The following is a 278,134-nucleotide window of genomic DNA, read 5'->3' on the forward strand; positions in this document are numbered from 1 at the left end:
TTCCTGCGCTGCTTTACAAGGAAATACCCAGAGATTGTTGTACAGAGTTCACATAAGCCACGGGACCTCTGTAGAAAATGTAACCATGGCTACATGAGCTTTGCCAGCTGCCACTCTTTCCTCCTGGAAGCCTTTTTTATGTTAATCTATGGAATTTCTAGCTTCAAACTAGACTCTGTGGAGGTGACTCACTTCTCTTAGACTTTCTTCTGTCCTTTAAGACTGTCAAAGAGTTTTGATTAGGAGAATAATGTAACACTTTGGAACAAAGATCCATCCTAGGAGTCCCACACTGGAGGATGGAGAACCTCCACAACCACCATGACCTTAGCCTCGGTGCTGTGGTAGACAGGAGGGATAGGGACCCAGACACTGCAGAAAGCCAGCATGCTTAAGCCACAAGGGGAAACACAGGCACCAGGAGAACCTATTCAAGTCATGGAACCAATGTAAGTGTTACAGCTCTGTAGGGAATGTATCATGGCAATTGTGAGCCTTGGAATACCACAAAGTTATACTGCATAACAAATCTCACACAAGAGATTTATCAGAAGGGAAAAACCCAGGAAGGCAGCTGCCTCTGCTTGGGCAAGAAGCAGAAGCGAATTGAACAGACGATAGGGTTTATATATTTTCTTGGGGAGGAGAACAGAGCTTTCCAGGATAGAGATTTCAAAGGTGGGGATTTGTGGGATTTCAAGTCCTGAGCTTGGGTGGACTTTTTACTCTGTATGGTAAGGAATGGGTCTAGCCATTAGGGCAATTTAAAGTGTTCTGTGGGTGGTATCTGGTGGTTGGAGGTTCTCATAGGAGGGACTTGGTGACGTGACTCATGTGCCTTGAAAGACTTACAGTAGGTACCAAAAGAAATATTTATTTGTATTCTTCTCATAATGTTCATTATAGACTACTGAATGGGAAACATTTGACAAGAATTTAACTACTTCTCTTTGTCGCTAAAATCACTGATAAAATTATAGACCATCATTCCCTCTAATCAGAGCCCAAATGAAGTTGGTGGAGTCAAGTGGCAGAGAAAGTGAAGACTTTCATATATTGGTCACAGACCAATATATATGCATGGTTGGTAATACTATGCACAGGCACTGAGCCTGTTAACCATTGTTAACCATTCATCAAGGATGGTGGATTAAGCTCATGGATCTCATTCAAAGGTAAATTTGGGTCTAGGTGTTCCGGGACACAAACCCCTTGATGGACACACATGAACTCATTAGGGAAATTCACACTTCAGTTGTGACGTCACCTCGCAACACAACCTTTAGGACAGTTGTTTTTATGGTTGAAGAAGGACTTATCCACTTAACTCCAAGAGAACCGCAAACGAAAACAGTGAGCAGGAATCAGGGAACCATCACCAACTCCAGAAGAAAATTGATAAGGTCCATTATAGACAAAGGTGCCTTGCAAACGCATAAAAACTATTTGGCCCACTGTATACCTTGGGTTGTTAACACATATTATCTAAACTGTGGCAAGATGGCGTAGTTAAAGAAAATCTCTCAAAGATTGATTTCCTGAAGCATTATTGAGCACCTGTTCTTAGGCCTGGTTCACAAATGTTTGCCACTTGTTTGTCCTGTGGTTTCATCAAGTTAGCTTTAGTTTGATTTTATAGCTAGTGACAAAGCTTGTGTCCATTGCGTTATGTAACCTTTAAAAGCATGGAAAATGGGGAAAATCCAATTTAGATTATTTTAAAATATCTTTTCAGATAATTTGACTTAGTCTAAAATTTAAATCCAATTTTCTTCTAATACAATATTTTGCAAAAAAGAGAACAAAGTAAACATTTGAAATTTTTGGTTGTCAGTTTTGGAAGTAATTTTTAAAAAAATATTTATTTATTTATTTATTTATTATGTATATAATATTCTGTCTGTGTGTATGCCTGATGGCCAGAAGAGGGCACCAGACCCCATTACAGATGGTTGTGAGCCACTGTGTGGTTGCTGGGAATTGAACTCAGGACCTTTGGAAGAGCGAGCAATGCTCTTAACCTCTGAGCCATCTCTCCAGCCCCAGTTTTGGAAGTATTTACAAGAATAAATGGAGAACAGAATTTAATAGCATATTGGATTTCTATAAATTTCATGCTAGGAATTACAGCTACAGACTGTTAAGGTTGTTTTAAATTGTTTTCAGTTTTAGTGTTCCACATGTATTTTAGCTGAGTATCTGACATCCTTTTTTTCCCTCATGGTATAGACTCAGGCAGATAGAGGGATGTGTGGGGAGGTGAGTGGCAGATTGGATGGATAGGTAAGTAAATGGATGTATAGATGGATGAATCGATAGATGGATGAGTGGATGGATGGGAGGTTGGGTGATAGATGGGTGGGTAGGCAAGTGCATGGGTGAATGGATGAGGGGATGGCGGATTAGTGAGTGGATTGATGAAGGTATGGATGGGTGATGGAGGGATACATGAAGGTGGTGAATAGATGTGTAAGTTTGCACATCACTGTACCACAGAAGGCAGATCAGTGCACAAACCATGAGCTTCACTACTTAGATCTTATTCACTAAAATACTGTTAGAAGATGGATGTTTTCATCCCTGTACATTCTTAACACATCAAAATTATGAGCATAGGATGATGAGGGGTGTGAACGCTGTGTAATATTTACTGAAATATGCAACACTTTTGAATCTGTTACAAACTGCGGGGAATGTATCAGAGTAGCAAGGAGCTTTTTATTTTGAAGGAGAGTATCTGTTATCTTTCAGTATCATCAGTGCAGTTGTAAATTGACTCTAAAGTGGTATCAAAAACTGTCAAACAGTTCAGGAGTCATATCTAAATAAACACACATGTGTGTCTACATGCTCTGCTTATTTACGACAACACTGTTAACTCCTCAGGGAGAGAAGCAAGACACACAGGGTCTCTAGCTGACGTTTTCCTTGGGAGACTGGGCGATCCACTGCCATGTGTACTAAATTTCTGTGTGACCACAGGTCCTGGGGGATTCTGTGAATGCAGTGGGGAAGCACTGGTGTAGGTCAACGCCTTGCTGGAAACGGGAACAACACGATCGTTGGGTAGAGAGACCAGGGCAACGAGGGCCCTAGCGTGTTTAGTCTCCGTGATAATCATGAATAATCTGTGACACTCGTGGCACATGAGGTCTTTTTACTGCTTAAATTCTTCCCATTTCACCTGGAGAAACCAGAGGAAAGGCACATTATTGACTGGGTCTTGAAGTTCCAACGAGTTACCTAATGGTCACAAAGTGTTGAGCCCGGCACAGAAGACAGGAATGAATGACTCTGAAGGGGGCTACAGATGCCCTAAGACAATTTGATGCTGGCCTGGCGCCATTCCATCCTCTGCAGTTGTTGAAATCCACGCGTTGAGTGGTCATTCAAAGGCTCAGAGGAAGGTATACCTTCATTCTGAGGTCGTTTAATCACAGTATATACGACGAGAAATTATCAAGATGTTATGGATTAGTCTGGTAATTGAGCTCTAAGGAGATATAGCTCAGTTGATAAAATACTTAACAAGCAAACATGAGGGCCAAAGTTTGATTTCTGGAGTCCACATTAAAATAAGCGAAAGCCTAATTTGGGCCTATGAAGGCTCCCCCACTACCAGTCCAGAGTGAGTGAGCTCTCACTAGCTCAGATCAGCTAGTGAGATGGTGTGGGTATCACCATCATGGTCTTTATCCCTTTGCATGTGGGAGTCAGTTGTGAGGCTTGGGCAATCTGTGGGGTCCCTGGCAGTGGTACCAGAATTCACCCCTAGTGTATGAGCTGTTGTCTAGGAGCACATTCTTTTTGGAGGGATTCCTTACTCAGCCTAGATATAGGGGGGAGAGCTTTGGTCATGCCTGGAAGTGAAGTGTCAGATTTTGTTGACTCCCCATGGGAAGCTTTACCCTTTCTGAGAGTAGATGGTGGGAGTTGGTGGGGGAAGTGGGAGGAGGAGAGGGAGTGGGAACAGGGATAGCTATGTAAGATGAGAAAAAAAATTGTATTAGGAAAATCTTAATAAAAAATAAGCAAAAGTTGGACTTGGTGGTAGAGAGGGAACAAAGTTAAGTGAATCTTTGGGGCTCACTAGCCAGCCAGCCAGCCATAGGCAGCCCCAGGTCAGTGGGGTATCTTGCCCCCAAAAATGGCACCTGAGAAATGACACCTGAAGCTGGCCATGACCCACACATACACACATGCACATATCCAGGGTCGCGCGTGCGTGCGCACATGCGCGCGCGCGCACACACACACACACACACACAGTAAAATAAAAAAAAAAAACTTTAATTCCAGCGGTTAGAAAACAGAGTCAGGCGGATCTCTTGAGTTGTAGGTCAGCCTGGACGACCTCGGAGTAAGTTTCAGGACAGCCAGAACTGCAGAGAGAAACCCCCTTCTCAAAAGAAAACAACATAAAAATCAATAATGTTTCACAGATTTGTTTTAGGCTTTTGACTATTTAGGAATTATTGTTTGTCTATCTGTTGTTGAGGTGTTTGAAATGAGTACTTTATAAGCACCTGCTTTAATATCTTATGTCTCTGGGGCTAGCAATGGGTGGAGTGATGTGTCTGAACTTTATATATTTTGCACAAATTCATAGGGTTATGTGTAAGCTAAATATATGCTAAGAAATCAGTAAGTGCTATTTTATGAATATTTAAAAATCTACATTATACCTGGACTCCCAACATACAAAGTGGCCAGTAAAGTTTTTTGGACATGTCTGCTATTCCTCATCTTTCAGAGAGAAAAACCTGCCATTCAGGTTGTCCTCTCTATATTTATCTGTTCACCTTGACAAAACAAGTAGTGTGCTCTTATATATATGAGATGCAATTTTTAGATTAAGTCTGCCTGTTACCAGCACCAAATGTGCAAGTTTCCCAAATGGACCACAAATCTGTAAGCTCTAACAGTGTGCACTCCAATCAGTGCCCTTAAATAATTGAAAAGGGACAGAACACCTAAGGTGGGAATCTGAAGTTTTCTCCAAGTGTTTGCTCTTAGGGGCTGGAGAGATGGCTTAGTGGTTAAGAACCCTGGCTGTTCTTCTAAGGACCCAGGTTTGTTTTCTAGCATCTACATGGAAGCTCACAACCCTCTGTAACTCCAGTTGCTTCAATCAAAAGAGAATCTTTCTGGGCAGAGTAACTCTTACCTGTTATCTTCCTTAGGTTTCTATCGCTGTGATAAAACACTGACCAAAAACATATTGGGGAGGAAAGGGTTTATTTGATTTCTCCCCATCCCAATTAATCCTGAGGGTTGTCAGGGCAGGAACTCAAGGCAGGAATTCAAGCAGCAGCCACGAAAGAGTGCTGCTTACTGGCTTGCTCCACAAAGCTTGCTTACCTTGTTTTCTTTTGCAACCCAAGTTTATGTGCCCAGGGATGGCACCTCCTCAGTGAGCTGGGTCCTACAATATGATCCATTAATCAAGAAAATGAACCATGGACTTGCCTCAAGGACAACCTGACGGAGATGCTTTCTCAGTCAAGGTTCCCTCTTCCCAGATGACCTTGGCTATATCAAGTTGACAAAAAAGCTAACCAGCGCAGATGTCATTCAGTACATGAGAAGCTGAGACAGAGAATGTTAAGGTTTTTTAAGTCAGCCTGTACTCCATTGCTAGATCCAGTCTCCAAGCCAACAACAAAGATGGAGTCACTAGTGCCGGCCCTGATGAACAACTAAAACCAAGGGTGCATAGAAAAACGATTCTTGGGCATGATTGCCAGGCATGGCCTTGAATGTGCTCTAATCCCCTAACCTTGGTTTCTGCTTGGGTTCTTTGTTACTTGTTTTGGAAATAGGCCTTTTCACTTCAAGATTGAGCAGTATATAGGAAGACTGGGGTAATATAACTGTCCTGGAAACAACGAAGATATTCCAGAGACACTGGCCCTCCCTTTGGATGCTGGGAAATTGAAGCTACAAACTTAATAATTGGATTTCCTCCAGGAATTCCTTGCAGGCAAAGAAAGAAAAGGCAGAAGTCTGGTACTGAATGGAGAAAAAACTTGGCTGTCAAAAAAAGATTCCGAGAGTTCTGGTCACTTGCTGGAGACACTGGAGCAGAGTGAGCAATAACTCAGGGGTGGGTGCCACCACACCTTAATCAGGACTGCTTGGTTTTGCACATTTTTTTTTTTTTTTTGATTTTCGAGACAGGGTTTCTCCATAGCTTTTTGGTTTCTGTCCTGGAACTAGCTTTTGTAGACCAGGCTGGCCTCGAATTCACAGAGATCCGCCTGCCTCTGCCTCCTGAGTGCTGGGATTAAAGGCGTGCGCCACCACCGCCCGACATTGCACACTTCTTTATATTAAAAACTAAACTCATGCCAGGACCCTAAATATGAAGTAGGGTGTCACTGGACCCAATATGTGTTCCCCATTCCCAATGTGGCCACTTGGACTAAATCTTTCTTTGCTCTTTGTTGTTTCTGTATGTTGGTTTTGGAACAGGATCTCTCTTTATGTAAACTGGCTGTCATAGAACTCACTCTACTGATAGATCAGGCTGGCCTTAAACTCACAAGCATCCACATGCTGGGATTAAAGGTGTGCACCACCCAGTCTTTGTCTGCTCTTCATTGTTATCTACCAGGCTTATGGAGGATGGGTGGCCAAAATCTAGGTTTTTAGGGGTGCCAGAGTCTGGACTCTGGCTCTAACAACCCCTGGGTACATCCCTGCCTATATGCTATCCTATGAATAACTCTCAGGCAGATGTCTGGGAGACAGGAGCAGAACTTTGGGGAGCTGGGGTGTCAGGAGGCAAGCAGTTGCGGGTCTGGCTGGTGGAGTCCTGGGCTGAGAAATTCCCAACACTCCTCCTGAGATGCATAAGCAGGTTCCCATGGTTTATCTGGGCAAAAGAGGAGGACTTAAAGCAGGATTTATTTATTTATTTATTTTTTATATTTATTTATTTATTCATTATTTATTTATTTATTTATTTGTTTGTTTTATTGAGACAGGGTTTCTCTGTAGCTTTGGAGCCTGTCCTGGAACTAGCTCTTGTATACCAGGTTGGCCTTGGACTCACAGAGATCTGCCTGCCTCTGTCTCCCTGAGTGTTGGGATTAAAGGCATGTGTGGCCAGCACCACCTGGCTACCAGCCCACCCTTTTAAAGTTAATGTGATCTCCATATGAACACAGGTTGAAAAGGGGTTGTTAAGCAGGGCCACCAAGAATATGTAAGGGCCTTGGCTCTCCTTGCACATTGGACAAACCTCAGCATCCCTAGGTAAGCTAAAGCTACCTGGAAATCTGCCTTTGAAGAACTTGCATCAATCATACCACCGCCCTCTGAGCCCCAGAAAAGTAATTGCCAGTCCCGATATGGCCCAGATTTCTGTTCGAGGTGTGGGGAGGTACCTTTCTCAGATGCACGGGCCCCTTGCTCTTCAGAGAATCAAATAAATGGAAAGCTTCGCTATATGATTTTATTTTAACAGCCTATCAAGGTCATCCAAGCTATGATTGAAGCCCTGCCCAATCCTGTTGTATTTAGTTTACCTCGGTAGCTACCTGCATTCCTATTCCTATTTGAAATTTCATTGAGATGCCATCAAACAGGGCTTCCTTGTGTTTCCATGGAGGACCACTGTCCTCTAGTTGCCAGATGATGAAGAAGAATATCCTTGGAAAAAAGGCTGACAAGCACTCAATTTTATGTCAATGAATATCCTCCCCATGGTGCTGGGAGAGAATTTGTGCAATTTCTTAGAAACACAATTTATCAAACCCCAATGAAACATGAAAACATGTGTGCCCCAGACAAAGCAATTCAGATTCTAGAAGTATATCCAAAGCAGGCTGGAGTTTTCCAAATCTGGTGACAAGAACATTTCTTCCAGAACCGTCTACCCTCTATGAACAGGTTGACTGTGTTTCTCTTTATTGAAGCTACTGGGCTTTTGGCACTGCCCAGGAGCACATCTGACTTCTAAGGCCTTCTGCTGGGTCACCACCATCATGCTGTGGGAAAGCCAGATCCCAGATGTCCCAACTGGTAGCTAGCAGCTAGCGTAGCATCCCTTGGCAGACCTATGTCAGCAAATCTTCAGACACTTGAGACGGACAGCCCATCTGCACCCTGGGATACAGCTCCACCCATTCCCCTGACCTGTCACCAAAGCAGCACAGCTGTAGCCAAAATAATTGTGGCCATCAAGTTAGGCTGTCAATATTTGATGTTTTTGGTACAATAGTTTAATTAATAGGACAGAAATGAATGACACTACCAAGTTGTACAAATAACCCAGCTGGAAACTTTACTGGGTAGCACTGAAAACTGATCATGGTTTCTACAGCGGCTACTCTATGATCACAAAGAGAATAAAAACAGACTAGAGAGATGGCTCAGTGGTTAAGAGCACTGGCTGCTCTTGTAGAGGACCAGGTTCAATTCCTAGCTCTGACATGGCAGCTCACAATCACCCATAACCCCAGATCCAAGGGAGTCAGCACCCTTTTCCAGCTTCCATGGGCCCTGCACACATGCACCGCATAGAAACATGCACTCATATATGTAAAATAATGAGATAATGTTTAAAGGAAGTAAAACATTTTTAATTATGTAAATGTTCATTGTGCATGCTAATGTGTAACATGAGGATATTGTCATAAATACATTTTTTATAACATATTTTTTTAAAGTCATACTTTTATTGCATTTGTTAAAATAAATTTGACATACTACAAAATTTACTCCTGAAAAGTAGAATTCAGTGTTTCTTTTAACATATTCAAATATGTCACCGATCTGTTTTAGAACTTTTTTTATTTCATTTTTGCCCCAGATTTTATATATTTTTTTACTTTGTTAATTTATTAATTATTTATTAAAGATTTCTGCCTCCTCCCCGCCACCGCCTCCCATTTCCCTCCCCATCCCCCGGTCAAGTCTCCCTCCCTCGTCAGCCCAAAGAGCAATCTGGGTTCCCTGCCCTGTGGAGCACAGGACTGAAATCTCAAGTTCCAAATCAGGAGCAGATGGAGAGAGAGTACGAGCAAGGAATTCAGGACCACAAGGGGTGCACCCACACACTGAGACAATGGGGATATTCTACTGGGAACTCACCATGGCCAGCTGGCCTGGGTCTGAAAAAGCCTAGAATAAAACCAGACTAGCTGAACATAGTGGACAAGGAGGCCTACAGAGAACTCAAGAACAATGGCAATGAGTTTTTGATCCTACTGGATGGAGGTGGGTGGTCATTGGACTTCCCACGGAGAAAATATTTTTTTTGGTGTTTTTGAGACAGGGTTTTGGTGTAGTTTTAGAGCCTGTCCTGGAACTAAACCAAACTGGCCTCAAACTCACAGAGATCCACCTGCCTCTGCCTCCTGAGTGCTGGGATTAAAGGTGTGCACCACCACCACCCGGCAACAGAGATAGTTTTTAAAGAAAGTAAAATATCTTTAATTGTGTAAAAGTTCATTGTGTATGTTAATGTGTAACATGAGCATATTGCCATATAAATACATCTTTACATTGAGCATGTCTCCTCCCATATATCCTATTCCCATAAGTCCCTCCGAACACCATTGGTCCTCTTTCACTCCCTATATATTTCATGCCAATTATACCAAAATACATTTATATTTCTATAAAATCTAGGAACCACAAACTTACTCCTTTTTTCTTCCTTCTTGTTTTGCATTGAATTTTTAAGTCATTTTTCCTTCAGCCAACTTGAAACTTAAATATGAATGAATTTTAGCTTCTCATTGAAGAATGAAGATATGGGAACTTTTACCAAAGTCTTAATGTTAGTACGTACTTTTCCCTTGGGGTAAGAAATGTTCTGAGAGGTGTTAACACCCTGCAAACGAGAATTCAGACATCAATGTCTGGGGATGCAGGAGAGGAACACTGTTGCCTGTGGAAGCCCAAAGGGAGTAAACACTAGATGCATAGAAAAGGAGAGGAGCCCAGGCGGTCCTCTAAGTGAAAGGCAGGAGTAGACATGAGTGCATAGTTTGCTTCTGTCCGTTACCCTAACAGTTAACTTAAACCTAGATAACCCTAAGGCCCACCTAAGCATGGAGCTTTCTATGCAGACATACTCCTGGCCATTTGTAAGTGGATTATCTGGGTGCCCTTGCGTGTGTAGGTGTGAGGACATGGGCATGTGTCACCTCTGGTGACAGTGGTGTAGGGATCGCAGGTATAGAGTGCCTGTGATCATACCCACATGATGACATACTGTGAAACCAACACTAAATAATCTACAGGGTCAGGACAGTCGAAGACCCTAAGAGAAAATTACTTTTTCCTAGGACCCATGTGGTACGGATAGAATGGTTTGGTGAGGGTCTGGCTGAAGCTGGGCTTCTCAGATTAGTGTGTGGCAGGAGCATATGGATGCCACTGAGTCCCGTTGTACACAGGGAAAGGCAAAAGGAGAGAAGCTGGCAGTCACGGTCAGCCCTAGAGAAAGCCAATGTGGAGGAGGCTCAGCGCTGGGAGAGATGGAACTTGGGTTGGCATCTTGGCTGCTAGCTAGCGAGAGGCCAACAGCAGCCTCAGTCGACACACTTCTCAGGAAGCGCTCGAACATTCAGGACGTTCTCATCTGTACAGACTGCTAGCAGCTCAGGTACTGAAAAGCCAAGGATAGTGTCCTGGCTGCCTTTGGAGACATTGGGGTGTGCGCTGTCTTTCAACACCTGGGGCCATTTACCCAGGGGAAGCCAAGGTAACACAGGCCAGCCTGGAGCAGGAAACCTTTCTGGTCCCCCTGCTCCACTGCAGTCCCTGACTGGGGGGGGGGTGTGATCCTGTGAGAACATCGAGGAACATTATTGCTGTCCACTTTCACTTCACTGCGTGGTAATGGGTTGTTGATGTCTCTCAGAGGTTCCACATGTAAACTCTCCTTCCTTCCTTGGAGTTTCCTCAGAATAAAAGGGAGCTGTGTAAGCCCCCCCACCCCACCCCGCAGATTCAATCTCAGTAGTCCAAACTACCTGGAAAAAATGGTCAGATATATACCAACTTCTCTGAAGAATCAGGCAAACAGCTTCATCTGCAGTTTTCTAGCCATCTATCCAAAATTGGCTACCAACTGGGAGATGCTGGATCTAATAATGGAAGAGTGAGCACCTACACACTTAGTTCAGGCTCTCAAGCCTCTTGTTTTGGTTTCAGGAGGACTTTGCTCTTCTCTGGGACTGTATGTCTTATAGGAAAAGTATGGCTGTACCCTGGTATCATTATTCCTGGGCCTGGACCTTCAAAGTCACATGGCCAGAGATGGACATGCTAGATTGTGTCATTCACTTTCCTCAAGAGTGTCAAACACTATCTTTCCTCTTATGCCTTGAGAAGAGCCTTTTCCCCATTTGGATAAAAGGTTCTATACATTGTCTAGGTTTGATGAGCCAGGTAAGAGTCCCTGTGGATCACCCCAAAAGTCTTGTATGTACCAACCAGAATCCTAGGAAGGAGCAGCTTAGGTTCCACTTCTTCATGAATATCCTCAAAGAGCTGGGACAGAGACTTATTTGCAGAACCTTATCATGGAAAGCAGAACAGTTCAAAATGCTCCCAACACACCCACCCCCTTCATCAGATTCAAGAAAGTGTTATGATTGTTCGTACAAGCCATGCCCACTCCTTCCCCCATCCGCTGAGGCAGGCTGATCTTCAGCTTCCGGCCTGAGCTCTCCTCTTGGAGAGGCAGCTTCACATCTGCCTTTCTCCCCACTTCTCTGCTTCCCCCCTTCTCTGTCTCTGTCCTCTTCTCTTCTCCCCCCTCCTCTAAGTAATAAACATCCAATTCTATTCTGTACGATGTGTCTATCCATGTCCCTGTCTCCTGCCCGCTTGCCATGTGTCTCCCTGCCTGGGTCTAGCCACGGCTCGGGCCGTACCCTCATGGAATGATACAGATATGGATCTCTCTGGCCTGACTGTGTGAAGGATCAAGAAACAAAGACATGAGTGGGCTTTGGGCCAAGAGGGAGGTAAGAACTCATCTCTGGAGTGGGATGCTTGGGGTGGCTAGTGTTCAGGAGTAAGAGTACCAGTCACCCTGCTCTTGGAATTTCCACTAGAGGGATGGTACAGAGACTTCACTTGCAGGTGGAGAAAAACAGAGATCCCCAATGTTCTCCTTGGTTCTGACAAGCAGAGGAATGGATGGAAGCTAAAGGGCCCTTTGGGAATCCATTCCACCACAGCCCAGCCCAATTTGCCCAGTCTCTCCTCCAAGGTAGAGAAAGTGGAGCCCTCTATCCAGTCCCTCACTCCTGACCACCATGCCCAGTAGCACATGGGCTGGGCAGCCTTTCCCCCATCTCAGGACTACTGCTGTGCTGGGGAAAGGAGGCCAGGCTTCTGACTCTACTTCCCGTCAACCTGTTCCTCCCTGCAGTGCCATATTTCTGTGAATGAGGTTTCTACAACACCCCCAGGTTTTAGTGACTCTCCAGACCTGTTCATTGTGAAGAGGCTTTTGGACTACATAAGGTTCAATGTGTCTTCCTCAGACATCACTATCCAAGCACTATCAATGCTGGAGGTGCAGGCATCCAAAAAGGACGAGAAGGCATGGGGTAGGTACCTGAGAAGGTAGGAGGATGTTTGGTGATGGTCTGCACCACGGAATTCTCGAGAAGTCTTGGCCAGATCTGGGTTTCTCTCACAGAGACAGGAGATTCTCTAGCACAAACAGACCCTGTGCGGCCAGCAAGGCTATCTCTGGGAAGCTCACCCCACACTAGAAACTTCTAGGCTGTCTCTACTCATTGGTTCATCTCCTTTTGTCCTCAGATTTTGGGCTCTTCAAGGTACTAACACCAGAATACCCAATGCAGGATGTCTCAGGGATGGGAGACTCTCTGCACCCAAGACAATGCTTCTGTGGCAGGGCCCCAGGGACATCTGAACACCAAAAGGACAGGGACCTCTTGAACCCAGCAGTTAGTGAGCCAGCTGGGCCAGAAGCTGGACCAGTGCAGCTTCTGACTTTAGAGCAAACTCTGTGTATATCAGTTGATACTCTAGATGTGGCTGCAGCTGTTCCAGCTGTTCGGCAGTATTTCCACCTGCTGTGGCAGGTGTACAGAAGCACAGGGACAGTGATGCCACTGGGTCCCGTTGTGCACGTGGAAAGGCAGAGGAGACACATCGGCAGCCCTTGTCAGTACCAAAGAAAGCCTATGAAGAAGAGGCTCAGGATGGAGGACTCTCACTACCTTAGAAAGGGTAACCAGAGGCCTGCAGCAACCACAATGGACTCAACTCACCAGTCTGGAAGCACTTCAGAGATCAGGATGTTCTCTCGTTTCCATATATTTCTGACGGCTCAGGACAACAAAACCCAAAGAGTTGTAGTCTTGGCCACCTTTGGAGACATTGGGGGTGCCCTTGACTCCACACCTCTGTCCATTTTCCCACAGGGAAGGCAAAGTAACACAGGCCAGCTTGGAGCAGGAAACCTTTCTGGTCGCCTTGATCCACTGCAGTCTCTGAGTGGGATTGTATTCTTGTGAGAACACTGAGGAACACCCTTTATGTCCACTTTTCACTTCAGTGGTAATGGGTTCTGGATGTCTGAGTTTTCACGACCAAACTGTCCTTCTTTCCTTGGTCTTTCTTCAGAATAAAAGGAAGCTGCATAAGCACCCCCCCCCCCAGATTCAATCCTAACAGCCCAAACTACCAGGAAAAAAAATCACTTATACACCATCTACTGTTTAGAACCATGACACCATCTTCCTTCATCTACAGTTTTCTAGCCATCTATCCAAAATTGGCTACCAACTGGGAGATGCTGGATCTACTAATGGAAGCGTGAGCGCTTACACACTAGTTCAGGCTCTCAAGCCTCTTGTTTTGGTTTCAGGAGGACTTTGCTCTTCTCTGGGACTGTATGTCTCATAGGACAAGTATGGCTGTACCCTGGTATCATTGTTCCTGGGCCTGGACCTTCAAAGTCACATGGCCAGAGATGGGGGTGGGGAGACAGCTCTAGATTGTGTCATTCACTTTCCTCAAGAGTGTCAAACACTATCTTTCCTCTTATGCCTTGAGCAGAGCCTTTTCCCCATTTGGATAAAAGGTTCTACACACTATCTTGGTTAGATGAGATTAAGGGAGCCAGGTCAGTGTTACCTATGGGCCACCCAAAGGTCCTGTACCAACCAAGAATCCTAGGAAGGAACAGCTTCAGTTGTTAGGATTCCTGCATTATACTGGCCCCACCCTGCTCAAGAGGACAGAGTTTACCTTGACAGTGCTCTTGTCCCAATTGCAATATCTGTGTGATTGAAGCTGGAGACACATGGTGGCTTCTGCTGGGACCCTCTGCCCTGAGCCTCTGGCCAGAGCCCTGGCTGCAGCCTGTGCCGCACTGGTCCCGCTGTCTGTCCCCCTTTTCTCTCGCCTCCACTGGAGCTGCTTTGTGCACTGCTGAGGCTGAGTGTTGGACTGCCAGGCTCTCAGAGTGGCTAGCATTTCTCAAAGGCCGCTGGCAGCAAAGTAGCAAGATACACACCAGTGACACAGTTGTGAGACTCACACCAGCGGCACAGCAACAAGATGCCCCCCCCCACTTTTGCCACCCTTCTGGATCTGTTCTTGCCAACGAGGACTGCCTGCCTTCTCAGGAGGCAATGCTGGCCAATGCCCAACCCGGGGCAGAAGTGAGGAGCCTCAGCAACTGCTGACTGAATGCATTTCCTTCCCCTTATGCCTGTCCTTCCCTAGTAACTCCTCCATGGGTTTGTCCATCTCTGCGGTTTGCATCTCATGGTGGCCACAGAAACAACATAGGCTCCTCCCATTGCTCGAAGAGTTGGAATAGAGCCTTATTTGCAGGCCCTTTTATGAAGATCAGAACAGTGCAAAATGCAGCCAGCACACTCACCCATTTCCTGGTTCCTATTCCTTCATCAGATCCAAGGAGATTCCTCTAGATCTCTTGGTAAGTTGGGGACACATGGCCTTAGTGAGATAATGCAAATATAGATCTCCCTAGCCTGACTCTGTGAAGGATCAAAAAACAAAGACATTCTGCTGGGAAAATATCTTCACCCCCACATCAAATAGAGGACTGATCTCCACAATATACAAAGAACTCAAGAAGGTGGCCATCAAAAGAACAAATAATTCAGGAAAAAAAAGGGGTACAGACCTAAAGAAAGAACTCTCAACAGATGGATCAAAAATGGCTGAAAGATACTTAAGGAAATGTTCAACATCTTTAGCCATCAGAGAAATGCAAATCAAAACAACTCTGAGATTCCATCTTACACCTGGAAGAATGGCTAAGATCAAAAACTCTGAGGTTAATTTATGTTGGAGAGTATGTGGGGTAAAGGGAATACTACTCCATTGCTGGTGGGAGTGAAAACTAGTACAGTTGCTTTGGAAATCAGTATGGTGATTTCTCAGAAAATTAGGAAACAATCTACCTCTAGACCCAGTAATACCACTTTTGGGTATATACCCAAAGGATGCTCCACCATACCACAAGAACATGTGCTCAGCTATGTTCATAGCAGCATTATTTGTCATAGCCAGTTCTTGGAAAAAGCCTAATGCCCCCTCGACCAAAGAATGGATAAAGAAAATGTGGTATATTTGCACAATGGAGTACCACACAATGGAAAAAAAAATGACACCTTGAAATTTGCAGGCAAATGGATGGATCTAGAAAACATCATATTGAGTGAGGTAAACCCAGACCTAGAAAGACAAATATAATAAATATTCATAAGTGGTTTTTAGATATAAAGCAAAAAAAAAAACCCCAAACCCCCAAATCAGCCTACAATTCACAATCCCAGAAAACCTAGTCAAAAAATAGGATCCTAAGAGAGACATACTTGGATCTAATCTACATGGGAGATAGAAAAAGACAAGATCTCCTGAGTAAATTGGGAGCATAGGGATCATGGGAAAGGATAGAAGGGCAGAGGGAAGTGAGAGAGGGGAGTGGAGAAAAATATATAGTTCAATAAAAACAATAAAAAAGAAACAAAGATGTGAGTGGGCTTTTGGCCAAGAGGGAGGTAAGAGCTCATCTCTGGAGTGGGATGTTTGGGGTGGCTAGTGTTTAGGACTAAGATTACCAGTCACTCTGCTCGTGGGATTCCTATTAGAGGGATGGTGTAACAGGAGGAGCGGGCTGCTTGTCATCCTGGCCACCTGGCTATCTTACACCTGAAATAATCACAGAAACTGTATTCATTTAAACACTTCCTGGTCCATTAGCTCTAATTTCTTATTGACTAATTCTTACATCTTAATTTAATCCATTTCTATTAATCTGTGTATCGCCACGTGACTGTATCTTAACGGCAAGATTCTAACCAGTGCCTGTCTCAGGCAGGAGATCCATGGCATCTGCCTCCCAAGATCTGGGATTAAATGCGTGTGCCACTACACCTTGAACTCACAGAGGTCTGCCTGCCTCTGTCTACCAAGTGTTGGGATTAAAGGAATGTACCACCATACCCAACTACTCTCTTTCTTTTTTATTTTAAGAACTTTAACCTTTAGCCTGTATATATTTTTAACACACTGTAAACCATTTAGAGGTTTTCTTCATCTTTGAGTCTCTCTTTACTATATTTCTCTCTCTTTTTCTGACCACATGAGTCTTTAATTTGTTAAGCAATATGACTAGAATTAAAGTTGTGGCTTTGACAGCTGGATCCAGCCCATTCCTTAGCTTTCTGAGATTCCAGCCTCATGGCAGAGGTACTGGCCAGAGCCATGTTTATTGCCACAACTCTACAGTGTTTCAAGGTCCTTGCCAGCAAGCAAGCTGCAACAATGTCTCCACAAACAACACTCAAATGCTCTCTCTGTAGCCGGACCTCCTGCCTCAAAGAGTCAGTAAGAGTTTTTACTGGCAGGACGGCCCAGAAAGCCGGTATTTTAAAATGATGCAGCTTTTTTTCCTGCTATCGCTGAAAACCAAAAAGAATGTGGTCAGCTTTTATCAACACCATTTAAGTGTTTCATGGAAGGACCTCTTAAAGAGCTGCAGGGTTTTGCAGCTAAAGCTGAGTCAGGAAGCCTCTCTTAAATGAGAGTGCTTGCTTGCCTCTAGCAAGCAGAGCAGAGCAGATCCGAGAAATTGCTGCTACCAAGAAGCCATGCTTTACTCTATTCTTTTCTCTCTAGAATTACTTCCCAAGCTCTCTCAGGCTTTAAGTGGATGCAGTTGTCCATGTGGGTGTCATTTGTATGCCCCATGTTTGGCACTATTCTGTTGATATGAGGGCCTGCCTGTGGGAGTTGCTGTCCTGTCCAGCCAACGAAGAAGCAGGATGTGACCTACCCCACTGAAAAAGGTACCAAGCCATGTGTCTAACATAGATAATAATGGGTTAATATAATTTCCAAGAGTTGATAAGAAGCCTGAGCTAATGGGCCAATCAGTTTATCATTAATATAGACCTCTGTGTGATTTCTTACAGGCTGTGGGAACTGGGTAGGACAGAAACCCCAACAAGCAGGCTCTCATGTCAACAGGATGGTACCAGAGACTTCACCTGCAGGTGGAGAAAAATAGAGATTCCCCAATGTTCTCCTTGGTTCTGAAGAACAGAGGGATGGAAGGAAGCTAAAGGGCCCTAGGGAAATCAACCCCTACCACAGCCCAGCCTAATTTGTCCAGTCTCTTCCTCCAAGGTAGAGAAAGTGTCTGGACTCTATCCAGTCCCTCACTCCTGACCACTAGGCCTAGTAGCACATGGGATGGGCAGCCTTTCCCCCATCTCAGGACTACTGCTATGCTGGGGAAAGGAGGCCAGGCTTCTGACTCTACTTCCCGTCAACCTGTTCCTCCCTGCAGTGCCATATTTCTGTGAATGAGGTTTCTACAACACCCCCATGTTTTAGTGACTCTCCAGACCTGTCCATTGCGAAGAGGCTTTTGAACTATGTAAGGCTCAATGTGTCTTCCTCAGACATCACTATCCAAGCAGAGGGTATCCTATCAGTGCTGGAGGTGCAGGAGTTCAAAGAGGGTGAGGAAGCCTAGGGTAGGTACCTGAGAAAGTAGGAGATGGTTTCAGTGACTGCTTGTACCATGGAATTCTTAAGAAGCCTTGGCCTGGAGCCAAAGCTGGGTTTCTCTTATCGCTACTGGAGATTCTCTGGCATAAATAGACCTTATGTGGCCATCTCTGGGAAGCTTATCCCACTCTGGAAACTTCTAGACTGTCTCTACTCATTGGTTCATCCCTTTTTGTCCTCAGATTTTGGGCTCTTCAGGGTACCAGCTCCAGAATACACAATGCAGGATGCCTTAGGGATGGGAGAGATTCTGCATCTGAAACCAGATTTTGTGGCTGAAACCCAGAAAGGACACGTGTTTATGGACCCAGTGGTCATTGAACCAACTGCGCCAGAAGTTGGACCATTGCATTGTTATGCTCACATCAGCTTATAGACTAGATGTGGTCATCCATATTCCAGCTACCAGGCATGGAGTTTTACCTGCTGTGCATTTCTGTGCACTAGAGTCCATTTTCCTCTGCATGGGTTTGAGATATAGTTAGGTTGTAGTCAGAACACCTCTTGAGTCCACTATGTAGTGGTTCATTACATAAACTATCTTTCCTTCTGTAGAGAAGTTATCCCCTTTAATTTTGTTAATTCTTTTGTTTTTTTTCATTGTTGGGTAATTTAGGCATTAATATTAACAAAAATGTATTGTTTACTCAGTTAAAATTATATGGTTCAGGAATATCAAGTTTATTCTCCATGTGGTATAATCTACTCCTGTCTACCTGTGGATGGCAATTCTGAGCCGAACATGTGGATCATGGAAAGAGGACCCTTGCAGGCTATCTTAGAAGCAGGGAAAAGCAAGAAGCTTGTGTGGCAGAAAATGGGCAAATACCAACAGTGGGGAGGAATATATGACTGCGAACTGACAATTTGGTGCTCAGTCAACACCTAGGGACATAGGTTTTGAGCTCAGTTATAGCAGCGTTCAAGCACAGAGGTTTCCACTTTCTCCCTGGGCTTCTACTCTGTCAGACTGGACAGCAGGATCATGTGGAGAAAGATGAAGTCAGGTTAACTGCAATCATATTCACCATTCTCTCCAAACCTGAGCCCAGAGCTGTGAGCACACACTCACTGTACCTTGTGGCACTTTGTCCCACCCTAATGAACATGTTTCAACAGTTGGTCCTCATAAAGAATTGCCAGGCTTTCCAAGAATTCTGGGGGTGATCAACAAATGACATAGCTGGGCTCATGGGAAATTTTCACATTTGTTTTTGGACAATGGATTGGATGCAGTGAGATGCAGCGGCGGACACCGGCGGCGCTCAGATGCGGCGGCGGACACCTGCGCGCAGACGCGGACTGAGAGCAGATCGCCACACTACAACTAAATCAAGTAGGTTTTGGGGAGCCTGGTCCTGTATCTGAAGACCACCCTGAGTGGGGAGAGTGTTCTTGGCCCTCGGCGGAAAAGGAACGGGGGCATTCACCAACCCCCTTGTCCCCCCCTCCCCTGTTAGCCTGCAAGGGCTGGTCCCCTCTGGTGGGGCTGCTCCTCCTCTGCTGCGACCTCTCTCTCCCTGGCATATCACAGATTGCGCCCAGGGGCCTCCTTCACTTCCCCTCCCTTCCGCAGGGCCGCGGGAATCACCCAGTTTAGCCTGTTTGGGCACTGGATAGGGAGCTTGGGGCAGAGGGCAGTGGGAGTTTCTCTGTTTTGGTGGCTGGCCTGCAGAGGGGTAGGCCTTTTGTTGGCAAGGTCCCTGGCGAATGGGGAGCCTGATCCTGGATGCAGTCTCACTGTTCACTGTGTACAAGCAACCCTCCACAGGACAAAACTAGAGATCACCATCAAAAATGGCTCACTGCAGTCCTCATCCTGGGCATGTGAGATGCCATCTACCATTTAGAGGGCACTGAGTAGTATCAGTGTCTCCTCAGAGTATAGAGCAAACTCATTTTGGTTCTGATATGGGAGGACCCTCACAAACACACCATATCACTGGACACCTAAGAATTTGTCTTGGGGGAAAGGTTATAAACATGACTAGTCCCTGTCTCATCAAGAAGTGAGTTGTACATGTCGTCTGGTCACAGAGCTGGAGTGTTCAACAGTTCTGGGATTGATTGGACACCCAGGGCTTCACCAGCCAGACTGAGGGAAACCCCATCCAGTTTGCAGGTTGGAGAAGGCTTCCTGAATGAACAATGGAGTTTAAACAGCACAGAGAACAGAGAGAAATAGTAGCTAGTAGTGATGGCAGCAGTGGTCTGTTATCCTGACAGAAGAGGAAAAGCGAGCTAGTCCATTATCAATATGTGTAGAATATCCTGAAGAATCCACAGAACATTAGAGCTATACGCAAATTCCCCCAAGTCACAAAGGAAACACTAACACACACCACGTGAAATGAACTTGCCAGCTGCACACTAGTCATGCACAGGGAGGACTCCAGATAAGAGCATTGACTTGAAACCACACCAGCAGGAAATAAGCAGATGCAGTCATTCAAACAGCCATCGAGTCTGTTACTGCTTTATCCCCTGCTCGCCACAATGTACCTTATGTTCTCTCCAAAAATACTGAAAGAAATGTCTACAAATGGGTGGGACATACAGCAGAAATTACAACATGTATCTCAAAAACAACCCAAACAAGTCAACAGGTAGATGCAGAGATGTCAGGCTCATCAGTTTTAGGAAAATCGGTGACCTAGGAATCAATATGCATATTTCATGGGATTACTATGGACAGAATTGGGAAGGATTATGTTTATGCTCCTATGCAGGTTTGACGTACGCTGAAATCAAAACAGATCTGGGATATGGGATTTCTGTCAATATGGTGTACACCGAGAAAGGGCAGGACCTGAGTTTAGATCCCCAGCATTTACATTAAAAAATGGTATGATCATGTGTTTTTGATACTCCACATGCTCATGTTTTTCCCCTTTTGTTTCAAATTGATACAAAGTAGGGTCAGTTGAGAAGAGGGAAACCTAATTTGAGAAAATGCCTCCATAAGATTGGCTTATAGGCAAGTCTGTGGAGCACTTTCTTGATTAATGCTCTATTTGAGAAGGTCAAGCCCATATATTTCAGTAATGCTACACCCTAGACCAATGGCTTGGGGTGGTATATGAAAGCAGGCTAAGCAAGGCATGGAGAGAAAGAAAGCCAGTAAGCAGAGTTCTTCCATGACTGCTACTTCAGTTCCTGGTCTGATGTCCCTTCATGATGGACATTAACCTTTAAGATGAAATAAAAGTCTGTTTTCTGAAGAAGCTTTTTTTTGCATTAATATTCTAACACAGCAATAGAAAAGAAAACAAAACTAAGACAGTCTCGGAGACAGCTGGGTTTCTAGAGCTCACTGGTCATCCAGTGCTGCCAATGTGTGAGGACTGGATTCAGTGAGAGAAAGGCAGGAAAAAAAAACTAGAAAGAAAAACAACACAAAACAAAAAAAATCAACAACATACAACAGAATAGAGATCAACTAAAGCACCTGATGTCAAACAACCATGTGAACACAATCACCCAAGCACACATATTAAAACACACAGACACCAACCAAAGCATTCCCAATTTCAAGTCACACCTCGAGCAGCTATTACCAGCTAAATAGGACCAACTGTCGAGAACGAAGTCAGAAGGATCAGTGGAACTGATGCAGGGCCTCAGAAACACACACAGAAAATGATGCCGGGGTGCAGTGCTCACACAGGGTTTCACTGTGCAGGACTGGATGGCAAGGAGTTCATCTTGTAGCCCAGGGTGGCCTACTATATCCTTCTTCTATCCCCCTAAATGAGCAGTTCTCAACTTTGGGTTGTGATCCTTTGTGGATTGAATGACCCTTTCACAGGGATCAACGAAGAACATCAGAAAAAAAATATATATTTAAATTCTGACATGTAAGAGTAACAAAATTACAGTTAGGAAGTAGCAACAAAAATACCATGGCTGAGTTAACCACAGCTTGAGCAAGGTATTAAGGCATCATGGCATTTAGAAGGTTGAGAAACCTCTGCCCTAAATGGTGGGATTACAGATGTGCATGACCATACTCGGGGAAATCTGCTTATTCTTCTGGAGGAATGAATGATTTCTGGCATGAGAGCTGCTTGGATCGTTGGGTGACTTTGCCCCTGGGTAAGCATATGGACACCAGGGATAAAGGCTAGACAGAGGCCAGGGGCTCCACACTGCCAATGAGAACAAAAGGGTTGGGTGTAAGAAAGGGTTAAGGAAGGGACGGTGGGACTCAAGACTAGGCTCCAAAGAACAATTGGCAGAGAAAATCAAACTGTCGAGTGGGTTGCTGAGAGGTACATGAGATTTTTCTAATCTGTCTTCTGAGACCGCTTAGGTAAAATGAACGCAGCTCGAGCTGAAGCAGAAACAAGATTCATTCCCCCACCACACCCAAGCCTATACGAGGAGTAAACAAACTGGTGGGGTATGGGACCCCAACCTCGATAGCTGCCTCTAAGTCATATTAAGTCTGGGGACCCAAGAAATGAAGCATGGGAAGCCCAGGACAATTTTCACACTTTTCTGACCCTCTTGTTTGACATTCATAGGCTCTGCTTGAGAGATCAACACTATTTATTTATGCACTATTTTTTTGGGAAAGGAACACAATTGGTGAATGCAAGTCATGCCCTAAAAGCACAGTCTTTACAACACAATATGGTGTAGTAACCCCACTAAGTTTAACTGCGAACACATCACAGCCACCATCACCTGAAGAGAGCCTCAATTGTGGAGTTGGCCTACATCATTCAACTGGGCCTCTGGGCATGTTAGTGAGTCTCTCTCTTGATTATCAGTTTATGTAGGAGCTCAGCCCACTGTGGGAGGGTTCATCCCTAGGCAGGTGGAAATGAACTGTATAAGATAGCTAGGTGGATATAAGCCAGCCAGCAAGCCAGCTAGCAAGGAACATTCTCTATGAGCCCTGGTGTAATTCTTTGGCTATAAAATGAGTTTCTGGCTGGGCGGTGGTGGCGCATGCCTTTAATCCCAGCACTCGGGAGACAGAGGTAGGCGGATCTCTGTGAGTTCGAGACCAGCCTGGTCTACAAGAGCTAGTTCCAAGATAGGCTCCAAAGCCACAAAGAAACCCTGTCTCGAAAAACCAAAATTAAAAAAAAAAAAAAAGAAATGAGTTCCTTTGATGGAAGAAATGCTGTATGGGCCAGCAAACAGATACACCTTCAGATTCCTGCCTTGACCTCACTCAGCGATGAACTGCAATCTAAGTTGCATTTATTATTTATTTTTATGTGTGGCATTTCATTTGTATTTTAATAAATAAAGCATGCCTGGGAATTGGGAAAGTAAAACAGCCACACTGGCAAGCCATACAGACCAGGCAACAATGACACACACCTTTAATCCCAGTTGCCACACTAGTTGCTATAGAAACTGGGCAGTGTGTACCTTCAATCCCAGTAGTATACACCTTTTATCCCAGTCCTATAGAGGATTATATAATGGGAGGAGACATCTCTCAGACACAGTCTCATTCTGAGATTCCTGGAGGCAGGATTGTTATTTCAGACTGAGGCTGAAGTAAGAGCCAGTGACTGGCTGCTTTGCTTTTTGGATCTTCAGGTTGAACCCCAATTTCTACCTCTGAATTTTATTAATCGTGCTTCACTTTATTTATTCATTCTTAGATGAATAAATAGTTTCCTCCCTTAAGACACTCTTATTCAGGGGTTTTTGTTTGTTGGTTTTGTTTTGTTTTAAATCACAGCAGCAGAAGTGTGAGTGGGACATGTACAAAGAAGATATGAAAGCACATGAAAATCCCTCTGGTGGCTCTGGGACACCAGCATCCGCATCCGCCATTGCAAAGCCAAGGCCACAAAGAGAAGCATCCAGATCCAAGGCAACTCTGGTTAAGACTATGGTTCTTGTCACCATAGTTAAACTCTCAGTAGATACCCAACAGGTCTTACAGAACCAAGTGCCCCTCTTATCTCAGGAGAGAGGGAAAGAGACACAATCCACGAAGATCCCAAGAAACCAGTGAGTGTTCCCACCAGAGCCATACATGTAATGCAATCAAACAAGAAAACACAGGTTCCTCTCCTGATATTATATTCTATGTGTATGGGTGTTTTGCCTACATGTATGCATGCATGAAACATGCATGATTGCTGCCCAAACAGGCCAGAAGGCACCATATCTCCTAGGACTGCAATTATAGGCAATTATGAGCTACAGCGTGAGTGCTGAGAAAGGAATCCAGGCCCTCTGGAAGAGCAGCCAGTGCTCTGAACTGCTGAATCACCTCTCCAGGCCCTCTCATAACGTTTTGTTTGTATGTTTTGCTTTGTTTTGTTTTCTTAACAGGGTTTCTTTGTAGATAGGCTGACTGCAAACTCAGAGATTTGCCTGTCTTTGCCTCCTGAGTGCTGGGGAAAAGTCATGAGCCACCAGGCCTGGCTTCATCTCTCCTAACTTTTGACAACTTACTTCCTTTTCTTGAAATTTGAAGCCTTCCTGCTTCTGTTTGAAAATCAAACTGTGCATTTCTTAGAAACCAGGAAGAAGGGATTCCATCCATAATCCCCTTTAAAACATAAAGTATAATTAAGGAGGCACAATTTTTCTACATTGGAAAAAATTAAGATACTAGAAAATGGGAAAATATGCTTTCATATTGACAGGATTAACGATGAAAAATCTGTATTGCCAAACTCTATCCATAGATTCTAGGAAATCTGTTGAAAATGCCAATGATATCTTCAAAGAACGAGAAAAATATACACTTCATATGGAAACTCAAAAGTTCCCAAATAATCAAAATAATCCAAAGAAGGCAAAGTGAAATGCAGGAGTTGTGAGAATACTTGGTCTCAGGCCTCGGGCGAAGTACCAAACCAGCATGATGCTGTCACCATACAGGCAGAAGAGTATAGTAGACAGAGGACCCAGAAGTGAACCCACACAGTAACTGCCACAACAAAATGTTTTCTAATGTGTCTCTGTGAGGGTATTTGAATGTTCTTGTGAGTGTCCTTGGGGGACAGAAGAGGACTTTGGATTCCCTGGGGCCGGAGCTACAGGTGGCTTGAGTTGAGAGATTAGCTTCTGCAAATCAAGCGTGGGTGCTCTGTCAGAGCAGCAAGCTCTCTTAACCACTGAGTCATCTCAGGACCCCAACTTACTTTTGACAAAGATGCCAAAAACATACATGGGGAGAAAAGTGAAATTATAAAAGTAGATAGATCTGAATACTCACATGTAGAGAATGAAATTAGACTCTCATCTTTCCCCCAACACCAAGTGCAGTTCAAACTGGATCAAAGACCGTCAGATGAGATCCCGACAACACTAGAGAAGAAGCTACAGGGAACACCTCAAGATAAAGATGCAGATAAGATTGGTCTGAGAAGAAGTCCAAAAAACAGAACGTAATTCAAAGAATCCACAAAGAGAACTCCATGATATGAAATTCGTGCCTTTAGCAAGGGAGCAATCAGCAGTATAAGGAATCAGACTGGCAAATGGGAGAAAATCCTTTCCAATTACACATCTGTCATCAGATTAATAGCTTGGATCTGTAATGAATTCCAAAAGCTCAACATCAAAAAAAAATCTTCCAATCAATAAATGGATAATGAATTGAACAGAGAGTCCTATAAATTACAAAACCCCAATAAATATTTGAAGAAAAGTTTAGTGCCACAATCCACTGGGAAATGTAAATTAAAATTGTGTGGTGGTACCATCTCATCCGAATCACAGTCGTCACATTAAGAACCTAAGAGGTACCAGATGGAACACAGGCTCTTAGTTACCATGTAACCAGAAGCCAGCAGCAGCATCAAATACTCTCTCCTCAGAGGCATTTCAGAGATTAGGATGTTCTCTTATTTCCACACTTTTGACAGTTCAGACTATAGAAACTCTAGAGTCCTGACTTTGGCTACCTTTCGAGACATTGGATATACCCTATGTATACCCTATGACCCAACAATTAAGATATTTTTTTTCCCATAGAGATCCCAAGGTAATACAGGCCAGCCTGTACCAAAAACCTTTTCTGGTCCCCCTATTCCTACAGTCCCTCCCTGAGTGTGTTTTCCCGTGGGAACACTGAGAGACATTCTCTATGCCCACTTCTTACTTCATTGTGTGGTAATGGGTTGTTGATGTCTCTCAGAGCTTCCATGTTTAGACCGTCCTTCCTTCCTTGGTCCTCCCTCAGGGTAAAAAGAAGCCAGGCTCCCTCCAGAAGCCCCCCAGGTTCAATCACAGTCATGCAGACTATATGGAGAAATTGGTCAACTGCATAGCAACTTCATTTATCCCTATATTCCTCAGTAGCTGTACAAAATTCACCACCAGCTGGGGAGTTTTGTACCTGATATTGGAAGAGTGAGCATCTATACCCAAGTTGAGGTGCTCAAGTGGCCTGGTCTGGTTTTAGAAGCGCTGTGTTCTTCTTAAGGGCTCTGTGCTCTCATAGAACAAGTATGACTGTAACCTGGCAGTGATGGTCCTGGGACTGGTGCTTCAAAGTGACGTGGCCAGATATGGGGGAATGGGAGGAACCTAGTTTGTGTCATTAATTTTTAATAATCGGTGTGAAACACTACTTTGTCTTACGCCTTATTCAAAGTCTTTTCCCCATTTGTAATGAAGGCTTTAGACCATAACTGAGTTATATTGGATTAATGGAGTCAGACAAGGACTGGGGTCCCCTAAGAAGTCCTGCACCAACCAAAAATCCCAGCAAGTGGCAGCTTGGGTTCTACGTGTCGCATGAAGATCCTTGAAAAGATATGAGCAGAGCCCCATCTTTTGGCCCTCAGCATAGAAATCCTAACAGTGACCAGTGCCCCTCCACTCTGGCCTCTATTCCTACACCAGATTCAAATAGAGCCCTCTAGATCTCTTGGTGGGTTGGGGACATATGACTGTAGAGGTGACACCCTCATGGAGTGCCACAGCTGTGGATCCTTCTAGCCCAAATGTGTGTAAAAACAGCAAACAAAGAAGTCAGTGGGTGTTGGGGTGGGATGTTTGGGGTGGCTAGAGTTGAGGACTAAGTCATTACCAATCAGCCTCCTATTGGAATTCCCACTAGATGCATGGTACCAGAAACTTCACCTGTAGGTGGAGAGAAAACAAGAGATCTCCAATGGTCTCCTTGGTTCTGAGTAGCAGAGGGATGGACTGAACTTAAAAGGCCTCAGGGGAATCCATTGGCACCACAGCACTGCCCATTTTGCCTAGTCTGTCCTCTAAGGGAAACAAAGGGTGCGGAAACGGTCTATACATAGCCCTGCACCATGGGAACGCTATGTCCAGCAGCACGTGGGAGGGTAGGATTTGCCTTCTCTGATAGTGCCCACTGCTGTGCTTGTAAGATAGCCCAGGCTCCTGCCTCAATTCCCACTGACCTGCTGTTGCTCCCCCACCCCAAGCTGCAGTGCCATATGCTCATTTCTGGCATTTTGGAAACAAAAATGCCTCCCCCCCATCTCCTGCCCAACCAGAATTCTTGTCTCCAGATCCACCCACTGTGAAGCAGCTGTTAGACTGCTCATGGCACGGATTGCCTTCTCACACTCAGCCAGCCCAGGCTGGGAAGCTTTAGCCTTATCTGTTAGTGACCACTGATCACTTGTGAGAGAGGCTCAGCTTCTGACTCGACTTCCCACCAACCTCTTCCTTACAGTGGCATATCCACACATATAGGCCTATGACTGTAAAAGTTACCCCAGGAGTTCTATTATGATCCACATCTGGTCATGGGGAAGCAGCTGCTGGATTGCCCATGGCTCAACTTGCCTTTCTCAGAGGTAGCTATCCAAGCCTAGACAGCAATTGCATAGTGTGCTAGAGACCACTGCTGCACTGTGGAGAGAGGACAGGGTTCTGATCTGCTTCCTGACAACCTGCCCTTGTCTGCAGTGCCGGTGAAGAGGACCAAGGCTTCTGACTGGACTACCCGACAACCTGCTCTGGCCCAACCATCTGTTTTTCTTTTCTGTGATTGTGGATAGATGAGTTGTTCCAAGGATTTTGGTGTCTCCATACCTGGCTAATCCGAACCAGGTTATAAACTTCGTGAGTTAGCACGTGCATTCTTCAGCCATAGCTCTCCATGTAAAGTGTCTCAGGAAGAATCCAAGAATGCAGTTCCCAAAGAAGACGAGGAGGCCTGGGTTATGTGAATGGTAAGGTAGAGGTACTTTCAATGATAGTTCCCAGCAGGGAATTCTCCAGAAGCTTTGACCTGGATCCGGAGCCAGGCACCAGAAGGTGAGACACCCTGTTTTGCAGGCAAGGACTTGGAAGTTTTAGTTAAAAAAGTGCTTTTTTTTTTCATAAAAAAGAAAAGTTCTTTTGTGACCTTCAATGCCATCTAAGGAAAGAGATTCTATCCTGGAAGCTTCTAGGCTGCCTCCAATAACAGTTAGTCCCTTTCTGTTCTCAAGCTGTGGCGTCTTCAGTGCAGCAACTCCTGAATTCCCAGGAGTCAGGACCAGTCAGGGACAACAGAAATTCCGGATAGAGACCAGCTTCTGTGAGAGCCACAGGGAGATTCATCACACCAAGAGGAATTTGTGGTATGGAAATGACTGCAAAGGAACCAAGGGTGCCCTGCCTGGTGCAGCTTCTGCTTGTTCTGAGCTTGGATCAGGCTCTGCCCATATCTTCCTCTGATAAGGAACACTGCTATTCTGCAGAGAGACATAGTCTGAATTTTCTTTCAAGCAACCTGCTTTTCTCCCAAACACCGTAGGATTTTCTCTGGAATTGTGGATGGGGAAAATGTTCCGAGGATTTATGTAATTTTCCAGACCTGGTCAGGCTGAATCAACTGTTGAATTATGTGACTCTCCCCAAGCTTTCCTCAGGCCTAGCTGTCTATGTCTAGGATATTGTATCATTACTGGTAGGTAAAGAGTATAAGAACTGAGTGCCTGAAGAAGATGAGAAGTCCTGACATAGGTGCCTGGCAAGGTAGGAGATTATTTGAGGGATGGATTCCACCAGGGAATTTTCAAGAAGCTTTGTCCTGGAACCAGAACTGGATCCCACAAAGTGAGACATCCTGTTCGGGGATCAGAGACTGGGGTTCTCTGATATGAAAAGGTCTTGTAGGCCATGTAAGGACACCTTGGGGGAAACTCAGTCCATTCTAGAAACTTCTAAACTGCCTCTAATAATGGTTAATCCCTTTCTGTCCTTATGTTGCAGGCTCTTCAGGGCAGCAACTCCTGAATTCCCATCTCAGGACCAGTCAGGGACAACAGAAACTCTGGAAAGAGACTAGCTTCTGTGAGAACAACATGGAGGTCCATCACACCAAGAGGATAGATATCATGTTTATGGAAAAGGATGCAGAAGAACCAAGTGTACCAAAAGTCCATCCAGTTTATCTTTAGCTTGTTGTTGTGTGCTTAATTCAGGCTCCACCCATATCCTCCTCTGATAGGGACCACTGCTGTCTGCTGAAGAGAGATAAGTCTTCTGATTCTACTTTCCTTCAACGTACTCTTTCCAGCAGCACAGTGTGTTCTTTTCTGGGATTGGACATGAAAAAAATGGTCATAGGCACTCTGTGAGTCTTCAGATATAGTCATACTGAACCAGGTTTTGAACTACATAAGTCTTCACATGGCTAAATCATGCCTCGCTCTTCATGTCCAGAATGCCCTATCATGTGCATAGTGAAAAAATAGTCTACGATGTCAAGGCCCGATGAAGATAGAGGAAGCCTGGGATATAAGCCTGGTAAGGTAGGAAGTGGCTTCAATGATGGGTTCTCACAGAATTCTTCATAAGCGTTGACCTGGAACCAGAGCCAGACACCAGAAAGAAATTTGTCCTTTTTGTGGGAAGAAGAACTGGGGATTCTCTTGTGAAAAGGTCTTGTATGACTTGCAAGGCCATCTTGGGGAAACTCACCCCATTCTGGAAACTTCTAGGCTGCCTTCAATGCTCTTTAATCTCTTTTTCTCCTTAAGTTGTGGGCTCTTCAGGGAAGAATTCCTGAATCCCCAGTCAGGGACAACAGAATCTGGAAAAAGACAAACTTCTACAAGAGTCATTGAGAGATATATCACACCAAGAGGATGTTGTAGTTATGGAGATGGTGGCTATGGAGCCAAGTGTGCCAGAAGCCTGGCCAGTGGATCTCCTGCTTGTTGTATGCTTACATAGGGCTCTGGCCAACTCCTCCTGTGATGGAGACCACTACTGTCTGCTAAAGAGACACAAGGCTTCTAAGTCTATTTTCCTCCAACCTTCTCTTCCCAACACCATGTTTCTCTCTGGGATTGTTCAAGGGAAAAATGTTCAGAGGATTTTTGTGAGTCTCCAGACCTGGTCAGCCTGAACCAGCTGTTGAACTATTTGAGTTCTCCACGTAGATTTGCAGGCCTAACTGTCCAAATGCATGTTCTTGTATCAAGCTGATATACCAAGAGTTCAGGAATTCAATGTCTTCAAAGATGAAAAGACCTGATGTAGGTGCTAGGTAAGCTAGGATGTTCTTTCAGTGATGGGTTATGCCAGGGAATTTTTGACCTGGAAGAAAAAATGAACAACATACAGTAAGATGTTCTTTTGTGGTAGGAGGTACTGGGAATTTTCTGGTATGAAAAGGTCTTGTGTGTCCTGCAAGGCCTTCTTGGGGAAACTCACCCCCTCCTGGAAGCTTCTAGACTGCCTCTAAATATGGTTCATTTTATCCCATTCTTAAGGTGTGGGGTTTTCAGAGCAGAAACTCCAGAATTCCACCTTAGGATCACTCATGGACAACAGAAAATCTGGATCAGAGACCAGCTTCTGTGAGAACCATGGGGAGATTCAACACATAAGGATATTGTGCTTATGGAAATGGTGGCTATGAAAACAAGTGTGCCAAAATCCCAGCCAGTGCAGTCGAGTGGGACCATGGTCTGTATTCTGTCAATTATATTTTAAATAAACTCTGATTGGCCAGTAGCCAGGCAGGAAGTATATGTGGGACAGCCAGACAGGAAGTAGAGGCGGGTAAATGAGAATGGGAGAATTCTGGGAAGAGGGAAGCCCCCTCTGCAGTCCTCTCCAGACACTGAAGAAGCAAGATGTGACTGCTGCCACGCTGAAAAAAGTACTGAGCCATGTGGCTAACACAGGTAAGAACAATGGGTTAATATAAGTTGTAAGAGTTAATAGAAGCCTGAGCTAATGGGCCAATCAGTTTATGATTAATGTAGACCTCTGTGTGATTTTTTGGGGGGCTAAATGACTGTGGGGCCTGGTGGGAGGACAGAAGCCAGGCAGGACAGAAACCCAGACAACAGTGCAGCATGTTTGTTATGGTCTTAGATCAGGCTCTGCCAAGTCTTCATCTGTTAAGGTTCACTGCTCTCCGATGAAGGGAGACAAGGCTGCTACCTTCCGCCAATCTGCTCTTTCCATCAGCTCCATACATTTTGTCTAGGACTGGGCATGGAAAAGGATGACTGGAGGAGATTTGTGAGTCTCCAGACAAGGTTAGGCCTAAACAACAGCGGAACTATATAAGTCTCCATATGGCTTTGTCAGACCTAGCTGTCCTCTTCCAGGATATCCTGGAATTTGGTGCCCTGCACATAACAGGTATTTCTACCACCATGCTGTTTCTACTTAGCTTGTAGGCACACAGCTTGTAAAGTAATATTCCAAGAAGTCAATGCCTGAAGAAGATGAGGTCTGAGGTAAGTTTCCAGAAAGGCAGGAGGTGGTTTCAGTGATGGGTTCCATCAGGGAATACTCCAGAAGCTTTGAAATGGAACTGGAACATGACAACAGAAGGTAAGATGTTCTGTTGTGGGGCAAAGGACTGAGGATTTTTTGGCATTAAAATGTCTTTTATGATCTGCAACTGTTGTAATTACTTTAATTATGTAAAGATGTGTTACATTTGTTTATGCTGTGGAATATTACTTCAACTTTGTAATGATGTGTTATATTTGTTTCTGTTGCCTGTGTAAGTGATGTAAAGATGTGTTACATTTGTGCTGCATCTGTTTAATTATGTAAATGTGTGTTGCATTTGTTTCACCTTGCCTGACTAAGGCACATGAATGTTGTAATAAAAAGTTGAGCAGCCAATAGCTAGGCAGGGGAGGGACAGGGAAGGATAGAAGGCAGAAAGAATAACTAAGACAAAAAATCTTGGCAAAAAGAGGAGGATGAGAGAATGAGGAGAAAGGAGGGATACATCCAGGGCTAGAAACCAGGCAGCCATCAGCTAGATATGGAGACAGCAGGAAAGTAAGATATACAAAAAAAAAGAAGGTAAAAGCCCCAAGGCAAAATACAAAGAGAAACAGATTAAAATAAGAACTAAGCTAAGGCTGAACTTCCAAATTAATAATAAGTCTCTGCGTCATCATTTGGGCACTGGTAGATGACCCAAAAGAATGCCCGCTATACTTGACACCCAGTATGGAGCCTGAATTTCCACATAGGGCCCAAGATAACTTAAGGAAATAAAGATGCTGGTCCACTAAATAGAAGTAGAAATAGCATGCTGGAAGAAACACCTGTCATAGTGCAGGGCACCAAATTCCTAGACACGAAGTGAATAAATGCAGTTCACTAAGAGACCACAGATGCTAGTCTGGACTACTCTACTCAGCAAAACTTTTAATCACCAAGGACGGAGAAAACAAGGTATTTCATGACAAAACCAGATTTAACCAATACCTATCCACAAATACAGCCCTACAGAAAGTACTAAAAGGAATACTCCAACTCAAGGAAGTTAACTACACAAACACAAGCAGAAACAAGATTCATTCCCCCACCACACCCAAGCTTATACAAGGAGTAAACAAACTGGTGGGGTATGGGATCCCAACCTCGATAGCTGCCTCTAAGTCATATTAAGTCTGGGGACCCAAGAAATGAAGCATGGGAAGCCCAGGACAATTTTCACACTTTTCTGACCCTCTTGTTTGACATTCATAGGCTCTACTTGAGAGATCAACACTATTTATTTATGCACTATTTTTTTGGGAAAGGAACACAATTGGTGAATGCAAGTCATGCCCTGAGAGCACAGTCTCACAACACAATATGGTGCAGTAACCCCACTAGGTTTAACTGCGAACACATCACAGCTACTGTCATCTGAGGAGAGCCTCAATTGAGGAGTTGGCCTACATCATTCAACTGGGCCCCTGGGCATGTTAGTGAGGCTCTTTCTTGATTATCAGTTCATGTAGGAGCTCAGTCCACTGCGTGAGGGTCCATCCCTAGGCAGGTGGAAATGAACTGTATAAGAAAGCTAGTTGGGTATAAGCCAGCCAGCAAGCCACTAGCAAGGAGCATTCTCTATGAGCCCTGCTGTAATTCTTTTGTTGTGACATGAGATCCGTTGATACCTAGGATCTATAGTGAATTCCAAAAATTAAGCATAAAAAAATCTCCCAGTCGTTGAGAAATATGAATTAAAATTCTGTGTTGATACCATCTCATCCTAGTCACAATCGTCACATTCAGGAAAGAAGAGCTACCAGGGAGGAGGACTTGTACACTGCTGGGTAGACTGTGACCTGGTGTAGCTGCCATGGAAATCAATGTGGAGGGCTGTTTGTGACTGTCCTCAATGTTATGACAAAAATCCCTGACAATATTTGAGGGAAGAGGGGTATCTTGGGTCTCCTGTTTAAGGATTAACCCTTCCTGGTGGGGAAAACACAGGGACAGGGGTCTGAAATGGTTGGTCACTTTGTCTCTTCAGGCAGAAAGTAGATGAATCTCGGTGCTCAGGCTCCATTTCACTTTTTAAGCAGTCAGGACCCCCAGCTCACGAGATGGTGCTGCCCAGACTGAGGGTGGGTCTTCCCTCCCTAGTTAAACCCGTCTGGAAACAGCCTCACAGACCCACCTAGCAGTGTGTATCAGGTGATTCTAAATGCAGCCAGTCTGATGGGGTGATCAACTATATCAGAGAAAGTTCAAAACAAAACTGGCATATCACCCAGCTGAGCCACTCCAGAATCTAAACGAAATGAATCTAGGTCATATTACCACACTACATTCTTCCATAACGATGTGTGACTAGAGAGTTATGACAGGTGACAGAGAAGACGAATCTCCATATTTCATTTGCAGATGTATGATTTTTTACATTACACTGTTGATAATACTATGCACATACATTGATCCTGTTCAGTGAATTTACTAAATTCTTAACCATTTATCAAGGACAGTAGGGGATTAAGGTAACTTGTCTTCATTCAAAAATAAATTTGAATCTAGGTGTTCTGGAGCACAAATTTCTTGATGAACATACATGGACTCAAGGGAAATTCACACTTCAGTAATGATGTCACCTTGGCACACAACCTTTAGGACAATTGGTTTTTGTGGTTTAAGAAGCCATCATCTACTAGACATCAAGGGACCTTAAACAAAGACAGTGAGAAGGAATGAGGGAACCATCCCCAACTCCAGAAGAAAATAGAAAAGATCCATTAAAGGCAATGGTGATTTACACACACATCAAAACTGCTTGGCCTGCTAATGCATATTATCTAAACTCTGGCAAGACTGCACAGTGAAAGCAATCTCCCAAACATGTTCCTAGTCAAATATTTATTGAGCACTTGATGTATATATGGCCTGATAAAAAATTGTCTCGATTCCCTCTTTACTGATTTAAATTTCAAGAAAAAGGGAGAGTAATATCATAGATATTATGGACACAAATGCATACTGTTTTGAAAACTTTATGAAGACAAGACAAAAAGCCCTTCAGCTCTTATCTGGCTCCAGATAATTGATTTGACCAGACAATAAATTATTAAGCACTGAATGAACATATTGTTTCCATTTTTAGTAGCTAGGGAATATTTAGTCAAAAAAAAAACAAGCCCCCCACAAAATGTTATGTGTACAGAGAGCTTTCTTTCTTACCTGTGTTTTCTCACAAAGTTGGAAGAAGTTCTGCAGGACCCTGATGAGTGGGAGTTTCCTGTGGAAATACCTCCTGCCATGGCAGTTCCTGGGTCCATTCCCAAAGGCTGGGAATGCAAAAGGATCTGTTCTGCCTTTGTTCTTTTTGTTGAATCTAGTGACACAGGAAAACATGAATAATATCCAGAAGAGTTACACTAAATATTTTTGGACACAGGTAGTTTTATGGGGAGTTGTTGGAATTCTTATGTGGGTGGGCATTTGATGTGGGAGTTACCTTTCTATGCAGTGATTTCTATTAATGAAATAAAGAAACTGCCTTGGTCTGTTGATAGGGCAGAGCTTAGGTAGGTGGGGAAGATGGAACTGAATTCTGGGAGAAAGGAGAGTCAGAGAGAGAAGTCATGGATCCTCTGCCTGAGAAAGACGCCAGTTATAATCTTTGCTGGAAAGCCACTGCCATGTGGCAATATTCAAATTAGTAAAAATGGGTTAAATTAATATAAGAGTTAGCCAATAAGAAGCTAGAGCTAATGGGACAAACAGTGATTTAACGAATAGAGTTTCTGTGTGGTTATTTTGGGGCTAAGCTAGCTGGGCAGCTGGGATGAACAAGCAGCTCCTTCCTTGCAATAGACATTTGCATGCTAAGTATCCTGCCCACTCCCGTAATCCCACATGAGTTCTCAGGATGTTCAGATCAGAGGATGTGAATGCTGCTGCAAGTAAAGGCGTGTGTTCCCTGGGTCATGGTCAGTCATATTTGGCTCTGGAATACATTATCTCTTCCCCATGTCAATAAAAAGGCCAAGGAAAAAGCTCCTTGACCCTAAGCCCAAGTCTAGGACCAAAGGTTTGAAATTCCACCAGTTCCTGTGCTTATCCCAAAGTCAGACCACAGAATCTCTGCAGTCCCTGAGTATGAAATCCCATCAATCCCTGAGCTTGCCTCCGAATCAGTCCACAAGGATCCACCAATTCCAAGCAGCCCTCATAAGCTCTGCCGCCCATCCCAAGGAACCATATATAAACCCCGTATCCTGTTCAGTTCGAGGCAAACTCCCTCAAAAGTCCACCCTTCTGGACTTTTCCCTTCCAATATATCTTGACTGAGGTTTGCTGTGTGGTAATGACACTTTTACCACAAGGGAGCAGAGTTGTGACACTTCCTGGGATCTGAGCTGAGTTGCAGTAGTTTCTCTTGGGGGAACCCTTCCTGGCAGAACCTGAGCAGAACAATTAAGCTGACACTGGGGAAACCTTTCCCTGGAACAGAGCTGCAGAGCTGCAAAGCTTACAGTGACTTAGTGGTTTTGTCTCCCAGATGCCAAGAAACCTTTCCATCTGAGCTTGAAATGCTTAATCCCCAATTATAAAAGTAAATGGATGTGTTGTTTGACTTCTTTATTATTGTTATTAGTGTACATTTTGTTTTGTTTTGAGGTAGTTTCAAGATGCTCAAACTGGCCTCAAAGTCACTATATAGTTGGTGATGATCCTGAAATGTTCCTTTCCCCTCTACCTCCTAAAAGCTGGGGTTAGAGGTATCTACTATAGCATAAATGCTGAGATTACACATATGTACTACTTCCTAAATGCTGGGATTACAGGAGTGTGCTACCTTAAATGCTGGGATTGTAGGTATGTGCTACTTCCTAAATGCTGGGATTACAGGATCATGATACCTCTTAAATGCTGGGATTGTAGGTATGTACTACCTCCTAAGTGCTGGGATTATACATGTGTACTATGTCCCAAATGCTGGGATTACATATGTGTGTAACACCTTAAATTCTGAGAGTACAGGCGTGTGCTACCTCCTAAATGCTGGGATTATAGGTGTGTGCTACCATGCCTGATTTAATGCTGTAATATATTGAGCTAGCAGTCTGAGGTTTTGTGGAGAGCATTGTAGTCTATTGTCAGACTGAGGATAGGATCAGCCGTTTGTTTGTCTAATCCTGGGTAGAAAATAAAAGCTGGGAGTAACTACTGGGAGTATCATCAGCAAGCAAACTACAGCAGCGGTTTCCAGAAGCTATCTTAAGAACTTCTCTCTGGGAAAGAACAGCCAGCATCCAAAGCCAATCTCTGTACAAGATACCCCGCTGCTGCAGTGACCACGGGAACCTCAGCCCTGCCTGCACCTAGAGGAGCAATCAGACCCCATCTGCATCTTGAGGGGTGACCATCTGAGCCTTGGGCCTGCCTGAAGCTGGAAGAGAAATCACAGGAGGCTTTGTTCTGCCACCATCAAAAGGAGCATTCAATGGAGCCACAGCCCCCAACTATACACATGGGAGGAAGAGGGACTTCCTGAAACACAGGCAGGACCTATATTGATTGGAGGAAGAGATGAGTAGACAACATGGTAAAATAAACTCAACAACATAAAGAGCAATACTGTGCCTTCAGAAACTAGTGTTTCTACAATAGTAAGACCTGAACATCTACACACAGATGAAGCAGATGGAAACGACCTTAAAAATAACTTTATGAAGATGATTGAGGCCCTTAAAGAGGAAATAAAAAATTCACTTGAAGAAGTGGAGGAAAAGACAAACAAAAAACTAGAAGAAATCAACAATTTCCCAGAAGAAAACTAAGAAGAAGCAATCAAACAGAGGAAGAAAATGATTCAAGACAGGAAAACTGAAATAGAGGCCAATAAAAAAAACACAAACTGAGGGAATTCTGGAAATGGAAAATTTGGATATATGATCAGGAACCACAAATACAAGCATAAACCACAGAATACAAGAGATGGAAGAGAGACTCTCAGGTGTTGAAGATATGATAGAAGAAATCAAAGAAAGTGTTAATTTGAACAAATTCTTAACAGAAAATATCTGGGATACCATGAAAAGATCAAATCTAAGAATAATAGGGATAGAAGTCCAGCTCAAAGGCACAGAAGATATATTCAACAAAATCATAGAAGAAAACTTCCACAACCTAAAGAAGGACATGCATATAAAAGCACAAGATGCTTGCAGAAAACCAAATAGACTGGACTAAAAAATGTTCCCTCACCACATAATAATCAAAACACTAAACATAAAGAATAAAGAAAGAACATTAAAAGCTGCAAAGAAAAAAAGGCCAAGTAACATATAAAGGCAGACCTGCCAGAATTACACCTTATTTCTCAATGGAAACAATGAAATCCAGGAGGTCCTGATCAAGCATTATGCAGACATTAGAAGACCATGGATGCCAGCACAAACTACTATATTCAGCAAAGCTTTAAGTCACCATAGATGGAGAAAACAAGATATTCCAAGACAAAGCCAGATTTAAGCAATACCTATCCACAAATCTAGCTCTACAAAAAGTACTACAAGGAAAACTTCAAACCAAGGAAGTCAGCTATATCCACAAAAACACAGGCAATAGATAATTTAAAAGCAGAAAATTCCAAAGAAGGGAAACACACACAATGCCACCACCACCAACAAAACCAAAAATAACAGGAACTAGTAATCAATAGTCATTAATATCCTTTTATTTTTTTTTGGATTTTTTTGAGACAGGGTTTCTCCGTAGCTTTTTTGGTTCCTGTCCTGGAACTAGCTCTTGTAGACCAGGCTGGCCTCAAACTCACAGAGATCCGCCTGCCTCTGCCTCCTGAGTGCTGGGATTAAAGGCGTGCACCACCACCGCCCGGCTAATATCCTTTTATATAAATGGACTCGATTTGTCTATAAAAAGACACAGGCTAGCAGATTGGAAATGAAAACAGAATCCATCCTTCTGCTGCATACAAAAAACACATCTCAACCTCAAAGACAGACATTACCTCAGAGGAAAGGGTTAGGAAAAGATTTTCCAATCAAATGGACCTCACAAACAAGCCGGTGTAGCTATGATAATATCTAACAAAATAGACTTAAACTAAAATCAATCAAAAGAAATGAAAAAGGAAATTTCATATTTGTCATCAGAAAAATTCATCAAGATGAAGTCTCAATTCTGAAAATCTATACCCCCAATACAAGTGCACCAACATTTGTAAAAGAAACATTACTAAAGCTTAAATCACACATTAAGCCCCATGCACCAGTAGTGGGAGACTTCAACATCCCACTCTCAAGACTGGGCAGGTCTACCAGACTGAAACTTATGAAAGAAAGAAAGGAACTATCAGATGTTATGACTCATCTGGACTTAACAGACATATATAGAACATTCCACTCAAATACAAAAGAATATATCTTCTTCTCAGCACCTCACGGAACCTTCTCAAAAATTGAACATTTACTCAACAACAAAGCAAACCTCAACAGATAAAAGTCGGAATAATGCCTTGCAGCTTATTGGATCAGCACGGTGTAAAGTTAGAATTTAATAACAACACTAATTTCAGAAAGCCCACAAACACATGGAAATTGAACAACGCTCAACTGAATTGCTACTGGGTAAAGAAAAAAAGAAGGAAAAAATTAAAGACTTACTAAAATTCAATGAAAATATCCATACAACATAACCAAACTTATGGGACACAATGAAAGCAGTGCTAAAAGGAAAGTTTATAGCACTAAGTGCCTATAAAAAGAAGCTAGAGAAACCCTATATGAGTGAATTAATAGAACGCCTGAAAGCTCTAGAAGAAAAAGAAGCACCCAGGAGAAGTAGATGGTGGGAAACAATCAAATTGAGGACTGAAATTAATTACACAGAAACAAAGAAAATAATACAAAGAATCAATGAGACAAAGACTTGGTTCTTCAAGAAAATCAACAAGATTGACAAACCTTTATCCAAACTAACCAAAAGGCAGAGAGAGAATATCCAATTAAAAAAATCAGAAATCAAAAGAGGGAAATGACAATACACACTGAGGTAATCCAGAGAATCATTAGGTCATACTTCAAAAACTTGTACTCCACACAATTGGAAAATTTGAAGGAAGTGGACATTTTACTGGATAAGTACCACATACCAAAATTAAATCAAAACTAGATAAACAAATTAAGTAGACATATAACCCATAAGGAAATAGAAACAGTCATCAAAAGCCTCCCAAACAAAAACTGCCCAGGGTCAGATGGTTTCAGCACAGAATTATATCAGAATTTCAAAGAAAAGCTAATACCAACACTCCTCAGATTGTTTCACACAATAGAAACAGAAGGGACATTGCCAAACTCTTCTTTTGAAGCTACATTTATAGTGATACCCAAACCACACGAAGATGCAACTAAGAAAGAGAATTACAGACCAATCTCCTTCATAAACATTAATGCAAAAATACTCAATAAAATACGGCTATACCAAATCCAAGAATACATCAGAATATCATCCACCATGATCAAGTAGGCTTTATCCCAGAGATGCCGGGATGGTTCAACACACAAAAATCCATCAATGTAATCCACAATATAAACAAACTGAAAGAAAAAAACCCCACATGATCATCTCATTAGATGCTGAAAATGCCTTCAACAAATTGAACATCCCTTCATGATAAAGGTCTTAGAGAGATCAGGGATACAAGGAACGTATTTATACATAATAAAAGCAATATACAGCAAGCCAACAGCCAACATCAAACTAAATGAAGAGAAAAATTAAAGTGATTCCACTAAAATCAGAAACAAGACAAGGTTGTCCAGTCTCTCTACATCTATTCAATATAATATTCAAAGTTCTAGCTATAGCAATAAGACAACAAAAGGAAATCAAGTGGATACAAATTGGATCTAAACTGAGAAGACTCCCTAGTGCCAGAGGTTGCATGAATCTGTTAACGAGACAGATGCCCTTCAATGGAAGAATGGATGAAGAAAGTGTGGAATATATACACATTAGAGTACTACTCAGCGGTAAAAAACAATGACATCATGAATTTTGCATGCAAATAGTTGGAAATAGAAAACACTATCCTGAGTGAGAACCTTCATCTGGCGATGGATGGAGATAGAGAGAGAGACCCACATTGAGCACTGGACTGAGCTCCCAAGGTCCAAATGAGGAGCAGAAGGAGGGAGAACATGAGCAAGGAAGTCAGGACCGCGAGGGGTGCACCCACCCACTGTGACAGTGGGGCTGATCTATTGGGAGCTCACCAAGGCCAGGTGGACTGTGACTCCCCCTCAGCCCATCTCCCACCTCAGCCCCTTCCCTAGCCCTCCAGGTCTAACCTCTGATCATGATCCGTTTAATAAAGAGATGCTGTTCCGACAGGGAGCTGGCAAGACGGTGGTGCGTCCACTCAGACTGGACAGGAAACGGCTCCCTTCAACCGTCAACTTGCCGCGTGCTGACGTTGGCGGAGGGATACGCAAGGGCGTTTGTTACGCAATACGCAGCGGTGTTGGCAGACTAATAAATGGCCGCCAGGTTTGTGCACGTGAGTGCAGGTGCCCATAGAGGCTAGAAGGCATCAGATACCCTGAAACTAGAGTTTAAGATATTTGTGAGTTGTCTGTGTGGGATGGGAATAGACTCAGGTTTCCTGAAGAGGAACAAGTGGTCTTAATGACTCAGCCATCTCACGAGCCCTGAACTGCTAAATGTTAATCTGGGTCTCTCTGATGAATTCTCGGTCGATGATCCCCAAATTCCACTTTCTTCTTCTCACCCCAATAAGTAAACCTATCTTTCTTTACCTTTGACAAAATACAGAGGGAACCCTACAGATCTCATGTTCACTGCCCAACACGCTGTCAAAATGTAAGCCTCTCACAGGACCTCCACATTTTACCTTCTGGTTAGATCCTAGGTCATTTTTCTTCATTACTGTTACAAATTCACCAATCAACTGTGTAGAATCCTTTGGGGAAATGAGGAGCTTAAACGTTTCATCCAATCAACTGTGTAGAATCCTTTGGGGGAAATGAGGAGCTTAAACGTTTCATGTGTTGGGATAAGGAATGGGAACGCAAACAGAGAAAAGACACAAAATAGTCTTTAAGGAAAAGATCTAATTCATCAAGCTTGATTACACTCTTCTGAAACAGAAGAGCTAGTACACATGAGTGTCTTAATAACGGGAAGCCATTTCCCTGTCCAGATGGCAAGACTCCTCAGACTGTTCTGTTTATTGGTTTAACATGTGCTGTAGCAAGACAGTAATGGGCTGTTAGGTAGAAACGAGCCAGTTGCTATTAAAACTCACATGGCCAATAAATGGACTCCTAAAGAAAATGATGGAAGTTAAAGGACTCGTGTTCTTGACTGAAAGTTATCATAAAACTGACATCAGAGAGACTATTTGGTACTGGCATGATTGTTGGTGTGAGAACAAGGGGGATAAAATAGCCATTGTGTGTTTGGTTCACTGAATTCTAAGGAAAACGTCTTGACTGCTCAGTATGGAAAAATGGCCTGTAACGAACTCTTTAGAGCTGGGTAACCACTTACAAGAGAAGAAAATAAAACCTAACCTCCTAACACGTACAATCTTAACTGAAACTAGATCATAGAGCTGAAAAGAGAGCTCCAATTAGACAATGGCAGCACCAGATTTGGCAATGGATTCTTAGAGATTAAACCAAAATTTGAGTAATATGAGGAAAATATAGCAATTGTATAATCATCAAGTTTAGTTTTTTTTATTGAGTACAAGAAGAAAGTGAAAATGACAAACATAAAACAGGAGGAGAAAAGTCTGCAAGTCAGTCATGTGTCTGACAGGGAACTAGAAACCAAAGGACACGAGGAAACTCGAGAGCACAATAAAAACAGTTTGCCATTGCATAAGAGTAGATATTTATCCAAAGAAGACAGTAAAGTCTCTAGCCTTACACAAATCTCATCAGAACTTTGTTCTACAGAGTAAGTTCCAGGACAGAGAGGGCTATCCAGAGAAACCCTGTCTTGAAAAAAAGAGTCCAAAGTCAATCTTAATTAAGTAGTGAGCTTGTCTCAAAAACACACCATAGTTCAAACAATGGATGGTGTAATTGCTGTACCTAATGCCTTCCTAGGGCCTTCTGTATTTTGAGTTTGAGAAGCAGAAGGGGAAGACAAATGTACTCCTTGGTGTTTTCTTTGTACCTCAGCAAAGGATAGAGAGCTTCAAATTTGTCCAAGGTTGGTAAGCTTGAGGATGTCTTAATATGTCTCAAGTACATTTCTGCCCCACCATTCCCTCCTCTCTATACTCACAGCTTTGGAAACAGTTTCGGTGTTTTTCAAACTGTGTGCTTTGTTGTCTAGAAGGCACATGGTGACATGATGGAGGAGGGTCATCTTTCTATCTGTTGTTTCATTGGTTAAGTAATAAAGAAACTGCTTGGCCTCTGATAGGACAGAAAATTAGGTAGGCAGAGTAGACAGAACAGAATGCTAGGAGAAAGAAGCTGAGTCAGGAAGTCGCCATGATTCCCCCACCCGAAACAGCCGCAGGTTAAGATCTTCCCTGGTAAGCCACCTCGTGGGCTACACAGATTATTAGAAATGGGTTAGATCAATATGTAAGAGCTAGCCAATAAGAGGCTGGAACTAATGGGCCAGGTAGTGTTCAAAAGAATACAGTTTCTGTGTAATTATTTCGGGGCATAAGCTAGCCATGCAGGCGGCCGGGTGCTGGGGACGCAGCCCCTCCACTCCTACTACAGTGACAAGACACGGCGTTTTGCTTGCACACACTGGCAAGAGGACCTCCCCCAATTGCCCTGATCTCTTCCAGAAGCCTTCTCTTCCTTGGTAGACAGTATAACACCATGACCCTGCTTCTGACTCAAGACTTGCACACAGCCAAAGGAAGTTTTGACATGCCAGAGCCCCAGAAACCTCACTTGTATTTACTTTTTCACTTTGATGGGCTTGCCTTTTTCTGCCTCTCAAGTTATATACCAGTATACCTCCATACTGTTTAATGACAGGGAACATCTAAACACAAAAGAGGAAAACATCTGAAGTTAAATGCATGGAAACAAGAAAGATAAAGCCTCGCAAACTAGGACGGTATAACTGGGATTTTACAGTGGTTCTTGTATGGCAGAAGACATTTTCAGGTAGATCAAGCTAGGGCAGCATTCCCTTCAAAGGGCTCACTTTCTGCTTGGCCTATTTTATTCTTTAAAATTCCATTTCAAAGCCTCTGACTGGGGCTGGAGAGATGGCTCAGCAATTAAGAACAGTGCATACTCTTCTAGAGGATCAACATTCAGTACCCAACATCTACATAGCAGCTCAAAACAGTCTACTACTTGAGTTCCAGGGGATCCAATGACTTTTCTGGCCTCCAAGGGCACCGGGCAGACACATGGTGCACATGGTGCACATGATCATGTAGGTAAAACACACATACATTTTACAGTTTAAAAAGTCCTCAAATTGTGAAGTGGCCTTGCCCGTGTCCATCCTCCATGGTACTAGCTCCAAATGCTAGCAGCACTGAATTGGGAATATGAGAAGGGCTGGAAAGGAGGGCGAGGTGGGTATATTCCATCAAAGTGCATTGTGTACACGTGTGAAATTCTCAAATAAAGACACATCCTCTACCTCTTTGAGTTTTCCTCTGGTGGATGTGAGAGCCAGCAATGCTTCAATTCTTGGTCCTCAAAGATGGTGACAGATTTCCCCATGTATGCCACTGGTCAAGATTCTACAGTCCCAAAAGGGATGGCGGATAGATTATTCTCTATGTAACTTTGGAGTTTTTTTTCACCACAGTAAGACATTTCTTTGTTAAATAGTATTTACTGGCTGTCTTAGTGTGGTAGAGTCATTACTAGACACTCAATAACCATATGTCAAATTTGCCTTTAAACCTGTCAAGAAGGTCGGGGACACCAACCACTTGGTGTGATTCTGTGCCTTTATGGTCCAAGCTCCTTTAAATGAGAATCCTGAAATGTTTGCCTTTAAATGAAATGAAAAAGATTCCACATGTCATCATCTAAGTTTGTTGAGAGGAGGAATAACTGACAAATATTAGAAAACCATGAGAAAACATTTATATTTTAGAGCCTTGTTTTGATATATTTTAGCTTTATCATTATTATTATTGTATTAAAAATTTCCACCTCATCCCCTCCTCCCATTCCCCCATCCCCCAATCCCCCTCCCCCTCTCTCTACAGTCCATAGAGCAGTCAGGGTTCCCTGCCCTGTGGGAAGTCCAAGGTCCTCCCTACTCCATCCAGGTCTAGGAAGGTGAGCATCCAAACAGACTACGCTCCCACAAAGCCCGCCCACGCAGTAGAATCAAAACCCAGCACCATTTTCCTTGGCTTCTCTGTCAGCCTCCACCGTCAGCCACATTCAGAGAGTCTGGTTTGATCACATGCTAAGCCTAATACAAAATTATATATAATAAGAACAAATATATAAATAACTTGGCCAAGTCATGAGAGGAAATTAACTACAACTATCTAGTCTTCAACCCCATCAAAGATCTGAGAAGGGAAAGAATATTACTTGAGTAAGCAAGAAGTGCAATCAAACAACTTCCAAAAATGTACAACAATTGACAGAGACAACTGGCTACCTGGGTAACCACCCAGTGTCTCATTTGCAGTATTGAAGCTACCAACTTTGGCTAAGGACTAGCATAACTTACAGGGCATTTTCAGAGGCAGGAAATTTCGAAAACTGTCTTACTCTGTCTTTGCAAGATTTGACAGTCTTATTCTTTGTGTCCTGCTTATCCACTTCCATATACCATGTATCTTGTCAGTGGTTGAGGCATGGGAAGTTCCTTGCCCACAGGCCAATTGTGCCAAGAAGAAAACAAACTCCAAATGAAATGTCTTTGGTGCTCAACATTCTCTCAGGAATAGATCAGTGCTGCCAGGAGCAATCATGTCTCATTTCAACAGAACCCTAAGTTTTTAAATGCCATATTCTACAGTTCTTTGAAGTGGTTGAAGATTACCTATCTATGCAGAATACAATCTTTATGCATCTAAAGAACCTGATTAGTCTAACTGTAAGTATGACAAACATATATGACTATTGATCTATATGTTTTGGTTTAGAGAAGGAGTTAGTCACACTTCAACTCCAGGGTCAGCTTTAAATTTTAATTGGACTAGGACTACAAAAAACCATGTGCATTACATGTTGGTAGAGAATATAAGAAACAAACATTTGGGCAGATTTATGAAATTTTATCCTGTTGGAAATGTCTTATAACAATAGGCCAATTTACTCTTTTCCTTGGGGCATTTTTTTTTTCTGGATGAAATATCCTTTTCCTTTGTATATCTCATTTGTCCAGTCATCTTCGGATTCCTTAGCTGGATACCTTTATTCTCCTGAAAAGACAGAAACAAAAGCCAACTCTAATTGTGGGGATATTCTCTTTTGGAAAGTTATTTCTGATCAAATGAAAAGGATTTGTTAGTTTTTCAAGTAAGTTTAAACATCCATGCTGCTTGTTGAACTATCATCTTTTCTAATTAAGAGATATCTCTTGTTCAAATTAAATCTTTATCAATTTTCATGGTCTCCATAGCTTTCCTTCCTCTCTGGAAACAAAAACAAAACCCCCTCCCCAACATAACACATGACCTGATTTCCATTCAGAGGTCAGCACATTTTAAAAGTATACAGGCTGATTTAATTCCATAGTTTTTTTCTACTATCCAATGTCTCTGCAGTTGTTGTCATTAACATTTAGAAAATTCTTGCCAACCCTAAGGTGGCTCCCTTAACTAAGAACCGTGCTTCCGTGCTCCCCCATCCAACCTTCCTTCATCCCAATCCTCCCCCTTCCCCAAGCTCCCCCCATTCTCCCCCTATCCCCCCTCTCTCCCCATCTCCCCTTACCCCCATCCCACCCCACCCCCAAGATCTCAATTTTCTCCCCGGCAATTTGGTCTACTTCCCTTAGCCAAGAGGACAACTATATGCTTTTCCTTTGGTTCACCTTCTTACTTAGCTTCTTTAGGATCACCAATTGTAGACTCCGTGACCCTTGTTTATGGCTAGAACCCAATTATGAGTGAGTACATCCCATGTTCATCTTTTTGGGTCTCGGTTACCTCACTCAGGATAGTGTTTTCTATTTCCATCCATTTGCATGCAAAATTTGAGAAGTCATTGTTTTTTACCGCAGCGTAGTACTCTAATGTGTAGATATTCCACACTTTCTTCATCCATTCTTCCATTGAAGGGCATCTAGGTTGTTTCCAGGTTCTGGCTATTACAAATAATACTGCTATGAACATAGTTGAACAAATGCTCTTGTCATATGATAGGGCATCTCTTGGGTATATTCTCAAGAGTGGTATTGCTGGGTCCAGGGGTGGGTTGATCCCGAATTTCCTGAGGAACCGAAACACCGATTTCCAAAGTGGTTGAACAAGATTGCATTCCCACCAGCAATGGATGAGGGTTCCCCTTCCTCCACAGCCTCTCCAGCAAAGGCTATCATTGGAGTTTTTTATTTTAGCCATTCTGACAGGTGTAAGATGATATCTCAAAGTTGTTTTGATTTGCATTTCCCTGATCGCTAAGGAGGTTGAGCATGACCTTAAGTGTCTTTTGGCCATTTGACCTTCCTCTGCTGAGAATTCTCTGTTCAGTTCAGTGCCCCATTGTTTAATTGGGTTAATTAGCATTTTAAAGTCTAGTTTCCTGAGTTCTCTATATATTTTGGAGATCAGACCTTTGTCTGTTGCAGGGTTGGTGAAGATCTTCTCCCAGTCAGTAGGTTGCCTTTTTGTCTTGGTGACAGTGTCCTTTGCTTTACAGAAGCTTCTCAGTTTTAGTAGGTCCCATTTATTCAATGTTGCCCTTAAAGTCTGTGCTTCTGGGGTTATACATAGGAAGCGATCTCCTGTGCCCATCTCCAGTAGGGTACTTCCCACTTTCACTTCTATCAGGTTCAATGTGTTCTGACTGATAGTGAGGTCTTTAATCCATTTGGACTTGAGTTTTGTGCATGGTGATAGATATGGGTCTATTTTCATTCTTCTACAGGTTGACATCCAGTTATGCCAGCACCATTTGTTAAAGATGCTTTCTTTCTTCCATTGTATACTTTTGGCTCCTTATCAAAAATGAGGTGTTCATAGGTTTGTGGGTTAAAATTCGGGTCTTCTATCCGATTCCATTGGTCGACTTCTCTGTTTTTATGCCAGTACCACACTTGAACCTAGAGTGGCTCCCAGATGCCCAAGCCGAGGTCCCCAGTTAATTCCTTGGGCAGCTGAGGATGGGGAACCTGAAATGACCCTATCCTATAGCAATACTGACGAATACCTTGCATATCATCATAGAACCTTCATCTGGTGATGGATGGAGACAGAGACAGAGACCCACACTGGAGCACTGGACTGACCTCCCAAGGTCCCAATGAGGAGCAGAAGGAGGGAGAATATGAGCAAAAAAGTCGTGACCACGAGGGGAGCACCCACCCACTGAGATAGTGGAGCTGATCTATTGGGAGCTCACCAAGGCCAGCTGAACTTTGACTGAAAAAGCATGGGATAAAACTGGACTCTCTGAGCATGGCGAACAATGAGGGCTGATGAGAACCCAAGGACAATGGCATGGGGTTTTGAACCTATGTAATGTGCTGGTGTTGTGGGAGCCTAGCCAGTTTGGATGTTCACCTTCCTAGAATTGGATGGAGGGGGGAGGACCTAGGACTTACCACAGGGCAGGGAAATCTGACTGCTCTTTGGGCTGGAGAGGGAGGGGGAGAGGAGAAGGGGGAGGGGGAGAAGGGTGGGAGGAGGGGGAGAAGGGTGGGAGGAGGGGGAGGGAAATGGGAGGCTGGGAGGAGGAGGAAATTTGTTTTTTTTCTTTTCTCAATAAAAAAAAGAAAGAAAAAAAAGAAAAGAAAAAACCATTTAGAAAATTCAATGTTAGTGTAAAGCATTATGAAATTTATTTCTGGCATTTGTTATCATTCTTTTCTGTTTATTTAACATATGTTTCAGAGTTTGATTTGACTTTTTTATAACTGCCTGCCCTGTAGGATTACATGGTATACCTGTAATATGATTTATATAAACAAAAAACTGTTTCATTTTCTTAGAGACATATGCTGGAGAATTGTCTGTCTAATTGTACAGGTATACTCATGATAGCTATAATTTCTAACAAATAAGTGATTACTAAATTAGCCTTTTCTGAACTCAAAGTAGTTGCCTTTTGAAAATCTAAATAGGTATCAATGGTGTGGTGTACATATTTTAGTTTTCCAAATTCTATAAAATGGAATATATCCATATGCAACATTTCAATCCTTTGATACCCTTTGGGTTACTTTCTGCAGGTAGTGGTGTTTGGTTGTATAAAGAACAAGTAGCACGTTCCTTATAATTTCCTTGGCTTGTTGTCATGTGATGTGTCGTGCCATAAGGACATGTGTTCAATTATGTTCATAGCAGCTTTGTTTGTCATAGCCAGAACCCGGAAACAACCTAAATGCCCCTCAACTGAAGAATGGATAAGGAAAATGTGGTATAGTTACACAATGGAGTACTACACAGCAGAAAAAAATCATGATATCTTGTATTTTGCAGGCAAGTGGATAGAGCTAGAAAACATCATTTTGAGTGAGGTAACTCAGATCCAGAAAGATAATTATCTCATGTCCTCACTCATAAGTGGCTTTTAAACATAAAGCAAAGAAAACCAGCCCATAAATCACAATTCCAGAGAACTTAGACAACATTGAGGACCCTAAGTTGGACATACATAGAGCTAATCTACATGGGCAGTAGAAAAAGACAAGATCTCCTGAGTAAATTTGGAGCATGGGGACTGTGGAGGGGTTGAAGGGGAGGGGAAAGGCAGGGAAGGGAGCAGAGAAAAATGTAGAGCTCAATAAAAATCAATAAAAATTAAAAACTTTGATATAGACATGATTTTTTAAAATGAAGTTCTGAGGGCTTCAGCACACTTCCAATCAATAACAGATTGTTTTCTGTATTACCTTGTGCTTGAGAACCTGACAGAGCAGTATGGGATTGGATGTATTACATCTGCACCTGTTCCTACTAGATCTTTAATGACAATGTTATTTATTCATATTTTTAATTTTGTTTTTTTGTCATTTATAGAAGTTTGCCAAAAATACTTGATTTATGGTTTATCTGAAAATTTTTGTTCCCTTTTCTATAGCTGTTTCATTATCCAGAGCCACATGGTTTCTTAAAATAGGCTTAGTTTCTTTAGTAGTTCTGTGAAGGAGTTCTATGATGTCAGGAAATGACTGAACTGAATCTGGCATAGGGGCCTGCAAGAGGACCCCCAAGGAGTTTTCTTATGGTAAAAAGAATACCTCTTGTTGATCTACATTCATTAGTCCAATGCCTGCCTTTGCCACACCTTCTGCATAATCCATAAGGGAAGGATGCTCTGTTTGGATTATGTTTAGAATAAATATTCTTTCTGGGAATGCTGTGTTTACAATCCCTTTTAAGGTGACCTTGTTTGTCACAATTATAATACTTGATATTTTGATTTTTTTCCTCAAACCTCAGGAAATCTCCTCTCCTACCCAAGCATCTTGATGGTCATGAGATTCAATATTGTTTGTATCTCAGATCCATTCCTCCAAGGGTGCTGACATTGCCTGTAATGGCCTAATTATCCTTTTGAATTGAGAATTATACTTTTCATAAGTCATATTTTGTCTTTCTTCTCAATTTGGTATCATTCTATTTACTGCTGAAGTTAATCTTTGTAAGAAATTCATAAAGGTTTCCTTTGTGCCCTGTATATCTTTAGTAAATGACTCAATTTTATTTCCTACTTCTCCAATTCTGACCCACACATTCAAAGTTGCTGCACAGAATAAAGCCAGAAAAGCCAGGGTGTGGTCATAATATAGGGATTGCCTTTTATAGTAGCATGATCTCCTTATACAAGAGGTTTGTCTTGGGAGATTTCTGTATCTCTAGCTTTACTCCATTTTTCAATAGTCTTAGCCTCTTCTCTGAACTGGGTACTCTATTGTAATTGTGGACTTGACTATAAAACAGCTTTAACCAAGTCTATCCAGTCTCTAGTATTAATTCTAATACTACTAATTCTTCAGAAGAGTTGGATTAATACCATATAAGACTATTGCTTCCTTGAATCTCCTTGAATCCAACATTGGCACAGGAGTCAAATTAACACTTATAGAACCTCTATCATTTGGCAATTCCTGTAAGGTTACTGGATATATTAATGTTGGTTGTTTGAAAACCCTAGACTGTTCCTCTCTAACCTTATAATGCAATGCTGAAATTCTATTAATATTTCTTTTACATAAGTGGGTGCTTTTATATTAGGGGTGTAGATATTCAGGATTGAGATGCCATCCTGATGAATTGTTCCTGTTATGAGTATAAAGTGTCCATCTCGATCTCTTCTGATTGATTTTAGTTTGAAGTCAGTTTTGTTAGAAATTAGTATGGCCACACCTGCTTTTTTCTTAGGACCATTTGCTTGAAACACCTTTTCCCAACCCTTTACTCTGAGTAGATGCTTGTCTTTGTGGTTGAGATGTGTTTCTTGCAAACAGCAGAATGCTGGATCCTGTTTTTGTATTCAATCTCTTAGCCTGTGCCTTTTTATAGGTGAATTGAGACCATTAATATTAAGTGATATTAATGACCAGTGGTTGTTTACTCCAGTTATTCTTATTGTTTTTGGTAGTAGAGTTTGTGTGTCTCCCTTCTTTGAGTTGTGCTGGTGAAGGGTTGCTAGATGCTTGAGTTATTGTAGGCAGTGTTGGCAATGTTGGATTCCTTGGGTTGCGATTTCCTTCTATTACTTTCTGTAGGGCTGGATTTGTGGCTACATATTGTTTAAATTTGTTCTTATCCTGGAATGTCTTGTTTTCTCCATTGATAGTGAACGATAGCTTGGCTGGGTATAGTAGTTTGGGTTTGCATCCATGGTCTCTTAATTCCTGCAGTACCTCTATCCAGGACCTTCTGGCTTTCATGGTTTCCATAAAGAAGTCAGGTGTAAGTCTGATTGGTTTACCTTTGTAAGTTACTTGCCCTTTTTCCTTCGCAGCTCTTACTATTCTTTCTTTAACCTGTGTATTTTGTGTTTTGATTATTATATGGCGAGGGGATGTTTTTCTTTGATCCAGTCTGTTTGGTGTTCTGCACGCTTCTTGAATATTCAAAGGAATATCTTTCTTTATGTTGGGAAAGTTTTCTTCCATAATTTTGTTCAAAATATTTTCTGGGCCTTTGAGCTGTGACTCTTCTCCTTCATCTATTCCTATTATTCTTAGGTTTGGTCTTTTTATTGTGTCCCATATTTCCTGAATGTTTTGTGATGAGAATTTGTTGGCTTTGCTGTTTTCTTTGATCAGTGTGTTTATTTTCTCTATGGTGTCCTCAGAATCTGAGATTCTTTCTATCTCTTGTATTCTATTGATTATGCTTGTTTCTGTAGGCTTTTCTCGTTGACCTAGATTTTCCATACCCAGCTGGTCCTCAGTTTGTGTTTTCTTCCTTGCTTCCATTTCAGTTTTCAATTCTTGAACTATTTCCATTACCTGCTTGATCATTTTTTCTTGGTTTCCCAGGGTATCATATACGTATTTACTCATTTCTTCAAACTTTTTGTTATACTTCTCATCCATTTCTATAAGGGTATTTTTCACATGTTGTTTAAGGGACGCTGTTGCTTTCATAAAGTCAATTTTTTCCACTTCTTCTGTGTTAGGGTGTTCAAGTCCTTCTGTTGTAAGATCATTGGGTTCTGCAATGCTGAAATTGATTCTGCATTAAATTTCTCTGTGTGGAATATTTCTATGATATGTTTCATTAAATTTTTCTAAGGCTTGTATCTTGGGAGTCAAACCAACAACTTTTTAACAGATAAACCAAGAATTATCAAAACAACAGGAATCATCAAAATAAAAACAGTATGTTAATTTCATTTAAGTTGATTATCCCTTTATTGATTTGTTCCATTTTTAAATTATATATTATATAGTCATATAGAGACCTAACTTTCTCTACCGTAATTGCATCTTTCATTTTTTTTTTGGTTTTTTCAAGAAAGGGTTTCTCTGTGGTTTCTGAGCCTGTCCTGAAACTAGCTCTTGTAGACCAGCCTGCCTCTGCCTCCCAAGTGCTGGGATTAAAGGCGTGTGCCACCACCACCCGACACATCTTCCAATTTTTAATGTGAGAAAAATCTCTCTTTTTAACTAATTCCTCCATTTAAGAATTCCTAATTTTATCATCAAATCTTTCACTGATGATGATGATGTGAGGCTTACTGCTGTTGCCTAAAACGGTAAAGGCCTGAGTGGATTTAAAGGCAGCTATCTAGGGTGGCAGAAGCCTCAGAAAGGGGGCCAGGAGAAGTCCACCAGGAAAGAAGAAAGAAAAACCTAGCCGGTGTGTTGTGACTCTGGCTGTGTGGAGCTCTGGCTTATGCTGTTCGCTGCAAAGCCACAGGCAAAGGGCTCTTTTTTGTGAATTTGTACCCCACCAGTTGGAAACCAGATGTAGTTCTAATAGTAAATCCTAGAAACAGACATTGAGGTTCAAGCTGAACAATCAGAGAAGCAAATCAGCCAAGCAACTAGAGAGCTCTTATCTCTATGAAATCTTCAGACTGAAAAGAGAGCTAGATTGTGTCTTATTCTGCTTTGTATTCCTCTGTAGTTTTACAAGAGTGTGGAAACCATCTCCCAAACTCCATAGCTAACTGGTGTGGCTGTTGAGATTAAAAGTGTATGACACCTCTATATGGCCTCTATGGCTGACTAGTCTGGCCAGCTTTGCACTCTGATCTTCAGGCAAGCTCTATTGGTTAGATCATAAACAAAATATCACCACAGGTAAGTTACTATTAGAAACATGAGGAAAACCACAGGCACAGCTGCATTTCAGAGTCTACCACTTACTTCTTAACCTTATAATCTTCAGTGAGTTAAGTTATTCTGTAATTTAAATGTATAATACTTATTTAGCAAGCATTGGGCACTAACACTTGAAAGTTTAGTTTCTGCTACTTTATGTAACCTGTTTTAAGCAGAGATCTGAAACAAAGCTTCACATATACATGAAACAGACTTGTGCAAAAATGAGTCAGTATCCTAGTTTGAAATGTTCAAGAAGATAGTAAAGTACCTTTTAGTAGAGACACTGTAGCAAGGGAATAATTCATTTTGTTCACAATTATAAAATACCATTTAAGATAAGCACCCTGTTTCTAAAGAAAATACAGAGGACCAGAATTGCAATGTGAAAGGAAACCTGCTTTAAAAAATCTGGAAGTGATTTCAAGGGCTACTATGCCAACATAATGATTATGATAATAATATTGATTTAAGAGTACTTATGGTTGGAATAAAAGAGACCAACATGTTTGATATACAAGTGATAAATCTAAAAAACAAAATGCTACTAATAAAAATTAGATATTAGACATGTGTGTAAATCTAGTAAACCAAAAAGGCATTGGTTTACACACTTCATAAATGTATCATGGACTTGAAATAAAATATGCCATATTTCTTCAGTTCAACACATCTCAAACCAAATCATTGTGAGACTTTAGTAGACTCCATTTCCTGGTAAAGGCAGTATGCTAAGTGTAAAAGCATGGACCGAGACAGACACTGACAGGTCTTCTCTATTACATTCCCAATGAACAACAAATGTTTTATGTTATGTGGTCCTAACTAGTCTGGAACACTTTATGTAGAGAAGGCTAGCCTTGACCTCAAAAAAGTCGTCTCCTGCCTCTGCCTTCCTAGTGCTAAGATTAAAAACATGCATGACCACAGCTCATGAAATGGATTATTTTTGATGCTTAAATAGAGGTTGAAGAAAAATTTCATATTTCGTTTTTCAATCACCTTCATTGTTTCTATTTTCCAAATTGTTGATATCATGGTAAAGTAACCATAGGCCTATACCATGTGCCCTTCTGACTAAAAACAGAGGGAGATGATAAAAGTGTTAAAACCATAGAGGGTTTGTTTTTGTTCTCTGAAAATAAATTGCATAATGAGCAAACAACAAATGTAAAGAACTATGAACTGGAAAAGGTTGGCAAATTTCCCATCAAGCATATTTGTTCACTGTTATCCGACGTCATCTCTTTTGCTAAAATCATTAAAACAGTTCTACACAACCACTTTAAGAACTTTTGACAAGTTTATACACATGCACATCATTTTATCATAGATTTGCCTTAACATTTTTGATTCATCACCACTTTAGGCTATACTATTTGGGTAGATTCTGGATTTTTTAAACCTTAGGTAGCATATACAAACAGCAAACTTACTGGATTTAGAGTAGACAGAATGAGTGGTTGGAGTGAGTTGTCTTGGTGCAGCCTACACTGTGTGGATGCTGCTGCACATGGAAACTATGGCCCAGAAGAAAAGATGTTTTGTTTTCACAAGCCAAAGGCACACCAAAGTACTGAGGACTGCTGCATCTGCAGAGCCAAGTACTCCAGCTCTCAGTTCATGGGCAGTAAACATTACGACAAGGACTTTCACAGCTGTTTTGGGTTGCACTAGACTTGCTCAGGAGACACCTGAAATGCCTGTGTGCTGCTTGTAAAAAGATGGAAGAAGTTGCCAGCAGGATCAAGGAAAACCACCAGAAAACAACTCAAAACAAAGTAGAATCATCTGGTAGATGCAAGGGCGGGACTCAGTCTAAAGACAAACGATCTTCATAGACTTGTGTATGAGAACACTTGGTTCTAACTGGTGGCAACTGTGTGTGGGGGTGAGTGTGGGTGTGTGTGGCGTGAGTGTGTGTGTGTGGGGGTGAGTGTGGGTGTGTGTGGGGGTGAGTGTGGGTGTGTGTGAGGTGAGTGTCGGTGTGTGTGTGGGGTGAGTGTGGGTGTGTGTGGCGTGAGTGTGTGTGTGGGGGGGTAAGTGTGGGTGTGTGTGGGGTGAGTGTCGGTGTGTGTGAGGTGAGTGTCGGTGTGTGTGTGGGGTGAGTGTGGGTGTGTGGGGGGTGAGTGTGTGTGTGTGGGGTGAGTGTGGGTGTGTGGGGTGAGTGTCGGTGTGTGTGGGGGGTGAGTGTGGGTGTGTGTGGGGGTGAGTGTGGGTGTGTGTGGGGTGAGTGTGGGTGTGTGGGGGTGAGTGTGGGTGTGTGTGAGGTGAGTGTCGGTGTGTGTGGGGTGAGTGTGTGTGTGTGTGGGGTGAGTGTGTGTGTGGGGTGAGTGTGGGTGTGTGTGGGGTGAGTGTGGGTGTGTGTGGGGTGAGTGTGGGTGTGTGTGGGGTGAGTGTGTGTGTGGGGTGAGTGTGTGTGTGGGGTGAGTGTGGGTGTGTGTGGGGTGAGTGTGGTTGTGTGTGTGGGGTGAGTGTGGGTGTGTGTGGGGTGAGTGTGGGTGTGTGTGGGGTGAGTGTGGGTGTGTGTGTGTGGTGAGTGTGGGTGTGGGGGGGTGAGTGTCGGTGTGTGGGGGGTGAGTGTGTGTGTGGGGTGAGTGTGGGTGTGTGTGGGGTGAGTGTGGGTGTGTGTGGGGTGAGTGTCGGTGTGTGTGGGGTGAGTGTGGGTGTGTGTGGGGTGAGTGTGGGTGTGTGTGGGGTGAGTGTGGGTGTGTGGGGGGTGAGTGTGTGTGTGTGGGGAGTGTGGTTGTGTGTGTGGGGTGAGTGTGGGTGTGTGGGGTGAGTGTGGGTGTGTGTGGGGGGTGAGTGTCGGTGTGTGTGGTGTGAGTGTGGTTGTGTGTGGAGGGTGAGTGTGTGTGTGTGTGTGTGTGGGGAGTGTGGTTGTGTGTGGGGGGTGAGTGTGGGTGTGTGGATGGGTGTATATGCACTACAGGCATGCTTGGTGCTGAGGTCAGAAGAAGGTATTGATTGGGCCCCCTGGAATTTTAGTTTCAAATGAGCTCCCTTATGGGTTCTGGAAACCAAACTCAAGTGCTCTCCATTACTGAACCATCTCTCCAAGTGCCCAACTCACACTTCTTAAATTTAGCAGATGAAATGATGTTTTGAGTAACCTATATGAAACAGCCTTATGGAATTTTATCAACTGTTTTGTGACATAAACCAATGGGTGGGACCATTTCAGAGCTTTGAATGAATTCTTCTGACTCTGTTCCGAATATTCCTACTGTAAGTAGATGACAGTGTTGGAGCAGGCCCTTATTCTACAGCTTCCCAATGTAACAGACATGGTTTGGAGTGAGAGGTTGGAAGGCATCTCCAGAATCCAAACTTGCAGCTCAGCAGTTCCCCTCTGCTGTGGGCACCCTTTGCTCATGCATTTCAAAGGCCACGTTCAGTGGTTTGCTATCCTAGGATCACAATGGGCAATTGTGATTGGACACCAGGATAGAACTAATGTAGTGCAGAACAGGGAGTTCCTTTCTTTTCAGAGCCCTTCTTCATTACATTCTCTTAAATATGGCCGTTAATATAAAATCTAGTTCATAAAGACCGGAGAAGGCTATGTCATTTACATCCAAGGTACTACCCTCCTGTGTAGTCCTGCCTGGATGTGAACTCACTGTGTAGCCAAGGCTCCTGGAATGTTCAGAAATTCATCTCTTCCCGTGAGTTCTGGAGTCACAGGAGAGCAACTCCACACCTGACTCTAGAAGAGTGGTAAAATTGATGAGTCGGAAATTGCTTTTTATTCATAAATATAGTCATTTTACTCAATAGGGGCTTTAGGAAGGGTAGTCAGTATATACAGTGTTGAGCCTTAACCAACTATTAAAACAGGAAAAAAGAAATTATCAAAAACTAACAAAATTTAAACCAAAGCAAAGAAAAAAATATTCAGGCAAACGAAACCCAAACCAAAACCAGAACCTCTCCCCCAAATTAAGCTAAAAATATTCTCTTGCTCTAGATCCAACAAAACCATCGAGAGCATCTGGCTCCCTAAAGACACCAAAGGTGACCAAACCTCCTCTACAGACCCTTTCTCAGGACTGACATGCCAGTCCAGGATGTGAAACTGGAGAATCCCCTGACATTTTCTTTATGGATGATCAATGACTAACACAGGTGAGGGATGCTGTAGTCTCTGTACTGCGTTATCTTCACCAACACTTTCCTGTGACATGGAGTCTCCCTCAGCACTCACAGGAGAGGGAATCCTGTTCTTTTCCCTGTGGTGTGTACAGACCACAGCATGGCATCAGTACAGTCTTTCTCGTGAGAGTCCTCACCACATATGGAGGGCTCAGCCGGCTTACTAAAGACATGGAGAGTAAACTGGCAGAGTAAGCCTTGTTTAGCAACATATCCTCCCCATGCTGTTGTGCGCCACTCAGGGTCCACCTGCTGACCGATGTCGGGATTTGGAGTAATTCTTGGTGGGTCCTCTGAATGTCAGGCTTCTTTCTGATGATTTCCTTTCTCCAGGAATAGTGGGCCAACAGAACATGAATCAGATTGGCGATGGATCTGCTGCAGGAGGTGGAGATTGTTCTTACTCATTTGTTCACAGCTACAAGGAGGGGTCTGCTTCTCAGTAGGTGTTGCTGCTCGAGTGGAGAATGTGTGAAGCTTCCTTCAGCCTCCTCAGTTCTCCAAAGCGGAGCTGTCAGAGAAGGAAAGGCAATCAGATGCATAGGAAGCCTCACTGGACCTATGACAAAACCAGGACCTGACCACACATGGGAAACAAACGTCAAGGAAGAAAACCCACCCCATGAATGCCAAGGTTGCAGGGGATAGTAGTCAATGGTGGCTCATTGGCCTGGCACACTCAGGGCTCCTGCTGTAGCAGGTCTGTCTGCAGGAGGCTCTCATCCTGGACTGTGGCCAGTTCTAGATCATGCTGGAGGTTTTCAAACCTAGGGGAGGAAGACAGCGGGGACACAGGTCTGTTGGGGACCTGCCCTGCCAGCTTTTGAGCTCCCACCAGCTCTACTCAACTGCACAATGCATTACATTTGAGCTGGGCTCATTCACTCCTTGCTACCTCAAGGATAAGACAACACCTGAGTTTCTTTTTTCTCCACTTTTAAAGCTGATAGAAATTGAACTGAGAAATACACACCATGGTGAACTAGAAAAACAGTCCAGAATTCTGGGAGGAAGGGGAAGTAAGCAGAGACTCGATAGCTCTCCTCTCTGGGGCAGACATGATGAAGCTCCGACCCAAAATGGACATAGGCTAGAATCTTCCCAGTAAGTGCACCTTGGGGTGCTACACACATTATTAGAAATGGGCTAGTACAGGTGTGAGAGTTAGCTATGAAGAGGCTAGATATAATGGGCCAAGCAGTGTTTAAAAGAATACAATTTGTCTGTTATTTCAGGGCATAAGCTAGCCAGGTGGCCGGGAGCTGGGTGCTGCAGGAACGCAGCCAGCAGCTCCCACAACAGGATAATACATATTGCTTCCTTTGCAGACATTTCTGTTGACTGAGCCAGCCCAATACTCTCAGATGTTCTTTCCCTGGCTGTGACTGAAAGGCCACGCAAATGGCCAGAAACCCAAGTAGGACAGAGATTCAGGTATCGGGGAACTATTTGGTATAACTCCCTCTTCGGGGCCTGTGATCCTACCTTGTCTGGGAGACAGCGAAGTGATTCTGCAGCTTTTTTACCAAGACTATTTGCTTGGTGACCAGATCCCTCTGCTTCAGCAGGTATTGCAGTCTTTCCTCCAATTTTTCCTGTTTCTGTTCATTGAAAGATTATGTTCTTAGTGAATGGTTGGACACTCAAATGCACACAGACACAGATATTTCTGAATACACACTCCAGGACATACATGTACAAGCATATACACATACAACAAAATAACAGGAATTAATCATTTGATATCTCTCTATCAATGGTCTCATTTCCTTAATAAAAACACACAGAATGATAGAATGGATGTAAAAACAGGGTCCAATTTTCTGGCGCATATAAGAAAAACTATAACATCAAGTATAGATATTACCTCAGGGTAAATGATTGGAGAAAATCTTCCAAGCAAATGGACCTAAAAAGACAAGCTGGTGTAGCCTCTTTAATACCTAACAAAATTGGCCTCAAACCAAAAGTAATCAAAAGAGATGGGAAGGGCACACCACAAAGATGACATTTCAACATTTTAATTCATTTTTTCTTTTTTCTTGTTTTATTTTTTGAGACAGGGTTTCTCTGTAGCTTTGGAGCCTGTCCTGGAACTAGCTCTTATAGACCACTTTGACCTTGAACTCAGAGATCTGCCTGCCTCTGTTTCCCAAGTGATGGGATTAAAGGCATGCACCACTGCTGTTTGGCCAACATTTCAATTCTTAACATCTATGCCCTAAGTACTTTTGTAATAAGAAACATACTATAGCTTAAAACGTATATTGACCTCCACACGCTGATATTTGGGAACTTAAGTACTCCAGTCTCACCAGTGTGCAGGTCATGCAGACAAAATTAATAATTTTAAATTAACTGAAGTTTAAACCAAATAAGCATAACAGATATTTAAAGAATACTCTAACCAAACCCATCAGAGTGTACCTAGAACTTATAGGCCAAGCAATGATTTAATTGATACGGTTTCTGTGTGGGTATTTCGGGACTAAGCTAGCCAGTTGGCCAGGAGGAATAAGCAAGCCCACTCCTTGCAACATAATATGAAAATTAGTAAATGTAATGTACCATATAAACTGAAGGAAAAACATGATGATCATCTTTCTAGAGACTAAAAAAGTCATTGAAAAAAATCCAATATCCTTTGATGATGAAAGTTGTGGAGATATTATGGATACAAGGACATACAATAACATAATAAAGACAACTGATGGCAAGCTTATAGCCAACATCAAATTAAATGTACAGAAATTCAAAGTAATTCTAGTAAAATCAGAAACAAGGCAAAGCTGTCCACTCTATCCATATCTATTCACTATAGAGCTTGAATATCTAGTTAGTGCAATAAGACAACTGAAGCAGATCATGGGGATACAAATTGGACAAAGTATCATTACTTAAAGATGTTAAGATAGTATATATAAATGACCCTAAAAGTTCTACCAGAGAACTCCTACAGTCGAGAAACACCTTCAGTAAAGTGGCTGGATACAAGATTATCTCAAAAGAAAGAAATCAGAGAAACAAAATTCTTCACAATATCCAAACACAATATAAAATGTCTTGTGTTCACTCTAACCAAGAAAGTGAAAGACTTATATGATAGAAACTTCAAGTCTTTGAAGAGAGAAGCTGAAGAAGATATTAAAAATTGGAACGATCTCCCATGCTTGTGAATGAGTTGGATCAATATAGTAAAAATAGTTATCCTACCAACAGTAATTTCAAAATCAACACAATCCCCATCAAAATTTCAACACAATCCTTTACAGACCGTGAAAGGGCAATTCTCAACCTTATATGGAAAACCAAAAATCATAGACTAGTTTAATCAATCCATAACAGAACTGCTGGAGGTGTCACCATCTCTGATTTCAAGCTGTACTACACAGATATAATAATAAAAACCACAAGGTATTGGCACGAAGCAGATACATTGATCAATGGAATCTAATTAAAGACCCAGACATGAATCCACACACCTACACACATCCGATTTTTATAAAGAAGCCAGAGGGACAGATTGGAAAAGTGAAAGCATCTTCAACAAATGGTGCTGGTCAAACTGGGTGTCAGCACGTTGAAGAATGCAAATATATAGATATTATTTGCACTGTACAAAGCTCAAGTCCCAATGGATGAAAGACCTCAACATAAAACCAGACACATTGAACCTGATGGGAGAGAATTTAGGGAATATCCCTGAACACAAAAGCAAAGGAGATGACTTTATGAAGAGAATACTGGCAGTTCAGGCACTAAGATCAACAATTAATAAAAGACCTCATGAAGCTGAAAATCTTCTGTAAGGCAAAGGACACCATTAGTAGGAGAAAAAGATTTTCATCAACTCCATATCTGACAGAGGCTAATATCCAAAATATATAAGACATTCAACAAACAAATAATCAACAAACCAAATCATTCAGGTAAGAAATGTGACATAGATCTAACAGAAAATTCTCCGAAGAAGAATCACAAATAGCTGAGAAACACATAAAGAAATGTTCTATATTCTTAGCCACCAGGGGAATTTGAACCAAAAACTCCTTTGAGATTCCATCTTAAACCTGTCAGAAAATGGCTAAGGTCAATGGCGTGAATGACAGCTCATGGTGGTATGGATTTGTAGCAAAGGGAGCACTCCTCCATTTCTAGTGGGATTCCAAACTTGTACAGCCTCTATGGAATCAATATGGTAGTTCCTCTGAAAATTTGGAACTGATTTACTGTAAAACCTAGATACACCATTCTTGGGCATATATCCAAAGGATGCTCTCTTCTGCCACAAGAACACGTGCTCAAATATCTTCACAGTGGCATTATTTATAATAACCAGAAACTGAAAACAACGTTGATGTCCCTCAATGGAAGAATGGATAAAGAACAGGCAGTACATTTACAGAAGGGAATATTACTTGGCTGTTTGAAAAATGACATCCAATTGCTATTGAAACCAAATGGGTGGAACTAGAAAAAAATCAAGCTGACTGAGATAACTGAGATCCATAAAGACACATATGATATGTATTCACTTCTATGTGGGCATCAGTTGTTAAGTAAGTGATAATCCAGCTACATTCCACAACTAAGAGAATTTAGGTAAAGCGAAGGTCACTAGAAGGAAGACAATAATTTCCCTGGGAAGAGAAAATAGAATAGATTTTTCAGGTGAACTTTGATTGGGTGGGGAGAGGATGGAAAGGAATCATGTGGGTGGGGAGAGATGGAGGAAGAGTGCAGAGAGACAGTTGAAGTTGGGGGGCTCCCAGAGGCTGCTATAGAAAGCTAGTACAGATAAAACTACTTGTAATTTTGTGGGGTATCCTAGTGAGGACTCCTAGCAATGGAGCATACAGAGTCTGAACTGACCATCTTCTGTAGCCAAGCAAGGTTTCCAGTGCTGAGACTGGATTGCATTCAGTTGAATATTTGGCTGGAGGGGATTCTGTGGATATCCATAAATAGCTCCGGCTCATACTAGGACAGAGTGTTGCTCTCTGAAAACTGACAGTGGGGTCCCATTGTTGTGGACAACATCTACACATCATTGAACCTAGAGATGTCAAGCTGTTGCCTGCATGGAGCCTTCACCCATATGCTCTATTCTGTTTGGCATGGGATGATACTCTGCAAGTTACAGAAAGAGAAACATGATATCAACTCAGCCACAAAAACCTAGACTTACAGTCTGTCCTCCCTGCAAGTTATGCTGGGGCCCTGTTGGTGCAGAACTTGAGAGAGTGGACATAAAATGTCTGGTTTAATTTGAGGCTCATGCAGAGGAAGTCCATGCCCTACAATCTGGAGGGCTAAAAACTGGAGACCAAATAGCCCAGAGACATAGGATAGAACCAACCATTACTAAAAACATTAATGAAATAATTCCTAATATTCCTAATAATGTTCTGCTATACTCATAGCTTGGTGCCTTGCTGGTCATCATCAGAGAGCTTTTCTTTAGCAGAAGATGGGTTCACAGACCCACAAACAGACACTATGTGGAAGAGAGTGTCTAAATTGGAACTTTCTATCAGTCCCACCCATAGGAGCTCAGGAAACCCTTCAGAAGAAATGGGGGGGGCATTTTAGGAGTCAGAGGGAATGATGGGGTGGAGGATACTAGAATGTGGCCCACTCAAGTAAACAGGTTCACATAGGCTCACAGAGACTGGTGCAGCAAGCATGGGGTCTGCATGGGTCTGCACCATGTTCTCTGCATATGTGTTGGTGTTTTGGTGGGACTCCTAATAGTGGGAGTGGGTGTCTCTCTGAACCTTTTGCCTACTCTTGGGACACATTTTCTCCTCTTGGAATGCTTTGTCCATCTCTATATCAGGGTTTTTATCTTGTCTTGTCTTGTCTTGTCATGTTTGCTTGTTCTTTCTGAAAAGGAACCAAGGGGTAGCAGATCTTGGGAAAATCAGATGTTTATGGGATCCAGGAAAAGTGGAGGGAAGGAAACTATGATTGAGATCTATTGTATGTAAGAATAATCTATTTCCAATAAAAAGGAAACGAAATGTTTATTCAATCAGAAAATGTGTATTGTTGAATTGTTATAACAGCAATTAAAAATAGTATTATTAACTATGTAGTCTCTACCCAAGGGGAAGCTTACAATTTACTTCCTCTAAAATTTTAACAAGGAGCAGGAATCCCTATGATTTGATGACATATAATCATTTTCATGTATAGCTGGGAATTGGAGGCTGTGGCTAATGGGCAGGAGGTAAAATTGCCTTTTCTGTGGAGACTAAATTTTGTGGACAGATCAATAAATAGGAAGGTTTGGATTCTGCCTCCCAAAGGAAAATCCTCTGTTGTTGGAGGTCTCAAAAGCAGCGAGAGCTGCAGGATTGCACTGAGCAGAATCCAGGTATAGTGTAAAAGATGGATTAAAGGTAATTCTTTATCAGTTCCTGCAGGACAGACATCTTTTTTTTTCTATTTATTTATTTATTTATTAAAGATTTCTGCCTCCTCTCTGCCACTGCCTCCCATTCCCCCCTCCCTCAATCAAGTCCCCCTCCCTCATCAGCCCGAAGAGCAATCAGGGTTCCCTGCCCTGTGGGAAGTTCAAGGACCACCCACCTCCATGCAGGTCTAGTAAGGTGAGCATCCAAACTGCCTAGGCTCCCACAAAGCCAGTACGTGCAGTAGGATCAAAACCCAGTGCCATTGTTCTAGAGTTCTTAGTAGTCCTCATTGTCCTCTATGTTCAGCAAGTCTGGTTTTATCCCTTGCTTTTTCAGACCCAGGCCAGCTGGCCTTGGTGAGTTCCCGATAGAACATCCCCATTGTCTCAGTGTGTGGGTGCACCCCTCGCGGTCCTGAGTTCTTTGCTCGTGCTCTCTCTCCTTCTGCTCCTGATTTGGACCTTGAGATTTCAGTCTGGTGCTCCAATGTGGGTCTCTCTCTCTGTCTCCTTTCATCGCCTGATGAGGGTTAATATTCAGGAGGATACCTATAAGTTTTTCTTTGGGTTCACCTTCTTATTTAGCTTCTCTAGGATCACAAATTATAGGCTCAATGTCCTTTATTTATGGCTAGAAACCAATTATGAGTGAGTACATCCCATGTTCCTCTTTTTGGGTCTGGCTTACCTCACTCAGGATAGTGTTTTCTATTTCCGCAGGACAGACATCTTATCTGTTTGCTCCAGGTATAGCTTACTTCCTGGCATTTATGGGACTCACAACATAGACTCTTGAATGGTTAAATGAATGAAAGCTACCTTTAAGTTATTCGTTTTAAAGCTACCTGTCTACTAATGATAATGCATCTTAAATTATATTTTCACTGATGCTTTTGAGATGACTATAATTTAGCACCCATGTCTTAAAAACACACACTTGTAATCCAATGACCTCTGACATGTAGATTAACCTTCAATTTTAATTCAAGTATTTAGCCTAGGTTTGAGCTTGTGATGCAAACCCTTAATCCTAGCTACTCAGAGACTGAGACAGAAGGACTGAATATGAAATTCTGGACCGAACTGCAGCATGAGTTCAAAGCTAATCTTTGGAACCTAATGTGATCATATCTCAAGACTTTAAAAGGATCTGTGATGTATCTCATTGTTAGAATGTGTAACAAACATGAGCAAAGCCCGGGGTTTAATGTTATTTTAAAAATTAGATCAAATAACCATGAAAGACCTCCTGTTTTCTGAAGGGAAATTACGGAAGACTGGACCTGGGATAGGGGGAGCAGGCGGTGAAGACCTTGGAGGAGGGAAGGAAGGGGAACTGATGTTGAGATGTAATATATGAGAAAAGATAAAAAGGATGACAAAGAGAACCACTCTTTTGGCATTTTTACAGGGATGTCCTCTTTCAAAGCTGCACCTAACCATTGATATAACAAGATGCTAAATCCCCAGAAAGACTTGTGAATGTTTACAGAAATCACAATTGGATAGGATGTTAGTGAGCTGCTGAATAAGTGGGTAGATGATCATTTGTGTGTGTGTGTGTGTGTGTGTGTGTGTGTGTGTGTGTGTATTATTACAGATGGTGGACAGCTTGCCCATACTGCTTCAGCCTACCTGTTTCTCCTTGGCACATAGTTCATAGATCTTCTCATGGGCCTCTTCACAGTGATTCTTCACCTTCTCACAGGACTCTTGCAGTGAAATCTGCTCCCTCCGTAGCTTTCGGTTCTCCTCTCTCAACATGCTCACTTTTTGCTTCAACTGAGTTTGCTCACTCAGGAGCTGGTTGTGGAGGATGCTGAACCATCACAAAATACATCGTGAGTCCCATTCAGCCTATAGCTACCACTCCCACATCATTCATGCAAGGTCCTTGTTCCAGGCAGCCCCAGACTAGAGCCCACAGTAACCATGCCAGCATAATATAGTAGCTGGCAAAAGCCAGAGAAGAGCCAAATTCCAGAAAGACTCAGGCTACTTCTGAAATCCCTGACAATAAAAGAGATCCATGTACTTCTGAGAGCAGGGTTTGCCTCCTACCACATGTACTTAACTGTTCATGGTTGGGAAAACATTATGAGGTTGAGAGGTAGAAGGCAAATATTCTCTAAGGGAGGACAAAAGACCCAAGGGAAATATATTCCATCTATGGGTCCCATGGGATCACCTCTGTAAACCCCTCCGAGAGCTCCCACTACCCACAGATGCTTGACACCCACATCATGGTGCGGATAGATTTTCTATCTAGAGGGTCCTTTGGCTGGCAGGACAATGCTGGTATGGGCTCACAGATACTTCACTCTTAGCAGAACTGGTCTAAGAGGCCCAAGTCAAGAGCAGAAGACAGGCTAGAAAGAAGGTCCTCACCTTGGTTCAAAGATAAAAACATGGCAAAAACAGTCACTCCCAATGAATGGGCATCCCAATGAAGTTACACACTCCCCTGTAGGAGACAGTTTCCTCAGTCAGCTCCTTGCACTTATACAAGGCCTCTCTACTCTTCTTGGGGAATTTCTGCAGGTCCAGCATCACTTTCTTATGCTCCATATTCACCATTTCCAGCTTAAAATTCAGCCTATGATAGGGTATGGCCCAGGAGCGAAGAACCCCGTGAACACTGGACTTAATGATCCTATGATTTCAGGCTGTGCCCTAAACCCCCAGCACAGTCAATGTCACATTCTGATAGCTATGAACCAGGACAACCTGGTGCTGTTTAAACTTGCTGACGTGGCCCCAGACCAGCAGTCAGGGGTGCAAGGAGAGTGAGTCAGTGCTGCATGAGTTCCTTCAATGGGCCTGGACGAATAGAATAGTTATGTCTTCAGAAGCCTGTGTCACTAGTCTGGTTCCACCAGAAATCTATGAAAATGCTTTTCCTGTCTTCAGAATTGGGATTTTTGATCCCAGGATCCTATTGCTACATGGGTGTCTGAAGCACAGAATCAGTATTTCCTGGAAGGAGACTTAAGGATAGATTTATAAGTCTCCAGTGGGTTTCAATGGGCTGCCAAGGTGAGCACATGGTCGGAGTGGAGTTGCCTGACCTTAGTGCTGGCATCACCTGGAAACTGTGACACAGAAAGAACAACAAGCCCTGCCACACACTTCCAACTGCCAGGCATATATACAGACACACATACACACATACACACACACAATGCACTCACACAGACACACACTCACACATGCAGACACACGCACATACACTCACACACACTAACACACACATACTAACACACAGACACACAGACACACAGACACACAGACACACACACACACACACACTAACACAGAGACACAGACGATGAATACCAAATAAATACAGGGAGGTGTGGAATTGTCTCAGAATATAAGAAACCAGACTAGAGAAGAGCAGGGATGATGTTCAGAATTCAAGTCACACACTGAGATGCACCAAGACGACTAGGCCCCTGCAGCTGCTCCCAGGAGCAGCCAGTACTCAAGCACCTGCTGATTAAGCACAAAGACTCACCATAAACTCACAGCACCTAGCATCGTCCACAAGCCAACACCTGTCAAGGCCTCATGAAATGTACGCTGAGAGCTCACAAACTATTGCCCCATCCCCAGACTGATCCAGGCCACAGGCTCTGCTTTTCATTTAGAGGAATCACACAGCCTGTGTCCTGATATCACTCCTTCCCAGATTTCAGCTATGCCTCTCAGATGCCCTCAGGACAATTAGTTTGGGCAGAAGGACATGCAGTCTCCTGTGACCTGAGGAATGCTGGGTTTGACTCAGTAGGGTCAAGACAGTTACCAAGAAACTGAACAAAAGGACTACCTGTTGTTGTTCAAGTCCTTGTTGGTAGAATTAGCCAGGATTCCACGAAGTTCATTCCTTTCTTGGGTCATCATCTGAAGCTGCAGGGTCAGTGTAGCCACCTTGTTCATCTGCTGCTCCTGCTCAGTGACAGAGGTTGGGGTTGCTGTCTTTCCGGTACTCCCTGCAGGTAGATTAACATAAGTAAATTTATACAGTAGTATGGCACAGGACCAGGAGAGATCATGTTGAGTTCATGAGAGCCCGAGGAAGAGTGAATGCATGAAACTCAGGGAAGACCCCAAAGAGCAGGACGCCTATCCTTAAGCTGGGAGCCCATAAGCCATGCCTCTGTCTGCATTCACTGTGGTGTGCTATGTGCATCAGCCCTATGCAGCCCCACTGGCCCTGGAAGGCATATGTCACCCAGCCATGCTGCTTTGGAAGTATCAACTCATATCTGATGTGATGCAGAAAATTCCTGGAGTCTCTAGTGCTTAGCATGACGAATCTGTTTCACCCGTGGCCAGGAATGAAAGTAACTAAATGTCTGAGACCCTGGTGCATAGATGGGGATTTTCACATGAGATACCCACAGAACCTAAAGAATCCACTGATATGAGTTGTAGCAACACCCTACTCTCACACCTCAATTGTCTCTGCCTCCTGCTGGCCTTCTTTGCCACTCCAAATAAATGAAGGAACTCACAGAACAGCAGCTGTAGCCTTGTCAACTCCTGGCTTTCTGCCAAACTAACCATCACCAATCCTTGACCATGGGTTTGCACTTTATTAACCCAGAGGCAGCATAGAACCATCTCTTCCAAAGTTCCCAGCTACTCAACTTCATTTCTGGAAGTCCAGTTCAAGTCCCAACCCCCTCTTCAAAAGTCAGATCTCTCTGCCAACCGGTGTGCTCAATCTTACCAATATGTCTTCTGGTGAACCCTATAAGTACTTAATGAGTTCCCCAAAGACACAACACTGATGATTTCACAAAAGAGGTCAATGACTCTCCAGGATGCAATAGAATGTGCAGAGAATAAACTGTTAGGGTCACTGCCAACTGCCATCACTTATCTCATAACCGTCTCTTCCCCAATTACCAAAAGCCAAGCTGTCTTTTCCAGGTGCCTTCCCTGAGACACAGGGGAAGCTCTTCAACACCTCCTTCTTCCAATCCAGAGATTTCTCTGATTAGTTAGACTCTCATTAATTCTAATTTAATACTTCACCATGTATGGAGGTCAAGACTCATTTTCCAAATATTCTTAAGGAATGGCTCTTCCCCTCCAAACATATCTAATTAATAAGACGAGAAGTGGAAGATACTGAGAAATTAGCTCATGTTGATTTGGAAGGAAGTTCAGTTCCATGAAGTGAATGAGCTCCTCAGGAAAGATCCACAGGGCTGTTACAATGTGTGGGTGTGATAGGGATTGTGGGTGTCCTGTCAGACCAAAGATAAGTCACATGGGTCATGATGAAAATTTCCCCCAAACTTCAGCAGAATACATTCCATCACTCATGACGTTAGCAAAGGTGAGATCACCCAGTGACAGGACAGGCTGGAGACACCTAAGGACAGGGCATCTGCAGGTGAGCCCTCACACACTAAGAACACACTTTCAGAAAGAGTGATGGCTCATTCCTACACTCAAGTTAAAGATGATGGGCTATTTAAAAGCAGGACTCAGAAGCCTTAGCAATACTTGATGGCTCCTGCCCTGCAAGTGACTCTGAGGTATAATGTGAGATCCTCCAGCTTTAGCCAGGGGACTGTACTCTCCGTTATTAGTGACCCACAACCAAAAGAAATCCAGTGTGCTGAAGTATAGTGCTTAAACTGAAACCTCATTCATCCCTCTCTCCTTCCTTCCCACTTAGAGTCAATGCAGAGGGCCCTAGCACAGCAGCTGCAGGGTTGACCATTACTGGCTCTCTGCCAATCTAACCTTCAGAAATCCTAGACTCCAGGTCTACTCTTCAGGAATGAAGAGAAGCAAGATAAATCCATTACCTCCCAAAAGCTCTATGATCCAGTGTCCCACCATGAAAAACCAAGTTGAAGCCTTCCATCATCAAGTAGTTCCCCACTCCCTATACAGGACTCACTGCGTTTTGTCCAGAACCATTTATGTCTTGATGTGCGACATTGAGGTTGAAGGCCAGCTTCCTTCTGCCTCCCTCTAGTCTCGTGATGCTCTCCCTTCTGTCTCCCAAGAAGCCTGCTCAGTCTTGCCAACATGGCTATGACCAAGACCTGTAGGCAATGAACAGATGCCCCAGCGGCAGTTGGTGCTGCCACCGCACTGGTGACATCACATAGAAGGCCAGGGCTCTCCAGGATACAATAGAATGCCCAGGGAGGGGTCTGCTGCAGCCCATGGTACAGCCCTTTCCTCTCTGGCTAATTTCCTCACTCCAAAAATGACCTGAAACCAAGGTGCCATTTAAGGAGCCTCTCTGACGTCAGAAAGGAAGCTCTTTGGCAATCCTCCTTTAAAAGCCATAGATCTAGCTCGCCGCTTCATTAGAAACATTATCTGTGTGGAGTTGAAGGCTCACTTTCAAAGCACTGTGCAGGAATGGCTCTTCCCTTTCTTAAGGCCCATACTGAGTAAGATGAGAAATAAATGATCCTGAGAAATTAGGCCAGGATGATGGGGATTGGGAGGGATGAGTCCTCTGAAGTGAACAGCATCTGGGGAAGATCCTCAGACTTTTAGAGATTGGTGGGTTCCAAACAAAGAGAAGTCATACAGGTAGTGATAAAAATTTCCCCGAGTGAATCAGCAGAGCTCACTCAAGCTATGAGGTTGTGAGTGAAGATGTGATTTACTCTTGACAGTTCTGGCTGGAGCCACAGGAGCCCAGATGAGTCCTCAGATATATAGAAAAATACCCTCATGGAAAGAATATAATGGTCCAAACCTTGAATCAATAAATGGAAGAAAGAGCAGTGGCAAGTCAGAGATCAGTCTGGGCTAAGTATAGGCACCGTAAGTTCGAAACACACATGCACATTCACACACATACAGAAGAAGAGGCATATAACCATGGGATAGAACATGATGTAGGGCACACTATGGTGCTTCAATAAGCACTATAAACAGAAACCAAATCCCTTGGTCTGCAGTCACCAGTTATGATCTATGTGCTTGTGAATGGCTGGCACTTCTTGCTTTGAGTACAATGCCCATTAGGAGATCATGAGAAGGGCAGGAATTGGAGAGCTGGTGTTATTGAAGCAAAGAGCTTTGTTATAGCCTAACAACAACTTTCTACTTCTGACAGTCCCTGTAAAGTGGATGCAGTCCATGGTCAGCCTGGAATTCTTTTTCTCCAGATCTCTGGACTTTCTCAACGAAAGCATGTTCCTTGGAACCTAGGGCTGAGGAGGTCTGTTAGGTGATCTGTGCCATTTAAGATGTTGAAGTCCTAATCCTGTAAATGTGATTATCAACCTTTTGTTCTAAATAGGGTCTTGTAGAGACTAATAAGTTGAGAACCTATTGGAATCTAAAGCATTTGCAAAACTGGAATGAAAATGTTTTATGAACATACAGAGTGCTGCTGTGGTAAAGAAGAAGTGAGATACGGGGGGGGGGGGAGAGGGGGAGAATATGATCTGCAAATCTATCCAGAATGTTAGTTTCTAGAAAGCATGGTATAAAGGATCACCAGCAAATTCCAGAAACCTTGAAAGAGGCCTGGACCCAGTTGCATCCTTGGTACTTCAGACAGCTTGGCCTTTGCAATAATTAATTGTGAGATATCACACTTCCATGAACACACTTCTCCAGCCCAGGAGATATACTTATCCACCCTAGACAAGAATGCACAAAGCCATTCTTTATGTGCCTGCCTTTCATCTCACCAATCTTGCATACAAAGAGACTTCACTGTCTTCCAAACGTCCTGAGATTCAGTTGACAGGGGACAGCACCTGCTATCCACAAAGCACCATTTGTTGAAGATGCTTTCTTTCTTCCATTGTATACTTTTAGCTCCTTTATCGAAAATGAGGTGTTCATAAGTTTGTGGGTTAACATCCGGGTCTTCTATATGATTCCATTGGTCGACTTCTCTGTTTTTATGCCAATACCACACTGTTTTCATTACTATAGCTCTGTAATAGAGTTTGAAGTCAGGGATGGCAATGCCTCCAGAAGTTCCTTTATTGTATAAGATTGTTTTGGCTATCCTGGGTTTTTTGTTTTTCCATATAAAGTTGATTATTGTCCTCTCAAGATCTGTGAAGAATTTTAATGGGACCTTGATGGGGATTGCATTGAATCTATAAATTGCCTTTGGTAGAATTGCCATTTTTACTATGTTGATCCTCCCAATCCAAGAGCAAGGGAGATTTTCTGGTATCCTCTTCAATTTCTTTCTTCAAAGACTTAATGTTCTTGTCAAATAGGTCTTTCACTTCCTTGGTCAGAGTTACCCCAAGATATTTTATGCTATTTGTGTCTATTGTGAATGGTGATGCCCCGCGGAAGGGAGGAGGAGTGACGAAGGCCCCTGGGTGCAAGCTGGGATGGGTCAGGGAGAGAGAGGTCGGAGCAGAGCAGGAGCAGCCCCACCAGAGGGGACCAGCCCTCGCAGACTACCTGGGGTTCAAGAGGGTCGGGGAATGCCCCTGCTCCATTTCCTGTGTCCCGCTGTGGGCCCAGAACACTCTCCCCACTCAGGAGGGTCTTCAGGGACAGGACCAGGCTCCCTGTTCGCCCGTGGACCTCGCCAATAAAAGGCCTAACCCTCTGCAGGCCAGGCCCCAAAAAACCTACTTGATTTAATTTTAGTGGGGCGATCTGCTCTCAGTGTGGGCTTCACTGTTTCATGCTTGGACTATCCCGCATCTGCCCCCGGGGCCTGCATGCCGGGTCTCCTCTATGTGTTTTTAATAGATGGAGTAGAAGCTATATTGATCAGAAAGAATTTTAGTACTATGAACTCAACCTAGTTAATCCTTTTATTTTCATGTGGGCTATGATGAGAATTCTGGTACTCAATTCAAACTCTCATAGTGACAGGGAAGCAATCCTTCATTTCCACAAGTATCCCAAGGATTCCTGTACATTAACCTAAGTTTGGTTTAGGTTTTCTATCCTACGAGACAGAAGTATGTTTTATATTCCTCTGTTTGATTGTGTTCAGGACTATTATGCAGTCTGTTCAGTACACTCAGGAAGTAGTTATGGCCAGGAGGAGGTTCTGTTTCTCACAGAGATATTTCTGAGTGGACCCTTTGAGCACGGTGCTGCTGGGAACCTGAAGTTCCTTTAATATTGAAATTCCTCAAGCACTTAGGAAGTGAATGATTATTCAGACATTTGCTTCAAATGACTAGTGCTCTTAATTAAAGCTCACCCTGGATGTAACAATTCTTTAGGGAAGGACTGTTTTCTGTATAGCTTGAAGAAACTGCTTCATCAAAGTAACACTCGGGGAAAAACAAAGTGAAGCTACACTGCCATGTATGTAAGCGAGTTCTTAATGGAAACCACCACTGAATATGAAAAACCACCAAGGAAGATTCCAGGGAGAGTTAAGGAAATGGCATGCTCCTTCTTGACATTGTGCCTCTGACAATCTGTCTGGTGTTCCTGATGTATTTTTCTGTTGTAAATCTATTGGTGATTAGTGTTGGGCATGTCCCTGTGGACAGTCCAGGTTTTAGCATTTAATCAGCTATAGACTTTACACACATCTAAATATAATGTTATTACAACTGTCAATTTAAAATTTCCAAGGTACTTCAGTAGTTAGTTAACCTTCTGAATACTAAAGTCTCAAAGACTTAGTCAAGACTATTCCAGTTGGATCAATTAACTTGTATATTTCAGTCACCAGATACTTGTTAAACAAGGATAACTGAAAAGATGATTAAAAATGATGTACATAGAACAGAGTATACTAAGGTTAATGTTTAAATTAATAATTGCACTAAATGCTGCATTTTAGGATCATACACAAATGCGAATCAGAAATTATACCCAGTGCTTTGTCCCCATTTCCTATTTGGTGGGGCTCAGAATATGCTACCTGAAAACATGGTGACTAGACAAGTGTTTTGAGCACAAGAATGGATGTGAGGATGGTCTCTGCTCTTCCCATGAAGCTGATTATACAGCCTAGCAAGGCCACAGTCAATAAGACAAAAAGGCAGCCTACTGAATGAGAAAAGATATTCACCAACCCCACATCAGACAAAGGACTGATTTCCACAATGTATAAAAAACTCAAGACATTAGAAATCAAAATTCCAAATAATCCAATTAAAAATGGGATACAGAACTCAACAGAAAAATCTGAACAGAAGAATCTCAAATGGATGAAAGACACTTAAAGAAATGTTCAGTATTTTTAATCATTAGGGAAATGCCATCAAAACAACTCTCAGATCCCACCTTGCAGCAGGCAGAATGGCGAAGATCATAAACAGCAATGACTGCTTATGCTGGAGAGGATGTGGAGTAAGGGGAACACTCCTCCATTGGTGGTGGGAACGCAAACTTCTACAAACACTCTGGAAATCAGTATGGTTGTTTCTCAGAAATTTGAGAATCAACCTAACTCAGGACCCAGCAATCCCACTGTTGGGCGTATACCCAAAAGATGCCCAATCATACTACAAGGACATTTGATGTGGGAATCCTTATGGAGTTGGATAGCCATTTGGGCAAGAAACTGCTCTTGCCTGGACTGTTGCATAAAATGGACACAGAGAACCCGCAGAGAGAGGACTGCTAAACTTGCCTAAAGGTGAGACGGTCTTTTGGGGTTCATGACTCATGAAAGAGTCTGCGAGACATTCTGCAGGACACAGCAGATAGTGACTAAACTGTCTTTGAAATTTCCTGCTTCATGGAAATGTCTGCTGGATACTATGGGCCTGAAGGCTGAAGATGGATGCCCCAACCATACAAAAGAACTTTGGGTGACTGTCCAGGCAGCAAGATGTCTCTGTCATTTCTAGAGTTTTCTTATTTCTTGTTTACTTAGGTAGTATTATATCCTTCTGGAGTCTTTGATGGAGTTGAAGAATGAATAGATAGTTATAGTTTTCCTTAGTTATGATAAAAGATAAAATAGATATAAATAGTGTAACTGTAATTCTTGCTTGATAACTGTTTTGCTATATTCAATTTTACTATGTTAAATTTAAAGCCTTTCTTTTTTGTTTAAACAGAAAAAGGGGAAATGATGTGGGAGTGATTTCTTATTAATAAAGAAACTGCCTAGACCCATTTGATAGGCCAACCCTTAGGTAGGTGGAGTAAACAGAATGTAATTCTGGGCGAAAGAAGCTGAGTCAGGGAGTCGCCATGATTCTCCCACTCCAGACAGACGCAGGTTAAGATCATTCCTGGTAAGCCAGCTCTTGGGCTACACAGATTAATAGAAATGGGTTAGATCAATATGTAAAAGCTAGCCAATAAGAAACTGAAACTAATGGGTCAGGCAGTGTTTAAAAGAATACAGTTTCCGTGTAATTATTTTGGGTAAAGCTAGCCGGGTGGCGGGACACAGCCCGCCGCTCCATATTTCAACAGACATTTGTTCAACTATGCTGATAGCAGAATTATTTGTAATAGCCAGATCCTGGAAACAATCTAGATGCCCCTCAACTGAAATATGGATTAAGAAAATGTGGCACACTTACACATTAGAGTACCACTCAGTGGTAAAAAATAATGGCATCTTGAAATTTGCATGCAAATGAATGAAAGCAACCCAGACCCAGAAAGATGAACATGATATGTAGTCACTCATAAGTGGATACTAGCTGTAAAGGAAAGGATATGGAGCCTATAGTCTATGATCTTAGGGAAGCTAAGTATCAAGGAGAACCCTAAGAAATACGTAGATCCACATGGAAAGGGAAAAAGACAAGATTACCTGTCAAAATTTGGAGCATGGTTGTGGGGGAGTAGGGAGGGCAGAAAAGGAAGAGGAAGAGAGGAATGGAGAAGGGGGGAGAGGAGGAGAACTTGAGGGAATGGGATAGTCGAGATGGAGGAAGAACATAGATGAGAGCAAGGAAAAAGATATCTTTATTCAGAGAGCTGTTATACAGCTAGCAAGAAACCTGGCTCTAGAGAAATTCCCAGGAATCCACAAGGATGACCCCAGCTAAGACTTTAAGCTATAGAGGGGATGGGGCCCAAACTAGTCTTGCCCTGTAGTCATATCAATGAATATCTTAAATATCACCATAGAACCTTCATCCAGCAACTGATGGATACAGACACCCACTTCAGAGCACTGGACTGAGCTTCCAAAATCCAATTGAAGAGTGGGAGGAATGAGAATATGAGCAAAGAGGACAAGATCATGATGGGGGCACCCACTGAAACAGTTTACATGAGCTAATGGGAGCTGAACAACGCCAGCAGAACAGGGAAGGAACCAGCATAGCTCCAAACTTGTCTCTCTGAATGTGTTTGACAATTGCATGGCTGGGGCAGACTGCAGGGCAACTGGCAGTGGAACCAGGATGTATCCCTACTGCTTCTACTGTCTTTTTTAGAACCTTTTCTCTTTGGATGGATAGCTTGCTCAGCCTAGATATAATAGGGAGGGCCTTGGACCTTCCCCAAAGCTATGTGCCTTACCCTCTCTCTATGAGTAGTGGATGGGAGGTGTGCTGGGATGGGTAAGGTGGAAAGAATGGGAGGAGAGGTGGGAATAGGAACTGAAATTGGGATGTAAAATGAAAAATGATTGTTTTCTTTTAAAATAAGTAACAGAAAGGAAAAGAAAATATAATTTTAAAAAGTAAGGGCTTTCTGACAATTTCCTGAAGCGGGTCAGAAGCACCACATGTCCCTCCATGGAGGAAAGAACACCTTCATATCTGAACACTGATGAAGGCACACACAAAGGAGACACGAGCAAAAAGCCCTCTCTATTTGTATTCTCTTGCTTGACTCTTATTGGTTTAATTTTGTCCACTCTATAATGTTCCACTTTTCATGAACTCTGGTAGAAAATCTCAGATCTTAGCACTGCTGAAGGTTTCCCTTCCTCAGGAAGGCTCTGGAGTTGTGAAAGCTTGTGTTAGGCAAGTCTTCATACTTTTCTCTTTTAAGTTCTGTTAGGTTGTGGAGTCCCCAACAGGGACCTAAGATGGTTGAAAGGAGAAAGTAGTTTTTCCTCTGCATTCACTGTGTTTCTTCTAAACTTATTTGTCAGCCAAATGATCATGCTTTCCTGTAAGAAAATGTGCTCTCCTCATCAAAAACCTCTTCTATTAGAGACACCATAAAGCTGGTCATTCTCCCTTCTAAGGGTATCTTGGAGGTGTGTTAATTGGATGCAGTTGTCCCTATAAGCTTATATGGATCTTATATTATTAGGGGTGTGCCCTTGTTGGAGTAAGTGTGTCCTTGTTGGGAGATGTATGACATGGTGTGGAAGAGCTTTGAGGTGTCATATACTCAAGCCATGCCTAGTGTTTCCGAGCACGTTTTCTTCCCTGTGGGATCAAGATGTAGCTCCTTCTCTATTTGCAGATCCTTCTAAAGAACCATGACTACCTGCATGCCTCCATGCCCTGCAATGATGATAATGGACTATAAACCTCTGAAACTGTAAGCCATGCCCATTAAAGGTTTTCCTTCATTAGAGTTGCAGTGGTTATGGTGTCTCTTCACAGCAATAAAATCCCTAGTACAGAAGGTATCTAAAATAATTACAGAGTCGACAGGGAATACAGAAACAATGATGAATTCTTCTTAAAATTAAGTAACTAATATCAGGCCACCTGTCCTATAGAGTGAGTTTCAGGATAGGCTCCAAAGCTACACAAAGAAACCTTGTCTCTAAAAACCAAAATAAAATTAAGTAACTGAGTCATACACTTCCCACGTTTCAGTCAGGTGCTAGGGTACTTCAGAGTCAAATACTTATTCACTGAAAGAAAGAATATGAAATGCCACTTAAGATGACCTTTCCCTGAAGATAAGGAAAACATTTGTGGAATTGTGCAATAAGAATTACAGGATTTATATAATTCTTCCTAAGGATAGAGAAAGAAGACAATTAAAAGCACAGGTGAATCAACTTAGCCAGGCCCATTATCTGGGTTTGCAGAAAAAATGCTTCTAGTCCAATGTCAAAATCTCAATTTCACTGACAGTGACTTCCTCATTCTTTTCTTTTAAAAGATAAAAGTTTCCATCAGATTTTAATGCTATTGTGCTGTGACCTTTTACATATACAATTTTACAATTCTGTGAGAATTTCATCCATGTGTACAGAGTACTTTGATCATATTTCCTGATCTACTCTCTTATTTCCAACATTCCTAACCCCATGCCTTTAGTTTTGTTTTAAATAGCCTACGTAGGACAACCCTGTATGCCCATATGATGGCAAAACCTTCTGAGCATATTATCTTTAGGAAATGGAGCCCAGGTAAGGTGTGGGTTTCTGGGACCCGAGGAAAAACCTGTGCACTGCCCATTGCTCTCTCTTGTGCCATTCTGGCTGGACACTGCTATGGTTGGATTTTTCATTTCCTGTTTCATGAGTTTCCCCCTTATAATAATTAAAAATAAAATTGTTGTATCCTTTAGTTAGCCTTATTATTTTCACATCCATATGCTCATGTGTAAGAGCCATCAATAAGTTTGCTCAAACTACCTGGCATTCACACCCTAAATTAAACTGCCCCTTCCTCCTCCAAAAACCATCAACTACCACCAGTTTCTCAGTAATGCGTGGGGGCCTGTGAGCGCCTTTCTCTTCCATGCTTGAGTGTTGACTGGCTTGACTTTGGAGTTCATGACTACAATAGTCTTCTACTGTCTAGAGGGTACTGTTTTATTTCATGCTCTCTGATATGCTACAAGCATTTCAGAGATAATCAAATTTGACGTAAAATTTGAATAAGTGTTAACAAGAAATCTGAAGAAATTGTTAATGTTTGTAATTTGACTGATTATATTCCTACATTCATGAGTTATAATTAAACTAAACAAGGCATAACTGTATCGTGAATGTTGCTTTGTATACTTGAAAAGGTTTGAGATAATTTCTTATATCTACATAGTTTCTAAAATGCAAAACCCGAAGATGAATGTAACAAAAGTCCACTAGAAATTGAATGGAGCATACATCCATACTCTTTTTGTTTCTTTTTCTTTTTTTTTAATTGCGAAAAGAAGAAAAAAAAACATAAACAAAAAAACAAGTTTCCACCTCCTCCCAGCCTCCCATTTCCCTTCCCCTCCTCCCACCCTTCTCCCCCTCCTCCCACCCTTCTCCCCCTCCCCCCACTCCTCTCCCCCCCCTCCCTCTCCAGTCCACAGAACAGTCCGGGTTCCCTGCCCTGTGGTAAGTCCCAGGTCCTCCCCCCTCCGTCCATATCTAGGAAGGTGAACATCCAAACTGGCTAGGCTCCCACAAAGCCAGCACATTAAGTAGGATCAAAACCCCCTGCCATTGTCCTTGGTGTCTCATCAGCCCTCATTGTTCGCCATGTCCAGAGAGTCCGGTTTTATCCCATGCTTTTTCGGTCACAGTCCAGCTGGCCTTGGTGAGCTCCCCGTAGATCAGCTCCACTGTCTCAGTGGGTGGATGCACGCCTCGTGGTCCCGGATTCCTTGCTCATGTTCTCCCTCCTTCTGCTCCTCCTTGGGACCTTGGGAGCTCAGTCCAGCGCTCCTGTGTGGGACTCTGTCTCTATCTCTATCCATCACCAGATGAAGATTCTTCTTACTTAGCTTCTTTAGGTTCACCTCTTGTAGACTCCGTGGTCCTTATTTATGGCTAGAAACCAATTATGAGTGAGTACATCCCACATTCATCTTTTTGGGTCTGGGACACCTCACTCAGGATAGTGTTTTCTATTTCCATCCATTTGCATGCAAAATTCGAGAAGTCATTGTTTTTACCGCAGCGTAGTACTCTAGCGTGTATATATTCCATACTTTCTTCATCCACTCTTCCATTGAAGGGCATCTAGGTTGTTTCCAGGTTCTGGCTACCACAAATAATACTGCTATGAACATAGTTGAACAAATGCTTTTGTCATTTGATAAAGCATCTCTTGGGTATATTCCCAAGAGTGGTATTGCTGGGTCCAGGGGTAAGTTGATCCCGAATTTCCTGAGAAACCGAAACACTGACTTCCACAGTGGTTGCACAAGATTGCATTCCTACCAGCAATGGATGAGGGTACCCATTCCTCCACAGCCTCTCCAGCAAAGGTTATCCTTGGTGTTTTTGACTTTAGCCATTCTGACAGGTGTAAGATGATATCTCAAAGTTGTTTTGATTTGCATTTCCCTGATTGCTAAGGAAGTTGAACACGACCTTAAGTGTCTTTTGGCCATTTGAAATTCTTCTGTTGAGAATTCTCTGTTCAGTTCAGTGCCCCATTTTTTAATTGGGTTAATTAGCATTTTAAAGTCTAGTTTCTTGAGTTCTCTATATATTTTGGAGATCAGACCTTTGTCTGTTGTGGGGTTGGTGAAAATCTTCTCCCAGTCAGTAGGTTGCCTTTGTGTCTTAGTGACCATGTCCTTTGCTTTACAGAAGCTTCTCAGTTTAAGTAGGTCCCATTTATTCAATGTTGCCCTTAATGTCTGTGCTTCTGGGGTTATACATAGGAAGCGATCTCCTGTGCCCATCTGTTGTAGGGTATTTCCCACTTTCTCGTCTATCAGGTTCAGTGTGTTGGGGCTGATATTGAGGTCTTTAATCCATTTGGACTTGAGTTTTGTGCATGGTGATAGATATGGGTCTATTTTCATTCTTCTACAGGTTGACATCCAGTTGTGCCAGCACCATTTGTTGAAGATGCTTTCTTTCTTCCATTGTATACTTTTAGCTCCTTTATCGAAAATGAGGTGTTCATAGGTTTGTGGGATAAAATCCGGGTCTTCTATATGATTCCATTGGTCGACTTCTCTGTTTTTATGCCAGTACCACACTGTTTTCATTACTGTAGCTCTGTAATAGAGTTTGAAGTCAGGGATGGTAATGCCTCCAGAAGATCCTTTATTGTACAGGATTGTTTTGGTTATCCTGGGTTTTTTGTTTTTCCATATAAAGTTGATTATTGTCTTCTCCAGATCTGTGAAGAATTTTGATGGGATCTTGATGGGGATTGCATTGAATCTATAAATTGCCTTAGGTAGAATTGCCATTTTTACTATGTTGATCCTCCCAATCCAAGAGCAAGGGAGGTCCATCCATTTTTTGGTATCCTCTTCAATTTCTTTCTTCAATGCCTTAAAGTTCTTGTCAAATAAATCTTTCACTTCCTTGGTTAGATTTACCCCAAGATATTTTATGCTGTTTGTGGCTATCGTGAATGGTGAAGCTTCTCTGATTTCCCTCTCTGCTTCCATATCCTTTGTGTATAAGAGGGCGACTGATTTTTTGGAGATGATCTTGTATCCTGCCACATTACTAAAGCTGTTTATCAGCTGTATAAGTTCTTTGGTGGAGTTTTGGGGGTCGCTTATGTACACTATCATATCATCTGCAAATAACGAAAGTTTAACTTCTTCCTTTCCAATTCGAATCCCCTTGATCCCATTATGTTGTCTTAATGCTATTGCTAGAACTTCAAGCACTATATTGAAGAGGTATGGCGAGAGTGGACAGCCTTGCCGTGTTCCTGAGTTAAGTGGGATGGCTTTGAGTTTCTCTCCGTTTAATTTGATGTTAGCTGTCGGCTTGCTGTATATAGCTTTTATTATATTTAGGTATGACCCTTGTATCCCTAATCTCTCCAAGACTTTTAACATAAATGGATGTTGAATTTTGTCAAATGCTTTTTCAGCATCTAATGAAATGATCATATGGTTGTTTTCTTTCAGTTTATTTATATGCTGGATTACATTGATAGATTTTCGTATGTTGAACCAGCCCTGCATCTGAGGAATGAAGCCTACTTGATCATAATGGATAATTTTTCTGATGTGTTCTTGGATTCGATTTGCCAGTATTTTGTTGAGGATTTTTGCGTCGATATTCATGAGTGAGATTGGCCTGTAGTTCTCTTTCCTGGTTGAGTGTTTGAGTGGTTTTGGTATCAGAGTAATTGTGGCTTCATAAAAGGAATTTGGTAATGACCCTTCTGTTTCTATATTGTGGAATACATTAAGGAGTATAGGTATTAGGTCTTCTTGGAAGTTCTGGTAGAATTCTGCATTGAAACCATCTGGTCCTGGGCTTTTTTTTGGTAGGGAGGTTTTTGATAACAGCTTCTAATTCTTCGCGACTTACAGGTCTGTTTAGATTGTTCACCTGGTCCTGGTTTAGTTTTGGTAGATGGTATTTGTCTAAAAAAGCGTCCATTTCTTTTACATTTTCCAGTTTTGTGGCATACAGGCTTTTGTAGTAAGATAATGACTCTCTGAATTTCCTCTGTGTCTGTGGTTATGTCCCCCTTTTCATTTCTGATCTTATTAATTTGTGTGTTCTCTCTCTGTCGTTTGATTAGTTTGTATAGGGGTTTATCAATCTTGTTGATTTTCTCCAGGAACCAGCTTTTTGTGTCATTGATTCTTTGGATTGTTTTCTGTGTTTCTATTTTGTTGATTTCAGCCCTCAATTTGATTATTTCCAGTCTTCTACTCCTCCTAGGTGAGTCTGCTTCTTTTTTTTTTCTAGAGCTTTCAAGTGGGCTGTTAAGTCTCCAGTATGTGCTTTCTCTGTTTTCTTTAGGTGGGCACTTAGTGCTATGAACTTTCCTCTCAGGACTGCTTTCATAGTGTCCCATTAGTTCGTGTATGTTGTTTCTTTATTTTCATTGAATTCAAGGAAGACTTTAATTTCTTTCTTTATTTCTTCCTTAATCCAGGTATGGTTCAGTAGTTGACTGTTCAGTTTCCATGAGTTTGTAGGCTTTCTGGGGGTAGCATTGTTGTTGAATTCTAACTTTAATCCATGGTGATCTGATAAGACACAGGTGGTTACTAATATTTTTTTGTAACTTGTAAGTTATCTTTGTTACCAAGTATGTGGTCAATTTTCGAGAAGGTTCCATGAGCTGCAGAGAAGAAGGTATATTCTTTCCTCTTCGGGTGGAATAATCTATAGATGTCTGTTAAGTCCATTTGCTTCATTACCTCCATTAATTCTCTAATTTCTCTGTTAGGTTTCTGTCTGATTGACCTGTCCATTGGTGAGAGAGGAGTGTTGAAGTCTCCTACTATTAGTGTGTGCGGTTTGATGTCTGCCTTGAGTTTTAGTAATGTTTCTTTTATGTACGTGGGTGCTTTTATATTAGGGGCATAGATATTCAGGATTGAGACTTCTTCCTGATGAATTGTTCCTGTTATGAGTATAAAATGTCCCTCTCCATCTCTTCTGATTGATTTAAGTTTGAAGTCAACTTTGTTAGAAATTAGTACGGCCACACCTGCTTGTTTCTTAGGTCCATTTGCTTGATAAGCCTTTTCCCAGCCCTTTACTCTGAGTAGGTGCCTGTCTTTGTGGTTGAGGTGTGTTTCTTGTAGACAGCAGAATGTTGGATCCTGTTTTCTTATCCAATCTCTTAGCCTGTGCCTTTTTATAGGTGAGTTGAGCCCATTGATATTAAGTGATATTAATGACCAGTGGTTGTTAACTCCGGTCACTTTTTTAGTAGTAGGGTTTGTGTGTTTTCCTTCTTTGATTTGCGCTGGTGAAGAGTCTCTAGATGTCTGAGTTATTGTGGTCATTGTTGGACTCCTTGGTTAGTGATTTTCCTTCTATTATTTTCTGTAAGGCTGGATTTGTGGCTACGTATTGTTTAAATTTGTTTTTATCCTGGAAAATTTGTTTTCTCCATTTATAGTGAATGAAAGTTTGGCTGGATATAGTAGTCTGGGCTTGCATCCGTGGTCTCTTAGTTTTTGGAGAACATCTATCCAGGACCTTCTGGCTTTCATGGTTTCCATAGAGAAGTCAGGTGTAAGTCTGATAGGTTTACCTTTATAAGTAACTTGGCCTTTTTCCTTTGCGGCTCTTAATATTCTTTCTTTATTCTGTATATTTTGTGTTTTGATTATTATATGGCGAGGGGATGTTTTCTTTTGATCCAGCCTATTTGGTGTTCTGTATGCTTCTTGAACCTTCATAAGTACATCTGTCTTCAGTTTGGGAAAGTTTTCTTCTATAATTTTATTAAGTATATTTTCTGTACCATTGAGCTGCACTTCTTCTCCTTCTTCTACTCCAATTATTCTTAGGTTTGGTCTTTTTATTGTGTCCCATATTTCCTGGATGTTTTGTGATGAGAGTTTGTTGGACTTGCTGTTTTCTTTGATCAGAGTGTTTATTTTCTCTATGTTATCCTCAGAATCTGAGATTCTTTCTTCTATCTCTTGTATTCTGCTGGTTATACTTGATTCTGTAGTCTCTATTCGTTTACCTAGATTTTCCATGTCCAGCCGGCCCTCTGTTTGCGTTTTCTTCTTTGCCTCCATTTCAGTTTTCAAGTCATGAACTGTTTCCTTTATCTGCTTGATTGTTTTTCCTTGGTTTCCTAGGGTATCATTCACTGATTTACTCAATTCCTCGAACTTTCTATTATACTTCTCATCCATTTCCATAAGGGCGTTTTTTATATGCTGTTTAAGGGTGTCAATCACTTTCATGAAGTCAGTTTTTTCTACTTCTTCTTGATTAAGGTGTTCATGTCCTCCTGTTGTGGGGTCACTTGCTTCTGGTGGTTTCGTGTTGTTTTTCAGATTGTTGGGAGAATTCCTGCATTGGCGTCTGCCCTTCTCTTCCTCCCAATACTCCCTTTTGGATCTTCTTTTACAGGATCAGGTCTTCTTGCCCACTGATGTACCTTCCCAGTGATGTCACTCCCCAGAGATGTTTCTCCACAATGATGTTTCACTCGGTGCCCAGATCGAAACTCCGCGCTGCTTGGTTAGCTCGCGAACAAAGAGCCCACCCCGCTCGCTGCGGGCAGGCTATGGGAACAAAGGAGCTACCGGCCACCCCTTTGTCCTCCCGGTTCAGTCCCAGCATCCTAGCAGGCTGGGCAGGGAGGCGCTATGCCCCAAAGGAGGGAGAGAGGGAGGGAGACAGGGGGTGTGGGGATCTGGATGTAAGCTGAATGGGATAGAAATAGAGAGGCGGTTTGGGCATTATAGCCCCTGTAGGATGGCCTGGAAGTGTGGGTGGGCTGAGGTATGTTCCCAGCTGCCGCAGCACTCACTCACCACAATGATGTTTCACTTGGTGCCCAGATCGAAACTCAGCGCTGCCTGGTTAGCTCGCGAACAAAGGGCCCACCCCGCTTGCTGTGGGCAGGCTATGGGAACAAAGGAGCTACCGGCCACCCCTTTGTCCTCCTGGTTCGTTCCCAGCGTCCTAGCAGGCTGGGCAGGGAGGCGCTATGCCCCAAAGGAGGGAGAGAGGGAGGGAGACAGGGGGTGTGGGGATCTGGATGTAAGCTGAATGGGATAGAAATAGAGAGGTGGTTTGGGCATTATAGCCCCTGTAGGATGGCCTGGAAGTGTGGGCGGGCTGAGGTATGTTCCCAGCTGCCGCAGCACTCACTCACCACAATGATGTTTCACTTGGTGCCCAGATCGAAACTCCGCGCTGCTGGTTAGCTCGTGAACAAAGGGCCCACCCTGCTCGCTGCGGGCAGGCTATGGGAACAAAGGAGCTACCGGCCACCCCTTTTTCTTCCCGGTTCGGTCCCAGCGTCCTAGCAGGCCCATCCATACTCTTGATATTCCAGATAGCATGGTTGAATTTGGTGCTTGCAAGCCGGTCAGCCAGAAATCTGGGACATACACACAATTTTGTGCTGATCTGAGTTCCTCTATCACAGATTATCGGAGAGATTTACATTAAATATGGTGATTATCCTTAATACTTGAACTGGCATTGTGTAGACCATTCATTTTGAATGGATACATTGCTCAGCTTACATATACGGGGGAGGGCCTCAATCCTGCCTCAGACTGATATGTCAGACTTTGATGCCTTCACTTCGGAAGCCTTTTACTCTTAGAGCAGTGATTGGAGACTGGGGTGGAAGGAAGGAGGAGAGGCAGGAAGAGGGGAGGGACTGCGATGTGGTATATGTGTGTGAAATGAGAAAAGATTGTTCTAAAAAATTAATTTAATAAAAAATAAAAGGAAAGTAGGTGATGTTCTAGTTGGAAGAAACAGATCTTGGAGGACATAGTGGAAAGTATATATGTTGTCATTTACCACATCCTACCCATCCCTCCTCATGTGTGACCATAGATTATAACCTCTGAAATTGTTATAAAAGAAATATTACCACCCTCTAAAAATATCATATACAGTGTGGGCTTGATTTCTCAAAGAAGGATCCCCATTGTACTATTTCTTTTATTCCCATGATGACATGTAATGACAATCATTAAAACATTAACAAATAGAGGCTTTCCTCACATATTGTCAGGGTTCCTCCTGTATTTAATTTTCCTTACTCTGACTTTTCTTGATTAATGTTCTGGAGTGAACCACCTCATCTGAACCTTTCAACAGTGGGCACCTCTACATTTCATCTCATCAACTTGCTGTATCTCCTCCTTCCTGATAGGATTATAAGCTAATGATTAATGGAGTGTCTTTGGGCTGGTGAGTTCAATGCTTGAAACCCCTATCTTTGCAATGATATCCCGAAAACACAAGCAAGATCAGTTCAATACATTTTAGGAAAGTCAATAAGCTGGCATCAGATATTGGTAGGGACCACTATAGGTCTTAAATCCTTTGTTTCTTTCTTACTTTTCTCTAAAATATGTCCATAAAAGTTAAGGGTTGTGGATTTAGATCAGTGGTAGAGTGCTTGTGTAGCAAGCCCAAGACCTTGGGTTTGGTCCTCAGTTCTGAAACAAAAATGGCCGACATTTTATTTTCAGAATATCTAGCATGTTACATATTTCTGGACCAGAATCGCTTGCTTCTACATTACAATAACCTTTATCACCATGCTAGAATTCATTCCGTTTTGTCAAACCTTTCTGTATTATCTGCTGTATCCAGGGTTCCTTGCTCCTTACTGGAGTTCTATGCAAAACCTAGAGAATTTCTTTAGAGAGCTTTTGAGGGGCCTACAATGCCAGGGCTGCCTGAATGTCCAGTATTTCTTTCACCTAACCTCACATATCAGTCTTAATTAATAGTGAAGCCACTGAGAAACAATTGGATTGGAACTAAATGTGAGGGCTATTTCTGGGATAAATGGCCCAGATTGAAGGAACTACAGATACTGGAAGAAAAATACTAAGTTCTTCACCCATACCTAGTTCTCTGACCTATATGGGAAAAAGGAGTCCATCCTTCCTCCAGTGGAAAATATAAAATATGAAAACTGTATATACTCTGTCTGTCTGTCTGTCCGTCCGTCCGTCCGTCCGTCCATCTGGGTTTCATTCTCCATATTTTCCTACCCCAAATATTGGTAAACCATATCTTCTCCAATACTTGCTTAAATGTAATATTCTTTAAATTTCTGTCTCTGTGACACTAAAAAATATTGTGGAAAGGGTCTTGGATAAAAAAAATGTAAGTCGTTCTTAAAACAAAAGAGAAAGAGCTAACAACTTTACAAACACATTAACTTAATCTGTTTCTTTATATGAAAAATGTAATAAGAATAATGAATTCAATGAATTGGTATATCAGTTTTTGTTGCTTCTATGTTACCAAGTTCACAAAATCTTTTTCTCACTTAATAAATTTTGTCAAGAGGTAAAATCTGTAGAGTTTTCAAAATGGAAATGGAAAGATGTGAACAAAGCCAGAAAACAGACTTATCATAAATCAGAAGGTTTATGGAAGACAAAGAATCAAGATCATATGTGAAACTGCAGTATCCATTAAAATTCTTAGGACAAAATTCAGTACACTTGTATATAACGAGAATAAAATTCTGTTTGGAATAAAGGTGATAGAAGTTGACAGGTGCAACTTTTATACAGAGAAAAGAAAAATGCATGCTAGCTCTTGCTTTTGAACCTTATAATGGCCTGCAAAGACACTATCTTAGTCGGGAAGTATTCTGTCTCTCCACTGCTGAAGTACAAAAGACTTAAAAAAAATCAATGAAACATTCTGGTAAAGCTTGACACATGAGAGTGTAGGCAATGAGAACAGGTGGGATTAATCTGACTGTTATAGAAGTGGGAATGAAGGTCACACACCTACTCAAACCTCATTGACAAAAAGGTACATAATCTAATGCAATGTTCATGAATCATTTATGATGGACTGGCTCAAAGGAAGGACCGGAATGCTTGGTTATCTCAAGCAGAGTTCTCACAAATATCATAGGCTGGAAGCTGAGGAATGATAGGTTTTCCTGAAAAACTATGTATGAGAGAAGCAGTGTTTATGGCCGAGTCACTGAGCATGATGGAGCTGTGCTTACAGAGGAGGTGAACAATAAAGTGTGCTTCACCAGGGACTTCAGGACTGGTGTGCAGCTTTAGTGTCTTTGCAGAGCTCCATGGTAGACTGCACTCTTGTGGAACCAACTATCATTTAAGGAAAGGGTGAAGTATTGTGTAACAATTTTCCCTTTTTGATATAATTAGTTTCTGTTAATTTTGAGATTATAATTGCATTTTCCTCTTCCCTTTCATCCTTGCAAACCCTCCCTACACTCTCCCTTGCTCTGTTTCTCATTAATGACCTCTCTTTTCATTCATTGTGGTTACAAGCATATAAATATATGCATGCAGCTGTACAGTCCTAAATGTAAACTAATCATTCTTTATAGCTAGCATGGATGCTTTCCAGACTCACTGTTTGATATGGAATTTACAACAGGTGTGTTCTTCCCTAAGTAGGAGTATTTCCTTAAGTCTCACAAAATTCTATGAAAAGAGGAAGGAAGTTCATAAGACTCAGCATTTAAACCATGGCTGGGAAGGCTGGAGCTAAAAGATTAATAAGGATCTTCTGCTCTCAAACTTACATAGGTGGTAAGTAAGGAGAACTGAAGAAATGAGAACCTCTGTCTCAGTCAGTTGGAAAAAAGTCATGCAGACATGTTCATGGTTCTAGTTTGGCTGAGGCTCCCATTCTGATGGGAGCCTTTGTGATACTACAGACTTCAGTTATTCCTACTCCTGTAAGCAATCCTGTACCTATATTCCTGTATTAATCTCAATAAACTCATTAATTTGAAGGAATATGAATGACACAGTTTCCCTGGGAGTCAGATAAAGAAAGCAGGGAAATGGGGAACTGATAAATAATACAATGGCCATCTTTGAACTTTCTTTTATTTTCTGTACTGAGACAAAGGCTTAGGAGGCTTTTTCTTTCACCAGCAGGCTGTCTCCTCCAGCTGTCCAGTTTAAGACAGATATTCACAGTCAGTTCTGAACATGGTCACCTGAAGCTGAAGGTGATCACAGTTCTTGTGAGTGATCAGTGGTTTGGTCATGTTCAAAGACAGCATGTCACAGCAGTCCTCCTCACCCTCAGGCACGACAATCAGGACCCATTTCCATGACATCCCCTGTGTCTAGGGGGAATGGTTGCTCTACAGGTCCCATTTAGGAATGAGCATTCAGGGGAACTCCAACATTTTGAAATTATGAGGCTGTGCATTTGCTGCTGTGAACTCAATAAAGAAGAACCTCTCACCAAGGCTGACAGCTAAAGATATCTATCCATAGATATGGAAATATTTACAAATCCTTACTCTTGTCACACAAAGTAACAACAGTAGCATCATCTTAAAGGAATATATGATTCATCCAGCCGTGGTCTTTTGACCATGGACACAGTGCCAGGTACTAATTCCTACTTAGAGTGCAGGCCTCACCAGATCAGCAGGAAGTGAAATACACAATAACTCTCACGTCACCGTTGCACCAGTGACTTTCTCATATTCTGTATGCCCCATTTAAATTATATTTTCTTATGCTGAAATAAAAAGTTTTAATTTCATAAGATCCTATTTGTTGAGTTTTGGTCTCATGGACTATTGGACAAGAGTCCTATTCAGAATCCCCTTAGCTGTGCTTAAAAGTTGGAGGATTTTCTCAACTGTGTCCTTTGGAATTTGTAGGGTATCAGGCTTCATTTTGACATCCATGACACATTTGGTGCAGTTTGTGTATGGTAGATGATAAAGAGCAGAGTTTTATTGTCTGCATGCTGAAAACAATTTTCATAATCAGCATATCTGAGACAGTATATCAAATGCCAGCATACATATGAAATACAAACATGTGTGCAAAGTAGCCCAAGAGTCACACACGTGTATTCTGCTTACCAAGTGGACCATGTTAAGGTACCCAGGCATGTAGTAATACGAGGTCAAGCTCTGACCACTCAAGCTAAGTTATGGCAACCACTTGCATTACAATACATTTTCAACAGGACTTATAAGCTGGCTCAAGTACTCTAGATTTTGTGGTCATTTTCTTGGGTCCCAGACTCGTTTCTTACAAAGTGAAATAATATTTGTAGTGTTCCATAATTCCAGCTTTGAGTGCCCTTTTAGTGATTACATTTTTTCCAACTCTAAATTTTACAAATGCTGCCAAGGAAGTGGGAAAAAATATGCTATGCTCATTGAAAACTAAGACATCCCAGGTACTGTGGATGCTATAATGATAGATATGACTGAAAATTTACCATACACATACCAGCTGAATCACTCGTAAATATGCGTACTTATCATAGTGAGTTCACTATGCTGAATCACATATATGTGTGCATGAGTTTGTGTGAAATTGTTATCATTGCACTTCATGTAATAGATGATTCAGGGAATGAGCTTAGATAACCACCAATATATCTAAATATATGGATAAAGAAAACATAATATGCATAAATAATGCAAGATAATCAATCAATGAATAAAATAGTAGAAAAAATTACATAAGTCTCAAGTAAATTGTTGCAACTATGTATCATTAAGTCAAAGAAATAGACAACTCTCCAAAATACAAATAGCACACGTCTTCTCTCATAAATGGAATCTAGAAAAAATATAAAAGGAGGATGAAAAAATTTGCAGAACTGTGAGGACAAATGTTTTAGATGGAGTATAACAAGGACACAAGGGGGTGTATACAAACACATTATTTATTTTATATAATTAAAATGTACAGAATAATAAGATTAATTTTGTACTTACGATATGCTACTTCCAACCCTACTATATACAACAATCTCTGTTCTCTTTCAAGTTTATGTTCTTTATTCATGCATTGCTATTTTTATACATAAATTTGTATATACATATGTTCCTAAATACAAGGAGGCGAATCCATATGAAGTTACAATTCTATATGTTTTCAGGCATGTCCATTGGTTCCTGTACAATCAGTTTATGTGTTTCTCTCTGGAGAAGGTCACCCCTCCCACTCCCTGCTTTCCTAAATGACTAGAGGTCTTTGTTTGATGTTGTTGCCTTGTAATTTTTCCTTCTCCAGTTTTGCATGCCCATTGATATCTTCCAACTATAACACACTGATTTGAACCACAATTATACAAAGTTTAAAGTAATCAATGTAGTGTGTCATTCCCTGTCCTACCAGCTCATCCATGGAAGTGTTCACACTTACGATACTCTACTATTAGAGAATAGACTATCAGAAAAAAATGCAATAAAAATGGGACAAAATGTAACGGTTTTGTTGCAAAGTCAGAAATTAAAAGACTTGAATTTTAAAGCAAGCTAATATTTATTTAAGAATCACAGAAAATCACAGAAAAATAATGTTTATATAGAGTATAACCTCATTCCATAACCAACCATATTCCAAGAAATTAAATGTGCATCAAAATCTGAACTAGTGTGAGATTGGCTGTTTTTATCACACATTTTCTTAACATACAGTCAAGAAATGTTATAGTTCAATTTACTCCTACTAGAAATGTTTACCTAATTATAGTAATTATTCTTGAATAGCATGTTTACAATGATATATAAATTCCGTTTACAACAAATGTTTGATGACAATAAAGTTCAAATCTGGATACAATGTTTCTAAATTTCTAAGAACCGCATAGCTGTCTAAGTAATGACTAAGATTTGAAAATTAATTGAAGGATGTGAGTCTGTAAAATAACTTGGCTAATGCATGAAGATCTGTACAATGAATTAATGTGAGGTATACTAAGAAATTTCATGAAATGTACCCATTAAATGCATTTTGTGATGCTTTCTAAGACTTGAATTTGTGTGAAAGGACTTGTCACATTCTTTACATTTGTAAGGCTTGTCACCAGTATGGAGTCTGTGGTGAATGTGAAGAGTTTTTCTACGGGTAAAGGACTTGCCACATTCTTGACATCTGTAAGGTTTCTCACCAGTATGGAGTCTGTGATGAGTGTGAAGATGTGAGACCTGGGTAAAGGACTTGCCACATTCTTGACACCTGTAAGGTTTCTCACCAGTATGAATTCTTTGATGAGATAGAATCGTTGAGACCCACGTAAAGGACTTGCCACATTCTTGACACCTGTAAGGTTTCTCACCAGAATGAATTCTTTGATGGTTATGAAGATTTGAGGCCCTGGCAAAGGACTTGCCACATTCTTGACATCTGTATGGTTTCTCACCAGTATGAATTCTTTGATGGCTATGAAGATTTGAGGCCCTAGCAAAGGACTTGCCACATTCTTGACATCTATAAGGTTTCTCACCAGTATGAATTCTTTGATGAGATAGAAGAGTTGAGGCATGGGTAAAGGACTTGCCACATTCTTGACACCTGTAAGGTTTCTCACCAGTATGAATTCTGTGATGTCTGTGAAGAGCTGAGGCACAGGTAAAGGACTTTCCACATTCCTGACACCTGTAAGGTTTCTCACCAGTATGGATTCTGTGATGAATATGAAGATTGGAGAGCTGGGTAAAGGACTTCCCACATTCTTGACATCTATAAGGTTTCTCACCAGTATGGATTCTGTGATGTCTCTGAAAAGCTGAGGCCCAGGTAAAGGACTTACCACATTCTTGACATCTGTAAGGTTCTTCACCAGTATGAATTCTCTGGTCAGATTGAAATTTTGTGTGACGGATAAATGACTTGCCACAATCTTTACATTTGCCTGCCTTCTCTTTGGAATTAATTCTCTTATGCATAGTGGGGCATGCATATCTGTTGAAGCAGTTTCCACATTCTATATAATTGTTTTGTCTCTCTTCATTTTGATGATTTATATCATGCCTCCCTTGTTTCTGGTCATGCTGAAACAAAAAGAAGTTGTGTTACAATCAAAATCATCCTTACAAATATCATGTATGTATGGGCTCTTAGGAAAAACAGACTTCTTCTATGAACTTATATAATGAGAATAGATATACTGTGATTTGATTTTTAGGAATTTGTCCCTTTAAGAAGAGGATTCTGGAAACTCTTCTTCTAAGAGTTCCTAGAAAAGGCTTTAATAACATCATTGAATGTGTAACGTTTCTCATGACTGAAAATTCTCTGATATATTTTCATTCTCATTTGATTGAGATAAAATTCTCATGTTTATCTCACAAATAGCTTGTAACAAAATGTAAATTTGGTGAGAAAACTCTAATGAATGTTTAATAGAATACGTGTTATTCAGTTTTTAGGTTTCTAAATATTCTTTGTAGAAAAAATGCTTTAAAATTTATTTGTATTTTTTTACTGAGGAAACTGCTTATGAAATTGTAAGCGATCTAATGTGAAAGCTTTCCAGATAAGGTAGAAATTACTGACCTTTATTTCTAGTACTGCCTAGTATGGCTGATGAATAGAGATTATTTCAATCATGTCATAATCCTTTCTCTTTTTTTTCTTCACCAAATATTGAAATCATCTCTAAAAGAAAGGTTTTTAAGTCACTACTTACAGCTATTCCTGATACCAACTTCTGGATACAATCTTGTCTATTCTCTTGTGAAAATAAGTCTTCTGTTTGATGATAATATGAAACTGGATGAAAGACAAATATATAGTTATCCAAATTAGTGTAGTTAGGTGAAACCTTTTCAAAAATATAAGTGACACAATTTTATATATATGTAGACATATATGCAAGATGGCATATTATATAAAATAAACTTCAAATCATTTATTCTAATGAAACAATCTTCTTAATGTAAATTGATAGAATATTTTTATAACATATATTAAGTACATTATAAAAATGAAAAGATTGAGTTTATGTTATCTTAGAGGTTCCAATCACAGTTTTAGAATGATAAATGGGATTATGGTGGTTTGAGTGAAATGACCCCATTTAATCAGATATCTGAATACATAGTCTAATGTTGGTGGATATTTATGGGTAGGATAAAGAGGTATCAACTTACTGGATCACCTATGCCTTGAACACTGGCTTTAAGAATTTTAAAGCCTTCTAATAACAACAGTGAGCTATCTACGTCCTGTTGTGATTCTAGATGGGACCTCTCACTGCTGCTCTAGCCCCTGGCCAACTGCTACCTCTGATTCATCGTCATGGATTTTTCTTCTATATATTGCCTTTATCTTGGAATTTTATCACAGCAATACATAATAAGTAACTAATACAAAGGCTAAAACCCAAGTGCAAAAAATTACACTCATAAAATTGAATTATCTTAATGGATTTAACACACCGTACAATCCCTTGAAATGAAAAAATTGAGTAATATTAAGAAATTAGACAGATTCACGGAGACTACAATTGGTGAACCTAAAGAAGCTAAATAAGAAGGTGAACCCAAGGAAAAACATATAGTTATCCTCTTGGCTATGGGAAGTAGACAAAATTGCCGGGGAGAAAATTGAGATCGTGTGGATGGGGTGGGATGGGGGTAAGGGGAGATAGGGAGAGAAAAGTGAGAAGGGAAGGAGGGGGGATCTTGGGGAAACAGGAGGATTGGGATAAAGGAAGGTTGGACAGGGGAGCACGGAAGCACAATTCTTAGTTAAGAGATCCACCTTAGGGTTGGCAAGAGACTTGACCCTAGAGCGGCTCCCAGGAGCCCATGGTGATGTCCCCATTTAGTCCCATGGGCAGCTCAGGATAGGCAACCTGAAATGACCCTTACCTATAGCAATACTGACGAATATCTTGCATATCACCATAGAACCTTCATTTGGTGATGGATGGAGATAGAGACAGAGACCCACACAGGAGCACTGGATTGAGCTCCCAAGGTCCCAATGAGGAGCAGAAGGAGGGAGAAGATGAGCAAGGAAGTCAGGACCAGGAGTGGTGCACCCACCCACTGAGACAATGGGGCTGATCTATTGGGAGCTCACCAAGGCCAGGTGGACTGTGACTGAAAAAGCATGGGATAAAACCGGACTCTCTGAACATGGCGAACAATGAGGACTGACGAGGAGCCAAGGACAATGGCACAGGGTTTTGCCATTTCATGTTCTGGCTTTGTGGGAGCCTAGCCAGTTTGGATGTTCACCTTCCTAGAAATGGACGGAGGGGGGCGGACCTTGGACTTTCCACAGGGCAGGGAACCCTGACTGCTCTTTGGTCTGGAGAGGGAGGGGGAGAGGAGTTTGGGGGAGGGGGAGAAGGGTGGGAGGAGGGGGAGGGAAATGGGAGGCTGGGAGGAGGCGGATACTTTTTTTTCCTTTTCTCAATAAAAAAAGAAAAAAAAAGAAATTAGACGGAATATTAATTAATAAGGAAAGAACAAATGATGAACTGGAAAGAGTTACTTCCAGCTGGTCAACAGAGAATCATGTATACCCCAAGGAAGAGATCCATAAAATATCAGACATCAAGGAAATTCACTAGGACTGATCTTTTTCATCTGAGATATATTTTCTCTTTTTCTTATACAGAAAATAGGTGCTTTCATAAAATATATTCTGATGATGACTTTTCATCCCTCAAATGCCCTGAGATCATCCCTATCTTTATTTATGTCTGAATTTACCCAATTTCAGTCACTTCTTCGAAAATAAATAGGCATCTAAAGAATAACAATAAAATAATATAATAAGAATCAAAGAAGTCAGATAGGATCAGAGAAGAATGGGAAATAAAGAAAAGCACAGTATTTATAGAGAGAAAGACACACATTTGTACCCGGAAAATTGCATAAAACAAAGCAAAAGAAAACTCCAGAAGGTGTAATGTACATAAAGATTCTGTATGGTCAAAAATAAAAATAAATAAATTCCCAAACTATACATTATGGGTGGAAAAGAATGTACAAAAATTCCATTGAGTTGTGTTGGTGATATCCTTCAAGTGCTGGTTACGGGGAATTCCTGTAAGTGTTACTTTTATCCCCACTGAGAATCACTTGGAGAAAATTTATTTGTTCTTTGGGGACTCATGGTCTGTTGGAAACAGCTTAGGTAAGATTAGAATTAAATGCTCTTATTTTTCAAGATTCTTTTACAAAATGAATGTAATAGATGAGTGGACATAAGTTAGTATCTACAATTTTATTTTTTGATCAATATATCTGTTTTTTAGCCATTCCATTATTATACAAAACCTATTTATTATAAAAATGTGGTATAATTTAAAACTCTGAATGGAATATTGTTTATAGTTTTATTTTTCATGGTTGTATAAGCTATTGTGAGGTTTCTGTTTGTTTGTATATATATGAGGCTGAAAACAGTGTTTTTGGGATCTGAGAAGAGTTGTGTTAGAATTTTGATAGGGCTTTTCACTGAATCAGTATATTACTATATCTATTGACCAATCCTTGAGCAAGTGTATTTTTCTATCTTCCAATATATTCTTCAATTCATTTCTTCAATGTCTTAAAGTTTTTATAAAGGTCTTTAACTGTTTTAATTCAAATTACCCAAAACTATTTTTGAGGTTATTGTGAAAGGCCTCATTCCCCTGAATTCTATTTAAGTCTATTCTCATTTGTATATAGGAAGGATACTGCTTTTTGTTAGTCAATTTTGCATTCCTATCCTTGGTGAAAGTGTTTCTCAGTTGGACAAGTTTCTTCATAAAGTTCTTACGTAAAATCATAGCATCTGCATATAATATTATTTTGATTTGTTTCTTTGCTATTAATCACTTCTAGATCTTCTTTATGTGTGTTCTTGTTCAAGCTAAGATTTCAAGTACTGTATTGAATAGATATAGAGAGATTAAGTCCACTTACATTGTTCCCTTTTTTATGGAGAGGCTTTGAATTCTCTCCATTTAGTTTGATGTTGGCTATACACTTTCTGCAAATTGCATCTTTTAAGTAGAGGTATATTTCTTGTACCCCTACTATCTCCAAGACTTCTGTCAAGAAGGGGTGTTAATATTGTCAAAGGCTTTTCTGCATCTAATAAGATGAACTTCTGGAATTAGACTTTAAGTTTCTACAAGTTTATATTTATTGATTTTGAATTTTTCATCTATCCTTACATGTCTTGACATAAAGCCTATGGTAGATTTTCTTTTTGATATGTGCTTGGATATAGGATGCAAATATTTTATTGAGGACTTTTGTACATATGTTCATAATGAAATTGACATATATTTCACTTACATTTTGGGCGTATATGTGGTTTAGGTATCAAGGTAACTGTCCTCATGAAAAGAATTTCACAGTGTTCTGCAGTTTTTATTTTGTAGAATAATTTGAGAAGTATTCATGTTAATTCAAGAAGTATTATTAAAAGATAGAAGGTACCACCTACTATCATTATTTTGCTTAGTATTAAAATTACTCTTAATGTCCTATTGATATACCCACAGACTTGCATCCCTAAGCCTTTATTCCCAAATTCTGGCAGAATTTGACAATTAAAGGTGACTCACAGGTGGACATGGTCCAAACAACAACATAATATTTAATTTGAAGAGTATGTTTATAGCACACTTATTCCATGGAATGTTCAGAGCTCATTCAGGACACAGTGATGATACATAACAAGACATGCAGTCATGAATGACTATAAGAAAATAGTGCTTTCTGTACACAACATGACTGTTGCCCATATAAACTCAAGTGATTAGGATAGAATGGATCAGACCTGAGAAACCTCAAGCCAGTTTAAAATCCTTGGGAGACAGAAAGAAAGGACCTGGAGAAGCATGCCTTGCTGAGAAGCTACTATCATCTTAAAGATTCTTGGAGAAAAAGAATAATGTTGATTTTCAGAATGTGAAACTCGGGGTGGTAGAGATGGCTCAGAGGTTAAGAGCACTGACTGCTCTTCCAGAGGTCCTGAGTTCAATTCCCAGCAACCACATGGTGGCTCACAGCCATCTTTAAAGATATTTGGCGCCCTCTGATGGCCTGCAGGGAAACAGAATACTAAGAATACTGTATCCAGAATAAATAAATAAATAAATAAATAAATAAATAAATAAATAAATTTAAAAACAAACAGACAAACAAAAGAATGTTAAACTTGTGGTTGTTCAACCATATTGTAGGCCATGTAGGCTCAACACTCCGAATTTTATGAAAGTTTTAGATTGAACTCTGTGATTGAAAAAGAAAGAAGCGGAAAAAAAACGAAAAATGTCTGGAGGAAGTGGGACATGGGAAGAGTGGAGAGTTGAATTTGGTCAAATGACACTGCAAAGTATTTTTAAATCACTAATAAAAGTATTAAAAGTAAAATATTGTGGATATATAAATTTGTTTCCTCAAACAAATTCCAATGCAGATATAAAACACAAAGGAAAACAAGTGCTTAAACAACATTTTTTATATATTAACATGTAAATTTTGATAGTCAGAGATTAGTAGGTGACATTACATTAGACCAATAATGTGTATGACCCTAAACAAGTCTTAATTTCTAAAGAATATTTTGCAGAAATAAAAAAGGTACCTTTTAAGTTCTACAGTATCTGACATAAATAATGAACTCTACAAGGTTCCAAAATGAATACGATTTATATTTCCTGATTTTATGTGAGACTATACAACAGTGAAAACCATGGAATTCTGTCATGAGAGCAGACGAACAGACATGAACAGGTACAGAGCAATATTCCTTCAAACATTGTAAAACATTTAAATGCTAATTTTCATTTCAATATTTCATTTCAAGGACTGGTAGAGTTCAAAGATATGGCAACAAATCATTTTACTTCTACTTTATACCATAATTCAAGTTAATTATTAAAAGTGAATTTTTAGGTTATTTTACTTATAAAGTATTTGGAATAATCATTCAATGTGAATTTTTACATAATTTTAGGTAGAAATATTTGTGCATCTGTTACAGGGAGAGAGAGCCTTTTGTTCCCCCTTCCTGGCTAGCTTATACCCGAAATAATCACACAAAAACTGTATTAATTAAAACACTGCTTGGCCATTAGCTCCAGCCTCCTATTGGCTAACTCTCACATTTAGATTTAACCCATTTTTATTAATCTGTGTTCACCATGAGGTTGTGGTTTACCAGGAAAGATTTAGCATGTCTGACCTGGTGTCTCCATGGCGACTCTCTCACGCTGACTCTGCTTTTCTCCTCCCAGAATTCAGTTCTGTCTGTTCTGCCAACCTAAGTTCTGCCCTATCAGGCCAAGCAGTTTCTTTATTGATTAACCAATGAAAACAACACATAAACAAAAGGATTTCCTACCCTATGCATCCCACTTCAGGGCAGAATTTCTCCATGCCCTAGGTTTCCTACGTGTGCCAATGCTTCATTCTGCCTTACCTTGTTCACTGCCTTCTGTCTCTCCAAAGTTCACGTTCCAGGGCTCTTTGCTTTGTTCAAGAAACCTGATCAGGTCTGGTTTTGACAGTGAAAGACCTGCATATAGAAGAGACCTATCACCATAACTTGGGATAACAATAAAACATATGGATTTCTCATAAACCATCATACTGATTATATAATATGGCCTATAATTTAAAATTCCAAATATGATTTTTTTATTGCTATCTCCAAATATTTTCACACACTCAAAAGCATTTTTGTTACTATTGTATACCTTGAGTTTCCTTGTAAATTACTACTGGATCAAATGAAAACACATTATGAATCATTAAGATGCAAATTAATATATAATCTATGATGTGTCTGAAAAGTAAAATGTATTATGAAAGTTTGAATGATGAATGTTATCTCCAGGAGTCAGGAATATATTGACAAGATAAAGTTACATAAAACATTGTGTCCTACATAATGAACTCCAAGATTTTTATTAAATTGGCAAATGAATATGAGGCAGACAATTCAGACATAGATGTAAAACATACTTGTAGGAAACAATTATGATAAAGAAGGAATCATGAAAGAAAAAAGTCTCACCCACAGAGACCATGTTACTGTAGTTCTCCAACATGACTTCCCTGTACAAAGCCCTTTGTGCAAAGTCGAGGCAGTCCCACTCATCTGGAGAGAACTCAATTGCCACATCTTGGAATGTCAAGATTCCCTGTCATGAAAGGAAAGAGTTTATCAAGTGTCCATGTAAAAATTTCTTTACTTAGACTAAGGATACAAGAGTTCATCACAAACTTGATGTGTTCTTTCTTACCATTATTCTAAAAGACATACTCCAAAATACTGTGTATACTAAAAATCTGTGTGCTGGAAATATTAAACATAGTAAGACAATTTAAGCTGCAGATTTACAAGCTAACTTGGGGTATGTGAATGGGAGGCAGATTATCTTCATGTGAAGTTCCAGAGTTCACCCTTGCCCTTAATTATCTATCCTCATAGCAAATTTTTCTTTAGAAACCACAGGTTGAAGAATCATGAGCTGTAAATTTGCAATCATGAGGGCCTACACTGCTGTCAAATAAAAATATGTCAAACATAAGATGTGTAGCAAAGGCAGAATTTCAATATTCACGAAAGAAGCAGAAATCCTTAATGAATATGATTCTAATGACATCAGTGGGAAGATCATGGAAGGACTGACTCCTTTTTGTGGCGAGCTAGAAAGAGACTGACTTCTAAGGCCCGAATAAGTGCTGGGGACACTTTGCGCAGATACCTAAAGGAAAAGTGAAGGATGTAAATTGTGTAGCTGATACATGGCTTGGATCAGCTGACATCCAAAACTGATTTTCCTCTACAGAGTCCCATCACTGCTTCAAGAACACCAGATGAGTATGAACTAAAGTACAATAAGTTACTCAGCAAATTTTCCAAAGAATTAATAAAAATACCAGCATATTGTGACTAAACAATTCTGTGAAATGCAATCCCATAAATTTGGTATTCTAGATTAGATGTAATATTACAAACAGCACCTTACCTTTCATCAATTTTTTTTCTACATGAATCATCATGGAAAAGATAGGATAAAAAGGACAAACCACCAAGAACATGCCCTAATGGACAGTATAATTATATTATTCATCATATATTTCCCTGTTGTCTTTTTCCTATTTTAATTCTTTAACATATTCAATATCACTTAATTACACCTTAAATATATTTTATGATTTTTACTGTTTCATTGTTTAATTGTGCTTTATGATTTTTTCTATATGTTTCTGTAGTATACTATTTTTTTATATTTTTCTAGTCACATCCTGGGCAGATGTGCTGCTTATTTGAAGACACCACAAATGCAAGCCCAGACTACTAAAACCAGCAAAGTTTTAAATCACAGTGGACAAACAAGATAATCCATAAGAAATCAGATTTAAACAATACCTATCCACAAATCCAGCACTACACAAAATACAACAAGGAAAACTCTGACCAAACAAAGCTACCCGCACACATACAAATACATGCAACAGATAACCTCACACCAATAAAACCCAAAAAGGGAAACACATACTTTCATCAAAAATAACAAGAATTAACAAACACTGGCCATTAATATCTCTTAATATCAATGAACTCAATTCACCTATGGAAAGTCACAGGCTTTAAGAGAATGATTATGAAACCATGATCCAGCCTACTTCTTTATACAAGAAACATGCTTCCACCTCAAAGACATATATTAACTCAGAGTAAATGGTTGGGAAAAGATTTTCCAACCAAATGAACCTAAAGAACAAGTGGGAGTAGCTCTTTTAATATCTAACAAAATAGACTTCAAACTAAAATCAATCAAAAGAGATGAAGAAAAACAGCTTATACTTATAACAGGACCAATCCATCAAGGTGAAGTCTCTATCCTGAACCTCTATGCCCCAAATACAAGAACACCCACATATGTAAAAGAAACTTTACTAAAGATTAAATTGTAAATCAAACCCTACACATTAATAGTTGGGGACTTAAACACCCCATTCTCCCCAATGGATAGGTAAAGCATACCAAATCGTTAAGAGAAATAAGAAGACTAACAGATTAATGAATCAAATGTAATTTACAGACACCTATAGATCATTCCACCCAAATACAAAAGAATATACCTTCTTCACAACACCTCACAGAACCTTCTCTAAAATTGATCACATACTTGGTAGCAAAGCAAATCTCAACAGATACAAAAAAATGGAGTAACCCCCGGGATCTTATTGGACCACTGTGGTTTAACATTAGAATTCAACAGTAACACTAATTTCTGAAAACCCACTAACACGTGGAAAATAAACAGTGCTCTACTGAAGCACCCCTGGGTCTTGGGAAGCTATAAACGAAGAAACCAAAGACTTCCTAGAATTCAACAAAAATGAAAGCATAGTGTACCAAAACCTATGGGACACTATGAAAGCAGTGCTAAAAGGACAGTTCATAGCATTAAGTGCCCACAGAAAGAATGTGAAGAAATCTCACACTAGTGACCTAATAGCACACCTGAAAGCTCTAGAACAAAAAGAAGCAGACTCATGCAGAAGGAGAAGAAGACAGGAAATAATCAAAATGAAGGCTGAAATCAACAAAATAGAAACAACGAAAACAATACAAAAATCAACAATGCAGACAAACAATTATCCAAACTAATCAAAAGGCAGAGATAGAATATCCAGATTAAGAACATAAGAAGTGAAAAGGGGCATATAACAACAGAGAGTGAGGAAATCCAGAGAATCATTAAGTCATACTACAAAAGCTTGAACTCCACAAAATTGGAAAATGTAAAAGAAATGGACAAATTTTTAGATAGATACCATCTGCCAAATTTAAAACAAGACCAGGTTGACAATTTAAATAGATGTACAAACTGTAAGGAAATAGAAGCTGTTATCACAAGCCTCTTAACCAAAAAAATCCCAGAGTTGAATGGTTTCTGTGCAGAATTGTACAAGAATTTCCAAGAATAGCTAATAATTATACTAATCAAAGTGTTCAACATAATAGAAATAGAATGAACATCATCAAATTCTTTTTCTGAGGCTTCAGTTACCCTGATACCAAAACCACACAAAGACACAACCAAGAAAGAGAATTACAGACCAATCTCACCTATGAACATTGATCCAAAATTACTCAATAAATTACTGTGTACACCTTTAATTCCAGCACTCGGGAGGCAGAGTCAGAGGCAGATGGATCTCTCTGAGTTCCAGGCCAGCCTGGTCTACAAGAGCTAGTTCCAGGACAGGCTCCAAAGCTACAAAGAGACCCTGTATCAAAAAAACAAAAAAGACTCCCCCTCAAAAAAAAAACCTGGCAAACTGAACCCAAGAACACATAAAAAAATCATCCACCATGATCAAGTCAGTTTCATCGCAGGATGCAGGGATTGTTCAACATATAGAATTCTATCAATGCAACCTACCACAAAATAACCTGAAAGATTATCATATGATATTCTCATCTGATGTTGAAAAAGCATTTGAAACAACTTTATGATAAAGGTCTTGGAGAGAACTGGGATACAAGGAACATATCTAACCATAATAAAAGCCATACACTAAGACAACAGCCAACATCAAATTAAATGGAGGGAAAGTCAAAGGGATTATACCAAAATTAGCAACAAGACGAGGCTGTCCACTCTTTCCATATCTATTCAACATAGTTCTTAATGTTCTAGCTAGAGTGATAGACAACAAAAGGAGATAAAGTGGATATAAATTGGATAGGAAGAAGTCAAACTTTGTTACTTGCATATTATATGAGAGCATACATACATGACCCCCAAAACTTTACTAGGGAACTTCTACAGATGAATAATAATAACAACAACAACAACAATAATAATAATAATATTAAAGGATTCAAGATCAACTAAAAATAATTAGTAGCCTTCCTATATACAAATGATAAAGAAGCTGAGAAATAAATCAGAGAAACATCACCCTTCACAAAGGCCACAAATAACATAAAATATCTTGTGGGTAACACTAACCAAACAAGTGAAAGTCCTGTTTGGCACGAACTTTAAATATTTGAAGAAAGAAATTGAAGAAGATACCAGAAAATGGAAAGATTTCCCATGCTCCTGTATAGGTAGGCTCAACATAATACAAATGGCAATACTACCAAAAGCAATCAATTGATTCAATGCAATCCCCATCAAAATCTCAAAAGAAATCTCCACAGACCTGGAAAGATTAATAATCAACTTCATATGAAAAAAACAAAAAACCCTGGATAGCCATAACAATCCTGTACAATAAAGAACTTCTAGAGGCATCAACATCTCTGACATCCAGCTCTAATACAGAGCTACAATAATGAAATGGTCTTGTATTGGTATAAATCAAACTGATTGAATAATGGAATAAAATTGAAGATATGTATATTAATTCACACACCTAAAGACACCTAATTTTTAACAAAGAAGTTAAAATTATACAATGGGAAAAAAAAGCATCTTCAACAAACCGTGCTGGCATAACTGGATGTCAACATGTAGAAGAATGAAAATAGATCTGTATCTATCCTCAAGCACAAAACTCAAGTCCCAATGGTTTATAAACCTCATTATAAATCATACCACACTGAACCTGATAGAAGAAAAAGTGGGAAGCAACTTTTAATGTAAGGGCACAGGAGACCACTTCCTAAAAATAATAACATCAGCAGCACATACACTGAGGACAACAATAAATAAATCGGACCTCCTAAAACGGAGAAGGTTCTGTAAATCAAAAATCACAGTCAATAAGACAAAACGGATGCCTATGAAATGGGAAAATATCTTCACGAACCCCACATCAGACAGAGGACTAATTTCCAAAATATATACAGAACTCCAAGCAATTAGACATCAAAATACTAAATAATCCAATTAAAAAATCGGGTACAGATCTAAACAAGAATTTAAATAGAAGAATCTCATATGGCCAAAAGACACTTAGAGGAATGTTCAACATACTTAGCTATCAGGGAAATGCAAATCAAAACAACTCTGAGATACTATCTTATACCTGTCAGTATGTCTAAGATCAAAAACACCAATGACAGCCTATGCTGGAGAGCATGCAAAGTAAGAGGAACAGTCAGTCCTCAGTTGCTTGAGGGAATGCAAACTTTTACAACCACACTGGAAATCAGTATGGAAATTTCACAGAAAATTGGGATTCAACCTACCTTAGAACCCAGCAATACCACTCTTGGGCATATTTCCAAAGGATGATCAATCATACTACATGGACATTTGTTCAACTATGTTCATATGTTCATAGAAGCATTATTTGTAATAGCCAGAAACTGGAAAAAACTTAGGTGTCCCTCAACCAAAGACCGGATAATGAAAATGTGGTACATTTACACATTGGAATACTACTCAGGAGCAAAAGAAATTGGCATCTTGGAATTTGCATGCAAATAGAAAAAGTTAGAAAAACAGTCCTGATTGAGGTAACCCAAACCCAGAAAGATGAGCATGGTATGCATTCACTCATAAGTAGATTCTAGGTATAACCAAATCCTATAGTCTATGATCCCAGAAAAGCCAACTAACAAAGAGAATCCTAAGAGAAACTTATATAGATCCCTCTGGGAAGGGAAAATAAACTAGATCTCCTGAGAAAATTGGGAGCATTTGGGTGGGAGGAGAAGGAAGGTTAGAAGGGGAGGAGGAGGAAAGAAGGGAATGCTGGAAGGGAACTAGAGGTAACTGGATAGTTGAAATTGGGAAAAGACAGAGACAGAGAACAAAGAAAGAGATATCTTAATTGTGGGAGCCTTTATGGGGCTAGCAAAAAAAATACCACTAAAGAAATTCCCTGGCCTTGCCCTGTAGTCTGATTAATGATGATCTCAAATGTCACCAAAGAACCTTTGTCCAGCCACTGATGGAAGCAGAGCCCAGTGCTCTGATGTTGATCTTTGCCTCTTTTTCCATCAGATGCTGGACAAAGTTTCCAGTTGAAGAGTGAGAAGAGTGAGAACAGGAGCAAAGAGATCAAGAGCACAATGGGCATACCTGCTGAAACAGCTTGGCTGAGCTGAAAAAAGCTCAACAACTCTGACCAGATAGGAAAGGAACCAGCAGAGGACTGAGTTAGGCCTTCTGAATGTGGGTGACATTTGTATGGTTGGGGCCGACTGGGTCACTGGCAGTTGGCCAGGATTTATCCTTACTGCTTGTCATGACTTTTTGGAACCCATTCTCTTAGGATGTAGTATGAAGGACTCAGTCCTATCTCAAAGCAATAGGGCTTACCCTCTGTGAGGAGTTATGCGGTGGAGTACTGGTGGTAACATGGAAAGAATAGGAAGACGGGAGGGAGGGACTACTGGGATTAGTACATGAAATGAAAAAAAGATAGTTTTTTAATAAAAATTTAAACAAGAGGAGGAAGCTAGTGTGTAAGAGCCAAAGATGATGGAGAATACCAATACCCCCACACCCTTCCCAACCACATAGCCCTCTTCCTCAACTGGATTGAAGGATCTATGAACTAGTAGAAATTGAGGCAGCATACACAGGGCATGCAGTTATGCACCTGATTTGGTACAAAAATGAAATAAGAAGCGTACTCATGCACAGATCCCAAACACAGAAGCTATCTCTGATTCATAACCATAACCAGCAAATGAAAATTTAGTTTTTTCAAGGAATTGTCGCTAAGATAAGAATTTACTCTCAAAAGTATGCTGCAAGCCAAGCCTCAGAAAATTCAACAGTGAGCTAGGGTATGGTGTCACACACCTTTAATCACAGCACTCAGTAGGCAGAGGCAGGTGGATCTCTGTGAATTTGAGCCCAGCCTGGTCTATAAGAGCTTTTTCCAAGACAGGCTCCAAAGCTACAGGGAAACCCTGTCTTGAAAAAAAAACACCCCCCCCCCAAAAAAAAATTTAACAGCATCTTGGAGGTTCTTTGTCTCATTTTGTCAGGTCAGAACTTTACATGCTTTCTTCTCATTATATCTTATTTACACATTTTTAATCATCTTTTCACATGCACACACACAAATACACATACAAAAACACCCATGCACACATATAAAATATTAAAGATTCTAGCTGAGTGTTTTGGAGTATTCTGTTTCTTTGGGCTTTTCTTGGGCTATTTGTCTCCTAATTGTTTTTTTTTCTATTATTCTGTGGTAGTTTTTGTTTTATCTTACTATACCATAGTATATTTTTTGTTATTATTCTACCTTACGAGCCAGTTTCTTTTTTATGATGAGAGAAAGAAAGGGGTTGTATCTGGATGGGAAAATGATGGAGAAAAGTTGGGCATAGTAGAGGTAAGACAAACAAAAATAGGAAATTATGTAAGGAAAATAGTTTTCAATAGAAGGATAAGTAAAAAAAACATATAAATAGACCCCTAGTTTTAGGAAATCTTCATATGTAAACAACCAGGTTCATTGGGGGAAGTGTGTGGAGATCCACTGCAAGGGAGTTTCTGATGCAAGGGATCAAATGTAAATACTAGGGAAAAGTTCATTTTCTGCAAAAAATGTGATAGTTTTATGTTCATCACTTGGCAATGCTTCAAAATAATTATTGCTGATAACATGAATCCAACACATCCTGACTACAGGATCAAACACTGTATATGAAACCAGGAACAAAACAACCAAACTAATGATCTCTGAAGTGGTAGACATTGTCACAGAGAACCAAATACAGGTGAATGAAGTCAACATCAATACATTAAGATACACTGATGACAGCTGTTCACAAACAGAGTCACATCATTATTGCTGGAATAGAGATTGCCCAAAGAATAACACATGGAAACTGTGGTGTGAATACAAAAGCATGATTTTTATGCCACGCATAAGCTATGCATGTCTGCCACATTCCAGATTCTCAAGTGAATTCCATATATGTAGTTTTGTTTTCCATAAGCCTATGCCCATCCAAATTCTACTTTCTCATAACTGAAAAAGTTATGCTAGGCTACACATTTCATGTAAACGAACATGCATTTTCATAAACCAGTAAACCAAAGAGCCCTGGGCAGAAGTCATGCCATATATTTGCATTATCTGTCTTTAGATGAGGATGTGAGTTGGTCTCTGGAGGAATTGGGCATAAAGAACTACAATATTCCTCAGTCACAATGGAATCACCAATGATAAGCATGATCAGTTCATTGAGGATTTATGTCCTGAAAAAAAAAATGAGCAGGCAAGAACAAAAAAAAACAGTGGGAATTTGACACCGTGTAAATAGTATATATTTAAAGACTCCATCATAACTGTCATAATTTAGCACAGACACACAAATATCAAAAGAAATAAACTTCTTAGTCAAGACTATGAGAAGCAGAGAAAATCTGCAACATAAATATATCAACCTTGTAGAAGAAATTGAGCATAGCTGCTGTGCAGAGACATACTTACTCTAGAACCATCCATCTCTTCTGACCTTCTGTTCCTGGATTCTCTCTTGAGCATTTGCTATCTAAAAAAGTATCACTAAATACCATTCACCTGCTACACGCACACTCACCATCTGCAGAGCCTCAGAAATCAGGGAGTATTTACTCCTGGCTTGGTTAAACAGATACTCATGAAAACAAGAGAGATTAAAATGCTGAGTTTCTCCCTTGCTGAGTTCAAGTGGTCTGCTCAGCAGTCAAGTTATCCAGTGAGATCACAGGCTGCACTGGCCTGTTGCACTCAACCAAGGCAAAGCAGCAGTGGGGAAAGGAAAGCTGAACTCCAATGGAGATCAAAACCTTATGAAGCTTACCATAGCCTCTACCTTGTTTTTACTGGCAAGGTTCACAAAGATGTTGGGGCTGCTAATTAGATTAACAAATAGAAGCTGTCGAATGAAGCACAAGTGAAAGCAATTTTATTTCAACACAGTTACTTGCGACTTTGAAATTTTGTGAGAACTGCAAGTATTTTTGGCTTCTTTGAATGGAAGCAGTAGATTTCAAAATGCTTTAACACTAGACTTTGTTCATTAAGCATGTAGCATATTACCACAGTATGTTCTGATAGATTCTTATGGACTCATATATTCTGACATGAAAAGCAAATACTGAGATTTTCATTATACCCATGACGACCTACTGTTAAGAACCATCATTTGCCTTAAATGTGAGTAACAAAGAGCTATGTATGAAGGACATAAGGATAGGTAAATAAGGACACCTAGTAGAATGGAACCTTGGCAGCTTGGGTTTCACTCTACTTACTTATTTCGCTGTCACAAGTAGACTGTAGACTCCATTAGAACCTGATGTAGCACAAATAGACCATGTACATGCATAACAAAACCACAGAATATGGTTTGAAAAAAATTCTGTTCCTTGTGCCTGATTCTTTCTGTCTTTTGTACAGCAAGTCTTTGCTTGTCTCTCCTCTCTGACCATTTAAAAAGCTTTACACTGATGCTGAACTATTTTGCCAAACCCATTTCGTATTTCTGACAATATAAAAGTCTCTACTGTTTGGATAATTTACTTATGTCTTCCAGTGTAATACGTGTAATGGATTTATCCATCAATTGTTTTCCCCAAAGCTTTACTATCAACTGCTTCTTCTCTTACACAGAAGCAGCTGAATGTGTATAAACACATGTTTCTAGATGTTTGACACAGTTAATAGCTCTCTTCACTCTCTGTGATCTAAAGCCAATATAACATGTAGTATTAACAGGAATTAATGGCATTCACGCTTAAGAGGTCATTCATGAGAAAAATTCTGTAAGCATGCTAAAATTTAAAAATACTTAATTTAAAGTTATTAAAATGGGAGGTGGAGGTGGGGAGGAGGCAGAAATATTTAATAAATAAATGAATAAACAAACAAAAACAAACAAACAAAAACCAAACATACAAAAAAAAAAGAAATTGCCAGGACTCCACTAGGATAACCCCATCTAAGACCCTAAGCAATAGTGGAGAGGGTGACCGAACTGACGCTGCCCTGTAGTCTAATTGAAGACTATCTCTAATGTCACCATAGAACCTTTGTCCAGCATCTGATGGAAGCAGAGGCACAGATCCACAGCAGAGTACTGGGCTGATCTCCTAAAGTCCAGTTGAAGAGTGAGAAGAGTGAGAATAGGAGCAAAGAGGTCAAGACCATGATGGGCATACCTGCTGAAACAGCTTGCCTGAGCTGAAAGGAGCTCACCAACTCTGGCCAGATAGGAAAGGAACCAGCAAAGAACCGAGTTAGGCCTTCTGAATGTGTGTGATTTTGTATCCCTGGGGCTGAATGGGGTTCCAGGGCACTTGGCCAGGATTTATCCTTACTGCTTTTAATGACTTTTTGGAACCCATTCTCTTAGGAGGGATACTTTGCTCATCCTAGATGGAGTATGAATGACTCAGTCCTTTCTCAAATCAATATGGCTTACCCTCTGGGCGGAGTTGATGTCGTTGATTGGGGAGGTTACGTGGAAAAAATAGGAAGAGGGGAGGGAGGGGCAACTGGGATTGGTACATAAAATGAAAAAAGATAATTTTATAATAAATATTTTAAAAAAGTATGAAGTTAGTGTATAAGAGCCAAAGATGATGGAGAATACCAATACCCCCGCACCCTTTCCCACCACATTGCCCTCTACCTCAATTGGATTGAAGGATCTATGAACTAGCAGAAAGAGAGGCAGTATACACAGGGCATGTAGTTATGCACCACGTTTAGTACTTGAAATGAAATAAGAAGTGTACTCATGACTGGGCGATGGTGGCGCACGCCTTTAATCCCAGCACTCGGGAGGCAGAAGCAGGCAGATCTCTGTGAGTTCGAGACCAGCCTGGTCTACAGAGCTAGTTCCAGGACAGGCTCCAAAGCCAGAGAAACCCTGTCTCTAAAAACCAAAAAAAAAAAAGTGTACTAATGCACAGAAACCTAACCTGGAAGCTCTCTCTGATTCATAAACATTTGCAAATGAAAATTTTGGTTTTTCATGGAATTTTCATTACTCTCAAAAGTATGCAGCAAGCCAACCCTTAAAAAATTCAACAGTGAGCTTGGCGGTGTTGTTGCACACCTTTAATCACAGCACTCAAAAGGTATAGGCAGTTGGACCTCTGTAAGTTCGAGGCCAGCCTGGTCTACAAGAGCTAGTTCCAGGACAGGCTCCAAAGCTAAGGAGAAAAACTGTCTTAAAAAAAAACCACACTTTTCTAATTTAACAGCATCTTTTAGGTTCCTTGTCTCATAATGTCATGTCAGAACTTTACATCCTTTCTTTCCTTTACATCTTATCTTATTTATACATATTCCAGTTGAGTGTTTTGGGGGATTCTGTTTCATTATTCCCTGGGAGGCAGATAAAGAAAGGGCAGAAATGGGGAACTGATAAATAATACAATGGCCATCTTTGAGCTTTCTTTTATTTTCGGTACTGAGACAAAGGCTTAGGAGTCTTTTTCTTTGACCAGCATGCTGTCTCCTCCAGCTGTGTGGTTTACAACAGATAGGTTTATTGTTAGTTCTGAACATGGTCACCTGAAGCTGCAGGTAATCACAGTTCTTGTGAGTGAGCAGTGGTTAGGTCATGTCCAAAGACAGCATGTCACAGCAGTACTCCGCACCCTCAGCCAGGATATACAGGACCCACTTCCATGACGTCCCCTGTGTCTAGGGGGAATGGTTGCTCTACAGATCACGTTTACGAATGAGCATTCAGGGGCACTCCAACATTTTGAAATTATGAGGCTGTGCATTTGCTGCTGTGAATTCCATAAAGAAGAACCTCTGACCAAGCCTGACAGGTGAAGACATATATCCATAGAAACAGAACTATTTACAAAGAAGTTACTCTTGTCACACAAAATAACAACAGTAGCTTCATCTTAAAGGAATATATGGTTCATCCAGCCATAGTCTTGAGGACCAGGTACTCATTCCTACCTAGAGTGCAGGCCTCACCAGATCAGCAGGAAGTGAAATACACAATAACTCTCAAGTCACCATTGCACGAGTGATTTTCTCATATTCTGATTGCCCCATTTAAATGATATTTTCTTATGCTAAAATACAAAGTTTTAATTTCATAAGATCCTATTTGTTGATTTTTGGTCTCATGGACTATTGGACAAGAATCCTATTCAGAATCCCCTTAGCTGTGCTTAAAAGTTGGAGGATTTCCTCAACTGTGTCCTTTGAAATTTGTAGGGTATCAGGTCTCATTTTTTTTTAAATATTTTTTTTTATTGAGAAAAGGAGAAAATAAAAAAGTTTCCACCTCCTCCCAGCCTCCCATTTCCCTCCCCCTCCTCCCACCCTACGCCCCCTCCTCCCACCCTTCTCCCCCTCCCCCCACTCCTTTCCCCCTCCCTCTCCAGTCCAAAGAGCAGTCAGGGTTTTCTGCCCTGTGGTAAGACCTAGGACTTCCCACTTCCGTCAGTATCTAGGAAGGTGAACATCCAAACTGGCTGGGCTCCCACAAAGCCATCACATTACGTAGGATCAAACCCCCGTGCCATTGTCCTTTGCGTCTCATCAGCCCTCATTGTTCGCCATGTTCAGAGAGTCCAGTTTTATCCCTTGCTTTTTCAGTCACAGTCCAGCTGGTCTTGGTGAGCTCTCAATAGATCAGCTCCACTGTCTCAGTGGGTGGGTGCATCCCTCGTGGTCCCGACTTCTTTGCTCATGTTCTCCCTCCTTCTGCTCCTCATTGGGACTTTGGGAGCTCAGTCCAGTGCTCCAGTGTGGGTCTCTGTCTCTATCTCCATCCATCACCAGATGAAGGTTCTATGATGATATGCAAGATATTCGTCAGTATTGCTCAAGGATAGGGTCATTTCAGGTTCCCTATTCTCAACTGCCCAAGGAACTAACTGGGGACCTCAGCTTGGGCACCTGGGAACCCATCTAGGGTCAGGTCTCTTGCCAACCCTAAAGTGGTTCCCTTAACTAAGAATTGTGGTTCCGTGCTCCCCTGTCCAACCTTCCTTTATCCCAATCCTCCTGCTTTCCCAAGGCCCGACCTCCTTCCCTTCTAACTTTTCTCTCCCCATCTCCCCTTACTCCTAACCCTCCCCACCCCAAGATCCCAATTTTCTCCCCGGCAATTTTGTCTACTTCCCTTAGCCAAGAGGATAACTATATGTTTTTCCTTGGGTTCCCCTTCTTACTTAGCTTCTTTAGATTCACCTATTGTAGACTCCGTGACCCTTATTTATAAATGGCTAGAAATCAGGTCTCATTTTGACATCCATGAAATATTTGGTGCAGTTTGTGTATGGCAGATGATAAAGAGCAGAGTTTTATTGTCTGCATGCTGAAAACAATATCCATAATCAGCATATCTGAGACAGTATCTCAAATGCCAACATACATATGAAATACAAATATGTGTGCAATGTTACCCAAATAAGTGTCAAACACGTATATTCTGCTTACCAAGTGGACCATGTTGAGGTACCCAGGCATGAAGTAATACAAGGTCAAGCTCTGACCACTCAAGCTAAGTCATGGCAACCACTTGCATTAGAAGACATTTTCAACAAGACTTATAACCTGGCTCAAGTACTCTAGATTTTGTGGTCATTCTCTTGGGTCCCACACTCATTTCTTACAAATGAAATAATATTTGGAGTGTTCCATAATTCCATCTTTGAGTGCCTTTTTAGTGATTACATTTTTTCCAACTCTAAATTTTTCTAAATGTTGCAAAGGAAGTGGGAAAAAATATGCTATGGTCATTGAAAACTAAGACATCCCAGGTACTGTGGATGCTATAATGATAGATATGACTGAAAATTTACCATACACATACCAGCTGAATCACTAGTAAATATGCGTACTTATCATAGTGAGATCACTATGCTGAATCACATATATGTGTGCATGAGTTTGTGTGAAATTGTTATCATTGCACTTCATGTAATAGATGATTCAGGGAATGAGATTAGATAACCACCAATATATCTAAATATATGGATAAAGAAAACATAGTATGCATAAATAATGCAAGAAAATCAATCAATGAATAAAATTGTAGAAAAAAATTACATAAGTCTCAAGTAAATTGTTGCAACTATGTATCATTAAGTCAAAGAAATAGACAACTCTCCAAAATACAAATAGCACACGTCTTCTCTCATAAATGGAATCTAGAAAAAATATAAAAGGAGGATGAAAAAATTTGCAGAACTGTGAGGGCAAATGTTTTAGATGGAGGAAGTATAACAAGGACACAAAGGGGTATATACAAACACATTACTTATTTTATATAATTAAAATGTACAGAATAATAAGATTAATTTTGTACTTACGATATGCTACCTCCAGCCCTACTATATACCACAATCTCTGTTCTCTTTCAAGTTTATATCTTTTATTCATGCATTGCTATTTTTATACAAAAATTTGTATATACATATGTTCCTAAATACAAGGAGATGAATACATACGATGTTACAATTCTATATGGTTTCAGGCATGTCCATTGGTTACTGGACAATCAGTTTATGTGTTTCTCTCTGGAGAAGGCCACTCCTCCTACTCCCTGCTTTCCTAAATTACTAGAGTTATTTGTTTGATGTATTTGCCTTGTAATTTTTTCCTTGTCCAGTTTTCCATGCCCATTGATCTTCCGTCTACCTCACACTGATTTGAACCACAATTATACAAAGTTTAAAGTAATCTATGTAGTGAGTCATTCTCTGTCCTACCAGCTCATCCATGGAAGTGTTCACACTTATGATACTCTGCTATTAGAGAATAGACTATCAGAAAAAAATGCAATAAAAATGGGACAAAATGTAACGGTTTTGTTGCAAAGTCAGAAATTAAAAGACTTGAATTTTAAAGCAAGCTAATATTTATTTAAGAATCACAAAAAATCAAAGAAAAATAATGTTTATATAGAGTATAACCTCATTCCATAACCAACCATATTCCAAGAAATTAAATGTGCATCAAAATCTGAACTAGTGTGAGATTGACTGTTTTTATCACACATTATCTTAACATACAGTCAAGAAATGTTCTTGCTCAATTTACTCCTACTAGAAATGTTTACCTATTTATTGTAATTATTCTTGAATAGTATGTTTACAATGATACATAAATTCCATTTACAACAAAAGTTTGATGACAATAAAGTTCAAATCTGGATACAATGTTTCTAAATTTCGAAGAACTGCATAGCTGTCTACATATTGACTAAGACTTGAAAATTAATTGAAGGATGCGAGTCTGTAAAATAACTTGGCTAATGCATGAAGATCTGTACAATGAATTAATGTGAGGTATACTAAGAAATTTCATGAAATGTACCCCTTAAATGCATTTTGTGATGCTTTCTAAGACTTGAATTTGTGTGAAAGGACTTGTCACATTCTTTACATTTGTAAGGCTTGTCACCAGTATGGAGTCTGTAGTGAATGTGAAGAGTTGCTTTATGGGTAAAGGACTTTCCACATTCTTGACATCTGTACGGTTTCTCACCAGTATGGAGTCTGTGATGAGTGTGAAGAGTTGAGACCTGGGTAAAGGACTTGCCACATTCTTCACATCTGTAAGGTTTCTCACCAGTATGAATTCTTTGATGGTTATGAAGATTTGAGGCCCTGGCAAAGGACTTGCCACATTCTTGACATCTGTAAGGTTTCTCACCAGTATGAATTCTTTGATGAGATAGAAGTGTTGAGACCCACGTAAAGGACTTTCCACATTCTTGACACCTGTAAAGTTTCTCACCAGTATGAATTCTTTGATGAGATAGAAGAGTTGAGGCACAGGTAAAGGACTTGCCACATTCTTGACATCTGTAAGGTTTCTCACCAGTATGGATTCTGTGATGAATATGAAGATTTGAGGGCTGGGTAAAGGACTTGCCACATTCTTGACATCTATAAGGTTTCTCACCAGTATGGATTCTGTGATGTCTGTGAAGAGCTGAGGCACAGGTAAAGGACTTTCCACATTCCTGACACCTGTAAGGTTTCTCACCAGTATGGATTCTGTGATGAATATGAAGATTTGAGATCTGGGTAAAGGACTTGTCACATTCTTGACATCTATAAGGTTTCTCACCAGTATGGATTCTGTGATGAGTGTGAAGGGCTGAGGCCCAGGTAAAGGACTTGCCACATTCTTGACATCTATAAGGTTTCTCACCAGTATGGATTCTCTGGTGAGATTGAAATTTTGTGTGACAGACAAATGAATTGCCACAAACTTTACATTTGCCTGCCTTCTCTTTGGAATTAATTCTCTTATGCATAGTGGGGCATGCATATCTATTGAAGCAGTTTCCACATTCTATATAATTGTTTTGTGTCTCTTCATTTTGATTGTTTATATAATGCATCCCTTGTTTCTGGTCATGCTGAAACAAAAAGAAGTTGTGTTACAATCAAAATCATCCTTACAATTATCATGTATATATTGGCTCTTAGGAAAAACAGACTTCTATGATCTTATGTAATGAGAATAGATATACTGTGATTTGATTTTGGGAATTTGTCCCTTCAAGAAGAGGATTCTGGAAACTCTTCTTCTAAGAGTTCCTAAAAAAGGCTTTAATAACATCATTGAATGTGTAACGTTTCTCATGACAGAAAATTCTATGATATATTTTCATTTTCATTTGATTGAGAAAAACTTCTCACATTTATCTCACAAATAGCTTGTAACAAAATGTAATTTTTGTTGAGAAAACTCTAATGAATGTTTAATAGAATACATGTTATTCAGTTTTTATGTTTTTAAATATTCTTTGTAGAAAAAATGCTTTAAAATTTATTTGTATTTTTTTACTGAGGAAACTGCTTCTGAAATTGTAAGTGATCTAATTTGAAATATTTTCATATAAGGTAGAAATTATTGACCTTTATTTCTAGTACAACCCAGGATGTCTGATGAATAGAGATTCTTTCAATCATGACATAATCCATTCTCTATTCTTTTTTCACCAAATATTGAAATCACCCCTAAATGAAAGGTTTTTAAGTCACTACTTACAGCTATTCCTGATACCAACTTCTGGATACAATCTTGTCTATTCTCTTGTGAAAATAAGTCTTGTGTTTGATGAGAATATAAAACTGGAAGAAAGACAAATATATAATTATCTGAATTAGTATAGTTAGGTGAAACATTTTCAAAATATTAGTGACACAATTTTATATATATGTAGACATATATGCAAGATGGCATATTATATAAAATAAACTTCAAATCATTTATTCTAATGAAACAATCTTCTTAATGTAAATGGATAGAATATCTTTTATAACATATATTAAATACATTATAAAAATGAAAGGATTGAGTTTATGTCATCTTAGAGGTTCCAATCACAATTTTAGAATAATAAATGATATTATGGTGGTTTGAGTGAAATGACCCCATTTAATCAGATATCTGAATACATAGTCTAATGTTGGTGGATATTTTTGGGTAGGCTAAAGAGGTATCAACTTACTGGATCACCTATGCCCTTGGACACTGGTTTTGAGAATTTTAAAGCCTTCTAATAACAACAGTGAGCTATCTACTTCCTGTTGTGATTCTAGATGGGACTGCTGCTCTAGCCCCTTGCCAACTGCTTCCTCTGATTCATCGTCATGGATCTTTCTTCTATATATTGCCTTTATCTTGGAATTTTATCACAGCAATAGATAATAAGTAACTAATACAAAGACTATAACCCAATCGTAAAAAATTACACTCATAAAATTCCATTATCTTAATGGATTTAACACATCTGTATAATCTCTTGAAATGAAAAAAATGAGTAATAATAAGAAATTAGACAGAATATTAATTAATAAGGAAAGAAGAAATGATGAACTGGAAAGAGTTACTACTAGCTGGTCTACAGAGAATCATGTATACCCCAAGGAAGAGATCCATAAAATATCAGACATCAAGGAAATTCACTAGGACTGATCTTTTTCATCTGAGATATATTTTCTCTTTTTCTTATATAGAAAATAGATGCTTTCATAAAATATATTCTATAACTTTTCATCCCTCAAATGCCCTGAGATCATCCCCATCTTTATTTATGTCTGAATTTACCCCATTTCAGTCACTTCTTTGAAAATAAACAGACATCTAAAAACTAACAATAAAATAATATAATAAGAATCAAAGAAGTCAGATAGGATCAGAGAAGAATCGGAAATAAAGAAAAAACACAGTATTTATAGAGAGAAAGAAAAACATTTATACCCAGAAAATTGCATAAAACAAAGCTAAGGAAAACTCTAAAAGGTGTAATGTACATAAAGATTCTGTATGGTGAAAAATAAATAAATTCCCAAACTATACATTATGGGCGGAAAAGAATGTACAAAAATTCCACTGAGTTGTGTTGGTGATATCCTTCAATTGCTGGTTATGGGGAATTCCTGTAAGTGTTACTTTTATCCCCACTGAGAATCACTTGGAGAAAATTTATTTGTTCTTTGGGGACTCATGGTCTGTTGGAAACAGCTGAGGTAAGATTAGGATTAAATGCTCTTATTTTTCAAGTACATTTTTCTAGATTCTTTTACGAAATGAATGTAATAGATGAGGACATAAGTTAATATCTACAATTTTTTTGATCGATATATGTTTTTAGCCATACCATTATTATACGAAACCTAATTATTATAAAAAATATCATATAATTTAAAATTCTGAATGGTATATTGTTTATAGTTTTATTTTTCATGGTTGTTTAAGCTATTGTGACGTTTCTGTTTGTTTGTATATATATGAGGCAGAAAACTGTGTTTTTGGGATCTGAGAAGAGTTGTGTTAGAATTTTGATAGGGTTTTTCACTGAATCAGTATATTACTATATCAATTGACCCATCCTTGAGCATGTGTATTTTTCTATCTTCCAATATCTTTTTCAATTCATTTCTTCAATGTCTTAAAGTTTTTATAAAGGTCTTTAACTGTTTCAATTCAAATTACCCAAAACTATTTTTTGAGGTTATTGTGAAAGGCCTCATTTCCCTGAATTCTATTTAAGTCTATTCTCATTTGTATATTGGAAGGCTACTGCTTTTTGTTAGTCAATTTTGCATTCCTATCCTTGGTGAAAGTGTTTCTCAGTTGGACAAGTTTCTTCATAAAGTTCTTAGAGTCTTTTATACATAAAATCATAGCATCTGCATATAACATTCTTCTGATTTGTTCCTTTGCTATGAATCACTTCTAGATCTTCTTTATTTGTGTTCTTGTTCAAGCTAAGATTTCAAGTACTGTATTGAATACATATAGAGAGATTGCGTACACTTGCATTGTTCCCTTTTTTAATGGAGAGGCTTTGAATTCTCACTATTTAGTTTGATGTGGGCTATACACTTTCTGCAAATTGCATCTTTTAAGTAGAGGTATATTTCTTGTACCCCTAATATCTCCAAGACTTCTGTCAAGAAGGGGTGTTAATAATGTCAAAGGCTTTTCTGCATCTAATAAGATGAACTTCTGGAATTAGACTTTACGTTTGTACTAGTGGTAGATTATATTTATTGATTTTGAATTTTTCATTTATTTCTACATGTCTTGACATAAATTCTATGGTAAATTATCTTTTTGATATGTGCTTGGATATAAGATGCAAATATTTTATTGAGGACTTTTGTTTATATGTTCATAATGAAATTGGCATGTATTTCACTTACATTTTGGGCGTATATGTGGTTTAGTTATCAAGGTAACTGTCCTCATGAAAAGAATTTCACAGTGTTCTGCAGTTTTTATTTTGTAGAATAATTTGAGGAGTATTCATGCTAATTCAAGAAGCATTATTAAAAGATAGAAGGTACCACCTACTAACATTATTTTACATGGTATCAAAATTACTTTTAATGTCCTGTTGATTTACCCACTGATTTGCATCTCTAAGCCTTCATTCCCAAACATCTAGCAGAATTTGACAACTAAAGATGACTCACAGTTGGACATGGTATAAACAACAAGGAAAAATTTAATTTTAATGAGTATGTTTATAGCAAACTTATTCCATTGACTGTTGAGAGCTCATTCAGCACAGAGTGATGATACATAACAAGGCACGCAGTCATGAATGACTATAAGAAAATTGTGCTTTCTGTACACAACATGACAGTTGCCCATATAAACTCAAGTAATTAGGATAGAATGGATCAGACATGAGCAATCCTAAGCCAGATTAAAATCCTTGGGAGACAGTAAGAAGGGGAGTGGAAATCCATGCCTTGCTGAGTAACTACTATTATCTTAAAGATACTTGGAGAAAGGAAATAATGTTGATTTTAAGAATGTTCAAGTCCTTATTGTTCAACCCTATTGTAGACCACGTAGTCTCAATACCCAGAATTTTATCGGAGTTTCAGATTGAACTCTGTGAATGTAAAAAAAGTAGCAGGAAAAAACAAACCAAAGATATCTGGAGGAAGTGGAACATGGGAAGAATGGAAAGTTGAATTTGGTCTAATGACACTGCAAGGTATTCTTAAATGAGTAATAAAAGTATTAAAAGTATAATATTGTGAATATACAAATTCGTTTCTCCAAACAATTTCCAATACAGATATAAAACACAAAGGAAAACAAGTGCATATACAACATTTATGTGAAAATTAACATATGAATTTTGATATTCAGAGGTTAGTAGATGACATTAAGTTAGATCAATAACATGTATGACCCTAAAGAAGTCTTAATTTCTAAAGAATATTTTGCAGAAATAGAAAAAGTTACATTTAAGTTTTATAGTATCTGATACAAAGAATGAAATCTACAATCTTCCAAGATGAATACAACTATAAGACTTATATTTTCTGATTTTATGTGAGACTACACAACAGTGAAAACTGTGTAATTCTTTCAAGAGAGCAGACAAACAGACATGAACAGGTACAGAGCAATACTTCTTCAAACATTGTGAAACTTTTTAATGCTAACTTTTATTTCAATATTGTTTATCTCAAGGCCTGGTGGATTTCAAGATAGGGCAACAAATCATTTTACTTCAGCTTTATACCTTAATTTAATTTACTTATTCAAAATGAATTTTAGGTCATTTTATGTGACTGAGACTTATAATGTAATTTGGGATAATCATTCAATGTGAATTTTAACATAATTTTTGGTAGAAATATTTGTGCATCTGTTACAGGGAGGAGGAGCCTTTTGTTCCAGCTGCCTGGATAGTTTACTCCCGAAATAATCACATAGAAACTAAATTAATTAAAACACTGCTTGGCCATTAGCTCTAGCCTCCTATTGGCTAACTCTCAAATTTTGATTTAACCCATTTCTATTAATTTGTGTTCACCATGAGGTCCTAGCTTACCAAGATAGTTTCAGTATGTCTGATGTGGCATCTCCATGGTGGCTCTCTTACTCTGACTCTGCTTTTCTCCTCCCAGAATTCAGTTCTGTCTTTTTTGCATATGTAAGTTCTGCCATATCAGCCCAAGCAGTTTCTTTATTGATTAAGCAATGAAAATAATGCATAAATAAAAGGACCTCCTACACCATGCATCCCACTTCAGGGCAGAATTTTTTTATGCCCTAGGTATCCCACGTGTGCCAATGCTTCATTCTGGCTTACCTTGTTCATTGCCTTCTGTCTCTCCAAAGTTCACATGCCAGGGCTCTTTGCTTTGTTCAAGAAAACTGATCAGGTCTGGTTTTGACACTGAAAAACCTGCATATTGGAAGAGACCTATGACCATAACTTGGGATAACAATAAATCACATGGATTTCTTACAAACCACCATACTGATTATATAAGATGGCCTATAATTTAAAATTCCAAATATGATTTTCTTAGTGCTATCTCCAAATATTTTCACACACTCAAAAGCATTTTTGTTAATATTGTATACCTTGAGTTTCTTTGTAAATAACAACTGGATCAAATGCAAACACATTATTAATCATTAAGATGCAAATTAATATATATAATGTGTCTGAAAAGTAAAATGTATTATGAAAGTTTGAATGATGAATGTTATCTCCAGGAGTCAGGAATTCTTTGACAAGATGAAGTTACATAAAACATTGTGCTCTACATAATGAACTCCAAGATTTTTATTGAATGGCAAATGAAAGTGAGGCCGACAATTCAGAAATAGATGTAAAACATACTTGTAGGAAACAATTATAATAAAGAAGGAATCTTGAAATAAAAAAGTCTCACCCACAGAGACCATGTTACTGTAGTTCTCCAACATGACTTCCCTGTACAAAGCCCTTTGTGCAAAGTCGAGGCTGTCCCATTCATCTGGAGAGAAATAAATTGCCACATCCTGGAATGTTAAGATTCCCTGTCATGAAAGGAAAAAGTTTATCAAGTGCCAACATAATATTTCTTTACCTAGACTAAGGATACAAGAGTTCATCACAAAACTTGATGTGTTCTTGTTTAGCATTATCCTAAAAGACATACTCCAAATATGTCTATTTTTCTATACTAAAAATCCATGTGCTGGAAATATTAAATCAAGTAGGACAAGTTAAGCTGCAGATCCATGGGATAAATTGGGGTATGTGAATGGGAGGCAGATTATCTTCATGTGAAGTTCAGACTTGACCCGTGCCCTTAATTATCTATCCTCATGGCAAATTTTTCTTTAGAAACCACAGGTTGAAGAATCATGGGCTGTATAGTTGCAACCATGAGGGCATACACTGTTGTCAAATAAAAATATGTCAACCATAAGATGTGTAGCAAAGGCAGAATTTCCATATCCATAAAAGAATCAGAAATTCTTACTGCATATGATTCTAATGACATCAACAGTGGAAGACTTCAACACCTTTCTTTCCCCAATGGACAAATAAAGCAGACAAATCCTAAAAGAGAAATAAGAAGACTAACAGATAAATAAATCAAATGTAATTTACAGACACCTAAATATCATTCCACCCAAACACAAAAGAATATACCTTCTTCTCAACACCTCACAGAACCTTCTCTAAAATTGATCACATACTTGGTAGCAAAGTAAATTTCAACAGATACAAAAAAAATGGAGTAACAACCTAGATCTTATTGGTCCACTGTGGTTTAACATTAGAATTCAACAGTAACACTAATTTCTGAAAACCCACTAACACATGGAAAATAAACAGTGCTCTACTGAACTACCCCCTGGGTTTCAGGAAGCTATAAACAAAGAAATCAAAGACTTCCTAGAATTCAACCAATATGCAGGCATAGTGTACCAAAACCGATGGGAGACTATGAAAGCAGTGCTAAGAGGATAGTTCATAGCATTAGTGCCCACATAAAGAATGTGAAGGAAGCTCACACTAGTGACCTAACAGCACAGCTGAAAGCTCTAGAACAAAAAGAAGCTGACTCATGCAGGAGAAGTAGAAGACAGGAAATAGTCAAAATGAGGGCCGAAATCAACAATATAGAAACAAAGAAAACAATACAAAGAATCAATGAAACAAAGAGCTGGTTCTTTGAGAAAAATCAACAATGTAGACAAACCCTTATGCAAACCAAATCAAAAGGGAGAGATAGAATATTCAAATTAACAATGTAAGAAATGCAAAGGAGGATATAACAACAGAGAGTGAGGAAATCCAGAGAATCATTAGATCATACTACGAAAACCTGTACTCCACTAAATTGGAAAATGTAAAAGAAATGGACAAATTTTTTGATAGATACTATATACCAAAATTAAATCAAAACCAGGTTGACAATTTAAATAGATGTATAAACTGCAAGGAAATAGAAGGTGTTATCACAAGCCTCTTAACCAAAAAGCCCAGAGCTGAATGGTTTCTGTGCAGAATTCTACAAGAACTTCAAAGAAGAGCTAATACCTATACTCCTCAAAATGTTCAACATAATAGAAACAGCACTTGGGAGGCAGAGGTGGGCAGATCTCTCTGAGTTTGAGGCCATCCTGCTCTACAACAGCTAGTTCCAGGACAGGCTCCAAAGCTACAGAGAGACCCTGTCTCAAAAAACAACCAACCAACCAAAAAAAAAATACCTGGCAAACTGAACCCAAGAGCACATCAGTAAAATCATCCACCATGATCAACTCAGTTTCATCGCAGGATACAGGGATTGTTCAATGTACAAAAATATAATAATGCTACCCACAACAAAATAAATTGAAAGATAAAATCATATAATGTAGAAGGAGCTGCAAGCTGCTTTCTGCTGCCTGGCTCCGAGCCATCGGCTAGCTTTACCCAAAATAATTACATGGAAACTATATTCTTTTAAACACTGCATGGCTCATTATATCTAGCCTCTTCTTGGCTAACTCTCATATCTTGCTTAAATCATTTCTTAATAATCTGTGTAGGACCACGAGGTGGTGGCTTACTGGGAAAGATCTTAACCTGTGTCGATCTTAGAGAGGGGAGGCATGGCGTCTGACTCACTTCCCTTCTTCCCAGCATTCTGTTCTGTCTACTCCACACACCTATGTTTTGACCTATCAGGCTAATCAGTTTCTTTATTAATTAATGAATGAAAGCAACACATAGAAAGAAGACCCATTTACATCAATATAATCATCTCATTAGATGCTGAAAAAGCATTTGAAATCCCTTTACGATAAAAGTCTTGGAGTGATCAAGGATACAAGGAACATATCTAACCATAGTAAAAGCAATACACAATAAAACGGCAGCCAACATCAAAGTAAATGGAGAGAAAGTCAAAAGGATTAAACTAAAATCAGAGACAAGACAAGGCTGTCTACTCTTTCCATAGCTATTCAACATAGTTTTAATGTTCTAGCTAGAGCAATAAGACAACAAAAGGAGATCAAGTGGATATAAATTAGAAAGGAAGAAGTCAAACTTTTGCTATTTGCATATGATATGACAGTATACATACATGATCCCAAAATATCTACTAGGGAATTACTGCAGCTGAATAAATACCTTTAATAATATTAAAGGATAAATTATCAACTATAAAATTAGTAGCCTTCCTATATACAAATGATAAAGAAGCTGAGAAAGAAATCAGAGAAACACCACCCTTCATAAATGACACAAACAACATAAAATATCTTGTGGAAAACATAAACCAAAAAAGTGAAAGACCTGTTTGACAAGAACTTTAAATCTTTGAAGAAAGAAATTGAAGAAAATACCAGAAAATGGAAAAGTCTCCCATTCTCTTGTATAGGTAGGATCAACATAATAAAATGGCAATACTACTAAAATCAATCTATTGATTCAATGCAATCCCCATCAAAATCCCAAAAGTAATATTCACAAACCTTGAAAGAATAATAATCAACTTCGTGTGAAAAGACAAAAAACCCTGGATAGCCATACAATCCTGTATAATAAAGAACTTCTAGAGGCATCAACGTCCCTGATATCCAGCTTTATTATATAGCTACAATATGAAATGGTCTGGTATTGGTATAAATCAGACTGTTTGACCAATGGTATGGAACTGAAGATCTGAATATTAACCCAAAAACCTACAGACACATAATTTTTGACAAAGAAGTTAAAATTATACAATGGAAAAAAGTAAGCATCTTTAACAAACCACGGTGGCATAACTGGATGTCAACATGTAGAAGAATGAAAATAGATCCATATCTATCCTCAAGCACAAAACTCAAGTCCCAATGGTTTATAGACCTCATTATAAATCATACCTCACTGAACCTGATAGAAGAGTAAGTGGGAAGCACCTTTTACTGCAAGGGCACAGAAGACTACTTTCAAAATATAATAACCACAGCAACACAGACACCAAGAGCAACAATAAATAAATGGGACCTCCGAAAACTGAGAAGCTTCTGTAAATCAAAAATCACAGTCAATAAGACAAAACGGATGTCTACTAAATGAAAAAAATGTCTTCACCAACCCCACATCAGACAGCGACTGATTTCCAAAATGTATACAGAACTTAAGCAATTAGACATAAAATTCTAAATAATCAAATTAAAAAATGGTGTACTGGTCATCCTGCAGGGGCTTTACTGCCTGCTACCTCATCTCTCTTCCTATCCCATCCAGCTTACATCCAGAACACCGCACCCCCTGTCTCCCTCCCTCTCTCCCCTCTTTGGTGGCATAGTACCTCCCAGCTCAGCCTGCTCGGAGCGCTGGGACCGAATCTGAATCAGGAGAGCAAAGGGGAGGGCGGTAGTTCCTTTGTCTCCATAGCCTGCCTGCAGCCAGCAGGGTGGGCCCTTTGTTTGCTAGCTACCCAAGCAGCACAGAATTTCGATCTGGGCATTGGGAGAGACATCATTGGGGTGAGTGAGTGCCTCGGCAGCTGGGAACAGGGAACTCAGACATTCCTCATCCCTTCTACACTTCCTGGTCATCCTGCAGGGGCTGTACTGCCCCATACCTACTCTCTCTTCCTATCCTAGACCAGCTTACATCCAGAACCCCCCACCCCCTGTCTCCCTCCCTCCCTCCCCTCTTTGGCGGCATAGCACCTCCCAGCTCAGCCTGCTCGGGTGCTGGGACCGAACCCAAATCGGGAGGGCATAGGGGAGGGCAGTAGTTCCTTTGTCTCCATAGCCTGCCTGCAGCAAGCAGGGTGGGCCCTTGGTTTGTGAACTACCCAAGCAGCACAGAGATCCAATCTGGACACCAGGAGAACCATCACTGGGGAGTGACATCACTGGGAAGGTACATCAGTGGGCAAGAAGACCTGATTCTGTAAAAGAAGATCCATAGGGGAGCATTCGGAGGAAAAGATAGGCAGGCACCAATGCAAGAATACACCCAAAAATCTGAAAAACAACAGGAAACCACCAGAACCCAGCGACCTCACAACAGGAGGACATGAACACCTTAATCAAGAAGTAGAAAAAACTGACTTTATGAAAGTGATAGAGGCCCTTAAACAGCATATAAAAAAACGCCCTTACAGAAATGGATGAGAAGTATAACAGAAAGTTTTAGGATTTGAGTAATCAGGAAACCAAGGAAAAACAATCAAGCAGATAATGGAAACAGTTCAAGACTTGAAAACTGAAATGGAGGCAAAGAAGAAAACACAAACAGAGGGCCAGCTGGACATGGAAAATCTGGGTAAACGAATAGAGACTACAGAAACAAGCATAACCAGCAGAATACAAGAGATAGAAGAAAGAATCTCAGATTCTGAAGATAACATAGAGAAAATAAATGCACTGAACAAAGAAAACAGCAAGTCCAACAAACTCTCACCACAAAACATTCAGGAAATATGGGACACAATAAGAAGACCAAACCTAAGAATAATTGGAGTAGAAGAAGGAGAAGAAGTGCAGCTCAAGGGTACAGAAAATATACTTAATAAAATTGTAGAAGAAAACTTTCCCAACCTGAAGAAAGATGTACCTATGAAGGTTCAAGAAGCATACAGAACACAGAATAGGCTGGATCAAAAAAAAAAATCCCCTCGCCATATAATAATCAAAACACAAAGCATACACAATAAAGAAAGAATATTAAGAGCCGCAAATAAAAAAGGCCAAGTTACTTATAAAGGTAAACCTATCAGACTTACACCTGACTTCTCCATGGAAACCATGAAAGCCAGAAGGTCCTGGATAGATGTACTGCAAAAACTAAGAGGCCATGGATGCAAGCCCAGACTACTATACCCAGCCAAGCTTTCGTTCACTATAAATGGAGAAAACAAAATTTTGAAGGATAAAAACAAATTTAAACAATACGTAACCACAAATCCAGCCTTACAGAAAATAATAGAAGGAAAATCACTAACCAAGGAGTCCAACAATGACCACAATAACTCAGACATCTAGAGACTCTTCACCAGTGCAAATCAAAGAAGGAAAACACACAAACCCTACTACTAAAAAAGTGACCGGAGTTAACAACCACTGGTCATTAATATCACTTAATATCAATGGGCTCAACTCACCTATAAAAAGGCACAGGCTAAGAGATTGGATAAGAAAACAGGATCCAACATTCTGCTGTCTACAAGAAACACACCTCAACCACAAAGACAGGCACCTACTCAGATTAAAGGGCTGGGAAAAGGCTTATCAAGCAAACGGACCTAAGAAACAAGCAGGTGTTGCCATACTAATTTCTAACAAAGTTGACTTCAAACTTAAATCAATCAGAAGAGATGGAGAGGGACATTTTATACTCATAACAGGAACAATTCATCAGGAAGAAGTCTCAATCCTGAATATCTATGCCCCTAATATAAAAGCACCCACGTACGTAAAAGAAACATTACTAAAACTCAAGGCAGCCATCAAACCGCACACACTAATAGTAGGAGACTTCAACACTCCTCTCTCACCAATGGACAGGTCAATCAGACAGAAACCTAACAGAGAAATTAGAGAATTAATGGAGGTAATGAAGCAAATGGACTTAACAGACATCTATAGATTATTCCACCCAAAGACGAAAGAATATACCTTCGTCTCTGCAGCTCATGGAACCTTCTCGAAAATTGACCACATCCTTGGTAACAAAGCTAACTTACACAGTTACAAAAAAATATTAGTAACCACCTGTGTCTTATCAGATCACCATGGATTAAAGTTAGAATTCAACAACAATGCTACCCCCAGAAAGCCTACAAACTCATGGAAACTGAACAGTCAACTACTGAACCATACCTGGATTAAGGAAGAAATAAAGAAAGAAATTAAAGTCTTCCTTAAATTCAATGAAAATAAAGAAACAACATACTCGAACTTATGGGACACTATGAAAGCAGTCCTGAGAGGAAAGTTCATAGCACTAAGTGCCCACCTAAAGAAAACAGAAAAAGCACATATTGGAGACTTAACAGCCCACTTGAAAGCTCTAGAAAAAAAAGAAGCAGACTCACCTAGGAGGAGTAGAAGACTGGAAATAATCAAATTGAGGGCTGAAATCAACAAAATAGAAACACGGAAAATAATCCAAAGAATCAATGAAACAAAAAGCTGGTTTTTGGAGAAAATCAACAAGATTGATAAACCCCTATCCAAACTAATCAAACGACAGAGAGAGAACACGCAAATTAATAAGATCAGAAATGAAAAGGGGGACATAACCACAGACACAGAGGAAATTCAGAGAGTCATTAGATCTTACTACAAAAGTCTGTATGCCACAAAACTGGAAAATGTAAAAGAAATGGACGCTTTTTAAGATAAATACCATTTACCAAAACTAAACCAGGACCAGGTGAACAATCTAAACAGACCTGTAAGTCGCGAAGAATTAGAAGCTGTTATCAAAAACCTCCCTACCAAAAAAAGCCCAGGACCAGATGGTTTCAATGCAGAATTCTACCAGAACTTCCAAGAAGACCTAATACCTATACTCCTTAATGTATTCCACAATATAGAAACAGAAGGGTCATTACCAAATTCCTTTTATGAAGCCAAATTACTCTGATACCAAAACCACTCAAAGACTCAACCAGGCAAGAGAACTACAGGCCAGTCTCACTCATGAATATCGACGCAAAAATCCTCAACAAAATCCTGGCAAATCGAATCCAAGAACACATCCGAAAAATTATCCATTATGATCAAGTAGGCTTCATTGCTGAGACGCAGGGCTGGTTCAACATACGAAAATCTATCAATGTAATCCAGCATATAAATAAACTGAAAGAAAAAAAACCATATGATCATTTCATAAGACGCTGAAAAAGCATTTGACAAAATTCAACATCCATTTATGTTAAAAGTCTTGGAGAGATTAGGGCTACAAGGGTCATACCTAAATATAATAAAAGCTATATACAGCAAGCCGACAGCTAACATCAAATTAAACGGAGAGAAACTCAAAGCCATTCCACTTAACTCAGGAACACAGCAAGGCTGTCCACTCTCGCCATACCTCTTCAATATAGTGCTTGAAGTTCTAGCAATAGCAATAAGACAACATAATGGAATCAAGGGGATTCGAATTGGAAAGGAAGAAGTTAAACTTTCGTTATTTGCAGATGATATGATAGTGTACATAAGCGACCCCAAAAACTCCACCAAAGAACTTATACAGCTGATAAACAGCTTTAGTAATGTGGCAGGATACAAGATCAACTCCAAAAAATCAGTCGCCCTCTTATACACAAAGGATATGGAAGCAGAGAGGGAAATCAGAGAAGCTTCACCATTCACGATAGCCACAAGAGCATAAAATATCTTGGGGTAAATCTAACCAATGAAGTGAAAGATCTATTTGACAAGAACTTTAAGGCATTGAAGAAAGAAATTGAAGAGGATACCAAAAAATGGATGGACCTCCCTTGCTCTTGGATTGGGAGGATCAACATAGTAAAAATGGCAATTCTACCAAAGGCAATTTATAGATTCAATGCAATCCCCATCAAGATCCCATCAAAATTCTTCACAGACCTGGAGAAGACAATAATCAACTTTATATGGAAAAACAAAAAACCCAGGATAGCCAAAACAATCCTATACAATAAAGGATCTTCTGGAGGCATTACCATCCCTGACTTCAAACTCTATTACAGAGCTACAGTATTGAAAACAGTGTGGTACTGGCAAAAAACAGAGAAGTCGACCAATGGAATCGTATAGAAGACCCGGATTTTATCCCACAAACCTATGAACACCTCATTTTCGATAAAGGAGCTAAAAGTATACAATGGAAGAAAGAAAGCATCTTCAACAAATGGTGCTGGCACAACTGGATGTCATCCTGTAGAAGAATGAAAATAGACCCATATCTCTCACCGTGCACAAAACTCAAGTCCAAATGGATTAAAGACCTCAATATCAGCCCGAACACACTGAACCTGATAGAAGAGAAAGTGGGAAATACCCTACAATAGATGGGCACAGGAGATCGCTTCCTATGTATAACCCCAGAAGTACAGACATTAAGGGCAACATTGAATAAATGGGACCTACTTAAACTGAGAAGCTTCTGTAAAGCAAAGGACATGGTCACTAAGACACAAAGGCAACCTACTGACTGGGAGAGGATCTTCACCAACCCCGCAACAGACAAAGGTCTGATCTCCAAAATATATAGAGAACTCAAGAAACTAGACTTTAAAATGCTAATTAACCCAATTAAAAAATGGGGCACTGATCTGAACAGAGAATTCTCAACAGAAGAAGTTCAAATGGCCAAAAGACACTTAAGGTCGTGCTCAACTTCCTTAGCAATCAGGGAAATGCAAATCAAAACAACTTTGAGATATCATCTTACACCTGTCAGAATGGCTAAACTCAAAAACACCAAGGATAACCTTTGCTGGAGAGGCTGTGGAGGAACGGGTACCCTCATCCATTGCTGGTGGGAATGCAATCTTGTGCAACCACTGTGGAAGTCAGTGTTTCGGTTTCTCAGGAAATTCGGGATCAACTTACCCCTGGACCCAGCAATACCACTCTTGGGAATATACCCAAGAGATGCTCTACCAAATGACAAAAGCATTGTTCAACTATGTTCATAGCAGTATTATTTGTAATAGCCAGAACCTGGAAAAAACCTAGATGCCCTTCAATGGAAGAATGGATGAAGAAAGTATGGAATATATACACGCTAGAGTACTATGCTGCGGTAAAAAACAATGACTTCTCGAATTTTGCATGCAAATGGATGGAAATAGAAAACACTATCCTGAGTGAGGTGTCCCAGACCCAAAAAGATGAATATGGGATGTACTCACTCATAATTGGTTTCTCGCCATAAATAAGGACCACGGAGTCTACAATAGGTGAACCTAAAGAAGCTAAGTAAGAAGGTGAACCCAAGGAAAAACATATAGTTATCCTCTTGGCTAAGGGAAGTAGACCAAATTTCCGGGGAGAAAATGGGATCTTGTGGGTGGGGTGGGATGGGAGTAAGGGGAGATGGGGAGAGAAAAGGTAGAAGGGAAGGAGGGGGGACCTGGGAAAACAGGAGAATTGGGATAAAGAAAAGGTTGATAGGGGAGCACGGAACCACAATTCTTAGTTAAGGGAGCCACTTTAGGGTGGGCAAGAGACTTGACCCTAGAGGGGCTCCCTAGTTCCCAAGATGAGGTTCCCAGTTAGTTCCTTGGGCAGCTGAGGATTGGGAACCTGAAATGACCCTATCCTAGAGCAATACTGACGAATATCTTGCATATCATCATAGAATCTTCATCTGGTGATGGATTGAGATAGAGACAGAGACCCACACAGGAGCACTGGACTGAGCTCCCAAGGTCCCAAGGAGGAGCAGAAGGAGGGAGAACATGAGCAAATAATTCGGGTCCACGAGGCGTGCATCCACCCACTGAGACAGTGGAGCTGATCTACTGGGAGCTCACCAATGCCAGCTGGACTGTGACCGAAAAAGCATGGGATAAAACCGGACTCTCTGAACATGGCGAACAATGAGGGCCGATGAGACACCAAGGACAATGGCAGGGGTTTTTGATCCTACTTAATGTGCTGGCTTTGAGGGAGCCTAGCCAGTTTGGATGTTCACCTTCCCAGATATGGACGGAGGGGGGAGGACCTAGGACTTAACACAGGGCAGGGAACCTGGACTGCTCTGTGGACTGGAGAGGGAGGGGGAGAGGAGTGGGGGGAGGGGTAGAAGGGTGGGAGGAGGGGGAGAAGGGTGGGAGGAGGGGGAGAAGGGTGGGAGGAGGGGAAGGGAAATGGGAGGCTGGGAGGAGGTGAAAAAAATAAAAAGAATTTATAAAAAAATAAATATAAAATAAAAAAAAGAACATAAGTGAAAAGGGGCATATAACAACAGAGAGTGAAGAAATCCAGAGAATTATTAGGTCATACCACAAAAGCCTGTACTCCACAAAATTGGAAAATGTAAAAGAAATGGACAAATTTTTAGATAGATATCATCTACTAAATTTAAAACAATACCAAGTTGACAATTTAAATAGATGTACAAACTGTAAAGAAATAGAAGCCTCTTAACCAAAAAATCCCAGAGTTGAATGGTTTCTGTGCAGAATTCTACAAGAATTTCAAAGAATAGATAATACCTATACTAATCAAAGTGTTCAACATAATAGAAATAGAAGGAACATCATCAAATTCTCTTTCTGAGGCTTCAGTTACCCTGATACTAAAAACCACACAAAGACACAACCAAGAAAGAGAATTACAGACCGATCCCACCCAAGAACATTGATCCAAAAATGCTCAATAAACTACTGTGCACACCTTTAATTCCAGCACTCGGGAGGCATAGGCAGATGGATCTCTCTGAGTTCGAGGCCAGCCTGGTCTACAAGAGCTAGTTCCAGGACAGGATCCAAAGCCACAGAGAACCCTGTCTCGAAAAACCAAAAAAAAAAAAAAAAAGAATGAAGAAATCTCACACTAGTGACCTAACAGCACACCTGAAAGCTCTAGAAGAGAAAGAAGCAGACTCATGCAGGAGGAGAAGAAGATAGGAAGTAATCAAAATGAGGGCTGAAATCAATAAAATAGAAACAAAGAAAACAATACAAAAATCAACAATACAGACAAACCCTTATTAAAACTAATCAGAAGGCAGAGATAGAATATCCAGATTAAGAACATAAGAAGTGAAAAGGGGTATATAACAACAGAGAGTGAGGAAATCCAGAGAATCATTAGGTCATACAACAAAAGCCTGTACTCCACAAAATTGGAAAATGTAAAAGAAATGGACAAATTTTTAGATAGATACCATCTACTAAATTTAAAACAAGACCAAGTTGACAATTTAAATAGATGTACAAACTGTAAGGAAATAGAAGCTGTTATCACAAGCCTCTTAACCAAAAAATCCCAGAGTTGAATGGTTTCTGTGCAGAATTCTACAAGAATTTCAAAGAATAGATAATACCTATACTAATCAAAGTGTTCAACATAATAGAAATAGAAGGAACATCGTCAAATTCTCTTTCTGAGGCTTCAGTTACCCTGATACTAAAACCACATAAAGAAACAACCAAGAAAGAGAATTACAGACCAATCTCACCCATGAACATTGATCCAAAAATATTCAATAAATTACTGCGCACACCTTTAATTCCAGCACTCGAGAGGCAGAGGCAGAGGCAGATGGATCTATCTGAGTTTGAGGCCAGCCTGGTCTACAATTGCTAGTTCCTGGACAGGCTACAAAGCTACAGAGAGACCCTGTATCAAAAAAAAAAAAAAACAAAACAAAAAACAAAAAACAAAAAACAAAAAAAAAAGACCCCCCTTCAAAAAACCTGGCAAACTGAATCCAAGAACACATAAAAAAAAATCATCCACCATGATCAAGTCAGTTTCATCGCAGGATGCAGGGATTGTTCAACGTACAGAATTCTATCAATGCAACCTACCACAAAATAAACTGAAAGATTATCATATGATTATCCCATCAGATGCCGAAAAAGCATTTGAAATCCCTTTATGATAAAGGTCTTGGAGAGAACTGGGATACAAGGAACATATCCAACCATAATAAAAGCAATACACGGTAAGACAACAGCCAACATCAAATTAAATGGAGAGAAAGTCAAAGGGATTATATCAAAATTATAAACAAGACAATGCTGTCCACTCTTTCCATATCTATTCACCATAGTTCTTAATGTTCTAGCTAGAGTGATAAGACAACAAAAGGGGATAAAGTGGATATAAATTGGATAGGAAGAAGTCAAACTTTGTTATTTGCATATTATATGAGAGCATACATACATGACCCCCAAAACTCTACTAGGGAACTTCTACAGATTAATAATAATAATAATAATAATAATATTGAAGGATTCAAGATCAACTAAAAATAATTAGTAGCCTTCCTATATACAAATGATAAAGAAGCTGAGAAATAAATCAGGTAAACATCACCCTTCACAAAGGCCACAAATAACATAAAATATCTTGTGGGTAACACTAACCAAACAAGTGAAAGTCCTGCTCGACACGAACTTTAAATATTTGAAGAAAGAAATTGAAGAAGACACCAGAAAATGGAAAGATCTCTCATGCTCCTGTATAGGTAGGCTCAACGTAATAAAAATGGCAGTACTACCAAAAGCAATCTATTGATTCAATGCAATCCCCATCAAAATCCCAAAAGAAATCTTCACAGATTTTGAAAGAACAATAATCAACTTCATATGAAAAAACAAAATACCCTAAATAACCATAACAATCCTGTACAATAAAGAAATTCTAGAGGCATCAACGTCCCTGATATCCAGCTCTAATAGAGAGCTATAATAATGAAATGGTCTGGTATTGGTATTAATCAGAGTGTTAGACCAATGGAATAAAATTTAAGATCTGTATTTTTTTTTATTTTTTTATTATTGAGAAAAGGAAAAAAAAAACAAGTTTCCGCCATCTCCCAGTCTCCCATTTCCCTCCCCCTCCACCCACCTTTCTCCCCCTCCCCCTACTCCTCTCCCCCTCCCTCTCCAGTCCAAAGAGCAGTCAGGGTTCCCTGCCCTGTGGAAAGTCCAAGGTCCTCCCACCTCCGTCCATGTCTAGGAAGGTGAACATCCAAACTGGCTAGGCTCCCACAAAGCCCGCACATTAAGTAGTATCAAAACCCCGTGCCAGTGTCCTTGGCTTCTCATCAGCCCTCGTTGTTCGTTATGTTCAGAGAGTCCGGTTTTATCCCATGCTTTTTCAGTCACAGTCCAGCTGGCCTTGATGAGCTCCCAATAAATCAGCCCCATTGTCTCAGTGGGTGGGTGCATCCCTCGTGGTCCCGACTTCTTTGCTCATGTATAGTTCCCCACTATGTTCAGCGAGTCCAGTTTTATCCCATGCATTTTCAAACCCAGTTCATCTGGCCTTGGTGAGCTCCCAATAGATCAGCCCCACTGTATCAGTGGATGGGTACACCCCTCGCAGTCCCGACTTCTTTGCTCATGTATAGTTCCCCGCTATGTTCAGCGAGTCCGGTTTTATCCCATGCTTTTTCAAACCCAGTTCATCTGGCCTTGGTGAGTTCCTGAAAAGGGAAATAGACTAGATCTCCTGAGAAAATTGGAAGCATGTGGGTGGGAGAAGGGAGGATAGAGGGGGAGGAGGAGGGGAGAAAGGCATGGTTGAAGGGAACTAGAGGTAACTTGATAGTTGAGACTAGGAAAAACAGAGACAGAGAACAAAGAAAGAGATATCTTAATTGCATAAGCCTTTTAGGAAGCTAGCAAGAAATCTGCCACTAAAGAAATTGCAAGAGATGCCCTATCATACAACAAAAGTATATGCTCAACTATGTTCATAGCAGCATTGTTTGTAATAGCCAGAACCTGGAAAAAACCTAGATGCCCTTCAATGGAAGAATGGATGAAGAAAGTATGGAATATATACATATTAGAGTACTACTCAGCAGTAAAAAACAATGACTTTTTGAATTTTGCATACAAATGGATGGAAATAGAAAACACTATCCTGAGTGAGGTAAGCCAGACCCAAAAAGAGGAACATGGGATGTACTCACTCATATTTGGTTTCTAGCCATAAACCAAGGACATTGAGCCTATAATCCGTGATCCTAGAGAAGCTAAATAAGAATGTGAACCCCCCCCCCAAAAAAAAAACCATATAGGAATCCTCCTGGATATTAACCTTCATCAGGCAATAAAAGGAGACAGAGACAGAGTCCCACATTGGAGCACCGGACTATAAACCCAAGGTCCAAATCAGGAGCAGAAGGAGAGAGATCATAAGTAAGGAACTCAGGACCGCGGGAAGTGCACCCACACACTGAGAAAATGGGGATGTTCTTTTGAGAATTCACCAAGGCCAGCTGGACTGGGTCTGAAAAAGCATGGGATAAAACCGGACTCACTGAACATAGCGGACAATGAGGACTGCTGAGAAGTAAAGAACAATGGCACTGGGTTTTGATCCTACTGCACGTACTGGCTTTGTGGGAGCCTAGGCTGTTTGGATGTTCACCTTACTAGACCTGGAAAAAGGTGGAAGGTCCATAGACTCCCCACAGGACTGGGAACCTGATCTGCTTTTCGGGCTGATGAGAGAGGGAGAGTTGATTGGGGGAGGGGGAGGGATATGGAAGGTGGCGGGGAGGAGGCAGAAATATCTAATAAATAAATAAATCAATAAACAAAAAAACAAATAAAAAAAGAAATTGCCAGGAATCCACTAGGATAACCCCATCTAAGACCCTAAGCAATAGTGGAGAGGGTGACCAAACTGACCCTGCCCTGTAGTCTAATTGAAGACTATCTCTAATGTGATCATAGAAACTTTGTCCAGCATCTGATGGAAGCAGAGTACTGGGCTGATCTCCTAAAGTCCAGTTGAAGAGTGAGAAGAGTGAGAATATGAGCAAAGAGGTCAAGACCATGATGGGCATACCTGCTGAAACAGCTTGCCTGAGCTGAAAGGAGCTCACCTATTCTGGCCAGATAGGAAAGGAACCAGCAGAGGACCGAGTTAGGCCTTCTGAATGTGGGTGACATTTGTATCCCTGGGGCTGAATGGGGGGCCACTGGCAGTTGGCCAGGATTTATCCTTACTGCTTGTAATGACTTTTTGGAACCCATTCTCTTAGGAGGGATACCTTGCTCATCCTAGATGGAGTATGAATGACTCAGTCCTTTCTCAAAGCAATATGGCTTACCATCTGTAAGGAGTTGATGTCGTGGAGTGGGGGAGGGGGGAGGTAACGTGGAAAAAATAGGAAGAGGGGAGGGAGGGGCAACTGGGATTGGTACATAAAATGAAAAAAGATAGTTTTATAATAAATATTTATAAAAAGGATGAAGTTAGTGTTTAAGAGCCAAAGATGATGGAGAATACCAATACCCCCACACCCTTCCCCACCACACAGCCCTCTACCTCAACTGGATTGAAGGATATATGAACTAGCAGAAATAGAGGCAGTATATACAGGGCATGTAGTTATGCACCACGTTTAGTACTTGAAATGAAATAAGAAGTGTACTCATGCACAGATCCCTAACCCAGAAGCTATCTCTGATTCATAAACATTTGCACATGAAGATTTAGGTTTTACAAGGAATTGCCATTACTCTCAAAAGTATGCAGCAAGCCAAGCCTCAAAAAATTCAACAGGGAGCTTGGCGGTTTTGGTGCACACCTTTAATCACAGCACTCAGGAGGCAGAGGCAGGTGGATCTTTGTGAGTTTGAGGCCAGCCTGGTCTACAAGAGCTAGTTCCAGGACAGGCTCCAAAGCAAAGAGAATGGACAAAGAATGATTTTTATAATGACTTCAGGGCAGATCTCATGTTCAGGACTAGTTGACCACCAAATATTGGACTCCACATGTTTTATTTTATTTTGTATTTTTTTTTGTCTGCTGTGATTGTGGTGTGTCTGTGTGTGTCCTTGTGCACGCTTTTATTTGGTTGCTTTGCTTTTTTTTCCCCAAGGCATAGGCGTTATATTTAAAAAAATAAAAACTGCATGGTACAAAGAAATGCCTACTGACCAGGGGATGACATTTATAAAATATAAAACCTTAAATGTGATTTTTTTTTGAAGAAAAAAATGTACATCTATAAAAGAAGCAGGTGAAAATGGAAATAAATCCCAGTGCTTTGCTTTTCAGGTTAAAAAAAAAAAAAAAAAAAAAGAAACCCTATCTTGAAAAAAAACGCCATTTTATTTATACATTTTCCAGTTGAGTGTTTTGGCGAATTCTGTTTCTTTTGGCTTTTCTTGGGCTATTTGTCTTCTAATTGTTTTTTTTCTATTATTCTTTGATAGTTTTTATTTTATCTTACTATATCAAAGTACATTTTTTTGTTATAATTATCCCTTAGAAACCAGGTTTTTTTTTTTTCCTGAGGAGAGAAAGAAAAGTTTGGATCTGAATGGGAAAATGATGGGGAAAAATGGTCATAGTAGAGTTGAGACAAATACAACTAGGAAATAAGGAAAACTGTTTTAAATAGAAGCATAAGAAAAAGACATTTAAATAGAACCCTATTTTTTTAAATATTCATATGAAAACAACCATTTTCATAGAGGAAATGCGAGGAGATCCCATGCTAGGTAGTTTCCAATGCAAGGAATCAAATGAAATAATTAGGGAGAAGTTCCTTTTCTGCAAAAGATGTGATAGTTTATGTTCACCACTTGGCAACGCTTCAAAATAATTATTGCTGATAACATGAATCCATTATATCCTGACTACAGAATCAAACACTGTATATGAATCCAGGAACAAAACAACCAAATAATGATCTCTGAAGTGGTCGACATTGTCACAGAGAACCAGATACATGTGAATGAAGTCAACATCAATATTTAAGATAAGCTGATGACAGCTTTTCACACACAGACTCACATCATTATTGCTGGGATAGTGATTGCCCAAGGAATAACGCATGGAAACTGTGGTGTGAATAAAAAAACATCATTTTTATGCCACGCATAAGCTACTTATGTCTGCCACATTCCAGATTCTCAAGTGAATTTCATATATGTAGTTTTGTTTTCCACAAGACTATGCCATTCCTAAATCTACTTTCTCATAACTGAAAAAGTTATGCTAGGCTACACATTTCATGTGAACGAACATGCATTTTCATAAACCAAGAGAGTCCCGGGCAGAAGTCATGCCATATGTTTGCATTTTCTGTCTTTATATGAGGATGTGAGTTGGTCTCTGGAGGAATTGGGCATCAAGAAACTACAATATTCCTCTGTCACAATGGAATCACTAATGATAAGCATCATCAGTTCATTGAAGATCTCTATCTTGAAAAAATGAGCAGGCAAGAACAAAACAAAACAGTGGGAATTTGACACCGTGTAAATAGTATATATTTAAAGACTCAATCATAACTGTCATAATTTAACACAGACATGCAAATATCAAAGGAAATAAACTCCTTAGGCAAGAATATGCGAAGCAGCGAAGATCTGCAAAATAAATATACCAACATTAGAAGAAATTGAGCATAGGTGCTGTGCAGAGACATACTTACTATAGAACCAGCCATCTCTTCTGACCTTCTGTTCCTGGATTCTCTCTAGAGGATTTGCTTTTTAAAAAAAGTATCACTAAATACCATTCACCTGCTACACGCACACTCACCATCTGCAGAGCCTCAGAAATCAGGGAGTATTTACTCCTGGCTTGGTTAAACAGATACTCATGAAAACAAGAGAGATTAAAATGCTGAGTTTCTCCCTTGCTAAGTTCAAGTGGTCTGCTCAGCAGTCAAGTTATCCAGTGAGATCACAGGCTGCACTGGCCGGTTGTACTCAACCAAGGTAAAGCAGCAGTGGGGAAAGGAAAGCTGAACTCAAAATCTTATGGAGATCAAAATCTTATGAAGCTTATCATACCTCTACCTTGTTTTTACTGGCAAGGTTCACAAAGATGTTGGGGCTGCTAATTAGATTAACAAATAGAAGCTGTCGAATGAAGCACAAGTGAAAGCAATTTTATTTCAACGCAGTTATTTGTGACTTTGAAATTTTGTGAGAACTGCAAGTATTTTTGACTTCTTTTAATGGAAGCTGTAGAGTTCAAAATGCTTTAACACTAGACTTTGTTCATTAAGCATGCAGAATATTACCACAGTATGTTATGATAGATTCTTATGGACTCATATATTCTGACATGAAAAGCAAATACTGACGACCTACTGTTAGGAACCATATTTTTACTTAAACATGAGTAACAACGAGCTGTGTATGAAGGATGTGGGGATAGATAAAGAAGGACGCCTAGTAAATGAGAATGGAACCTTTGAAGCTTGGGTTTCACTCTACTTACTTATTTCGCTGTCACAAGTAGACTGTAGACTTCATTAGAACCTGATGTAGCACAGATAGAACATGTGCATGCAAAACAAAACCACAGAATATGGTTTGAAAAAAATTCTGTTCTTTGTGCCTGATTCTTGCTGTCCTTTGTACAGAGTTTTTATTTGTTTGTCTAGTCTCTCTGACCATTTAAAAATGCTTTACTCTGATGCTGGACTATTTTCCCAAACCCATTTGATCTTTCTGACAATTTGACAGTCTCTACTGTTTGGATAATTTACTTATGTCTTCCAGTGTAATACGTGTAATGGATTTATCATCAATTGTTGTCCCCTAAACTTTACTATCAACTGCTTCTTCTCTGACACAGAAGCAGCTGAATGTGTGTAAACACATGTTTCTAGATGTTTGACACAGTTAATAGCTCTCTTCACTCTCTGTGATCTCAAGCCAATCTAACATGTACTATTAACAGCAATTAATGGCATTCACCCTTAAGAGGTTATTAATGGTAAAAATTTTGTAAGCATGCTAAAATTTAAAAATACTTAAGTTAAAGTTATTAAAATACAGTAAAAATCCTACATGATACTTTAAAAATATTTCCTTCCATATTATGTGTTGTCAAGATAATTATTTGAGATATAATAATCATGGATTTGTGGAAAACATCATTGTTTAATAAACACTCCTAGGGAACAATATTATAAGTTCTCTGAGGAAACACATAGGTCAAATCTTGAAAGGTGAGAATGGTTTTTACATGTTCCATCTCATCTCATCATGTTTTAGGATACGTGAGACACCATAACATAAGTTTATTCCAAACAACACTGACACAATTAAGGTCATGGACTCATGATTTTTAGTTCACTTTTGGAGAATGCAAAGTATTTTCAGTTTTTAAAGATAGCCTAGTGATTTGAGACAGACTAAACATAAATGAAGATGTCTAACTGTTAAATATTAAGAATGTATTACTTTCTTTGGTCTATGACTTTTGACTTTTAAAGACAAACTACGTTTGCAAACAGGCACATAAAGGAGAAGAACTTCTGTGGGGAAATCAACCCAAGTTAATACTCCATCCTCCCTCCTGTAGTGAACAACTTTGGAATGAGAAAAAAATATGAAGGTGACTGAGACAGTGCCTCTCTCTCTACCTTCATGAGAACCCTCAGTATAAATGATGAGAAAATTATGAATGGGCAGTGATTGCCACTGGATGTCTCTAAAGGAACTCATCAACAAAGATTTAAAAGAAACATTTCTGAAATATTTGAAAAACATAAATATGATACTCATTTGAAGAAGGTACCACATCATATACCAAAAGAAAGAAAAGAGCTAAGGGTTATTCCCTCTAACTTTAAAAGCAATGTAGTTCACATGGGGGTATATGGGAGAAATATTTGTGATCCATTTTCTGCCAGGCTGCAGAGAGCATCTAGACAACAGGACCCAGTCATATATATGCCCCACACTTTCCCATTCCCAGGACCCTTCCCAGACCTCATTCAACTTAAGTGAAAAAAAATTGATAAATATAACAAATGTGTCTTTATGATAAATGAAGTGTTTTTTTTTTTTCTTGATTTTTGAGACCGGGTTTCTCCGTAGCTTTTTTGGTTCCTGTCCTGGAACTAGCTCTTGTAGACCAGGGTGGCCTCGAACTCACAGAGATCCGCCTGCCCTGCCTCCCGAGTGCTGGGATTAAAGGCGTGTGCCACCACTGCCCGGCTTTGAAGTGTCTTATCTATAATAATAACATGGAAAAATGATAAAGGCCTCTGTGGAATTTACAGTTGAACAGAATCATAAATATGCTTTCTATGCATATAACATCATACGTCAAATATAATGTGCCAATACCAAGCTGTTTTCATTTCTGTAGCTCTGTAATAGTTTGAAGTCAGGGATGGTAATGCCTCCAGAAGTACCTTTATTGTATAGACAATGAGGAATACTGAGAATTCAAGAACAATTGCAGTGGGTTTTTGATCCTACTGCACGTACTGGCTTTGTGGGAGCCTAGGCAGTTTGAATGCTCACCTCGAGACCTGGATAGAGGTGGGCAGTCCTTGGGCTTCCCACAGGTCAGGGAACCCTGATTGCTCTTCGAGCAGATGAGGGGGGGGGGACTTGATCAGGGGAGGGGGAGGGAAATGGGAAGCGGTTGTGGGGACGAGGCAGAAATCCTTAATAAATAAATAAATTAAAAAAAAAAAAGAATTGTTTTGGCTATCCTGGGTTTTTTGTTTTTCCATGTAAAGTTGATTATTTTTCTCTCAAGGTCTGTGAAGAATTTTGTTGGGATTTTGATGGGGATTGCATTGAATCTCTAGATTGCTTTTGGTAAAATTGCCATTTTTACTATTTTGATCCTCCCAATCCAATAGCAAGGGAGATCCTTCCATTTTCTGGTATCCTCTTCAATTTCTTTCTTCAAAGTTTTAAAGTTCTTGTCAAATAGATCTTTCACTTCCTTGGTTAGAGTTACCCCCAAGTTATTTTATGCTGTTTGTGGCTATCGTGAAAGGTGATGCTTCTCTGAGTTCCCTCTCTGCTTCCATATCCTTTGTATACAGGAGGGCAACTGACTTTTGGGAGTTGATCTTGTATCCTGGCACATTACTAAAGGTGTTTATCAGCTGTAGGAGTTCTTTGGTGGAGTTTTTGGTAACCCATGTTAAGTCAGCACTCTACCACACACCTCACCAGCTCCTTCCTCCCTGCTTACTAGCAACTCACCTGCAGGACTCAATTCCTCCTTCTACTTCCTCTCCCTGCCCAGAAGTCTTGTCTTTACCTCATGCTTAAATAATGTCCATTCAATCTTCCTATTACACCAATCACACCAATCTATCTTTACAGTGTACACATATCCCATGACAAATCTACATCTATTTTATGACATGTTTTTATTGTTGTTGTCATTCATGGAAGAGTTCACACTTTTGAAACCCTGCCAATAGAGAATAGACTATCAGAACAAAAAAATACAATAAAAATTGGTCAAATGTTTAACAGTTTTATTGCACAGACACTGAATGAGAAGACCTGAATTTTAAACAAGCTGATACTTATTTAATATCACAAAAATCATAGGAAAATAATGCTTATATAGACATAATCTCATTACATAAGCAAGCATATGCCAAGAAATTAAAGATGCATCAAGATCTGAAATAGTATGACACTGGATGTTTTTAACACATTACCTTAACACAGAGTCAAGAAACCTTATTGCTTAATTTACTTCTACTAGAAATATTTACTTATTCATAAAGTTAATGCTTGAATAGTATGTTAACAGTGATGCATAAATTCTGTTTACAATAAATGCTTGATGACAATGAAGTCCAAATCTGGATACAATGTTTCTAAATTCATAAGAACTGTAAAGCTGTCTATGTATTGACTAGGCTTTGAAAATTAATTGAATGATGCGAGTCTCAATAATAACTTGGTTAATGTATGAAGATCTGTACAACAAATTAATGTGAGATATATTAAAAATTTATGAAATGTACATCACACATGACTTTTTTTATGCTTTCTAAGACTTGAGTTTGTGTTAAAGGATTTACCACATTCTTTACATATGTAAGGTTTGTCACCAGTAAGAAGTCTATGGTGAGTATGAAGAGCTGAGATCTGGGTAAAGGACTTGTCACATTTTTGACATCTACAAGGTTACTCACAACAATGAATTCTGTAATGATTATGAAGTGTTGAGATATGGGCAAAAGATTTGCCACATGATTGACATGTGTAAGGTTTCTCACCAGTATGGGTTCTGTGATGACTGTGAAGATTTGAGATCTGGGTAAAGGACTTGCCACATGTTTGACATCTGTAAGGTTTCTCACCAGTATGGATTCTGCGATGAGTATAAAGAGTTGATGCCCTGGTAAAGGCCTTGCCACATTCTTGACATCTGAAAGGTTTCTCACCAGTATGGGTTCTGCGATGATTATAAAGTGTTGAGACATGGGCAAAAGACTTGCCACATTCTTGACACGTGTAAGGTTTCTCACCAGTATGGACTCTGTGATGTCTGTGAAGATCTGACACCTGGGTAAAGGACTTGCGACATGCTTGACATGTGTAAGGTTTCTCACCAGTATGGATTCTCTGGTGAGCTTGAAGATTTGCATAATGGTTAAATGACTTGCCACAATCTTTACATTTGTATGGCTTCTCTTTGGGATTAATTCTCTCATACATCGTGAGGCATACACATCTGTATAAGCACCTTCCACATTCCATATAGTTGTTTTGACTTTCTTCATTTTGATTGCTTATATAATGCTTCTCTTCTTTCTGGTTATGCTGGAACAAAAATAAAGGTGTGCGTTATAATAAAAAATCTCCTTAAAATTATCGTGTATGTATTGGCTCTTAGGAAAAACAGACTTTTAAGTATTTAAATAATAAGTAAGCCATATAGTGATTTGATGTTTTGGGAATTTGTTCCTTCCGTGATGAGGATTCTGGTAAATAGTCTTCCTAGAGTTCCTAGGAAAGGTTGTAATAACATCATTAAATGTGTAAGACTTCTCACAACTAGAAAACCTATGATATATTTTCAGTCTCATTTAATTGAGAAAAATCTTCTCATGTATATATCAATTGAATAGCTTGTCACAAAATATAATTATTATTTAAGGGAATTAAATGTTTAATAGCATATGCGTCATTCAGTTTCAGGTTTTTCAAAATTATTTGTACAATATAAACATGTTTAGAACATTTTTTTTTTCTGAGAAACTGCTTCTGAAAATAATGTGACATCTTTCAAGGTAAGATAGAGATTACTGACATTTTTTGGCAGGGCTACCCAGTGTGGTTGATGAATATAGATTATTTCAATTATGACATAATCCATTCTCTTTTCTCTCTTCATCCTGAAAGATTTTTAAGTCACTACTTACAGCTATTCCTGATATCAATTTCTGAATAGGATCTTGTCTATTCTCCTGTGAAAATAGGTCTTGTGCTTGATGAAAATAGAAAACTGGAAGGAAGAAAAATATAATTATCTGCATTAGTACACTATGTGAAACATTTTTAGATATACAAGTAACATAGTTTTATAAATATGTAGACCCATAGTCAAGGTGGCATATTACAAAAAATAAACTTCAAATCATTCATTCTAATAAAACAATCTTTTTAAGGCAAATGGACAGATATTTTATAACATACATTAAATAAACTATAAAAATGGAAGGATCGAAGTTACGTTACCTTAGAGATTCCAGTCATAATTTTGAGAATTAAGACTAAAATAGGTTGAGTGAAATGACCCCATATAATCAGATATCTGAATACATGGTCTGAGTTGGTGGATACTTGTTGTTAGGATAAAGAGGTATCAACTTAATGGAACATATATGTCCCTGGACTGGCTTTGAGAATTTTAATGCCTTCAATTGCCAAAAGTGACCTCTCTGCTTCCTGCTGTGGTTCTAGATAGGACCTCTCACTGCTGCTCTAGTCCCTTGTCAGCTGCTACCTCTGATTCATTATAATAGATCTTTCTTCTGTATTTTGCCTTTATCTTGGAGTTTTATCACAGAAATTGAAAAGTAACTATGTACAAAGCCTATAACCCAACTACAAAAAACACTCATATATCCATACTGGATATAACTCATCTCCACAATCTTTTCGAATGAACAAATTGAATAATATTAGTAAAGAATGCAGAATATTTATTAGTAAAGAAAGAAGGAAATAAAGAACAGGAAACAGTTATTACTAATAGGTCCACAGGGAATCAAGTATGCCACAAAGAAGGGGTCCATATATTTTCAAGGAAATTCACTAGGACTGATCTTATCAGAGATACATTTTAATAAAATATATTCTGATTATGACTTTTAATCCCTCAAAAGCCCTGAGATCATCCCCATATTAACTAATGTCTGAATTTACCCACTTTCTGTCACGTTGTAGAAAAAATATAGGCATCTAAAGAATGAGAATAAAATAATGTAATCAGAGTCAACGAAATCAGACAGGATAAGAGAAGACAAGGAGACAAAGAAAAAGCACAGTAAACATGTATAGAGAAAGACACATAGTTGTCCATACAAAAACTGCATAAAACAAAACAAGGCAAAACTCTAGAAGTTATAATATACAAAAAGATACCATAAGGTCAAAAAATAAAAACAAATAAATTCCCAAACTAAACATTATGGGGAAAAAGAATGTACAAATATTTCATTGAGTGGTGTTTTTGTTATCCATCAAGTGCTGGGTATGGGGCCTTCCTGTAACAGTGACTCTTATCCCAGTTCATGCTCTCTTCAAGAAACTAAATTTTCTTGGGGACTTGTGGTCTACTGGAAATAGCTTAGGTAAGATTAGAATTAAAAGCCATCTTTTTGTTAAATGTATTTTTCTAGATTCCTTTACAAAATAAGTTTTCATAGATGAGTGAACTTATGTTAGTATCTACAATTTGATTTTAATAATCAATATCAGTTTTCAACCATACAATTATAATACAAATGCTGATTATATAACTGCAGAAAAAAATTGTGGATGAGCTTTTTTTTTTCATCTGCAAGATCCTTGGAAACCCCAACATGGCCTGCTTCAGGGCTGAGGGGACCAGAGAGCCAACGGAGGAAGGGGGAGGGGTTGTTTCCTGTCCCTTCCCCCCAGCCCACCTTTTAGTCTACAACCCTGAAACCCTGCAAGAGGGGAACTGGAGAGGAGAGCAAGTAGCCACACAGCCAGAGCACCTGAAGTGCAACTCTCTGAGAGAGTCCCAGGGAACTGAATTCACACATAATACCCCACACACTAATAGTAGGAGAGTTCAACACTCCTCTCTCACCAATGGACAGGTCAGACAGAAACCTAACAGAGAAATAAGAGAATTAACAGATGTAAAGAATCAAATGGATTTATCAGACATCTATAGAACATTCCGCCCAAACAGGAAAGAATATACCTTCTCAGCAACTCATGGAACCTTCACGAAAATTGATCACATACTCCATAACAAAGCAAACACCCACAGATACAAAAAAAATTGGAGAACCACCTGTGTCTTATCGGATCACCATGGAGTAAAGACAAAATTTAACAACAATACCACCCCCTGGAAAGCCTACAAACTCATGGAAACTTAACAGTCAACTACTGAACCACCCGTGAATCAAGGAAGAAATAAAGAAAGAAATTGAAGTCTTCCTTGAATTCAAGAAAAATGAGGACACAACATACCCAAACCTATGAGACACTATGAAAGCAGTGCTAAGAGGAAAGTTCATAGCACTAAGTGCCCACATAGAGAAAACGGAGAAAGCTCACATTAGAGACTTAACAGCACACCTAAAAGCTCTAGAAAAAAAAGAAGCAGACTCACCCAGGAGTAGAAGACTGGAAATAAGCAAACTGAGGGCTGAAATCAACAAAATAGAAACACAGAAAACAATCCAAAGAATCAATGAAACAAAAAGCTGGTTCTTTGAGAAAATCAACAAGATTGACAAACCCCAATCCAAACTAATCAAAAGGCAGAGAGAGAACACACAAATTAACAAGATCAGAAATGAAAAAGGGGACAAAACAAGAGACACTGAGGAAATTCAGAGACTCATTAGGTCTTACTACAAAAGCCTGTAATCCACAAAATTGGAAAATGTAAAAGAAATGGACATTTTTTAGATAAATACCATATACCAAAATTACATCAAGACCAGGTGAACAATTTAAATAGACCCATAAGTCGTGAGGAAATAGAAGCTGTCATCAAATACCTCCCAACCAAAAAAAGCCCAGGGCCAGATGGTTTTAATGCAGAATTCTACAAGAACTTCCAAGAAGAGCTAATACCTATACTCCTTAATGTGTTCCACATAATAGAAACTGAAGAGTCACTGCCAAGCACTCTTTATGAAGCTACAATTACCCTGATACCAAAACCACACAAAGACTCAACCAAGAAAGAGAATTACAGACCAATCTCACTCATGAACATCAATGTAAAAATTCTCAATAAAATTCTGGCAAACTGAATCCAAGAACACATCAAAAAAAAATCATCTATTATGATTAAGTAGGCTTCATTCCAGAGATTCAGGGCTGGATCAACATATGAAATCTATCAAAGTAATCCATTATATAAATAAAGTGAAAGAAAAAACCATATGATCATTTCATTAAATGCCAAAAAAAATTTGACAAAATTACACCCCTTTTTGATAAAGGTCTTGGATAGAATAGGGATACAAGGATCATATCTAAATATAATAAAAGCAATATACAGCAAACTGACAGCTAACATCAAATTAAATGGAAAGAAACTCAAACTAAAATCAGGAAGAAGACAATGCTGTTCACTCTCTCCATATCTCTCCAACATAGTGCTTGAAGTTCTAGCAATAGCAATAAGACAACATAAGGAGATCAAGGGGATTCGAATTGGAAAGGAAGAAGTCAAACTTTCGTTATTTGCAGATGCTAAAATAGTGTTCATAAGTGACCCCAAAAACTCTACCAAAGAACTCTTACAGCTGATAAATACCTTCAGTGGTGTGGCAGGATACAAAATCAACTCCAAAAAAATCAGTAGCCCTCCTATACATGAAGGATAAAGAAGCTGAGAAGGAAATCAGAGAAACATCACCTTTCACGATAGCCACAAATAGCATAATGTATCTTAGGACAACACTAACCAAGGAAGTGAAAGATCTATTTGACAAGAACTTTAAGTCTTTGAAGAAAGAAATTGAAAAGGATACCAGAAAATGGAAGGATCACCCATGCTCTTGGATTGGTAGGATCAACATAGTAAAACTGGCAATGCTACCAAAGGCAATCCATAGCTTCAATGCAATCCCCATCAAAATCCCAACAAAATTCTTCACAGACCTTGAGAGAACAATAATCCACTTTATATGGAAAACAAAACAAAACAAAACAAAAAACCAGTATTGCTCAAACAATCCAATACTATAAAGGAACTTCTGGAGGCATTATCATCCCTGACATTAAACTGTATTACAGAGCTACAGTAATGAAAACAGCTTGGTACTGGCATAAAAACCAAGACGTTGACCAAAGAAATCGAATTGAAGACCCGGATATTAATCCACAAACCTATGAACACCTGATCTTTGACAAAGAAGCTAAAATTATACAATGGAAAAAGTAAAGCATCTTCAACAAATGGTGATGGCATAACTGGACATCAACCAGTTATGTAGAAGAATGTAAATACACCATGCACAAAACTCAAGTCCAAATGGATTAAAGACCTCAATATAAATCTGACAACACTGAATATAGAAAATATAGAAAAGACTATCCCAAGTGAGATAACCCAGACCCAATAATATGAACATGGTATGTACTCACTTATTAGTGGATTCCAGCCAAAAACAAAGGACATTGAGCCTATAGATCATGATCCTAGAGAAGGTAAGTAATAAGATGAACCCAAAGAAAAACATATATAGATCCTCCTGGAAATTGGAAGCAGACAAGATTGCCAGGCAAAAGTTTGGAGCATTGGGGTGTAGGTTGGTTAGGGGAAAGGGGAGAGTGGGGGAGAGAAGGGAGAAGGGGAGGGTTGGGGAGAACTTGGGGGAGTGGGATTTTTGAGATGGAGCAAGGATGGGATATGGGAGAGCAGGGAAGAAGATATCTTAATTAAGGAAGCCATTTTGGGGTTGGCAAGAGGCTTGGCTCTAGAGGGGTTTCAGGTGTCCACGGGAATGTCCCCAGCTAGGACCCCGGGCAGTGGAGGAGAAGGTACCTGAACTGGCCTTGCCTGTAGTCAGACTGATGGCTATCTTGAATATCTCCATCGAACGATGGATGGAGATAGAGGCAGAGACCCACACTGGAGCACTGGTCTGAGTTCCCAAGGTCCAGTTGAAGAGCAGAAGGAGGGAGAAAATGAGCGAGCAAGTCAGGACAGCAAGGGGTTGGTCCACCCACTGAGACAGTGTGCCTGAGTTAATGGGAGCTCACCAAATCTAGATGGACTTGGACTGAAGGAGCATGGGATCAAACTGGACCCTCTGAATGTGGCTGACAATTGGTGCAGAATGAGGGGCCAATGATAATGGCACTGGGATTTGTCTCTACTGCATGTATTAGCTTTTTGGTATCCTAGTCTATTTGGATGCACACCTTCCTAAGCCTGGATGGACAGGGGAGCCCACAGGGCAGGGTACCTTGCCCTCTCTTAGGACTGAAGGGGAATGGGGGGGAAGGGTGTGTGGGAGAAAGGGAGGGAAGTGGGAGGAAGGGAGAAATTGGAAAATTTGACTGGTATTATTTATAAAATAATAAAATAAAATAAATAAAATTGTGGATGATAATACCATACATATATAATTTATTTTTCGGCCGGGCGGTGGTGGCGCACGCCTTTAATCCCAGCACTCGGGAGGCAGAGGCAGGTGGATCTCTGTGAGTTTGAGACCAGCCTGGTCTACAGAGCTAGTTCCAGGACAGGCTCCAAAGCCACAGAGAAACCCTGTCTCGAAAAAACCAAAAAAAAAAAAAAATATTTTTCATGATTATTTAAACTATTTTGAGTTTTTGTTTGTTTGTATCCATATGTTGCTGAAGACTTGTCTTTCTGCGATCTTCAAGAATTGTGTTAGAATTTAATGATGAGATTTTCACTGAATCAATATATTACTTTCAATAAGATGTTCATTTTTACTACATTAACTGACCAATCCTTGAGCACAGAAATTTTTTTCTATCTTCTGATACATTTCTATAAGGATCTTTAACTTTCTTAGTTCAAATTCCCTCAAACTATTTTCTGAGGCTATTGTAAAAGATATTGTTTCCCTTATTTCCATTTAAATCTTTTCTCATTTCTATAGAGGAGCACTACTGCTTTTGTTAGCTAATTTTGCACCCCTTAAATTTGATTAAAGTTTATCTCACTTGTAGGAGATTCTTGGTGGAGTTCTTTAGAGTCTGTAAACCTAAATTCATAGCATCTGCATATAAAGTTACTTTGATCTCTTCCTTTATTATTCATCACTTTTTGATCTTCATCCATGTTACTGTTCTAGCTAAGATTCCAAGTGCTGTATTGAATACATATGGAGAAAGTGAGTCCCATTTAAATGGTTCCCTATTTTAGTGGAAAGGTTTGAATATCTCTCGATTTAGTTTGGTGTGGGATATAGGCTTGCTATAAATTGTGTCTTTCATTTGGAGGTATGTCCCTTGCATCCCTAATCTCTCCAGGACTTTTATCAAAAATGGGGTGTTAATTTTGTCAAAGGCTTTTCTGCATCTAATGAGATAAACATCTGGAATTTGACCTTCAGTTTGTATAAGTGGTAGATTACATTTATTGGTTTTGAATTGTTGATCTAGCTCTACACGTCTTGAGATGAAGCCTATGTAGATCACCTTTTTGATATACTATTGGATTCATGATGCAAATATTTTATTGACGACTTTTGTATATATGTTCATAATGAAATACAGGCATTCATTCCCATTGCTTCTGGTGTGACTTGCCAACTAAAACGGGACTCACAGGTGGACATGGTACAAACAGTAAGAAAATATTCAGTTTTAACTAGTATGCTTCTTATATCAAACCCATTCTATGGACTGTTCAGAGCTCTTTCTGGACAGAGTGATAATACATAGTAAGCCAGGAAGTCATGAATGACTATAAGAAAATAGTACTTTTTATACACACCATGACAGTTGCCCATAAGAACTCAGGTGATTAGGATAGCATTCATCAGACCTGAGCAAGCTCAAGCCAGATTAATATTCTAGGAAGAAAAGCTGATGGGAACTGGAGTACCAAGCCTTGCTGAGAAGTTCCTATCATCTTAAAGATGATTGGAGAAAGAGCATTAAGTGTATTTTTAAAATGTGTAACTCCTGATACTTCAACCATATGCAGGCCATTCTCAACACCCGGATTGTATGGGAATTACAGATTGAACTCTGAGTATAAATAAAGATGGGAAAAAAATCAAAGATATGTGAGGAAGCAGAACATGGGAAGAGTTGGGGAATTGAATATGATCGAAAGTCATTATGAGGCATTCAAAATAATAAAAGTATATATGAAAAATAAAAGTATATACAAATTTGCTTCTCCAAGCAAACTCAAATTTAGACAGATATAAAAACACATAAGAAAACACAACCTTTATGTGAAAAGCAACATAAATTTTGATATTCAGAGATTTTCAGATATTAAAATAGACCAATAACATGTGTGAATAAACAACTCCTAGTTTCTAATGAATATTTTGCAGAAATAGAAAAAGTTATCTTTGAAATTCTGTAGATTTTAATGCAAAGAACGAATTCAACAATCTTCCAAAATGAGTCCAACTATAAAATTTATATTTTCTGATTTTATGTGATTCTAACAAACTGTGAAAACCACATAATAAGTGCAAACAAACAGACATGAACGTGTACAGAGAAATATTCCTTGAAACACTGTGAAAAGTTTTTTAATGCTAATTTTCATTTCAATATTGTTCATTTCAGGATGTGGTAGCATTCAAGGATATGGCAATAAATTATCTTCTGCTTTATATCATAATTAAAGTTAACTATTCAATGTGAATTTTTAGGTCAATTTATGTGAATGAGACTTAAAAAAATTTAGAATAATTATTCAATGTGAATTTTTATACCATTTCAGGTAAAGATCTTTGCAAACCCCACTTCAGGAGAGAATTCCTCCATGTCCTATGTTTCCCACATGTGCTAATACTTCCTGTGGCTTACCTTTTTCATTGCCTTCTTTCTCTCCTGTGTTCACATTCCAGGGCTCTTTGCCTTGTTCAAGGGAGCTGATCAGATCTGGTTTTGACACTGAAATACCTGAATATTGGAAGAGATATATGGGTATAACTTGGGATAATAGTAAAAACACGGATTTCTAATAAACCACCATACTAACTATATAAGATGGCATATAACATAAAATTCCAAATATAATTACCTAATTGCTATCTCCCAATATTTTAAAACACCCAAAAGCATTTTTTTTTAGTATTCTGTACTTTGGGTTTGTTTGTAAATTACTATTGAATCTAAATGCAAATATGTAATAAATCATTACGTTACAAACCAATATATAATCTATGGTGTGTCTGAAAAGTAAAATGTATTATAAATGTTTGAATGATGAATGCCATCTCCAGGAGTCAGGAGTATATTGACAAGATAAATTTACACAAATCATTGTGTTCTAAATGATGAACTCTAAGATTTTTATTAAATTGGCATGTGAAAGTGAGGCCGACAATTCAGACATAGATGTAAAACACACTTGTAAGAAACAATTACGATAAAGAAGAAATCATGAAAGAAAAAAGTCTCACCCACAGAGACCATGTTACTGTAGTTCTCCAACATGACTTCCCTGTACAAAGCCCTTTGTGCAAAGTCGAGGCAGTCCCACTCATCTGGAGAGAAATCAATTGCCACATCCTGGAATGTCAAGATTCCCTGTCATGAAAAAAAAGAGTTTATCAAGTGCCCACGAACACATTTCTTTACTTAGACTATGAATACAAGAATTTATCACAAAACTTGAAGTGTTCTTGATTAGCATTATTCTAAAAGACATACTCCAAAATATAGTCTACACTGAAAATCTGTGTGCTGAAAATATTAAATCAAGAAGGATAAACTTAAGGTGTAGATGTACAGGCAGAAAAGGGGTATGTGAATGGGAGCCAGACTATCTTCATGTGAAGTCCAGACTTCACCATTTAAGGGCATCTATTTCTCATGGCAAATTGTTTCTTTAGGAACCACAGGTAAAAGATCCATGAGCTGTAAAGTTGCAACCATATGTGCATGCACCGTTGTGAAATGAAAATATATCAAAAGTAAGATGTGGAGCAAGGGACAGAAATGCCATATCCAAGAATGAAGCAGAAATTCTTACTGCAAATTATTTCAATGACAACAGTGGGAAAGACCATGAAAGAGATGACACCTGTGTGTGGCAAGCTGGGAAGAGACACAGAATTACTCCAGGATGCACCCTACCTAAATCTGAAACTCACAGACATCTCACACTAAAATGCCAAATTCTCTACCCAGTCAGCTATCCTTCTAAAAACCAAATAGGACAAGGAACCATATCCTACACATCACTAAAGTACCTTTAGTATACCTGACTTCACTCTAATAAGTCATTTCCATTCTCTAGAATTTACATGTCCACATATCCTCCCCTCTGCACCAAACTGCTCTATCCATATCAGGCACAATAATACCAAAGTCACATGCCCATATCTCATTGCAAAAATACAAACACTGTGAAAGGAACAAGTCAGTATCTCCTCTCCAAAACATACTAATAAAATAGAAATGTTTGTCAACGAGAATGACTTTGATGAAACATAGGAAAGAGAATTTAAATGAACAATCAAACGTTCATGAAAGATTTCCAAGAGAAAACTGACAATAAAGAGAAAGAAATAGCTCAATGAAATGAGTAGAAAATGAAATTCAATAGATGAAATTAAGTTTTCCTCACGATGAAAAAGAAAACACAAAAAAAGTTCAAGAAATTTACAAAAAAACCCAAAAATATAGATCTGAGAATTTGTTTCAATAATAATATACAAACACTGAACAGGAGTCAACTGAAATTAATTTGGAATAAAAATACTCATTAGGATCTAGAGAAGTGTCTCTGAGGTAAAGAGCACTGCTGCTCTTCAAGAGGTCCTGAATTTAATTCCCAGGAACCACATGGTGGCTCACAATCATCTATAGTAAGAACTGATCCCTTCTTCTTGCATAAAGCTGTGCATACGGATAATCAGATACATAAAATAAATGAATAAAGAAAAGAAACAGTCATTGTACCAATTAGAAAATTCAAAGGAAAGACATCAAAAGTATCAGGGACCTAAAGGAAAAGAGATGACACGTAGAAGAAATAATAAAGAATTATGATTACTCTTAAAAAACAGGAAAATACTACACAGGAAATGATAGATAACATGAAAAATCCAAAGCTTTACGTTACAACCATAGGTGAGGGCGAAAATCACATAAATGGTAAATGACATATACCACATCTGCAAGATATGGAAGAAAATTTCCCAAAAACTATAAAAATACTCATCCATACAGCTACAAGAAGCACACAGAACATTGAAATGATCAAATCACAATAGAAAACCCCAATGGTATTTTCAGCATCTAATTAGAAGATAATGCATTTTAACTTGGTTTTCTAGTGAATTATATTATTGATTTTCATATGTTCAACATCCGTACATCTCTGGGATAAAGCCTACTTGATCATGGTCAATGTCTTTGCTTTGTTCTTGGATTCAGTTTATAAGTACTCTGTTGAGTATTTTAGCATCATTTTCATTAGCAAAATTTGTCTGTAGTTCTCTTCTTTGTTGAATCTTTGTATGGTTTGAAAATCAGAGTTAATGTGCTCTTATAAAATGAATTTAGTATTTTTACTTTAATTTCAGTTTGTGGAAAAATTTGAAGAGCATATGGTCTTCTTTGAATATCTCAGAGACGTCTGTCCTAAAATCATCTGATCCTGGAAATTTTTGGAGGTGGGGGATGTTTTTAATGACTGGTTTTATTTCTTTAGTGTTTATAAGTCTACTTAAGTTGTTAATATGATCCTGATTGAATATTGGTTAGGAGTATCATTGAAAAAGATCCATTAATTTTAAAATTTCTTATTTTGTGGAGTACAAGTTTTGAGCTAATCATTATCATTTAATAATGTCCCACTTTTCATTTCTTATTTTTTTTATTTGGATATTCTCTCTGTATTTTAGTTAGTCTGGACAATCTTGTTGATTTTTTTAAGCAAGACCTCTTAAAAAAGAATATTAAGTCTTTGAAGAAAGAAATTGAAGATACCAGAGAATGAAGAACTTTTCCATGCTCTTGGATAGGAAGGATCAATGTAATAAAATGGCAATCCTAAAAAGCCATCTACAGATTCACTGCAATCCCCATCAAAATCCCAACACAATTCTTCACAGACCTCAAAAGAACAATACTCAAAGTTCATATGGAAAAACTAAAAGTTCCAGATAGCCAAAACAATCATGTATAATGAAGGAACCTCTGGAGGCATCACCACCCCTGACATTAAGCTCTATTTTAGAGCTACAGTACTGAAAACAGCTTGGTATTGGCATAAAAAGAGACAGGTTGCCCAATGGAATCAAATCAAAGACCCAGACATGAATCCACACAGCTATGATCACCTAATTTTAACAAAGAACTTAAAATTATACAATGGAAAAAAAGAAAGCATCTTCAACAAATGGTCCTGGCATAATTAGATGTCAGCATGTACAAGAATGCAAATAGATTCATACCTACCACCATGCACAAAACTCAAGCCCAAATGGATTAAAGACCTCAATATAAATCCAACCACACTGAACCTGACAGAATAAAAAGTGGGCATTAAACTTCAATGCACGGGTACACCAGATCACTTCCTAAATATAAATATAACATTACTAGCACAGACACTGAAATAATAAATAATTAAATAAATGGGACCTCCTGAAACTGAGACACTTCTGTAAAAGCAAAGGAGGGAGTCAATAAGACAAAGAGCCACCCTACTGAATGGGGAAAGATCTTCATCAACCCAACATCAGACGGAGTACTGATCTCCAAAATATATAAAGAACTCAAGAAATTAAACAGTAAAATTCTAAATAACCCAATTAAAAAATGGGGTACTGAACTAAACAGAGAATTCTCAACAGAAGAATCTCAAATGGCTGAAAGACACTTGAGGAAAATTTCAATATCCTTAGCCATCAGGGAAACACAAATCAAAACCATCTTACACTGGTCAGAATGGCTAAGATCGAAAACACCAATAATTGCTTATGCTGGAGAGGATGCAGAGTAAGGGAAACACTTGTCCATTTCAGGTGGGAATGTAACCTTGTACAACCACTCTGGAAATTAGTATGGTGGTTTCTCAGAAAACTGGCAATCAACCTACAAGACCCAGCAACACCACTCTTGGGCATATACCCAAATAATGCTCAACCATACTACAAGGACATTTGTTAAACTATGTTCATAGCAGCATTATTCGTAATAGGCAAAACCTGGAAATAACCTACATGTTCCTCAACTGAAATATGGATAAAGAAAATGTGGTACATTTACATATTGAAATACTACTCAGCCATAAAAAAACAATGACATCTTGAAATTTGCATTTTAATGGCTGGAACTAGAAAATTAATAGTGAGTTAACACAGACCTAGAAAAATCAGCATGGCATGTACCCACTCACAGATGAATATTAGCTATATAGGAAAGTATTAGGAGCCTATAGTCCACAACCCAGAGCATTGGGCTGACTTCCCAAAGTCCAGCTGAAGAGAGGGAAGAGTGAGAATATAAGCTAAGAGGTCAAGGCTATGATGGGGTTACCCACAAAACAGCTTACCAGAGATAATGGAAGCCTTCCAACTCTGGCCTGACAGCAAAGGAACCAGCATAGGACTGAGCTATGCCCTCTGAATGTGGGTGACAGTTGTATGGCTGGGGCAGACTGTGGGGCCACTGGCAGGAAGACAAGGATTTATTCCTTGTGCTTGTTCTTTCTGGCTTTTTGGAACCAAGCCAGATGGATACCTTGCTCAACCTAGATATATTGGGGAAGGCCTTGGTCCTGCCTCAAAGCAATGTGCTAGTTTTTGTTGACTCCCCATGGGAAAATGCCTTATCCTCTGTGAGGAGTGGATGAGGGGCGAGATGGGGAGACAGGAGTGGGGAAGGTAGAGGGAGCAGCAGGAGGGAGGGAGTGGAAAATGGATTTGGCATGTTAAATGAGAAAAGATTTTTTTAGATAAATTTTAAAAATTCATTTTAAGCAGAAAAATATATATCATACAAATATTATTATACTTTTTTGAGTCACACAGTTCAGTCTGTTTTCAAACTTCACAAAAGTAGTTTAGTCTGGCCTTGAAATCCTGAGAATATAGTCATGTGTCACTACACTTAGCCCAAAAAAGTAAATTGCATAGTTAAAGACTAAATAGGGGTTCGCCACATATTGTTACCATTTAAAAATAAAACAACTTGTATTTGTTAAGTATTTCTCTTATACTGTTTAAAGCTTTTATTTCAGACATAAGGAATGTATGGGTGTGTGTACATCTGAATGTATGGATTATACTTAAGAAGAACGAACAGTCATTTGAGATACAGCTATGGAAAACGATTTTAAGGAAATAGGCCTTTGGTGTGGTTCAGTGGGTAAGGGCCCTTGCCACCAAGCCTGTGGACCTAAATTCATACTGCAGACCCCACATGCTGGTGAGAACTGACATTCTCATGTTAACCTTTGACCTCCACACATGCACCATGACAAAAATCCACACAGGCACACATTAATGCATGCATACACATTCTCTAAATAAATAAATGACTAGAGAAACATGTGAAAAGATACAGGCAGTGGGAACACAGGTTTTTTTTGGGGGGGGGGGATCAATTAATTTAGCTAGATTATTGGAATGGCCTGAGTATTAGCTCACTCTATGGGATATGGATATGAGAAAGTTTCCAGAAGCCTGCAACTAAACAGAAGGTTTGGCTTACTTGGAAAAGAATCAAAACATCTATGGAAGATGGATATTCATCACAACTGAATGACCTTCAGCTCTTCTCTTTCAGACATTCACATCTATGCCTTGCATAAGATTGAGTGCTTTTAATTTCTTGAGCATGTCAACCATAAATACTGTGTGATTTTGATGACACATTACTCAAATGCCTATAATGTCAGATTGGAAACTGTGCTGATCTGGCATGCTGTGTAAGAAATTCTTGCCTCTCTACTCTTATCAAAACCCCGACAGGCTTTTAAATAACTGTTAGACTTGACTATGAGTTGCTTTAGTATACACATTGCCTTTAAAATTTAGAATCTATTTACCATGCTAAAAGATTGATTTCAGGTAGGTGTCCGCTTGTCTGGCTGGGGAAAATATCGTCATTCTGTTTTATGGAATACAGCAAGATTCCACCAGACACATTTAGTTAAAATAAAGTAAAAATTGCAGTGTTTGAAAATGCTAATGCCTTGTGTTATCTGGTTTTACTGATCAAATCAAAATCAGTGTTCCATTTAAAAAAAAAAAACTCACTGATTACAGAGAAGTGGAGCTGGTGTCTATATAGCGTCTTTATCACTACCTGAGTCTTTGGTACAGCAAGGCAGTCTACAAACAACTGAGAGCAAACATAAGCATCAAGTCCAAATATAAACCATTTGATCTACATTGGTGTCCTGCCCTTAAGATATGATAGTATAATTGTGGCACAAATCTTGTGGGAGTAATAATTCAAAACGTGATTTGACTTAAGGCTAACTCCACGAGATGAAACCCATACCTCACACTGCTCCGGTGACCAAACCCAGAAACTAGATAGCCCAAAGACCTGACATAAATAAAACCCAACATTACGGTTCTAAAAAATAAAAATAAAATTGCTCCAAATGACATTCTACTATATAGGATGTACTAATAGATCCAAAGCCTTGCTCAACCAAAAAGAGGATATTCCTCATGTAATAGTTGGAGAGAAAACATAGAGAGGCTCACAGCCAAAATATATACAGAGATTGAGACACCTTGAAACGCTGCTAAATGGGAGGTCTCTTTCAAATACCTTCCCTCAGGGATAACAGGACCACCTGTAAAAGGAGGAAGATACCCACATGCCCCTCCCCCACACAAACATACACAGCCCTCCACCTCTACTGGATTGAAGCCCATATTAACGAGCAGAAACTGAGGCAGCATATACAGGTCATGCACAGTTCTGCACCAAATTTAGTACTGGAACTGAAGTATGAGGTGGACACATGCCCAGATCCCTAACCCAGAAGCAATCTCTGACTGATAACCCCTTGCAAATGAAAATTTGGTTTGCTTCAAGAAATTGTCACTGGGATAAGAAACTACTCTCAAAGGTAGGTTGCATGCTGAGCCTCATAGACTCAACAGCATCTTGGAAGTTCCTTGTGTCATAATGTCATCTAAGAACCTATCAACTTTTCTTTCCCTTATAGTTTATTTTATTTATATATTTTCTTATCACTTTTTACCCTAAATGATACTACAGTTTCACTTTAGTGTTTTAGGGAATCCATGACCTTGAAAAGCCGGGCGGTGGTGGCACACGCCTTTAATCCCAGCACTCGGGAGGCAGAGGGGAGGCAGAGGCAGGCGGATCTCTGTGAGTTCGAGACCAGCCTGGTCAACAAGAGATAGTTCCAGGACAGGCTCCAAAACCACAGAGAAACCCTGTCTCGAAAAACAAAACAAAACAAAACAAAAAAAAAAACAAAAAAAAAAGAAAAGTCATGGGTCTCTGCATCTATATTTGTTTCTTGTGCCTCTTTTGGAGCTACTTTTCATGTGATTGTTTTTTCCTATTATTCTGTGTTAGTTCTGTTTTATCTTACTACATCATATTATATTATATTATCATATTATATTTTGTGTCATTATTCTACCTTAGTTTGTTTTCTATTGAGAGACAGAAAGGGGATGATCTGGATGGAAAAAGGTATGGGGATTAATTGGGGTCGTAGAGGGAGAGAAAACCATAATCATGAAATTATGTGAGGAAAAATATCTATTTTCAATAGAAGGAAAATTAAAAATAACAAACCTATAAATACATACCTATTTTTCTGAAATCTAGACATGAAAACAATTGTGTTCATGGGGGGAAATGTGGGGAGATCCCATGCAAGGGAGCCTCCAATGCAAGGGAACAAATCAAAATATTTAGGGACAGGTTCAGTTTCTGCATAAAATTTGATATTTATGTTCATCAATTGGCAATGCTCCAAAATAATTACTGCTGATAACGTGAATCCAATGCACTCTGGCTACAGAATGAAACACTATATACAACACCAGAAACACAAAAGCTAAACTAATGATCTCTGAAGTGATAGATGGTGTAGCAGAGAGCCAAGTACAGGTGAATGAAGTCAACATCAATACATTAAGATGAACTGATGGCAGCTTTGCACACAGAGTCACATCATTATTGTAGTGACAGTGATTGCCCACGAAAGAAAGCACGGAAAGTGTAGAGTGAATACATCAGTACCAGTTTTATACTAAGTATAAGCTACATGTATCATCCACATTCTAGATTCTCAAGGGAATGCTATATATGTAGTTTTGTTTTTCAGGAGAATATGACGTTTCTAATTCTACAATCTCATAACTGAAAGAGTTATGCTAAACAATGCATTCCAGGTGGTTTAATATGCATTTTCTAAGTCAGTAACAAACAGAGCCATAAGACGTAAGCCATGCCATACATTTGCATTTACTATCTTTATCTGAGGATATGAGAGAGTCTATGGAAAAATGCTCATCAGTAAGATATAATAGTCACCTGTCACTATGGAATTCATAGTGATAAACATCATCAATTCACTGAGGATATATGTCCTGAAAAATAAGCGGGCAAGAACAAAATGGAGGTACATCCACACTGGGTAAACAATATAAATTTAAAGACTCAATCATAACTCTCATAAGAAATACAAGCAAATGTCAGTCAAAATAAACTGTAGGCTGGACTATGAGAAACAGAGAAGATGTACAACATAAACATTCTTTGCAGAAGAATTGAGCATAGTCTCCGAGCAGAGACATACTTACTGTAGAATCAGCCCTCTCTTCTGTTTTAGGGAAAACGATGTGGCCTTGTGGCTCCTGGATTCTTTCTTGAGGAATTTGCCTTAAAATAATCAACAGACACCATTCACCTGCTACAGGCACACTCACCATCTGCAGAAACACAGAAATCAAGAGCGTATTCACTCCTGGCTTGGTTCCACAGATACTCATGAAAACAAGAGAGATTAAAATGAGTTTCTCCCTTGCTGAGTTCAAGTGGTCTGCTCAGCAGTGAAGTTAGATAGTCGGACCTTAGGCTGTCCTGCCATGTTGTGCTCAGCCAAGGCAAAGCAAAAATGTGGTAAGGAAAGCTGAACTCAAATGTACATCAGAATCCTATAAAGTTAATCATGAACTTCACTTGTTTTCACTGGACAGGTTCACAGAGATGGGGTTGCTACTTAGATTAATGAATGGAAGCTGTGGAATGGAATGAAGCACAACTGAAAGCAATTTCAGGTCAATGTGCAGTTATTCATGACTGAAATTCTGAGGAACTATAACTACTTTTGGATTCTTTTAATGGAAGCATTAGAGTTGAAAATACATCAGCACTAGACATTGTTTATTAAGCATATAGCATATTATCACAGGATGTTATGACACATTCTAATGGAGTCATATATACTGATGAGAATAAAAAGTAGATACTGTGCTTACCATAATTCACGTGATGATTCTACCTTTAGGAACCATCTTTTTACTGAAACATGCATCCTCTGCATGAAAGTTGTAGGGATGGGGGTAAAGAAGAAGCCCAAGAACCTAAGAATGAATTTCTAATGTGTTTTCAGGTGGTTTACACATATCTGTACAAGCTTGAAAGATACAAGTGATTTTTTAATTGTACTTGTTCGCTAGTGATCAATTCAGGGCAGTATCATGTAAGAGGTTAACTGTTATCAGTAGTTTCTTTTGTTTAATTTTCATAATTGCAAGTATACACATTTTCACAATATATCCATGTGTCTGTGTGTGTGTTTGTGTGTGTGTGCAATATCCATAAGAAGATTTCATAAAATTCACCCCCAATTTCTGGCTTACACTTTCTTTTCAACCACTCTTCTACAAAGATATGATTACTCTACTACAAATATTTATTAGTTCCTTTAGCATTCCTCACACAGGACAACAAAATACATAACTTTAAACACATTATTAATATACTCACTGTCACCTATAATGCATCCGTGCACTATGGAGAGAAATCAGTAAATCCCTTTCCCTTTGTTTCATCTGACCAGGAGCATCTCCAGATTTAAACGGTCTGATTCACTCATCAGGTGTCATCCATTTTTATCCTGTCCTATGTGTGAGTCTGAATCTGTGCCTTCCTGTAGGCTGTCTTAACACTTTGTTGTTGTGCCTCAGTATGTACCTGCCCCTAGCAAGGGCTTTATTCTCTTTCTCTCATTGAACAGCACAAGGAGCATCACAAGAGGAAGGGCTGAGGGATACTGTGCAGAAATCTTTAAAATGATTTCACAAGATTAGTCATTGACTCTACTTGACCCCACCTGATACCAATAACAGACAGTGCTACAAACACCATTGTTTACCAAGATTTAATCTCTATACTATATTAGCATTTATTGTGGAAGAAAATAATTTAAGGTTTCACCTGTGCATTAACTTAAAATACAACACCTTATTATGCGGAAAATCCAAGGGAAGTTAGATTGGTTGTTACAGTGTTCTCTTATAAAGACAGATTAAACAAATACTTCAGAGTAGGCAAAGGGGAGAATTTTTAAAGAGAATCCCTGGAGCAAAGTATTTAAGACCATGTAGTGACTAATGAGACATTGGAAAACTAAATGCCTCCCACAGATAGGAGACTACTACCATTTTAAAAGAGAGACTGTGGAAAGATTAGGAAAATACCATTACCAGCTAAATATCATACAGAAATTCTAGAACATTCCTAGAAGTAAAAAACTAAACACCAAAACAAAGAAACAAGCAAACAAGAAAGCCTACAGAAAAAAGCTGGAAAAATCCCACAAAAGTGAATTAATAGAACATTTGAAAACTTTAGAACAAGAAAAGCAAACTAACCAAGAGAACTAGATGGCAGGAAATAATCAATTTGAGAGCTAAAATCAACAAAATAGAAACAAAGAAAACAATAAAAAAAAAATCAATGAGAAAAGGAGTTGGTTCTTCCAGAAAAATCAACAAAATGAACAAACCTTTATTCAAAATAACCAAATGGCAGATAGAGAATATCCAAATTAACAAAATCAGAAATGAAAATGGGGGACATAACAACAGACACGGAGGAAATACAGAGAATCATCAGGTCATATTTTGAAAACCTGTACTCCAAAAAAATGGAAAACTTAAAGGAAATGGATAACTTTCTGGATAAATATCACTTACCAAAATTAAATTAAGACCAGATAAGCAAATTAGATAGACCTATAACTGCTAAAGAAATAAAAATGGGCATCAAAAATCTCCCAACCAATAAAAGCCCAGGACCAGATGATTTCAGCTCAGAATTCTACAGGATTTTCAAAGAAGAACTAATACCAATACTCCTCAAATTATTCCACACAACAGAAACAGAAGCAACATTGCCAAACTCTTTTTATGAGGCTACAATTACCCTGATACCCAAACCACAGAAAGAAAGATATTACTAAGAAAGAGAATTACAGACCAAACTCACTCATGAACATTGATGCAAAAATACTCAATAAAATACTGGCAAATTGATTCCAAGAACACATCAGTACCATCATCCACCATGATTAAGTCAGCTTCATCCCAGAGATGCAGGGATGGTTCAACATATGAAAATCTATCAATGTAATCCATCATATAAACAAACTAAAAAATAAACACCACATGACCAACTCATTTAGATACTTGAAAAAGCTCTCAACAAAATACAACATCCCTTCATGATAAAGGTCTTGGAAAGAGCAGGGATACAAAGAACATACCTAAACATAATAATGGCAAAATACAGGAAGGCAACAGCCAACATCAAACTAAATGAAGAGAAACTCCCAGCGCTTTCACTGAAATCAGGAACAGAAGGTTGTCCACTCTCTCCATATCTATTCAATATAGTTCTTAAGGTCCTAGCTAGAGCAATAAGACAATAAAAGGAGATCAAGGGGATACACATCAGAAAAGAAGTCAAACTCTCATTATTTGCTGATGATATGACAGTTTACATAAGCAACCCAAAAATTCTACCAAGGAACTTCTACAACTCATAAACACTTTCAGTAATGTAGCAACAACAACAACAACAACAACAAACAAACAAACAAAAACTGTAGCCCTCCTTTACACAGAAGAAAAAACATCAGAGAAACATCACCCGTTATAATAGCCACAAATAGCATAAAATATCTCGAAGTAACTCTAACCAAACAATTGGAAGATCTGAATGACAAGAACTTTAAATCTTTTAAGTAATAACTTGAAGAAGACACCAGAAAGTGGAAAGATTTCCCATTCTCTTGGAGTGGTAGAATTAACATAGTAAAATTGGCAATCTTACCAAAAGCAATCAACAGATTCAACACAATGCCCATCAAAATCCCAGCAAAATTATTCATAAACCTCATAAAAACAGTACTCAACTACATGCTGAAAAGCAAAAAACCCAGGATAGGCAAAACAATCCTGTACAACAAAAGAACTCCTGAAGGCATCACAATCCTTGACTTCAAACTCTAGTACAGAGCTACAGTACTGAAAACAGCCTTGTATTGGCATAAAAACAGACAGAAAGACCAATGGAACCAAATCAAAGACCCAGATATTAATCCACACACCTACGAACACCTGAATTTTGACTAAGAAGCAAAAAATATCAAACAGAAAAAAGAAAGCATATTTAAAAAATGGTGCTGGCGTAACTGGATATCAACATGTAGAAAAATGAAAATAGACCCATATCTATCACCATGAACAAAACTCAAGTTCAAATGAGTCAAAGACCTCAACATAAAGCCAGCCATATTCAAACTTATAAAAGAGAAAGTGGGAAGTACATTTGAACTCACTGGCACAGGAGACCACTCCCCAAATATAATCCCAATAGTACAGACACTGATTGAAACAATTAATAAATGGGACCTTCTGAAACTGAAAAGCTTCTGTAAAGCAAAGGACATGGTCAACAAGACGAAACAACAGCCTACTAAATGGGAAAAGATCTCCACTAACCCCACATCAGACAAAGAGAGGTCTGATCTCCAAAAGATACAAAGAACTCAAGAAACTAGTCATCAAAAGAAAAAATAATCCAATAAAAAAAAAGGTAGTACAGACTTAAACAGAAAACTCTCAACAGAAGAATCTAAAATGGTTGAAAGACACTTAAGGAAATGCTCAACCTCAGTCATCAGAGAAATGCAAATCAAAACAACTCTGAGATTCCATCTTATACCTGTAAGAATGGCCAAGATCAAAAACACTGATGACAACTTATGCTGGAGAGGTTGTGGGGTAAAGGGAACACTTCTGCATTGCTGGTGGGAATGCAAGCTGGTACAGCCCCTTTGGATGTCAGTGTGGCGATTTCTCAAAAAATTAGGAAACAACCTTCCTCAAGACCCAGTAATACCACTTTTGGGTATATATCCAAAGGATGCCACAAGGACATGTGCTCAACTCTGTTCATAGCAGCATTGTTTGTCATAGCCAGAATCTGGGAACAACCTAAATGTCCCCTTGACTGAAGAATGGATAAGGAAAATGTGGTACATTTACACAATGGAGTACTAAACAGACGAGAAAAATAATGCCATCTTGAAATTCATAGGCAAATGGATGAATCTAGAAAACATCATATTGATTGAGGTAACCCAGGCCCAGAAAGAGAAATATTGTATGTACTCACTCATAAGTGGCTTTGAAACATAAAGCAAAAAAAAAAAAAAAGCCAGTCTACAATTCACAATCCTAGAAAACCTAGACAACAATGAGGACCCTAAGAGAGACATACATTGATATAATCTACATGGAAAGTTGAAAAAGACAAGCTCTCCTGAGTAAATTGGAAGCATGGAAACCATGGGAGAGAGTTGAAGGGGAGCAGAGAAAAATGTATAGCTCAATAAAATAAAAAATAGAAAAAAAAAGAAAAGAAAATCCTTGCCAGAAACATCTGCTGAGCACTGACAAGAGATGCTTACTGTGATAGGTTGATGCTCAATTCTCAATTTATTCACCCTGACTTCATAAAGTTCTCGTGGAATACACATAATTCTTGTATTTTTTACAGCAGCTGACGGCCCATATACTAGGAGGTGAGTAAAGTCACCACCCTGCATGTAGGGAAGAAGGAACAAGGCGTTTCACTCTCGTCAAACCCAGGTGCTCCAGGCTAAATGAACTACTTCTTCTTCTTCTTTTTTTTTTTTTTTTGTTTGTTTTTCGAGACAGGGTTTCTCTGTGGCTTTGGAGCCTGTCCTGGAACTAGCTCTGTAGACCAGGCTGGTCTCAAACTCACAGAGATCTGCCTGCCTCTGCCTCCCGAGTGCTGGGATTAAAGGCGTGCCCCACCATCGCCTGGCTAAAGGAACTACTTCTAAGGTACTATGGAATTTTGTTTACTATCTAACTCCAATAGAAATTTATCAAACTCTCAGTTTGCTTTCTCTGGGCACTAATTTAATCTAACTTGCACGAACAACACAGAACATGCAAGGCACAACACTAAATGCTTAAAGGCAGGAACTCCCTCAGCAAGCTCTCTGAAGGGCACTTTCAAAAATGAGGGCTGATGGGAATGTGGAACTGATCTCTGTTACTGTCTTGCCTGGGTTCCCAAAATGATATTCTTGCTAAGAAGTGGGTACACTGGTTCCCTTGCAAGTTCATTTGGGGGTACAGGAAGACTGCACATAAGGGATGCTATGGGAAAGAGTGTGTTATCAAACAGAAATAAGACAATGACATCAAACTAAAGGGCACTATGGGCATGGGGGCTTGATCCGATGAGAAGATGTAGACTTTAAAAGTAAATTCATTAAGGCGTAGGAATAGTATACTAACCCCTATCCTAAGAATATACACAAGTAGCCACAGGAATCAATAAAATGTGTCCATCCTATGGCTAGAAAACTTAACGTTGAAGCTACTGTAAAAACCGGTGTGCATACACATGAAGTATAATGCTCGATTTTTATATTATTGCACGCATTATAAGAACAACAACAAAAAGGACAACTAGCCGGGCGGTGGTGGCGCACACCTTTAATCCCAGCACTCAGGAAGCAGAAGCAGGCAGATCTCTGTGAGTTCGAGACCAGCCTGGTCTACAAGAGCTAGTTCCAGGACAGGCTCCAAAACCACAGAAAAACCCTGTCTCGAAAAACAAAAACAAACAAACAAACAAACAAACAAAAAAGACAACTAAAACATATCTTCCACTTCCCTCCCGATTCTTCCAAAAACTCTCATATGGAGGATAGAGGCACTAGGTAAAATAAGTCCTCGTTTTCAGAAAGGACTTAGCTGTGATTCCGAAGAGGCTAGTAACTACGAACAGGGTGCAGGGCACTGTCCCCTCCATCAGCCCGCCATCTAGCTACCTGCAGCAGGAGAGCCTGCCGGCCCCAGCCCTTCCTACAACCGGGGTTTGCAGCCTCCGCCAGGTCCGCACCCCAAGCTCACGGGACCCCGGGCAGCAGAAGCAGCACTCCGAGGAACTTGTCACTTTGGGTCCCCCTAACCCTGCAGCGCCCGCCTTCTCACTCCCTTATCCTCGGGCTTTTCAGGAAGCAGCGGAACGTGCCGGCCTCCGCCGTCCGGGTCTGCTCACCAGGTTGCTCAGCTGCGCCGCCTGTTCCTTGTGATAGTCCAGCCAGGCGAGGTAGCACGGCCTGTATTCGTCCACCCAGAAGCTCATGGCTGCTGGAGTCTCACCGGTGCTCCAGCCAGATAGACGAGTTTCCCGCGAGCTCCAAGCCGCGCGTCACTTCCGGCAGCGGACGATTTCCGGATCGGGGACTACGGTATCTGAATGGAGCCTGAAACAGTCACCGGCAAAGCTCGCAGCAGCCTCTCCACCCGTTTCCTTGTACCCCGTCCAGCACGGGAAATTCATGGTGCAATCTTTATCCCTTTATTCTCACCCTCTGTGACATTTTATACAACATTCCATGGAATTAAAGACACGTCAATGACAGTCTGGGCATCGAATCTGAGGGCGTAGGAAAAGAAAGTTTCCTCCATTTCATTCATTTATTCATAAATTCATTCAAATTTATGCCACAGAAATTTATCTTTATTTGCAGATTTGGTTTTCTCTTAATTTTTTTCAATGCCAAGGAGCATTTGCCTACATATATCTAAAACTATGTGTTCTTGGTGCACTTAGAGGTCAGATGAGGATCTCAGATCCCCTGCCACTAGGGTTACAGATGGGTGTGAACTGCCATGGCAGTGATGGGAACTGAACCCAGGTCCTCTACAAGAGCAGCCAGTGCTCTTAAACACTGAGCCATCTCTGCTGCTCTAGAACTGTGTTCTTGTCAACTGCAGTTAATCCATCTCTAGGTTCTCTCACAGGCAGGTACCCAGTAGAGATTATTGAATAAATATTGGAAGGAAGAAAGATGTTAACTTTATTTTACTTTATTTTTTATTTCCATTACACAAAATTCTTTTTTTTTGGATTTTTGAGACATTTTTTTAATGGATTAGAATAAAATAAAATTAAAGTACCATGAAAGACGACAGAAAGCCTGTAGGGAAGAACACATGGGGTTAACATGCTATTTTGCAGAGAGCACATTTGAAATCTTCTAGGTAAAGGACAAAGTGTGAAACACTTGGGAAAATATTCTGTATATCATGGCCACACAATCATGGTGACACTTAGATGCACATCTTAAAATGTGTTTTCTAGTGTCCGTGAGTTCTTTCCAACTCTTCCACACCCCTGAAACACTGTGCCATTTTCTCAGTGATTTCATCAGGAATTTTAATTATTATCATTTGTCAGGAGCCAATTTCCTCCTAAAATCATTGCAGGAACCATCACCCTAGGGAGTCTGCAGAGAACCCCACACCCCTAATTGTGTTAGGAATCCTTCTATTGACAGAGCCTACCCCACACCCAAATTGGCTGTTAATGGAGAGCTATCTGTTAGCGGAACCCATCCCACATTCCAAACTATCTAGAGAACTAGGTGTGTCATCTCCTAGTTGTGACCTCCTGGCTACGTGACGAAAGTGAACCATGTGGCAAGAGCTCAGGCCCCTGTGCCGACCCCCCCAACTCCTTACCCTATGTAAGCTGTACCCCATCTCTAATAAACGGAGGCTCTGACAAACTTAGCATAGCCTCATTCTGCTCTCTCAGCTCATATCTTCCAGATAGTGCCTTTCCGGGACCCTGGAATAACTGAACTGCCAGGCGGGTTACAAACCCCTAGACTAAGTAACCCACCAAGGCAATCAACAATCATAATCTCATACAGGACATTTTGACCACAATTTCCTCTCCCTCCACTCTGCCCAGTCCTCACCTCCTCTCCCCCAGACCCTCCTCCATTTCCCTTCAGTAAAAGAGCTAGTTTGCCATGGATATCAACCTAACATGTAAGACTAGGTACAAAGGGCCTCAGGAGCCAGGAGAGGCTCCACTTTGACCAGGTTTTGTTTGGGGATAGATCACCTTCTCTAGGACTGAAAGGACTAATTCACAAATTGAAAGCTCTCCCAGGGAAGCTGCAAGTGCCCTCCAGCCCACTACTCTTACCTTTACCACTAGTACAAAGGATGTCACTTTTCTTCTTCCTTTACGATCGCCATATATTTGGTTTAAAAGTATTCATGAGTTAATTACACAGATTGAGTTCTGACCCTTGCAGGCACTTGGCTTGGCACCAGAGTCTCAAAGGCAAAGAACAAATAAACACAAATATTTGGATTTGGGGTTTGGAGGCCCATTCAAGAACCTGGTATTGAGTAGACCATCAAGTGACTTTCTGGGCATGTAGCTTCTGACAGGTTGACTGACTGTAAACTGAGGCTGAAGGATAAGAGAAACCATCAGAACTGAAAGAAAAGTTCAGCACACACTGTCCAAACCTTAGCATTCATGTTTCCACCTCCAGATTCATTCCTGTAAGATCATGTGTTCTAGGAGGCTAAACCTACCGGATTTCTTTGTTTCCCAACTTATGTCTCTCAGTGCTTCCCAGAGCAAAATCTGATGCCTGGGCAGGAGGGAGATAGGTACTCATACAATTGTACTATCTCTAGTTGAAATCCTGAGCCTGCGGCCAGAGTCACAAAACTCAGGGATTGAGGCAATCATATGTGAGCTCCGAGGATGTATTTGAACAGCCCCTGAGAAGTGTTTGTTTATGTGAGATGCTGGCTACTGTGAGTTGGTGGTGATTCTTTGCACTTGCCAGGCAAATGATTGCATGTTAAAATCCCCTGGTAGCACATGCTTTTCCCTGGTCCCAAATGGAACATCATAGTTTCTGATGCAACACCAGGGACTCCCCATGGCTCTTCTTGGTTCTGTGGTTCTGTCTGAGATACTAACACTTTTTGCATTTCTTCAGGATCCCTTTGATCTCTCTGTCCCTGCCTCTCTGTTCCCAGTGAATCTTTTTGCCACATTTGAAGGACAAAGAGGAAAACTTTCATGATGTAAGCAGCCTGAAGTAAATTACTGTTGTGATCCAGCTGCCCTCACTCCCCTTGACTGACAGCAGACTTCCTTGTGGTCTGTAATTGACAAGGATGTTTGTGTTCTTTCTGGTTGGTAGGTCTCCACAGAAGCAGTAGAGGAATATAAGGTGGCTGGGAAAAATAAAGGTTGTTGTTCTTCCAACTTGAAAAGAAGCCACCGTGCCCCTCCCCCTCCGGCCAGTCTTGGCATCCAGGTTGCGTGGACTGCAGCAAATTACTATCAACTAAATATAAAGAAGTATAGGAACAAACATCTCTGACTAAAGTGAGGAATGAGCACATTGAAGGGACGATAGAGAGGAAACAAAGCTGTGTTTGCTCATCTAAACATGACATTGAAAATAAAAGCACAAAAATCAACAACAAGATGACCATAACTAACATAATTATTATTTTCTGTTTTCTTTTTATTTACTTTTCTATCACACAAGACATTTTGACTACAGCCTCCCATTCCACCATTCTTAGTCTTTCGCCATCTCCCTTCACCCAGATATGCGTTTCTCCATTTCTGTTTACATAAGAACATGCTTCCCAAGCATAGGACCAAACACAGCATATCAAGATGCAATAAGATAAGGCGCAAACTATCATGTTAAGCATGGAAGAGACAAGTTGGAGCAAGAGAGTCCCAAGAGCAGGCAAAAAAAGTCAGCAATACAGCCACTGCCACTTCTAGGAGTCCTACAAATACCCAATCTAAACAACCATGACATATATGCATGTCAAAAACCTAGTGCCAATCCATGGCAGAATTAATGATTGCCACTTTATTCTCTGTGAGTCCTGATGGACCCTGCTCATTTGGATCTATGTGTAATGTTCTTCTGGTGCCATTGACATATCCAGATCCTACAATATGATAATAATGCCTTTAAATATCAATAAGCTCAATTCTCTGATCAAAAGAATCTTCCTGAATGAATCAAGTAATATCAGTCACTTTTCTAAAAGTAACATATGTTGACTTTAATGGTAGCCATTATATTTGAGCAAAATGATGGATAAAATAATCCAACAAAAACAGCAGAAACATGACAGAAGTTTCTATATGATAACTCCAAAGCTAGGCCTGGTGTAGCCTAGCAGGAATTGGTACCAAGCCTGTGGGAATTCTTTCACATTTGTTAATATCTAACTTGTTACATTCACAGTCTCTATTATTTTCACTTAAACCTTTAAAGATCAGTGAAAAAGATGCAGCTGGTCCTGAGGATGTGAAGGAGGAGAGGGACCTGTACAAAGCAAGGGTTCTGTTGTCTGCACACTCTGTAGTACTGCAGACATGGGTTCACAGATGCACCTTTATACACAAATGAAATATACTACTTTTTAATACACTTTAGAATAGAGTAGGAGAAAAACATCAACTAACATACTTAACTTGGTGTTGATTACAATAAACATAATTTAGTTGTTATTATCTTCCAGCAAATTATTACATGACTTTTAACATCACAAAAAGTGCCATGTGTAAAAGATATTACCTTTCCTTACCTAAAAGTGTTGCATTCCCAACAGACCTTTCTCTGTTTGTCAGTAAATAGCTAGTAGGCAAGTCTAAGTTATTGAGAATCCAAATCACTAAGCATCATCAAAAAGCAAAACTAAATTCTCAATTTTACTTTATATTATATTCTGCTTAGTTTATAGCTAGATTATATAATGTATGGTGCACATTAACAAATAATTAATTATAAAAATTAGAAATGAATCTGCTTCCTCTAAGAGGAAAAAAAATAGTAAATATTTAGGGAAATGATTGTGACAAAAGGTCATAGAGAGCTACTACACAGAAAGCTGTGAGACAATTAGATAACCATGGTGACAGAAATGAAAAGAAAAAAAACTTATGGTAAAGTTAAGTGTAGGAGCAAATCACTCATAAAATGTTAAAGACCGAAGAGAAACAAATAAGGCCAGCCTGCTTAGGGACACCAGCTGGCAGGAAAACAAAGTCCAAACTGTACTTCAGATTATACAGTATGAGAGGGTGCTGTATACAAGGGGACTGACTACCTGCACTAAGTACCTCTCTAACATGGTCTAACGTCCACATGAGATAATGAACAACGTATCTGATTACCTTTACCAGACTCCCCCCATACAATAAAATAAGTAAAATGCTACTGTGAGAATACAAACATTATTAAATGAGCCTGTTTTCTACAGAAGGAGACACGTGGTAAAAACAGAATTTGGTGACTGGTGGGGCTTTGTAAGTGTATTGGATTCCATCTCTCCCCTATGTCATAATTTCAGTACATTTTACCAGCTCCTATTTACTAGAATAGAGGAAACAGCAGACACAGCAATGGTCCATCAACATCCAGGGAAAGCTGAAATATGTTTTCAGATTATAATATGAAATTTAGGCACAAAGAGACCTCAGAAGAAACAGAAACATGGAGAACTATAGACAAAGTAGCCTGAGAAACAAGCATATAGATAGAAGAAGATAAATATCAGAACATAATGAAGCCCAGCCTGCTGCTACAGAGAGAAGACCAAGAATTGAGTGACCAGCCAGCTGGCAGGACATCCTCTCTCCAGGCCCTCCATACTGGGGCAAAACCCTGGGCCCCTCCCACACCTGCCTCTGCTTCATTAGCCAGCCAATAGGAGAGGTTCCTGCAAGTAGGCTTCTCTATTATCCCCACCCCAACCATCAGATCCTGTAAGCTACAAATCCCACCCTGCCCCCAAACTGCCATATCCCCCATGCAACCTCAGTGGAAAGGTGAAACACAGCCTGCTACTATAGAGAAGCAATCAGGTGAGTGACAGCCACCCAGAAGGACACCAAACTATCTAGGCTCTCCAAACCAGGGCAAATCCCTGGAAGCCTCTGCCACCTGCCTCAGCTTTTCTTGCCAGCCAGCAGGACAGTTTTCTACAGGTAGGCTGCACAAATACCCCTGCAACACAGACAGTGACAGTACAGAACAGACAAAGAACAGTTTCCAGGACACAAACAGCCACTGTAAGAATTAGACCAATATGTAAAGTCAATAACGGCATCAATTGAAGGAAGAGATGGGTAGGTGCCAATGCAAGAATTCATCCAACAGCCTAGAAATCAACATGGTAACACCAGAACCCAGTAGCCATACATCAGGAAGACTAAGATCAACCTACCCCAGAAGAAGCAAAATAAAATGATTTTAAACATATCTAAACACAATAAAAGCAATAGACAAAAAGCAGATAGTCACATCAAATTAATGGAGAGAATCTCAAAGAGATTCCACTAAAATCAGAAATAAGACAAAGCTGTCCACTCTTTTCATATCTATTCAACATAGTTCTTGAAGTTCTAGCCAGAGAAATAATTCAACAACAATAACAAAAAGAACAAGTGGATTCAAATTGGAAAGAAGTCAAACTTTTGTTATTTGCAGGTGATATGCTAGTTTACATAAGTGACCCCAAAGACTTTACTAGGGAACTTCTACAGGTGATAGATACCTTCAGTAATGTTGCAGGATATAAGATCAACTCAGAAAAATCAGTAGCCCTCCTATATACAAATAATAAAGAAGCTGAAAAAGAAACCAGAGAAACATTACCCTTCATAATAGCCACAAATGACATAAAATATCTTGGGGGTATCACTAAACAAAGAAGTGAAAGATCTATTTGAGTAAGTCTTTGAAGAAATTGAAGAAGATACCAGAAAATGGGAAGATTTCCCATGCTCTTGGATAGTTATGATCAACATAATAAAAATGGCAATCCTACCAAACGCCATCTAGAGATTCAATGCAATCCCCATCAAAATCCCAACACAGTTCAAGTGCTCTGCAATTCAGTTTCCCTGCTACAGTAACCAGTGAGATGACATTTCAGATACAGAGATGACTTCTAGCTCTAATAATACTCAAGGTTTTACATTTTGTATATTACCTACTGGAAAAGACAGAAAATGTGTCGTGGGATTCTGTGTAAGGGCCAAATTGGGGAAGTCCGCAATGTTACATATGTCTTCAAGTCTTGCTGCTGCAGTAGAAAGCAGCTCATGAGAAGCCTCTCCCATCTCCACTCAGGAGTGGTGACTGAGCATCATGTAGAAGGGGACAAAGAACAATTTAAACTTTGAAAAGACTACAAAATAACACACTGACCTTTCTATTTTTAACTTGGATACCTACCATCCTGCCAAAAGACAGTTTCTAATGCAGTTTTAAATTGGATACCCATCCGCCCACCCACCAAACTCTAAGCCAGTGCTTTGTTTACTGCAAGAAAAAAGTGTACAGAATATTTAGGATGCTGAGTATTTCATAGGAAAGCTGGAAAGTGCTGCAAAGAGTCTTTTTAATTGTTTAACACCACCAAATAAATGAAATTCGGAGGATTTCCGGGGACAGAGTTGGGACTGTTGTATGATAAACCCGATGTCATCTAGTCTTTCTGTGGAGAGGCAGTGGTTACGCATTTTATAATGTCTGGGTACACTATTTCTTCTCATGACAATTTGTCATAATTCAGTAGCATGACCTTCCCCTAGAGATAGCGAAATATTTTGAAATGCTACAGCATTACCGAAGTTGTGATGACTCAGATCTGTACTACTCTTTATCGTAATTTGCACTGAAAAATAGCATTGAAACTACTCTACAAACTAACGTTAAATAAAAAGAGGAAGCATTTACGATAACTGTACCTTTTTTATTGTTTTTATTGAGCTATACATTTTTCTCCCTTGTCCCTTTTCTTGTACTTTTTTTTTAATACTTTTTATACTGTTGGATATTTATAATCAAGCTTTTACTCTAGGGTCTTATTAGAAAAAATAAAATCAGCAACCTTGGTATTTGATGCAAATGTAGTATGCTAAATTCTGAGATAGCCTGAGAAAAAGCTGGAGATATTATTATTCAATAGTAAAAGTAGATGAGGTTTCTCATCTGCATTGTAGCATTAAGTTAGTTTGTAACACTCACATTTATTTTTACATGTATGCCTGTGTGTGAATGTTTTTGTTGCATGTATATGCTCTACATGCATGCTTGGTGCTGAGGTCAGAAGGTATTGGGTCCCCTGGAATTTTAGATTCAAAAGGATGTGAGCCCCCTTATGAAGCTGGGAACCAACCCAAGTGTCCTTAACTACTGAACAATCTCTCTAAACCCTAAACTCACACTTCTTAAATTTAGCAGATGAAATGATGTTTTGAGTAACCTATATGAAACAGCCTTATGGAATTTTATCAACTGTTTTGTGACATAAACCAATGGGTGGGACCATTTCAGAGCTTTGAATGAATCCTTCTGACTCTGTTCCCAATATTCCTACTATAAGTAGATGGCAGTGTTGGAGCAGGCCCTTACTCTACAGCTTCCCCATGTGACATACATGGTTTAGGAGTGAGAGGTTGGAAGGCATCTCCAGAATCCAAACTTGCAGCTCAGCAGTTCCCCTCTGCTGTGGGCACCCTTTGCTCATGCATTTCAAAGGCAACTTTCAGTGGTTTGCTATCCCAGGATCACAATGTGCAATTGTGATTGGACACCAGGATAGAACTAATGTAGTGCAGAACGAGGAGTTACTTCCTTTCGAGATCCCTTCTTCATGACATTCTCTTAAATCTGACTGTAACAGAAAATCTTGGTAGTAAAGACAGGAGTAGGTCATGCCATCCACATCCAAGGTACTACCCTCCTGTGTAGTCCTGTGTAGACCTGCCTGGATGCGAAACCACCGTGTAACCAAGGCTCCTGGAACGTGCTGAAATCCATCTCTGCCCATGAGTTCTGTAGTCACAGGAGAGCAACCCCACATCTGACTCAAGAAAGGCTGTAAAACTGAGGAGTCGAAAATTGATTTTATTCATAAAAATACTCATTATACTCAATAGGAACTTTAGAAAGGGTAGTCAGTATATAAAGGGTAGGGCCTTAGCCAACTATTAAAACAACAAGACTAAATTATTTAAACACCAACAACAAAATTTAAACCAAAGCAAAGAAAAAAAAATACCCAGGCAACCAAAACCCAAACCAAAACCAGAACCTCTCCCCCATATTAAGCTAAAAATAGTCTCTAGCTCTAGATCCAAAAAAAATCAATCGGGAGCATCTGGCTCCCTAAAGACACCAAAGGTGACCAAACCTCCTCTATAGACCCTTTCTCAGGACTGACATTGCCAGTCCAGGATGTGAAACTGGAGAATCCCCTGACATTTTCTTTATGGATGATCAATGACTAACACAGGTGAGGGATGCTGTAGTCTCTGTACTGCGTTATCTTCACCAACACTTTCCTGTGACATGGAGTCTCCCTCAGCACTCACAGGAGAGGGAATCCTGTTCTTTTCCCTGTGGTGTGTACAGACTACAGCATGGCATCAGTACAGTCTTTCTCGTGAGAGTCCTCACCACATATGGAGGGCTCAGCCGGCTTACTAAAGACATGGAGAGTAAACTGACAGAGGAAGCCTTGCTCAGCAGCATATCCTCTCCATGCTGCTGTGCGCCACTCAGGGTTCACCTGCTGACCAATGTCGGGATTTGGAGTCATTCTTGGTGGGTCCTCTGAATGTCAGGCTTCTTTCTCATGATTTCATTTCTCCAGGAATAGTGGGCCAACAGAACATGAATCAGATTGGCGATGGATCTGCTGCAGGAGGTGGAGATTTTTCTTACTCGTTTGTTCACAGCTACAAGGAGGGGTCTGCTTCTCAGTAGGTGTTGCTGCTCGAGTGGAGAATGTGTGAAGCTTCCTTCAGCCTCCTCAGTTCTCCAAAGCGGAGCTGTCAGAGAAGGAAAGGCAATCAGATGCATAGGAAGCCTCATTGGACCACAGCCTAGACAAAACCAGGGACTGTCCACACATGGGAAACAAACATCAAGGAAGAAAACCCACCCCATGAATGCCAAGGTTGCAGGGGACAGGAGTCAATCAATGGTGGCTCATTGGCCTGGCACACTCAGGGCTCCTGCTGCAGCAGGTCTGTCTGCAGGAGGCTCTCATCCTGGACTGTGGCCAGATCATGCTGGAGGTTTTCATATTAGGGGAGGAAAACAGCTGGGACACAGGTCTGTTAAGGACCTCTCCTGTCAGCTTTTGAGCTCCCACCAGCTCTACTCAACTGGGAAATCCAGCATTACATTTGAGCTGGGCTCATTCACTCCTTGCTTCTTCAAGGATAAGACAGCACCTGAGTTTCTTTTATTCTCCACCTTTAAAACTGCTAGAAAGTGAGCTGAGAAATACACACTGTGGTGAACTAGAAAAATAGGCCATTACTCCAATAGTTTAGATACATTCTTTTGAAAAAACAGCAGTATAGCAATGTCTGGGTCACAGGCCTTGAACAGATGCCAGGAAACTGTGAGCAACCTGGGAAATTAACTGTATGAGGCCCTGAAGAGGAGCAAACACAACACTGCAGTGAAGGCTGGGCTTATTCCTTCAGCACAGAAACTTCCTTGGATTCAACATGTCAAATTCTAAATGTGATTTTAATTCCAGAGAAACCTTCTTACAGGAAGCAGATGCAAACTGCAGAGAACCCATAATCAATAAGAAGGTGCTGTATGCTAATCTGCCCAAGTGTAGGATTTTATCTCTAAAGGTGATACTCCTGGAGGAAAATAAAGTGGCAGGAGGAGACACCGTCTTCCACAATTAACACTGCCTCTATTAGGTCTGGGACTACCATAGGAAGGATCAATGCACTCAGAACACACGAAAGCACTCAGAATTGAAGACGTGCACACAATTGAGAAAGATTAAGGATAACACATATTGCTTCTGTGCAGACATTTCTGTTGACTGAGCCAGCCCAATACTCTCAGATGTTCTTTCCCTGGCTGTGACTGAAAAGTCATGCAAATGTCCAGGAACCCAAATAGGACAGAGATTCAGGTACTGGGAAGTACTTGATATAACTCCCTCTTCGTGGCCTGGGATCCTACCTCATCTGGGAGACAGCGAAGTGAATCTGCAGCTTTTCTGCCATTTCTATATGTTTGGTGACCTGATCCCTCAGCTTCAGCAGGAATTGTCGTCTTTCCACCAATATATCCTGTTTCTGTTCATTAGAAGATTATGTTCTTAGTGGAGGGTTGAACACTCAAATGCACACACACACACACACACACACACTCTCTCCTCAATGCACACTTCTGGATATACATGTACAAGAACATACACATTCAGCAAAATAACAAGAATTAATCATTTGATATTTCTCTGTATCAATGGTCTCATTGCCTTAATAAAAATACACAGAATGACAGAATGGATGCCGAAACAGGATCCATTTTTCTTCTGCATACAAGAAACAAACTTCAACATCAATTATAGACATTACCTCTGGGTAAAGAATTGGAAAAAAAATCATCCAAGCAAATGTACCTAAAAGAAAGCTGGTGTAGCTATTTTAATACCTAACAAAATCGACCTCAAACCAAAATTAATCAAAAGACATGGAGAAGGGCACACCACAAAGATGACATTTTAATTTGTTTTTTAAATTTTTTGAGACAGGGTTTTTCCATGGCTTTGGAGCTTGTCCTGGAACTAGCTCTTGTAGACTAGGCCGGCCTTGAGCACAAGGAGATCTGCTTCCCTCTGTTTTTCAAGACCTGGGATTAAAAATCTGCACCACCACCACCTGGCCATCATTTCAATTCTTAACATCTATGCCCTAAGTAAAATTTTAAGATAAACATTACTATAGCTTAAAACACATACTGATTTCCACATGCTAATATGGAAATTATTACCAATAATAATCTCAGTCTTACCAATGTGCATGTTATCAGTGTACAGGTCATGCAAAATTATTAAACTCTGGATTAACTGAAGTTTTAAACCACATAAACCTAACAGATATTTACAGAGCATTCTAGCTAAACACAAAAGGGTGCACCTTCTAAACAGCATCTGAAAGAATTTTCTCCAAAACTGACCACATACTTAAATATAAAGCAAGTCTTAAAAGAAACAGAAAAACTGAAATAATTCTCTGTATCTATCAGACCATTAGAGAATACAACTGTATATCAACAATTAAAGAAAGGAAAGCATATATAAGTTCATGGAAAGTGAAGATCTCTATATTGACTGAAAAGTGGACCAAAAAATAAAGAAAGAAAGAAATTAAAGACTTTCTAGAATTCAATGAAAATGAATACATACCTACGCAAACTTATGGGACACAATGAAAGTAGTGCTAAGAGCACTAAGTGCCTACATTAAAAAATGGGAAGATATCATACTTAATAGTAACACCTCAAAGCTATTGAACAAAAGGAAATATGTCCAAGAGGATTAGACCAGAAGAAATAATCAAACTGACAGCTAAACCAATAAAATAGAAATAAAGATAATTGTACAAAAATCAGTGAAAGAAAGAATTGGTTCTTTGAGAAAATCAACAAGATAGATAAACCCTCATCCAAGCTAAATAAAGACGGGCAAAGAATATCCCAATTAATAAAATCAGAAACCGTATGGGGACATAACAATGGATACCGAGGAAATCCAGAGAAACACAAGGACATACTTTAAATCATGTACTTCATCAAACTGGAATATCTATAAGAAATGAATAATTTTCTCAATAGGAATCATTTATCAAAGTTAAATTAAAATCAGATAAATAAATAGACCTACATTCCCCAGTGAAATAGAAGCCATTGTTAAAAGCCTCCCTCCACCCCACAAAAAAAAACCCAGGGTCAAATGGCTATCGCACAGAATTCTACCATACTTTAAAAGAATAGTTAATGGCAATACTCCTCAAATTAGTTTGCAAAATAAAAACAGAAGAAACAGTGCCTAAATCATTTTATGAGGTCGCAGTTACCTTGATACCCAAACCACAGAAAGACTCAACAAAGATACTTACACACCAATTTCCCTAATGGACATAGATGAAAAAGTACTCAATAAAATACTTGCAAATAAATCCAAGAATATTTCAAAAAGATCATCTATTATGATCAAGCAGTCTTTAACCTAGAGATGTAGGGATAGTTCGGCATATGAAAATTAGTCAATGTAATCTACCATATAAAATGAAGAAAAAACATATGGTGATCATCTTACTAGATACCAAAAAATCTTTGACCCTTTCATGAAGAAAGACTTCAACACAAAAACAGACAGGAGAGAATATAAGGAATAGCTGGAACATGCCAGCAAAGGAGATAATTTCTGAAGAGAACACTGGCACTAAGATTAACAATTAATAAAGGACCTCAGGGAACTAAAAGGCAAGGAACACCATGAGTAGGAGAAAATAGAGGTTTAAAGAATGGGAAATGATTTTCATCAACTCGCATCAGACAGAGGGCTAATAGCCAAAATATATAAAGCATTCAATAGACTAGACATCAACAAACCAAATCGTTCAATTATGAAACGTGACGGTACAGATAGAAACAGAAAAAAAAAAAAGAAGAATCACAAATAGGTGAGAAACATTTAAAGAAATGTTCAACATTCTTACCCTTCAGGGGAATTTGAACCAAAAACTCCTTTGAGATTCCACCTTACACCTGTCAGAATGGCTAAGATCAATGGCACGAATGACAGCTTATGGTGGTGTGGATTTATAGCAAAGGAAACACTCCTCCATTTCTAGTGGGAGTCCAGAGTTGTCCAGCCTCTATGGCATCAACATGACGATTCCTAAGAAAATTGGGAACTGATTTACCTCAAAATCTAGGTACACCGTTCTTGGACATATATCTAAAGGATGCTCTATCCTATCACAAGAACACTTGCTCAAATACCTTCACTCTGGCTTTATTCATAATAACCAGAAACTGGAAACAACCTTGATGTCCCTCAATGAAAGAATGGATAAAGAACAGGCAGTACATTTACAGAAGAGAATATTACTTGGCTGTTTGAAAAGTGATATCCAATTGCTACTATAAGCAAATGGGTGGAGCAAGAAAAAACTCATGCTGACAGAGATATCTGAGATCCTGAAAAACACATATTATATGTATTTACTTATAAGTGGGCATCAGTTGTTAAGTAATTGATAATCAAGCCACTTTCCACAACCCAGAAAGGTTAGGTAAAGAGAAGGTCACTAGAGGAAACAGAAGAATTTCCCTGGGAAAAGAAAATAGATTAGATGTTGACAGTAAACTTTGGTTGGGTGGGGAGGGAATTGAAAGGGATCCTGTAGGGGGGAGGGATGGAGGGAGAGAGTGTGGAGAGAGAGTGTTGGAGTTGGGGGGCTCCCAGAGGCTGCTATGGAAAGCTAGTACAGATAAAACTTCCTGTAATCTATATGAGGGATCCTAGTGAGGAATCCTAGTAGTGGAACATACAGAGTCTGAACTGACCATCTTCTGTAGCCAAGAAAGGCTTCCAGTGCTGAGACTGGATTGCATTCAGTTGAATATTTGCCTGGAGGGGATTCTGTGGAGATCCCTATACAGCTCCGGCTCATGCTAGGACAGTGTGTTGCTCTCTGAAAACTAACAGTGGGGTCCCATTGTTGTGGACAACATCTACACATCATTGAACCTAGAGAGAGCAAGCTGTTGCCTGCATGGAGCCTTCACCCATATGCTCTAGTCTCTTTGGCATGGGATGATACTCTGCAGGTTACAGAAAGAGAAACATGACATCAACTCAGCCACAAAAACCTTGACTTACAGTCTGTCCTCCCTGCAAGTTATGCTGGGGCACTGTTGGTGCAGAACTTGAGAGAGTGGCCATACAATGTCTGGCTTAACTTGAGGCTCATGCAAGGTGAGGCAGTCCATGCCCTATAATCCCTGGATGGCTAAAATCTGGAGACCAAATAGCCCAGAGACATAGCACAGAAGCAAACATAACTAAAAAAAAATCAATGAACTGATTACTAATATTCCTATCAATGTTCTGCTATACTCATAGATTGGTGCCTTGCTGGTCCTCATCAGAGAGTATTTCTCTAGCAGTAGTTGTGTGGAAGTGAGTATATGAATTCGAACTTTCTATCAGTCCTACCCATTGGAGCTCAGGAAAACTTTCAGAAGAAATGGGGTGGTGTGCGGATTTTAGGAGTAAGCGGGAATGATGGGCTGGAGGGCACTAGGAGAACATGGCCCACTGAATCAAGTAAACAGGGCTCACATAGGCTCACAGAGTTATGTATGGGGCCTGCATGGGTCTGCACCATGTTCTGTACATATATGTTGGTGTTTTGGTGGGACTCTTAATAGTGGGAGTGGGTGTGGTGTGTCTCTGACTCTTTTGTCTGCTCTTGGGATGCCTTTCCTCCTATTGCGAAGCTTTGTCCAGCCTCTGTATGAAGGCCTTTTTCTTGTTTTGTCATGCTTGCCTGTTCTTTTCTGGAAAGAAAACCAAGGGTAGCAGATCTGGAAAAAGAGAGGTTTATAGGAGCTGAGAGAAGTGGTGGTAGAGAAAACTATGGTATGTGAGAATAATTTATTGTCAATAAAAGGAAATATTCACTCAATAAAATAATGTGAATCGTTGAAGAGTTACAACACTTTAATACAGAGTTATTACCTGTGTAATCTCTACCCAAAAAAAAAGAGTTTAAAATTTTCTTCCTCTAAAATATTAACAAGGAGCAGGAATCCCTATGATTCGATGGCATATAATATTTTTCACTTATAGCTGGGATTCATAGGCCATGGCTAGAGTGAAGGAGGTAAAATTGCCTTTTCTGTGAAGTGTAAAATTTATGGACAGATCCTTAGTAAGGGTTAGATTCTACCTCCTGCAGGAAAATCCTCTGCTCCTGGAGGTCTCAAACGCAATGAGAGCTGGAGGGTTGCACCGAGCAGACACCAGCTATAATGTAAGAGGTGAATTAAAGGTAATAAATTCATCAGTTCCTTCAGGACAGACATCTTATCTGTTTGCTCCGGGTATAGCTTACTTCCTGGCATTTATGGGACTCCCAACATAGACTGTTGAATGGTTAAATGAATGAAAGCTACCTTTATGTTATTCATCTTAAAGCTACCTGTCTACTAATGATAAAGCATCTTAAATTATATTTTCACAGATGCTTTTGAGATGACTATAATTTAGCACCTATGTCTTACAAACACAAATGTATAATTTACTGACCTTGGACATTTGGTTTAAACATCAATTTTAATTTAAGTATTTAGACTAGGATTGAGCTTGTGATGCAAACCCTTAATCCTAACCACTCAGTGACTGAGACAGAAGGACTGAACATTAAAGTCTGGACTGAACTCCATTGTGAGTTCAAAGCTAATCTTTGGAATGTAGTGTGATCATATCTCAAGACTTTAAAAGGATTTGGTGATATATCTCATTGTTAGAATGTGTAACAAACAAGAGCAAAGCCCAGGTTTAATGTTATTTTAATAATAAGATCAAATAACCATGGGAGAACTGCTATTTTCTGAAGGGAAATTAAGGAGGAGTGGACCCGGGGTCCGGGGAGCAGGGGGTGAATGACTGGGAGGAGGGAAGGAGGTTGAACTGTTGAAACATGAGAGAAGATGAAAAATGTAGACAAGAACCACCCCTTTGACATTTACACGGGGATTTCATCCTTCAAAGCTGTTTCCAGACATTGATCTCACAAGATGCTAAATCCTAAGAAAGTCTTGGAATAATCACAGAAATCAACAACTAGACAGGATGTTAGTGAGCTACTGGAAAAGTGGGTGGATGATCACGTGTGTGTATTACTACTGATGATGGACAGCCTGCCCACTTTGCTGCAGCCTACCTTATCCCCCTCGTCACATAGCTCACAGAACTTCTCATCGGTCTTTTCATAGAGATTCTTCACCTTCTCACAGGCCACTAGCAGAGAAATCTGCTCCCTCCGTAGCTTTTGGTTCTCCTCTCTCAACATGCTCACTTTTTTCTTCAGCTGAGTTCGCTCACTCAGGAGCTGGTTGTGGAGGATGCTGAACCATCACAAAAACAACATGAGACCTACCTAGCCTCCATCTCCTACATCACCCATGCAAACTCCCATGTCCCCAGACAGTCCTAGACCAGAGCTCACAGTCACCATGCCAGGATACCCTAATGGCTGTCAAATGTCAGAGAATGGCTAAATTACAGAAAGACTCAGACTGCTTTTGAAAACTGTTACAATAAAAGAAATGCATGTACTTCTGAGAGCAGGGTTTGCCTCCTACCACATGTACTTAACTGTCCACGGTACTGGGAAAGCATCAGCAGGTTGAGAGGTAGAAGACAAACATTCTGTGAGGGAGGACAGCAGACCCAATTCAAATATATTCTATGTATGGGTAGGATGGGATCACCTCTGTAAACCCCTACCAGAGCCCCCAAGACCCACAAATGCCTGACACCTTTATCATGGTACAAATAGATTTTCTATCTAGAGGCTCCTGGGGCTGGCAGGACAATGTTGTGATGGGCTCACAGATACTTCAGTCTTAGCAAAACTAGTCCAGTAGGTCCAAGTCAAGAGCATAAGACAGAATGCTTTTTATAGGGAGACAGGCCAAAAGGAAAGTCCTCACTTTGGTTCAAAGACAAAAACATGGCAAAAGCAGTCACTGCCAAGGAATAGAGTCCCAGTGAAGGCAGTCACTCACCTGTAAGAGACAGTTTCCTCAGTCAGCTCCTTGCACTTGTACAAGGCCTCTCTCATCTCCATGGGGAATTTCTGTAGATCCAACATCACTTTCTTATGCTCCATATTCAGCATCTCCAACTCAAAATTTAGCCTGTATTAGGGCATAGCACCAGAGCAAAGAACCCTGTGAATTCTGGCCTTAATGATCCTATGATTTCAGGCTGTGCCCTGAACACCCAGCACAGTCAATGTGACATTCTGAGAGCTATGAACCAGGACAACTTGGTGCTATTTAACCTTGCTGACCTGGCCCCAGACCAGCAGTCAGGGGTGCAAAGGGAGTGATCCAGAGCTGCATGAGTTCCATTAATGGGCCTGGAGGAATAGAATAGTTAAGTCCTGGGGAGCCTGTGTCACAAGTCTGATCCCACCAGAAATCTATGATAATGTTGTTCCCATCTTCAGAACGGGGATTTTTGATCCCAGGTTCCTATTGCTACATGGATGTCTAAAGCACAAAATCAGTGTTTCCAGCGAGCAGACCTGACTTAAGGATAGATATATAAGTCTCCAGTGGATTCCAATGGGCTGCCAAGGTGAGCACACGGGCCAGGAGCACCATCACTGGTCATAGTGGAGTTCCCTGACCCTAAGGGAACTTAGTGGGATCACAGAAAGAACCACATGCCACAGACCCCCAACTGCTAGGATACACACACACACACACACACACACACACACACACACACACACACACGGAGGATGCCAAATAAATGTAGGCAGGCAGAATTATCTCAGAATATAAGAAACCAGACTAGAGAGGAGCAGTGACGAAGTTCAGACCTCAAGTCACACACTGAGAGGCACCAAGACGACTAGGCCCCTGCAGCTGCTCCCAGGAGCAGCCAGTACTCAAGCACCTGCTGATTAAGCACAAAGACTCATCATAAACTCACAGAATCTAGCATCGTCCACAAGCCAACACCTGTCAAGGCCTCATGAAATGTTTGCTGAGAGCTCACAAACTATTGCCCCATCCCCAGACTGATCCAGGCCACAGGCTCTGCTTTTCATTTAGAGGAATCACACAGCCTGTGTCCTGATATCACTCCTTCCCAGATTTCAGCTATGCCTCTCAGATGCCCTCAGGATATTTAGTTTAGGCAGAACACTCTGGAGGTGCAGCCTCCAGTGACCTGAGGAATGCTGGGGTTGACTCGGTAGGGTCAAGACAGTTACCCAGGAACTAGACCAAAAGGCTACCTGTTGTTCAAATCCTTGTTGGTATAATTAGCCAGAATCCCACGAAGTTCATTCCTTTCTTGGGTCATCATCTGAAGCTGCAGGGTCAGTGTAGCCACCTTGTTCATCCGCTGCTCCTGCCCAGTAACGGAGTTTGGGGTTGATGTTTTTCCGGTACTCCCTGCAGGTAGATAAATATTAGTGAATTTATGCAGTAGTATGGCACAGGACCAGGAGAGATCATGTTGAGTTCGAACAAGAGGCCAAGGAAGAGTGAATGCATGGAACACAGTGAAGGATCAGGACAACTGTCCTCAAACTGGGAGCCCATAAGCTATGCCTCTGTCTCCACTCACTGTGGCTAGCTATGTGTATCAGCCCCTACTGCTGCCCACTGGCCCTGAAAGGCATATGTCACCCAGCCATGCTGCTTTGGAAATATCAACTCATTTCTGATGTGATACAGAAAATTCCTGGAGTCTCCAGTGCTTAGAGACTCGCAGTCTCTTAGTGTGGCCTGGAATAGAAGTAACTGAATGTCTGAGACCCTGGTGCATAGATGGGGAATTTCCCATGAGATACTCACAGAACCTAAAGAAATCACTGATGATGAGTTGTAGCAACTCATCACACCACATTAGTCTGTGCCTCCTGCTGGTATTTGCCACTCAAAATAAAATTAAGGAACTCATAGAACAGCAGCTGTAACCTTGACAACTCCTGGATCTCTGCCAAACTAACTAGCAGCAATCCTTGACTATGGATCTGCACTTTAGTAACCCAGAGAAGCAACATAGAACCATCTCTTCCAAGATTCCAGCTACTAAACCCCATTTCTGTAAGGTCCAACTCAACCCCCAACCTCCTCCTTCGAAAGTCAGATCTCTCTGCCAACCAGTGTGCTCAATCTTGCCATTGTCTCTTCTGGTGAACCCTATATGCACGTAATTGATGTGGGAGTGATTTCTTATTAATAAAGAAACTGCCTAGACCCATTTGATAGACCAACCCTTAGGTAGGCAGAGAAAATAGAACAGAATGCTGGGAGAAAGAAGCTGAATCAGGAGTCGCCATGATTCTCCCACTCCAGGCAGATGCAGGTTAAGATCATTCCTGGTAAGCCAGCTCGTGGAGTACACAGATTAATAGAAATGGGTTAGATCGATATGTAAGAGCTAGCCAATAAGAAACTGAAACTAAAGGGTCAGGCAGTGTTTAAAAAAATACAGTTTCCGTGTAATTATTTCAGGTAAAGCTAGCCTTGTGGGCGGCCGGGTGCTAGGGATGCAGCCCCGCTGCTCCTATTTCCAAACATAATGAGTGCCCCAAGAACACAACACTGTTGCTTTCAAAAAGAGATGCCAACGACTCTTTACGATACAGCAGAATGTCCAGAGAACGGACTGTTAGGGTCACTGCCAACTGCCATCACTTATCTCATAACTGTCTCTTCCCCAGTTCACCAAAAGCCAAGCTGGCTTTTTCAGGTGCCTTCCCTAAGACACAGGGGATGCTCGTCAGCAGCTCTCTGATAGTTAGACTCTATTTAATTATAATTTAATACTTCATCATTTATGGAGGTCAAGACTCATTTTCTAAACATTCCCAAGGAACGGCTCTTCACCTCCTAATCAAAAAGATGGGAAGTGAAGGATACTAAGAAATTAGCTCATGTTGATGTGGAATGAAGTTCAGTTTCATGAAGTGAATGAGTACCTCAGGAAATATCCACAGTGTTGTTACAATGTGTGGGGGTGATGGGGACTGTGGGTGACCCGTCAGACCAAAGATGAGTCACATGGGTAATGATGAAAATTTCCCCCAAACTTCAGCAGAATACATTCCATCCATAATGATGTTAGCAAAAGTGAGATCACCTAGTGACAGGACAGACTGGAGACACCTAAGGGCATCCACAGGTGAGCCCTCACTCACCAAGAACAGACACTTGCAGGGAGAGTGATGGCTCATTCCTGCACTCAAGTTAAAGTTAAAGTCAAGTTAAAGATGACTGGCTATTGAGATTCAGGAACTCAGAAACCTTAGGGGTCACTGACATGCAGCAATACCCAATGGTTCCTACCCTGCAAGTGGATGTGAGGTAAAATTTGAGATCCTCCAGCTTTGGCCAGAGGATTTTACTCTCCCTGTTATTAGTGACACACAACAAAAAGAAATCCAGTGTGGGTGAAGCTCAGTGCTGTAACTGAAACCTCATTCATCCCTCTCTCCTTCCTTCCCACTCAGAGTCAAAGCAGAGGGTCCCTAGCACATCAGCTGCAGGGTTGACCATTACTGGCTCTCTGCCAATCTAAGCATCAGAAACCCTAAACTCCAGGTCTACTCTTTAGTAACAAAGAGAAGCAGGATAGATTCATTACCTCCACGAAGCTCTAAGATCCTGTGACTCACTATGAAAAACCAAGTTGAAGCCTTCCACCATCAAGAAACTCCCCACTCCCTCCCCAGGACTCACTGCATTTTCCCCAGAACCATTTATGTCTTGATGTGCAACACTGAGGTTGAGGGCCAGCTTCCTTCTGCCTCCCTCTAGTCTCGTTATGCTCTCCTTTCTGTCTCCCAAGGAGCCTGCTCAGTCTTGCCAACATGGCTACGTCCAAAACCCGCAGGCAATGAACAGATGCCCCACAGGCAGTTGGTGTTGCCACAACACTGATGACATCACAGAGAATCAGGGCTCTCCAGGATACAATAGAATGTCCAGGGAGGGGTCTGCTGCTGTCCATGGTACAGCCATTACCTCTGACTCATTTCCTCACTCCAAAATGACCTTAAACCAAGCAGCCATATCAGGAGCCTCTCTGGGGTCAAAAAGGGAAAAGGAAGCTCTTATACAGGTAGTAATAAAAAATTTCCCCTGGAGAATCAGCAGAGCTCACTCAGGCTTGAAGGTTGTGAGTGAAGATGTAATTCACTCTTGACGTGTCTGGTTGGAGTCACATGAGGCCAGGTGATCCCTCAGATATTTAGAAAAAACAGTCCTAGAAGCAATATGATGGTCCAAACCTTGAATCAATATACTGAGGCAAGAGCTGTGACAAGTCAGAGGTCTGTCGGGGCTCTGTAGAGGCACCCTAAGTTGGAAACACACATGCACACACATACAGATAGAAGAGGCACACAGTCATGGGATAGAATATGATGTACATCACTGCTATGGTCCTTCTATAAGCAAACAAAAGCCAAATTCCTTGGCCTAGAGCCAGGTGTTATGATATATGTGCTTGTTAATGGCTTTGGGTACAATACCTATTAGGAGATCATGAGAAGGACAGGCATTTGGAGAGGCTTGGGGTTATTAAATCAAAGAGTTTGGTGATAGCCTAACCTCAATTTTCTATTTCTGACAGTTCTTGTAAAGAGGATCCAGCCCATCGTTAGGCTGAAATTCATTTTCTCCAGATCTCTGGACTTTCTCAACAGAAGCATGTTCCTTAGAACTTAGGCCTGAAGAGGTCTGTCAGGTAATCTGTGCCATTTCAGATATGGAAGCCCTAAGCAGGTGAATGTGATTAGCAACTTTTTTTCTAAATAGGGTCTTGGAGAGACCAACAAGTTGAGAACCATACATCTGGCAAAACTGGTATGAAAAAGTTTCATGAACATACAGAGTGGTGCTGTGGTAACGAAGCAGAAGTGAGAAGTGAGATACAGAGAGAGAAAGAGAGAGAGAGAGAGAGAGAGAGAGAGAGAGAGAGAGAATATGGTTTGCAAATCAATCTGAGATGTGACAAGATCTAGAAAACAAGGTATAATGGATTACCAGCAAATTCCAGCAACTAAGAAAGAGGCCTGTGTAGGGAAACCCAGCCCACGGGGGTGTGTTAGCCTTGGGCTAATGTTTGGGTATAAAATCTGGCTGGTGTGAGCCCCGCCGGTCCTTTTTTGTACTTCCTGTTCATCACTGGATCCCTAGTGTCATAAGCTATTCCCTCATTAAAGTTTACTATTTCACATGAAGCTAGCCTGGTTATTATGCCACACAGCTTGGCCTTTTCAATAATTAATTGTGAGATATCACACTTCCATGAACACACTTCTCCAACTCAGGAGACATACTTATCCACCCCAGCCAAATATGCACAAAACCATTCTGCATGTGCCTGCCTCTAATCTCACCAGTCTCCCACACAAATAGTCTTCACTCTCTTCCAAATGACCTGAGATTCAGTTGACAGGTGACTGCCCCTATGACCTACAATGTTTTCTCTCGACCCACCCATGGAATCTGGAAGGTGCTCATGAAATGAACTGAGAGATAAGACTTTGCCTACCTGATACTCAAAATGCACCCTTGAGATTCTCAATCTCTGGATGAAAACCCTAAACCATCCCTCTGCAGGAAAGGGAGTCTTGCTGTCAGCTAGTTTTTCTTCTTCCCTTTACATTCTTCAGAAATCGAGGGGACAGCCTCCTCAAGCCTATTCACAGCGGCACATGGTACAGCTTGGCTTCATAACCCTCAAGTCTCACCTCAAGAAGTCAAAAGAAAATTGACAGATGTCACAAACACTCCCATGGTTGGAGATGCCGAGGTTATCTATTGTTCACTCTAGCACCTTGCAGGGCCAGAATGTGTTCCCCAGACTAAGCATGTTATCTTCTCTGATATCATCCCAGGACACACAAATCTGGCTGGAAGGAGCCAAGCTTTCTTCTTTTCCATGGTCTCATAAGGCCCATAATATTGTGAGGTAAGTTCACGTATTATCTCTGCATGGACATTTGCCTATCAAAGAAAACTCATGTACCCAAAACATAACTTCTGCTATCTCTGGTTCCACCAGAGTCTTGTTCTAATTCTGCATTCCTTAGTAAATGCAACTTGTGTCTTCTATTGCTTAAAGCTTCCTTTTTTTCCCATAGTACACACCATTGAGAGTTTGGCTAAATCATCAAGAATTGGCTAATACAGCATTCATCATCCATTCACTTTACTTTAAAATTATTGAGGGATGTGCCCTAAAAAAACAAGTCTTTATGTTTCCTGCACCTCCATTTTCTAAAAAGCTTTCAGAGATCTCACTAACAGAATTACCTGCCCACTCCTCTATCAGTCAAAAGGGTCCTTAAGGGTTATATGCATATTTACCATTAAGTCTGCAAATGCTTCATTCTTGATGCTTGCAGCCCTCAACTTGGGCTGAACTTAAGACATACGTCCAGGAATACAATCTCAGAGAAGAATTTAAAACAAAACTATGCATATAAAACTAAATTACTACAATATTTCAAATAAAAATATGAACCTTGTATAAATGATGTTACATATACATATACATGAGCATCTTTCCACATAGTTAGGAACCAGAAATACCTGGAGTGCGTGTACAAAAGTATAAATGTTCATTTATCAGGTGGTTAATGAATGCTGCTCCCATTAGAAATGATAACCTCTGCTGACAGTACAGAGCAACCACTGACCATGGAATATTCTGCAAGGCATAATTCAAAGTACAAATGATGCATCACTGGGACACATTACTCAGATATTTTAGTAAAATTTTTACTGTATGATTGCTCTTGGAGAGTACCCAGGTTGCAGTACACTCAGGCAAATGGGGGCTCACAGCCATCTGTGACTCCAGTTGCAGAAGATATTATGCCCTCTTGTGACCTCTTTGGGCAGTGCAAACATGTGCACCAGAGACATACATTCAGGCAAAACACCAACACCCACACACGTAAAATGAAAGTGAAGAGAGTTTTTAATTGACCCGGATATTATAACCTTCCTGACACACTCATGTACTATTCTAATGTGTAGGTCCATGTGTTATGCATTTTCTGGTAACATGTTTGCTCTTGATGATGTGTAAGACAGGCTCTCCATATGTATTCCTGGCTGTCCTGGAACTCACCATGTAGACTGTGCTGGCCTAAAAATATCCAAATGCTTCTGCATCCCTCATGTTGGGATTACAAGTGTGAATCACCATTCATGCTCCACCTTTTTGGGTAACTTCATTTTATTGTTTTTGTTTTGTCAATGAGACAGAATCTCACTTGATAGCCAAACTATCCTAAATTTCACTATGTTGACTAGGTTGACTTTAAACTTTCAGAGATCTACATGTCTATACCTACCGAGTTCTGGAATTTAAGGCATGAATCATTATGCATGACATGACTTTCCATGTGTTTTTAATAGATGGAGGATGTGGTTGGAGGCTGCTTGTTCAGTCCTGGCTGCCCAGACTATAAAATAATCACTCAGAAACTATATTATTTGTAATACTGTTTGGCCAATAGCTTAAATGTATTTCTGGCTTCTTCTTATATCTTAAATTAACCCATCTCCATTAATCTGTATATGGCCACGTGTTGGTGGCTTACCAGTATGGTCCTGTCTGGTGTCTGTCTCCAGTTGGACTACATGGCTTCTTCCTGACTCAGCCTTCTTTCTACCAGCATTCAGTTTAGTTCTGCCTGCCTACCTTTAATCTGTCTAATCACAGGCCAAAACGGCTTCTTTATTCATTAACCAATAAAAGCATCACACAGACAGAAGGACTTCCCACACCAGGAAGAGAAGCTATATTCATAGAAAAGAATTTCAGTACTATGAACTTAAGCTAGCTAATCCTTTTATTTTCATATATGCTATGATATGGATTCCATTTCCCAATTCAGATTCTCAGAGTTACAGGGAAGTAATACTTCATTTCCATAAATATCACAGGGATTCCTGTAGATTAACCTAAGTTTGGATAAGGTTTTCTATCCTACTAGGCAGAAGAGAAATATATTTTGTATTCTTCTGTTTGATTGTGTTCAGGACTATTAGGCAGTCTGTTCAGTACCCTCAAGAATTGGTTCTGGCCAGGAGGAGGTTCTGTTTCTCACAGAGACACTTCTGTGTGGACTCTTTGAGCACGGTGCTGCTGGGAACCTGAAGTTTCTCTAATACTGAAATGGCAGAGCCTCAAGCACTTAGGAAGTGAGTGATTATTCAGACATTCGCTTCAAATGACTCGTGCTCTTAATTAAAGCTCTCCCTAGGTGTAAGAATTTTTGATTGAAGAGCTGTTGAAGATTGTTGTGATAGAAAAGAATTTGCAACATTATTGACATTTTAAGGTTTCTCACCAGTATGGATTCTGTGATGTCTTTGAATATTAGAGAACTTGGTAAAGGTCTTGCCACATTCTTGACATCTGTAAGGTTTCTACCAGTATGGATTCTCTGGAGAGCTTTAAGATTTGGATGATGGGTAAATGACTTGCCACAATCTTTGCATTTGAATGCCTTCTCTTTGGGATTAAATCTCATATTCCTAATGAGGCATGTACATCTTTTAAAGCACTTTCTACATTCCTTATACATGCTTTGTCTCTCTTTATCTTGATTGTTTCATAATACTTTTCTTGATTCTGGTCATGCTAGACAATTAAGACGTCTGTAGTATAATCAAAAGCCTCTTTAAACTTGTCATATATGTACTGGCTCTTTGACTCAATCATACTACAAGGACATTTGTTCAACTATGTTCATAGCAGCACAAAAGCCAGATCCTGGAAACAATCTAAATGTTCCTCAACTGAAGAATGGATAAAGAAAATGTGCCACATTTACACATTAGAGTAGTACTCAGTTGTAAAAAGCAATGACATCGTGAAATTTGCAGGCAAATGAATGGAACTAGAGAAAACCATCCTGAGTGAAGCAACCTAGACTCAGAAAGTTGAACATGATATTAGTCCCTCATAAGTGGATGTTAGTTGTAAAGCAGAGGATATTGTGCCTACAGTCCATGATCCTAGAGAAGCTAAGTATCAAGGTGAACCCTAAGAAATACAAAGATCCACCTGGAAAGGGGAAAAAAACAAAATTACCTGACAAAAGTTGCAGCATGGGTATGGGGGAAGCAGGGAGGGTGGAAGGTTTAGAGCAGGAGAGGAATGGAGAAGCAGAGGGAGAAAGAAAACTTGAGGGAACAGGATATTGAGATGGAGGAAGAACAGAGATGAGGGCCAGGAAAGAGATACTTTGATTGAGGGAGCCATTATGGGGCTAGCAAGAAAACTGGCTCTAGAGAAATTTTCAGGAATCCAAAAGGATGACCCCAGTTAAGACCTTAAGCAATAGAGAAGGGACCTGAACTAGCCTTGCCCTGCAGTCAGACCGAGAATATTTAAATATCACCATAGAACGAACCTTCATCAGCAACTGATGGATATGGAGGCAAAGACCCACATTGGAGCACTGGACTGAGCTCCCAAAGTCCAGTTGAAAAATGGGAGGACTGAGAATATGAGCAAAGAGGTCAAGACCATGATGGGGACACCCACAGAAACAGTTTACATGAGCTAATTAGAGCTGAACAATGCCGGCAGGACAGGGAAGGAACTAGCATAGGTCCAAACTTTTCCCTCTGAATGTGTTTAACAATTTCATGGCTCGGGAAGACTGCAGGTCCACTGGCATTGGCACCAGGATGTGTCCCCACTGCTTCTACTATCTTTTTTGGAACTTTTTCTCTTTGGATGGATATTCTCTTTGGATAAATAGTTTGCTCAGCCTAGATATAGTAGGGAGGGACTTGGTCCTTCCCCAAAATAATGTGCCTTACTCTCTCTGAGGAGTGGATGGGAGGTGGGCTAGAATGGGTAAGGTGGATAGAATGGAGGAGGTGTAGGAATGGGAACTGGGATTGGTATGTAAAATGAAAAATGATTGTTTTCTTTTAAAATAAAGAACAGAAAGGAAAAGAAAATAAAATTTTAAAAAGTAAGGGCTTTCTGACAATTTTCTGAAGCAGGTCAGAAGCACCACATGTCCCTCCATGGAGGAAAGAGCACCTTCATATCTGAAGACTGGTGAAGGCACACAGAGAGGACATGAGCCAAAAGCCCTCTCTATTTGCATCCACCTGCTTGACTCATACTGGTTTTATTTTATCCCATGCTCTATAATGTTCCACTTTGCATCAACTCTGGTAGAAAATCTCAGGTCTAAGCACTGTTGAAGGCTTCCCTTGCTCAGAAAGGTTCTGGAGTTGTGAAAGCTTGTGCTAGGTAAGTCTTCATGCTTTTCTCTTCTTAAGTTCTGCTATGTCGTGGAGTCCCCAACAGGGACCTAAGATGTGTAGAAGGAAAAGTAGTTTTTGCCTCTGCATTCACTATGTTTCTTCTAAAACTCTTGTAGGTCAAATGATTATGTTTTTCTGTAAAAAATAAAAAAAGTGCTTTCCTCTTCACAAGCCTCTTCTATTAGAGACACTATAAAGCTGCTTATCTCTCTTCTAAGGGTATCTTGGAGGTGTATTAATTGGATGCACTTGGCCCTATAAGCTCATATGGATCTTATATTACTAGGGGTGTGCCCTTGTTGGAGCAAGTGTGTCCTTGTTGGGGGATGTATGTCATGATGTGGGAGATCTTTGAGGTGTTGTATACTCAAGCCATGCCTAGTGTTTCAGAGCACATTTTCTTTCCTGTGGGGTCAAGATGTTGCTCCTTCTCCATTTTCAGAGCCTTCTAAAGAACCATGTCTACCTGCATGCATTATAGTGATGATAATGAACTATAAACCTCTGAACTTGTAATCCATGCCCTATTAAAGGTTTTCCTTCATTAGAGTTGCTATGGTTATGGTGTGTCTTCACAGCAATAAAAAAACCTAGTACAGAAGGTATCTAATATAATTACAGTAACCGATTTGAAGCCAGCCTGTTCTACAGAGTGAGTTCCAGGATAGGCTCCAAAGCTATACAAAGAAAACCTGTCTCGAAAAACCAAAATAAAATTAAGTAACTGAGTCACATGGCTTCCCAGTTGTTCGTGTTTCAGTCAGGTTCGAGGGTACTTTCACAGTCAAATATTTATTCACCGGATGATAGAAAATGAAATGCCACTTAAGATGACCTTTCCCTGTAGATAATGAAAACATTTGTGGAAATGCTCAAAAAGAATCGAGGCATTATGTAATTCTTCCTAACAAAGGAAAAAAGAAGACAATTAAAAGCACAAGTGAATCAACTGGGCCAGGCCCCTTATCTGGGTCTGCAAAAAAAAAAAAAAATGCTTCTAGTCCAGTATCAAAAATCTAAATTGCACCGACAGTGACTTTCTCATAATTTTCTTTCAAAAGATAAAACTTTACATCGGATTTTAATGTTATTGAGCTGTGACCTTTTACATAGACAGTTTTGAAATTCTTTGAGAATTTTATCCACGCACACAGTGACTTTGTTCATATTTGCCTTTATTCCTTTTCAATGGTTCCTGATGCATTCTCTTAATTCCAACATTCCTAACCCCATGCCTGTTTTTGTTTTAAATAACCTACCTAGGGTGACACGGCATGCCCATATGCTCATGTGTAAGAGCCATCACTAAGTTTGCTCAAATGACCTGGCATTAGCACCTTAAATTAAACTCAGCCTTCCTCCTCCAAAAGTCATCATCTGCCTCCAGTTTCTCAGTAGCGTGTGTGTGTGTGTGTGGGGGGGGGGGTATGAGCACTTTTCTCTTCCATGCCTTATTGATTGCCTTGACTATGGAGTTCATGATACAGTAGTACTGTACTGTTTTATTTCAAGCTTTCTAATATGCTACAAGCATTTCAGAGGTAATCAAATTTTACATTAAAATACAAATAAGTGTTGACAAGAAATCTGAAGAAACTATTAATGTTCTTAATTTGACTGATTATATTCCCACATTTATGAGCTATAATTAAAATAATCAAGGCAGTACTATATCATAATCTGACTGTTGCTCTGTAACTTAAAAAGGTTTGAGATAATTTCTTATATGATAATTTCTGAAACACACAGCCAGAAACTGAATGTAACAAAAGACCACTGGAAACTAAACTGAGCCTACATCTACATTTCGATATTCCAGATAACCATGATTTCATTTGTTGCTTGAAAGCTGATCAGCCAGATATCTGGGACATGATTTTGAGTTTACCTCAGTTCCTCTCTTACAGATTATCAGAGAGATTTACATTATTATTGTGATTATTCCTAGTACTTGAACTGGCATTGTGGAGACCATTCATTTTGGAGGGATATCTTGCTCAGCCTAGATATAGTGGGATGGGCCTCAGTCCTGCCTCAAACTGATGTGTCAGACTTTTTGTCTCCACTTGGGAAGCCTTACACTCTCTGAGGAGCTTATGGGGCTGGGGTGAAAGGAAGGTGGGGAGAGCAGGAAGTGGTGAGGGAGTGGGAACTGGGATATTATTATAAAATAAGGAAAGATTGTTCTAAAAATAAATTTAATAAAAACTAAAAAATAAAGTAGGTGATGTATCTAGTTGGAGGAAACATCATAGGGAACATACTTGAATGGATATATGTTGTCATTTACCATATACTGCCCATCTCTTCTCCCGCATGACTATGGATTATAAACTCTGAAATTGTAATAAAATAAATATTACCACCCTTTAAAAAATATTATATAAAGTGTGGGCTTGATTTCTCAAAGAAGGATCCCCATTGTACTACTTCCTATACTCCCATGATGACATGTAATGACAATTATTAAAGCATTAACAAATAGAGGCTTTGCTCACATATTGTCAGGGTTCCTCCTGTATTTAATTTTTCTTATTCTGACTTTTCTTGATTAACGTTCTGGAATGAACCACCTCATCTGAACCTTTCAACTGCAGGTACCTCTACACTTCATTTCATCAACTTGCTGAATCTCCTCTTTCCTGATAGGATTACAAACTAATCATTAAATGGGGTGTCTTTGGGCTAGTGAGTTCAATGCTAAAAACCCCTTTCTATGCTATGATATGCCCAAAACAGAAACAAGATCAGTTCAATACATTCTAGGAATGTCGATGAGATGGCATCAGACATTGGTAGGAACTACTATAAGTCTTAAATCCTCTGTTTCCTCCTTACTTTTCTCAAAATATGTCCATAAAAAATGGGGGTTGGTTCTTTAGTTCACTATTAGAGTGCTTGCATAGCAAGCCCAAGACCTTGGGTTTGTTCCTCAGCTCTGAAAAAATGGTCTAATATTTATCTTCAGATTATCTAGCATGTTACATATATCTGAACCAGAAACTCTTACCTCCTCATTACAATAATCTGTAACACCATGATAGAATTCATCCTGCTTTGTCAAAACTTTCTGTATCACCTAATGTATCCAGGGTTCTTTGCTTCTTTTCTAGTGTCCTACATAAAACCTGGAGAATTTCTGTAGAAATCTTTTGGGCAGCCTAAAATGCCAGGGCTGCCTGAATGGCCAGTATTTCTTTCACCTAACCTCACTTACCAGTCTTAATTAAAAGCAGGACCACTGAGAAACAATTGGATTGGACCTAAATGTGAGGGCTATTTCTGGGATAAATGGCCCAGATTCAAGGGGCTAGAGATGCTGGAAGAAAAATTGTGAGTTCTTCACCCATACCTAGTTCTCTGACCTATATGGGAAAAAGGAGTCCGTCCTGCCTTCAATGGAAACAATAAAATATGAAAACTGTATATATTCTCTCTCTCTCTCTCTCTCTCTCTCTCTCTCTCTCTCTCTCCATCCATCTGGGCTTTATTCTCCATATTTTCCCCACACAAAAGATTGGTAATTCATATCTTCTCCATCACTTGCTTAAATTTAACATTCCTTAAGTCTCTGACTCCGTGACACTAGAAATATTGTGGAAAGGGTCTTAGATAAAAAATGTAAGTTGTACTGAAAACAAAATACCCACATCAAACAACTTACAAACACATTATTTTAGCTTGTTTCTTTATATGACAAATGTAATATAGAAATTATGAATTCAAAGAGTTGTTATATTCAGTTTTTATTGCTTCTCTGCCATGAAGTTCAAAAAACTTTTTCTGACTAAATACATTTTGTAAAGAGGTAAAATCTGTAGAGTTTTCTAAATGGAAATGGAAAGATGTGAATAAAGCCAGAAAATAAACTTATCATAAATCAGAAGGTGTATGGAAGATAAAGAATTAAGATCATATGTGAAACACCTATTTTTGTTTTTTTTTTAATGGAAGCATTAGAGTTCAAAATGCATCAGTACTAGACATTGTTCATTAACTATGAAGCTAATTATCCCAGTATGCTATGACACATTCTTATGGACTCATATACACTGATATGCATAAAAAGTAGATACTGTGCTTACCATAATTCACGTGATGATTCTACTTTTAGGACCCATCCTTATACTGAAACATAAGTGCTCTGTATGAAAGTTGTGGGGATGGGCAAAGAAGGAGCCCAATGACCTAAGAACGTATTTCTAAAGTGTTTGTAGATGGTTTACACAGTATCTGTACAAGCTTGAAAGATACAGGTGATTTTTAATTATATCTGTTCGCTAGTGATCAATTCAGGGCAGTATCATGTAAGAGGTTAACTGTTACCAGTAGTTTCTTTTATTTATTTTTTCATAATTGCATGAAAACACGTTTTTACAATATATCTTGTATGTGTGTGTGTCTGTGTCTGTGTGTGTATGTGTATTGCAACATCCATAAGAAGATTACATAAAATTCACCCCCAACTTCTGACTTACACCTTCTTTCCAACAAGTCTTCTGTAAAGATATATTACAAATATTTAGTTCCTTTAGCATTTCTCACACAGGAAAACAAAATAATAAGTTTAAACACATTATTAAAATACTCACTGTCACCTATAATGCATAGGTGCACTGATGGAGGAACATCATTGGTTAATTAATTAAGAAACTGCTTGGCCCTGATAGGTTAGAACATCGGTGGGTTGAGTAAACAGAACAGAATGCTGGGAGGAAGAGGAAGTGAGGTAAGACGCCTCAGACAGACGCCATGCCGCTGCTCTCCAGGGCAGACGTCATGATGCTCTGACCCAGGATGGATGTAGGCTAGAATCTTCCTGGTAAGTGCACCTCGAGGTGCTACACACATTAATAGAAATGGGCCAAGCAGTGTTTATAAGAATACAGTTTGTGTGTCATTATTTTGGGGCATAAGCTAGCCAGGTAGCCAGGAGCCGGGCGGCAGGAACGCAGCCCCGCAGCTCCTTCAACAGTGCACTATGGAGAGAAATCAGTAAATCATGTCTTCTTTGTGTCATCTGACCAGGAGCATCTCCAGATTTAAACGGTCTGATTCACTCATCAGGTGTCATCCATTTTTATCCTGTCCTATGTGTGAGTCTGAATCTGTGCCTTTTGTAGGCTGACTTAATAATGTGTTGTAATGGCTCATTGTGTATCTGTCCATGGCAAGGGCTTTATTCTCTTTCTCTCATTGAACAGCACAAGGAGCATCACAAGAGGAAGGGCTGAGGGATACTGTGCAGAAATCTTTAAAATGATTTCACAAGGATTAGTCACTGACTCTACTTGACCCCACCTGATACCAATAACAGACAGTGCTACAAACACCACTGTTTACCAAGATTTAATCTCTATAATGTATGTAGCATTTATTGTGGAAGAAAATAATTTAAGGTTTCACCTGTGCATTAGCTTAGGATACAACAGCTTATTAAGTGGAAAATACAAGGGAAGTTAGGTTGGTTGTTACAGTGTTCTCTTATAAAGACGGATTGAACAAAAACTTCATGGTAGGCAAAAGGAGGAGGTTTTGAAGAGAATCCTTGAAGCAAAGTATTTAAGACGATGCAGTGATGATGGAGGAAGGTCATTGGCTAATAAAGGCACTGCCCTGGCCCATTTTATTGGTTAGAGGATAGGTGGGAGGAGTAAACAGAACAAAATGCTGGGAGGAAGAGGAAGTGAGCTCAGAGACTCGACAGCTCTCGGGAGCAGACACCTGGGAGAGACGCCATGCCCTGCTCCCTGGCAGACGCACGCCATGAAGCTCCGACCCAGGATGGACACAGGCTAGAATCTCCCCGGTAAGCGCACCTTGGGGTGCTACATACAGATGATTAGAAATGGGCTAAATTAATACGTGAGAATTAGCCTAGAAGAGAATGGGCCAAGCAGTGTTTAAAAGAATACAGTGTCCGTGTAATTATTTCGGGGCATAAGCTAGCCGGGCAGGCGGCTGGGGTGTTGGGGACGCAGCCGCGCCGCCGCCCCTTATTACTACAGTTGGCGCCCAACGTGGGGCTCGAACCCACGACCCTGAGATTAAGAGTCTCATGCTCTACCGACTGAGCTAGCCGGGCAGGCGGGTGGGGTGTTGGGGACGCAGCCCCGCCGCCGCCCTTTATTACTACATAGTGACAAATGAGACATTGCAAAACTAAATGCCTTCAATAGATAGGAGACTACTAACATTTTGAAAAAAGAAACAGTGGAAAGATTAGGGAAATACCATTACCAGCTAAATATCATACAGAAATTCTAGAACATTCCTACTACCATATTATGAAAAAAAAAATCAAGAACATTCTTAGAACTAAAAAGCTAAACACCAAAACAAAGAAACAAGCAAACAAGAACAAAGAAAAGCCACTGGCATTAAACTGTCATAAACATGAACAGAAATCTCAAGAGAATCATTAGGTCATACTACAAAAACCTACACTCCACAAAATTGGAAAATATAAAGGAAATGGACAATTTTCTAGATAGATACCATATACCAAAATTAAATCAAGACCACATGAGCAATTTAAATAGACCTATAAACTGCAAGGAAATAGAAGCTATCATCAAAAAAGCTCCCAAACAAAAAAAGGCCAGGGCTTATGTGAATTCAGTACAACAATCTCTGGGTATTTCCTTGTAAAGTGTCACAGGAATCTGGACATATCAGTGTCTACCATCTATATTTATACCCTTTAAAAAACAAAAACAAAACAAAATCAAAAAACAGGATCAGCTTTCTCCCAGTACGCCACAACACTAAGGGCAAGATCATTTCGGCTTTGCAAGTCTTTTATAGTTCAGCGGCTGGAGAAATGGCTTAGTGGCCAAAAGCCACATGTTCTTCCAGAGGACAGCGTTCAATACCCAGCACCCATACATCTGTAACTCCAGTCCCAGGGGCTCCAGCACCCTCTTCTGGCAGCAACTATGAACATGGTACACAAGCATACATACTCAAGCAAGCAAAACACCCTTACATATAAAAATAATGAATAAAAATGATTAATAGCCCAGAGAGTATTCATTTAAAAACAAAAAAAAAACCCCACAATAACAATTTAGTAAAGAAAGAAGTTTATTGTACCCACAGTACCAGAGCAAATCTGCATAAATGCGACTTCTGAGGCACTTGGAGGAGCCGCTGGCTGCATCAGAAAACCATGCCTTCCAGTCCATCCCCCATGAACATCTTATAAAGGGCCATAAACTTGGCCACAAACGCCTCCAAGTGATAAATGGCTTTGCTGCCCAGCTGCAGTCGATGCTCATAATAGGCTGCCATCTGCGCCACCTCCCCTTTCAGCTGCCCATCGCAGTTGTGTAAGAGCTCTGAGAGCAGGCCCTACAGGAGGAAGGGAGACTTAAAAAGCAGTCTGGGGGAAAAATAGCCAAACTTGCTTATGCCTCTCCCTCATAAAGGAAAAGTTTTAATGTAGCTTTTATGTCTGTATGCCATGCATGTATATATGTATATATATATATATATGTATATATCTATTACTTTTTTGTACGAATCAACAGTTTTCAACAAAGCCAAAAACACCATGTATACAATAAAACCTGGCACTTAATCAAGGCTTTCAAAATTCCAAACACAGAAAGTCCCTTGCAACAGTCTGAATTAAAGGATCGATTTTTGTTTTGGTTTGCTTTATTGATGATGTGGAAGAAAGATGCAGAAGAAAATGTATTTTGATATAACCGACATTATACAGACTGAGCAAATTGTACATATGTATTTAGGAATACACATGTGCACACACAGAAATATGTGTGTGTGTGTGTGTATTTGTAAATAATTAATGAAAAAGTAGCCATGAATTTTAAAGGGGATGGATTGGAGTGAGGAAAGAGAAAAGGGGTAATTATATTATAATCTCAAAACTAAAATAAATGGTTAAAAAAGTAAATTGTATCTTAGATTTTGATCATTTTCCAGGCTAGAGATATGCAATATAACATTCTCTTGAGACCGTGGCACCATGTAGGGAATCACACCAGTCACATGATCATTGTGGCGACAGTCCATATCTACAGCACATTATCACTGACCTGTGCTGTCTGATGGGTAAGTCAGATGCACTAAATGCTCTTCTGTTCTTTCAGACAAGGTCTCACTGTGGCCCAGGCTGATGTGCTCAAGAAATCCTCCTACCTCATCCAAGTGGCCACCAGATCTGGCTACGTCATTTGCATGACATGTTCAACTTATTAAAGGTTTATCAGGAGAAAAAAAAAAAAAAAGAAAAAACCCTCATAAGTTGAGAGAAGCTGTGTACATTTGCACAAGGGTACAAGGACCTAAGAACCAAGAGAGTTACTGTCGTATTCATTAATAACAATTTAAAGTTGTACCAATAAAGTACACACACACGCACATACACACACAGCACTTGTTACTAGGTAAAAAGAACAAGTCTATTCAAAGCATTAACACTGTATATGGAAGACAACATTGTTCTTTTGTGAATTTCGTATCATGTGAGTTTGTTCACATTACTGTGCAATTTCAATAGAATCAAACTGCAAATTCCCTAATACCTGAAATCAGTAAATTTAGCTAAGCAGCCAGCAGAGTGATCCTACAAAGTCTAGACTGGACCTACATCCTCGGCCTCATTTCTCCACGTACACCACGTCTTTCCTGGAACACCGGTTTCCCATCCACTTATACAGTTCCATCCTTAGTGCTGAGTGTCAGCTGGAAAAAACCTTTCCCTGAGCAGCCGACCATGGCTGTGCATAACTCGGCTCTTTATTATTATTATTTCACCTTCCTTTCTTTAAAGACTCAAAGCATTATGAAATATTCTTCACTTGTCTCCCATGAACACAGCATCACAACTGAGGTATTCCCTCCTGTCTTCTGTGGTCCCCTAAGGGTGCCTGGCACATAGGAAGACTGCATCTGTAGAATTACTGAAATGCTAAAACTGATGATGATGTACCTTAGCATTACAAAAGCACTGTGATCACAGGACTGGTGTCAGGTTATAGCTAGGAATGTTCAAGATGTCAAACAGGGCCACTTACCTTCATTATCATCTCAGGAGGAATACAGTGAGTGAGAAGCTCATAGAGCCTCCAGTGGACTTCAAGGGGCCTAAAAAAAAAAAAAAGGAATTGGCACTTTGTGATAAAAAAGGAACAATTTTAATGACCCAGCTGGTAAGGTCAAGTTTCTTACTTGATTTATCACCCAGCTGTAGACAGAAGCTGCCTGACTTGTGCTGTACCAATGAGAGACAGCCCCAGTACACCCACTTCAGCGTCTTCTCAAACAGTCTCTTTCTGTAGCCCAACTCGCCTGGGCCTCATGTAGCTCATGCCAGCTTTGAATTGGTAGCACTCTTTCTGCCTCAGCTTCCTAGGATAATCCACCAGGGCCAAGGACCAGTTCAGTTTTTGAAAGCTTTTTTCCATACATTTTAACAGTAGGTATTTATAATAAGGGCTCCTCATTGTATCACTCACAATAGTACTGAAGAGAAATCAAGACTTCAGGGGCCTAAGAGATGGTTTGAGAGGTAATCTGCTTGAATTACAAATCTAATAACCTGAGTCTGATTGCCAAGAACCCATGGTGAAGGGCCAAAATGATTCCTGGAAGCCGTCCTCTGATCTCTACGGAGACACACTTATGGCTGTGTGCGCTTATGAGCAAGTACATGCGAGTAAACACAAACATGGACACACATACACACACACACACACCCAAATAAGCAGAAAAATAAAAATTAAAAAGAAAAAAAAAAGAAATCAAGAACTTGAAATGTGGAACTTGAGCTCGTTCACACCAGAAACTAAATACACTCACTCTACTGATGAATCAAGTACTGTTTATGCAGCTTAGAATTTTATGCTTAAAGTATCTACAGAGAGGCTGTGAAAAGACTGGCCTGTCTCCAGTCAACCACACAAGAGATGAGGTAATGTCAGCATGAAGTATGAACCTAGTCTATAAACTAAAGCAGGGACACAAAGCTGACCTTCACAGAAGGGACAGGCAGAGCTCCCGGATAACCACAACCAGGATAAGCCAATACGAGTGCAAACCCGAGTCCCTAACTCAGGCTCCCCTCATGGCATTTTCAGGAGGGTGGGACGGAAATGCACATACTGCATGTCAGAACAAGAATAAATAACGATATTCCCTAAACTCAGAAAACAACTGTCTTTGTCTTTCTACAATGCATTACCAAGAAAAAAACAACTGTCCAGGGTTCTGAATAAGCTACTGCAGATGCTCCACTGCAGGTGAATCAAGACAGGGATTTAGACGTTCTCTCTTAAAAGCACAGGTTCAAACTCCTCTCTTTGTCACATAGAGTTCAGCACAGCAGCAGCACAAGGTCTCACTAACCACGTGCACTAACTGACAGAAGAATCTCCCGAACCCTAACTCATCAGAGAGCTACCTAGAATCACACACTCCTCTCACCACTGTTTTCATCTAAACCACGGACGCTCAGGCTCTCATGGCTGCACTCAAGTCTATTCTGCACCCTAAAAATGATCTACTCCCCCTAGGGCTCAAGGCAGCTTGCTTCTCAGCTGTGACGGGCAAGGATGAGGCTGTGCTTCAGTGAGGCTGAGGAAATGCCACACTGCAACAGCAGGGGACCTCAAAACTGTCGTGTTTATTCAGAGCTATGGAGCCTGTCTTAGTTCAGCTGCCATAAAAGAAACAACTAGTGGCTGAGACATTTCAGTCCTGTCCACTACTGAGTAAGAAACCCACAGAAAGGAAACAGCTTTGGAGTGTGGCACAACGATGCTTTCTAAGTACTTCGTATTTCTCACCACAGATCCTGTCCTTGGGCATGAGCAGTGACTTGCAGTTCTGGACCCACAACGTACAATCTCTTTGATCTCTGTACCAAAGCACAAGTGCCCTTGGCAGGACAACAAACAGTATCTCCAAGAGAGAAACATTTGGCTAAGTTAGCTCTCAAGCTGGAAGCTCAGTGTCTTTCTAGCACATTCCGCATCAATTACAAAGCAATTACAACAACGACAATTGTTCTTTCAGCCTGAGCACACTAGGCACTTTATGCTGTGCAATAAAACTAAGAGACTTTCTTGGGGGGGGGGGTTAAGAGATGAAAAAAGTTCAATTTTACATGCTAACATATTAAAGAAAAGCATAAACTATACATACTAACTACTTAGGTTCACTATATTTCAAGTCTTACATGCAATTTTTTCCTCTTTCAAATGAGGCTCTGTTGCCAGGAGGCCGCTAGTTAGTTCCCTGCCACTTAGCCCCGAAATAATCACACAGAAGATGCATTAATCAAATCACTGCTTGGCCCATTAGCTCTAGCTTCTTACTAGCTAACTCCCACATACTAATTTAACCCATTTCTACTAATCTGTGTATCGCCTCGAGGCTGTGACTTACCGGGAAAAGTTCCATCTGGCTCCAGAGGCTACATGGCTTCTCTCCAATCTGCCCTTCTTTCTCCCAGCATTCCATTTAGTTTTCCCCACCTAGTTCTCCTCTGCCCTATCAGGCCAAGCCAATTTCTTAATTCATTAACCAATAAAAGCAACATATAGACAGAAGGACCTCCCACACTAATGCTCGGGAATTATTGTAAATGTCATGTGCCTCCCTCATGCTGTTACCTCTGTGGAGTCTGCTGACTGACGATAGCATTTGCAGTCTCCCTCAGATACACCTCCCAGTCTGTCTCGGGGATTTCTTGGTCTTCAGTAAAAGGGTATCTATGACACAAGAGAAAATACATTAACCGCACATCGTCATGCTCCAGATGCTCCCTGTGTGACGGCCCCACTCACTGCTGCACTCTGCAAGCTTCACACATCAGTAAGGCTTTCCTGAGGTTCCAGCAGGACTTCTCTGCCAGCCTGTGAGCCAGTTTCGAAGGAAGAGCCAGATCCTCCTTCTTGCAGACACTGGATAACACACTGCAAATCTGGAAGACAAATCAACAAGGAGGAAACAATGTCTAACATCTGTCCGCATCGCTGTGGAGCCTTTCACAGTGCTTCTGCCTCCTACAGGACGCCATGTGCTGCTGCTGTACAGTCTTCACTGTCTATTATGGTGAACGCTGTCTACTGGGAGAATCTAGTACATGTTATTGACAGCTGTTAAGATGAAAGGGAAAACAGTGCACTGACTCCCACAAAGGAACCAGGGATTCTCACGTTCTCTACATCCCTTATGCTCCCATTTCCCCTATGACAAACTAAATCAGCTTAAGGTAAAAGACATTAAATACTTCATCAGACTTATGCACTGAATTCATAACACTCATATGTTAAAAGATAGATGCAAGAGAACATGTTTTATGTTTGTATTTACACATCACTCTGTACACCTAACTAATGGCTGACCTTTGGGTCTGTCTGCAGCTGCCCTTAAATGGCTGATATGCTTCACCTTGTTTTAGAAAACAAAATTTGAGCTAAGATATTTCTGGAAAGCTTAACATGACTTACGTCATCAATGCTGGGAGCAGGCACACAAATTGCCAGGCACCCATGGCAGATCGGGGAGATCACCTTAGATGTGGAATTGTAACACAAGATCAGCCTGCAGGTGGACATGTACTTCTCCATGGTACTGTGCAAGTCATGCTGAGCATCCTTTCTGAGTTTGTCCACCTCTGTCAATAAAACCACTGGGTCAAAAAGAAACAAACCAGCTTCAACTGGAGGGCACTCAAGCGTTAAGTCACCATCTGCCTTTACTGTGTCCTCATTAATAGGTGTGACGTCCTAAATAGATGGCTGATATTCTACTTTCACCTCCGCAAAGGGCAGAATCATATGTTTTAAAATGTTATAATCAAACAAGACTAAGAAACCCTGGTGAAAATGAAGTTAAATTAGGACTTGTCACTTCATCTCAGCTTTTATCATAACAAAGTTGCAAGACAAGGATGTGCTGATCTATGCTATAAACTCAAGGAATTTGTTAATACTTTGGAAATCTCTGATGCAAGAGTCATAGCCAATGGGTACAGTCAACAGGAGAATCTGGGAAGACATACAGGAAAATTGCATCTAGCTGCAATCGAGGACCAGTCAGCCCTAAGTGGTTCAGAAACTGTGAGTAGGCAGGGGGTGAATCCAAACAACATCAATGTGTAAGTCAAACTCCATTCCCACTTCCATAAAAAGAACAAAGACAAAGACACATCATGCCTGAGTGGGAGTGAAAAGAGGAATCCACAACACTTGTCCAAGCTGTGAGAATGTGAAACCACAGACTGCCCACAGGACACACAGGATCACAGCCAGTGTGAATGCAGAAGCCATAAGCAGGAGCAGGCCCCACAGGGCCCAATCTGTGACTGAGAACATGGGACCCTGACACAGTGGGAATGGAGCAAGTAGGAGGTTCTGGAACAAAGGCACTTCCTGCTAAGAGGATGCTCCATGCAGAGCCCAGCAGTGGGAGCAGAGTGAGCAGAATAGGAGAGACAAGGACAAGAATGTAGAGTGTTAGGAAATATGGGTCCCGACTTTCTGAAGAAAAAACACAGAAACACCTAAGCCCCAAACATAGAAAAACCCTCTCTGGCCTCCTACTTTCAAACCCTACAAAAAAGCCTATTATTTTTTTTTTTATGTTTTGTTAAAGATGGTCAATAGAAAATAATCACATTGAATTCAGTTTTAAGAAAATAATTACTTTTCACGTAACCATAAATGTAATGGACAAACATGCTAATCTAACTTTGGAGCATGAAGACCTGAGTTGAGCTCCAGAAACCATGTAAAAAGATGGTCATAAAACTCAGAGCTGGAGAAACAGAGGCAGCTGCATCCCTGGAACTCAACAAAACAAAAAATATACCAAGGAAGGATGGGAGCCCACATTCAGTATCTGATACTTATTCCAGACAGGATTGACTTTTTAGACAGCTTTGTTTATGCTCACCAACACTGAAAGAGTCAGGATAGCTCAACAGAACTCATGCAAGGAACTGCAAACTATGAGCTCTGCAGAGCGATCAGACTTCAGTGACAGCACAGGCTATGGGTCAAGCAACCAGCTTTACTCTAATCTGCTCTGTGGACCAAGCTTCCAAACGTACAGCAATATTTCAAAAAATAACTCTAAGCTGGAGGACAAGGAGGGTAAACTATTTTTTTTTTGTTTTTGCTAAAAATGTAATTCCTACTACTTTTCTAAAAATATTTAGTAGCAGTTTACCTAGGATTAACTTCAAGGTGGTAGTTTCTGGCAATGGTGCTGATTTCATTTTTTTTTTTTAGATGGAGTCTGTGAATGAAACAAGAATCTGCTCAACATTTTCTTACTGGCTATCTTCTTTTTCTCAGGTATAACCAATCACCACTAACTACCTGAACAGTCTTCCATGTTAACACAGAAATAAAGGAAAAATATATTCATGTTCCACGGCAAATAATAACATAGAGGAAATCTCATGCACACCTGTTTTACTCCTTCCACTTAAAAATGTGTCTCTGCAATCCCTCTCAGACAACTGGTGTGAGATGACGGCCATGTATCAACTTAAAGTATGCATGTTCTGCAGCAAATTACTTTTGTGGATGTTTACTTTGACGACACTGTGAATGTATGTTTCATCTGATGAACTGATCTATGTATACTACACACACACACACACACACACACAAACACACACACTATTTCTTAAGTCATAGGCAGCCAGTGTTGGGGAGGGGTGCATATCTGACCAGAACTGAAAATCCTTGCCAGGGAGACCTGAGACAGCTAACTTCATAAGCACAGGACTGAGTCAGCAACCTGGGCTGGAGTGGACCTGGGATAGCAAACTCTACAGGAGCAGGACAGAGCCAGCGACCTAGGCCAGAGCAGACCTGAGACAGTGAACTCCACAGGAGCAGGTACAGCAGAGCAACCGGAGCAACCACTGAGGGAGTGTGCCAGAGCCAGAGACCTCTAAGGGTTCAGGAAATGAGTCTGGGACCTACGAGGAGATAGGTAGGAATCAGTGACCTCTGCAGGACTGGGAGTGAGTCTGAGATCTTTGATGGAGTAAACCTGAGCCAGAATCCCTGCAGGTCCATGTGTGAATCTGGGACCTCCCAGAAACTGGTCCTGAGACAGGAACTCTGAGGGTCGGGGTATGAATCTGGGACCTCCAATGGAGTGGGCAGGAAACAGAGACCTCTGCAGGTTCGGGCATGATTCTGGGACCACCGAGGGAGTAGGCCTAAGTCAGGACCTCTGCAGAACCAATCCCAAGTCAGAGACCTCGACAGGATCAGATCCAAACAAGGGACATTTATAGAAACAGAGCTGAGCCGGGAGCCTAGGCAAGAGCAGGCCTGAGACAGCGACTCCATAGTAGTGGAGCAAACCATGGGCGCACTGAGCAACCTAGGAAACACAGAGTGACTAACAGGGTGACTGAAACCTGTGGCACTGACTGCACCACAAGGAACAACCACCTGAGCCTTGCATCTACTGGAACCTGGAAGATTGATCACCAGAGCCACAGACAGTCCCAACTACACCAATCAGAGTAAAAGATGAGTAGACAAGGTAAGAACACACAATACCACAAAGAGCAGCACATCACCAGTAAAACCTAGTGATCCTATAACAGCAAGACTTGAACAAACAAATATAGATGAAGTAGAAGAAAATGACCTAAAAAATAACTTCAGGAGAATGTTTGAGGCCATTAAAGAGGAAATGAGAAATTCCCTCAAAGAAATGGAGAAAAAGACAAACAAAAAAATTGGAAGACATCAACAAATGCCGTAAAGAAAACCAAGAAAAAGTAATCAAACATATGAAAAAAACTATTCAAGACTTGAAAACTGAAATAGACACAACAAAGAAAACACAAGTTGAGGAATTAGAGAAACAGAAATCATGAGAAAAAGATCAGGAATCACAAATCAGCATAAATATCAGATTACATGAGATGGAAAAGACGATCTCAAGCACTAAAGATACAATAGAGGAAACAGACTCACCACTCAAAAAAAAAAAAGCATTAAATCTAACAAAAGCTTAACACAAAATATCCAGGAAATATGGGACACACGGAAAGACCAAACCTAAGAATGATAGGTACAGAAGAAGGAGAAGTCCAACTCAGAAGCACAGAAAATATATTTAACAAAATCATAGAAGAAAACATTTCCAACCTAAAGAAAGTTATGCCTATGAAGATACAAGAAGCTTAAAGAACACTGAACTGATTGGATAAAAAAATAATTCCCTTACCACAAAATAATCAAACACTAAACATACAGAATAAAGAAGGAATTTTTAGACTGCTAAGGAAAAAGGGCAAGTAACATATAAGGCAGATCTATCAGAATTACACCTGATTTCTCAATGGAGACAATGAAAGTCAGAAGGACCTGGTCAAGAGTTATGCAGATATTAAGATGCCCTCTTCTGGTCTGCAGACACACACAGACAGAATATTGTATACACAATAGATAGATAGATAGATAGATAGATAGATAGATATTAAGAGACCACAGTTGCCACCCCAGACTACTATACCCAGCAAGACTTTCTTTCAATCACCACAAAAGGACAAAACAAGATATTCCATGACAGAACCAGAATTAATACCACAAATCCAGCACTACTCAAAGTAGGAGAAGGAAAACTCCAATCCAAGGAATTTGGCTACATCAACAAAAACACAGACAATAGAAGATCTCACAGCAGCAAATCCCAAAGAAGGGAAAAGGATACAAAATAACATTTCCACCAAAGAAAACTAAAATAACAGGTGTTAGCAATCACTGGTTGTTAATATTCCTTAATATAAATAGACTCAATTAACCTAAAAAGTCTATATAGTCCTATAAAGTCCTATAAAGAGAAACAGAGAAGTTGACCAATGGAATTGTATAAAAGACCTGGATTTTAACCCACAAACCTATGAACACCTCATTTTCGATAAAGAAGCTAACCAGCCTGGTCTACAGAGCGAGTTCCAGGACAGGCTCCAAAGCCACAGAGAAACCCTGTCTTGAAAAACAAAACAAAACAAAACAAAACAAAAAAAAAAAAGCTAAAAGTATACAATGGAAGAAAGAAAGCATCTTCAACAAATGGTGCTGGCACAACTGGATGTCAACCTCTAGAAGAATGAAAATAGACCCATATCTATCACCATGCACAAAACTCAAGTCGAAATGGATTAAAGACCACAATATCAGTCCAAACACACTGAACCTGATAGAAGAGAAAGTGGGAAGTACCCTACAACATATGGGCACAGGAGATCACTTCCTAGGTATAACCCCAGCAGCACAGACATTAAGGGCAACATTGAATAAATGGGACCTACTAAAACTGAGAAGCTTCTGTAAAGCAAAGACACTGTCACTAAGACAACAAGGCAACCTACTGACTGGGAGAAGATCTTCACCAACCCTGCAACAGACAAAGGTCTGATCTTCAAAATATATAGAGAACTCAAGAAACTAGACTTTAAAATCCTAATTAACCCAATTAAAAAATGGGGCACTGAACTGAACAGAGAATTCTCAACAGAAGAGGTTCAAATGGCTAAAAGACAATTAAGGTCATGCTCAACTTCCTTAGCAATCAGGGAAATGCAAATCAAAACAACTTTGAGATACCATCTTACACCTGTCAGAATGGCTAAAATCAAAAACACCAATGATAGCCTTTGCTGGAGAGGCTGTGGAGGAAGGGGTACACTCATCCATTGCTGGTGGGAATGCAATCTTGTGCAACCACTTTGGAAATCAGTGTTTCGGTTTCTCAGGAAATTCGGGATCAACTTACCCCTGGACCCAGCAATACCACTCCTGGGAAAATACCCAAGAGATGCCCGATCATATGACAAAAGCATTTGTTCAACTATGTTCATAGCAGTATTATTTGTAATAGCCACATCCTGGAAACAACCTAGATGCCCTTCAATGGAAGAATGGATGAAGAAAGTGTGGAATATATACACAGTAGAGTACTACGCTGCTGTAAAAAACAATGACTTCTCGAATTTTGCATGCAAATGGATGGAAATAGAAAACACTATCCTGAGTGAGGTAACCCAGACCCAAAAAGATGAACATGGGATGTACTCACTCATAATTGGGTTCTAGCCATAAATAAGGGTCACGGAGTCTACAATTGGTGAACCTAAAGAAGCTAAATAAGAAGGTGAACCCAAGGAAAAACTTATAGTTATCCTCTTGGCTATGGGAAGTAGACAAAATTGCCGGGGAGAAAAGTGGAATCTTGGGGGTGGGGTGGGATGGGGGTAAGGGGAGATGGGGAGAGAAAAGTGAGAAGGGGAAGATGGGGGGAACTTGGGGAAACAGGATGATTGGGATAAAGGAAGGCTGGATAGGGGAGCACGAAAGCACAATTCTTAGTTAAGGGAGCCACCTTAGGGCTGGCAAGAGACTTGAACCTAGAGTGGCTCCCAGGAGCCCAAGGCAATGTCCCCGTTAGTTCCTTGGGCAGATGAGGATAGGGAACCTGAAACGGCCCTATCCTATAGCAATATTGACGATTATCTTGCATATAACCATAGAACCTTCATCTGGTGATGGATGGAGATAGAGACAGAGACCCACACTGGAGCACTGGACTGAGCTCCCATGGTCCCAATGAGGAGCAGAAGGAGGGAGAAGATGAGCAAGGAAGTCAGGACCAGGAGGGGTGCACCCACCCAGTGAGACAGTGGGGCTGATCTATTGGGAGCTCACCAAGGCCAGCTTGACTGTGACTGAAAAAGCATGGGATAAAACCGGACTCTCTGAACATGGCGAACAATGAGGACTGATGAGAAGCCAAGGACAATGGCATGGGGTTTTGATCCTACTTCATGTTTTGGCTGTGTGGGAGACTAGCCAGTTTGGATATTCACCTTCCTAGACATGGACGGAGCGGGGAGGACCTTGGACTTTCCACAGGGCAGGGAACCCTGACTTCTCTTTGGACTGGAGAGGGAGGGGGAGAGGAGTGGGGGGAGGGGGACAAGGGTGGGAGGAGGGGGAGGGAAATGGGAGGCTGGGAGAAGGAGGAAACTTTTTTTTCCTTTTTCTCAATAAAACAAAAGTATGCATGTGCTACAGCAAATTACTTTTGTGGATTTTCACTTTGACGACACTGTGAATGTCTGTTTTATCTGATGAACTGATCTATGCATACTACACACACACACACACACACACACACACACACACACACACACTCTTTCTTAAGTCATAGGCAGCCAGTGTTGGGGAGGGGTGCATATCTGACCAGAACTGAAAATCCTTGCCAGGGAGACCTGAGACAGCTAACTTCATAAGCACAGGACTGAGTCAGCAACCTGGGCTGGAGTGGACCTGGGATGGCAAACTCTACTGGAGCAGGACAGAGCCAGCGACCTAGGCCAGAGCAGACCTGAGACAGTGAACTCCACAGGAGCAGGTACAGCAGAGCAACCGGAGCAACCACTGAGGGAGTGTGCCAGAGCCAGAGACCTCTAAGGGTTCAGGAAATGAGTCTGGGACCTACGAGGAGATAGGTAGGAATCAGTGACCTCTGCAGGACTGGGAGTGAGTCTGAGATCTTTGATGGAGTAAACCTGAGCCAGAATCCCTGCAGGTCCAGGTGTGAATCTGGGACCTCCCAGAAACTGGTCCTGAGACAGGAACTCTGAGGGTCGGGGTATGAATCTGGGACCTCCAATGGAGTGGGCAGGAAACAGAGACCTCTGCAGGTTCGGGCATGATTCTGGGACCACTGAGGGATACAAAATAACATCTCCACCAAAGAAAACTAAAATAGCAGGTGTTAGCAATCACTGGTTGTTAATATACCTTAATATAAACAGACTCAACTAACCTAAAAAGTCCATATAGTCCTATAAAGTCCTATAAAGAGACACAGGTTAACAGATTGAATAAAAACATAATCCATCCTTCTGTACATACAAGAAACACACCCCAACCTCTAAGACAGACATCACCTCAAACTAAAGGGTTGGGAAAAAAAATTTCAATCAAATAGACTGAAGAAACAAGCTTGTATAGCTATCCTAATATCTAACTAAATAGACTTCTAAATAAAATCAATCAAAAGAGACCAAGAAGGACATTTCATATTTGTCAAAAAAAAAAAATCTATCAAGAGGAAATCTCAGTACTGAACACCTATGCCCTGAATACAAGAGTACCATTATAAGTAAAAGAAACACTTCTAAATCTTAAATCATACATTAAACCCCACCCACTAATAGTGGGAGACTTCAACACTCCACTCTGACCACTAGACATGTCTGCCAGGCAAAAAATTTACAAAGAAATAAGGGAACTAACAGATGTTATGATTCAAATGGACTTAACAGACATCTATAGAAAAATTCAGTCCAAACATAAAAGAATATACCTTCTTCTCAGCACTTTGTAGAACTTTCTCAAAAATTGACCACATACTAGGTTTCAAAACAAACCTCTACAGATAAAAAAAAAAAAATTGGAATAACCCCAGATGTCTTATTGGATCACCATGGCTTAAAATCAGAATTCCACAGCAACACTAATTCCAGAAAGCCCCCACACACAAGGAAATTAAACCACGCTCACCTTAACCATCATTCGGTCAAGGAAGAAATAAAAAAATTAAAGACTTCCTAAAATTTATTGAAAATGATGGCACAACATACCCAAATTTATGCAACACAATGAAAGCAGTGTTAAAAGGAATGTTCATAAATGCCTACATAAAGAAGCTGGAAAAATCTCACACTAGTAAATTAAAAGAACATTTGAAAACTTTAGAAGAAAAAGAAGCAAACTGACCTAAGAGAACTAGATGGCAAGAAATAATCAAATTAAGAGCAAAAATGAACAAAATAAAAACAAAGAAAACAATACAAAAATCAATAAAACAAAGAGTTGGTTCTTCGAGAAAAATAAACAAAACAGACAAACCTTTATCGAAACTAACCACAAGACAGAGAGAAAATATCCAAATTATCAAAATCAGAAGTGAAAGGAGGGACATAACAACAGACATGGAGGAAATCCAGAGAATCATTAGGTCATATTTCAAAAACCTGTACTCCACAAAATTAGAAAACTTAAAGGAAATGGACAACTTACTGGATAAATAATCACTTACCAAAATTAAACCGAGACCAGATAAGCAAATTAAACAGACCTATAACTGCTAAAGAAATTTAAAAACAGTCATCAAAAGTCTCCCAACCAAAAAAGGTCCAGGACCAGATGGTTTCAGCTCAGAATTCTACAAGATTTTCAAAGAAATAACAACAATACGCCACAAATGACTCCACACCATAGAAACAGAAGGAACATTGCAAAGTTCTTTTTATGAGGCTACAGTTACCCTGATACGCAAACCACAGAAAGACAATACTAAGAAAGAGAATTACAGACCAAACTCACTCATGAACATTGATGCAAAAATACTCAATAAAATACTGGCAAATCGAATCCAAGAACACATCAGAACCATCATCCACCATATTCAAATCAGCTTCATCCCAGATATGCAGGGATGGTTCAACATACAAAAATCTGTCAACGGAATCCACTACATAAACAAACTGAAAAATAAAAAACACATGGTCATCTCATTTGATGCTGAAATAGCTTTCAAAAAAAAATACAAAGGACATAACTAAACATAATAAAGGCAATATACAGCAAGCAAACAGTCATCATCAAACTAAATGGAGAGAAACTACCAAAAATCCCACTGAAATCAGGGAAAAGACAAGGTTTTCCAGTCTCTCCATATCTATCCAATATAGTTCTTGAGGTTCTAGCTAGAGTAATAAGACCAAAAAAAAAGGAGATCAAGGGGATACAAACTGGAAAAGAAGTCAAACTCTCACTATTTGCTGATAATATGATAGCTTACATAAGCGACTCCAAAAATTCTACCAATGAACTTCTACAACTCATAAACATTTTCAGTAATGTAGCAGAATACAAGATTAACTCAAAAAATCAATAGCCCTCCTTTATACAGATAAATGGGTCGAAAAAAATTAGAGAATCAAATATCACCATTCACAATAGCCACATATGGCATAAAATATCTCGGGATAACTCTAAGGAAGACTTGTTAGATAAAAACTTTAAATTTTTGAATAAAGAACTTGAAGAAGACACCATAAAGTGGAAGGATCTTCCCTGTTCTTGGGTAGGTAGAATTAACATAGTAAAAATAGTAATCTTACCAAAAGCAATCTACAGATTCAATACAATGCCCATCAAAATCCCAGCAAAATTGTCCACAGACCTCGAAAGAACAGTACTCAACTTCATATGGAAAAGCAAAAAATCCAGGAGACCCAAAACAATCCTGTACAATAAAAGAACTTCTGGAGGCATCACTATCCCTGACTTCAAACTCTACTACAAAGCTACAGTACTAAAAACAGCCTGGTGTTGGCATTAAAATAGACAGGCAGACCAATAAACCCGAATCGAAGACATGGATATTAATTCACACACCTACAAAAACCTGATTTTTGACTAAGAAGCAAAAAATATCAAATGGAAAAAAGAAAGCATACTTAACAAATGGTGCTGGCATAACTGGCTATCAACTTATATAAGAATGAAAATAGACCCATATCTATCACCAAAAAACTTGCACAAAACTCAAGTCCAAATGTATCAAAGACCTCAACATAAAGCCAGCCACACTGAACCTCATAGGAGAGAAAATGGGTAGTACACTCGAATGCATTGGCACAGGAGACCACTTCTTAAATATAACCCCAGGAGCACAAACACTGAGAAAAACAATTAATTAAATGGGACCTCCTAAAAGTGAAAAGCTTCTGTAAAGCAAAGCACATGGTCAACAAGACAAAACGACAGCCTACAGAATGGGAAAAGATCTTCACTAACCCCACATCAGATAGAGGTCTAAGCTCCAAAATAAACAAAAAGCGCAAGAAATGGGTCATCAAAAGAACAAATAATCTAATAAAAAAAATGGAGTATAGACCTAAACTGAGAACTCTCAACAGAAGAATCTAAAATGGCTGAAGGATACTTAAGAAAATGGTCCACATCCTTAGTCATCAGAGAAATGCAAATCAAAACAACTCTGAGATTCCATCTTATACCAGTAAGAATGGCCAAGATAAAAAACACTGATGACAACTTATGCTGGAGAGGTTCTGGAGAAAAAAGAACACTCCTGCATTGCTGGTGGGAATGCAAGCTGGTACAGCCCCTTTGGATGTCAGTGTGGCAATTTCTCAGAAAATTAGGAAACAACCTTTCTCAAGACCCAGTAATACCACTTTTGGGTATATATCCAAAGGATGCTCAATCATGCCACAAGGACATATGCTCAACTATGTTTATAGCAGCATTGTTTGTCATAGCTAGAACCTGGGAATAACCTAAATGCCCCTTGACTGAAGAATGGATAAGGAAAATGTGGTTCATTGACACAATGGAGTACTACCAGCAGAAAAACATAGTGACATCTTGAAATTTGCAGGCAAATGGATCGATCTAGAAAATATCATATTGATTGAGGTAACCCTGGCCCAGAAAGACAACTATATGTACTCACTCATAAATGACTTTTAGATATACAGCAAGGAAACCCAGACTACAATTCACAATCCTAGAGAATCTAGACAACAATGTGGACCCTAAGAGAGACACAGATGGATCTAATCTACATGGGAAGTAGAAAAAGACAAGATCTCCTGAATAAATTGGAAGCATGGGGACCATAGGAGAGGGTTGAAGGGGAAGGAAGAAGCTTGGAGAAGAGCAGAGAAAACTTTATAGCTCCATAAAATAAAGTATTTAAAAAAAGAAAAGAAAGTCCTTGCCAGAAACATCTGCCGAGCCCTGACAAGAGATGCTTACTGTGATAGGTTGAGCTCAAATCTCAATTTTTTCACCACGACACCATAAAGTTCTTGTAGGATACACATAATTCTTGTATTTTTTCCAGCACCTGATGGCCCATATACTAGGAGGTGAGGAAAGTCACCAAACTGCACCTAGCGAAGAAAGAACAAGGCATTTTACTTTGTCGAACCCAGGTGCTCCAGGTTAAACTACTTCTAAAGCACTAAGGAATTTTGTTTACTATCCGACTCCAATAGAAAATTCATCAAACTCTCATGTTTGCTTTCTCTGGGCACTAATTTAATCTAACTTGCACGAACAACACAGAACATGCAAGGCACAACACTAAATGCTTAAAGGCAGGAACTCCCTCAGCAAGCTCTCTGAAGGGCACTTTCAAAAATGAGGGCTGATGGGAATGTGGAACTGATCTCTGTAACTCAGATAGATGCTTGTCTTGCCTGGGTTCCCAAAATGATTTTCTTGCTAAGAAGGGGGTACACTGATTCCCTTGCAAGTTCATTTGTAGGGTACAGGAAGACTGCACATAAGGGATGCTATGGGAAAGAGTGTGTTATCAAACAGCAATAAGACAATGACATCAAACTAAAGGGCACTATGGGCATGGGGGCTTGATCCGATGAGAAGATGTAGACTTTAAAAGTAAATTCATTAAGGCGTAGGAATAGTATACTAACCCCTGTCCTAAGAATATAAACAAGTAGCCACAGGAATCAATAAAATGTGTCCATCCTATGGCTAGGAAACTTAACCTTGAAGCTACTGTAAAAACCGGTGTGCAGACACATGAAGTATAATGCTCGATTTTTATATTATTGCACGCATTATAAGAACAACAACAAAAAAGACAACTAAAACATATCTTCCACTTCCCTCCCGATTCTTCCAAAAACTCTCATATGGAGGATAGAGGCACTAGGTAAAATAAGTCCTCGTTTTCAGAAAGGACTTAGCTGTGATTCCGAAGAGGCTGGTAACTACGAACAGGGTGCAGGGCACTGTCCCCTCCATCAGCCCGCCATCTAGCTACCTGCAGCACGAGAGCCTGTCGGCCCCAGCCCTTCCTACAACCGGGGTTTGCAGCCTCCGCCAGGTCCGCACCCCCAAGCTCACGGGACCCCGGGCAGCAGAAGCAGCACTCCGGGGAACTTGTCACTTTGGGTCCCCCTAACCCTGCAGCGCCCGCCTTCTCACTCTCTTCCGCGGGCTTTTCAGGAAGCGGCGGAACGTGCCGGCCTCTGCCGTCCCGGTCTGCTCACCAGGTTGCTCAGCTGCACCGCCTGTTCCTTGTGATAGTCCAGGCGGGCGAGGGAGCACGGCCGGTATTTGTCCACCCAGAGGCTCATGGCAGCTGGAGTCCCACCGGTGGGCCAGCCAGCTAGACGAGTTTCCCGCGAGCTCCAAGCCGCGCGTCACTTCCGGCAGCGGACGACTTCCGGATTAGGACTGTGGTACCCGAATGGAGCCTGAAATAGTCACCAGCAAATCCCGCAGCAGCCTTTCCACCCAGTTCCCACGCTCCGGTCCAGCACGGGAAATTCATGGTGCAATCCTCGTCCATTATTCTCACCCTCTGGGACATTTTAGACAAAATTCGATGGAATTGAAGACACATCTATGACAGTCTAGGCATCCAATCTGAGGGCTTAGGAAGTTTCCTCCATTTCATTCATTCATCCATGTATACATTCATTCAAATTTATGCCACAGAAATTTATCTTTATTTGTAGAGTTGCTTTTCTCTTAATTTTTTTATACCAAAGAGCTTTTGCCTACATGCATCTGTGAACAGTGTTCTTGGTGCACTTAGAGGTCAGAAGAGGACCTCAGATCCCCTGCCACTAGGGTTACAGATGGGTGTGAACTGCCATGGGAGTGCTGGGAACTGAACCCAGGTCCTCTACAAGAGAAGCCAGCGCTATTACCCACTGAGCCATCTCTGCCGCTCTAGAACTGTGTTCTTGTCAACTGCAGTTAATCCATCTCTAGGTTCTCTCACAGGCAGGTGCCCAGTAGAGATTACTGAATAAATATTGGAAGGAAGAAAGATGTTAACTTTATTTTACTTTATTTTTTATTGCCATTACACAAAATTCTTAATGGATTAGAATAAAATAAAATTAAAGTACCATGAAAGACGACAGAAAGCCTGTAGGGAAGAACACATGGGGTTAACATGCTATTTTGTACAGAGCACATTTGAAAATCTTTTAGGTAAAACACTTGGGAAAATATTCTGTATATCATGGCCATACAATCATGGTGCTACTTAGATGCACATCTTAAAATGTGTTTTCTAGTGTCAGTGAGTTCTTTCCAACTCTTCCACACCCCTGAAACCCTGTGCCATTTTCTCAGTGATTTCATCAGGAATTTTAATTATTATCATTCTCTCATACAGGACATTTTGACCACAATTTCCCCTCCCTCCACTCTGCCCAGTCCTCACCTCCTCTCCCCCAGATCCACTCTTCCTCCATTTCTCTTCAGAAAAGAGCTAGTTTGCCATGGATATCAACCTAACATGTAAGACTAGGTACAAAGGGCCTCAGGAGCCAGGAGAGGCTCCACTTTGACCAGGTTTTGTTTGGGGATAGATCACCTTCACTAGGACTGAAAGGACTAATTCACAAATTGAAAGCTGGCCCAGGGAAGCTGCAAGTGCCCTCCTGCCCACTACTCTTACCTTTACCACTAGTACAAAGGATGTCACTTTTCTTCTTCCTTTATTTGGTTTAAAAGTATTCATGAGTTAATTACACAGATTGAGTTCTGACCCTTGCAGGCACTTGGCTTGGCACCAGAGTCTCAAAGGCAAAGAACAAATAAACACAAATATTTGGATTTGGGGTTTGGAGGCCCCATTCAAGAACCTGGTATTGAGTAGACCATCAAGTGACTTTCTGGGCATGTAGCTTCTGACAGGTTGACTGACTGTAAACTGAGGCTGAAGGATAAGAGAAACCATCAGAACTGAAAGAAAAGTTCAGCACACACAGTCCCAAACCTTAGCATTCATGTTTCCACCTCCATATTCATTCCTGTAAGATCATGTGTTCTAGGAGGCTAAACCTACCGGATTTCTTTGTTTCCCAACTTATGTCTCTCAGTGCTTCCCAGAGCAAAATCTGATGCCTGGGCAGGAGGGAGATAGGTACTCATACAATTGTACTATCTCCAGTAGAAATCCTGAGCCTGTGGCCAGAGTCACAAAACTCAGGCATTGAGGCATTCATATGTGAGCTCCCAGGATGTATTTGAACAGCCCTTGAGAAGTGTTTGTTTATGTGAGATGCTGGCTACTGTGAGTTGGTGGTGATTCTTTGCACTTGCCTGGCAAATGATTGCATGTTAAAATCTCAAGGGAGCACATGCTTTTCCCTGGGCCAAATGGAACATCATAGTTTCTGATGCAACACCAGGGACTCCCCATGGCTCTTCTTGGTTCTGTCTGAGATACTAACACTTTTAGCATTTCTTCAGGATCCCTTTGATCTCTCTGTCCCTGCCTCTCTGTTCCCAGTGAATCTTTTTGCCACATTTTAAGCAGCCTGAAGTAAATTACTATCAACTAAATATAAAGAAATAATCGGAACAAACATCTCTGACTAAAGTGAGGAATGAGCATATTGAAGGGACTATAGAGAGGAAACAAAGCTGTGCTTATGAATTTAAACATGACATTGAAAATAAAAACACAAAAATCAACAAGATGACCAATATAACATAATTATTTATTATTTTCTGTTTTCTTTTTTATTTACTTTTCTATCACGCAAGACATTTTGACTACAGCCTCCCATCCCACCATTCTTAGTCTTTCCCCATCTCCCCTCACCCAGATATACTGTTTCTCCATTTCTGTTTACATAAGAACAGGCTTCCCAAGGATAGGACCAAACACAGCATATCAAGATGCAACAAGATAAGACACAAACTTTCATGTTAAGCATGGAAGAGACAAGTTGGAGCAAGAGAGTCCCAAGAGCAGGCAAAAAAGTCAGCAATACAGCTACTGCCACTTCTAGGAGTCCTACAAATACCCAATCTAAACAACCATGACATATATGTATGCCGAAAACTTAGTGCCAATCCACGGCAGGATCAATGATTGCCACTTTGTTCTCTGTGAGTTCTGATGGACCCTGCTCATTTGGTTCTATGTGTAATGTTCTTCTGGTGCCATTGACCCATCCAGATCCTACAATATGATAATAATGCCGTTAAATATCAACAAGCTCAATTCTCTGATCAAAAGAATCTTCCTGAGTGAATCAAGGTTAATTAGCATTTTAAAGTCTAGTTTCTTGAGTTCTCTATATATTTTGGAGATCAGACCTTTGTCTGTTGCGGGGTTGGTGAAGATCTCCCAGTCAGTGGGTTGCCTTTTTGTCTTAGTGACAGAGTCCTTTGCTTTACAGAAGCTTCTCAGTTTTAGTAGGTCCCATTTATTCAATGTTGCCCTTAAGGTCTGTGCTGCTGGGGTTATACATAGGAAGCGATCGCCTGTGCCCATATGTTGTAGGGTACTTCCCACTTTCTCTTCTATCAGGTTCAGTGTGTTCAGATTGATATTGAGGTCTTTAATCCATTTGGACTTGAGTTTTGTGCATGGTGATAGATATGGGTCTATTTTCATTCTTCTACAGGTTGACATCCAGTTGTGCCAGCACCATTTGTTGAAGATGCTTTCTTTCTTCCATTGTATACTTTTAGCTCCTTTATCGAAAATGAGGTGTTCATAGGTTTGTGGGTTAAAATCCGGGTTTCTATACGATTTCATTCGTCGACTTCTCTGTTTTTATGCCAGTACCACACTGTTTTCATTACTGTAGCTCTGTAATAGAGTTTGAAGTCAGGGATGGCAATGCCTCCAGAAGATCCTTTATTGTATATGATTGTTTTGGCTATCCTGGGTTTTTTTGTTTTTCCATATAAAGTTGATTATGTCCTCTCAAGATCTGTGAAGAATTTTGATGGCATCTTGATGAGGATTGCATTGAATCTATAAACTGCCTTTGTTAGAATTGCCATTTTTACTATGTTGATCCTCCCAATCCAAGAGCAAGGGAGGTCCTTCCATTTTCTGGTATCCTCTTCAATTTCTTTCTTCAATGCCTTAAAGTTCTTGTCAAATAGATCTTTCACTTCCTTGCTTAGATTTACCCCAAGATATTTTATGCTGTTTGTGGCTATCATTAAATGTGAAGCTTCTCTTATTTCCCTCTCAGCTTCCATATCCTTTGTGTATAAGAGGGCGACTGATATTTTAGAGTTGATCTTGTATCCTGCCTCATTACTAAAGGTATTTATCAGCTGTAGGAGTTCTTTGGTGGAGTTTTTGGGGTCGCTTATGTAAACTATCATATCATCTGCACAAAGAGACCTCAGAAGAAACAGATATATGGAGAACTATAGACGAAGTAGCCTGAGAAAAAAGCAAATAGAGAGAAGAAGATAAATATCAGAACATAATGAAGCCCAGCCTGCTGCTACAGAGAGAAGACCAAGAAGTGAGTGACCAGCCAGCTGGCAGGACATCCTCTCTCCAGGACCTCCATACTGGGGCAAAACCCTAGGCCCCTCCCACACCTGCCTCTGCTTCATTAGCCAGTAGACAGGAGAGGTTCCTGCAAGTAGGCTTCTCCATTATCCCCACCCCGATCATCAGATCCTGTAAGCTACAAATCCCACCCTGCCCCCAAACTGCCATATCCCCCATGCAACCTCAGTGGAAAGGTGAAACACAGCCTGCTACTATACAGAAGCAATCAGGTGAGTGACAGCCACCCAGAAGGACACCAAACTATCTAGGCTCTCCAAACCAGGGCAAATCCCTGGAAGCCTCTGCCACCTACCTCAGTTTTTCTTGCCAGCCAGCAGGACAGTTTTCTACAGGTAGGCTGCACAAATACCCCTGCAACACAGACAGTGACAGTACAGAACAGACAAAGAACAGTTTCCAAGACACAAACAGCCACTGTAAGAATTAGACCAATATGTAAAGTCAATAACGGCATCAATTGAAGGAAGAGATGGGTAGGTACCAATGCAAGAATTCATCCAACAGCCTAGAAATCAACATGGTAACACCAGAACCCAGTAGCCATACATCAGGAAGACTAAGATCAACCTACCCCAGAAGAAGCAAAATAAAATGATTTTAAACATATCTAAACACAATAAAAGCAATAGACAACAAGCAGATAGTCAACATCAAATTAATGGTGAGAAACTCAAAGCGATTCCACTAAAATCAGAAACAAGACAAGGCTGCCCACTCTCTTCATAACTATTCAACATAGTTCTTGAAGTTCTGGCTAGAGCAATAATTCATCATCATCAACAACAAAAAGAACAAGGGGATGCAAATTGGAAAGAAAGAAGTCAAACTTTTGTTATTTGCAGGTGATATGATAGTTTACATAAGTGACCCCAAAAAACTTTACTAGGGGACTTCTACAGCTGATAAATACCTTCAGTAATGTGGGGGGATCCAAGATCAACTCAGAAAAATCAGTAGCCCTCCTATATACAAATGATAAAGAAGCTAAGAAAGAAACCAGAGAAACATCACCCTTCATAATAGCCACAAATAACATAAAATATCTTGGAGGTATCCCTAAACAAAGAAGTGAAAGACCTATTTGAGAAAGTCTTTGAAGAAATTGAAGAAGATACCAGAAAATGAGAAGAATTCCCATGCTCTTGGATAGTTACGATCAGCATAATAAAAATGGCAATCCTACCAAACGCCATCTAGAGATTCAATGCAATCCCCATCAAAATCCCAACACAGTTCAAGTGCTCTGCAATTCAGTTTCCCTGCTACAGTAACCAGTGAGATGACATTTCAGATACAGAGATGACTTCTAGCTCTAATAATACTCAAGGTTTTACATTTTGTATATTACCTACTGGAAAAGACAGAAAATGTGTTGTGGGATTCTGTGTAAGGGCCAAATTGGGGAAGTCCGCAATGTTACATATGTCTTCAAGTCTTGCTGCTGCAGTAGAAAGCAGCTCATGAGAAGCCTCTCCCATCTCCACTCAGGAGTGGTGACTGAGCATCATGTAGAAGGGCACAAAGAACAATTTAAACCTTGAAAAGACTACAAAATAACACCCTGACTGAAGGCGTAAGTCACAAACAATGCCACACCAATTCGGGGTTATGATTATTAGGGTGGTATTTATTTAAAGGGGAAAAAACTTACAGATCACTGTCCCAGGCAACAGCCCTCTACGCAACCAGGAAAGGAGTCTAGTTGCTGGAGGAGCAGGAAGTGAAGAGAGAGAGGAGAGGGAAGTGGCCACTTTTTTAAAGGGAGAGAAACCACGCCCCAATGGGCTGGTACCTCAGCGGTGATAGGCTGGAGGAGTGGGAGGACCTCCCGCAACACCTGACCTTTCTATTTTTAACTTGGATACCTACCATCCTGCCAAAAGACAGTTTTTAATGCAGTTTTAAATTGGATACCCGTCTGCCCACCCACCAAACTCTAAGCCAGTGCTTAGTTTACTGCAAGAAAAAAGTGTACAGAATATTTAGGATGCTGAGTATTTCATAGGAGAGCTGGAAAGTGCTGTAAAGAGTCTTTTTAATTGTTTAACACCACCAAATAAATGAAATTAGGAGGATTTCCGGGGACAGAGTTGGGACTGTTGTATGATAAAGCACATGTCTAGTCTTTCTGTGGAGAGGCAGTGGTTACGCATTTTAAAATGTCTGGGTACACTATTACTTCTCATGACAATTTGTCATAATTCAGCAGCATGACCTTCCGCTAGAGATAGCGAAATATTTTGAAATGCTACAGCATTACCGGAGTTCTGATGACTCAGATCTGTCCTACTCTTTATTGTAATTCACACTGAAAATTAGCATTGAAACTACTCTACAAGTTAACATTGAATAAAAAGAGGAAGCATTTACGATAACTGTACCTTTTTTTCTTTTTTATTGTTTTTTTTTTTTGAGCTATACATTTTTCTCCATTCCCCTCCCTTTTCTTGTACTTTTTAAAATACTTTTTATACTGTTGTATATTTATAATCAAGCTTTTACTCTAGGGTCTTATTAGAAAAAATAAAATCAGCAACCTTGGTATTTGATGCAAATGTAGTATGCTAAATTCTGAGATAGCCTGAGAAAAAGCTGGAGATATTATTTAATAGTAAAAGTAGATGAGGTTTCTCACCTGCATTGTAGCATTAAGTTAGTTTGTAACACTCACATTTATTTTTACATGTATGCCTGTGTGTGAATGTTTTCGTTGCATGTATATGCTCTACATGCATGCTTGGTGCTGAGGTCAGAAGGTATTGGGTCCCCTGGAATTTTAGATTCAAAAGGATGTGAGCCCCCTTATGAATCTGGGAACCAACCCAAGTGTCCTTAACTACCGAACAATCTCTCTAAACCCTAAACTCACACTTCTTAAATTTAGCAGATGAAATGATGTTTTGAGTAACCTATATGAAACAGTCTTATGGAATTTTATCAACTGTTTTGTGACATAAACCATTGGGTGGGACCATTTCAGAGCTTTGAATGAATCCTTCTGACTCTGTTCCCAATATTCCTACTGTAAGTAGATGACAGTGTTGGAGCAGGCCCTTACTCTACAGCTTCCCCATGTGATATACATGGTTTAGGAGTGAGAGGTTGGAAGGCATCTCCAGAATCCAAACTTGCAGCTCAGCAGTTCCCCTCTGCTGTGGGCACCCTTTGCTCATGCATTTCAAAGGCAACCTTCAGTGGTTTGCTATCCCAGGATCACAATATGCAATTGTGATTGGACACCAGGATAGAACTAATGTAGTGCAGAACGAGGAGTTACTTCCTTTCGAGATCCCTTCTTCATGACATTCTCTTAAATCTGACTGTAACAGAAAATCTTGGTAGTAAAGACAGGAGTAGGTCATGCCATCCACATCCAAGGTACTACCCTCCTGTGTAGTCCTGTGTAGACCTGCCTGGATGCGAAACCACCGTGTAACCAAGGCTCCTGGAACATGCTGAAATCCATCTCTGCCCATGAGTTCTGTAGTCACAGGAGAGCAACCCCACATCTGACTCAAGAAAGGCTGTAAAACTGAGGAGTCGAAAATTGATTTTATTCATAAAAATACTCATTATACTCAATAGGAACTTTAGAAAGGGTAGTCAGTATATACAGGGTAGAGCCTTAGCCAACTATTAAAACAACAAGACTAAATTATTTAAACACCAACAACAAAATTTAAACCAAAGCAAAGAAAAAAAAATACCCAGGCAACCAAAACCCAAACCAAAACCAGAACCTCTCCCCCAAATTAAGCTAAAAATAGTCTCTAGCTCTAGATCCAAAAAATCAATCGAGAGCATCTGGCTCCCTAAAGACACCAAAGGTGACCAAACCTCCTCTACAGACCCTTTCTCAGGACTGACATGCCAGTCCAGGATGTGAAACTGGAGAATCCCCTGACATTTTCTTTATGGATGATCAATGACTAACACAGGTGAGGGATGCTGTAGTCTCTGTACTGCGTTATCTTCACCAACACTTTCCTGTGACATGGAGTCTCCCTCAGCACTCACAGGAGAGGGAATCCTGTTCTTTTCCCTGTGGTGTGTACAGACTACAGCATGGCATCAGTACAGTCTTTCTCGTGAGAGTCCTCACCACATATGGAGGGCTCAGCCGGCTTACTAAAGACATGGAGAGTAAACTGGCAGAGGAAGCCTTGCTCAGCAGCATATCCTCTCCATGCTGCTGTGTGCCACTCAGGGTTCACCTGCTGACCAATGTCGGGATTTGGAGTCATTCTTGGTGGGTCCTCTGAATGTCAGGCTTCTTTCTCGTGATTTCATTTCTCCAGGAATAGTGGGCCAACAGAACATGAATCAGATTGACGATGGATTTGCTGCAGGAGGTGGAGATTTTTCTTACTCGTTTGTTCACAGCTACAAGGAGGGGTCTGCTTCTCAGTAGGTGTTGCTGCTCGAGTGGAGAATGTGTGAAGCTTCCTTCAGCCTCCTCAGTTCTCCAAAGCGGAGCTGTCAGAGAAGGAAAGGCAATCAGATGCATAGGAAGCCTCATTGGACCACAGCCTAGACAAAACCAGGGACTGTCCACACATGGGAAACAAACAACAAGGAAGAAAACCCACCCCATGAATGCCAAGGTAGCAGGGGACAGGAGTCAATCAATGGTGGCTCATTGGCCTAGCACACTCAGGGCTCCTGCTGCAGCAGGTCTGTCTGCAGGAGGCTCTCATCCTGGACTGTGGCCAGATCATGCTGGAGGTTTTCATATTAGGGGAGGAAAACAGCTGGGACACAGGTCTGATAAGGACCTCCCCTGTCAGCTTTTGAGCTCCCACCAGCTCTACTCAACTGGGAAATCCAGCATTACATTTGAGCTGGGCTCATTCACTCCTTGCTTCTTCAAGGATAAGACAGCACCTGAGTTTCTTTTATTCTCCACGTTTAAAACTGCTAGAAAGTGAGCTGAGAAATACACACTGTGGTGAACTAGAAAAATAGCCCATTACTCCAATAGTTTAGATACATTCTTTTGAAAAAAACAGCAGTATAGCAATGTCTGGGTTACAGGCCTTGAACAGATGCCAGGAAACTGTGAGCGACCTGGGAAATTAACTGTATGAGGCCCTCAAGAGGAGCAAACACAACACTGCAGTGAAGGCTGGGCTTATTCCTTCAGCACAGAAACTTCCTTGGATTCAACATGTCAAATTCTAAATGTGATTTTAATTCCAGAGAAACCTTCTTACAGGAAACAGATGCAAACTGCAGAGAACTCATAATCAATAAGAAGGTGCTGTCTGCTAATCTGACCAAGTGAAGGAATTTGTCTCTAAAGGTGATACTCCTGGAGGAAAATAAAGTGGCAGGAGGAGACACCGTCTTCCACAATTAACACTGCCTCTATTAGGTCTGGGACTACCATAGGAAGGATCAATGCACTCAGAACACACGAGAGCACTCAGAATTGAAGACGTGCACACAATTGAGAAAGATTAAAGATAACACATATTGCTTCCTGTGCATACATTTCTGTTGACTGAGCCAGCCCAATACTCTCAGATGTTCTTTTCCTGGCTTTGAATGAAAGTCATGCAAATGTCCAGGAACCCAAATAGGACAGAGATTCAGGTACTGGGAACTACTTGATATAACTCCCTCTTCGTGGCCTGGGATCCTACCTCATCTGGGAGACAGCGAAGGGATTCTGCAGCTTTTCTGCCATTTCTATATGTTTGGTGACCAGATCCCTCAGCTTCAGCACGAATTGTCGTCTTTCCACCAATATATCCTGTTTCTGTTCATTAGAAGATTATGTTCTTAGTGGAGGGTTGAACACTCAAATGCACACACACACACACACACACACACACACTCACTCACTCCTCAACGCACACTTCTGGATATACATGTACAAGAACATACACATTCAGCAAAATAACAAGAATTAATCATTTGATATTTCTCTGTATCAATGGTCTCATTTCCTTAATATAAATACACAGAATGACAGAATGGACGCACAAACAGGATCCATTTTTCCTCTGCATACAAGAAACAAACTTCAACATCAATTATAGACATTACCTCTGGGTAAAGAATTGGAAAAAAATCATCCAAGCAAATGTACCTAAATGATAAGCTGGTGTAGCTATTTTAATACCTTACAAAATCAACCTCAAACCAAAATTAATCAAAAGACATGGGGAATTACACACCACAAAGATAACATTTTAATTTTTTTAAAATTTTTTGAGACAGTGTTTTTCCATAGCTTTGGAGCTTGTCCTGGAACTAGCTCTTGTAGACTAGGCTCGCCTTGAGCACAAGGACATCTGCTTCCCTCTGTTTTTCAAGACCTGGGATTAAAAGTCTGCAGCACCACCACCTGGCCATCATTTCAATTCTTAACATCTATGCCCTAAGTAAATTTTTAAGATAAACATTACAATAGCTTAAAACACATATTGATTTCCACATGCTAATATGGAAATTATTACCAATATTAATCTCAGTCTCACCAATGTGCATGTCATCAGTGTGCAGGTCATGCAGACAAAAATTAATAAACTCTGGATTAACTGATGTTTTAAAACAAATAAACTTAACAGATATTTATCAGACAATTAGAGAATACAACTGTATATCAACAATTAAAGAAAGGAAAGCATATATAAGTTCATGGAAATTGAAGATCTCTATATTGAATGAAAAGTGGACCAAAAAATAAAGAAAGAAAGAAATTAAAGACTTTCTAGAATTCAATGAAAATGAATACATAACCTACGCAAACTTATGGGACACAATGAAAGTAGTGCTAAGAGCACTAAGTGCCTACATTAAAAAATGGGAAGATATCATACTTAATAGTAACACCTCAAAGCTATTGAACAAAAGGAAATATGTCCAAGAGGATTAGACCAGAAGAAATAATCAAACTGACAGCTAAACCAATAAAATAGAAATAAAGATAATTGTACAAAAATAAGTGAAAGAAAGAATTGGTTCTTTGAGAAAACCAACAAGATAGATAAACCCTCATCCAAGCTAAATAAAGATGGGCAAAGAATATCCCAATTAATAAAATCAGAAACCGTATGGGGATATAACAACGGATACCGAGGAAATCCAGAGAATCACAAGGACATACTTTAAATCATGTACTTCATCAAACTGGAATATCTATAAGAAATGAATAATTTTCTCAATAGGAATCATTTACCAAAGTTAAATTAAAATCAGATAAGTAAATATACATACATTCCCCAGTGAAATAGAAGCCATTGTTAAAAGCCTCCCTCCACCCCACAAAAAAAAACCCAGGGTCAAATGGCTATCGCACAGAATTCTACCATACTTTAAAAGAATAGTTAATGGCAATACTCCTCAAATTAGTTTGCAAAATAAAAACAGAAGAAACAGTGCCCAAATCATTTTATAAGGTCACAGTTACCTTGATACCCAAACCACAGAAAGACTCAACAAAGATACTTACACACCAATTTCCCTAATGGACATAGATGAAAAAGTACTCAATAAAATACTTGCAAATAAATCCAAGAATATTTCAAAAAGATCATCTATTATGATCAAGCAGTCTTTAACCTAGAGATGTAGGGATAGTTCAGCATATGAAAATTAGTCAATGTAATCTACCATATAAAATGAAGAAAAAACATATGGTGATCATCCTACTAGATACCAAAAAATCTTTGACCCTTTCATGAAGAAAGACCTCAACACAAAAAGAGACAGGAGAGAATATAAGGAATAGCTGGAACATGCCAGAAAGGAGATGATTTCTGAAGAGAACACTGGCACTAAGATCCACAATTTAATAAAGCACCTCAGGGAACTTAAAGGCAAGGAACACCATGAGTAGGAGAAAATAGAGGTTTACAGAATGGGAAATGATTTTCATCAACTCACATCAGACAGAGGGCTAATATCCAAAATATATAAAGCATTCAATAGACTAGACATCAACCATCCAAATCGTTCAATTATGAAACGTGGTACAGATAGAAACAGAAAAAAAAGAAGAATCACAAATAGCTGAGAAACATTTAAAGAAATGTTCAACATTCTTACCCTTCAGGGGAATTTGAACCAAAAACTCCTTTGAGATTCCACCTTACACCTGTCAGAATGGCTAAGATCAATGGCACGAATGACAGCTTATGGTGGTGTGGATTTGTAGCAAAGGAAACACTCCTCCATTTGTAGTGGGAGTCCAGAGTTGTCCAGCCTCTATGGCATCAACATGGCGATTCCTCAGAAAATTGGGAACTGATTTACCTCAAAATCTAGGTACACCGTTCTTGGACATATATCTAAAGGATGCTCTATCCTATCACAAGAACACTTGCTCAAATACCTTCACTCTGGCTTTATTCGTAATAACCAGAAACTGGAAACAACCTTGATGTCCCTCAATGAAAGAATGGATAAAGAACAGGAAGTACATTTACAGAAGAGAATATTACTTGGCTGTGTGAAAAGTGATATCCAATTGCTATTATAAGCAAATGGGTTGAGCTAAAAAAACACATGCTGACAGAGATATCTGAGATCCTGAAAAACACATATTATATGTATTTACTTATAAGTGGGCATCAGTTGTTAAGTAATTGATAATCAAGCCACTTTCCACAACCCAGAAAGGTTAGGTAAAGAGAAGGTCACTAGAGGAAACAGAAGAATTTCCCTGGGAAAAGAAAATAGATTAGATTTTGCCAGTATACTTTGGTTGGGTGGGGAGGGAATTGAAAGGGATCCTGTAGGGGGGAGGGATGGAGGGAGAGAGTGTGGAGAGAGAGTCTTGGAGTTGGGGGGCTCCCAGAGGCTGCTATGGAAAGCTAGTACAGATAAAACTTCCTGTAATCTATATGGGGGATCCTAGTGAGGAATCCTAGTAGTGGAACATACAGAGTCTGAACTGACCATCTTCTGTAGCCAAGAAAGGCTTCCAGTGATGAGACTGGATTGCATTCAGTTGAATATTTGGCTATTTGGCTGGAGGGGATTCTGTGGAGATCCCTATACAGCTCTGGCTCATGCTAGGACAGAGTGTGGCTCTCTGAAAACTAACAGTGGGGTCCCATTGTTGTGGACAACATCTACACATCATTGAACCTAGAGAGAGCAAGCTGTTGCCTGCATGGAGCCTTCACCCATATGCTCTAGTCTCTTTGGCATGGGATGATACTCTGCAGGTTACAGAAAGAGAAACATGACATCAACTCAGCCACAAAAACCTTGACTTACAGTCTGTCCTCCCTGCAAGTTATGCTGGGGCACTGTTGGTGCAGAACTTGAGAGAGTGGCCATACAATATCTGGCTTAACTTGAGGCTCATGAAGGTGAGGCAGTCCATGCCCTATAATCCATGGATGGCTAAAACCTGGAGACCAAATAGCCCAGAGACATAGCACAGAAGCAAACATAACTAAAAAGAATCAATGAACTGATTACTAATATTTCTATCAATGTTCTGCTATACTCATAGATTGGTGCCTTGCTGGTCCTCATCAGAGAGTATTTCTCTAGCAGTAGTTGTGTGGAAGTGAGTATCTAAATTTGAACTTTCTATCAGTCCTATCCTTTGGAGCTCAGGAAACCTTTCGGAAGAAGTGTTTGGGGGGGGGTGCGGATTTTAGGAGTAAGCGGGAATGATGGGCTGGAGGACACTAGGAGAACATGGCCCACTGAATCAAGTAAACAGGGCTCACATAGGCTCACAGAGTCATGTATGGGGCCTGCATGGGTCTGCACCATGTTCTCTGCATGTATGTTGGTGTTTTGGTGGGACTCTTAATAGTGGGAGTGGGTGTGGTGTGTCTCTGACTCTTTTGTCTGCTCTTGGGATGCCTTTCCTCCTATTGGAAAGCTTTGTCCAGCCTCTGTATGAAGGCCTTTTTCTTGTTTTGTCATGCTTGCCTGTTCTTTTCTGGAATGAAAACAAAGGGTAGCAGATCTGGAAAAAGAGAGGTTTATAGGAGCTGAGAGAAGTGGCGGTAGAGAAAACTATGGTATGTGAGAATAATTTATTGTCAATAAAAGGAAATATTCACTCAATAAAAAAATGTGAATCGTTGAAGAGTTACAACACTTTAAAACAGAGTTATTAACTGTGTAATCTCTACCCAAAAGGAGAGCTTAACATTTTCTTCCTCTAAAATATTAACAAGGAGCAGGAATCCCTATGATTCGATGGCATATAATATTTTTCACTTATAGTTGGAATTCATAGGCCATGGCTAATGGGAAGGAGGTAAAATTGCCTTTTCTGTGAAGAGCAAAATTTATGGACAGATCCTTAGTAAGGGTTAGATTCTGCCTCCTGCAGGAAAATCCTCTGCTCCTGGAGGTCTCAAACACAATGAGAGCTGGAGGTTGCACCAAGCAGACACCAGCTATAATGTAAGAGATGAATTAAAGGTAATAACTTCATCAGTTCCTTCAGGACAGACATCTTATCTGTTTGTTGCAGGTAAAGCTTACTTCCTGGCATTTATGGGACTCCCAACATAGACTGTTGAATGGTTAAATGAATGAAAGCTACCTTTATGTTATTCGTCTTAAAGCTACCTGTCTACTAATGATAAAGCATCTTAAATTGTATTTACACAGATGCTTTTGAGATGACTATAATTTAGCATCTATGTCTTAAAAACACAAATGTAAGCTGGGCGGTGGTGGCGCACACCATTAATCCCAGCACTCGGGAGGCAGAGGCAGGCGGATCTCTGTGAGTTCGAGACCAGCCTAATCTACAAGAGCTAGTTCCAGGACAGGCTCCAAAACCACAGAGAAACCCTGTTTCGAAAAAACCAAAAGAAATAAAAAACAAAAAAACAAAAACAAAAAAAGCACAAACGTATAATCTACTGACCTTGGACTTTTGGTTTAAGCATCAATTTTAATTTAAGTATTTAGACTAAGTTTGAGCTTGTGATGCAAACCCTTAATCCTAGCTACTCAGAGAATGAGACAGAAGGACTGAACATTAAAGTCTGGACTGAAATCCACTGTGAGTTGAAAGCTAATCTTTGGAATGTAGTGTGATCATATCTCAAGACTTTAAAAGGTTTTGGTGATATATCTCATTGTTAGAATGTGTAACAAACATGAGCAAAGCCCAGGTTTAATGTTATTTTAATAATTAGATCAAATAACCATGGGAGAACTGCTATTTTCTGAAGGGAAATTAAGGAGGAGTGGACCCGGGGTCCGGGGAGCAGGGGGTGAATGACTGGGAGGAGGGAAGGAGGTTGAACTGATGAAACATGAGAGAAGATAAAAAATGTAGACAAGAACCACCCCTTTGACATTTGCACGGGGATTTTTTCCTTCAAAGCTGTTTCCAGCCATTGATCTCACAAGATGCTAAATCCTTAGAAAGTCTTGGAATAATCACAGAAATCAACAATTGGACAGAATGTTAGTGAGCTACTGGAAAAGTGGGTGGATGATCGTGTGTGTGTGTGTGTGTGTGTGTGTGTGTGTGTGTGTGTGTATTACTACTGATGGTGGACAGCCTGCCCACATTGCTGCAGCCTACCTTATCCCCCTCGTCACATAGCTCACAGAACTTCTCATCGGTCTTTTCATAGAGATTCTTCACCTTCTCACAGGCCACTAGCAGTGAAATCTGCTCCCTCCGTAGCTTTTGGTTCTCCTCTCTCAACATGCTCACTTTTTTCTTCAGCTGAGTTCGCTCACTCAGGAGCTGGTTGTGGAGGATGCTGAACCATCACAAAAACAACATGAGACCTACCTAGCCTCCATCTCCCACATCACCCATGCAAACTCCCATGTCCCCAGACAGTCCTAGACCAGAGCCCACAGTCACCATGCCAGGATACCCTAATGGCTGTCAAATGTCAGAGAATGGCCAAATTACAGAAAGACTCAGACTGCATTTGAAAACTGTTATAATAAAAGAAATGCATGTACTTCTGAGAGCAGGGTTTGCCTCCTACCACATGTACTTAACTGTCCACGGTACTGGGAAAGCATCAGCAGGTTGAGAGGTAGAAGACAAACATTCTGTGAGGGAGGACAGCAGACCCTATTGAAATATATTCTATGTATGGGTAGGATGGGATCACCTCTGTAAACCCCTACCAGAGCCCCCAAGACCCACAAATGCCTGACACCTTTATCATGGTACAAATAGATTTTCTATCTAGAGGCTCCTGGGGCTGGCAGGACAATGTTGTGATTGGCTCACAGATACTTCAGTCTTAGCAAAACTAGTCCAGTAGGTCCAAGTCAAGAGAATAAGACAGAATGCTTTTTATAGGGAGACAGGCCAAAAGGAAAGTCCTCACTTTGGTTCAAAGACAAAAACATGGCAAAAGCAGTCACTGCCAAGGAATAGAGTCCCAGTGAAGGCAGTCACTCACCTGTAAGAGACAGCTTCCTCAGTCAGCTCCTTGCACTTGTACAAGGCCTCTCTCATCTCCATGGGGAATTTCTGTAGATCCAACATCACTTTCTTATGCTCCATATTCAGCATCTCCAACTCAAAATTTAGCCTGTATTAGGGCATAGCCCCAGGGCAAAGAACCCCGTGAATTCTGGCCTTAATGATCCTATGATTTCAGGCTGTGCCCTGAACACCCAGCACAGTCAATGTGACATTCTGAGAGCTATGAACCAAAACAACCTGGTGCTGTTTAAACTTGCTGACCTGGCCCCAGACCAGCAGTCAGGGGTGCAAAGGGAGTGATCCAGAGCTGCATGAGTTCCATTAATGGGCCTGGAGGAATAGAATAGTTAAGTCCTGGGGAGCCTGTGTCACAAGTCTGATCCCACCAGAAATCTATGACAATGTTTTTCCTGTCTTCAGAACGGGGATTTTTGATCCCAGGTTCCTATTGCTACATGGATGTCTAAAGCACAAAATCAGTGTTTCCAGCGAGCAGACCTGACTTAAGGATAGATATATAAGTCTCCAGTGGATTCCAATGGGCTGCCAAGGTGAGCACACGGGCCAGGAGCACCATCACTGGTCATAGTCGAGTTCCCTGACCCTAAGGGAACTTAGTGGGATCACCTGGAAACTGTGGCACAGAAAGAACCACATGCCACTGACCCCCAACTGCTAGGACACACACACACACACACACACACACACACACACACACACACACACACACTGAGGATGCCAAATAAATGTAGGCAGGCAGAATTATCTCAGAATATAAGAAACCAGACTAGAGAGGAGCAGTGAGGAAGTTCAGACCTCAAGTCACACACTGAGAGGCACCAAGACGACTAGGCCCCTGCAGCTGCTCCCAGGAGCAGCCAGTACTCAGGCACCTCCTGGTTAAGCACAAAGACTCACCATAAACTCACAGCACCTAGCATCGTCCACAAGCCAACACCTGTCAAGGCCTCATGAAATGTATGCTGAGAGCTCACAAACTATTGCCCCATCCCCAGACTGATCCAGGCCACAGGCTCTGCTTTTCATTTAGAGGAATCACACAGCCTGTGTCCTGATATCACTCCTTCCCAGATTTCAGCTATGCCTCTCAGATGCCCTCAGGATATTTAGTTTAGGCAGAACACTCTGGAGGTGCAGCCTCCAGTGACCTGAGGAATGCTGGGGTTGACTCGGTAGGGTCAAGACAGTTACCCAGGAACTAGACCAAAAGGCTACCTGTTGTTCAAATCCTTGTTGGTATAATTAGCCAGAATCCCACGAAGTTCATTCCTTTCTTGGGTCATCATCTGAAGCTGCAGGGTCAGTGTAGCCACCTTGTTCATCCGCTGCTCCTGCCCAGTAACGGCGTTTGGAGTTGATGTTTTTCCAGTACTCCCTGCAGGTAGATAAATATTAGTGAATTTATGCAGTAGTATGGCACAGGACCAGGAGAGATCATGTTGAGTTCGAAGAAGAGGCCAAGGAAGAGTGAATGCATGGAACACAGTGAAGGATCAGGACAACTGTCCTCAAACTGGGATCACATGAGCCATGCCTCTGTCTCCACTCACTGTGGCTAGCTATGTGTATCAGCCCCTGCTGCTGCCCCTCTGGCCCTGAAAGGCATATGTCACCCAGCCATGCTGCTTTGATAATATCAACTCATTTCTGATATGATACAGAAAATTCCTGGGGTCTCCAGTGCTTAGAGACTCTCAGTCTCTTAGTGTGGCCTGGAATAGAAGTAACTGAATGTCTGAGACCCTGGTGCATAGATGGGGAATTTCCCATGAGATACTCACAGAACCTAAAGAAATCACTGATGATGAGTTGTAGCAACAACTTACTCTCACACCCCATTAGTCTGTGCCTCCAGCTGGTCTTTGCCACTCAAAATAAAATTAAGGAACTCACAGAACAGCAGCTATAACCTTGACAACTCCTGGATCTCTGCCAAACTAACTAGCAGCAATCCTTACTATGGGTCTGCACTTTAGTAACCCAGAGAAGCAATATAGAACCATCTCTTCCAAGATCCCAGCTACTAAACCCCATTTCCGTAAGGTCCAACTCAACCCCCAACCTCCTCCTTCGAAAGTCAGATCTCTCTGCCAACCAGTGTGCTCAATCTTGCCATTGTCTCTTCTCGTGAACCCTATATGCACGTAATTGATGTGGGAGTGATTTCTTATTAATAAAGAAACTGCCTAGACCCATTTGATAGACCAACCCTTAGGTAGGCGGAGAAAACAGAACAGAATGCTGGGAGAAAGAAGCTGAATCAGGAGTTGCCATGATTCTCCCACTCCAGGCAGATGCAGGTTAAGATCTTTCCTGGTAAGCCAGCTTGTGGGCTACACAGATTAATAGAAATGGGTTAGATCGATATGTAAGAGCTAGCCAATAAGAAACTGAAACTAAAGGGTCAGGCAGTGTTTAAAAGAATACAGTTTCCGTGTAATTATTTTGGGTAAAGCTAGCCGTGCGGGCAGCTGGGTGCCAGGGACTCAGTCCTGCCACTCCTATTTCAACACATAATGAGTGCCCCAAGAACACAACACTGTTGCATTCAAAAAAAGATGCCAACGACTCTTTAGGATACAAAAGAATGTCCAGAGAACAGACTGTTAGGGTCACTGCCAACTGCCATCACTTATCTCATAACCGTCTCTTCCCCAGTTCACCAAAAGCCAAGCTGGCTTTTTCAGGTGCCTTCCCTGAGACACAGGGGAAGCTCGTCAGCAGCTCTCTGATAGTTAGACTCTAATTAATTATAATTTAATACTTCATCATTTATGGAGGTCAAGACTCATTTTCTAAACATTCCCAAGGAATGGCTCTTCCCCTCCCAATCAAAAAGATGGGAAGTGAAGGATACTACGAAATTAGCTCATGTTGATGTGGAATGAAGTTCAGTTTCATGAAGTGAATGAGTACCTCAGAAAATATCCACGGGGCTGTTACAGTGTGTGGGGGTGATGGAGATTGTGGGTGACCCGTCAGACCAAAGATGAGTCACATGGGTAATGATGAAAATTTTCCCCAAACTTCAGCAGAATACATTCCATCCATAATGATGTTAGCAAAAGTGAGATCACTAGTGACAGGACAGACTGGAGACACCTAAGGGCATCCACAGGTGAGCCCTCACTCACCAAGAACAGACACTTGCAGGGAGAGTGATGGCTCATTCCTGCACTCAAGTTAAAGTTAAAGTCATGTTAAAGATGACTGGCTATTGAGATTCAGGAACTCAGAAACCTTAGGGGTCACTGACATGCAGCAATACCCAATGGTTCCTACCCTGCAAGTGGATGTGAGGTAAAATTTGAGATCCTCCAGCTTTGGCCAGAGGATTTTACTCTCCCTGTTTTTAGTGACCCACAACCAAAAGAAATCCAGTGTGGGTGAAGCTCAGTGCTGTAACTGAAACCTCATTCATCCCTCTCTCCTTCCTTCCACTCAGAGTCAAAGCAGAGGGCCCTAGCACAGCAGCTACAGGGTTGACCATTACTGGCTCTCTGCCAATCTAAGCATCAGAAACCCTAAACTCCAGGTCTACTCTTTAGTAACAGAGAGAAGCAGGATAGATTCATTACCTCCATGAAGCTCTAAGATCCTGTGACTCACTATGAAAAACCAAGCTGAAGCCTTCCACCATCAAGAAACTCCCCACTCCCTCCCCAGGACTCACTGCATTTTCCCCAGAACCATTTATGTCTTGATGTGCAACACTGAGGTTGAGGGCCATCTTCCTTCTGCCTCCCTCTAGTCTTGTTATGTTCTCCTTTCTGTCTCCCAAGGAGCCTGCTCAGTCTTGCCAACATGGCTACGTCCCAAACCCGTAGGCAATGAACAGATGCCCCACAGGCAGTTGGTGTTGCCACAACACTGATGACATCACAGAGAATCAGGGCTCTCCAGGATACAATAGAATGTCCAGGGAGGGGTCTGCTGCTGTCCATGGTACAGCCATTACCTCTGGCTCTTTTCCTCACTCCAAAATGACCTTAAACCAAGCAGCCATATCAGGAGCCTCTCTGGGGTCAAAAAGGGAAAAGGAAGCTCTTATACAGGTAGTAATAAAAAATTTCCCCTGGAGAATCAGCAGAGCTCACTCAGGCTTGAAGGTTGTGAGTGAAGATGTGATTCACTCTTGACATGTCTGGTTGGAGTCACATGAGGCCAGATGATCCCTCAGATATTTAGAAAAAACAGTCCTAGAAACAATATGATGGTCCAAACCTTGAATCAATATACTGAGGCAAGAGCAGTGACAAGTCAGAGGTCTGTCGGGGCTGTGTAGATGCACCCTAAGTTGGAAACACACATGCACATGCACACGCATAAAGATAGAAGAGGCACACAATCATGGGATAGAATATGATGTACATCACGGCTATGGTCCTTTTATCAGCAGATAAAAGCCAAATTCCTTGGCCTAGAGCCAGGTGTTATGATATATGTGCTTGTTAATGGCTTTGGGTACAATACCCATTAGGAGATCATGAGAAGGATAGGCATTTGGAGAGGCTTGGGGTTATTAAATCAAAGAGTTTGGTGATAGCCTAACCTCAATTTTCTATTTCTGACAGTTCTTGTAAAGAGGATCCAGCCCATCGTTAGGCTGAAATTCATTTTCTCCAGATCTCTGGACTTTCTCAACAGAAGCATGTTCCTTAGAACTTAGGACTGATGAAGTCTGTCAGGTGATCTGTGCCATTTCAGATATGGAAGCCCTAAGCAGGTGAATGTGATTAGCAACTTTTTTTCTAAATAGGGTCAAATAGAGACAAGTTGAGAACCAAACATCTGGCAAAACTGGTATGAAAAAGTTTCATGAACATACAGAGTGGTGCTGTGGTAAAAAGCAGAAGTGAGATATATATATATATATATATATATATATATATATATATATAGAGAGAGAGAGAGAGAGAATATGGTTTGCAAATCAATCTGAGATGTGACAAGATCTAGAAAACAAGGTATAATGGATTACAAGCAAATTCCAGCAACTAAGAAAGAGTCCTGTGTAGGGGACACCCAGCCCAAGGGGATGTGTTAGCCTTGGGCTAATGTTTAGGCATAAATCTGGCGGGTGTGAGCCCCGCCGGTCCCTTTTTGTACTTCCTGTTCATCACTGGATCCCTAGTGTCATAAGCTATTCCCTCATTAAAGTTTACTATTTCACATTAAGCTAGCCTGGTTATTATGCCACACAGCTTGGCCTTTTCAATAATTAATTGTGAGATATCACACTTCCATGAACACACTTCTCCAACTCAGGAGACATACTTATCCACTCCAGCCAAATATGCACAAAAACATTCTGCATGTGCCTGCCTCTAATCTCACCAGTCTCCCACACAAATAGACTTCACTCTCATCAAGAATTGACTAATAAAGCATTCATCATCCATTCACTTTACTTTAAAATTATTGAGGGATGCGCCCTAAAAACAACAAGTCTTTTTGTTTCCTGCACCTCTATTTTCTAAAAAGCTTTCAGAGATCTCACTAACAGAATTACCTGCCCACTCCTCTTCAGTCAATAGGGTCCTTAAGGGTTATATGCATATTTACCATTAAGTCTGCAAATGCTTCATTCTTGATGCTTGCAGCCCTCAACTTGGGCTGAACTTAAGACATACTTCCAGGAATACAATTATCTCAGAGAAGAATTTAAAACAAAACTATGCATATAAAACTAAATTACTACAATATTTCAAATAAAAATGTGAACCTTGTATAAATGATGTAACACGTACATATATATGAGCATCTTTCCACATAGTTAGGAACCAGAAATACCTGGAGTGCGTGTACAAAAGTATAAATGTTCATTTATCAGGTGGTTAATGAATGCTGCTCCCATTAGAAATGATAACCTCTGCTGACAGTACAGAGCAACCACTGACCATGGAATATTCTGCAAGGCATAATTCAAAGTACAAATGATGCAACACTGGGACACATTACTCAGATATTTTAGTAAAATTTTTACTGTTTGATTGCTCTTGGAGAGTACCCAGGTTGCAGTACACTCAGGCAAATGGGGGCTCACAGCCATCTGTGACTCCAGTTGCAGAAGATATTATGCCCTCTTGTGATCTCTTTGGGCAGTGCAAACATGTGCACCAGAGATATATATTCAGGCAAAACACCAACACCCACACATGTAAAATGAAAGTGAAGAGAGTTTTTAATTGACCTGGATATTATAGCCTTCCTGACACACTCATGTACTATTCTAATGTGTAGGTCCATGTGTTATGCATTTTCTGGTAACATGTTTGCGCTTGATGATGTGTAAGACAGGCTCTCCATATGTATTCCTGGCTGTCCTGGAACTCACCATGTAGACTGTGCTGGCCTAAAAATATCCAAATGCTTCTGCATCCCTCATGTTGGGATTACAAGTGTGAATCACCATTCATGCTCCACCTTTTTGGGTAACTTCATTTTATTGTTTTTGTTTTGTCAATGAGACAGAATCTCAATTGATAGCCAAACTATCCTAAATTTCACTATGTTGACTAGGTTGACTTTGAACTCTCAGAGATCTACATGTCTATACCTACCGAGTTCTGGAATTTAAGGCATGAATAATTATGCATGACATGACTTTCCATGTGTTTTTAATAGATGGAGGATGTGGTTGGAGGCTGCTTGTTCAGTCCTGGCTACCCAGACTATAAAATAATCACTCAGAAACTATATTATTTGTAATACATTTGGCCAATAGCTTAAGTGTATTTCTGGCTTATTCTCATATCTTAAATTAATCCATCTCCATTAATCTGTATATTGCCACGTGATGGTGGCTTACCAGTATGGTCCTGTCTGGTGTCTGTCTCCAGTTGGACTACATGGCTTCTTCCTGACTCAGCCTTCTTTCCACCAGCATTCAGTTTAGTTCTGCCTGCCTACCTTTATTCTGTCTTATCACAGGCCAAAACGGCTTCTTTATTCATTAACCAATAAAAGCATCACACAGACAGAAGGACTTCCCACACCAGGAGAAGCTTTATTCATAGGAAAGAATTTCAGTACTATGAACTTAAGCTAGCTAATCCTTTTATTTTCACATATGCTATGATATGGATTCCATTTCCCAATTCAGATTCTCAGAGTTACAGGGAAGTAATACTTCATTTCCATAAATATCCCAGAGATTCCTGTAGATTAACCTAAGTTTGGATAAGGTTTTCTATCCTACTAGGCAGAAGAGAAATATATTTTATATTCTTCTGTTTGATTGTGTTCAGAACTATTAGGCAGTCTGTTCAGTACCCTCAAGAATTAGTTCTGGCCAGGAGGAGTTTCTGTTTGAAAAAAAAATGTCAGAATATTGGAGCCCAGTCACATCTGACACAACTACAAAACAAGTCCCACATCTAAGGCTCAGAGAACATGCACAACATAGAGTCCTAAGATTGTAAAGGGCAGAGTATCAGAGATTTCGCTCCAAATGTGTCTCGTAATATTGTCAGCAGCTACACCCATAAGTCTTAGCAATATGTCTGATGAAAAATGAACTGAACAGGTAAATGATAATAGTCATGCAAAAATGGTCCAAGAAGAAACCATAAGTCTTATACAAAAATCTACATGGAATGAGTAAAGGCTGTGAGTGGGAGAAATAGTTTTCTCCATGGAAGAGCACATCCATTGATTACCCAACACCAAATGTAAACCTGAACAAATATACACAAGTAACATTATAAAGACTGAGAAATATATATATATATATATATATATATATATATATATATATATATATGCATGTAATAAGTTTTAATGAACAAAGAGGCTATAGATTTGAAAAACCCAGAAAAGTTGTTTATGAAAGTTTATAGGGAAGAAAAGTAAGGTATAAAATGATGGAATTATATTACAACTTCAAAAAAAGAAATAGAGTTTAACCCACAAACCTATGAACACCTCATTTTTGATAAAGGAGCTAAAAGTATACAATGGAAGAAAGACAGCATCTTCAACAAATGGTGCTGGCACAACTGGATGTCAACCTGTAGAAGAATGAAAATAGACCCACATCTTTCACCGTGCACAAAACTCAAGTCCAAATGGATTAAAGACCTCAATATCAGCCCGAACACACTGAACCTGATAGAAGAGAAAGTGGGAAATACCCTACAACAGATGGGCACAGGAGATCACTTCCTAGGTATAACCCCAAAAGCACAGACATTAAGGGCAACATTGAATAAATGGGACCTACTAAAACTGAGAAGCTTCTGTAAAGCAAAGGACACTGTCACTAAGACACAAAGGCAACCTACTGACTGGGAGAAGATCTTCACCAACCCCGCAACAGACAAAGGTCTGATCTCCAAAATATATAGAGAACTCAAGAAACTAGACTTTAAAATGCTAATTAACCCAATTAAAAAATGGGGCACTGATCTGAACAGAGAATTCTCAACAGAAGAAGTTCAAATGGCCAAAAGACACTTAAGGTCATGCTCAACTTTCTTAGCAATCAGGGAAATGCAAATCAAAACAACTTTGAGATATCATCTTACACCTGTCAGAATGGCTAAAGTCAAAAACACCAACGATAACCTTTGCTGGAGAGGCTGTCGAGGAAGGGGTGCCCTCATCCATTGCTGGTGGGAATGCAATCTTGTGCAACCACTATGGAAGTCAGTGTTTCGGTTTCTCAGGAAATTCGGGATCAACCTACCCCTGGACCCAGCAATACCACTCTTGGGAATATACCCAAGAGATGCCCTATCATATGACAAAAGCATTTGTTCAACTATGTTCATAGCAGTATTATTTGTAATAGCCAGAACTTGGAAACAACCTAGATGCCCTTCAATGGAAGAATGGATGAAGAAAGTATGGAATATCTACACATTAGAGTACTACGCTGCGGTAAAAAACAATGACTTCTCGAATTTTGCATGCAAATGGATGGAAATAGAAAACACTATCCTGAGTGAGGTATCCCAGACCCAAAAAGATGAACATGGGATGTACTCACTCATAATTGGTTTTTAGCCATAAATAAGGGTCACAGAGTCTACAATAGGTGAATCTAAAGAAGCTAAGTAAGAAGGGGAACCCAAGGAAAAACATATAGTTATCCTCTTGGCTAAGGGAAGTAGACAAAATTGCCAGGAAGAAAATTGGGATCTTGGGGGTGGGGTGGGATGGGGGTAAGGGGAGATGGGGAGAGAAAAGTTAGAAGGGAAGGAGGTCGGGCCTTGGGAAAACAGGAGGATTGGGATAAAGGAAGGTTGGACAGGGGAGCACGGAACCACAATTCTTAGTTAAGGGAGCCACTTTAGGGTTGGCAAGAGACCTAACCCTAGAGGGGCTCCCAGGTGCCCAAGCTGAGGTCCCCAGTTAGTTCCTTGGGCAGTTGAGGATAGGGAACCTGAAATGACCCTATCCTAGAGCAATACTGACGAATACCTTGCATATCATCATAGAACCTTCATCTGGTGATGGATGGAGATAGAGACAGAGACCCACACAGGAGCACTGGATTGGGCTCCCTATGTCCCAATGAGGAGCAGAAGGAGGGAGAGCAGGAGCAAAGAAGTCGGGACCACGAGGGGTGCACCCACCCACTGAGACAGTGGAGCTGATCTATTGAGAGCTCACCAAGACCAGCTGGACTGTGACTGAAAAAGCATGGGATAAAACTGGACTCTCTGAACATGGCGAACAATGAGGGCTGATGAGACGCAAAGGACAATGGCACGGGGTTTTGATCCTAAGTAATGTGATGGCTTTGTGGGAGCCTAGCCAGTTTGGATGTTCACCTTCCTAGATATGGACAGAGGTGGGAGGTCCTAGGTCTTACCACAGGGCAGAAAACCCTGACTGCTCTTTGGACTGGAGAGGGAGGGGGAAAGGAGTGGGGGGAGGGGGAGAAGGGTGGGAGGAGGGGGCGTTGGGTGGGAGGAGGGGGAGGGAAATGGGAGGCTGGGAGGAGGTGGAAACTTGTTTTTTTCTCCTTTTCTCAAAAAAAAAAGAAATAAAAAGATCAAGAAAAAGACCCCCCCCCCAAAAAAAAGAAATAGAGGATACTCAGTTGTTTAAAAACAAAAATTTTCAGATAATCTGAGAGAATTTAAAAAAGGGTATTTAATATGGTAACCTAGATCTAGAAATACAAACTTTATGTATTCTTTATATTTTGAAGTTTCTAACTCCAAACCATATGAGCACATATCTGCCTCTATGCAAACACTTTTGCCTTGTCTCAGGTTTTGTGCTATTGGACTGTTTGACTCTTACAGGCCTGATCTTTTTCTGAAGAGAAAATAGAAGGAGAGTAGAACAGAGGGAGAATATTGGCGTGGGTGAGCTGCCAGGATTGGAGATGGGAACCTATGGCCTGGGTATATTGTATGAGGGAGGAATGTAATTTCAATAAAAAGGAAAGAAAATAAACAGGTAAAATGCAAAAATAAAAGTGCAGGAAAGGTAAAGTATAATAAATCACTCTTTCTGCTATTAATATTAATTAAACCAAGAGTTTCTATTTTTATATTCATTGCTATATAAGTTTCCAAAGAAACAAACCCACTAAGAGTCTTACCAAGCTATGAACCACACAAAGTATCAGCATGATTATAGGAGGATGGCCCACTTGTTCGTGTTGGCCGCCTGGCTAGCTTAGTTCCAAAATAACCACACAGAAATTGTACTAATTAAATCACTTCTTGGACCATTAGCTCTAATTTCTTATTGTTTAATTCTTACATCTTTTTAAAAATATTTATTTATTTATTTATTTATTTATTTTTAATAAAAAATTTCCACCTCCTCCCCTCCTCCCATTCCCCCCCCCCCCCCGCCTCTGCAGACCAAAGAGCAGTCAGGGTTCCCTGCCCTGTGGGAAGTCCAAGGTCCTTTTCCCTCCATCCAGGTCAAGGAAGGTAAGCATCAAAACAGACTAGGCTCCCACAAAGCCAGAACATGCAGTAGGATGAAAACCCAGTGTCATTGTCTTTGGCTTCTCAGTCAGCCCTCCTTGTCCACCAAATTCAGAGAGTCTGGTTTGATCACATGCTCCATCAGTCCCAGTCCAGCTGGCTTTGGTGAGCTCCCATTAGATCGGCCCCACCATCTCAGTGGGTGGGCACACCCCTCACAGTCCTGACTTCCTTGCTCATGTTCTCCCTCCTTCTGCTCCTCATTTGGAACTTGGGAGCCAAGTCCAGTGCTCCAATGTGGGTCCTTGTTTCTAGATTCATCCATCACCAGATGAAGGTTCTATGGTGATATGCAAGATATTCATCAGTATGGCTATAGGATAGGGCTATTTCAGGCTCCCTCTCCTCAGCTGCCCAAGGATCTCACTGAAGACATCTCCATGGAACATCTCTAGAGTCAAGTCTCTTGCAAACACTATAATGGCTCCCTTAATTAGGATATATATTTCCCTGCTCCCATATCCACCCTTCCTCTATCCCAACCATCCCATTGCCCCAAGCTCTCCCCATCCTCCTCTTCTCACATTTTTCTCCCCATCTTCCCTTACCCCAACCCCACTCCCAGCCCCATGTTTCCAATTTTTGCCTGGCAATCTTGTCTCCTTCCAATACCCAGGAGTTCATAATAGCAGCATGTACCATGGCTGGGAAGCTGCCATTTTGAAACCATGTGACTGCTACTTCTGAATCAGCAAGACCTCTCTTAAAGGAGTTACAAACAGCAAGCCACCTCAAGCAAAGCCCATTTAGAAGAAAATGTGGCTAAACATTTTTTTTTAGAATCTAGAATCTCTTTAAGCCCTCTCAGGTCTTACATGGATTTAGTGCCCCATGTTGGCACACCAGAGACACATCTGCCTCTGGCAGCACCAATTATTTCAAGAGGATGATGGGTATCAAAGAGATTCCTTATGGTGTTTACCAGCCATCTGGGCAAGAAACTGCTCTTACCTGGACTGCTTGATGTTATGCTGTATGAACTGGACATGAAGGACCCACAGGAAAATAACTGCTGAACTTGCCTAAAGGTGAGAAGATCCTTCAGGTTCCTGCTTCATAAAAGAGTCTGCAGTACACAGGCATTCTGCAGAACACAGAAGAAAGTCAATGACAAACTGCCAATATAAGCAGAACTGTCTTTGAAATTTCCTGCTTCATGGAAAAGTCTGCTAGACACTATGGACTGAAGTGGCTGAAGATGGATGCCCCAACAGTACAGAAAAACTTTTGGTGACTGCCCAGACAAAATTCTAGAGTTTTGGAAGCTGCTTACAATACACTTTCTGTTAACAAATGATGTGGGAGTGTCATATATCAATCTGTTGATTTCATTGGTTAAACAATAAAGAAACCGCTTTGCCCTCATAGGTTAAAACATAGGTGGGTGGAGTAAACAGAAGAGAATGCTAGGAGGAAGAGGAAGTGAGCTCAGACTCGACAGCTCTGCTCTCTGGAGCAGAGACACCATGCTCCCCGCTCCCAGGCAGACACACGCGGTTAGAATCTCCCGGTAAGCGCACCTAGCTGTGCAACACAGATGATTAGAAATGGGCTAGTCCAGGTTCGAGAATTAGCCTAGAAGAGGCTAGATAGAAATGGGCCAAGCAGTGTTTAAATGAGTACAGTTTGTGTGTTGTTATTTGGGGGCATAAGCTAGCCAGGCGGCCGGGGTTCTGGGGACGCAGCCCTGCCGCTCATATTACAACAAACAAATGTAATATTATAAACTTCTGGAATCTTTGATGGAGTTGAAGATTAAATAGTAATATTTATAGTTTTCTTAGTTATGATAAAAATAAAGAAGATATAAATATTGTAACTAATTCTTGCTTGATACCTGTTTTGTTATATGTAGTTTTACTATGTTAAAATTAAAACTTTCCTTTTAGACAGAAAAGGGGAGGTGATGTGGGATTCCCCTCTGTATGCTGTGAATACAATTGTTTAATAAAGAATATTTCTTGGGCCTGGCAGGGCAGAATAGAGGTAGGCAGGGAAAACTAATCTGAATGCTGAAAAAAGGAAGGAGGAGTCAGGAGACACCATGTAGCCCTGCCAGAGACAAACACTGGAATGAAAATTGCTAATAAGCCACAGCCACATGATGATATACAGATGAATTAAATGGGTTAAATTGAGATGTAAGAGCTAGCCAATAAAAAACTAGACCTAATAGACCTAGCAGTGATTTAATTAATACAGTTTCTGTGCGGTTATTTTGGGGCTGAGCAGCCAGGAACTAACAAGCAGCCTGCCAACAACATGCTAGTTCAGGTCAGCTGTTCCAGTGATGTTGTATTATGGTGCTGATCACTTTGCTCATGTTATTCCTCTTCCCTCTCTTTGACAGGACTATGGAAGCTCAGCCAAGTGCTTACCTGTGGATTTCTGCATCTGCTTCTATTAAGTGCTACATAAATTTTCTATAATGTAAATTAAGGTAGTCATCAATCTGATCACAGGGGAAGGCCAATTTAGACACTGTTCCTACTATTGCTTAGGGTCTTAGCTGTGCTTATCCTTGTGAATTCTGGGGAATTTACCTTGTGCCAGGTTTCTTGATATTCCCATAATGGCTCCATCAATCAAGATATTTCCTTTTTTGCTCTCCCTCTGTGCCCTTCCCCCATCTCATCATTGTATTCCTTCAAATTCTCTTCCCCACATCCCTTCACCCAGCATATGCTGTCCTTACTCTCCAACCTTGCTCTCCACCTCAACCTCAAAGACAGGCACTACCTCAGAGTAAAAGGTTGGGAAAAAGTTTTCAGATCAAATGGACTTAAGAAACAAGTGGGTGTGACTATTTTAATAATTAACAAAATTAATTTCAAACTACATTCAGTCTGAGGAGATGAAGAAGGACACTCTATACTCATAACAGGAACAATTCATCAAGATTTAGTCTCAAATCTGAAAATTTATGCCTCTAATACAAGAGCACACTCATATGTGAAAGAATTACTGAAACTTAAATTACACATCAAACACTTCAACACTTCATTCTCACCAATGGACAGGTCAACCAGAAGGAAGCTTAACAGAGAAATAAAAGAATTAACAGATATCATGAATCAAATGGATTTAATAGACATCTTTTGAACATTCCACCCAAATAAAAAAGAATATACCTTCTTCTCAGCACTTCATGAAACCTTCTCTAAATTTGACCACATACTCAGTAACAAAGTAAACCCCCACAGGTACAAAAAATTGGAGTAATGCCCTATGTCTTATCGGATCACCATTGATTAAAGTTAGAAGTTAACAACAATACTACTCTCAGAAAACCAACAAACTCATGGAAATTGAACAGTGAACTACTGAACCATCCCTGGGTCAAAAAAGAAATAAAAAAATTAAAGACTTCCTTGAATTCAATGAAAATGAAGGCACAACATATTCAAACCTATGGGATACTATGAAAGAAGAGCTAAAAGGAAAGGTCATAGCACTAAGTGCCCACATAAAGAAAAGAGAAAGCAAACATTAGTGACTTAACTAACAGCAAACATGAAAGCTCTAGAACAAAAAGAAGCAGACTCAACCAGGAGGAAGAGAAGACATTAAAAAATAAAATTGAGGGCTGAAATCAACAAAATAGAAACAATGAAATTAATACAAAGAATCAATAAAACAAAGAGCTGGTTCTTTAAGAAAATCAACAAGAAAGACTAACCCTTATCCAAACTAATCAAAAGGCAGAGAGACCATCTAAATTAACAAAATCAGAAATGAAAAGGGGGACATAACAATAGATACTGATGAAATCGAGAGAATCATTCGGTCATACTACAAAAGTTGTATTTCACAAAATTGGATAATTTAAAAGAAATGGATAAGTTTTTAAGATAGATACCGTGTACCAAAATTAAATGAATACCAGGTGAGCAATTTAAATATGCATCTAAACTGCATGGGAATAAAAGCTGTCATCAAAACCCTCCCAAACAAAGAAAGCTCAGAGTCAAATAGTTTTAGTGCAGAATTCTACCAGAACTTTCAGGAAGAGTTAATACCTATACTCCTCAAAGTGTATCACATAATAAAAACAGAAGAGACATTGTCAAATATTTTTTAAGAGGCTACAGTTACCCTAATACCAAAAACACAAAGACTCACCCAACAAAGAGAATTACAGACCAATTTCACTCATGAACATGTATGCAAAAATAATCAATAAACTATGGGCAAACTGAATCCAAGAATATATCAAAAAATCATCTACCATTCTGACAGGTATAAGATGGTATCTCAAAGTTGTTTTGATTTGCATTTCCCTGATTGCTAAGGAGGCTGAGCATGACCTTAAGTGTCTTTTGGTCATTTAAACTTCTTTAGTTGAGAATTCTCTGTTCAGTTCAGGACCTCTGAACTGGCCTTATCCCACAGCCACACTAATGAATATCTTGCATATCACCATAGAACCTTCATCTGGCAATGGATGGAGATAGAGACAGAGACCCACACTGGAGCACTGGACTGAGCTCCCAAGGTCCAGATGAAGGGCAGAATGAGGGAGAACATGAGCAAGGAAGTCAGGACCATGAGGAGTGTGTCCACCCACGGAGATGGTGGGACTGATCTAATTGGAGCTCACTGGACTGGGACTGAACGAGCATGTGATCAAACCAGACTCTCTGAATGTGGCTGCCAATGAGGGCTGACTGAGAAGCCAAAGATAATGGCACTGGGTTTTGATTCTACTGCATGTACTGGCTTTGTGGGAGCCTAGTCTGCTTGGATGCACACCTTCCTAGACTTGGATGGAGGGGAGAGGGCCTTGGACTTTGAACAGGGCAGTGCACCCTGACTTCTCTTGGGACTGGAGAAGGAGGGAGAGGGGAAGGGAGAGTGGGGAAGTGGGAAGAAAAGGGGAAGAGTGGAGAAGGTAGAAATTTTTAATAAATAAACTAAACAAATAAATTTAAAAAATCATCTACCATGATCAAGTTGGCTTCATTCCAGAGATGCAGGGATGGTTTAACAAATGAAAATCTATCGATGTACTCCATCATATAAATAAACTTAAAGAAAAAAACATATGATCATTTCATTAGATGCTAAAGAAAAACACTTGACAAAATCAAACAGCTCTTCATGGTAAAGGTCTTGAAGAGATCAGTGATACGAGGAACATATCTAAATATAATAAAAGCAATATACAGTAAGCTGACAACCAACATTAAATTAAAAGGAGAGAAACTCAAAGTGATTCTACTAAAATCAGAAACAAGACAAGGCTGTCCACTCTCTCCATATCTCTTCAACATAGATAAATACCTTCAGTGATGTGGCAGGATACAAGAGCAACTCAAAAAATCAGTAGTCCTCCTATTCACAAATGATAAAGAAGCTGAGATGGAAATCAGAGAAACATAACCTTTCACAATATCCACAAAGCACATAAAATATCTTGGAGTAACACTAAACAAAGAAGTGAAAGACCTATTTGATAAGAACTTTAAGTCTTTGAAGAAAGAAATTGAAGAAGATAACAGAAAATGGAAAAATCTCTTATGCTCTTGGATAGGTAGGATCAACATAGTAAAAATGGCAATCTTACTAAAAGCAATCTATATATTCAATACATTTCCCATCAAAATCCCAACACAATTCTTCACAGACCTTAAAAAAATAATAATCAACTTCATATGGAGAACAAAATACCAAGGATAGCCAAAACAATTCTGTACAGTAAAGGAACATCCGAAGGCATCACCATTCCTGTCTTCAAGCTCTATTTCAGAGCTACAGTAATGAAAACAGTTTGATACTGGCATAAAAACAGAGAGGTTGAACAATGAAATCAAATCAAAGGTCCAGATATGAATCTACACATCTATGAACACCTGATTTTTGACAAAGAATCTAAAATTATTCAATGGAAGAAAGAAAGCATCTTCAACAAATGGTGCTAGCATATCTGGAAGTCAACATACAGAAGAATGAAAATAGATCCATATCTATTACCATACACAAAACTCAAGTACAAATAGATTAAAGACCTCAATATAAATTGGAGCGTACACCTTACGAGACCTGGATAGAGGTGGGCAGTCCTTGGGCTTCCCACAGGTCAGGGAACCCTGATTGCTCTTTGAGCAGATGAGGGAGGGGGACTTGATCGGGGGAGGGGGAGGGAAATGGGAAGCGGTTGTGGGGACGAGGCAGAAATCCTTAATAAATAAATAAATTAAAAAAAAAACCTTAGTGTCTTATTGGTCATAGAAATAAGATTTCCTCTTGAAGGCTTGATTGGTTGATTAAATTAGGCAAATGTAATAAGATATCTGAAATATGAATGTACAAATATATGTAGAAAACTATATATCAAAAAGGCAACATTGGTTTATTATTCTTATTTTCATGTTATGTGTATGAGTGTTTTACTTGCATATATGTATTTGCATATAGTTTACTTACATATATTTACCACCTGTGTTCTCTGTGCCCATAGAGACAGAAGAGATTATTAGATGCCATAAATCTGTAACTTCAGTTGTTTATAAGCTGTCAAAGAGTCTCGAAAATAAGCCAGGTCCTTGAATAAGAAGCAAGTGTTCTTAAGGAGTAAGCCATTTTTTAATCATGGATTTAGTACAATTGATATATGATTTGTTACAGAAAACTTACCTAATATGATAAGAATTTATTGTTATTTAAAAGAAATAAATACATACTTGCAAAAAGAAAAAAAATAAATTGGAGCATACTTAATCTGATAGAAGAGAAAGGAAACCCCTTCCTAAATATAACCCCAGTGATACACACACTTAGAGCAACAATGAATAAATGAGACTTCCTGAAACTGAGAAGCTTCTGTAAAGCAAAGGGCACAGTCAATAAGACAAAAGGCAGCCTATTGAATGGTAAAAGTTCTTCACCAACTCCACATCAGACAAAGGACTGATTTCCAAAATATATATAGGACCTGAGAAATTAGACATTACAATTCTAAATAACCCAATTAAAATGAGGTACTGAACTGAACAGAGAATTCTCAACAGAAGAATCTTAAATGACCAAAAGATACTTAAGGAAATGTTCAACATCTTTAGCCATCAGAGAAACACAAATCAAAACAACTCTCAGATACCTGTCAGAATGGATAAGATCAAAACCAACAATGACAGTTTATTCTGGAGAGGATGTGGAATAAGGGGAACACTTATCCATTGCTGGTGGGAATGCAAACTTGTGCAACCACTTTGGAATTCAGTATGACAGTTTCTCAGAAAATTGGGAATCAACCCACCGCAGGATCCAGCAATGCCACTCTTAGGCCTATATCCAAAAGTTGTTCAATCATACTGCAAAGACATATGTTCAACTGTGTTTATAGCAGGATTATTTTTAATAGCCAGAACTTGGAAACAATCAAGATGACCCTCAACCAAATAATTAATAAAGAAATTGTAGCACATTTACACATTAGAGCACTACTCAGTGGTAAAAAGCACTGACATCTTGAATTTTGCATGCAAATGGATGGAATCAGAAAACACTATCCTGAGTGAGGTAACCCAGACCACAAAAGATGAATATGGTATGTATTCACTCATGAATAAATATTTGCTATAAACAAAGGACATTGAGTGTATAGTTCCCTATTCTAGAGAAGTTAAGTAATACGGTGAATGCAAATATATATAGATCTTCCTGGAAACTGGAAACAGACAAGATTGCCTGACAAAATTGGGAGGACGGGGGTGGGAGTAGAGAGGAAGTTCAAAGAGAAATAGGATGTGAAAGGAAGAGGGATAGTGGAGATGTAGTAAGAACAGATGAGAACAAGGAAAAAGATATCTTGATTGAGGGAGCCATTATAGGGTTAGCAGAACCCTGGTTCATCAGAAATTGCTAGCAATCCACAAGGCTGACTCCAGCTAAGAACCTAAGCAATAGAGTAGAGTAGATCTGATCTTGATTTGCCCTGTTGTCAGACTTATGAATATCTTAAATATCATCATAGACCCTTCATTCGGCAACTGATGGAAACAGAGGCAGAGACCCACCTTGGAGCACTGGACTGAGCTCCCAAAGTCCAGTTGAAGAATGGGAAGAATGAGGATATGAGCAAACATGTCAAAATCATAATGGGTTGACCCACTGAAACAGACTAACTGAGGGAATTGGAGCTCACCAACTCCAGCTGGACTGGGAAGGAACAAACATAGGATCAAACTATTCCCTCTGAATGTGATTGACAGTTGCATGGCTGGGGCAGATTGAGGGGCCACTGACAGTGTTACCAGGATTTATCCCTACTGCATGTACTGACTTTGTGGGAAACTATTCTCTTTGGATGTATACTTTGCTCAATCTAGATATAGTAGGAAGGGCCTTGGAATGTCCCCAAAGTCTTACTTTCTCTGAGAATTGGATGGGGGTGGGATGGGAGAGTGTGTGGAGGGAATGAAAGGAGCAGAGGGAGTAGGAACTTTGATTGCATTTTTTTTTAAAACAAATCTAATCATTAAATAAAATAAAACACCAAAATCTGAATTTTCAACAGTAAATCAATAAGGACGCTTGAAAATGTAATGCTTTGATTTAAGTGTATCACACAATATTCAAATAAGTCAGAACCAAAATGCTTTTCTTTAAAGTTTTTTTTTCTTCAGTAGCACTCAGGGATATTATTACAGCCACAAAAATGAATCTATATAGAATTGCAAAGAACATTCTGAACCCAACTACAGAATATATATGAGAGAAAACAATAGTATGAGAGGTAAAGAAAAAAATTGATACCCATCAATACCTAAGAGGCTTGGGGAGTTGATGACTGCTGGATAGTAGTAGCTAGGTTTCCCATGAACAGTAAATGTCCCTACATGCACATACACATATGCAGCTTCAATTAGACCTGGTGCTTATGAAAGGAGAAATGCAATACAAAGGAAACATGAGGGTGGAGTCATGCAAGTGGTGGAAGGAAAATGGTCACTGATGTGATCAAAAGATATTGTATATACCTTGCACTGTTTGGGGTTCAACAGTTTGAGACTGTTCTACCTTGACTGGAGGTCACAGAGTTTGAGCTTATTTATGTTCTCTCAAAGTTTGTCTACAAACAAGCGATTCTGATCCAGGATGTGCTTAATTACTATTTTGGGTATAGAGGTGGATTCACTACACCCGGACCAAAGCTCAGAGAATTCAGGTCTATTCCTTTTACTAATGTTAATGAAGTCTGTTGCATTCCCCCTTTTGGAGTTAAGTATGTAAGCTTGTGTGCAGCGTGATTAATAAAAGCCCAGAAGCAGATATTGAGGTTCAACCTAAAGGTCAGAAAAGCAGAACAGCTAGGCACTGGCTCTTGCCTCTACCTCAGTCAGAAATGTTGATTCTGCTTCCAGGAATCCTCAAAATGAGACTGTTTCTGAGAGCTGTCTCCTTCCATCTTTTGTTCCTCCATAGGGCTGGGTTTAAAGGCATGCACCACTACCTTCCAGTTTCCATGGCAAACTAGTCTGTCTACTGCAATTAAAGGTATGTATCACCACTGGCTGGTTGGTAAGGCTTATCAGTGCTATTTTACTCTCTAATCTTTCGGCAAGCTTTTGTTATTAAAATACAAATGAAATATCACTACACATGTTGGAAATATATGAGGCAGACTCATTAATCACTGAATGTTTCTCCTGATGCTGCTCTGTGTTTCTTTCTCTTATTTCATTATACCTCTGTCACTTTTGCATAATAATTTTAATCCTTGTGCTCCTACCCTGGAATGTATGAGTTTTTTATCAAAGCTGGTCTTCGACAGCATTCACAAAGTTTGAATTAAAAAAAAAAATCAACAGTAGTCTCAAAAAACAGAATATTTTGTGATAACTTTGAAGTATGTTAAAGTCTTATACATTAAATATTTTAAGTTATTGCAAAAGACACCATAAGATGGAAAAATCATGCATATCCATGGATCTGTAGGATTATTACAGAAAAATACTCATTCTACTACTAATAATGTACAGATTCATTGTAGTCCCCATGACAATAACAGCACAATTTCCCAATTAAATAGAAAAAAATGACTTCATATAAAAATACATGCAAAAAATTTTATGGTAGCTGAAAGAGTTATGAATAAGCAAAATGTGCTGAAGGCATTATCATTCCAAATTGCAGGTTTTACAATAGAGTTATAATAATAAAAACAGCATAGTATTTTCATAAAAGCTGACACATTGGTCAAGGGAATGGAATAATCTTACATAAATCTACACAGATATGAACAGCTGAATTCTTTAATAAATAATCAAGGAAGACAAAATGGAAAAAGATAGCATCATCAGGAAATGGTGTTGGACTAACTGGATAGCTGCATGTCGAAGAATGCAAATAGACACATACTCACTATTCTGCACAAAACTGAACTCCAAATTGATCACTGAGTACAATATCACAGGGAAGAAAGTGGCAAATGCTCCTAAACTCATTTTCATAAGAAATCACATTCTGAAGAGAACATTATTAGGACAAGCATTAAGAACAGCAATTAATAAATGGGGCCTCGTGATGCTGAAATGATTCTGTACAGCAAGGACATCAGAATCTGTGCGAAGTTACATCTTACTGAGTGGGAAAATATTTTTACCAATTATACATCTGATAGATTACTAAGATCTCAAATGTATAAAGAACTTAAAAGAAAATTAACATCAAGAAATCAAATAATAGGGGGCTGGAAAGATGGCTCAGCGGTTAAGAGCATTGCCCGCTCTTCCAAAGGTCTTGAGTTCAATTCCCAGCAACCACATGGTGGCCCACACCCATCTGTAATGAGGTCTGGTACCCTCTTCTGGCTAACTGTATAAATAATAAATAAATAAATATTTAAAAAAAGAAATCAAATAATACAATTAAAATAGGGTACAGAAGGAAGCAGATTTCTCAAAAGATGAAATTCAATTGACTGGGAAACTCTGAAAAACTGTCCAACATCTTTGGTTATCATGAAATGCAAATAAAAACTACATTGAGGTTTCATCTTACACCAGTCAGAATGGCTGAGACAGTAAAAGAAACAACAGTACTTGTAACATGAGGGGCCTCCTTGTTGGGGTTTCTGTCCCACCCGGTACCCCATAGCTGGCAAGTCCCAAAGAAAATCACACAGAGAGTCTGCATTAATTATAAACCGATTGGCCCATTAGCTCAGTCTTCTTATTAGCTCTGTGTCTTATGTTAACCCATTATTCTTATCTATGTTAGCCACAGGGCTTGGTACCTTTTGGTGGTGCATATCACATCCTGCTTATTTGGTGGTCTGGGCAGGAGTGCAGAGGAAGCTTCCTGCTTCCCAGAATACTCCTGTTCTCATGGCCCCTTCACCTACTTCAGTATGGTTGACCCACCTATACTTCCTGCCTGGCCAATCAGTGTTTATTTAAAACATGATTGACAGAATACAGACAATTCTCTTGCACCAAGTACTTACTGGCAAGCAGGTGGGGAAAAAGGAAATGTGTTCCATTGCTGGTTGGAGGGCAAACCTGTGTATTCACTATGGAAATAACCGTGTGAGTTCCTCATGATCTACTTCAAAATCCAACTGCACTACTCTTGTGCTAATCAGAAGAAATTTACAGCCTACCAAAGAGAAACTTGCTCAATCATGTTAATTGCTGCTCTACCCTGAATAGCCAAACCTGGAAACAGTATATATGTCCTTCAATGAATGAGTGAATAATGCAAATATGTTACATTTACACAATGAAATAGTATTCAGCTATTAAAAATGAAATCATAAAAGTCTCAAATAAATGGATGGTACTAGAAAAACACGAAGCAACCCAGACCTCAAAATACAGATAAAGTTTCCTGGCTCTCATGCATTTGATATGTGTGCTAAAATAAAACAACCATTGAGGTTATGTCTCTGGTAAGAGAATAGTAGGAACCAGAGGATCTCCCCACCCCAAAAGGCTAATAAGATATATCATTATTGAGACACATGGGGAATTAGGTGGAGAGGAGGATTGAAGAGAGTGGGTAAAAAGACTGATTTTAGGGAGGGACAACTAACAATAACAGTCACTTAAGGGGAAGTTGGAAACTTACTACTGTATATACTGCTTAAAAAGATAACATATATGAAAATTCTAAATAGAGTAAAAAAATATTAAGAGTGAGAGTTCCCCAAATTATGACATCAAGATTACCAGGGATGACTTTTTTTATTGAGAAAAGGAAGAAAAAAAAACCAAGTTTCCACCTCCTCCCAGCCTCCCATTTCCCTCCCCATCCTCCCACCCTTCTCCCCCTCCTTCCACTCCTCTCCCCCCCCCTCTCCAGTCCAAAGAGCAGTCAGGGTTGCCTGCCCTGTGGTAAGTCCTAGGTCCTCCCCCCTCTGTCCATATCTATGAAGGTGAACATCCAAACTGGCTAGGCTCCCACAAAGCCAGCATATTGCATAGGATCAAAACCCCATGCCATTGTCCTAGGCTTCTCATCAGCCCTCATTGTTCGCCATGTTCAGAGAGTCCAGTTTTAAACCATGCTTTTTCAATCACAGTCCAGCTGGTCTTGGTGAGCTCCCAGTAGATCAGCTCCACTGTCTCAGTGGGTGGGTGCACCCCTCGTGGTCCCGACTTCTTTGCTCATGTTCTCCCTCCTTCTGCTCCTCATTGGGCCCTTGGGAGCTCAGTCCAGTGCTCCAGTGTGGGTCTCTGTCTCTATCTCCATCCATCACCAGATGAAGGTTCTATGATGATATACAAGATATTCGTCAGTATTGCTATAGGCTAGGGTCATTTCAGGTTCTCAATCCTCAGCTGCCCAAGGAACTAAGGGACATCGCCTTGGGCTCCTGGGAGCCACTCTAGGTTCAAGTCTCTTGCCAACCCTAAAGTGGCTCCCTTAACTAAGAATTGTGCTTCCATGCTACCCTATCCAACCTTCCTTTGTCCCAATCCTCCTTTTCCCCCAAGTTCCCCCTATCCTCCCCTTCTCCCTTTTCTCTCCCCATCTCCCCTTACCCCCATCCCACCCCACCCCCAAGATCCCAATTTTCTCCCCGGCAATTTTGTCTACTTCCCTTAGCCAAGAGGGTAACTATATGTTTTTCCTTTGGTTCCCCTTCTTACTTAGCTTCTTTAGGATCACCAATTGTAAACTCCGTGACCCTTATTTATGGCTAGAAACCAATTATGAGTGAGTACATCCCATATTCATCTTTTTGGGTCTGGGTTACCTCACTCAGAATAGTGTTTTCTATTTCCATCCATTTGCATGCAAAATTCGAGAAGTCATTGTTTTTTACCGCAGCGTAGTACTCTAATGTGTATATATTCCACACTTTCTTCATCCATTCTTCCATTGAGGGGCATCTAGGTTGTTTCCAGGTTCTGGCTATTACAAATAATACTGCTATGAACATGGTTGAACAAATGCTCTTGTCATATGATAGGGCATCTCTTGGGTATATTCCCAGGAGTGGTATTGCTGGGTCCAGGGGTAGGTTGATCCAGAATTTTCTGAGAAACAGAAACACTGATTTCCAAAGTGGTTGCACAAGATTGCATTCCCACCAGCAATGGATGAGGGTACCCCTTCCTCCACAACCTCTCCAGCAAAGGCTATCATTGGTGTTTTTGATTTTAGCCATTCTCACAGGTGTAAGATGATATCTCAAAGTTGTTTTGATTTGCATTTCCCTGATTGCTAAGGAGGTTGAGCATGACTTTAAGTGTCTTTGGCCATTTGAACTTCTTCTGTTGAGAATTCTCTGTTCAGTTCAGTGCCCCATTTTTTAATTGGGGTAATTAGCATTTCAAAGTCTAGTTTTCTGAGTTCTCTATATATTTTGGAGATCAGACCTTTGTCTGTTGCGGGGTTGGTGAAGATCTTCTCCCAGTCAGTAGGTTGCCTTTTTGTCTTGGTGACAGTGTCGTTTGCTTTACAGAAGCTACTCAGTTTTAGTAGGGCCGATTTATTAAATGTTGCTCTTAATGTCTGTGCTTCTGGGGTTATACATAGGAAGCGATCTCCTGTGCCCATCTGCTGTAGGGTACTTCCCACTTTCTCTTCTATTAGGTTCAATGTGTTCTGACTGATAGTGAGGACTTTAATCCATTTGGACTTGAGTTTAGTGCATGGTGATAGATATGGGTCTATTTTCATTCTTCTACAGGTTGACATCCAGTTATGCCAGCACCATTTGTTGGAGATGCTTTCTTTCTTCCATTGTATACTTTTGGCTCCTTTATCAAAAATGAGGTGTTCATAGGTTTGTGAGTTAAAATTCGGGTCTTCTATATGATTCCATTGGTCGACTTCTCTGTTTTTATGCCAGTACCACACTGTTTTCATCACTGTAGCTCTGTAAGAGAGATTTAAGTCAGGGATGGTAATGCCTCCAGACAATCCTTTATTGTATAGGATTGTTTTGGCTATCCTGGGTTTTTTCTTTTTCCATACAAAGTTGATTATTGTCCTCTCAAAATCTGTGAAGAATTTTGATGGGACCTTGATGGGGATTGCATTGAATCTATAAATTGCCTTTGGTAGAATTGCCATTTTTACTATGTTGATCCTCCCAATCCAAGAGCAAGGGAGGTCCTTCCATTTTCTGGTATCCTCTTCAATTTCTTTCTTCAATGCCTTAAAGTTCTTGTCAAATAGATCTTTCACTTCCTTGGTTAGAGTTACCCCAAGATATTTTATGCTGTTTGTGGCGATCGTGAAAGTTGAAGCTTCTCTGATTTCCCTCTCTGCTTCCCTATCCTTTGTGTATAAGAGGGCGACTGATTTTTTGGAGTTGATCTTGTATCCTGCCACATTACTAAAGGTGTTTATCAACTGTAAAATTCTTTGGTGGAGTTTTGGGGTCGCTTATGTACACTATCATATCATCTGCACATAACGAAAGTTTCACTTCTTCCTTTCCAATTCGAATCCCCTTGATCCCCTTATGTTGTCTTATTGCTATTGCTAGAACTTCAAGCACTATATTGAAGAGTTATGGCGAGAGTGGACAGCCTTGTTGTGTTCCTCAGTTTAGTGGGATGGCTTTGAGTTTCTCTCCATTTAATTTGATGTTAGCTGTCAGCTTGATGTATATAGCTTTTATTATATTTAGGTATGACCCTTGTATCCCTAATCTCTCCAATACTTTTATCATAAAGGGATGTTGAATTTTGTCAAATGCTTTCTCAGCATATAATGAAATGATCATATGAGTTTTTTCTTTCAGTTTATTTATATGATGGATTACATTGATAGATTTTCATATGTTGAACCAGCCCTGCATCCCTGGGATGAAGCCTAATTGATCATAATGGATAATTTTTCGGATGTGTTCTTGGATTCGGTTTGCCAGTATTTTGTTGAGGATTTTTGCATCGATGTTCATGAGTGAGATTGGTCTATAATTCTCTTTCTTGGTTGAGTCTTTGTGTGGTTTTGGTATCATAGTAACTGTAGCTTCATAAAAGGAATTTGGCAATGCCTCTTCTGTTTCTATATTGTGAAATACATTAAGGAGTATAGGTATTAGGTCTTCTTGGAAGTTCTGGTAGAATTTCGCATTGAAACCATCTGGTCCTGGGCTGTTTTTGGTAGGGAGGTTTTTGAAAACCTCTTCTAATTCTTCGCGACTAACAGGTCTATTTAGATTGTTCACCTGGTCCTGCTTTAACTTTGGTATATGGTATTTATCTAAAAAAGTGTCCATTTCCTTTACATTTCCCAGTTTTGTGGCATATATGCTTTTGTGGTAAGCTCTAATGATTGTCTTAATTTCCTCTGTGTCTGTGGTTATGTCCCCCTTTTCATTTCTGATCTTATTAATTTGCAAATTCGCTCTCTGCCGTTTGATTAGTTTGGATAGGGGTTTGTCAATCTTGTTGATTTTCTCCAGGAACCAGCTTTTTGTTTCATTGATTCTTTGGATTGTTTTCTGTGTTTCTATTTTGTTGATTTCAGCCCTCAGTTTGATTATTTCCAGTCTTCTACTCCTCCTAGGTGAGTCTGCTTCTTTTTTTTTCTAGAGCTTTCAGGTGGGCTTTTAAGTCTCCAATGTGAGCTTTCTCTGTTTTCTTTAAGTGGGCACTTAGTGCTATGAACTTTCCTCTTAGGATTGCTTTCATAGTGTCCCATAAGTTTGAGTATGTTGTTTCTTTATTTTCATTGACTTCCAGGAAGACTTTAATTTCTTTCTTTATTTCTTCCTTAATCCAGGTATGGTTCAGTAGTTGACTGTTCAGTTTCCATGAATTTGTAGGCTTTCTGGGGGTAGCATTGTTGTTGAATTCTAACTTTAATCCATGGTGATCTGATAAGACAAAGGTGGTTACTAATATTTTTTTGTAACTGTGGATTTTTGCTTTGTTACCGACTATGTGTTTGATTTTTGAGAAAGTTCCATGAGCTGCAGAGAAGAAGGTATATTCTTTCCTATTTGGGTGGAATGTTCTATAGATGTCTGTTAAGTCCATTTGATTCATTACCTCCATTAATTCTCTTATTTCTCTGTTAGGTTTCTGTCTGATTGATCTGTCCATTGGTGAGAGAGGAGTGTTGAAGTCTCCTACTATTAGTGTGTGTGGTTTGATGGCTGCCTTGAGTTTTAGTAATGTTTCTTTTACATACGTGGGCGCTTTTATATTCGGGGCATAGATATTCAGGATTGAGACTTCATCCTGCTGAACTGTTCCTGTTATGAGTATAAAATGTCCCTCTCCATCTCTTCTGATTGATTTAAGTTTGAAGTCAACTTTGTTAGAAATTAGTATGGCCACACCTGCTTGTTTCTTAGGTCCATTTGCTTGATAAGCCTTTTCCCAGCCCTTTACTCTGAGTAGGTGCCTGTCTTTGTGGTTGAGGTGTGTTTCTTGTAAACAGCAGAATGTTGGATCCTGTTTTCTTATCCAATCTCTTAGCCTGTGCCTTTTTATATGTGAGTTGAGTCCATTGACATTAAGTGATATTAATGACCAGTGGTTGTTAACTCCAGTCACTTTTTTAGTCATAGAGTTTGTGTGTTTCCCTTCATTGATTTGTGTTGTTGAAGGGTCTCTAGATGTCTGAGTTATTGTGGTCATTGTTGGACTCCTTGGTTAGTGATTTTCCTTCTATGACTTTTTGTAAAGCTGGATTTGTGGCTGTGTATTGTTTAAATTTGTTTTAATCTTGAAAAATTTTATTTTCTCCATTTATAGTGAATGAAAGCTTGGCTGGGTATAGTAATCTGGGCTTGCATCCATGGTCTCTTAGTTTCTGAACTACATCTATCCAGGCCCTTCTGGCTTTCATGGTTTCCATGGAGAAGTCAGGTGTAAGTCTGATAGGTTTACCTTTATAAGTAATTTGGCCTTTTTCCTTTGAAGCTCTTAATATTCTTTTCTTATTCTGTATGCTTTGTGTTTTGACAATTATATGGTAAGGTGATGTTTTTTTTTTTGATTCAGTCTATTCGCTGTTCTGTATGCTTCTTGAACCTTCATGGGTATATCTTTCTTTAGGTTGGGAAAGTTTTCTTCTATAATTTTATTAAATACATGTTCTGGACCATTGAGCTGCACTTCTTCTCCTTCTTCTACTCCTATTATTCTTAGGTTTGGTCTTTTTATTGTTTTCCATATTTCCTGAATGTTTTGTGATGAGAATTTGTTGGACTTGCTGTTTTCTTTGATCAGTGTGTTTATTTTCTCTATGGTATCTTCAGAATCTGAGATTCTTTCTTCTAACTCTTGTATTCTGTTGGTTATGCTTGTTTCTGTAGACTCTGTTTGTTTACCTAGATTTTCCATGTCTGGCCGGCCCTCTGTTTGTGTTTCCTTTTTGCCTCCATTTCAGTTTTCAAGTCTTGAACTGTTTCCATTATCTGTTTGATTGTTTTTCCTTGATTTTCTAGGGTATCATTCACTGATTTATTCAATTCTTCAAACTTTCTTTTATATTTCTCCTCCATTTCTATAAGGGCGTTTTTTACATGCTGTTTAAGGGCGTCAATCACTTTCATGAAGTCAATCTTTTCTACTTCTTCTTGATTAAGGTGTTCATGTCCTCCCGTTGTGAGGTCGCTGGTTTCTGGTGGCTTCATGTTGCTTTTCAGCTTGTTGGGTGAATTCTTGCCTTGGCGTCTGCTCATCTCTTCTTCCAAATGCTCCCTTATGGATCTTCTTTTACTGGATCAGGTCTCCTTGCCTACCAGGGATGACTTTTATCTTGTTGAGTTGTTAGCCAAATGAGGCCAATATGGAAACCTCAAAGCATCACAGACTCTTGACAAGGCTATTGTTTACTCTCTACAACCTGCTGTAAGGTTGTACTGTTGAAGGCAACACTTACATTTGTAATCCAACATAGGGAAATCAAGATGGTGTCTAATAGATGTTTCACCTTACTGATTAGCATTTATGGTACTGGAAGTTCCTTTACATGCTACTGGAAGGGAAAAGCAATCATCAATATCCCAGATACAAATTCTGTGACCTATAGCAGTGATCTTCCTGCAAGAAAAATAGGTGAACGTGCACAAGTTTTATTGTTAGAATCAACCACTTTCATGCTGGATTTAAGGTTCCATGAGAGGGAACCCATATCTGACACTGCCAATGTGGTCAAGAGCCTGATAGCATACAGGTCATGAGCCTTTGTGAATATGTAATAATATTATTACATGAAAGGAATGTTGCAATTAGATGAAACTTTATAACATATAGAAATTTGACATTTCCTGAGAAGCTATATCTTACAGTAACCTGTACAGGATTTGGAAGTATGGCCTAATGACTCTTTATTTCCTTGTTGTCTGGTGTTATTTCTCCATTTGGATTTTTAATTTTATAAATTATGATATTCTCTCTTTGCCTTATAGTCAGTTTGATAAGCATTAGCTATCTTGTTGATTTTCTCAAAGAAATAATTCTTTGTTTTGTTGATTTTTTATATTGTTCTTTGTTGCTATTTTATTGATCTCAGTCCTGACTTTAAATACCACCTGCATCTGCTCCTTTTGGGCTTGTCTGCTTCTTTTGATTCTAAAATTTTCAATTGTGCTCTTAAGTCTCTGATATGAGAAATCTCTAAATTCTGTATATAGGCCCTTAATGCTATGAATTTTACTCTGAGCACCACTTTTATTGTGTCCCATAAGTTTGCCTATGTTGTTCAATCATTTTTACTAAGTTATAGGAAGACATTAATTTCTTTCTTTATATCTTCCTTGGCCTGGTGTTTATTCAGGAGAGGGTTGTTCAGTTTCCAACAGTTTGTAGGCTTTCCATTGTTTATGTTGTTGTTGAAATCCAGATTTAATCCTTGGTAGTCATAGAATATGGGAGGTTATTTCAATTATCATATCAGTGGAGTATTGCTTTTTGACTGAGTATCTGGTCAGTGTTCAAGAAGGTTCCATAAGGTGCTGAGAAGGTATATTGTTTCATGTTTGAGTGAATGTTCTGTACATATCTGATAGGTTCATTTGAGTCATAATAACTTTAAATTCCACTACTTCTCTATTTAGTTTCTGTGTGATTGACCTATCCATGAATGATAATGGGGGAGTTTAAATCTTCCACTTTTAAAATTTAAGGTTTCGTATATGATTACACTTCAGTAATGTTTCTTTCACTAATGTGCTTACCCTTGCATTTGGGGCATAGAGGTTCAGAATTGAGATGCCATCCTGGTGGAATTTTTCTACAGTATGTATGAGATATCCTACTCAATCTCTTGAGATTGATTTTGGTTTGAAGCTTATTTTGTTAGATATCAGGATAGCTACACTGTTTTGCTTGCATGTTAGGTTCATTTGATTAGAAAATCTTTTTCTAATCCTTGGAGGCAATGTCTGTCTTTGCTGCTGAAGTGTGTTTCTTGTATGCAGTATAAGTATAGATCCTGTTTTTGTACACCTTGTGTTAAATTGTGTCTTTTGGAGGGAACATAGCCCGTTGATATTGACAGATATTAATGACAAGTGATTGTTAATTCTTGTTATAATGATGGTGGTGATGATTGTATGTGTGCTTGTGTGTGTGTGGAGAGAAAGAGAGAGAGAGAGAGGGAGAGAGAGAGAGAGAGAGAGAGAGAGAGAGAGAGAGAGAGAGAGTTGTGTGAGTGTTTCACTTCTTTGAGATGTGCTGGTGTGAGATTATCTATTACTTGTGTTTACATGGGTGCAGTTCACTTCTTAGGGTTAGAGTCTTCCCTCTACTACATTTTGTAGAAATGGATTTGTGGACTGATATTATTGAAATTTGACTTTGTTGGAAACACAGTCTGCTACAATACAGAGAGGACCAAGAGGTGAGTGACCAGCCACCTGAAGGGACATCCCACTCTCTAGGCTCTCCACATGGGGACAAAACCCTGTGACCCTCTTGCTCCTGCCTCAGCTTCACAAGTCAGCCAGCAGTAGTTTCCAGCAGGTAGGCTGCCCCAATACTTCTCCCATTCACCAAACCCTGTAAGCTACAAGCACCACACCACCCCCAAACTTGCCTATCCTCCTGCAACCTCAGTGGAACGCTGAAAAACAGCTTGCTACATTACAGAGAGGACTAAGAGGTGAGTTGTCAGCCACCCAGTGGGACACCCCACTTTCTAGGCCCTCCATCTATAGACAAAACTCCAGGCCCTTCCTCACCTGCCTTAGCTTCTCCAGCCAGCCAGCAGGAGATTTTCCTTTATCTAGGCTGTCCCAATACCCCATCCCATCCATCAGACAGTGCAATCTACAAGTCCCACCCCCACAAACACACCTATACTCCGGCAACCTCAGCGGACCTCTGAAACACAGCCAGCTACTACAAAGAGAAAATCAAGATGGAGGCTGCTCCAACACCCTCATTCTATCCATCAGACCCTGGAAGCTCCAAGTTCCCCTCTGCCCCCAAACCCTACAACCCACCTCAACCTCAGAGGAGTGCTGAAACACAAGACGCAACCACACAGAGAGGACCAAGAGAGCAAACTAGGAAACCAGACTAAGAGAGAAGGCTAAGGAAGATCTCAGTGGCTAGCTAAAACACAGACATCGACAATACAGAGCAGACCAGAACAACTTCCAAAATGCAGACAGCCACTGCAAGAACTGGAGCAAGATGCAAAGACACTGCGGGCACAATTAAAGGAAGAGATGGGTAGGGCGGCAATGCAAAAATCATCCAACAACCTAAAAAGCAACATGGTAACACCAGAACCCCGTGGTCATACAATGGGAAGATTTGATCATCCTTACCCAGGAGAAGCACAAGAAAGTGTTTTTAAATGTAACTTTGTGAAGATGATGGAGACCTTTAAAGGGGAAATGAAACCCCCCTTAAAGAAATGGAGGAAGTCTTTCCTTTTTCCCTTCTCTCTCCCCCCTCCCCTAACCCTACCCCACGGAGAGTGCTTGGGGGAGTGGGAGGGTGGAGGTGGAGGAAGGACAGAAATAGGAGCAGGGAAGAAGATATCTACCTTAAGGGAGCCATTTGGGGGTTAGCAAGAGACTTGGCTCTAGAGGGGATCCCAGGTGTCCATGGGGTTGTCCCCAGCTAGGTTCTTGGCAGCAGAGTAGAGGGTGCCTGAACTGGCCTTGCCCCACTATCACACTGATGATTATCTCGAAAATCACCATAGAGTCTTCATCCTGCAATGGATGGAGATAGAGACAAAGTCCCTCATCAGAGCAACGAACTGAACCCCCAAGGTCCAGCTGAAAAACAGAAGGAGGAAGAAGATGAGCAAGGAAATCTGGAATGCAAGGGGTTGGTCCACCTACTGAGACAGTGTGCCTGTTCTTTTTTTTTAAACTTTCTTTTTGTTTTATTGAGAAAAAAACAATTTCCGCCTCCTCCCAGCCTCCCACTCCTCCCCCCCACTTCTCTCCCCGTCCCCCCACTCCTCTCCCTCTCCCCCCACTCCTCTCCCCCTCCCTCTCAAGTCTGAAGAGCAGTCAGGGTTCCTTGCCCTGTGGAAAATCCAAAGTCCTCCCCCCCATCCTGGTCTAGGAAGGTGAACATCCAAACTGGCTAGGCTCCCACACAGCCAGAACATGAAGTAGGATCAAAACTCAGTGCCATTGTCCTTGGCTTCTCAGCAGCCCTCATTGTCCACCATATTCAGAGAGTCCGGTTTTATCCCCTGCTTTTTCAGTCACAGTCCAGCTGGCCTTGGTGAGCTCCCAATAGATCAGCCCCACTGTCTCCGTGGGTGGGTGCACCCTTCTTGGTCCTGACCTCCTTGCTCGTCTTCTCCCTCCTTCTGTTCCTCATTGGGACTTTGGAAGCTCAGTCCAGTACTCCAGTGTGGGTCTCTGTCTCTATCTCCATCCATCGCCAGATGAAGGTTCTATGGTGATATGCAAAATATTCATCAGTATGGCTATAGGATAGGATCATTTCAGGTTCCCTTTCTTCAGCTGCCCCAGGAATACCCAAGAGATGCCCGATCATCTGACATGGGCATTTGTTCAACTATGTTCATAGCAGCATTATTTGTAATAGCCAGAACCTGGAAACAACCTAGATGTCCTTCAATGGAAGAATGGATGAAGAAAGTGTGGAATATATACACATTAGAGTACTACTCAGCGGTAAAAAACAATGACTTCAAATTTTGCATGCAAATGGATGGAAATAGAAAATACTATCCTGAGTGAGGTAACCCAGACCCAAAAAGATGAACAAGGGATGTACTCACTCATAATTGGTTTCTAGCCTTAAATAAAGGTCAGTGAGTCTATAATTGGATATCCTAAAGAAACTAAATAAGAAGGTGAACCCAAAGAAAAACATATAGCTATCCTCTTGGGTCGGGGAAGTAGACAAGATTGCCAGGCAAAAATCGGGATCTTAAGGGTGGGGGGCAAGGGGAGTAAGGGGAGATGGGGAGAGAAAAGTGAGAAGGGTAGGATGGGGAGAACTTGGGGCAACGGGATGATTGGTATAAAGGAAGGTTGGATAGGGGAGCAGGGAAGCACATATCTTAATTAAGGGAGCCATCTTAGGGTTGGGAAGAGACTTGGACCTAGAGGAGCTTCCAGGTGCCCAAGGCGAGGTCCCCAGTGTGCCTATTCTAATGGGAGCTCACCAAGTCTAGCTGGACTAGGACTGAATGACCATGTGATCAAACCAGACTCTCTGAATGTGGCTGAAAATGGGGGCTGACTGAGAAGCCATTGATAAAGGCACTGGGACTTGTTTCTACTGCATGTACTGGCTTTTTGGGACCCTAGTCTATTTGTCTATTTGGATGCAAAGCTTCCTAGGACTGGATGTGTGTGTGTGTGTGGAGGGGGGTTGGACTGCTCACAGGGCAGGATTCCCTGTCCTCTTTTAAGGAGGGAGGGGAGGGAGGAGGGGAAGAAGTGTAAATTTTTTGAATGGAAAAATAAAAAAAAAAAAGAAATGGAGGAAGAACTGGAGAACTTTGCAGGTCCAGGCATGAATGTAGGACCTTTGAGTGAGTAGAGCAGAGCCAGAAACCTTTGCAGGACTGGGACCAACTCAGGAACTTCTTCAGGAGTAGGCCCAGACCAGACACATTTACAGAAATAGGTCACATCCAGTGAGGTAGGCCAGAGCAAGCCTGAGACAGCAAACTCCACCGAAACAGGAATAAGGGAGCCTCCACTGAGGGAGTAGGCCAGAACCAATGACCTCTGCAGGTCTGGATGTGAGTCTGGGACCTCCAAGGAAGTAAACCTGAACCAGGATCTCTGCATCCAGTCATGAGTCTGGGACCTACGAGAGAGTAGGCAGGAACCAGAGACTTCTGCCAGAGTAGGCCCAAGGCAGCAACCTCATCAGAAAGAGCCCCAAGCAAGAAATCTCTGTGGGAAAAGGCCCAAATGACCCCTGGTATTGCAGAATGATCCCGGGAGTGTCGAGTGACCTCCAGGAACATGGAATGACCAACAGCTTGACTGTAACTGTAGCTCTGACTGTACATAGGGAGGACCACACTGAGCCTTGGATACACTGGTACCTGGAAGTTTGATTACCAGAGTCACAGACAGCCCTTACTACACCAATCAGAGGAAAAGATGGGTAGACAAGATGAAGCAGAAGAAAATGACCTAAAAATAACTTTAGGAGAATGTTAGAGGACCTTAAAGAGGAAATGAAAATTTTCATCAAAGAAATGGAGGAAAAGAAAAACAAAAATTGGAAGACATCAATAATCCCTTAAAGAGAAATGAAAAATACAATCAAACAGATGAAAAAAAAACTATTCAAGACTTGAAAACCAAAATAGAAACAATAAATAAAATACAAGCTGAGGGAACTGGAGAAACAGAAATCACGAGAAAATAATCAGGAATCACAAATGCAAGCACAAACAGCAGATTACAAGGGATGGAAAAGAGAATCTCAAGCGCTGAAGATACAATAGAGGAAATAGACTCATCAGTCAAAGAAAACATTAAATCTAATGAAAGCTAAACACAAAGTATCTGGAAAATATGAGACACCATAAAAAGACCAAATCTAAAAACAATATGTTTAGAAGAAGAAGTCCAACTCAAAAACACAGAAAATATATTTAACAACATCATAGAAGAAAACTTTCTCAACTTAAAGAAAAATATGCCTATGAAGATAAAAGAAGCTGAGAGAATAACAAAAGGACCGAATCAAAAAAGTCCCCTTTCCACATAATTATCAAAACATTAAATATACAGAATAAAGAAAGAATATTAAGGGCTACAGAAAAAGCCAAGTAACATATAAAGGCAGGCCTTTCAGAATTACACCTTCCTTCTCATTGGTAACAATGAAAGCCAGAAGGTACTAGTCTCATGTTATGTAGACATAAAGAGACCACGGATGCCATCCCAGTCAACTATACCCAGCAAAATTTTCGATCACCACAGAAGGATAAAATAAGATATTCTATGACAGAACCTGATTTAACCAATACCTAGTGACAAACCCAGTCCTACACAAAGTACCAGAAGGAAAACTTCAATGCAAAGAAGTTGTCTACAACAACAAAAACACAGACAATAAATGATCTCACAGCAGCAATTCCCATAGAAGGGAAAACTACGCACAATAACATCACTAACAACGAAAATTAAAATAAAAAGAGATAGCAATCACTGATCATTAATATCCCTTAATATAAATGGACTTAACACACCCATGAAGAGACACAATCTAACAGATTGGATATGAAAACAGAATCCATCCTTCTGCTGCATACAAGAAACACTCCTCAAACTCAAAGACAGATATCGCCTCACAGCAAAAGGTTGGTAAATATTTTTCCAATCAAATGGACCTAAGAAACAAGCTGGCTTAGCTATCCTAATATCTAACAAAATAGACTTTGAAGTAAAATAGACAACGAAAGACATTTTATGTTAGTCAGTGGAAAAATCCAGCAAGAGGAAATCTTAATACTAAACATCTATTCCCCAAATACAAAGGCATCCTCATATGTAAAAGAAACACTTCTAAAGCTTATATTACACATTAAACCCCACACACTAAGAGTGGGATATTTCAACACTTCACTCACACCATTGGACATGTGTGTCAGACAAAAACGTAACAGAAAAATAAGGGAACTAATAGATGTTGTGACACAAATAGACTTAGCAGAAAGCTATAGAGCATTCCATCCAACGATAAAAGAGTCTACCTTCTTCTCAGCACCTCATGGAACCTTCTCAAAAATTGACTATACACTAGATAACTAAACAAATCTTAACAGATACAAAAAAATTGGAATAACCCCATGTATCGTATAAGATCACTGTGACTTAAAATTAGAATTCAACAGCAACACTAATTGCAGAAAATCCACAAAAACATGGAAATTAAACAATGCTCACCTGAAGCATCAATGGGTCAAGGAAGAAATAAAAGACGAATTTAAAGACTTCTTAAAATTAAAGAAAATGACCACAAAACATACCAAAATTTAGGGAACACAATGAAATCAGTGTTAAGAGGAAAGTTCATAGCACTAAATGCCTACATAAAGAAGTTGGCAAAATCCCACACTAGTGTTTTAACAGAACATTTGAAAATTTTAGAACAAAAAAAAAGCAAACTCATCCAAGACAACTAGAAAGTAGGAAATAATCAAATTGAGAGCTGAAACCAACAAAACAGAAACAAAGAAAACAATTTAAAGAATCAATGAGACAAAGAGTTCAAGAAAATCAACAAAATAGACAAGTACTCATCCAAACTAACCAAAAGGCAGAGAGAGAATATCCAAACTAGCAAAATCCAAAATGAAAAAGGCACATAATAACAGACATGGAAGAAATTCAGAGAATCATTAGGTCATGTTTTGAAAACCTGTATTCTAAAAAAATTGGAAAACTTAAAGGAAATGGACAACTCTCTGGATAAATATCACTTACCAAAATTAAATCAAGACCAGATAAGCAAATTAAAGAGACCTATAACTGCTAAAGAAATAGAAACAGTCGCCAAAATTCTCCCCCCCGCCAAAAAACAAAGCTCAGGACCAGATGGTTTCAGCTCAGAATTCTGCAAAATTTTCAGCAAAGTAATAATACCAATACTCTTAAAATTGTTCCACACAATAGAAACAGAAGGAACATTGTCAGACTCTTTTTATGAGGCTATAATTAGCCTGATACCCAAACCACATAAAGATATTACTAAGAAAGAGAATTACAGACCAATCTCATTCATGAACATTGATGCAAAAATACTCAATAAAATACTGGGAAATAATATCCAAGAAAACATCATTTGCAAGAAAATGGATGGAAGTAGAAAAAGTAATCCTGAGTGAGGTAACCCATACTGCAAAGATAAGCATGGTATGGACCCACTCATAGGTGAATACTAGCTGTAAAGCCAAGGGTAAGGCTTTACTCCACAACCCTAGAGAAGCTAAGTAAAAAGAAGAACCCTAAGAGAAACATACATACATCCCCCTGGGAAGGAGAAATAGGAAAGGTCTCCTGAGAAAATTGGGAATGTGGAGGGGAGATTAGGCAAGGCAGAAGGGGAGGAGGAAAGTAGAAGAGGAGGGAGGAAGAGAACTAGAGGGTTGTTCAACATGGGTGAAGGACAGAGATGGAGAACAAGGAAAGATATATCTTGATTGAGAGAGCCATTATGAGTCTAGCAAAACGCCTAACACTAGAGAAATTCCCAGAAACCCACAAGGATGACCCCAGCTAAGAACGTAACCAATAGTAAAGATGGTGTCTGAACTGGCCTTGCCCTGCTGTCAGATTGATGAATATCTTAAATGTCTTCCAAGGACTTACATCTAGCAACTGATGGAGACAGATACAGAGAACCACAGCAGAGCACTGGGATGAACTAAAAAAGTCCAGATGAAAATAAGGAGGAGTGAGAATATGAGCAAAGAGGTCAAGGCCGTGATGGGGTTACCCACTAAAAGAGCTTACCTGAACTACCTTACTGACCTGACAGCAAGGGAGCCTACATAGGAACAAACTAGGCCTTCTGAATATGGCTGGGGCAGATGGTGGGGCCACTGGCAGTGAGACCAGGATTTATCCCTACTGCTTGTTCTGGCTTTTTTGGAACCTATTCTTCCTGGAGGGATACCTTGCTCAGCCTAGATACAGTATGAAGGGCCTTGGTCCTACCTCAAGCAATGTGTTAGACTTTGTCGACTCTCCGTGGGAAGCATATCCTCTCTGAGGACAGGAGGGAGGGTAGGGTAAGAGCTGGCAAGGGGGAAAGTGGAGGGACCATGAAGATTAGAGGGATGGAAAATGTATTTGGCCTGTAAAATGAAGAAAGATAGATTTTTAAAATAAATTAAAATAAAAATTGATTTGTTTTATGCTATATTATAATTCGCAGTAGTGCATAATGAAAGGATGGAATTATATCTAAAACAAAAGTATTTCTGTTGTTTTGATATCAGGGTAACTTCAGCCTCATAACAAGAGTTTGTCAATGTTCCTTCTGTGTCTATTATGTGGAATACTTTGAGGAGTATAGGTATTAGCTCTTCTTTGAAGTTCTGGTAGAATTCTGCACTAATTTTTTTGTTTTTGTTTTTTGGAACCCATTCTCTTTGGAATGGATACCTTGCTTGGCCTAAATACAGTAGGGAAGACTTGAACCTTCCACAAAGCAACGTGCCTTATTTTCTTTGAGGAGTGGATGGGGTGTAGTATGGGGGAAAGATGGAAGGAATGGGAGGAGTAGAGGGGTTGGGAACTGGGACTGGTATGTAAAATAAAAAAGATAGTTTGCTTTGTTTTAAATAAATAAATAAATAAAATAAAAGAGTATTTCTGATAAGTGGTATTACAGGAGAGAAGTATAGAGATGAAAAATTATTCTATTTATTGATTTTTTTACAAGTGTATTTG

General features: G+C 40.2%; 5 protein-coding genes and 1 non-coding gene across 6 annotated transcripts; all 6 read right to left on the reverse strand.

The window, feature by feature from the left end:
- Positions 1 to 92,151: 92,151 nt before the first annotated feature.
- On the reverse strand, positions 92,152 to 169,417 carry LOC121464671 (zinc finger protein 850-like). The gene is made up of 8 exons (XM_041677693.1): positions 169,299 to 169,417; positions 162,488 to 162,616; positions 154,127 to 154,253; positions 153,528 to 153,623; positions 145,694 to 145,776; positions 144,497 to 145,091; positions 115,438 to 116,316; positions 92,152 to 93,098 (listed from the first exon to the last, which is right to left on the reverse strand). The coding sequence occupies exons 1-8, from the start codon at positions 169,383 to 169,385 to the stop codon at positions 92,152 to 92,154; spliced, it is 2,943 nt and encodes a 980-aa protein (XP_041533627.1). The 5' UTR covers positions 169,386 to 169,417.
- LOC121464625 (putative protein ZNF720) lies at positions 93,224 to 113,568 on the reverse strand. The gene is made up of 5 exons (XM_041677655.1): positions 113,557 to 113,568; positions 108,935 to 109,009; positions 100,217 to 100,343; positions 99,620 to 99,694; positions 93,224 to 93,228 (listed from the first exon to the last, which is right to left on the reverse strand). Exons 1-5 carry the CDS (start codon positions 113,566 to 113,568, stop codon positions 93,224 to 93,226), a joined length of 294 nt encoding a protein of 97 aa, XP_041533589.1.
- A 10,701-nt stretch (positions 169,418 to 180,118) lies between the features above and the next one.
- Positions 180,119 to 190,570, reverse strand: LOC121464672 (disks large homolog 5-like). The gene is made up of 6 exons (XM_041677694.1): positions 190,438 to 190,570; positions 187,983 to 188,142; positions 186,739 to 186,870; positions 185,892 to 186,075; positions 182,655 to 182,836; positions 180,119 to 180,227 (listed from the first exon to the last, which is right to left on the reverse strand). Exons 1-5 carry the CDS (start codon positions 190,568 to 190,570, stop codon positions 182,822 to 182,824), a joined length of 624 nt encoding a protein of 207 aa, XP_041533628.1. The 3' UTR covers positions 180,119 to 180,227; positions 182,655 to 182,821.
- Positions 190,571 to 203,025: 12,455 nt separating this feature from the next.
- Trnak-cuu lies at positions 203,026 to 203,098 on the reverse strand. Its single transcript has one exon. It is a non-coding gene; the product is annotated as a tRNA-Lys (tRNA).
- Positions 203,099 to 204,143: 1,045 nt separating this feature from the next.
- On the reverse strand, positions 204,144 to 222,238 carry LOC121464704 (replication factor C subunit 3-like). Its single transcript, XM_041677726.1, has 9 exons — positions 222,152 to 222,238; positions 220,887 to 221,023; positions 211,219 to 211,287; positions 210,815 to 210,830; positions 209,496 to 209,774; positions 208,830 to 208,966; positions 208,656 to 208,754; positions 206,058 to 206,127; positions 204,144 to 204,366 (listed from the first exon to the last, which is right to left on the reverse strand). The coding sequence occupies exons 1-9, from the start codon at positions 222,236 to 222,238 to the stop codon at positions 204,175 to 204,177; spliced, it is 1,086 nt and encodes a 361-aa protein (XP_041533660.1). The 3' UTR covers positions 204,144 to 204,174.
- Positions 222,239 to 230,862: 8,624 nt separating this feature from the next.
- On the reverse strand, positions 230,863 to 242,823 carry LOC121464673 (disks large homolog 5-like). Its single transcript, XM_041677695.1, has 5 exons — positions 242,553 to 242,823; positions 240,095 to 240,254; positions 238,833 to 238,964; positions 237,986 to 238,169; positions 230,863 to 230,934 (listed from the first exon to the last, which is right to left on the reverse strand). Exons 1-5 carry the CDS (start codon positions 242,821 to 242,823, stop codon positions 230,863 to 230,865), a joined length of 819 nt encoding a protein of 272 aa, XP_041533629.1.
- Between the last annotated feature and the right edge of the window lie 35,311 nt (positions 242,824 to 278,134).

Source organism: Microtus oregoni, unplaced genomic scaffold, assembly GCF_018167655.1.
Source record: "Microtus oregoni isolate MIOR12 unplaced genomic scaffold, Mior012 000029F_ref0000214, whole genome shotgun sequence".
In the NCBI taxonomy this organism is placed as follows: Eukaryota; Metazoa; Chordata; class Mammalia; order Rodentia; family Cricetidae; genus Microtus; species Microtus oregoni.

Bases quoted from the DNA above. Each gene is read 5' to 3' on its own strand.
- LOC121464625 (XM_041677655.1), bottom strand. The intron at 100,344-108,934 runs GTAAGCTTCATA...CTTTCATGACAG, and splicing joins AAAACAAGGTAGAGGCTATG to GGAATCTTGACATTCCAAGA. The intron at 99,695-100,216 runs GTGAGACTTTTT...TGTCAAAACCAG, and splicing joins CAGTAACATGGTCTCTGTGG to ACCTGATCAGGTTTCTTGAA.
- LOC121464671 (XM_041677693.1), bottom strand. From the start codon at position 169,385: ATGAGCTTCTGGGTGGACGAATACAGGCCGTGCTACCTCGCCTGGCTG. The intron at 116,317-144,496 runs TCTCAACACTTC...CATTTGTCTGTC, and splicing joins TGGCAAATCTTTTGCCCATA to ACACAAAATTTCAATCTCAC. The intron at 93,099-115,437 runs GTACATTTCATG...TTAATTCCAAAG, and splicing joins TCACAAAATGCATTTAAGGG to AGAAGGCAGGCAAATGTAAA.
- LOC121464672 (XM_041677694.1), bottom strand. From the start codon at position 190,570: ATGTTGGCAAGACTGAGCAGGCTCCTTGGGAGACAGAAAGGAGAGCAT. The intron at 186,871-187,982 runs GTAGCCTTTTGG...GCCCTAATACAG, and splicing joins AACAAGGATTTGAACAACAG to GCTAAATTTTGAGTTGGAGA. The intron at 186,076-186,738 runs GTGAGTGACTGC...GTGATGGTTCAG, and splicing joins GAGGAAACTGTCTCTTACAG to CATCCTCCACAACCAGCTCC.
- LOC121464704 (XM_041677726.1), bottom strand. From the start codon at position 222,238: ATGAGCCTCTGGGTGGACAAATACCGGCCGTGCTCCCTCGCCCGCCTG. The intron at 221,024-222,151 runs GTGAGCAGACCG...TTTCTTCGCTAG, and splicing joins CGGTGCAGCTGAGCAACCTG to GTGCAGTTTGGTGACTTTCC. The intron at 211,288-220,886 runs GTAAGCATCTCT...TTTCATTCACAG, and splicing joins TTTGAGCTCAACCTATCACA to ACTCCATCTAAAAAAAAAAA.
- LOC121464673 (XM_041677695.1), bottom strand. From the start codon at position 242,823: ATGGACAGCAGCAGACCCCTCCCTGGACATTCTATTGTATCCTGGAGA. The intron at 240,255-242,552 runs GTGAGTCCTGGG...ATCTACCTGCAG, and splicing joins ATGGTTCTGGGGAAAATGCA to GGAGTACTGGAAAAACATCA. The intron at 238,965-240,094 runs GTAGCCTTTTGG...GCCCTAATACAG, and splicing joins AACAAGGATTTGAACAACAG to GCTAAATTTTGAGTTGGAGA.